At 43.9% G+C, this 288,358-nt stretch overlaps 6 protein-coding genes and 1 pseudogene across 12 annotated transcripts; 6 read left to right on the top strand and 1 right to left on the bottom strand.

Annotated features, from left to right (window-relative positions):
• Positions 1–6,802: 6,802 nt before the first annotated feature.
• On the top strand, positions 6,803–35,098 carry LOC311099311 (glutamate receptor ionotropic, NMDA 1; the record flags this gene model as incomplete). 5 transcript variants are annotated; one of them, XM_084140034.1, is made up of 21 exons in its annotated part: positions 6,803–7,051; positions 11,295–11,429; positions 13,552–13,728; positions 17,414–17,511; positions 17,779–17,900; positions 19,182–19,356; positions 19,464–19,608; positions 19,837–19,923; positions 21,003–21,141; positions 21,614–21,741; positions 22,414–22,578; positions 22,726–22,844; positions 23,250–23,362; positions 23,621–23,769; positions 24,031–24,188; positions 24,684–24,845; positions 25,105–25,214; positions 25,581–25,726; positions 29,638–29,664; positions 30,466–30,579; positions 33,954–34,022. In XM_084140034.1, the coding sequence occupies 21 exons, from the start codon at positions 6,803–6,805 to the stop codon at positions 34,020–34,022; spliced, it is 2,787 nt and encodes a 928-aa protein (XP_083996160.1). The 5 variants fall into 5 exon arrangements, with proteins under 5 accessions (XP_083996160.1, XP_083996159.1, XP_083996158.1 ...); XM_084140033.1 differs by lacking the exon at positions 29,638–29,664 and adding an exon at positions 16,629–16,691 and having other exon boundaries at positions 33,957–34,022; XM_084140032.1 differs by lacking the exon at positions 29,638–29,664 and adding an exon at positions 16,629–16,691.
• Positions 35,099–65,744: 30,646 nt separating this feature from the next.
• LOC311099498 (ectonucleoside triphosphate diphosphohydrolase 2-like) lies at positions 65,745–88,692 on the top strand. Its single transcript, XM_084140200.1, has 9 exons — positions 65,745–66,011; positions 82,640–82,757; positions 84,134–84,284; positions 85,081–85,240; positions 85,656–85,883; positions 86,892–87,164; positions 87,379–87,498; positions 87,749–87,883; positions 88,112–88,692. The coding sequence occupies exons 1-9, from the start codon at positions 65,895–65,897 to the stop codon at positions 88,325–88,327; spliced, it is 1,518 nt and encodes a 505-aa protein (XP_083996326.1). The 5' UTR covers positions 65,745–65,894; the 3' UTR covers positions 88,328–88,692.
• Positions 88,693–88,790: 98 nt separating this feature from the next.
• On the top strand, positions 88,791–91,411 carry phpt1 (phosphohistidine phosphatase 1). The gene is made up of 3 exons (XM_084140543.1): positions 88,791–89,081; positions 90,378–90,505; positions 90,676–91,411. Exons 1-3 carry the CDS (start codon positions 88,916–88,918, stop codon positions 90,766–90,768), a joined length of 387 nt encoding a protein of 128 aa, XP_083996669.1. The 5' UTR covers positions 88,791–88,915; the 3' UTR covers positions 90,769–91,411.
• A 2,507-nt stretch (positions 91,412–93,918) lies between these two features.
• Positions 93,919–113,061, top strand: mamdc4 (MAM domain containing 4; the record flags this gene model as incomplete). The annotated part of the gene is made up of 29 exons (XM_084140382.1): positions 93,919–93,970; positions 94,559–94,651; positions 94,973–95,134; positions 95,328–95,453; positions 95,593–95,829; positions 96,032–96,157; positions 96,237–96,395; positions 96,494–96,597; positions 97,153–97,308; positions 97,500–97,590; positions 97,764–97,880; positions 98,001–98,087; positions 98,249–98,386; positions 98,522–98,661; positions 98,824–98,932; positions 99,069–99,173; positions 100,695–100,829; positions 101,030–101,163; positions 101,321–101,534; positions 103,764–103,901; positions 106,133–106,260; positions 106,473–106,563; positions 107,002–107,151; positions 107,384–107,509; positions 107,844–107,968; positions 112,279–112,384; positions 112,478–112,683; positions 112,829–112,903; positions 113,011–113,061. 29 exons carry the CDS (start codon positions 93,919–93,921, stop codon positions 113,044–113,046), a joined length of 3,666 nt encoding a protein of 1,221 aa, XP_083996508.1. The 3' UTR covers positions 113,047–113,061.
• An 11,340-nt stretch (positions 113,062–124,401) lies between these two features.
• Positions 124,402–126,140, top strand: LOC311099539 (glutamine synthetase-like; annotated as a pseudogene). The gene is made up of 6 exons: positions 124,402–124,587; positions 124,698–124,845; positions 125,012–125,146; positions 125,307–125,434; positions 125,538–125,731; positions 125,831–126,140. The product of its transcript is annotated as a glutamine synthetase-like (transcript).
• A 3,935-nt stretch (positions 126,141–130,075) lies between these two features.
• On the top strand, positions 130,076–213,904 carry arrdc1b (arrestin domain containing 1b). The gene is made up of 8 exons (XM_084140201.1): positions 130,076–130,291; positions 181,312–181,422; positions 205,281–205,331; positions 208,020–208,174; positions 208,530–208,712; positions 209,799–209,975; positions 210,537–211,002; positions 211,191–213,904. The coding sequence occupies exons 1-8, from the start codon at positions 130,174–130,176 to the stop codon at positions 211,256–211,258; spliced, it is 1,329 nt and encodes a 442-aa protein (XP_083996327.1). The 5' UTR covers positions 130,076–130,173; the 3' UTR covers positions 211,259–213,904.
• A 2,801-nt stretch (positions 213,905–216,705) lies between these two features.
• On the bottom strand, positions 216,706–270,845 carry LOC311099455 (myosin-IIIb-like). Of its 2 annotated transcripts, XM_084140139.1 has the most exons (30): positions 270,485–270,793; positions 266,351–266,416; positions 265,867–265,997; positions 249,977–250,079; positions 240,623–240,725; positions 240,139–240,295; positions 239,241–239,343; positions 238,831–238,956; positions 236,687–236,795; positions 235,253–235,369; positions 235,036–235,136; positions 232,582–232,668; positions 231,715–231,780; positions 231,384–231,497; positions 231,088–231,199; positions 230,607–230,650; positions 230,349–230,414; positions 230,033–230,152; positions 225,593–225,678; positions 225,389–225,436; positions 225,193–225,240; positions 224,426–224,517; positions 223,833–224,006; positions 223,370–223,491; positions 222,422–222,615; positions 221,887–221,976; positions 221,325–221,490; positions 220,774–221,157; positions 219,890–219,962; positions 216,706–217,003 (listed from the first exon to the last, which is right to left on the bottom strand). In XM_084140139.1, exons 1-30 carry the CDS (start codon positions 270,584–270,586, stop codon positions 216,996–216,998), a joined length of 3,312 nt encoding a protein of 1,103 aa, XP_083996265.1. In that variant the 5' UTR covers positions 270,587–270,793; the 3' UTR covers positions 216,706–216,995. The 2 variants fall into 2 exon arrangements, with proteins under 2 accessions (XP_083996265.1, XP_083996266.1); XM_084140140.1 differs by lacking the exon at positions 249,977–250,079 and having other exon boundaries at positions 270,485–270,845.
• Positions 270,846–288,358: the final 17,513 nt, after the last annotated feature.

The raw sequence follows: 288,358 nt of genomic DNA, 5'->3' as shown, positions 1-288,358 counted from the left end.
GGGCATTATCATGCTGAAGAAATATATTTGCAGGTGGATACACTGCTGCCAAGAAGGGATGCATTTGATTGGCAATGATGTTGAGATATCCTGTGGCATTCAAACGTTGCACTACTTTTATCAAAGGGCCCAATGTGTGCCATGAAACACACCCCACACCATCACACCACCACCAGACTGCAATGTTGACACGCGGCATGATGGATGCATGTACTCATGGGATTTTCTCCATACCCTAGTCCTCCCATTAGCGTGAAACAGCAGGAACTGGGATTCATCAGACTAGGCAATGTTTTTCCAATTATCCAGTGTCCAGTGTTTTCATTCCTTAGCCCACTACAACCGCAGTTTCTTGTTTATTGATGAAGGAAGTGGAACTCTGTAAGATCATCGGCTGCCAAACTGCATTTGTGTCAAGGTACGATGAGAAGTGCATTCTTTTATGGATCTTTGGGCACCAATGTTGTTCACGGGTCCTTTGTCCTTTTTCTTCAATTACCCGTTTTTGACCACTGGCCTGCCGTTGGCTGGATGTCCTTTGGGTGGTGGACCATTCTTGATACACACAGGAAACTGTTGAGCATGAAAAACCAAGCAGAGTTGCAGTTCTTGACGCACTCAAACTAGTGCGCCTGGTACCTTCTACCATACCCTGTTCAAAGGCACTTATATATTTTGTCTTGCCCATTCACCCTCTGAACGGCACACCTCCTCAATCCATGTCTCAATTGTCTAAAGGCTTAAAAATCCTTCTTTAACCTGTCTCCTCCCCATCATCTAAACTGATTGAAGTGGACTTAAAAGGTGACATCAATCAGGGATCATAGCGTTCACCTGGATTCACCTGGTCAGTCTATCTCATGGAAAGAGCAGGTGTTCTTAATGTTTTGTACACCCTGTGTACGTCTACTAAGTGAATGTTGAATACTGCAGCTGGTCATTGGGACATGGCCAAAGAAAACGAGGGAGAGCTGCTCATCAATAATTTATGCAGGGGGCCTCTCGAGTGGCGCAGCGGTCTAAGGCACTGCATCGCAGTGCTTGAGGCGTTACTACAGACCTGGGTTCGATTCCAGGCTGTGTTTCAGCCGGCAGCGACCGGGAGACCCATGAGGCGGTGCACAATTGGCCCAGTTTTTTTAGAAGGCACGGTTAGAAAACACACCTCTATGAATAACAATACTCTATTTATGCTAACATATTCTCACCTCTCAATCAACCAATGTGGCTAAACAGTCACAGCACTTGATGAACACACACGCATGTAGATGAAATTAGCAATGCAATGTGAAGCTGGTGAAATACTGTGTTTTATTGGTTCCCGTCCTGGAGGCGTACCTATTTTCTGCTACTTTTGATTCACATTGTGAATCAGGCATACAAATACATTTCTGCCAGGCTATGTGTTAGTGTGTAGGAGGGGAGAGAGAGAACGAGAGACATACATATACACACACACACACACACATAGGTCCCTCAACCCTCTTACCTTCCACTGTGTAGGTGGAGTGTATGTATGTACTTGTCTCTATGTGGGTCGATGATTGTGTGTGTGTATGTGTGAACTCTAGAGCGTGTGTGTGTGTGTGTCATTGGTGTGCATGAGAATCTTGAGTCTTTGTTCTCTGCCAGTGCACATCGTTATATAACGTCTGCATTGCAGGCTTGCCCAGCTGTATTGATGTATTAGTGGAGGGAGGAGGGAGGAGGGACACTAATGGCTACAGGAATCCAGCAAACAAGAGTCCTTGTCGCTGTTGGCCTCCCTCAGAGTGGCTCTCATTAGGCAGTGTTTAACACATACACACACAGTGCCACAGTCTTACAGCTATCCCACAGCCATACAGTATATAGTAATATATCTCTATGGATCTGAGCTATCTGAAAACCAGTCATGCTGTTAAAACATTATATTCTCAACACCCGTATTATAAAAGGTTACTTTATATCACGTATAGTGAAATATAGGTTATTCAAACCAATCGAGAAGCCTGAGGGAGGGGTAGTGTCAATTTTGACATTGATCTAAATACAATTTCATACTAAATAAATCTATTGAATAAATCTATAATAAAACGAGTTTGTTTTTCCATTACTGCGGAAACCACACACTTCATAAGAGGGCTATATGTTTCCTATGCCTACTAAAGATATATCGTATCTAGCCTATCTGTGTGCCATAGAGAGAGAGAGAGAGAGAATTATATGTTTCCTACGGCAGGTAGCCCAGCGGTTAGAGAGGCGAGCCAGCATCTATGGATAACAGAATGACTGGTTTGCCAGTTCAAATCCCGGGTCCGACTGAAAAATCTGGTGGGAAGTGAGCTTGCAACCGGAGGGTTGCTAGTATCAAATCCTAGATGCCATTGCCCGCCGTTATGCCCTTGAGCAAGGCACTTAACCCCCCATAACAACAGCTCCCCAGGCGCACAGTGTGGCAGCCCCCCGCACCTCTCCAAAACCTGTATGTGTGTCTTTCGGGAGGGGTTGGGTTAAAAGCAGAAGTCAAATTTCGGTTGGACCTTGTGTGCAATTGACCAATCAATTGATCTTAATCTATATGCCTACACAAAATATAGAATCTGTAGCCTATATGTGTGCCTCTCGTAGAGAGAAATCTCTGCCGTTCCTACATTGTAAATTATTTCCTGTTGTTTTTACGGTAACTTACAGGTAGCCAGTTGCTTTTTACCGTAATTGCATTGGATTGGTGCAATCAGGTTGGCTGCTACGTAATACCATATTTTGGTATTTTATATCTCTTGCACTTCTAGGGGCCTTAACAAAACAGACCAAAGGACATAGCAAATACTCAACCATTAAAGGTTTGCGACTTGCTGCCACTCCAATCTATCCCCTATACACATTTAATTGTTGGGGCACTACTATCACATATCTGTGAAATTGGTACAGCACTCTCACTAACGGGTGGCACAAACGTAGCCTCTTACAAGACGCCTCAAAATATGTTCATTAGCCAGAAACAACAATAACATGCAACCACTAGCCGTCAAAAGGTTTTTTGCGCTCCAAAAATACAGTACGGTACTGTATTCTGTGGGTTGGAATTACGGTACCATTTGAAATACAGCAATTCTTGCCCTGCCCAAAACATTCCCACAATGAACCATAATTTACAGTATGCTGCAGTATAATGCTTCGCAGTATTTTACTGTTGATAAATGTACAAATTTACCATATAAATTGTAGTTTTTCATTATAGTGTAATATTCGGTATAATTAATTTAGTAAATCAAATAAATATTGTACACTGTTTGGTTTGTTCACTTCAGACCTTGATGTCTCAATCCTATCACTCAGAATTGTTTCAAAAAGTTGCAAGTGGCTATCCCACAATGCTGTGCAGTACAGTAATGTACTGTTAAACCAAAGTTTCTTATGGTATAATTTACTGTTTACGCCTAAAATCACCCAGAGTGCATTGCCATTTATGGCAATTTACTGTAAATAATTGATATGGTACTTTACTATTAGTTTTATTGTATAATACTGTGAAAACAACAAGAAAGTTTTACATTGTAATTTATAATTCAGTAGAACGTTAGATCAATTCTGACCTAATTTCCAAAATGCCTCTTTCATTTTAAAATCTATGACATTTACACTGTAAACACACAACAGGGCTCACAGGTTACTTCCTGCTAAATAAAATATTTATTGACTATTGATTAAAGGAGATAAAACAGATTAGATTTAACCATTAATCGTCTGGTTTATAAACAACCCATCCCTTTTACAGCCCTTGTTGACCTTATAGGCTAGTTTCCCCAGATGAAACATATGATTTTACTTGGAAATGTGTGGGGTTTAATGTGGGTAGAACAGTGTAAAAAAATATATGTTGATTCAATGTACAATTGTAAGGCAACCAGCTGCAATAGGATTGTGAGTTTGCTTAGCAGTAATGTTGTTGAGCAAACTCACAATAAACAGTGTGTGTGAAAATTTTGTTGAGCAAACTCACAATCCTATTGCAGCTGGTTGCCTTACAATTGTACATTGAAACAACATATCTTTTTTTACAGTGAACAAGGATAGCCCCACAGTGGAGGTGTCATAATACCTACAAAACCTAGCGGTCAAACAGGGAAATGGTTCCAGTCGTTTTTCCACCATTCATTTTTCCCAAACACTTAAAATAAGGGCTGTGTTTTGTGTAGGCTTACCATTGCGTGACGTTTTGATAACCATGTAAATCTCTCTCGGACAAGGTGACTATTATTAATATATTCAGCTCTTTTTACTCTCAGATTCGAAAATGCTAATTAGCATCAAAGTAGACATCATGTAAGACTACAAATCCCTGCAAGCTCCTGCACGTAATCTCTAGCTGACACCTTTGCTAGCAGGTATTGTGTCAATTTAAAGCTTGCACAAGACAGTTCCCTGAATTGTAAATTTAAATAAATGTAGCCAATTTATTCATTACTAAATTTAGCTAACATTAGATAGTTAATCCAGAGATTCTTACCTTTGCCTCGATTCGGCAGTATCGTCCAGATCATGGCATTTGTAGTTCTTTATGATAGCCACATTAGCAGCTAATTAGCATTTCATCATTTTTTTTGAGGGGGGGTGGGGTAAATACAGGCAAATATATTGATAAATGTCACCTTGTCCTAGAGCGATTTACACAGTTATCAAAACGTCACTCCAGGGTAAGCCTACACGAAACAGCCCTTATTTGAAGTGTTTCTAAAATCTCCTATGGGAAAAATGAATGGTGGAAAAACGATTGGAACCATTTTCTTGTTTGACCGCTAGGTTTTATGGGTATTATGACTCATACTGTGGTACTCTATTGTCTAAATAAATAAGTCTAAATAAACCTAGGCTACTCTGATTTTCAATGCTCCAGTGTGATGTGCTTCAAAGTAATAGCTGTACCATAATGTATTTGATGTTCAATAGCCTACATGTTATTTGATGTTAGGCATTATGAATGTTCAGAAACTTAACACTGTGGAGAGAGAGGCTTGTTTCCTAGGTAACCAGGATGGTTGAACATTTCCCCCCTGCTTAGCAAGATGGATGCTCTTGTGCCTCCTGTGGTTACTTGGAAACCTTGTTCCCTCTCTCCATTCAGGGACATTTCAAATGACATTACCGAACCGCACAATCAGACAAAACATCTAATACACATTTTACATTTATATTTACATAATTTAGCAGACGCTCTTATCCAGAGCGACTTACAAATTGGTGCATTCAACTTATGATAGCCAGTGGGACAACCACTTTTTTTTCTTTTTTTTTATTGGGGGGGGGGGGGGGTAGAAGGATTACTTTATACTATTCCAGGTATTCCTTAAAGAGGTAGGGTTTCAAGTGTCTGCGGAAGGTGGTCAGTGACTCCGCTGTCCTGTCGTCGTGGGGGAGGTAAAATGACACATTCATGTCACACTTTTGGAAGAAGTCAAGCTTCAATGTTTCATTGTACACTAGGCTTTGTAATGCTTTTAGATGCAACTCTACAAATTATTCAGGCGTTTTATATTTTTATATCCCCATGTCAGGGACTCGCAGTAGCCTAGACAAGCATCATACTGTGGTTGTGTTGGAGATTGTGCATGATTGAAGAGGTTGAAATATGGATGACATGGTTACATAATTGATTGGCTGTTTGGAAGTAAAGGAGTGGGGAGGGGGTGTAGCCTACACTTAATTGGTGGTCCTGGTCGGTCTGGGTCTGTGGAATTATGGGATTTACAGCACAAGCCAGTTCAACTGAAACGGGAGACACATCCCAGCGAAATAAACATGCAGGCTTCCCACTGGGAACAGACATCAAATCAACATCTATTCCACGTTGGTTCAACGTAATTTCATTGAAATGACGTGGAAACAACGTTGATTCGACCAGTGTGGGCTGTGGGCTGGGCCCATCTGCTCATTATAGGAATACGGTTGGAGAAGAAATCTCGCACATTGGAATCGTTTGGGTCACTGGATTATTGAGGTGACAATTTCCATTGCAATGGCAGCAACCATGTGCAGTATTTATTTAGCCTACCTAAAGTAGTCTGCAATATTCACACTTTAAGAAATAATTTGTTTTTTATCACATAGACCTAATATGACGTTTTTGATTAGATCAATTATTGTTGTTCTCACACACCAATTTTGTCTTGCTTTTCTTTGATGCCCTATTCATAATCTAACCTACTACCATTCCTGTCATATAGTGAGTAACATCGTTGTTGAGATGTTGAAAATACACGTTTTTATTATTAGTTTCCTTTGATTAATTTCCTGTGACATTCTAGCAGCATAACGCCAACGCGAAATCACGGATAGATCGCGGAGGCGCGCACCACTGCGCGGGCACAGCTGTCAGCACCAAGGACAGCCGCTCAGCCCCGAGCGTAGCATCAGTATAATCACTTCACAGAATAGCCCCGCGCGGAGCCCACGGAGGACCGGGAGAGCAATTATACAGTGCGCAAAGGGAGCCGCATACACCGCGAAATATGCTCTGACTCGTTTCTATCGACATTGGAAAAAAGACAATGGGGAAAATAGGCAAAGGAAGATCAAACTGTTTGAAGAAATGCTTCTAAAACAGCAGAGATAATCCAACAACCGTTGAGGTCCTGACCATGCACATTCCTCCGCATTGCACATAAATCAACTGTCCAGATTTTCCACACTGTCCAGCCGGACGGTGGTTCCAGCCGTGGTAACCGGTTGAACCGTGCAGTCCAGAAGCCGGGCAAGCCGACCTGCCAACACGAGGAAGAGACGCAACCGGGGTCCACTGTGCGTTTTGGTCGTTTACACGATGCGTCTGTTTCTGCTGGCGGTGGTCCTCTCGTGCTCCTGTGCGCGGGCTGGCTGCGAGCCGAAGATAGTGAACATCGGAGCCGTACTGAGCCAGAAGAGGTACGAGCAAGTCTTTAAGGATGCGGTGACCCAGGCGAACCAGATATATGGGAGAGATAAATTCAAGCTGACCGCCATCTCCGTAACGCACAAACCCAACGCTATCCAGATGGCTCTCTCCGTCTGCGAGGACCTCATCTCTAACCAGGTATCTCAGGAGGGGGCCGGCGTTCCTGCATGGGTGTTAAATGATAACAGCCTAATAACATGAGTCATTAGCACATATATAGCCCATCTATTCATTGGTGCAAAATGTCAATCATATTAATCCCAACCATTTAGAGGGCTAGGAGGATTGTCCAAAATGTGTATGTGGCCTATTTGAGTCTCCTATTTGGGGTGAAATGAATTATCCTCTTTAGTGTGATGCATCATCCCGTTTCTGCTTCAAAGGAACTGACTGATGTGCGTAATGGGGCAAATGAGGTCGATATATTGTGATTTATTTGCAATAAACAGACCACTAAGCATAGACTATAACCTCAGTGCCTGCCTGTGAATCACTGTGCCACCTGTTTCCAGCCTGGTCTCATGGACCAAACGTAACATAGGAAATCCGGGGCGCTCAAATTAGTATGATATGTTACGTTTGGTATGTGTAACAGTGTTGCTTCCATCCCTCTCCTTGCCCCAACCTGGGCTCGAACCAGGGACCCTCTGAACACATTGAAAACAGTCACCCTAGAATCATCGTTACCTATCGCTCCACAAAAGCCACAGCCTTTGCAGAGCAAGGGAAACAACTACTTCAAGGTCTCAGAACGAGTGACATCACCGATTGAAATGCTACTAGTGCTCACCGCTACCTAGCTACCCATTTCACACCGGTTAGATATGGTTACATAAGACAAAAGGTTACATAAAACCCCTAACATATGGAGTTGTTTTAAGATGGTCATACCATGGATCATTTTGCTATTTGAGTTTCAATTTTAGGACCCCTATAGGTATAAAAAAAATACTGTATATAAAAAAATGATTGGATTAAACATTGAATTTAGCCTTCTTGCTATTAGCACATAGAAACGCATTGAATAACATATTCATACATGGCAAAACAGATAGTCAAAAGGAAGTATGTTTTGAAGTGTATCCTATATCTGAGCGATATAAGAAAGATCAGGATTTTTTAATATATACATATTTTTACCCATATTTAACCCCTTTTTTGGGCACTAAACTACTTCCATATATACTCCCATTAACTGGTACCAGGATACCTTCTGATGAGTCTTGTGAGGCTTGTGGGCGTCCTAGAGAGAGTCTCATCTTTCCATAGAGGGATCATATTAGTTTGTAGCCCAAACGGTTTGGAAGCAACAGACGTTTTAGTGAGAAGACCGATTTTCAGTATATGTGTCCTGGTCGGACAAACACTGCTGTACCTCTGCCACCTTCCACAACAGATGCGGAAGGCCGACATCGGTGGATGCAGTGGATTGAGATGCAGCCCATGCAAAAAAACAGATATCTCTAACTAAAACAGACAGATTCTGATGGGGATTTTTTATTATTATGCTAATTCGGACATCGACTCAAGGGGGTTGTTTAAGGCCAAAATGAAAGGAGGGTGGTTGGTTGGGGTGGATGGGTAGGTGTATAACGCAAACGTCTAGCAACCCAAAGGCTGTGTGTCCGAATCTCATCACAGACAACTTTAGCATTTTAGCGAATTAGTAACTTTGCAACCACTGACTACTTTTGAGCTGCTTTGCAACTACTTAGCATGTTAGCTAACCCTTCCCCTAACCCTTTAACCTAACTCCTAACCTTAACCCCAAACATAACCCCTAGCCTAGCTAACGTTAGCTACCTAGCTAACATTAGCGTTAGCCACTTATAACGCGAACGTCTACCAACCCAAACGTCTAACAACCCAAAGGCTGTGTGTCCGAATCTCATCACAGACAACTTTAGCATTTTAGCGAATTAGTAACTTTGCAACCACTGACTACTTTTGAGCTGCTTTGCAACTACTTAGCATGTTAGCTAACCCTTCCCCTAACCCTTTAACCTAACTCCTAACCTTAACCCCAAACATAACCCCTAGCCTAGCTAACGTTAGCTACCTAGCTAACATTAGCGTTAGCCACTTATAACGCAAATGTCTACCAACCCAAAGGTTGCGTGTTCGAATCTCCTCACAGACAACTTTAGCATTTTAGCTAATTAGCAAGTTTGCAACTACTTAGCATGTTAGCTTCCCTTAACCCTAACCCTTTAACCTAACTCCTAGCTTAGCTAAAGTTAGCCACCTAGCTAACATTAGCCACAACAAATTGGAATTTGTAACATATCATACGTATTGCAAATTTGTCTACCCCTGAGTCCAGGTTGCTATTTCAAGCAGATTGATCTTATTGCAACAATATGAAATGTTTTATTGCAGTTTATATCGTAAAAAAAAAATGGAACAGTTTATATGGTTAAAAATGGGACTGTTTATTTGCAAAACAATCTGTTTGTTGCAAATGTAAATTGTGTTACTCTAATAGACAATATTTCTTAGAGCCTAGGCTATGATAACACTACCATGAAACTGCAGCCAAGCCTTTAAGAGATCCATCACATATGGTAATACGAGCTTCCAAAAGAAAATGGAAGCTGAAATGAAATTATACATTTTAGAAGTTGGATATCCATATGATGTTGTTACATAAACAGTAGCCAATGTAATGAGTAACTGCCAAACCTGGACTTGAGGCCAAACATGAAAAATAAAATGGGCTGTGGGCCTGTGGCCAAATCTCTATCCCCATATCTGTAGCCTATTATCCAGACAAAGCTATGTGTTCAAGGGTTAATATAAATCATACAAAAGTTATTCTTTATCTGTTAGAACTGGACAATCAAATTAGGCTTTAAAAGCCATGGACTGATTGTTTTTATCTAAGGGCCCAAAACACAGAGATTTGTGGGGGATTAGAGGCCAACTGCACTTCAGTGTACACAGCTGCAGATCCACTGAACTGCAAACAAACTAACTAACCAAGAGTGAAATTAGTGACGCGTCCTTAAATGAGTTTTACTGCAGTTTCTATATTCACTGCTTGTGCCATGTGACAAAATATTGCCTAAAAGGAGGCCAACATGGCCACGTACGCAATGGGCCCATCCATCAAAGCATCCCAGGGTTAGCAGTTGGGGTGCATGCCTCGTTCGTCTGCCATTATGTCACCGAGAAGGGCGTTTAGTTTGTATTATGGAAAATTATATGATTTGATCATTAGAAAAGGGTAGTTATAACTGTTTGGTTCATGTTATTACTAGATCAATGATGAGACACACAAGTGTATGGTAGGCAATTGTTTTTGGCTCTAGACTGGGAAAATTACTTTTTCACTTCAAGTGCAATTCTTCTTTAGGTTATTATAGCTTTTGCTCAGGACATGTGTACACGACTTGTGCAATTTAAACCTAACAATGAAAACAACATTAATAAGTTATGTATTGCGATGTTACCCCTTTGAGAATTGTTCCAACACTGAAAGACATTACTAAAAGCCTGGTCCATCCCATTCACATTAAGCATTACATTGCTCATGTAGTGAAGAGAGCTGAGGCGTGAACCACCCCTCCCCAATCCCTCTTTCTCACACTCTCTCTCTTTCACACACACACACACAAAGGTCTCTCCCTAATTCCTCCACACTATTCCAATGTCCCCGGTCCTCTTCATTGTAATGATTGTTGTAATTGATAGAGATGGTTATTTGCTAACATATCTTTGCTCCCTACGTTACACAATATCTGAGTCCCATCCTATCATCACAGAGGGCTGCAGGGATGAGAAAGGTGCCAATGTTCTACATGTACCTTTACTTGTCAAATGCATGGAACAGTGCCTACTAACTGCCTAGCTGGAGACCTGACCATGTGAGAGACTCAATAGGATGGTCTTGGCTCTGTGGTGGTGTTTGTCACTCAGAGAGAGGGTCCATGACAGATGGGATGGTAGATGCCTGGAAGCGCTCTTTGGATGGAAGAGCTCATTTGAGGCCCAACCATACGGGCTGCACACACTAACCATCATGCCTGCATATCATGCCAGTTTTGTCTTCCCCCTCAGTTGGATCAGTGTTCCATTTCTCAAGAATCCTATTAATCTAAGAATGTATATACAGTTGTGCAGTAATAAGTCGTTAGTAGAGCTGCAGTGAGGAGCACCTGTCAACTTCATCCAGGGTAAGTGTCACTCAGCTTTGAGCCAAATGAATATCCATCTGCCATGCAGCCATAATGCTAATGCTAAGTGAGGATGGTTTAAGAGGAAAGAGCTGATTTGACATTTCCATGTCGCGGTGATGAATCAATAGTCGATACACTTTATTATCCTTTCACCTCCTTCACAGATGTGTGTTTTTCTTTCATCCTCGTACTTGTGTCTGCAGGTGTATGCCATCCTGGTGAGTCATCCTCCCCAGTCCAACGACCACCTCACCCCCACGCCTGTGTCCTACACCGCAGGCTTCTACCGCATCCCTGTTGTGGGCCTCACCACACGCATGTCCATCTACTCCGACAAGGTGAGAAATTACAGATAGGGAGAGAGAGAGGGAAGGAAGGGGGGGGGTGGAGAGGGAGGGAGAGAGGGAGCGGGGGAGAGTGAGGTGAATGATGGAGCAGTCCATGGGGTTCTAAACAGATAAGAGAGACATACAGTGGGGAAAAAAAGTATTTAGTCAGCCACCAATTGTGCAAGTTCTCCCACTTAAAAAGATGAGAGAGGCCTGTCATTTTCATCATAGGTACACGTCAACTATGACAGACAAAATGAGAAAAAAAAATCCAGAAAATCACATTGTAGGATTTTTAATGATTTTATTTGCAAATTATGGTGGAAAATAAGTATTTGGTCAATAACAAAAGTTTCTCAATATTTTGTTATATACCCTTTGTTGGCAATGACACAGGTCAAACGTTTTCTGTAAGTCTTCACAAGGTTTTCACACACTGTTGCTGGTATTTTGGCCCATTCCTCCATGCAGATCTACTCTAGAGCAGTGATGTTTTGGGGCTGTCGCTGGGCAACACGGACTTTCAACTCCCTCCAAAGATTTTCTATGGGGTTGAGATCTGGAGACTGGCTAGGCCACTCCAGGACCTTGAAATGCTTCTTACGAAGCCAGTCCGTTGCCCGAGCGGTGTGTTTGGGATCATTGTCATGCTGAAAGACCCAGCCACGTTTCATCTTCAATGCCCTTGCTGATGGAAGGAGGTTTTCACTCAAAATCTCACGATACATGGCCCCATTCATTCTTTCCTTTACACGGATCAGTCGTCCTGGTCCCTTTGCAGAAAAACAGCCCCAAAGCATGATCTTTCCACCCCCATGCTTCACAGTAGGTATGGTGTTCTTTGGATGCAACTCAGCATTCTTTGTCCTCCAAACACGACGAGTTGAGTTTTTACCAAAAAGTTCTATTTTGGTTTCATCTGACCATATGACATTCTCCCAATCCTCTTCTGGATCATCAAAATGCACTCTAGCAAACTTCAGACGGGCCTGGACATGTACTGGCTTAAGCAGGGGGACACGTCTGGCACTGCAGGATTTGAGTCCCTGGCGGCGTAGTGTGTTACTGATGGTAGGCTTTGTTACTTTGGTCCCAGCTCTCTGCAGGTCATTCACTAGGTCCCCCCGTGTGGTTCTGGGATTTTTGCTCACCGTTCTTGTGATCATTTTGACCCCACGGGGTGAGATCTTGCGTAGAGCCCCAGATCGAGGGAGATTATCAGTGGTCTTATATGTCTTCCATTTCCTAATAATTGCTCCCACAGTTGATTTCTTCAAACCAAGCTGCTTACCTATTGCAGATTCAGTCTTCCCAGCCTGGTGCAGGTCTACAATTTTGTTTCTGGTGTCCTTTGACAGCTCTTTGGTCTTGGCCATAGTGGAGTTTGGAGTGTGACTGTTTGAGGTTGTGGACAGGTGTCTTTTATACTGATAACAAGTTCAAACAGGTGCCATTAATACAGGTAACGAGTGGAGGACAGAGGAGCCTCTTAAAGAAGTTGTTACAGGTCTGTGAGAGCCAAAAATCTTGCTTGTTTGTAGGTGACCAAATACTTATTTTCCACCATAATTTGCAAATAAATTCATTAAAAATCCTACAATGTGATTTTCTGGATTTGTTTTCTCTCAATTTGTCTGTCATAGTTGACGTGTACCTATGATGAAAATTACAGGCCTCTCTCATCTTTTTAAGTGGGAGAACTTGCACAATTGGTGGCTGACTAAATACTTTTTTACCCCACTGTACATTCTACTCCCCTACTTCGCTAGCTACCAAAATAGCTGTTGGCAAATTACATTCTGCTCCAAATGTCATGTAAGGACAAGATATTTCTGTTTGATTGTGAACAATTGTAAAGGCCTCATTAATATTTTAGAAAGAACAGCAAAACCATGGATGACTAGCAAATCATTTCCTCGCACTCATTTACATTTACAGTTACATTTACATTTTTGTCATTTAGCAGACGCTCTTATCCAGAGCGACTTACAGTTAGTTAGTGAATACGTTTATTTTATTTTATTTTTTATACTGGCCCCCCATGGGAATCAAACCCACAACCCTGGCGTTGCAAACGCCATGCTCTATCAACTGAGCTACACTCCTTCTTCTTACTTTGCTTTGCCCCCAGAGTATCCACTTGTCCTTTCTGCGGACTGTCCCCCCGTACTCCCACCAGGCTCACGTGTGGTTTGACATGATGCGAGAGTTTCGATGGAACCACATCATCCTGATCGTCAGCGATGACCACGAGGGGCGGGCCGCGCAGAAGAGACTGGAGACCCTACTGGAGGAGAGGGAAACAAAGGTGAGATGCTCGGGCTCGCCGGACCCCCAGTGTGTGTGGTCTCTGTTTAACTCGCAAAGGTCTTCTATGTATGTAACTGTTTTCCTTTCTGTTGTGTGAACACATCTCTCACTGACCATTGTGTAAACATTGGCTAACATCAAAATGCTAGAGACATCTACAGCGTCTAATGTGGTCTGATCTGAGTACATCTTTTACTCATCTCATGTTGCTTTTCACCATAGTCAAATTATCCTGTGTCAATCCACAACGGGAGCCAAATAGCGGACTTTAACCTGGGGCTTTGCAAAATATCAATGACTCCCAAACAGAATGATGGTCAGTAGATCCTTGATGTATATTTGTGTTGAGATACATGTATGTTGTTTGGAAGGCATGGAGTTCATAAATCCAGTGTAATGCTCACTGGGAGACTTGTAATGTGATGGATGGTTGACATACAATAGTAAATCAGATGGTCATACTATCCTGTGCTGAGACACTAAGGCACTGAGACACTGAAATACATATCTTTGGTTTTATTGTGTCCTTGTCAAATGATGGACTGTGAGTCCATACAAGTAAAAGGACAGGCATATGATAAAGTGTGTCCATAAGCATTACTTTAGCTCAGTCACCTCTGAGGTTGTGTTGCTGGGTAGCTAGCTCATTAAATGTGCTGATCCACCTTAAGCCTAAAACAAACCAGGGATGATTTCCACTAAAGCACATCTGTCAAACTCATTCCACGGAGGGCCCAGTGTCTGTGGGTTTTCACTCCACCCTTGTACTTGATTGAGAATTAAGGTCAGTAATTAGTAAGGAACTCCCCTCACCTGGTTGATTAGGTCTTAATTGAAAAAAACCTGCAGGCACTCAGCCATCTGTGGAATGAGTTTGACACCCCTGCCCTAAAATATCATGTTCCCTAAAGGAAAAGAGAAGGAACAATTAACACATTCTTAAAACGACAGGATGTGGTTAAGGCTTTTTGATACTGCACTGTTTGTTCCCCTCAAGGGCTCCTTCCTGTAATTGTGTGATGGAGTGAAATGAGTCCTGATTTGAAGAGTAATTTAATCAGAGGCTGATGAAACGGTTCATGTGACACATGCTCACGATAATCCATACCGAAGGGAGTGGTGAAATGTCAAAGATGATCAAGATTGATCAGGAGTTACTAAGTATAGTTTTTGTCAATAAATCATCTTGTTACAAATAATTTTGACTTTATTGGATTGTACTATGACTACCTGTGTTGAAGTGGTGTTTTCTATGGTAAAGACCTACATTAGCTCATAGAATAGTCGGTTAACTGATAGCTACATGTTTCTTCCTTCTTAGAATCCATCTTGTCTGACCTTGGCTCTCTCTCTCTCTCTCTCTCTCTCTCTCTTAGATAATGCCATAACGAACGATTGAATAGATTTACAGTTACCAGATTGAAGGAATCTATCAATGTCACAAAATCCTTGGGATGATAGACATTGTGATGTGATGCTGTAAGGAAGTATCTGTGTTCTCACAGTTAAAAGCTTGGACTGTGATTTTATCAGTGGTTTTAAGAAATTACTCAGCCAGCCAGGTTGGTGAATGCTGGGTTTGCCACATTTGGGGAGTTGGTGTCATTTCCTCATTAAATATAAATATTCTATTTATTCACATTTCATATTCTGTATCGTGCAGATTATTCACATTGTAATTGCAGGTTTATGTGCTGTGCTGCTGTGACAAGTCACAGGGACAGTAGTTTGATGGGGTTCTCTACCACAGCCGGTAGAGAGACTATTCTAGCTGTAGTGAATTCAGTCAGAATACTGACATGAGCGACACATCATACAATATTCATGCTTGACTGAAGTATAAAAAATAGAGCACTCAAAGAACTCTTTTGGGAAAACAAAGCCAGTCATCTAGACTGGCTTTGAACCAAGGCATTGCAGTGCCACACAGAGACAGCTGCAAGATGGTGGAGGGCTAGAGAGAGAAATTGACAAAAATAGATTTGGGTTTGGGGACTCAATACATCATTAGATTATTTATATTCTAAATGAGGACCGTAGTCCCATTCACTGCAGTTTGATTAATGCTATTTTTGTAATGCCATGATTTAGGAGTGTGCACTGACCTTGAAACACTACGACACAATAGCATGCAACGTTTGGAAGGGGAGCAGTGTTTTACAGAGCAGTGCTGACCACAACTTCAGATTACATTTGAGGCATAACAGATCTGTAATCCTTTCAGTGGCGTGAGCTTGAATACAATTGAGGAGAATGGGATTTACTTTGGATTTGCTTGTCAGGCAGTATAATGAACCAATGTGGCAGAGTCACTGTAGCATTTGGGAAGTGGAGGACGCAGATCCCGAGCGCTCTGCCTGCGGTCTGAGCTGAAAGGTCGGGCATCAGGGGAGGCAGGTCTGTCAAGCAGAAGATGCTGTGTTTCACTGCAAAATGGCTCCCTGACTAAGGCAAAGCAGGAGACTGCTTTGCAGCTCCTTTCACAATATACAGGAGCTGAGTGGAATTCAAAATGGAGAGAGCCTGAGGGGCATTAGTTTGCAGAATCAGACTGTTTACCTGTTGAGATTGCTTTGCACTGACACTCAGACATTTTAGCCCTCTCAATCTCATTGTTGTACAGAGAGTATGACTGTTTCTGGACCAATGCTGGACAATGGTTTGAGGGTCTTAAGTTGTCTTTGAAAGATTGTGAATGAGGTCATATGACATAGCAGTAAATAGGATTGCTAGTGGTCAGTGGCTGTCTTTGATTGACTTTGCAAGCCCCAGTGTTAGGGATCCCAATTTGAAGCAGAAAAGTGGAGATTTGTTGGAATGCTTTACTGCGATCCATTTTCAACTGTTTATAATATTCTTCTGTGTCTGCATATTTTCTCTGTGCACATTACTCATCAGAATAAAAAAAGGAACTATGAAAACCTCGACCAACTGTCCTATGACAACAAGCGAGGACCTAAGGTATATTTGCATGGTCAATGCACGCCGCCCACCAACTTTCCAAACGTAGCAACTAGAAACCAGCCCAAGCAGTCACCAGCAGACCCAGAAATGCCCCTATCTTGGAAGCACGTGTTTCTTTTTACTTTGAGACATTATCCCTATAATTTCACTGAAGAATGATTTTGTTATGGAAAGACAATAATTTTCCGTAAAAAAAAAAAGAAACAAATGAACAGCGCTCCGCTTCAACCATTTTCATTTTTTTCATTCAAATAAAGGAATGCATGTTCTCAGAAGAAGAGAAAAAAAGATTGCAAGTCTATTCCTTTGAGGAGATCCGGTAGTGTGGGACAAACATTTTCCCAGATTACTACTCCCTCCTGTTTTGTAGCACCTCTCTAGTTTTCAATAGTTTTTTGTTGGGGGAAAAGGTTCCCCCTCACTCCCCTTTACCTGTTTTTAGTTACTGGTTGCATTGACCTTCTTCTCCCCCCTACCTAACATGCACGTCCTTCTTTGGAGCCTTGATAACCTTCAGTTTGCATGCGAAAAATGCAAAAGTTTTTTCCCCTCCAATTTTTTTTTTAGTTGAGTCGATTTTCCTGGATCGTTTTCCTTTTTATCCTCTCTCCCTTTTTCAACAAAAATCTTCCAAATCGAGCAAAACAGGTAAAGAGACAGCATGGTTTCTGAGGTGGGGGTAAGTAGCTGGCTTGACTTATTTTGTGCCCCAATCACAGGCAGAGAAAGTCCTCCAGTTCAGCCAGGAGACTAACTTAACTGCGCTGCTTCTGGAGGCCAAAGAGCTGGAGGCTCGCGTCATCATCCTCTCCGCCAGGTGAGACCCTCCTATTGCACCTCCCACTTGTCCCATCAGGCCCCTCCCATCAAAAAGCCCCTCCCATAAGTACATTTTCCCTATTCCTATTTAGACCACAACATGATTTACAATTACTTTTATTTTGCACTTCAAAGTGGTTTAGTTGACACCTCTACATTTCTATTGCGAAGTGCTGGCATAATGTCACACAGTAGTGATTTACTGCAATGATTTAAATGAACGATAAGTAATCATGTCTATATCACTGAACATCTCTGTTTTCAGTGAAGAGGACGCTGCTGCAGTTTACAAGGCTGCCCGTTTCCTCAACATGACGGGCTCGGGTTACGTGTGGCTGGTGGGAGAGCGGGAGATGTCGGGTAAAGCCCTGAGCGAGGCGCCAGACGGTACGTACCGTACGCTGCTACCCAACAGCCACTTGGAAAACACTTCAGAATGCTGGCCTTTTTCTGGGGTCACCTTTCATCTCACCTCTACGATTAGGGAAAAACCCATAGATGAATGCCTCGTTATTAACGATGTATCATGTATGATTATTTGTTGAGTGTTAAGCATTTAAACGTTTAAGCATTTTATATGTTTAAAGGTTTTAAATGAGTCACAGAAGTTTACACTATTATCTCTTAAACAAATGTTAATACAGTGTTAGGTCCTGTGTCTCCGAACCTATAACTATTGATAGGTTAACTCATACATACAGTATGTTTCCTAAAAATATATGTTGGGTTATGCAAAGCTTCGCTTACTGCCTTTATTGTACCATTCTGATATATTAATAGCTTGGTTCTCATGAGTTTATAAAGGGTGTTTTGCAACCCCCACATTGAAGTCTAACTGAATTAGAATGGTAAGCTACAACTGTCCTTTCTTATGTCCCGGAGTCTGCACAAGTCTCACGTAATATGTCACTTTGTGGTCACAAATGTTAGCGTCAAACCCCAGGCACTCCAACACCCCGACCACCATTGTCTTACGTTAGGTGGTGTCACTCATACGTGACACTCGTCCCTCAGTGCAGATGATTAGTAGCGCTATCTAACGTAAGACAATGCCCCGATCCATGCAGATAATTATTTGTCAGTCATGTCCATGTCTCAGCATCTGTTGCTGTTTTAAACTCACCTCTGTGGCTTCTTTCAGGAGTCTGCAAGACTACTGGACCAGTTGCAATAAGAAAACTTAACTGAAGTTGGATTGTTAATGTAATTTGTATATTAATTCTCTAATCTAGTTGATGTATGTTTGTTTGGTTCCACACATACACTATAGCTTTCTGCTTGTGGTATTTTCCAACCTAACCCCTATAAAAGGGGTGATAGAATTGAATCGATCCAACTTCAAGGGAGTCTTTTTTCCCCCCATGCTGGGCAAAGTTCACTAACAACCTCTAAATATTGATCAAGCTATTACTCTCTGATCATGTTGCCTCTTCTTCTCAGAAGGGAATCAAAATAAAATCATCCCAAATCAATTTCCATCAAGATGAAGTTCATGCTTCAAAGACTTCCAGTGCTGGATCAAAAACCTGCGGTTGGACCTTTCCTCAGGATGGCTGAACGAGAGGCTCCTATAAGTTTTTAGTGTGTGTATTGCAAAAGGATCCTGATGGTTGGTAGTCTACCAGGTCACTGATTTACTTTGTTCTGCTGTTGGTTTGATGTAAGCAGGTCTCATTGGCCTCCAGCTCATCAACGGCAAAAACGAGTCTGCCCACATCAACGACGCAGTGGCCGTGGTGGCCCAGTCCATCCAGGAGCTCTTTGAGAAGGAGAACATTACAGAGCCGCCCAGAGGCTGCGTGGGAAACACCAACATCTGGAAGACCGGGCCCCTCTTCAAAAGGTACATTTATATAATTTAGGAAGACACCAACATACAAACACACTTTCTCACTCTGCCTATTTCCCTACACTCTCACACTCAGATCTACTTCAATTTCTCTTGCTCAGGGTTCTGATGTCATCAAAGTACCCAGAGGGCCTCACTGGACGTGTGGAGTTCAATGACGATGGCGACAGGAAGTACGCTCACTACAGCATTCTCAACTACCAGAAGAGTCGACTCATTCAAGTTGGGATTTACAATGGAACACAGGTAACTTTATGGCAACAGTCTGTTTCTACTGTGATCTTCCATTCTATTGCTATTACAGCTCTATTAAGAAGTAAGCATGGTAATTAGAAAGCAGTGGTTTTATTAGCAAGATGCTGAGCTGTAGCTAAAGCAGCTGACTCTTTAGTATTGGACTCCCTTGTGTTTGGCCCTCATCAGCTCCACACATTATGTCAGCACTCCTCTAATGGTGGTGTTATGACCCTGTAGGTGGTGATGAATAATCAGAGGAAGATCATCTGGCCGGGAGGTGAGACAGAGAAACCGCGGGGCTTTCAGATGTCCACAAGACTAAAGGTATCGCATTTCACCCTCCTCAGATAATAATATTCCATATATATACACTGAACAAAAATATAAACGCAACATGTAAAGTGTTGGTCCCATGTTTCATGAGCTGAAATAAAAGATCCCAGAAACTTTCCATATGCACAAAAAGCTTATTTCTCAAAAAAATTTGTGCACAAATTTGTTTACATCCCTGTTAGTGAGCATTTCTCCTTTGCCAAGATAATCCATCCACCTGACAGGTGTGGCATATCAAGAAGCTGATTAAACAGCATGATCATTACACAGGTGCACCTTGTACTGGAGACAATAAAAGGCCACTCTAAAATGTGCAGTTTTGTCACAACACAATGCCACAGATGTCTCAAGTTTTGAGGGAGCGTGCAACTGGTGTGCTGACTGCAGGAATGTCCACCAGAGCTGTTGCCAGAGAATTGAATGTTCATTTCTCTACCATAAGCTGCCTCCAACGCCATTTTAGAGAATTTGGCAGTACGTCCAACCGGCCTCACAACCGAAGACCACGTGTAACCACGCCAGCCCAGGACCTCCACATCCGGCTTCTTCACCTGCGGGATCATCTGAGACCAGCCAACCAGACAGCTGATCAAACTGAGGAGTATTTCTGTCTGTAGTAAAGCCCTTTTGTGGGGAAAGACTCAAGTGGGGGTGGGCCCAAGTGGGGGTGGGCCCAAGTGGGGGTGGGCCCACCCGGGTGGGCCCACCCAGGGGTGTGAAATCCATAGATTAGGGCCTAATTTATTTATTTCAATTGACTGATTTCCTTTTATATTTTTGTTCAGTGTATATATATATATATATATATATATAAAGTAAAACAACGCTTTATATCTTACAGAATCTTCAATGGAATGGGCCTGCAAAGGATTCTACTATTCTTTCTCTATCCATCTCTCTCATTTTCTCTCTGTCCATAATTTCTACCATGAGTGTGTGTGTATGTGTGTTTTATGTGTTCCTTGTGGAGGGGTTGTTGTCCGGAGGGTTGGTGATGTAGAGTTCCCTCAGGGTCAGTGTGAGCTAAAGCCCACTGTGTGATAAACAGCGTTCTCTCCCGTCTGTTATAGATAGTGACCATACACCAGGAGCCCTTTGTGTATGTGAAACCCACTGAGCAGGATGGAACCTGCAAGGAGGAAAAAACCTTAAATGGAGTGGCAGATATTAAAAAGGTGATCTGCACAGGACCAAATGAGACCATCCCAGGTAACACAACAGGGACGTTTATGATATCACTGTGCTTTTACTACGCCCGCTAAGTACCAACTGGAGATGCATACATATATATACAGTAGGTATCTATATATGTATGCATGTTGCTGAGTGTGCCTTTGTGTGATTGTTGGCATATGTGTGTGTGTGTGTGTGTGTGTGTGTGTACAGTGTGTGTGTGTGTGTGTGTGTGTGTGTGTGTGTACAGTGTGTATGTACAGTGTGAATATGCTAGAGAGTTTGCTTAAATGTTTGCAAACAGTGTGGGCATGTGCCAGCCTGTTTTGAGCAAACAGTGTAAGTGTGTGAAGTCTGGTTGCAGTGTGTAGCTGTATTATTAAGTGAATGGGTGGTTTTGGTTGAATAGTGTGTGTGTGGGCAGTTGGTGTCTGGTGTTATTAAACATTTTTTTTTAAATTCCTCTTGATTGATTGTAACTTGCAACCCTCTGCTGGTTTGGTTACAGGACGTCCAATTGTACCTCAATGTTGTTATGGATTCTGTATTGACCTACTTATCAAGTTGGCTGGAACCATGAACTTTACCTATGAGGTGCACCTGGTGGCTGATGGGAAATTTGGAACACAAGAGCGGGTCAGTTCCTATAGAAACTCAGAGTTCTCTCTAGATAGAAAACCTCACTGCCAAAAATGAATTGACCAACAATTGTCTATTTGCATGCATTTATATTACATTCAATTATGTTAAGTTATGAAGCAAATTATATCTAATCTTATCTCTGAGATGTGCTTTTTGAATTAAGTTTATGCGCTTGTAACGTTTTGAAAATTACACAGAATCATCTTATGGTACTGCACTCACAAAAACGGTTTTGTTTGACATAATCACTAACTATCGCTAACTAAATCATTAACTAAAATAAGTCCTTTAGCCGAGAGAGCCATGGAAACCTAGGGTCACACCACATTGGGGACTTTAGCTTCATGTTGGAGGGAGAAGGTGGTGGTGAGACCCACCCTGACCTGTCAGGATGTACTGAGCAAGCAAGGTGGGCTGAATGGAGCTTCTCTGGAGAGCCACGCTCAGTTACCACATCTCTTAGCCAGAGAATACCATTCAGACCATTTCTGCTCATTTTTATTTGGGTTAAAGGCACAAAGGGTTAAAGCACCCAGATTTTCGCCTTTAGCTACTCACCAGAGTCAAGAGAGGGCCTACTTGTTGTTTCTGTTACTGATAAAGGACACTTCATTCTGAAATTCATTGTCGGGTTGGTTATTAACCCTTTACATCCATTTACCACAGGTGAACAACAGCAACAAGAAAGAGTGGAATGGCATGATGGGAGAGCTCCTGGGGGGTCTGGCAGATATGATCGTTGCCCCGCTGACTATAAACAACGAACGAGCCCAGTACATCGAATTCTCGAAACCTTTTAAGTACCAAGGCTTAACCATCCTCGTTAAAAAGGTATGTCCCCAAATTCCTCCCAAAATGTATGAGAACAAATTGACAGTTCATACAGACTATACCTGATTTAGTCCTCATTGCAGATACCCCACATTCACAGACCACTGTAAGTGGTCTGTGAATGACTGTCGGTGCTGTGTGTTACAGGAAATCCCTCGCAGTACACTGGACTCGTTCATGCAGCCGTTTCAGAGCACACTGTGGCTGTTGGTCGGTCTTTCGGTGCATGTGGTGGCGGTGATGCTTTACCTACTAGACCGGTTCAGGTACAAGGGGATCCATGTGTGTCCGTCTGTCTATCTGTGTGTGTGTGTGTGTGTTTGTGAATGTGTATGTATATTTGTGTGTGTGTGTGTGTGCGTGCGTACATGTAGGCGCATTCGTGCACGTGAGTGTGTGTGTGTGTGTGTGAATGTGTGTGACATACTCTACCTCTGCTTATGCTCCAAACCTCTCCAGATCCTTCACAGTGGATGAGGGGACAGAGGTAAAGACTGACTCCAATCATTCCACTGCTCTGCTCCTCTGGCTTTCTCTTTCTGTTTTCTTTCTGTGCTCTAGCTCGCTCTTAATTAGCCACTTACACAGACTTCCTCCCTGCCTGGGGTTGCCAGGGTTTTCTGCTCTGTCTTCTCATGTATGTCTCACTTTACCTCCTGCTCTCTCTCTAGCCCATTTGGGAGGTTTAAAGTAAATAGTGAAGAAGAAGAAGAAGATGCCCTCACCTTGTCGTCAGCCATGTGGTTCTCCTGGGGAGTGTTGCTTAACTCCGGTATTGGAGAAGGTAGGAGAATACTATCACTAAATAACCTCTAAAGGCTAGTACAGTTGTTAGTATACTAGCTAGTTAGTGTACTATTTCTGCAAATACTACCGGTATACTGATCAGTTTGTGATACTGATATTAACTATAGATATATTAGTGTTGCATGTCAATAAATAATGTCATATTTGGGAGATGCTAGACATAAATATATTGAGCCACATTTGATGTCCCATAGAGAGAACATTTTGTAACGTTTTATGGACTTTTCTTATCCAGGCGCGCCGCGCAGCTTCTCAGCGAGAATCTTGGGCATGGTGTGGGCTGGCTTTGCCATGATCATAGTGGCATCGTATACTGCCAACCTGGCTGCCTTCCTGGTGCTGGACCGGCCTGAGGAGCGCATCACCGGCATCAACGACCCGAGGGTGAGCATCAAGTAGTCCTGCTTTAAATACATACAGAGAATCTTTTCTTTATATTTTCTCGATAACTTGTGGATAGTAGGTTACATACTGCAAAAAATGTACATGTTTAGCAAGGTGCGAAAGTTATTGGGGGTGAAAATACTGTAAAGTAAGTGGTTGTCTCGTGTCAAATGTTTTCATTTTGACAGAGTTCCAGAATTGGTCAACTGTATGTAAATGCTGAATGTAATGTTCCCTCCAACCCTTCCTATCCTTCAACAGCTGAGGAACCCATCGGACAAGTTCATCTACGCCACAGTGAAGCAGAGCTCTGTGGATATCTACTTCCGGCGGCAGGTGGAGCTTAGCACCATGTACCGCCACATGGAGAAGCACAACTACGAGAGTGCCGCTGAGGCTATCCAGGCCGTGCGCGACAAGTGAGTCCCGGCCTGGCCTGGGCGTGTCGGCCGGTCAGATAGTCAGGTCAGAGAGAGAGAGAGAGGGTCAGTCAGTCAGACCTGGGGGTTCTGGACCTCTGGAACAGTGAGGCCCAGCAGGTCTTACTGCAGCGTTCCCTCTGGTCCAGGCCCATCATCCAGCCAAGACAGATCCAGGCTCAGATTTAGAACAGGGCTGCATGAACTGTGTCAATAGCACTGACACCAGTCTATAGTTGAGCTAACGTTGAGCTGAGGAGCACCCTTTTTCAGGTTTTATCCAAGACGAGCTTCTTTGAGGTGGGGAATCCAATGGGGGACGCGCCGTCGTCCGTCCGGCATTGGATTTCATTTTTCAAGCGGCGGTAGACATGGCTGGTAACGCTGACTCACACGCTTTGTGTGGCCAAAGGGGAGCCGTAAATGTGTGTTGTGACAATCACTGTACTGTTGCACCGTAACCCCCTCCTCCCCCCTGCCTCCCTCCCCCAACAGCAAGCTGCATGCTTTCATCTGGGACTCTGCGGTGCTGGAGTTTGAAGCCTCGCAGAAGTGCGACCTGGTGACCACGGGAGAGCTGTTTTTCCGTTCGGGCTTTGGCATAGGCATGCGCAAGGACAGCCCCTGGAAACAGAATGTGTCCCTGGCCATTCTCAGGTCTGTCCCAGCCGAAGCAGCATTGTGTGTATGTTGTTATCTTTTATTTTCCTTTTTTAACCATCCGACACACCGCTGTGTCAGCTCTCTTCTCTCTCTGTATCTCCTCATTCCTGCCCTTTGTCTGTCTGTTAGTCTGTCAGTCAGTGTTTGTTTGTGTCGTCTGTGTTAGTGGCATTCTGGGATTTAGCTTCTGGAGTGTATGGCTTGGCCTTTGTTAACTGTTTTACCTCTCTGCCCACTCCCCACACCCCTGCAGTTCCCATGAGAATGGCTTCATGGAAGATCTAGATAAAACCTGGGTGAGATACCAGGAGTGTGACTCACGGAGCAATGCCCCAGCCACACTCACCTTTGAGAACATGGCAGGTAGGGTTCCTCTTTTGGGTTTTGAGAAACCTAAAAGTGATTGGACAAAAACTGCAGTGGTAAGGTACTGTAGCCTTTTTTTGTCCAATACCTTTTTTTTGTTTCCGTTGTTACGTGAAGTATGTACTGTTAAAGTCATTTGTTGTGCGTTACTGCAGTTATAGTTGTTATAGCTGTGATCCTAATATCAACTTGCAAGGTTTGCAGCGGACGGCGTGAAGTGGAAGCAGGTCGAGGAAAGGACGGGCAACCGTTGACCTATTAGACTAGATTCACACAGACACAGTCATGGTCAGTGGGTTGCAGCTGAGTGTCAGATTGGCGACTCACCACCCATCCCTGTGTCTGTCTGTCTCTGTCTGACAGGAGTGTTCATGCTGGTGGCTGGAGGCATAGCAGCAGGAATCTTCCTCATCTTTATTGAGATCGCCTACAAGCGACACAAAGACGCCCGCAGGAAGCAGATGCAGCTGGCCTTTGCGGCCGTCAACGTCTGGAGGAAGAACCTGCAGGTATGGCATCTCTTTCCCCCCGTAAGCACTGGCACCCAGGGGGGGAAGGGCAGAGATGGGCTGAGACACGCCCAGCATAGCCCTTCCTGCAGGTTCCTCCAATACAGGTGTACGACCAATCTTTTTTTTTCATCACTATTAGCATCCTGTCTGACCTTGTTGCCAACTGGTGACCGTCACTCACGGATTGCTGTGTCACAATCAGTGATGAAGGTGTTCCCAAGGCATTACCATGAGCCACCGTGGGTCCATCCTCCAGTCCCTTAGACCAATGGCCCCTATGTCTCCTCTCTGTGCTGCAGGACAGCAAGGAGGCCTCTGGAAGCCAAGCTGTGGGCGCATCGATGACCCCATCGTTAGTATGTAACATAGACAAGAGACATCTCCACCCCACATCACCCTTCGCTTTTAGAATAAGAGTTAAGCTAAAATAAAAGCAGCTCTAACATGAGAACATTTCAAACTAAAATATGCATTCCACGTTCATGGCATGAGCCAGTTAAGCCTTACACTTACCTTAGCACGTATGCAACGCAAGAACACAATTAGCTACGCAAAATGGCCCTTCTGCGTACTTGCGTTGTAAAAATATGCAAAAGTGTGCAGCCCAGAATGTATAATGCATTGCAACTACGCAGAACGGCCATTTTGCGTAGCTAATTGCGTTGTTGCATTGCATACCTGCACAGGGTATAAATTAGGCTTCGTCTGCTGCTGCTTTAACGCTTTTAGGCTTTGTAAGGTCAGATGATGAGGACATGCAGGGGAATAAGGTAATTGATGAAAGTCATTTAATTAAGGAGAATCTCACATAACTATGAGATTCACAGATAAATGTCATGCTTTTTAATAGCTGTAACAGTGTGCTGTTACACTATCATTTCTGACCCCAGCTCTCCTACTGTATGCTTGATGTCTATACTTGTCCAGTATATACATCACTCCATCCCCCAGTATCCCCACCCCATACAGTGTTTATGGACACTAAACATGAGAGTCCTATCAGAGAAAGCCTGCGTGTCAGTGAATTATTTCAGAACAGTGGTCGCCTAAAGATAATCAGGCAAAAACCATTCCGGCTACAGTTGAGTTATGCGCTCGCGCCTCAGTCCGTCTAGTCACTGAAGAATATGATTTGCCCTTAACTCAAATATCTTCCACTGTGAAGCATTGGTGGCCCCCCCAACTCCCTCATTCGCCCTTCGTTTGCATCACCCCCCCCCACCACCCCCCACTGCGCTGACCTACCATCCTCAGCAGGAGGAGCGTGGCGTGGGGGTACAGGGGAGGGCGGTGACGGGGCACACGAGCTGAGATGGGCAGTGGACACTATGAGCCTGTGATGTGGCTCTGGCAGCCAGCCTGCCCCATGCTGGCTCTTTGTTAAGCGCTCACAAAAGGTCAGTGGTGCACCTGTTGTATTGACAGCAGGGCTGGAGGAAGGTACGGTAAGATCACAGTCTCCAGTGTGTGTCAGCAAATCAATGTCCTTCCGAGACTGTCTGTCATCTACCTTACTACCAGATGTAACTGTTGTCCATGTCTTCATGTGTGTGTACATGTATAGACACATACAGTAGACAAATGCATGCAGGCGCCCGCTGAGAAAGGAAAAGGACACACAAACTGTTGGTCTATGTAACATCTGTGTTATAGACAAGGTTATATTGACACAGTTTATGAATAATTTCAGCACTACTGAACAAAGATGGCTTCATCCATGCAAATCACACACAGCATAATTCTCAAGAGGGCCTAGAACATGCTTTAAACAAATGACAGTTTTCTGCTCTTATTCCTTAACTGGGGCATCATGCTTGGAGTAGTAGAAGCGAGCAAATCGTTGAAGCTAATACAGTATGTTATGAACATCAAATTATCACCATGTCTCTCAAGGCCATGATTACTTACAGAGGAAGTATAATACATACAGTATTTCACACTATTCAGTACACACTATTATCACAACAACAGGGTTTGGTGACAGTTTATGGGAACTTTTCCTTTCTCTGTGGGTATTTCCAGCTAGGTGTCCAGCATCATTTTTACTGCTTGTGTGTTTGTATGTTTATATTTTTGTTTGTCTTTATACTTCTGTGCAAATGCAAAGTATTTGTACATGCACGCCTTCCAACACAGGTACCTCTAGAGGATGTGCACTTCTGAATAACCTGTTTGAGTCCATCGTATCGTTCACTATGTTGCTGCTCTGAACTGCTTACGCCTTAGTCTCTTCTCCAACAACTAACCAACAACTAAACAACTAACCAATTCCATTTGGAATTTCAATTCACTCGCTGAATTGATTCAATTGAATTGTAATTTACCCCAACTCTCACCACCTTTGTTTGCTTGTATCTACTGAAAAAGCACTGTGAACTGAATCTGTCCTCATCCCTAGTTTAAGAGAAGCTACAGTATCTAGCCGTTAGTTTTCGCTGTTGTAGCAGGTCTTATTCAGAAGTGCACTGCCTAAAAGTGGAGGAGATATTAGGAGTGAGATCAACGAAATACCAACGAGAACTAATGCATTCCAGTGGCTGTTGTTTCCTATTGGAGACAGGAAGCCGCTGCACATGCGTCCAGTGGGATGCTTCCTCCGTTGGACCAGCATGCTTTGCATGACCGGGACATTGCAAACGCAATACTTCACCAGCGGTCATTGTCGATTGATGTCACGTGAGACCTGGATATTCTACGCTGAAAAGTACAAGAAGAAAAAACAATTTTGACGAGAAACTGAAAAATACAAAATAATAGAAAAAAACGATGCTTTGAGTTGCTTGCAATGAGCTTAATTTTTTCTATCTAAATGTTTCTATGCCTTATCTTTACCTCATTGATGGAGTTTTAACATGAGGTGACTTTGACCATTGACTAACATCTAGATGTCATCTTCCAACAGGAAATCCATTTTAATTTACTTTTTTCTCACTGGTGACCTGTCCATCACTCCTCAGCCAATCAACTCTACCCATCTTCCACACCACCCAATAGAACATCACCTCTTAATGCTGTGGCATTAAGAGAATGGGGATGGTTTGGGTGGTGATGGGTGGCTCAAACAGAGGCTCAGTCATGTGATCTAATGACAGGGGATGTTCTGTGGCTCCAGTGCTGGCCTGAGTTGACTGTCATGCTTTATGTTTTGTGTCTCCTCCTCTATCCCTTCCCTTACCATCCCTGGCAAGCTCTTCTTATCCTTCCATGCCCCTTTCTGCATGTTCTCAGCTGAAATTCACACCACACATTTATCTAGGTCTAGGACCTCCCTAACTCCTACTCTCTACATCTCTTACCGTTTATATTCTAGGCCTAGGACCTCCTTAACTCCTACTCACTACATCTCTTACCATTTCACCTAGCTAACCATCCCCATCCAGACCTCACAACAACTTGGCCAAAACCTCTCATGCCACCTACCACCAAAACCTTCCCACACCCCCTACCTAACTACCTCGTATTTCTCCATTCAACCCCCAATCCCTGCTCTAACTCCATTTAGTAGTATACTGTATATAGTATATATATTATTCCATATACTATCACCCCAACACCATCTATTTCACTCCCTAGCGTGTGAGGTGAATTTCCATTATACCCAGCCACAGGTATAATGACTCAAGGGGCTTAAATGATATAATATTATCTGTTGTTGTTTATCTTATGTTGGTATGCATTTTAGTGGCTCCCCTGCTTTGTAGAGCACCTTTTTATGACTGCTTGGCTTGCGATGTGGTTGTTTCCTTTGCTAGCTTTTCTACTGGCTCGTTTGGTTCCCTTGGCTTTGCTTCTGGATCTTAAAGTAATAACTATCTAATTGCAAGAAGATGGATGTTTATTTATTTTTCTTTTCTCCCCCCCCCCCCCCCCCCCCCCCCCCCCCCCCCCCCCCCCCCACCCCTACGCAGCCCTCTTCCTCTCTAGAGACTCAGGATGTAAGAATACCTTAATATGAGCTTTTGCACACGAACACTCTGCAATGTACCTATAGAAGACTGAGAGTAGCTGTGGGGCACTTTGGTGGCATGAGGGAGGGAAGAAACACAGTTGATGTGTGAACATCTTGTAAGGATATGGTTAAAAATGGGTTTGGGAATATGTTTGAACCGCCAATGATTACAGTTGATTCTGTTGACTGTGACATCATAGTCATAGAATACTAACTATTTTGTTGTTCCTCAGTCCTGGCTAATGTTTATATTTTCTCTGAAAGTTGTGTGTCTTGGGGTGAAGGGGGTGGAGGTATGGGTGGAAGTGATTACTTGATGTATGGGTGTGTGTGGGTAGGAGTTAGTGTGTGAGTAGGGTGTGGTAAATGGTCAAAGCAGCGTAGCACAGGTATCACCTACACATTCTCCTCAAACCATTCCAATGCATTTATAGGGGCATGGGGGTGTTTGGATGTGTCAATGCTTGGCTAGGGATTTTCCTTCATGTCCAGTCCCACTATGATGAAATGGCCTAGCTGCTAGTGTAAAGGCATTCTTATATGATTGGCCAGACTACAGTCCCAGACAGTCCCACCACTGAAAGACAAGCAAAACTCCTGTTGCCCCCAATATCCAATGGAGACCACTTTGTGTCAAGACACTCACTCTCATACCACTTCAGACAGTGAAATGGAAGAGGGAGGGAGGGTGTGGAGGGAGGGTGAGTGGGTGAATGGGTGAGACTGAGACTAAGGTATCACTCCACCCCAAGAATACGCATAATTGTTCTACGTATATTTATTTTAGGATAGGAAAAGTGGTAGAGCAGAGCCCCCCGACCCCAAAAAGAAAGCCACTTTTAGGTCCATCAGTACCTCCCTGGCCTCCAGCATCAAGAGACGTAGGTCGTCCAAAGACACGGTAAGGAGATGAAGAAGGGAACAACATCTTCCCTTACTCTTCCCTCTCTTTTTCTTTACCTCTGTCTACTCTTCTCTCCCAATCTCTCCCTCTTTTTCCTCTGTCTTTTCTACCGCCATTCCCATCTCTTAATTGTGAGAGAGCCCCATTCCTCTCACCCATCCTACATGGCTCAGCAGCCATGGCCACGTGTCTGTCAGTCCGCCATCGATCAGCCATCCAACCAGACGCCATTTGTAGGCCGGTGCCCCCTACAGGATGCTAGGCAGCAGTGCAGGGTGCAGGATGCAGTGCAGAGCAAGTCAGGGGCTGGAGGTGGTGTGCTGGCTGTGGGGAGAGCAAATGCAGGGCCAGGCTGGGCTGGCTTCATGGGATTAGTGGGTATAGTACTGGAGGAGAGGGCAACACAGCAGTCTGTCTTGCTTGTTTGGGCTGCTCTTCCTCCCTGCCAATGATCTGGACGTGGTTTTTAACCAATTTGTCTCTTGGTGATTTTGTAGTGTGTGTATGTGTTTGTATTTGTGTTAGTCTCCTGTTTCTCTGATTGCCTGATCCTGTTCAATCCATCTTTTATACACTTAAATCCTGCACTTCCTTTCATTTTGTTTGTTTGTTGGTTTGATTTCAAAGCATGTGCCAACGTAAAGCCATTTGCCAAAGTCAGTCAACCGTTCTGGAAACAAACTAACGTATTTTTTTTAACCAACAGACCATCTATTTCAGGATTTTCTCTTCATGGAGTTATATTATTAGATCTACTCTGTCTACTTTTGATTTGTCATGTTTACTTTGTCATGTTTGCAATCATATTGTCTGACAAAACGATTTTCTGTGTCAATTTTGCATGCCTTTTAGGGTCTATTTCTAGGTTGTTACCGCAGGTGGTTCTATCGTGTCTTCCTCTGTTTGCCGCCTTTCTCGGCTTGAGATTCTTTGAAACATCACACTTCTATTGTGTCCGCAGCTTAGATCCACTATAAAAAGAACTCCAGCCTTATCCACCTCTCTTTCTATTGGAGCCTTGCTGCAGCACAATAAGAGTGTGATGCTCTCTTATTTTCTCCACAGTCCAGTTGGAAGGGCCTGCTCATTGCTGGTGGGGAGGCTCCTCCACAGTGGCCTGACAATCCAGTGACCCGCAACGTTCTCTGTCCTGCTGTTCACCCAGACATAGCTGACTGATGACCAAATCTGAGTTAACCAGCTATGCTCAATCCGGATTTAGCTGAGAGTTTCACAGTAGATATCAAAGCTTTTTGTTTTTCCTTGATTACTTATTGGCCCAATCGAACATGTAAAAAAGGTCTCTGTTGGTCTGTCTTTCTGTTTGATTTTCTCTTTTTTTTTCTTGGTCTTATATCTATTGTCTCTGACATTTATAGTGATGTTATTCCTTTGATCCAAATCAAAACTACAAATCTGCCATCCGCCACCTAATATCCACTGGAGGTTTTTCTATAGAATTGGTCAACTATAGGAATGGGGAAGATGGAATGACCATCGTTGCTGTTTGTGGGAGGTTTAGGATGGTGGTTTGGGAGTTATCGTGCGCTTACACAAATCTTTGGTGAAAAAGAGAGACCACATAGGTTACAACTAGATTATAACCAAATATGTACCATCCTCAGTCTTTGACCATTATTTTGATTTTATATAAGTGTTCTTCTTTTATATTAATGGTTATCAATGGACTTTTGAGTCAGTGTCCCTCACCCACATGCCACACTGCTCCTCTCTCCCTCTACAAGCATGTGAATTACTGTTATTGTTGTCAGTAGTAGTACTAGCGGTAATAATAGTAGTTGAGGTAGACGTAGTAGTATCTGTAAGATATATTATTTTAGTAGTAGTAATTGTAGTAATACAGAAATCATTGTGGTAGTGGCCATACTGTAAGTATTGACGTATTGAAGTGCCTCTCTTTTGCTGGTCCACCTTCGGCTAGTAGGGGGTGCACTAAGTGGTACTGCTAACAGCAGGCCCCCGAAGTAGGCCCACGTGGACGTCTAAACAGGGGTTGTAAGCCCTGTGATGATGCAACATTTAGATCTAAGTGTTAGGTATTTTGTAACTATTAGTAAATAATCTGTGTTTTTTATCTGTAATACCCTATGATGATGTTGACCCTTGACTTAGCATGGTAGTTGCATCATAACTTATAAAACTCAATATGCGTCAATGCTTGAAGAAAACACAGCTTAAAATGAGACACAATCATCAACATCTAAAATAATCTTTTGAATTTGCTGATTTGTGAAATTGACAGGCAAAATAGATTTAATCTGTAAAGATGGAATGGATGGAGGTACACGGTGGATTATGATTGGCTTGTACTGAAGTGAACCTGTTCATCAAGCCATTTTCTTTAAGTCTTTTCACAGTGTGAAAAGGTGATGTGAATCAGGTTTTTCCAACTTTTATACTGTAAATTGGAATCCATGGCAAAGTAAGTTGGATTTCGATTTGTCATGTTGGAAACAATGCTGATGAAAACAGTATGTCTTGTAGAAAGCATGATTCAGCACAGTGGTATGTTATGGAATTATAGAAAGGCAACAAACTTCACAAAAACACTCCCTATATTTTGCAAGATCAGTTCATGGCCATATTTGCAATGGATAAGGAACAATCCACAGCAATTGCAGTGGTTAGTAATATTGCTACTGCGTCAATTGCTAAAGGAACCATCCTTACCATTGTCAAGTATGTTCCCTGACTTCAAGCCCAAGGCAGATGACACTAGGTTACACAATCCCAAAGTCACAGTTGCCATAGTAACTGAGCACCTGCATGGAGCTGGGTATGTTGCTACCCAGCACTGTAGATGCCCATTAAAAGCAACAACTCTGCTCCTCAGGAGGAGTACAGTGAAATATGGCCTGGAAGTAAGAGTCCAACTGCATAGCACTTTGAACCAGCCGAGAGGCTCAATCATAATTCATATTTTTCTCTCAGTTTAGCTGCTGAAACTAAAACAATGTCTGCATGCAAATTACTGTAGGTTAAATAAGCAGTGGTAAATAATTGCCCAGTCATGTAGGGTTGAAATGACCTTTGGCTGATTCAAATGTGTTCTACGCTCTGGGCCTTACCTCCACTCCACTGTAGTAATATGATAACCCTCCTCAGGCAGAGCAACCAACACATGTATTCTCATGGATGTATTGTACTAATCTGAGAACCCCACAATGGAACCAAAATGTTTCCACCTTTCCTAACTACACTGCCTTTGGGGGGTTATAAAACACCTCTGCTTTGACGATTTTGACTGAAATGTAGCAGAGATTATCTCTTCTATATCAGAGTTCTGTTTAGGGCTTTTGTAGGGGACTGACCGTGGCTCAGTTTTTCTCATGTTCTCTCCGTCTCTGCAGCAGTACCCACCCACCGACATCACGGGCCAGCTCAACCTGTCCGACCCGTCTGTCAGCACGGTGGTGTGAGAGGGACAGAAGGAGAGAGAAACATTCGCTCCTTGGAAAGAGAGAGAGAGGGTGGGTGGACAAAGAGAGCCTTCCCCCAGCTCGCTGCATTGTTGGATCCATCACTGCTGAAGCTTTTTGTCCCATTGGCTTTACAGTGGAGCCATGGAGATAACCCTACATCGGAGAAAGGACTGATCTGATCATGGCACTTGTTACAGCTGGATCTAGTCTGGCATTAGTTAGCTCTAGGGTTCTGAGCTTACTTACACATACTGTGTTTTTCCTGTTTTCTCTATTCACGCTCAATTTATGCTTAAAACAGTCCTATCTTTGTCTAATTTTACTTACTGCAGTGCAGACATTGTGACGTTGGATACAACTACTATTTAATATATCTACATTATCAATGTTACAGTTTAAAAAATCTTGTTTAGTTATATGACTTAAGTAGACAAACAAGTTTTGACTTAAGTACTGTACAAGGAGTGACTATAACACATTATTATTTCACAGTATTTAACATTATAAAAGGTACGCTGCTGGATATAAACTTTTATTAAGAAATACCTGTCATTTAACTCCAAATATTTAAATAAAATGTTAGATATGTCTTCGTTAAGTTGGAATTGTTTTAATAGTGAGAATATAAACTTCTGTGCCAATATAATACTTTAAAGCAACAATACTAGAGATGGAAGCATGCATGTATTGTAAATGCATACCCACTGGGCACAGACATCAGTTCAACATCTAGTTTGGATTTACATTTGGTTGAGTTTTCAGTTTTTAAATTTAACGTGAAATCGACAAAACATTTCACCATGTCATTGGATTTAGGTTAAAATACAAAGTGCCCTTACGTTGATTACTTTTTACAAATCCAATCAGTTTTCCATGTTAATTCAACGTCATCACATAGATTTTTGGGGTTGAAATGACATGGAAACAATGTTGATGCTACCAGTTTTTGCCCAATGGGTAGATGCAAATGAGTATTTATTTAATGAATTATTTGTCCCCATGGTGTTAATACTGCTACTGCTGTTCTAATCACTCACATTTTTCTGAGATATAAAAATGGTGATCTTTGTTTACATTTTATTCTTTGTCCCTTAATAATTAATTTAATAACTGTCTGCCAAATGCATGCTCGTTCAAGTATATTATATCCAGCCAGTATTATCCTTTAGTGCACCTTGAAAACACTCTGCCTGTAACGTAATGTTCACATTTACCTTTATTTGGTCCAATGATGTCCTTACACCTTTAATATTGAGAAAGTGGCAATACTATATTCTTATTTGAAGGGGATTTTCAGTCACTAATCTAGTCAAAACTACAGGAAATATGTTGTTTATTTTTATCACTCTCTGAAAATACACTATCAATGTTTCTTAATCCTGGTCATCGAGACCCAAATGGGTGCACTTTTATTTGTTTGCCCTAGCACTACACAACTGATTCTACTACTCAAAGGTTTGATAATGAGTTGATTAGTAGAATCAGGTATCTAGTGCTAGGGCAAAATCTAAAATGCACACCCATTGGTTGTATTGGTCATATTCCCCTACTCAGATGTTGTTGATGCACGCCAGATCTTATACAGCCTGGATAGGTATTTTACATATCAGTTTACCACATCATATGTAATAGCAATCTGGTACCAGACTCCACAGTCGATGACATGGTACGCAACCATTGGTTGATGCATGCAATGTCTGGGCAGGGGAACATGACCATTGTTATCGGCCATATGTTTGGGAACACCCTCTCCCTCGCTTTCCTTAGCCTTTCTCATCTCCAGTTCCAAGGGGTTGCATCAAATGGCCAGGTTTGTCACCCAACCAGCACTTGATCTTTCATGCAAAAACCTCCTACCGGTGCACAACAGTCTATCTTCTATTTGCACTTTGATATGTATTACATGGAAGAAACCCAAGTGAATTTAAAATTCAGCTTAACTTGCAGTCTTCGTGCTGTGAGGTTGTGTACATATCTTGGTTAGATGCAAAAACGGGCCATTTCCCAGGCTCTGGAGTTGAGAAACAACTGTGGCATGTTGAAAGAAATATTATTGTACAGTTGTAGCATGGCACTGCACAGCACTTTAAAGGGACACTTCGGGATTTTGGTAACGAGGCCCTTTATATACTTCACCAGAGTTATCTACTTCCCCATTCATGGATACCATTTTTATGTCTCGAGTATAAAGGAAGTTAGAGGTAGTTTCGTGAGCCAATGCTAACTAGTGTTAGTGCTATGACTGGAAGTCTATGGCTAGCAGATACCCATAGACTTCCAGTCATTGCGCTAACACTAGTTAGCAATTGCACTAGCGGCAGTTAGCAACTTCCTTGAAACTGCACGGAGAGATATAAAAATGGTATCCACAAGTTCATCTGACTCTGGGGAAGTAGATAAAGGGCCTTATTGCCAAAATCCCAAAGTATCCCTTTAACCTGAGGGCTTCCTCAGACTGTTCCCATCAACAAGGCTGATTGAGATATTATTATGCATTCAGTATGCAAGCACATAAGAAAAAGTCTCACAACAGAGATTATGGTATAATTGTTATAATATGAGTGTCTCATACATGTTTGGTGACCAAGTTTTTATGAAACACGTAGATTGTAGTACTTCACTGGAGAAAAAACACACATTTGTCTATTTAAAGCACTAAAACAGCATTTAGTTTCTGAATGTGAAATTTGATCAAGTTACTTCTGGTCATGTTCTCATTCTGGCCTATGCATGCTTATGTGTGTTTATCAGTATTGTTTTTTGGTTCTTGAATGCCTATTGATTATTGACCATGCAGATTTTGTTTAGTTTTCTGAAACGCATACTATGAATATAATGTAAATAGAATTTAGTTTGTTATTGATGAGGATGAAGAGATTGTATTGCACTTGTCGCACTACTGCTGAAGAGAATGTCAATTTCACACACACACACACACACACACACACACACAAATACACACAAGGATACACACACACAGTACACATTTTTAAGTTTTACCTCCTCAATTACGAAGATGATATAGAATATGATTTCAATTAAATAATCTTGTTTGTATAGATGCATTTGTAAATAAAATGTACCTATTGCCAAATGTAATTAGAGATGCTTTCGTTTATGCACATCTACAGCATAGCCTACGCACATTGCAATCTAGCTTTGGGACACAATATCGGGAGTCTGTATTGGTTGGACTCCCTGAGTTGTGCATCATTCTGGTAGGTGGCGACAGAAAATAACCCTACCCCAATATAGCCTGGTAGGTGGCGACAGAAAATAACCCTACCCCAATATAGCCTGGTGGGTGGCAACAGAAAATAAACCTACCCCAATATAGCCGGCTACACCAAAAAATGGTTTCCGTCAACAAGGCATATGTACAGGTAAATGCCAAAATAAAGGAAACGCCAACATAAAGTGTCTTAATAGGGCGTTGGGCCACTACGAGCCACCAGAACAGCTTCAATTAACCTTGGCATAGATTCTACAAGTGTCTGGAACTCTACTGGAGGGATGTGACACCATTTGTCCAAGCGAAATTCAATCAGCGTTCAATTGGGTTGAGATCTGGTGACTGAGATCTGGTGGCCATGACATATGGTTTACATAGTTTTCATGCTCATCAAACCATTCAGTGACCACTTGTACTCTGTGGATGGGGGCATTGTCATCCCATGGGGGCATAGCCATGGTAGCTGAAATAATGGCCTCCCCAGCATTTTTATACATGACCCTAAGCATGATGGGATGTGTATTGCTTCATTAACTCAGGAACCACACCTGTGTGGAAGCACCTGCTTTCAATATAGGCCTACTTTGTAGGCTATCCCTCATTTACTCAAGTGTTTCCATTATTTTGGCAGTTACTTAACAGCTTCTACCCCCAAGCCATAAGACTCCAGAACAGCTAATCATGGCTACCCGGACTATTTGCATTTCACTGTAAGGTCTACACCTGTTGTATTCGGCGCATGTGGCAAATAACATTTGATTTGATTTGATTTGATGCCCGTATAATCTCTAGGAACTCTACTTACCAGACGTAAAGTGAAATGTGTCCCTCGCTATCACATAAAAGTCTAAATCCAACTTTTGTCCGAACCGCACCATATTCCTGCTGAGTTAGACAGTGGGCTGCTATTAGACCAAACACTTCACACAAGACTTCCTACAACGTAATCTACCACTGTCTACACAGCAGGAATATGGTGCGGTTCGGACAAAAGTTGGATTCATAAGTTTATTTGATAGTGAGGGACACATTTCTTCACTTTTCGTCTGGTAAGTACAGTTCCTAGAGATTATACAATGAGCATACCAAACATTAGGAACACCCCCCTTTTGCCCTCAGAACAGCCTCAATTCGTCGGGGCATGGAATCTAGAAGGTGTCAAAAACGATTCCACAGGGATGCTGGCCCACAAGCATTTCGTTACACCTGCAATAACATCTACTAAATATGTGTATGTGACCAAGAAAATTTTATTTTATTTGATGTTGACTCAAATGCTTTCCACAGTTGTGTCAAGTTGGCTGGATGTCCTTTGGGTGGTGGACCATTCTTGATACACACGGGAAACTGTTGAGCGTGAAAAACCCAGCAGTGTTGCAATTCTTGACACACACCATGGTGCCTGGCACCTACTACCATACCCAGTTCAAAGGCACTTAAATATTGTGTCTTGCCCATTGACCCTCTGATTGTCTCAAGGCTTAAAAATCCTTATTTAACCTCTCTTCTCCCCTTCATCTACACTGATTGAAGTGGATTTAACAAGTGACATCAATAAGGGATCATAGCTTTCACCTGGATTCACCTGGTCAATCTATGTCATGGAAAGAGCATGAAAGAGCGAAAACCTACTGGATGGTAGCTCTCCAGGAACAGGGTTGGAGAGCCCTGTCCTACATACAGTATATTATGCAGGGGTGCAACTTTCACTGGGGACGGGCGTTTTTGGTATCATTACACTGTGATACCAAAAACGGCATCGGTGTGCTTTAGGACCATGCAGACGCCTTAGAGCGGTCGGTAGGCTATTTGGAGGTTTCAGGCGGCTGGATTTAGGACCACGCGGACACCACAGAGCAGGCGGAAAGGCTGTGTGAAGGCAAAGCTTCTGAAAGGCTGGCTGGACCAGCACGGGAGAGTTGAATAGAGGCAGCTGCTGTCAGTGTGTATGTGTTGCGCTCTTTCTCAGAGTTGTAAAAGCAAGCAGAGCAGAAACTGGCTACTATTTAGTTGACTGATGTAGCTTGCAAGGTAACTGCTGTTTAACTTAACAGAAACAAAACAAAACTAGTGTTTATTCCCAGTGCTGAGTTAAAATTGTAACTGACATGCAACGTTAGCTAATGTTTCATCCCCTCTTGACTGAGGTGAATGAATTAGCTAGCCACTGTAGCTACCACAGTCAGTTCAGCTCTTGCCTGTAGCTATCTGTCAGATAGCGATATGAGGTGGCTATTATTACTATCTAACAGCTGTTTGGATGGAAATGTTTTGTAGCCTTTTTGTCCCGTTTTAACAGAAGTAAATTAACTTAGCTAGCTTTCGCCAGTTGATGTACCATTAGAGAGAGGGCTGGCCAAAAGTACAGTGAGGGAAAGAAGTATTTGATCCCCTGCTGATTTTGTACGTTTTCCCACTGACAAAGACATGATCAGTCTATAAATTTAATGGTAGGTTTATTTGAACAGTGAGAGACAGAATAACAACAACAAAAATCCAGAAAAACGCATGTCAAAAATGTTATAAATTGATTTGCATTTTAATAAGGGAAATAAGTATTTGACCCCTCTGCAAAACATGACTTAGTACTTGGTGGCAAAACCCTTGTTGGCAATCACAGAGGTCAGACGTTTCTTGTATTTGGCCACCAGGTTTGCACACATCTCAGGAGGGATTTTGTCCCACTTCTCTTTGCAGATCTTCTCCAAGTCATTAAGGTTTCAAGGCTGACGTTTGGCAACTCGAACCTTCAGCTCCCTCCACAGATTTTCTATGGGATTAAGGTCTGGAGACTGGCTAGGCCACTCCAGGACCTTAATGTACTTCTTCTTGAGCCACTCCTTTGTTGCCTTGGCCGTGTGTTTTGGGTCATTGTCATGCTGGAATACCTATCCACGACCCATTGTCAATGCCCTGGCAGAGGGAAGGAGGTTCTCACACAAAATTTGACGGAATATGGCCCCGTCCATCGTCCCTTTGATGCAGTGAGGTTGTCCTGTCCCCTTAGCAGAAAAACACCCCCAAAGCATAATGTTTCCCCCTCCATGTTTGACGGTGGGGATGGTGTTCTTGGTGTCATAGGTAGCATTCCTCCTCCTCCAAACACAGCGAGTTGAATTGATGCCAAAGAGCTCGATTTTGGTCTCATCTGACCACAACACTTCCACCCAGTTCTCCTCTGAATCATTCAGATGTTCATTGGCAAACTTCAGACGGCCCTGTATATGTGCTTTCTTGAGCAGGGGGACCTTGCAGGCGCTGCAGGATTTCAGTCCTTCACGGCGTAGTGTGTTACCAATTGTTTTCTTGGTGACTATGGTCCCAGCTGCCTTGAGATCATTGACAATATCCTCCCGTGTAGTTCTGGGATGATTCCTCACCGTTCTCATGATCATTGCAACTCCACGAGGTGAGATCTTGCATGGAGCCCCAGGCCGAGGGAGATTGACAGTACTTTTGTGTTTCTTCCATTTGCAAACAATCGCACCAACTGTTGTCACCTTCTCACCAAGCTGCTTGGCGATGGTCTTGTAGCCCATTCCAGCCTTGTGTAGGTCTACAATCTTGACCCTGACATCCTTGGAGAGCTCTTTGGTCTTGGCCACGGTGGAGAGTTTGGAATCTGATTGATTGATTGCTTCTGTGGACAGGTGTCTTTTATACAGGTAACAAGCTGAGATTAGGAGCACTCCCTTTAAGAGTGTGCTCCTAATCTCAGCTCGTTACCTGTATAAAAGACACCTGGGAGCCAGAAATCTTTCTGATTGAGAGAGGGTCAAATACTTATTTCCCTCATTAAAATGCAAATCAATTTATAACATTTTTGACTTGCGTTTTTCTGGATTTGTTGTTGTTGTTATTCTGTCTCTCACTGTTCAAATAAACCTACCATTCAATTTATAGACTGATCATTTCTTTGTCAGTGGGCAAACGTACAAAATCAGCAGGGGATCAAATACTTTTTCCCCTCACTGTAGGTAGGGATTATTTTTGCCTCATTCACACTAGACCTGAAACAAATGATGAAAACAGTGGCCAAACGATTGAAGACCGATAATTCTGACGTTTTCTTAGTGCAATGTGAGTTTATTAGAGTCAGTATAGCAATGTCATGTTATTGATTTGTCAGTATCCCTAGCTAATTGCCTACTTTTAACACTGAAACAGTAATAAACAGCTCTACAGGCTTCACTGTCATGGTGCACCGTCAGTACACAGCACTATGATCATCATGTCTTAGCAGGACCAGATGGTGACAGGTGTTCCAGTAGGGTCAGACAGCCAGGGAAGACCTGTCTACGGAGCTCAGGTGAATTTTGCAGTATATTAACAATATCAGTGAATGATACAAAGTTCCATCTTGAGTTGATGGGTAGATCTACAGTAGCTACAGGACAGCATCTTAAGCTTAAAGCTACAGTCTGGGATATGGGAATAATGGTCATTTCAATTATTGAACCATTGATTCTATTCTTGGATAATATAATGTCTAAATATTCACCAAGGTAATTCTTTGTCATGCCTCATCTTAGGAGGATCAGATGGTGACGGGTCGCAGCAGGGTCAGGCAGCCAGGGAAGACCAGTCTGTGACGGAGCTGAGGTGAATTTATGCAGATACAACAATTTATTCTCTTTGTGCCGCAACCACTGGAAAACCCAGATGCTTCAAAGATTTAAACCATTTTAAGGCAGTCTGACAAACCTCCAAAGGTGATTTCCAAACTGCAACAAGGGTTGATAGAGGCTTTTCCAGATGACACAAAGCATGTAAAACAAAAATGTGAGGAAGACCTGGTAGAAGCCATTGATGGTGATGAATTGATACAGATATGTTTGAATGCCCAGTCATGTTCATAATCTCAGACATACAGGGCATTCGGAAAGTATTCAGACCCTTTGACTTTTTCCACATTTTGTTACGTTACAGCCTTGTTCTAAAATGGATGAATCTTTTTTCCTCATCAATCTACACACAATACCCCATAATGACTTAGCGAAAACAGGTTTTTAGATTGTTTTGCAAATGTATTAAAAATGTAAAACAGAAATACATTATTTACATAAGTATTCAGACCCTTTGCTATGAGACTCTAAATTGAGCTCAGGTGCATCCTTTCTCCACTGATCATCCTTGAGATGTTTCTGCAACTTGATTGGAGTCCACCTGTGGTAAATTTAATTGATTGGACATGATTTGGAAAGGCACACAACTGTCTATATAAGATTCCACAGTTGGCAGTGCATGTCAGAGCAAAAACCAAGCCATGAGATCGAAGGAATTGTCCGTAGAGCTCCAATACAGGATTGTGTCGAGGCACAAATCTAGGGAAGGGTACCAAAACATTTCTGCAGCATTGAAGGTCCCCAAGAACACAGTGGCCTCCATCATTCTTAAATGGAAGAAGTTTGGAACCACCAAGAATCTTCCTAGAGCTGGCCGCCCGGCCAAACTGAGCAATCGGGGGAGAAGGGCCTTGGTCAGGGAGGTGACCAAGAACCCGATGGTCACTCTGACAGAGTTCCAGAGTTCCTCTGTGGAGATGGGAGAACCTTCCAGAAGGACAACCATCTCTGCAGCACACCACCAATCAGGTCAGACGGAAGCCACTCCTCAGTTAAAGGCACATGACAGCCCGCTTGGAGTTTGCCAAAAGGCACCTAAAGGACTCTCAGCATATGAGAAACAAGATTCTCTGGTCTGATGAAACCAAGATTGAACTCTTTGGCCTGAATGCCACGCGTCACGCCTGGAGGAAACCTGGCACCATCCCTACAGTGAAGCATTGTGGTGGCAGCATCATGCTGTGGGGTTGTTTTTAAGCAGCAGGGACAGGGAGACTAGTCAGGATTGAGGGAAAGATGAACAGAGCAAAGTGCAGTCTCTAAATGTCCTTGAGTGGCCCAGCCAGAGCCCAGACTTGAACTCGATCAAACATCTCTGGAGAGGCCTGAAAATAGCTGTGCAGCCACACTCCCCATCCAACCTGACAGAGCTTGAGAGGCTCTGCAGAAAAGAATGGAAGAAACTCCCCAAATGCAGGTGTGCCAAGCTTGTAGCGTCATACCCAAGAAGACTCGAGGCTGTAATTGCTGCCAAAGGTGCTTCAACAAAGTACTGAGTAAAGAGTCTGAATGCTTATGTAAATGTGATGTTTCAGGGGGGGTTTTCAAAAATGTCTAACACACCTGTTTTTTGCATTGTCATTATGGGGTATTGTGTGTAGATTGATGAGGGGGGACAAAAACAATTGCATCCATTTTAGAATAAGGCTGTAACGTAACAAAATGTGGAAAAAGTCAAGGGGTCTGAATACTTTCCGAATAACTGTACATTACTTCAGTTTAAGACCATCAATAGAATGTACTATATGCCAGTGTAACTGAATAACATGCACTCAGAAATGTAATTCCTCTGCTGGAGCTGTAAAATACAAAGGGGACATATTTGCATATGTTATGGTCTTGTGAATGCTGGCTGAAATCTGGCAGTATGTTTTTTTATCTCAGCATGTCTACAGATTCTCCATTCTCCCTGTTTTTGTTTTTGCTTGTAAATGTTGATACTGGAAACTGTTATCAAACAAAATTGTGTAACCAAGCATCTAAGAAATGCATTGCCATTATTTGGAAGGTTGGTTATCCTCCCACAATGTCACAATGGATGGCAGAAATGTCAAGTTATGTATCACTAGATTTGATTTATTACAAGATTAAGGGTATACTGGGCAACTTTCATAAGGTCTGGATGCCTTATATGGAATACAGTACGACAAAAGGAGTCTGTATTGAAAACATGCTCACATCAGGGCAGATAATTATTTAGGCAATTCCTAGCTGCTGGGCTGCTCAATCCTGGCCCTGGGGGTCTACCATCCTGTGGGTTGTAACTCTGGCTTTGGCATAACACACCCAAAACCAATAATGAATGTTTCACTAAGATCCTAAAGATGAGTGGGGTGTGTTGTGGTGCTGCAGGGGGGTGGACCCCTAGGGGAAGGACGGGGTGACCCAGCTACACTATATATACAAAAGTATGTGGACACCCCTTCATATTAGTGTATTAGGCTATTTCAGCCACACCCATTGCTGACAGGAGTATAAAATCGAGCACACAGCCACGCAATCTCCATAGAAAAACATTGGCAGTAAAATGGCCTTACTGAAGAGCTCAGTGACTTTCAAGGTGGCACCGTCATAGGATGTCACCTTTCCAACAAGTCAGTTCTTTAAATGTCTGCCTTGCAACTGTAAGTGCTGTGATTATGAAGTGGAAACGTCGTACAAATCATCTGTCCTTGGTTGCAACACTCACTACCGAGTTCCAAACTGCCTCTGGAAGCAACATCGGAACAAGAACTGTTCGTCGGGAGCTTCATGAAATGGGTTTCCATGGCCGAGCAGCCGCACACAAGCCTAAGATCACCATACGGAATGCCAAGCGTCGGCTGGAGTGGTGTAAAGCTCGCCACCATTGGACTCTGGAGCAGTGGAAACGTGTTCTCTGGAGTGATCAATCGCGCTTCACCATCTGACAGCCCGACGGACGAATCTGGGTTTGGCGGATGCCAGGAGAACGCTACCTGCCCCAATGCATAGTGCCAACTGTAAAGATTGGTGGAGGAGGAATAATGGTCTGCTGTTTTCCATGGTTCGGGTAGGCCCCTTAGTTCTAGCGAAGGGAAATCTTAACGCTACAGCATACAATGACATTCTAGACAATTCTGTGCTTCCAACTTTGTGGCAACAGTTTGGGGAATGTCCTTTCCTGTGTCAGCATGACAATGCCCCCGTGCACAAAGCAAGGTCCATACAGAAATTGTTTGTCGAGATCTGTGTGGAAGAACTTGACTGGCCTGAACAGAGCCCTGACCTCAACCCCATCGAACACCTTTGGGATGAATTGGAATGCCTATTAGCCCAACATCAGTGCCCGACCTCACTAATGCTCGTGGCTGAATGGAAGCAAGTCCCCGCAGCAATGTTCCAAAATGTAGTGGAAAGCCTTCCCAGAATAGTGGAGGCTGTTATAGCAGCAAAGGGGGGACCAACTCCATATTAATGCCCATGATTTTGGAATGAGATGTTCGACTAGCAGGTGTCCACATATTTTTTGGCCATGTGTGTGTAGCCGGCGCGGTCTGCTCGTTGCCGACTACTGCGTTGTGTTCCGGTGCACTGAAGACAAGACACTGGCGTACTTGAAGGCACTTTATTGTGTACAACTCTCTCAATCTGTTCAACATCAAGGAGAGAAAATGTTCAAAACTCTACCCTCGACCAGAATCCGCCTCTCTCAGTTGAGTAGAATGCAGACTCAGTATAATCACATTCAAAAATCCAAGGAATAAAATACAACATAATTGGAAAATAAACATTGCATCTGGTGTATATCTTATGTATGTGTCATATTGCATGTTATCTCTGCCAAAAACTCTGAGCTTTTAGCCTTTACATTAATACTGTGCAACATGACATAAACCATCTTTCAAATAGGTAATACATACAGTAATATGCACGAAGCAACATGTAATCCTTCACATTTGAACTTTTCAGTGCCATTAAACACTAATCAATACATGAAAACATTTTAAATGAACACATATTTTTAACCTGATATAGGGAATACATACCTGTTCAACATCAAGGAGAGAAAATGTTCAAAACTCTACCCTCGACCAGAATCCGCCTAACATTTTTTAAAAAACTGAAACGTGGGCTTCAACACAAGAGGATAGAATGACGATCGCTAACTTACAGCTAAACAAAACACGAGGTTAGCTAAGTTAGCAATTTCTCAAACTCTCAAAAATAGCTAAATTCACGACACAGCTTGATTAAATGTATGTACACTCATCATATAATATACATACAAGTTACTATGTGCACCTAAACGTTTTAGTTTTAACAGGTATATCAAGTTTATATCACGCCGAAGTGAACACATACCTCTCTCAGTCGAGTAGAATGCAGACTGAGAAAAGCATGAGACAACTCCGCATATAACCAAACCAACACTCTAGAGGGCGCACTTACACAACTAACTCTCCCAATATCTGTAAACTACACGAAATGCTGAACAATACAATATTTTGGTGAAATCAACTCACAAAATAAAATAAAAAATAGAAAATGAACGGTTGCAAAAATCTGTGATTCTTTGACCTGTTACATTCACCCCTCTTTAATTTCACCAAAATCCTTCGCACGTCGAGGGTGGAAAATAACCAAAAACATATAGAATAAAACTCTTGTCCACTTGGTCCCAGATAGCCCTGGGACTCCATTTCCCATATACAGCGCATAAAGCTACTTACAAAGTAAGTTAAAAGAAAACAGCAGTTGATCAGGCTACTGCCCCTTCTAGTGAATATGATGCCTTATACACCATATGAGATCTTGGAACACTTTCCCTCCAATATGAACATCTCATGACCCAGGTCATACTACTGGTAATAAAGAAAAATATCTTAATCTCAAAAATGTATCTAAAATAAAGAACGGAAAGACAGTGACCTTCTGACTCCTGTAACAAAACCCTTGGTGAGTGGTTTTTGCACCATGTTCTCTATCAAGCGATCGACTGCCTTAACAACCCTGCCAGTACGTGTTCTGACAACCTGACTTTCAAACCCTTGTACTTGGGAGGGTATCTGACTATCAGTCAGTGTAACAGGTGAAAAGTCAGGAACATCAATTGGGGCAACAGAGTCAGTGTCAGTCATGTGCAAATCAGGTGGGTCACTGGAATCCGACAAGTCTCTCACAGGTGAGTATTCATTTTCCCCTTGGCCTCTGACCTCTTTAGACTGGGCTCTCGTGGGTGTCAGTTGAACAGACTTCCTGGACAGAGAGTGGGGCATCTCATTCTCCATCTCAGACTCATCAGCTTCTCCAATAGACACTCAGAGTCAGAGGATGTGTTTAACCACGAACATGTACGGTCCTCAGAAGCATCTACTGCTAGGCCACTCAAAGCATCAACAGAAGGAGGCTGAAACTCACTGGCCACATCTGAGGCAGCTCCATTCGTCTCTTCATCGCTTAGTTCTGGCATGGGCAAGAAGCTCACGTCCAACATCAAATTCCGATGAACAACTTTTGTTTTCCCACTTTCGTCTCTGACTTTGTAAACGTGAGTCTGAGGGTTCCAGTCTATGATGGTATACATAGTGGCTTCCCACTTATCCGCTAACTTCCTCTTCCCTCTCTCTGCTTTATTAGCTAACAAAACTCGGTCGCCAACGTTCAAGTGGGTTCCACGAACTCTCTTGTTGTAGCCATCAGCTTGATGTTGCTGTCCTTTCCTCGCATGCTGCTGAGCTATGTCGGCAGCCACATGGAGGTTCGCCATCAGTTTCTCCGCATAGGTCTTATAATTCACCACGACTGGATCCCTCAAGACTTGTTTGAAGACCATGTCTACTGGGAGTCTGGGGACTCGACCATACATCAAATAGAATGGAGGATATCCAGTTGTTTCATGAGTGGTGGCATTATACGCAAAAGTCAAAGTCTGTATCTGTTGGACCCAGTGTTGCTTAGCTGTCAGGGGTAGGGCACGCAACATACTGCCAAGTGTCCTATTGAACCTTTCGGTTTGCCCATTTCCCATGGGATGGTATGCTGTTGTGTGTGTTTTCATAATCCCTGTGAGGCTGAGGAGTTCAGCTATGAGTTTGCTTTCAAAATTGGCCCCTTGATCAGAATGTATTCGCTCTGGGAAACCATAGATGCAGAATACGTTATCCCATAACTTCTTTGCTATTTGCTTTGCAGTTTGGTTTATGCAGGGAAAGGCATGAGCCAATTTTGTAAAGTGGTCTGTTATGACTAACACATCGACAGATCTTTGCTTACAGTCCTCAGCACTCCAAAAATCAATGCACACCAGCTCCATGGGTGCCGAAGTGCGAATGCTCTCCAAGGGAGCTCGGGCAGCTGGTTCAGGGGTCTTTGCAAGGATACAGCGTTGGCAGCATTTCACATATTCCTTGATGTCTCTTCCCATTTGCGGCCAGAAGAAACGCTGTTGGGCGAGGTGTGCTGTTCTAGCCTGCCCTTGATGCCCAGCGAAATCATGCACACATTTTTTTTTTTTTTTTTACATTTTAGTCATTTAGCAGACGCTCTTATCCAGAGCGACTTACAGTTAGTGAATACATATATTTTTTTTATACTGGCCCCCCGTGGGAATCGAACCCACAACCCTGGCGTTGCAAACGCCATGCTCTATCAACTGAGCTACATCCCTGCCGGCCATTCCCTCCCCTACCCTGGACGACGCTGGGCCAATTGTGCGCCGCCCATGAGTCTCCCGGTCGCGGCCGGCTGCGACAGAGCCTGGATTCGAACCAGGATCTCTAGTGGCACAGTTAGCACTGCGATGCAGTGCCTTAGACCACTGCGCCACTCAGGAGAGCTTTGGCCTTCAAGCTAGCAGGCAGCACAAACTGATACCTCTTCTCTCTGCTTAATGGGTCTTTGGTTACCCTATATAGGACTCCGTCCTGGACTTTTAGATGATGCCACTGCTTGCACAGTGTCTGGGTCGTAAGAGCTAACCTCCTCCTCCCTCGCCTAGGTGGTGGCTCACCCCTCTGAATGAGTGGCAGGACTTCCCTGATAACTGGATCTATTTCCTGGCTGTGCCTCAGCTCGCCGATGGAGAGGGCTGGAAGTGTGTCTTGTTCTGAGGGCACCGCCTGGGGAAGAACATTGAGAAACTGTGTTGCTCTTATCTCTGCTCCCCTTTCCCACTCTACATGAGCTTCACAAGCAGATTTCACATGAGAGGGTTCTTGACTGCCGGCCAGCCTGTCTTGAGTGGGGTCCATAGTTACACAGCACCCTGCGTCATGTGCCTGGAGACACTGGGTCTTACTCCGGAAGAGATCTTGGACTTTCTCCTCTTTGGTTCCCTCCGCCTCGGCCAAAAGACTTTCATAGGGCTCACTGATCAACCTTTGGCTCACTGATTTAGCAAATGGATCTCTACTCAGGGCATCTGCCACAATGTTCTTTACCCCAGGAATGTGTTTGATACTGAAGGTGTATGGGGAAAGCTTTGCCACCCACCTCTGTTCGCAAGCGTCAAGTTTTGGTTTGGTCATTATATAGGTCAAAGGATTATTGTCGGTCCACACTGTAAAAGTGTGGCCTTTCAACCAGTGGCTGAATTTTTCACAAACACTCCATTTGAGCGCCAAGAACTCCAGTCGGTGAGCAGGATACCTCTTTTGTGAGCCAGTGAGGGTCTTGCTGGCAAAGGCGATCGGGCGTGCCTTCGTTTCTCCTTCTGGTATCTGGGACAGAACTGCCCCAAGTCCATCAAGAGATGCATCAATGGACAGAACCAAGGGCTTAGAAAAGTCTGGATGGCTAAGGACCACACAATTCAGGAGCTTCCCCTTAAGGCCGGCGAAAGCGGAATCGCAGTCAAGGGTCCAATCCGCAGGTTTGAGCTTTCTGTAGACTCCCGCATTCTGACTGTTATTCCCGGCCTTTCCTCTCCGTTTCTGGCCAGCTGTGAGAGCAAACAGGGGTTTTGCGATGGAGGAGCAATTTGGTATGTAGTGTTGGTAATAAAATACCATCCCCAGGAACGACTTCACTCTGTGAACTGAAGGAGTGCAGCCATCATCTTCCATCAAGTCCCTCTTTGACATTTTGGTGATGACCTCGACCTTCTCTGGGTCAACAGCAACACCGTCACTGTCAACGATGTGTCCGAGAAACTTCACAGATCTCCGCAACAGATGGCATTTTTTTGGACTCAACTTTAGATTGTGCTCCCGTAGCCTCTGGAAAACAACCTCTAATCTGCTGAGGGCCTGCTGTTCATTGGGGGCAAATATCAAGAGATCATCTAGGTAGCACAAGAGACTGCTGAAGTTAAGATCGCCAAAGATACTCAGCATCATCCTCATGAAGGACGCTGGACTGTTGCAAAGCCCCTGTGGCATTCTGTTATACTCGTGCAGGCCTAATGGTGTTGTGAAGGCGGTATACTTTTTGTCCTCCTCATGCATGGGCAAGTTATAAAATCCAGACGTGAGGTCCATGGTGCTGAAGACAGCATTACCGCCAAGGGCAGCCAAGCAGTCCGATTGATGGGGCAAAGGATGAGCATCCTTGATAGTTCTTGCATTCAGCCATCGAAAGTCTGTGCATATCCGGAGGTCGCCATTTTTCTTCCAAACCATCACGAGTGGAGAAGCATATTCACTCATTGATTTCCGTATGATTTCCTGTTCCTCCATCTCGGTGAGAACTTGGCGCAGCTTTTGATAGTGGGCTGGCGGCACTCTGCGATATGGAAGACGGAAGGGACGGTTGTCAGTGAGGCGGATCCTATGGGCAAAGCCCTTGGCTTCTCCACAGTCAAGATGATGCTTTGAAAATATATCCTGATATATCTCCAGCAATGTCACAAGTTGGAGCTTGGTGGAGGGGCTCGCTTCACAATGATCAATGTCGACATTTCCTAGACCAGACTTCTGCAGTCTGTCTTTCAGGTCACCGTTGTCGTCCTGTTTCACATGAGTCACTCTAACAGAGCCAGCATCACTCTGACAGGAACCCTGGAACAGTGTGAGATCTTCAGCTGCAACACAAGTAGAGACGTCCGCAAGCTTGCTGTTCCTTTTCAGTGTGAGTGGTTTGTCTGAGATATTAGTGATTTTCATGGGAGTCCAGCCATCTCCCCATAGCGGTGTTACCACTCTCCCCACCATAATGCCCCGAGGCACACACCTGGAGGTTGTAGGCTCCACCATAACTGTACTCCCAGGTGACTTGGGCATATTACTTGGCAGTCTTCCCCACAGCAGGTACTCTTGTTTGGGAAGGAGAGTCACCGCCTGAGTTAGCTTCACTGTCCCTACTTTTCCTGGGACATCTTCACCCCTCCATCTTGTGAGACTGGTCATCATTTCTAGAAACTGTTCGCCATCTGGAGACCCTTTTGTGTTGCTCGAGATAAGTGTCCAATAACTGTTCTCGTTTTTCAGCTGATGCAGTACACGTTTCAACATGTTGGTGCCTACTATTATGTCGTCTTTCTGACCAGTGATCACCAGAACTGGGACCATGCACTTTACCCCATACAGACTTAGTTCCATGTCATACATGCACTTGGGGCGCACTTGTACTCCTCCACAGCCAACAAGGATGATATGCTGTGAGAGTTCTTGATGTGGGGTCAAGACGCTATCCGATAGTAGTCTCTGCTCTGCCTCTTCACTTATCGTGCAGGCCATTGAGCCTGTATCGAGGAGCCCTTGCAACTGAGCACAGCCATTAACTGTCACCGGTGCGTGAAATAACTCACTGAACGTCTCAACTCTGTGAATATTCTGAACAATTACCGTGCAATTATCAGACATTGCTTTACAGACATTGACATACATCTCCTTCAATCCTTCACTTTCTTCAAGGGTTGAATCTTCAACGCTCACACATCCCCTTTCCGTATGTGAGCTATCTAGTTTAAACTGGCTCCACCTTGCTCAGAGTTAGGTGGTGTGTGCACTAACTGTGGCTGAACGTTAATTCTTGCCGGCGCTGTTGGCATTCTCTCTTCCAGTGGCCGGGCTTGTAACAGCCCATACAGAGGTTCGCCTGTCTACAGTGTGCAGTAGTTGAGTGTTCGGCAGACTGACAGACTTTACATCTACTCTGAACAATGGCTGCTGGCCCCCTGCTTGGTGGCACGACTGCTGTTGTGTGTGCCGTCTGCTCTAGCACACGGTTCAGCAAGCCAATGAGAGACTGCATGCAGATGCTCTCTGTCTGAGGAGAGGATGGAAGCCCCATTGCCTTTGGGTAACCAGTAAGGTCTGTTGGGTTTTCAGCAGCGACTGTCTCTGTGGTTAATGCCTGAGCATGTGCACCAATGTTCTTTGGCCGATAAGATTTGGCTTGACACATTGTTCTAGCCTCTCTCTGATGTTCAACGAGGTGTTCCTGAATCTCATTTGCTGTCCACTTTTCAGCTGTTTTGCACTTTAGGACACTTGCAAGAGCGGGGTCGGGACAGTGTTTCACCAGCATCATTGTGACTTCGTGAGAGGGGTCCTCAATGTTTCGCCCCTGCCTTCTCAGACACTCATCTGCGACATCCACAGCCTTGTTCAAGCGTATCCAATAGTCCATGGGACTTTCTCCGGCCAGAGGAAGTGTGTTATAGAAATCTGCTAAAGGCATAGAGGAGTAGGTTAACTCACTGAAATGTTGTTTCAGAATATCAAAGACGAGCTTGGAGTTCTCAGCTGGCTGCAGCGATGGCATACTGCACAGGGTAACTTTAACAATGTCTCTAGCCTTTCCCATTAGTCTTGACATTATCTCCTGGGAGTGCTCTTGAGGGTGTACACCCCTCTTATTCAGGTAAACGCTCATAATCTCTTCCCACTCATGCACTGTGTGTTTGTCTGTTCCATCACCCCTGAAGTACGGCGGCTCTTTGACATCTGTCTTCATGACTAACTTTACTCCTGTCATGTTCAAATCAGACTGTCCATATCCTAAGTTCAGGCTAGGCGTAGGAGTGGTTTGGTTATCTGCACTACCAACAGATCTCTGTAATTGGCTAGCAATGTTCTCTCCTATTTCATGAGCTAACTGTGTGATGAGACTCCCTAGGTCTGCAGAACTCACATGTGAACTAGACACTGGCTGACGTGGAGAATGTTCATCTGTTTGGGTGTGAGTGTATGAAAATGCAGGACGGCCCACTGAACTAACGCTGCTTGCAATGTCTGGAGCATCTCTTAAGCTACGCATGTGTGGTGCGGGGGAATATTCATCAGTGCGTAAGCGTGTGGACGAGAGTACAGGTCTGCCTAGTATACCAGCACCCCTAACCGGCGTGCTCTCCACCCTACTCATAAACCTGCCTCTCCCCAGGCTTACCCCTGCAGCATCTCCAACACTAAATGGTGTCTGCGCATCCTTACCATCAGTCATTTTTTTTTTTTAAATAGAAAGTTGTAATAGACTATGGTAATGATATGTGAATCACCAGAACATGTGAATATGAAAAAAAAATTGTAAAATGATAGAAGTAGCTGAGGTAAGCAATTAAGAGCTACAATTTACACATTAATGTTTGCCCTTATACTTGTCAACGTTCCGAAGAGGTTCCTACTCGTCACAGCAACCACCGGCGATCACCCTGGCGATGATCTGAAGCGAAGATATCCGGGTCACGGCATCAATGTAGCCGGCGCGGTCTGCTAGTTGCCGACTACTGCGTTGTGTTCCGGTGCACTGAAGACAAGACACTGGCGTACTTGAAGGCACTTTATTGTGTACAACTCTCTCAATCTGTTCAACATCAAGGAGAGAAAATGTTCAAAACTCTACCCTCGACCAGAATCCGCCTCTCTCAGTCGAGTAGAATGCAGACTCAGTATAATCACATTCAAAAATCCAAGGAATAAAATACAACATAATTGGAAAATAAACATCGCATCTGGTGTATATCTTATGTATGTGTCATATTGCATGTTATCTCTGCCAAAAACTCTGAGCTTTTAGCCTTTACATTAATACTGTGCAACATGACATAAACCATCTTTCAAATAGGTAATACATACAGTAATATGCACGAAGCAACATGTAATCCTTCACATTTGAACTTTTCAGTGCCATTAAACACTAATCAATACATGAAAACATTTTAAATGAACACATATTTTTAACCTGATATAGGGAATACATACCTGTTCAACATCAAGGAGAGAAAATGTTCAAAACTCTACCCTCGACCAGAATCCGCCTAACATAAAAAAAACAACTGAAACGTGGGCTTCAACACAAGAGGATAGAATGACGATCGCTAACTTACAGCTAAACAAAACACGAGGTTAGCTAAGTTAGCAATTTCTCAAACTCTCAAAAATAGCTAAATTCACGACACAGCTTGATTAAATGTATGTACACTCATCATATAATATACATACAAGTTACTATGTGCACTGAAACGTTTTAGTTTTAACAGGTATATCAAGTTTATATCACGCCGAAGTGAACACATACCTCTCTCAGTCGAGTAGAATGCAGACTGAGAAAAGCATGAGACAACTCCGCATATAACCAAACCAACACTCTAGAGGGTGCACTTACACAACTAACTCTCCCAATATCTGTAAACTACACGAAATGCTGAACAATACAATATTTTGGTGAAATCAACTCACAAAATAAAATAAAAAATAGAAAATGAACGGTTGCAAAAATCTGTGATTCTTTGACCTGTTACATGTGCAAGTAAAAAGAGCTCTACAATACTATTAGGCCTATGATATTAATTATATGGAGGATGTGCTGTTTTTGTGTGTTAATGTATATGTGTTTTGTATGTGGTTTTTTGTTGTTGTTTTTTTACTTTTGTTTCCAAACCTTTCCCTTGGGAATAAAGCAAAAAAAGGTGGGGAAGAAATTGTTTTGGGAGAGTTGAGGTATTGACTAGACTGGTGGGGGTTGGGCGTGCAGGTGGCTCAGGCTGGCTGGGCGGTCTGACAGAAATAAAGACAATACAAAAATACAAAATGTTAGATATGTTAGGCTATTGGTTAAAGGTGCAACACAATATTGATTATTGAATTACCTTTTATCTAGTTCAGTCTTATCTATCACTTCAACATATTTAACAATGATCTCTTACCTAGCTTGATGACTGTGGGCATTTCTGCTTAATTTATGTTCTAAATGGAGAAGGCTAGAAGGGCCATGGGTCATATTGGATTGTGTAGAAATGCAGGCAATTTGCTTTAGATGCCCCTCCCCTAGACCCCTCGCAAGGTTATGTCCCCCCACTTCTAAATCCAAAGTTGTGCCCCTTATATTAAGGTATTTTAATTTTGTGTGAACCCAATCCAAACGGCACGCGGGCGAGCTAAATCAAGCGCGTTCATTTTCAGTGGCTGGAGGTGGGGGTTTCCACTAGTTACCATAGCCACAAAGCCAAATTGGGCTATATCGTAGAAATTCATGAAAACAAAAATGTGCTTTATAGTCTTCATTTTGGGTTAGGCATAAGGGTTGCAGTGTGATTAAGGTTAGGATTGAGGCTAGGGTTAGGTTTAAAATCAGATTTTAAGAAGAAGATGTAGAAATATGCGTAGTTTCTGACTTTGTGGATGTGGTAATTAGTGACGACACCGGAGGTTGGGGCTAGGACAGGAGGACGCTCTCGCGCCTGCTCATCAGGTAGAAGATTTCCAATTGGGTGTGGCTTACGATTATTATTTTTAGCCTGTTGTTGTTTCTTCAGAAGAGACAGTGGTCGTGAATCGTTTTTGAAGTTAGGCATATCATATGGCACTATTTTAGAGAGAAAATATACCTATACGTGTTACCACCGTCCACACCTGTTTGGAGCTGAACCTCATCTGAGTTCTAGACTTTGTAAGGTAAGAAGCTCGACGAACTCAGCGCTTTGACTTTTCAGCAAAATATGTAGACGGTACAGTATTCACCCGCAGGGTTGTGTGCCGATCCTGTACAGACTACTACTCTTGTATTTAAACAGTAACAAAATTACAACAACAAAAATGAGCAAATATTTAGCCCATATCTGTTTGACGACTTACTATGTAGAATCAGTGGCGGCTGGTGAAAAATATTCTCGGTGGGGCTGTGCCATACTTTTTTTTTCCTGTAACCATCGCGATATATTTTAACACAAACTGCAGGACAGCAGTGCTCAGTGAAACATTCAGTAATTATTTAATGCCAATATTAAAAAGTTGAGGCATTCTTACACAAAAACATATTACACAAACCCAAGCCTTTCATTTGCATTTAAAGTGAACTTTTCACCATTGGTAGTAAACAGGCAACGCAACAGGCATGCTGTCAGAACAGAGTGGAAAGTGGACAATAACATGAAATTATTATAAAGTTTATAGGAAATCTTACACTGTATAAAAGGATGTATACTATAGAAATGGATATCAAGTGGATGAACTCAAACCTTTGACTGGAAGAATAGCATACAGTATTTTATGATCATACTAAATGTGACTAATTGTTAATGTGCTCCAGAACTGCAACAATTAATTGATACAAAACAACATATATACAGTAATATTAGCAAATACACTATTAAGACTTTCTAGAGTACCATATATAACTGGATTTTTTATGCTAAGGTCAACTATATACAAAGAAACATGCGGCCAGAGCTGCTCTGTGTGTGTGTGTGTCTGTCATCTTATTTGTACAGGAATTTTATATATATATATAGACAGACAGACAGACAGACAGACAGATAGTGTGTATATACACACAAACTATGTCTAGTAACTGCTTTTAACCTGTGATGTACATAATTAACTGATGTTATTACGTTTTAAAGCCTTTTTCTATTACATTTGTGAGAGGGATGCAACATCATTTTGTTCTGCTGTGCACTTAGCAATAAAGTTAATCTTCAATAACAACTAGGCCTCTTCTAGAAATTGACCTGGTGGACACCTGAATAATTATTACAAACTGTGTAGTACTTTCCTGCATTATTATCAACGTCTGATTGTGTCTTCTCTTTCCTTTTAAAATACTAAAACAAATATAATTGTGACGGCTCTATGATAATCACTCACTTTGATGACCAGACACATTTAGGCTTTTAAACTGTTGTAAGTGAACTATTCATCTTTCTAACAACATCTTTATCAGCCAATAGTAAATATAGTTATTTACCTGATTGTTAGCATGCTGTCTGTGAACCTCTGGACAAGTGCTTTAATGAAGACAGGGTCGATGTTCCTCTTCTGCAGCTGGCTGAAAAGCATGTCCACATTTGGCATGATCTTGTGGAACAGTGCCAGGAAAAAACAGAAAGCCTCGTCTTCGAGCATCCTCACAAAGCCCCCCGCCTCTCTGACAGTCGGGGCATCAAAGTTCCCAGAGTCTCTGATGGGTTGGAAACACGTTAGGAGGTCATCCCTGTACTCGTACACAGTGTTTACAGCGCGACTGTGGAAGTTCCACCGTGTTGTAGAGGCTCTGGGGAGTCTATGCGCAACCACTTCGTCAAGCACGGTGGTTCGCTTGGGAGACCTGGAGAAGAAAGCAGAAAATCCTGCAAGGTCGGAAAAGAAAGTGCCGATCCTGGGGATGCGTGAAGTAGCCTGCTGCATGATGAGGTTCAGCTGATGTGCATAGCAGTGGACGTAGTGCGCATTTTCGTACACATCCACTATTTTACGCTGCACTCCGCCGGTGGCTCCCCTCATCACACTTGCTCCGTCGTAAGCCTGGGCAATAAGTTTGGCCTTTTGTCCATGTGAGAGTATGGTGCTGAGCCTCTCCAGCAGCGCTGTAGCGATGGTGTCGGCGGTTGCGTTCTCGATCAAAATGAACTCGAAAAAACGCTCTTGGACGTTACTTTTAGCATCGATGTAGCGTATCACAAGCACCAACTGGCAGTGGGTGGAAACGTCAGTCGTCTCGTCAGCTTGAATGGCGATAAAATCAGCACTCTTTACTTCCTCCAGGATGTAATCCTTAAGCACTGACAGCATACAGTCCAACAGCTCGTTCTGTATCGTCTTTGACGTGCCCTTAAAAACGGTAGCTGTCTTCAGGTGCTCCTCCAGCACACTGTCGAGGGAGGCAACAAAATCCACTAAGCCCCGGAAAATGCCGGGGTTGTCCGAGGAGTCAGTCTCCTCGTGCCCACGCAAGGCCAACTCAAAAGCCCCACAGAACTTCACACAATCGATAATTTTGGATAGAATGTGCCTGTTTTTATCCACCTCCTCATTGTGTTTCCTCACCGCAATCCTGTGGCCGTCATCCAGCTGCGTAGCAATGTTCACCCTTCCTAATACAGCTAGCTTTACAGAGTTGTCCATGTGTGCCCTGGTGTTCTCATGTTTCTTTACCTTCTCTGACAGGTGCTTCATATCCCTCACTCCGGTACCTGTCCATGCTGAATCTGACCCCGTCGTTTTAAAAAGCAAGCACGGAAAGCAAAATAAAGCATTAGCATCAGTGCACCCAGCTAGCCAAGCCTTCCTGGTGTACCAGCTACGGGAGAAGCCGCGCATATACTGCTTCCCTTTCTCGCTAGCCTGCTGTCTGATTGAGAGGTCAGGTTGATCTGGGCCCAGCTCTTTCACCCGAACTTTCTCTGACAAAGTTCTCCTCTCAAACGGATCTTGGAGGAGAGATTTCACCGAGTTAGGGTTGGGTCTTGGAGGAGTAACGTTTGCGCTCGCCATTGTCGTCTAGTAAAAATGGCGCCACTGGAGCCCGGTCCTTATTTTATCAGGGGCGAGCTTGGGGCGATAAAATAATCGCCCTCCTTGGATTCGATTTAAGATCGCTGATTGGCTACATTTTATGTCATACATTCATATCTTAAATTAGCAATTGGCTTAACTGCTACGTAGACCCGCCTCCTCGGGGCACTTTCTGTATCGCCCAGAGCTGACGAGGCGTTTGACAGGCAGAGGAAAGGTTGCGAATATGATTTTCTATCATATCTTACACATATTACTGTGTGCATTCCATATTTCAAACACACAAATATTGACATACTGATGTTTTTATTATTATTATTATTATTTTTATTTATTTTTTATTTTATTTTTTTAAATAATTTTATTTAAGGGGGCGGCGCCCTAGCGCCCTCTATCGGCCAGCCGCCACTGTGTAGAATCATAATTTACAGACTACTTCACTGCTGAATCTACTGTAGGCCTATTGAAGTTATTTATACAACTGTGAATAGTGAAGCCTTGGCATGATCATCTATAAAGTGTTAAAGCTTCAGTTAGTCTTTTACAAATACATCACAATGATAAGAATAATGAAGTTATGACAGTACATTTTGTTGAAAAGTCGCTATCTGTACTAATTGACATGTACTAGTTGACATCAACACCCACAGACTCAGCCTTGAGCCTGCATAGCCAGACATTTTTTGATGTCTGGGTTTTTTAAAAATTACAGTACAAACTGATGTCATAATGGTATTTTGTAGTAATAATAGTAGGCCAACAGTATCAATAAGAAGTTGTATGACACTACCATTGTGTTTTGTCCAGTCCAGCCTGCCTCAAGTTCTCAAGTGAGATCTATACAGGAGTCAGGATGGCCGAGACAGAGCCATGGATCAGGGCTGGAGGTCCATGGGAAGCCCCTGTCCATCGCCCCCCTGTCTCCTGGATCAAACAATGGCTGTGGCGTCCTCCAACCTCCAGACCCAAGGATGAAGACAGGGAGAGGCATCATGCAGGACAGTTAGAAGACAGCACTACCAGTCCCTCCAGTTGCTGCTCTCGCCAGCGCATCCTCCTGGCCATCCTCATTATGGTGGCCCTGGCTGTCATGGCACTGCTGCTACTGTGGAACTACCATTGCATCATGGTGTGGCACCTCTGCCTGGACGAGCACTCTGGCTTCCCTAAGATGATTGGGGGGGGTATAGGACCAGCACTCTCGGGGAGAGACTAGGGCTGCTTGAGCAGGTTTAGGGAGTGATAATGCGAGAGGAGAGTGCCAGTTTCACGGCCGAAAGCATGTTACATTAAACCTATCCAAACATACACTAACTAGCACATTTCTGTCCTGATTTTCTGTTTGTTTTCTGCTTGGATTCTATGGTGAGATACATTTTGCACAATGTTCGTTTTTCCATATAAGTTATCAATGGGTGCCAGGTTTTTCAGTTACTGTCAGATTTTTGTTTGTTTAAAACTCAGTTTCAGAAATACACATGGCCAAAGTATGTGGACAGCTGCTCGTCAAACATCTCATTCCAAAATCATGGGCATTAATATGGAGTTGGTCCCCCCTTTGCTGCTATAACAGCCTCCACTCTTCTGGGAAGGCTTTTCACTAGATGTTGGAACATTGCTGCAGGGACTTGCTTCCATTCAGCCACAAGCAATAGTGAGGTCGGGCACTGATGGTGGGCGAATAGGCATACCAATTCATCCCAAAGGTGTTCGATGGGGTTGAGGTCAGGGCTCTGTGCAGGCCAGTCAAGTTCTTCCACACCGATCTCGACAAACCATTTCTGTATGGACCTCGCTTTGTGCACGGGGGCATTGTCATGCTGAAACAAGAAAGGGCCTTCCCCAAACTGTTGCCACAAAGTTGGAAGCACAGAATCGTCTAGATTGTCATATGCTGTTGCATTAAGATTTCCCTTTACTAGAACTAAGGGGCCTATCCCGAACCATGAAAAAAAGCCCCAGACCATTATTCCTCCTCCACCAAACTTTATAGTTGGCAATATGCACTCGGCCGTTCCATTCTGTGAGCTTCTTTGGTCTACAACTTCGCGGCTGAGCCGTTGTTGCTCCTAGACGTTTCCACTTCACAATAACAACACTTACAGTTGACCGGGGCAGCTCTAGAAGGGCAGAAATTTGACGAACTGACTTGTTGGAAAGGTGCCATCCTATGACGGTGCCACGTTGAAAGTCACTGAGCTCTTCAGTAAGGCCATTCTACTGCCAATGTTTGTCTATGGAGATTGCATAGCGGTGTGCTCGATTTTATACACCTGTCAGCAACGGATGTGGCTGAAATAGCCGAATCCACTAATTTGAAGGGGTGTCCACATACTTTTGTATATATAGTGTACATTCCTCATTCAAAAATAATTCACTTTCACTGATTTATTAATTTTTTACCATGTAGTGTATTACTCAACACAAGCAACTATTTTTTTGTTTGCGCTATAAAAGTTGAATAAATCATAATTATTATTTTATGATGATCAGTGCCTTTAACGGTTTAATTTCAAAGCTCTTATTTCTTTTGTGAATATTAGAGGATTATTTTATATTTTGTAAGTGTTCCTACACTAGAAATAAAGGTACTTCTGTGTCATATTAAGCTTGATTCAAGTTTGCCAACCTACTGTAGTTTTGTTGTTGTATTTTACCACAGGGGGGAGGTGTTGTCCATAAATAAAACATAAAGTCCCAGCTCTCAGATGTTTCAAGGTGCAGCACTAACTATTGTGTTTTGCATGTCTTTTGGGGTTGAAGGTGGTCTCACTGATTTTCCTGCTAATTTAAACCAAGGGTGGCTCTCCAATGGACTGTGTGTCTACATTGTGATGCCTCTGTGGTCAGGCATGGAGGAAAATGTGTGTGATTATGTGAATGTGGTTTGCGCTTGGGTGGTATCGGGTGTATTCATTACGCAGATTGTTGCGGAACGTTTCGTCTGTTGCAAAACGTTTTGCAACAAACTGTTTATTCCAAACAGAAAACGTTTTGTAATGAAAACAAGAGTTTCTATTGGACAAATTCAGGAAGCTCTTTCCTCATTTCATTCCATTTGGTTGGTTCTTAAACGGTTTCCGTTGCAAGACGTAACGAATACATCCCAGGCCTTTTGCATGCAACAGTGTTCCTGTCATGAGTGAGTCTTGTGGAACAGTCCATTCTGACCCTTAGATTCTGGGGCCCCAGGGCCCTGTCTGGTTCGAGGAAATGACCATTGGTCCCTTGGCATTGGCTGTTTAGCCATGTGTGTCCTTAAGGATAAAAGGTACGTTAAAAGGTACATATCAGAAGGCTGGTAAAAAACATTATGAGAGCGGACAAAATGTTTAAATCATTGTCAAAACAGGACAATTCCTGTTTATGTCATCAAAATTGTTTTACTACTATCATACTATCTTGAATGGTGTCATATTGTCGTTCAAAAAGGTGAGGGCAAATTAAAACATGGTCATTATTGCACTTGTTGTGGAATGAAGTAGCCATGTAGCCCTAGTTTATAATGTCAACCATAATTTTACCAACACTGGTGCAATGCTGTACTACCCCACCATCTTTATTGTCCCCCACGATGACAACGGGGAGGGGACTGTGGATCTGTCTCCGTACGTACATTCGTTTGTACGTTCGTTCTTAAATTAGTCACATGCGATAACTCAGACAGCACTGGCCCAATTTTGACGAAACTTGTTCAATACAGTAGAGTATCACAATATTATTTTTTATGATATTTAATCGATTCTATGACTCCAAGAATCGAGAGAAAATATGTATGTTTTTCTTTGCTAGGTAGTTAACATTAGCTAGCACTAGTCGGCTCTACCTGTGCCAAAACTCTGGTATTTCTCCTTCTATAGCTTGGCCTCTATAATCTTATTTTTACTGTAAATGGTGAGACAACATGTTTTCAGCATTTTTATTTCCATGATTTTTCAAAAGTAGTTTTCTCATGGCTCTCTCTTGTCCCTCTGCAGCATACACATATATATATATATATATATATATATATATATATATATATATATATATTATATATACACAGTGAGCAATATGTTTGGAACATCGAATCGCAATAAAATCGCAGTTTCGAATCACAATACATGGGTCGTTCCACAAAATGAGTGCCTTTTGCGTCCCTTTGATATTTTAAGTAGAAATTGTGCACAAATATTGAATTGTAAAAGCCTGTTATATTAAATGAAGTGCCCTTTAATATAGACCACATGGAAAATTCAATAAATCAGATTTTTTTATATGAATAAAGATTTGCTAAAGTGCCAAAATTCAGTATTTTGACATGTCCCTCTGTGAATCCTCTGTGACTTCTAGGAAGATTTTAACCCACTTAACACAAAAATGTTTCTAAGCTTTCACCATCATTGTAAAGCCCTATTTATTTTGTTGCTTTGACAAAGTCATTTCTGAAAATAATGTTTTATTTAATATGATTAGTGAACCCTGTTATGTGAACTGAACTCTCGTTTTAATATGGTGAAACTATTCCTTTTAAAATATATTTTTCAAAAATGGTAGTGTAAAAGCAGGTGACCTGGTTCTACTCTTTTTGAAAACTGTCTGGCGGAAAACTGAGCGGGTCGAGTATAACACGTCAACCTTGTTACCCATAGATGGACAAGCTAGAAATGTTTTCACAATTACCTTTTTTTTTGTGACGCTTGCATTCAATTGCCCCTCCCTGTTGCACACAATAAGCTTCCATTCCCCCTGTCATAAGGTGATGTATTGCTGATCTGAGATGACATCGTCAACACTTACTTTATTTGGCACATAATAAGCACTTACTATAGTCATTTTTATTTAACCTCCTGAGATGGAAAAAAAACATGTTTTTTACTAAGTTGAACATGTGCTCTTTATGCCAGAATGTTAAAGCGGCAATCTGAAGTTGAAAAAATAACAACTTGTATTTTGGGTTCTGATGGGGTATGATGGTTGAATTAAGCTCATGAGCCATTTTTAAGTTATATTCTTCAAGAATCAATGGGTAGGCTACATATCAATAATTTATAGGTCCAAAAATGGATGTAGCAACTACACTGAACAAAACTATAAACACAACATGTAAAGTGTTGGTCGCATATTCCATGAGCTGAATAAAAAGATCCCAGAAATGTTCCATATGCACAAAAAGCTTATTTCTCTCAAATATTCTGCACAAGTTTGTTTACATCCCTGTTAATGAGCATTTCTATTTTGCCAAGATAATCCATCCACCTGACAGGTGTGGCATATCAAGAAGCTGATTAAACAGCATGATCATTACACAGGTGCACCTTGTACTGGGGACAATAAAAGGCCACTCTAAAATGTGCAGTTTTGTCACACAGCACACAGATGTCTTAAGTTTTGAGGGAGCGTGCAATTGGCATGCTGACTGCAGGAATGTCCACCAGAGCTGTTGCCAGAGAATTTAATGTTAATTTATCTACAATAAGCCGCCTCCAACATCGTTTTAGGGAATTTGGCAGTATGTCTAACCGGCCTCACAACCGCAGACCACGTGTAACCACGCCAGCCCAGGAACTCCACATCCGGCTTTTTCACCTGTGAGATCATCTGAGACCAGCCAACTGGACAGCTGATGAAATTGTGTGTTTGCACAACCAAAAATGTTTTGCACAAACTGTCAGAAATCGTCTCAGGGAAGCTGATATGCGTGCTCGTCATCCTCACCAGGGTCTTGACCTGACTGCAGTTCGATGTCGTAACCGACTTCAGGGGGCAAATGCTCACCTTCGATGGCCATTGGCATGCTGGAGAAGTGTGGATGGATCCCGGTTTCGACTGTACCGGGCAGATGGCAGACAGTGTGTATGGCGTCGTGTGGGTGAGCGGTTTGCTAATGTCAATGATGTGAACAGAGTGCCCTGTGGTGGCGGTGGAGTTATGGTATGGGCAGGCATAAGCTACAGACAATGAACACAGTTGCATTTGATCGATGGCAATTTGAATGCACAGAGATACCGTGACGAGATCCTGAAGCCCATTGTCGTGCATGTCAGCATGATAATGCACAGCCTCATGTTGCAAGGATCTGTACTCAATTCCTGGAAGCTAAACATGTCCCAGATCTTCCATGGCCTGCATACTCACCAAACATGTCACTCATGGAGCATGTTTGGGATGCTCTGGATTGACTTGCACGACAGCGTGTTCTAGTTCCCGGCAATATCCAGCAACTTCGCACGCCATTGAAGAGGAGTGGGACAACATTCCACAGGGCTCAATCAACAGCCTGATCAACTCTATGCGAAGGAGATGAGTGGGCTGCATGAGGCAAATGGTGGTACTGTCTGGTATAAATGTTTATATATTTCTTTGTACTTTTTACCTCTTTTTCGTGATATCCAATTGGTAGTTACAGTCTTGTCCCATCGTTGCAACTCCCGCACGGACTCGGGAGAGGTGAAGGTCGAGAGCCATGCGTCCTCCAAAACACGACCCTGCCAAGCCGCACTGCTTCTTGACACACTGCTCGCTTAACCCGAAAGCCAGCCGCACCAATGTGCCGGAGGACACACCGTACAACTGGCAACCGAAGTCAGCGTGCCTGCGCTTCACAAGGAGTCGCTAGAGCACGATGGGACAAAGACATCCCGGCCGGTGAAACCCTCCCCTATCCCGTACGACGCTGGGCCAATTGTGCGCCGCCTCATGGGTCTCCCGGTCACGGCTGGCTGCGACACAGCCCAGGATTGAACCCGGGTCTGTAGTGACGCCTCAAGCACTGCGATGCAGTGCCTTAGACCGCTGCCCCACTCGGGAGGCTACTGACTGGATTTCTGATCCACTCCCCTATTTTTGCATATCCGTATTCCCAGACATGTGAAATCCATAGATTAGGGCCTAATGAATTTATTTCAATTGACTGATTTCTTTATATGAACTGTAGCTCAGTAAAATCTTTGAAATTGTTGCATGTTGAGTTTTTTCTTTTTCTTCAGTGTACAAGTGTAACTGCAATTAAAATTCTGTGAAATAAAACGTATTCTTCCCACCAATTTACACTACTCAAAAGGCACCTAATTTGATGGAACAACCCACAGAATCGTGATAAATCGTGATACATGTAGAATGGCAATACATATGGTTTCGCCAAAGTATAAGTGATAATATATTATTGTCAGGCACTTCCCAGCCCTACTACACATGGTTCTATCTGTGCGGTTTTGTGATGGGAAGTAAATAAGTAATTGCAAGTCATGCCGAAGTGATTTAAATGATGAGTTGTATGAAGCCAAACCCATTTTGAAGTTACCTCAAGCTGTTATTAAACTCTCTTGCCTTCACTACCAAATCAGGCAGCGCACTCAATGTGGAATTCATCTGCAAGAAGAACACCGCTTAATGTTTAACAATGGCCAAGCGACGCTGTCATATTTTCGCCCCAGTTGCGCTATTACTCTTTGGAATAGTAGCCATTCTCCTTCTAACTATTCCCACCGAGGACTTGACCGAACCTCCGAAATTTATGGTAAGATTCTTTGGGCTATTTCTGGACTTATGCTGGTTTGTGAAATGTAAGATTAACACATTTAGCCTCACCAACCCCTTACGAAAAAAGATTGCAGTGAGAGTGCAGTTTAACTGTAGTACAATGCAGTACTACAGTTAGTGTAGTCTAACTGCAGTATGCTGCAAATAACTGCGTCCAAAATAAATACATAAATTACTACAGTAATTTTGCAGTGTAACTGCAGTTACAGTGTCTCTGCAATTGCTGCGTCCAAAATACTACAGTAGACTGCATTTACGGCACTTTCACTGCAGTTTCAAAACTGCTATCTTTTTTTGTAAGGGCTGTGAATGGAGTGGAGTGAGGTGTCTATCCGCGCGCGCCACTGCTGCGCATACAGAATATAAACTGCATATTTTACAAGGTAATTTATGTCCACTGACTACAACACTGAAGATAAGAAAATTGTCAACAAGCATTCAATAATTCAGTCAGTCAATCCACCTCTGCAACCTGATCTCAGAGCATTTAGTATTATTCTGTACCTAAATCCGAGACACATTTACATTTAAGTCATTTAAATCAAATCAAATCAAATTGTATTGGCCACATGCGCCGAATACAACAGGTGCAGACATTACAGTGAAATGCTTACTTACAGCCCTTAACCAACAGTGCATTTATTTTTAATAAAAAAGTAAAATAAAACAACAACAAAAAAGTGTGCAGTGCAAATGCTCTTATCCAGAGCGACTTACAAATTGGTGCATCAACTTAGGATAGCCAGTGGGACAACCACATCTTGATCACAGTAAGTACACTTCTTCAAACAAGCAGCTGTGAGCAAAGTCAGTGCAATCAGGGACAACTACATCTCGATCACAATAAGTACATTTCTTTAAACAAGTCAGTGCTAGCAGGTGAAATAAGTCAGGTGTTAGTTTAGACAAAAGACAGTGGATTACTATTATACTATTCCAGGTATTCCTTAAAGAGGTAGGGTTTCAAGTGTCTCCGGAAGGTGGTCAGTGACTCCGCTGTCCTGGCGTCGTGGGGGAGCTTGTTCCACCATTGGGGTGCCAGAGCAGCGAATAGCTTTGACTGGGCTGAGCGGGAACTGTGCTTCCGTAGAGGTAGTGGGGCTAGCAGGTCAGAGGTGGATGAACGTAGTGCCCTCGTTTGGGTGTAGGGTCTGATCAGAGCCTGAAGGTAAGGAGGTGCCGTTCCCCTCACAGCTCTGTAGGCAACCACCATGGTTTTGTAGTAGATACGAGCTTCAACTGGAAGCCAGTGGAGTGTGCGGAGGAGCAGGGTGACGTGAGAGAACTTTGGCCAAGACCAAAGAGCTGTCAAAGGACACCAGAAACAAAATTGTAGACCTGCACCAGGCTGGGAAGACTGAATCTGCAATAGGTAAGCAGCTTGGTTTGAAGAAATCAACTGTGGGAGCAATTATTAGGAAATGGAAGACATACAAGACCACTGATAATCTCCCTCGATCTGGGGCTCCACGCAAGATCTCACCCCGTGGGGTCAAAATGATCACAAGAACGGTGAGCAAAAATCCCAGAACCAGACCTAGTGAATGACCTGCAGAGAGCTGGGACCAAAGTAACAAAGCCTACCATCAGTAACACACTACGCCGCCAGGGACTCAAATCCTGCAGTGCCAGACGTGTCCCCCTGCTTAAGCCAGTACATGTCCAGGCCCGTCTGAAGTTTGCTAGAGTGCATTTGGATGATCCAGAAGAGGATTGGGAGAATGTCATATGGTCAGATGAAACCAAAATAGAACTTTTTGGTAAAAACTCAACTCGTCATGTTTGGAGGACAAAGAATGCTGAGTTGCATCCAAAGAACACCATACCTACTGTGAAGCATGGGGGTGGAAACATCATGCTTTGGGGCTGTTTTTCTGCAAAGGGACCAGGACTACTGATCCGTGTAAAGGAAAGAATGAATGGGGCCATGTATCGTGAGATTTTGAGTGAAAACCTCCTTCCATCAGCAAGGGCATTGAAGATGAAACGTGGCTGGGTCTTTCAGCATGAGAGTGATTCCAAACACACCGCCCGGGCAACGTAGGAGTGGCTTCGTAAGAAGCATTTCAAGGTCCTGGAGTGGCCTAGCGAGTCTCCAGATCTCAACCCCATAGAAAATCTTTGGAGGGAGTTGAAAGTCTGTGTTGCCCAGCGACAGCCCCAGCCCCAAAACATCACTGCTCTAGAGGAGATCTGCATGGAGGAATGGGCCAAAATAGCAGCAACAGTGTGTGAAAACCTTGTGAAGACTTACAGAAAACGTTTGACCTGTGTCATTGCCAACAAAGGGTATATAACAAAGTATTGAGAAACTTTTGTTATTGACCAAATAATTATTTTCCACCATAATTTGCAAATAAATTCATAAAAAATCCTACAATGTGATTTTCTGGATTTTTTTCTCTAATTTTGTCTGTCATTGTTGACGTGTACCTATGATGAAAATTACAGGCCTCTGTCATCTTTTTAAGTGGGAGAACTTGCACAATTGGTGGCTGACTAAATACTTTTTTCCCCACTGTATGTTACGTTTCATATGGTATTTTTGAATGTCCATCATCCATTTCATATACAGTGGGGAGAACAAGTATTTGATACACTGCCAATTTTGCAGGTTTTCCTACTTACAAAGCATGTAGAGGTCTGTAATTTTTATCATAGGTACACTTCAACTGTGAGAGACGGAATCTAAAACAAAAATCCAGAAAATCACATTGTATGATTTTTAAGTAATTAATTTGCATTTTATTGCATGACATAAGTATTTGATACATCAGAAAAGCAGAACTTAATATTTGGTACAGAAACCTTTGTTTGCAATTACAGAGATCATCATTTCCTGTAGGTCTTGACCAGGTTTGCACACACTGCAGCAGGGATTTTGGCCCACTCCTCCATACAGATCCTTCAGGTTTCGGGGCTGTCGCTGGGCAATACGGACTTTCAGCTCCCTCCAAAGATTTGCTATTGGGTTCAGGTCTGGAGACTGGCTAGGCCACTCCAGGACCTTGAGATGCTTCTTACGGAGCCACTCCTTAGTTGCCCTGGCTGTGTGTTTCAGGTCGTTGTCATGCTGGAAGACCCAGTCACGACCCACCTTCAATGCTCTTACTGAGGGAAGGAGGTTGTTGGCCAAGATCTCGCGATACATGGCCCCATCCATCCTCCCCTCAATACGATGCTGTCGTCCTGTCCCCTTTGCAGAAAAGCATCCCCAAAGAATGATGTTTCCACCTCCATGCTTCACGGCTGGGATGGTCTTCTTGGGGTTGTACTCATCCTTCTTCTTCCTCCAAACACGGCGAGTGGAGTTTAGACCAAAAAGCTCTATTTTTGTCTCATCAGACCACATTACCTTCTCCCATTCCTCCTCTGGATCATCCAGATGGTCATTGGCAAACTTCAGACGGGCCTGGACATGCGCTGGCTTGAGCAGGGGGACCTTGCGTGCGCTGCAGGATTTTAATCCATGACGGCGTAGTGTGTTACTAATGGTTTTCTTTGAGACTGTGGTCCCAGCTCTCTTCAGGTCATTGACCAGGTCCTGCCGTGTAATTCTGGGCTGATCCCTCACCTTCCTCATGATCATTGATGCCCCACGAGGTGAGATCTTGCATGGAGCCCCAGACCGAGGGTGATTGACCGTCATCTTGAACTTCTTCCATTTTATAATAATTGCGCCAACAGTTGTTGCCTTCTCACCAAGCTGCTTGCCTATTGTCCTGTAGCCCATCCCAGCCTTGTGCAGGTCTACAATTTTATCCCTGATGTCCTTACACAGCTCTCTGGTCTTGGCCATTGTGGAGAGGTTGGAGTCTGTTTGATTGAGTGTGTGGACAGGTGTCTTTTATACAGGTAACGAGTTCAAACAGGTGCAGTTAATACAGGTAATGAGTGGAGAACATGAGGGCTTCTTAAATAAAAACTAACAGGTCTGTGAGAGCCAGAATTCTTACTGGTTGGTAGGTGATCAAATACTTATGTCATGCAATAAAATGCAAATTAATTACTTAAAAATCATACAATGTGATTTTCTGGATTTTTGTTTTAGATTCTGTCTCTCACATTTGAAGTGTACCTATGATAAAAATTACAGACCTCTACATGCTTTGTAAGTAGGAAAACCTGCAAAATCGTCAGTGTATCAAATACTTGTTCTCCCCACTGTAATGTGTTACAAATTACAATTTGAATGATTTGTTATGAATTGCTAAACATACAATATGTTACGAATTTGCAAAAGGTATGATATATTACGAAATCCAGTTTGTAGTGGCTAACGTTAGCTAGGTGGCTAACGCTACAATTAGCTACATGGCTAACGTTAGTTAGCTAGGGGTTATGGTTAGATAACATGCTAAGTAGTTGTAAAGTAGCTTAAAAGTATTAAGTACAGTTGAAGTCGGAAGTTTACATAGACCTTAGCCAAGTACATTTAAATTCAGTTTTTCACAATTCCTGACATTTAATCCCAGTAAAAATTCCCTGTCTTAGATCAGTTAGGAACACCACTTTATTTTAAGAATGTGAAATGTCCGAATAATAGTAGAGAGAATATTTATTTCAGCTTTTATTACTTTCATCATATTCCCATTGAGTCAGATGTTTACATACACTCAATTAGTATTTGGTAGCATTGCCTTTGAATTGTTTAACTTGGGTCAAACATTTCGGGTAGCCTTCCACAAGCTTCCCACAATAAGTTGGGTGAATTTTGGCCCATTCCTCCTGACAGAGCTGGTGTTACTGAGTCAGGTTTGTAGGCCTCCTTGCTCGCACACTCTTTTTCACTTCTGCCCACAAATTTTCTATAGGATTGAGGTCAGGGCTTTGTGATGGCCACTCCAATACCTTGACTGTGTTGTCCTTAAGCCATTTTGCCACAACTTTGGAAGTATGCTTGGGGTCATTGTCCATTTGGAAGACCCATTTGCGACCAAGCTTTAACTTCCTGATTGATGTCTTGAGATGTTAATTCAAAATATCCACATAATTTTCCTTCCTCATCATGCCATCAATTTTGTGAAGTGCACCAGTCCCTCCTGCAGAAAAGCACCCCCACAGCATGATACTGCCACCCTCGTGCTTCACGGTTGGGATGGTGTTCTTCGGCTTGCAAGTTCCCCCTTTTTCCTCCAAACATAACGATGGTCATTATGGCCAAACAGTTATATTTTTGTTTTATCAGACCAAAGGTAATTTCTCCAAAAAGTAAGATCTTTGTTCCCATGTGCAGTTGCAAACCGTAGTCTGGCTTCTTTATGGCGGTTTTGGAGCAGTGGCTTCTTCCTTGCTGAGTGGCCTTTCAGGTTATGTCGATATAGGACTCGTTTTACTGTGGATATAGATACTTTTGTACCGCTTTCCTCCAGAATCTTCACAAGGTCCTTTGCTGTTGTTCTGGGATTGATTTGCACTTTTCGCACCAAAGTACGTTAATCTCTAGGAGACCGAACGCGTCTCCTTCCTGAGCGGTATGACGGCTGCGTGGTCCCATGGTGTTTATACTTGCGTACTATTGTTTGTACAGATGAACGTGGTACCTTCAGGTGTTTGGAAATTGCACCCAAGGATGAACCAGACTTGTGGAGGTCTACAATTTTTTTTCTGAAGTCTTGGCTGATTTCTTTTGATTTTCCCATGATATCAAGCAAAGAGGCACTGAGTTTGAAGGTAGGCCTTGAAATACATCCACAGGTACACCTCCAATTGACTCAAATTATGTAAATTAGCCTATCAGAAGCTTCTAAAGCATGACATCATTTTCTGGAATTTTCCAAGCTGTTTAAAGGAACAGTCAACTTAGTGTATGTAAACTTCTGACCCACTGGAATTGTGATAGTGAATTATAAGTGAAATAATCTGTCTGTAAACAATTGTTGGAAAAATTACTTGTGTCATGCACAAAGTAGATGTCCTAACCGACTTGCCAAAACTATAGTTTGTTAACAAGAAATGTGTGGAGTGGTTGAAAAACAAGTTTTAATGACTCCAACCTAAGTGTATGTAAACTTCCGAGTTCAACTGTAGTTGAAAAGTTGCTAATTAGCAAAAATGCTAAAGTTAACCATGATGAGATTATGTTACTATGTTACGTCTAGTCTATGAGACCAGGCTGATTCACCTGATACATCAAATAATAAGAAACTTGTAGCAATTTAGTTAGCCTACCATCTTAGGTTTATAGGCTTAAAATGCATCCTTCAATACCTTTGAATAAGGTTAATGGCCAACCTTGCTGAGCTCCTAACCAATAATAGTCACTGAAAAGTTCTAAAACCTATTTGGCCATTAGTGTGTCTGCTTCACATTGTCATCATATAATCTTCACCCTGAGAAGTGTTAAAATGGGTGTGAGTTGCTAACAACCTAGTGAAACTACTTTGTGGTGTCCAAAGCAATCTGCTGAGACAATGTATCTTTCACCTTGAGGACCTGTGAGGCGCCTGTTTCTCAAACTAGACACTTTAATGTATTTGTCCTCTTGCTCAGTTGTGCACTGGGGCTCGCCCTCCTCTTTCTATTCTGGTTAGAGCCAGTTTGCGCTGTTCTGTGAAGGGAGTAGTACACAGCGTTGTACGAGATCTTCAGTTTCTTGTCAATTTCTCGCATGGAATAGCCTTCATTTATCAGAACAAGAATAGACTGACGAGTTTCAGAAGAAAGTTAGTTGTTTCTGGCCATTTTGATCCTGTAATCGAACCCACAATTTCTGATGCTCCAGACACTCAACTAGTCTCAAGAAGGCCAGTTTTATTGCTTCTTTAAATCAGCACAACAGTTTTCAGCTGTGCTAACATAATTGCAAAAGGGTTTTCTAATGATCAATTAGCCTTTTAAAATGATAAACTTGGATTAGCAAACACAATGTGCCATTGGAACACAGGACTGATGGTTGCTGATAATGGGCCTCTGTACGCCTATGTAGATATTCCATTAAAAATAAGCCGTTTCCAGCTACAATAGCCATTTACAACATTAGCAGTGTCTACACTGTATTTCTGATCAATTTGATGTTATTTTAATGGACAAAAAATTGCTTTTCTTTCGAAAACAAGGACATTTCTAAGTGACCCCAAACTTTTGAACGGTAGGGTACATTTAAAAACATTAACATGTAGTGTGTGTGTGCATCTACACGCCTTCTGTTTTCACAAGAAGTGAAGCCTTGACCTCCACAGAAACAATGTTTCACTGGCATTGCATTGCTACCAGGGTCCTTGGAACTTCAATACCTTCATCTGAAATATCCTATTGGTGGTGTCTGCTCTCTCACCTCTCGCTGTCTCTCTCTCTCTCTCTCTCTCTCTCTCTCTCTCTCTCTCTCTGTGTCTCTCTCTCCCTCTGTGAGTCTCTCTCTGTCGCTCTCTCTCGCTGTGTTCTTTTCACTGCTCATGGAGCAGTTGCCTGGACTTCTTCAAAATGCTCTTTACACGGATGGCGTGTAAACTAACACAATGTGGGCAACGTGGTGTGTATGTGGTCAGGTGTAGTGAAGTGTTTGTAGTCCAACAGTCGCATGCCTGGCTCTTTGTGCAATGCTGAAAGGAGCCTCTGTTTGCTTGAACAGACATTGCCAATGGCTCAACCCCATGTATGTTTGGGTGAATTAAAAAACCTCAGGAGAGAAGAGTAGTTGAATGCTCTTGAACCATAACAGTTGATAACTACTACTTCTTACATGTGTTATTGACCGTCTGTGTATATAAAGCATATTAATCAAACCTCTACTGATCCTCATAAATCCTATGAATACCCTTGAAGTTGTATGAATACCCTACATTGTGTTGTCAACGGAAAAACAGGAAAGCAGCTCTTTGTGGAGGACTGGTCTGCAGACATTCTGTCTGATCACACCGTAGAACCCTAAGAATGACTACTGATGCATATTTTGTCAATGGTGCATATCCTTTATGTTCATTTTGATGCATATCCATGTTGCTCTGTTTTTGGAAGACTTTTCTTCCGTCTCTACCTCTTTCCTCTCATTGGGTGAGTTTTTTGTGTGTCATTTCTTGAGACATTTTTGTGCCATTTTGAGAAATATTTGTTTAAAAGTCTGAAAATCTCCTATATCATCATAGCTAGAGACTACTATTGGTTTTCTGTGTGCAGCCCCTATCGGCTCGCTCAGTTTTTTTCCCCCCATACCGAAGCCATCAACCACATCTTCCTGTTAGCTGGTGAACTCGTTAACAGTCAGTCTGTTTAGAAAAAAGTTTGAAGGTCTCATCCTGTTTCCCCCCCTCTGCCCCATCAATCACGTCATCGTGTGAGCTCGTTTTCAACTGAAGAGTTTTGGGGGGGTTTAGTGGTAGGTCAAAACAGGAAGTTGTAATCCTGGGGTGGAACATGCAGGCCATGCCAATCAGCTGTTGCTATTCCATTTAGTGCCAGATTAATGGACACGGACAGCACTTGAGTTAATAATAATTTCAGCTATGCACAGTATGCAAACCAACTCAGTGACCTTATGGTTAGAGGTTTGAAGGTTGGGAGTTCGATCCCCAGCTGAGTCATACCAAAGGCTGTAAAAATGGGACCCAATGCGTCTCTGCTTGGCGTTCAGCATTAAAGAGATACAGTGCATTCGGAAAGTATTCAGACCCCTTCCCTTTTTCCATATTTTGTTACATTACAGCCTTATTCTAAAATTGATAAAATTATTTTTTTTCGTCATCAATCTACACACAATACCCCATAATGACAAAGTGAAAACAGGTTTTAGAAATGTTAATAAAAATATCTTATTTACATAAGTATTCAGACCCTTTGCTATGAGACTCAAAATTGAGCTCAGGTGCATCCTGTTTCCATTGGTCATCCTTGAGATGTTTCTACAACTTGATTGGAGTCCACCTGTGGTAAATTCAATTGATTGGACATGATTTGGAAAGGCACACCTGTCTATATAAGGTTGAACAGTTGACAGTGCAGGTCAGAGCAAAAACCAAGCCATGAGGTCGAAGGAATTGTCCGTAGAGCTCCGAGACAGGATTGTGTCGAGGCACAGATCTGGGGAAGGGTACCAAAACATTTATGCAGCATTGAAGGTCCACAACAACACAGTGGCCGCCATCATTCTAAAATGGAAGACATTTGGAACCACCAAGACTCTACCTAGAGCTGGCAGCCCGACCAAACTGAGCAATCGGGGGAGAAGGGCCTTGGTCAGGGAGGTGACCAAGAACCCGATGGTCACTGACAAAGCTCCAGAGTTCCTCTGTGGAGATGGGAGAACCTTCCAGAAGGACAACCATCTCTGCAGCACTCCACCAATCAGGCCTTTATGGTAGAGTGGCCAGACGGAAGCCACTCCTCAGTAAAAGGCACATGACAGCCCGCTTGGAGTCTGCCAAAAGGCACCTAAAGACTCTCAGACCATGAGAAACAAGATTCTCTGGTCTGATGAAACCAAGACTGAACTCTTTGGCCTGAATCCCAAACGTCACATCCGGAAGAATCCTGCCACCATCCCTACGGTGAAGGATGTTGGTGGATGTTTTTCAGAGGCAGGGACTGGGAGACTAGTCAGGATCGAGTGAAAGAGTAACGGAGCAAAGTACAGAGAGATCCTTGATGAAAACCTGCTCCAGAGTGCTCAGGACCTCAGACTGGGGCGAAGGTTCACCTTCCAACAGGACAACAACCCTAAGCACACAGTCAAGACAACACAGGAGTGGCTTCGGGACAAGTCTCTGAATGTCTTTGAGTGGCCCAGCCAGAGCCCGGACTTGAACCTGATCGAACATCTCTGGAGATACCTGAAAATAGTTGTGCATCGATGCTCCCCATCCAACCTGACAGAGCTTGAGAAGATCTGCAGTGAATAATGGGAGAAACTCCCCAAATAGAGGTGTGCCAAGCTTGTAGCGTCATTCCCAAGAAGACTCAAGGCTGTAATCACTGCCAAAGGTGCTTCAACAAAGTACTGAGTAAATGGTCTGAATACTTATGTAAATGTAATATCACTTTTATTCATGAATTTGCAATAATGTCTAAAAACCTGTTTTTGCTTTGTCATTATGGGATATTGTGTGTAGATTGATGAGGAAAACAAAACAATTCAATCCATTTTAGAATAAGGCTGTCACATAAAATGTGGAAAAAGTCAAGGGGTCTGAATACTTTCCAAATGCCCGCTTGGAGTTTGCCAAAAGGTACTTAAAAGGACTCTGACCATGTGGAAAAAGTCAATAACATGAGAAAACCAACATAAAAAACACTTGCCATCACCATGTTAATTGAAAATAAAATGAATTTGATTATTTAGGAAAAAGGCATCCATATAGTATATTAAAGAGAGAAATTCGTTCAACTCTCAAAACAATTTAATCAATTTTATAATAAGGCTGTAACATAACAAAATGTTGAAAAAGTCAAGAGGTCTGAATACCGGTACTTTCCAAATACACTGTAGATTGCGGGTAATGGTAATCAAGCTTCCTCATGCTACAAAGACAGGAAATAGGCTCCTGCTCATATGAGCTGTTCAGGCTTGCACAAGCCAAGTCTTGTGCAAGGCTACTTACTTAATATACATGTTAGTATCACGTTTGCAGTTTCACATATGCATGCATGCTGTGAGGGACATACAATCAGGTCAAAAATGATTGGCACTCTTGACGAAGAGCAAAAAAGACTATAAAATAAATACAAATACTGAGCTATAGTGTTTGTAAAAAATTGCTATTTTCATGTCATCTGATTCTAATACAAGTGGCAATGCTGTTTAGCAATCTCCAGGCGTTTACATTTGTTCGATGACATGAAAATAGACCTCTTTGCCCACGCACACCAGTGGTGGGTTTGGTGTCGAAAGAAAGATGCATCAAAGATGAATTCACTGAATCCCAAGGTGGAATGTACAAGACATTTAGCTAGGCCAACAGAACATGTAGCCGATAAATGGACGTACTCGCTTTGGCTCTACTGGTGCCTGTTGCATTGATGTTACAAGTCATTATACCACCCCGCTCTTAGTGAGCCGCCCGTTTTGTCCCACGGTGGGACAAAACCAGTGCGCCCCATAGGTGGTTGCGTGCAGTACAACGTAGCTGTAGGCTACTCCAGTGGTTAATAGTCCTGCATCTGTTTGCATTTATTTCATTGGAGAATTATATGGAGATTTGAAAGAATTTCTCTTTAATATACAATATGGATGCCTAATTCCTAAATAATCAAATTCATTTTATTTTCAATTAACACGGTGATGGCAAGTGTTTTTTATGTTGGTTTTCTCTTATTGACCCTGAGAGGGATAACCTATTCCTTTCATTTGGCTTAAAAAAAACAAGAGATAGGCCTATCACGCTGGCCAGGACAAATGATCAATGTACCGGTTATTGTTTTTAGTTTTTGTGAGAGGGGTTTTGGAGGACAACTGGAGGTCTACTTAGAGTTACTATGGATAAGTATCTCAAAATGGTGGTAAGGACAGTGATAAGCATCTTCAAATGTAACCCATCATGCTAATTGGTGTATTAAGTATAGCTAGCTATAATTCCAATGGTTTGGCTGATAAGAAAAGAAGAGCCGTTTTTACATGGCTAAAGGAGAAGGATTACATGTTTATTGTCTTCAGGAAACTCATTCAATATCTTCTAATGAAGTGGCCTGGGAAAAATTATGGAATGGTAAAATCTATTTCAGTCGGTGGGTTAAGAAATTCAAAAGGTGTTATGATCCTACACAAAAACAATTTGGATCTTGAGGTACAATATGTTCAAATAGATTGTCAAGGAAGATGGTATGCCTTGAATATACTACTTGATGATGAACAGTTATGGCTCATAATTATATATGGACCGAAGAATGACGATCCAAACTTCTTTGAAAATACACACCAAAGTTTGTGGACACCCCTTCAAATTAGTGGATTCCACTATTTCAGCCACACCCGTTGCTGACAGGTGTATAAAAAAATAAAAAATAAAAATCGAGCACACAGCTATGCATTCTCCCTAAACAAACTGGCAGTAGAATGGCCTTACTGAAGAGCTCAGTGACTTTCAACGTGGCCCTGTCATAGGATGCCACCTTTCCAGTTCATTACCAGTCAGTTCGTAACCTTTCTGCCTGCTAGAGCTGCCCGGGGCAACTGGAAGTGCTGTTATTGTGACATGGTCTAGGAGCAACAACGGCTCAGCCGCGAAGTGGTAGGCCGAACAAACTCACAGAACGGGGCCGCCGAAGTGGAAGGCCGGACAAACTCACAGAACGGGGCCGCCGAAGTGGTAGGCCGAACAAACTCACAGAACGGGGCCGCCGAAGTGGTAGGCCGAACAAACTCACAGAACGGCGCCGCCGAGTGCTGAAGCGCGTAGTGCGTAAAAATCGTCTGTCCTCTGTTGCAACACTCACTACTGAGTTCCAAACACATTGCCTCTGGAAGCAATGTCAGCACAAGAACTGTTCGTTGGGAGCTACATGAAATGGGTTTCCATGGCCCAGCAGCCGCACACAAGCCATGCGCAATGACGGGCGTTGGCTGGAGTGGTGTAAAGCACGCCGCCATTGGACTCTGGAGCAGTGCAACGCGTTCTCTGGAGTGATGAATCACGCTTCACCATCTGGCAGTCCATCGGACGAATCTGGGTTTGGCGGATGCCAGGAGAACCCTACCTGCCCCAACACATAGTGCCAACTGTAAAGATGGTGGAGGAGGAATAATGGTCTGTGGCTGTTTTTTATGGTTCGGGCTAGGCCGGGCGTAGTTCCAGTGAAGGGAAATCTTAACGCTACAGCATACAATGACATTCTAGACCAGGGGTGTCAAACGTCCGGCCCGCGGGCCGGATCAGGCCCGCAAACGGGTTTAATCCGGCCCGCGAGATGATTTTGAAAAAATATATATATATAAATAATAATAATAATAATAATAATAATTTTGTAAAGTATAAAAATGCGCTGCAATTTTTCAATAAAATAAACTGCTGTTCCAATTGCGTCCACTGGATGGCGCAATAGCAATTGTGTTAAGCAAGCAAACTGTTTATACCGGGGCAGAGCAAGTAGGTCAAGCACGTGCAGCCAATGAGCTACTTTGTTTTGCCCGCGATATTTATTACGGCTTCTACTTTTAACATTATGTGCTTTGGCACCCTCATTGCCCCAATATGTCTCTGTCAAAAAAGAGAAAAGTGGACGCAGAGTGCAGAGTGTTCCAAGAAAAATGGTCATCCTATTTCTTCACGGAATTGAATGGGAAAGCTGTATGTTTGGTGTGTTCAGAGCATGTTGCAGTGCTGAAAGTATATAACCTTCGTCGCCACTATGTGAGTCTTCATGCCGACAAATATGACAACTTTCAAGGACAGCGGAGATGAGAGAAGGTGAATGAACTGTTGGCGGGTCTGAAGAAACAGCAGTCTGTGTTTACTCACAGCCGAGACATCAGTGACGCTGCAGTGAAAGCTAGCTACCTCATTGCTAATGAAATCGCAGTGGCTTCAAAACCATTTAGTGAGGGTGAATTTGTAAAAACATGCATGATGAAGGCAGCGGAAATTGTGTGCCCTGAAAAGCGGCAGGCTTTTGCAAATATCAGCCTGACAAGAAACACAGTTGCAGACAGGATTTCCGATCTTTCCGTGGATTTGGACAGCCAGTTGAAGCAAAAAGTAAAGTCATTTATTGCGTTTTCGGTTGCAATTGATGAAAGCACGGACATTACAGATGTTGCACAACTGGCCATTTTCATCCGCGGAGTTGATGACACATTGACCGTCACCGAGGAGTTCGTGGAGTTGGTGCCGATGACAGATACAACGACAGCAGCTGATATTTTTACCGCACTCGTCAGCGCGCTGGACAGGGTCGGAGTGGACTGGTCCTGCGCTGTCAGCCTGGCTACAGATGGTGCGCCCTCAATGATCGGGAAAAAAGCAGGCGTTGTGACAAAGTTCCGAGAGAAAGTGCAATCTGCAAATGGAGGACGTGATTTTTTGACTTTTCACTGTATTTTGCACCAGGAGGCTTTGTGTTGCAAGTCATTAAAGATGGATAACGTCATGAAGGTGGTCATCCAAACTGTTAATTTCATCCGATCCAGAAGCCTGAATCACCGTCAGTTTGACAGCCTTCTCAGAGAGAAAGACCACATCTATGGCCTGCCATACCACACGGAGGTAAGATGGTTAAGCCGAGGTGCTGTGCTGAGGCGTTTCTTTGATTTACGAGAAGAAATTGAACAGTTCATGGAAGAAAAGGGCAAACCAGTGTTAGAATTTCATTCCGCAGAATGGATGCAGGACCTTGCATTTATGGTGGATGTTACAGAGCACCTGAATAACTTGAACAAACAGCTGCAAGGGCGCAACAAAGTTGTCACGCAGTATTATGACAGCATACGTTCTTTCAAGTTGAAGCTGTCATTGTGGGAGACGCAACTTGCCGGTGGTGATGCAGCTCACTTCCCCTGTCTGAAAAATGTGTGCGCGACCCAACATGTGGCAGACATGAAGCGGTTCAAAGATAAATTAACAGGACTGTTACGGGAGTTTGAGCAACGCTTTCAGATTTATGTTTATATGTTTTTATGTTGATGTGCTATTGTTTTTAATTGATTTTATTTTATTTGTATATTTAACCTATTCTTGACTCTGTGGTTCTTGCACTTGTTTGGGGAACAGGATTTCATTATTTTTATCTACATTTCTGCCTGAGAAATGACACCCTGATATAGTTCTGTGATCTGTGAAACAGTTCTGTTAATCACTGAGGCATTGTGTGTTTTTGTGTTCTTTTTCTTTAGAATTTTCAAATAAACTTGACGTGTTTTATGATTAATAGTGATGTTGTGCTTGTATTATTTTGGACACACTGTCCTCAGGCTCCAGCTTTATGTTGTATGTTGATCGTATTAAAACAAAGAAAACAATCTGAAGTTGTTGTTTTTAAGTTATATATACCATGATTTTTCCGGTCCGGCCCACTTGGGAATAGATTTTCCTCCATGTGGCCCCTGAGCTAAAATGAGTTTGACACCCCTGCTGTAGACTATTCCCAAACACCTCCCACCCCCTGCCTTGCCTTTGCTGTAGCTGTGGCGCACACCCACAGTTACAGATTTTAATTGCTGTCGCTCTTTCTCTGACGCTACTGTTGAAACTTGTTTAACTGCCTAACTGTGTTTGGCATCTGACTGGTTTATGATATTTGTTTCATGATGCATAACTATACTGAACAAAAATATAAATGCAACATGCAACAATTTCAACGAATTTACTGAGTTACAGTTCATATAAGGAAATCAGTCAATTGAAATAAATGTATTAGGCCCTAATCTATGGATTTCACATGACTGGGCAGGGGCGCAGCCATGGGTGGGCCTGGGAGGGCATAGGCCCACCCACTTGGGAGCCAGGCCCACCCATTGGGGAGCCAGGACCTGCCAATCAGAATGAGTTTTTCCACAGAAAAGGGCTTTATTACAGACAGAAATACTCCTCAGTTTCATCAGCTGTCCGGGTGGCTGGTCTCAGACGATCCCGCAGGTGAAGAAGCCGGATATGGAGGTACTGGGCTGGTGTGGTTACACGTGGTCTGCGGGTGTGAGGCCGGTTGGACGTACTGGCAAATTCTCTAAAACAAATTTTATGGTAGAGAAATGAACATTCAGTTCTCTGGCAACAGCTCTGGTGGACATTCCTGCAGTCAGCATGCCAATTGCATGCTCCCTCAAAACTTGAGACATCTGTGGCATTGTATGTGACAAAACATTTTAGAGTGGCCTTTTATTGTCCCTAGCACAAGGTGCACCTGTGTAATGATCATGCTGTTTAATCAGCTTCTTGATATGCCACACCTGTCAGGTGGATGAATTATCTTGGCAAATGAGAAATGCTCACTAACAGGGATGTAAATAAGCTTTTTGTGCATATTGAACATTTCTGGGATCTTTTATTTCAGCTCATGAAACATGGGACCAACACTTTACATGTTGCATTTATATTTGTATTCAGTATATTTTGGCCATAGTAAGTTCAGCTGTAATAATTTCATCATTATAAAGTGGCCTCATGCAAGATGTTGGCCCAAGGTTTAAGTTAAAGTTGCCTTTCTCATTTGAATATTTGCACACAATTTACCATGTTTAGAGTTTATGATTCATAGCATAATCAGGATTGGAGCGTACACACTCTAAACAGTTCCTTCATGATTTGCAAACATGGGTTGTTCTCAGTCCAGACAGGGCCTCTTGCTTCTCCTAATTAATTCCCTCATCCTCTTTCACTTCCTCCACAACTTTCCATCACAACTTTCCATCAATCTTAACTTGAAGTAAACATGCAAGCAACATTCTTGCTGCCAAAATATATCCACAATGTCATAAAAGCCAGAGGCCAGGCCGGTCTTTAAAATAAAAGGTTTATATTCAATCTAGTAAAATTTCTTCCAGATGCCTCTATCCCTATTAAATGTCTTGGTGTAGATGGATTTCAACACCTGATCGTTTGTAGCCTTTTATGATTTGGAGTAGACCCAGTTAGGTTGTCTTTTCTTGGGGATTATTCTAAATCAGCTATTTTTTCTCAGGATTTGTCCCTATGTCTCTAATCTCCCTCTCCTCTCTTCTCTCCAACCCTCTCCCCCTCTCCCCAGTATGGGATAGTCCTGGACGCAGGCTCCTCTCACACAGCTATATACATCTACAAGTGGCCGGCAGACAAGCAGAATGGCACAGGTGTGGTCACTCAGCACACTGAATGCCATCCCAAGGGTAAGACATTGTCCCAATGGAAGGATTCTTCCAGGTGTTTGTCTGCTATTTACCAAGTGTTTACATAGAACTTACTTGGTAGAATGTAATGACATTGTTAATACTCTTTTGTTCCTTTTAAGACTTATTAAAACAAGCACTATTACAGTTTCTTACCAGTGATTAACCAGAAAGTACAGATTTACATCCAATTTATTTGTCAAATACAGACTCGAAAATGATTCTGTGTTACCCAAAACCTTAACCCCTAAAATTACAATTATACTTTTGTTGGGTACCGAGTAAGTAGAAAAAAAAGTTTTGGGCGCTCCAGTTGGCAAAGAACAGTCCCCCATTGTGTGCTGTGTTCACACCGTGTGGGTTACAGTATCTCGTCACACAAGGCTATAGATAAAGAAGCAGAAAAACATGGGTGCCTAGCAACGGTGGATGTTTCAGTAGTTCCGCAGTGACTCAGTGCACTGTGTGGTTTTCCAGTCCTGTCATGACTTACGTGTTTGAATAGATCACGGTAGTCGGCTGCTTTAATTAATGTGAAGTATTTGCAAGTACACCAGCTCTCCTAGAGTTCATGTAAACAGCACTTACATTTAAATTTTAGTCATTTAGCAGATGCTCTTATCCAGAGCGACTTACAACTAGTGTGTTCAGATCGCTAGGTCAGACAACCACATATCACAGTTATCAGCGAAGTCAGTGCTAGTAGGTTGCAGCCAGGGCGTTCAAGCAGCAACAACAACTCCTCAACAGCTCCTCCCATCTGTCCTCACCTGTACATCTGGTGCCAAGAAACAATACCTGCTTCACTTACTGTACTTTACTGTCTTTCACCAACCGCATGGGCTAAGACCTTTAAATATCCTGGGATTCTCTGACCAGTATAACATGATGGGATCTAACACTGAAGTCTAGACCTCTTCTTCCTCCTCTCTTCCTCACAGGTTATTAGAAACAAAGAGTTCAAGGGTGTTAGACTCAAGGCCAGTTGCACCGGGGCAGTTTGGTCTTGGAATTCGTCGGGCTCCAGCTAAGCTAGCTAACTGTATTGGAAAGTAGTTTGTGTGTGTTTGTGCATGTGTCTATGTGTGTGCATGTATGAGTTTTGTGTGTTGGAACATAAGCATTCCAAGGGGTGAGACTACCCAACTTCTCCCTCACAATCTAATGTGTTTAGCAGAAAGCCCTGCCTCCTGCTTCAAAGCCCCATAGAATGCAGGGTATTCTCTTGATCTGCTCTGAGTTAGGGGAAGGCATGCATGACCTGATCCCTGGGTCACTGCCTGGGCTTAAGCCTGCTGCATGAACCAGGGCATGGACACCCTGTTGAGGGGTGTTTGTCCTGCCATAAAGTGTGTCTGGGTGTTCCCGCTATGCAGGTGGAGGAATCTCTAGCTATGCGGGACGACAGGGAGAGGCAGGGAGAAGCCTCAAGTCTTGTCTGGACCAGGCCATGCTGGACATCCCCAGAGACAGGCACCACCTCACACCTGTCTACCTTGGAGCCACCGCCGGCATGAGGCTGCTCAAGTGAGTTATAGTTTGTGTATGCATGTGTGTGTGTTTACGAGTGTGAGTGCACAAGGATGTGTGTGTGTGTGTGTGTGTGAGCGCGCGCACCCATGGTTGTGTATGTGTATCTTTGATATGTAAACAATCAGTGGGTATGTATTTCCCACTTCGAGGCAGACAGGCAAGAACAAGCCCCCACCTTTAATATGCCAAGCTCTAAGCAAACACTACCACACCTGTTTAAAACACAAGGGCTGTCATATTCCTACATTCTGTTCAAAGAAACATACACACCAGTGGAGGCTGCTGAGGGGAGGACGGCTCATAATAATGGCTAGAATGGAGTGTATTGGCTGGAATGGAGTGAATGGAATGGTATCAAACACATCCATTCTGGCCATTATTATGAGCCGTCCTCCCCTCAGCAGCCTCCACTGATACACACACATACATCATGTACACACAAAGTTATACTAAGACACTCATACCCATACAGACATGTACACATAGACATAATGTAACTATAAAGTACATTTACACACAAAGTTGCACAATAAGAGTTTCTAACCAATACAAATATTGAATTGTATCCTCGTCTTTCTCTTTGTGTTATTGCAGGGTAAAATGTGAGTCATGTTGTGGTTCTGAGATGAGTCAACAACAAGATTGAGAGATGTGCGTCTGTCTGGTTAATAGGTTATTGTTGTCAGGCTGAGTAATGTTGTTCGTTCCATACCCCCATGTTGATTCGTGCCCGTACCTACTCTTTGGTCGTCTAAAGTATCTGAAGTCGTACATTTACCTTTCTCAACAGTATCTCCAGCCCTGTCCAGTCAGCCCAGGTCTTAAAAGAAGTGGGTCAAAAAATCCAGTCCTATCCTTTTAACTACCGGGGGGCAGCCATCTTAAGTGGCCAGGAGGAGGGAGCGTACGGCTGGGTCACTGTCAACTATCTCTTGGAGAACTTCATCAAGGTACCATGGCCCAGCTTTCACCATTCTATAGTGATTTATGGTACCCCAAATAAGTGTGTATACAGTTGTTTGTAAATAAAGATCCTGCATTAACATTGCTATGGTGGTTCTAAATTGATCCCTACCTTATGCTTTTCTTTCAATGCAACCATAAGCACTTAAAAACTTAAGGATCCTGTGTTAGTTTCATTTCAAGCTTTTGTAGACATTCTTTGAAGATTGAAAGAAAATAGATTAAAGCTACCATATGACAGATTTCCACTAAGGCTGATTCTTGCGTTAGGATTAATTGGTTGAGTAGATGGCTACCTGAGGACCTCTAGTGGCAATTACAACACAGAGAACATCTGCTGAGGAGACAAGCTACCCACACACCTCTCATGTTACTTTGTTTGTCCCTGTGTGCCTGCTGCAGTATGGCTTTGTGGGCCGTTGGCTGAGCCCAGGCAGACAGACTGTGGGGGCGCTGGACTTTGGTGGGGCTTCCACCCAGATCACCTTTGTGACCAAGGACGAGGTGGAGGACAAGAGCGACAGGATGAAGTTAAGTTTGTACGGCCATGACTACTCCCTGTACACACACAGCTTCCTGTGCTACGGACGAGACCAGGTCTTCAAACGCCTACTGGCTCACTTGGTGACGGTAGGAAACATTTTGTTTGGCCACAACAACATCAGAACCACCTAAAGGTTACTTACTGTAAGCGTCACTCCACTTCACGGTCTGTTCACCCCACTATCATCCAGAAGGCGAGGTCAGTATAGGGGCATCAAAGCTGGGACCAAGAGACTGAAAAACAGCTTCTATCTCAAGACCATCAGACTGTTAAATAGCCATCACTAGCCAGCCTCCTCCACCCAGTACCCTGCCCTGAACGTAGTCACTGTCACTAGCCGGCTACCACCCGTTTACTCATCCCTGCACCTTAGAGGCTGCTGCCCTGTGTACATAGACATGGAACACTGGTCACTTTAATAATGGAACACTGGTCACTTTAGTAATGTTTACATACTGTTTTACCCATTTCATATGTACAGTGAGGGAAAAAAGTATTTGATCCCCTGCTGATTTTGTACGTTTGCCCACTGACAAAGAAATGATCAGTCTATAATTTTAATGGTAGGTTTATTTGAACAGTGAGAGACAGAATCACAACAACAAAATCCAGAAAAACACATGTAAAAAAAATTATAAATTGATTTGCATTTTAGTGAGGGAAATAAGTATTTGACCCCCTCGCACCGTGCTATGCTCTGTACTTTCCGTCTCCGTAGTGTGTGAATGTACCCTTATGCACTACAGCAAGTGCCCAGAGTCTTTCCCAGTCATGTCACATTACAAGACACCATCATAGTCTACATCAGCACCATTGAAATAAAGAAACTTTGTTATTAATCATTCATAACCCACCCACTAATATATCACCCCCAGATTGTTTTTATGTGTTGTATCTATCACAGATTTAGGTCACCATGTGTATTTGAAATTCATCCCAGGCATTAATTCCAACAATAGATCTTGGCACTCAGTACCATAGTACTCCATTTATGACTGTAGATTGCTCTCTACTTGTTATAGGAATGTGTCAAGTTACTGTAATCATTCCTCTCACACTCACTCAATCCCTCTCCCAATCTCTCTCTCTCCCAGGCTCAGGGTCACACGGGGATAATGTCCCACCCGTGCTTCCCTGCAGGCTACAGCGTCACCATGGAGGTGGGGACATTGTTTGACTCTACCTGCACGGCGGCCCAGACACCAAGCTCTGGCTACAATCCCCAGGCAACCCTGTCTGTGGAGGGCACTGGCGACTATGATCACTGCCTGGGCAACATTACTGAGATCTTCTCCTTCCACAGCTGCCCCTTCTCCCAGTGCTCCTTTGACAAGGTGTTCCAGCCCAATGTCAGTGGCAGCTTCATGGTGAGAGGCATTAGGAGGGGCCCATACAGTGGTTGAATCAACCCTAATCCTCAACCCTAACCCTAGTTTAATGTCCACATCCTAGTTTAACCCCAACCCTAGCCTCAACCACAAACCTAACCAAGGCCTTGCTCCAGCCCTAACCCTAACTACAGTTCTGACCATAATCTGAACTCATCCTTTTTTTCTCTCTTTCTCTCCATTTGTCCACCAGGCGTTCTCAGCCTTCTTCTACATTCACCAGTTCCTACAGACTACTACAGGAATCCTTGTCACCACCCCTGCCCAACTGGAAGAGGCAGCCCGTGCTGTCTGTAACATGAGCATCAATGAGGTCAGCAGCCCTCTCTTAGTGTGTGTGTGTGTGTGTGTGTGTGTGTGTGTGTGTGTGTGTGTGTGTGTGTGTCGTGTACGTGCGTGGAAGAGAGTGAGAGAGAACATTTGTGTGTGAAGGAGAGATAGCCTCCATGCATTTGAGAGACACTGTCAGTGTTTGTATGTGTTTCTCCATTAATTATGGTTTTGTATGTATTTCTGGATGGATATCATGGCTATGTAATGCACATTTTTCTATCCTGTTTCAGATGTTGGTGCTGGCCCCAGACCAGGAGCCTCGTCTGCAAGACTTCTGTGCTGCTTCTGTCTTCACCAAGGTGCTCTTCATGAGAGGCTATGGCTTTGACGAGATCTCATTCCCCCGCATTTCTTTCCAGAAAAAGGTAAGCTTGCTTGATGGGAATATTATTTATTTCTCTATCTCCTTCTTTTACTCCAGATACCAGCATAATCATTGATATTACACAAAGTGTTTGTTAGTGTTTGTAATTTACTTCTTTTTAGGCTACAGCCTCTCCATTTAAGCTTTAACCCCTAGTGCACCAAGTGCCTATCAGAATGCTCTGAGTGTATCCAGGCTGACCTGAGGTGTTTGTTTGTGATGTCACTAGGCAGGGGATGCCTCTGTGGGCTGGGCCCTGGGCTACATGCTCAGTTTGAGCAGTCTGCTGCCGGGGGAGAGCGTAGGCCTGAGGAAGGCCCTGAAACCTGGAGCCTGGGCGGCCCTGCTCTTCCTCTTCGCCCTCCTCCTCACCACCCCCCTGATGTATGTCTCCCTGCAAGCCTGCCGTAGGAAGAAGAAAGGAAGCAGTAACATTGACAGCTAATCATCATAAGGGAATCCCATTGAGGCCTTATTTCACTGGGCTTGGAGGGAAGATGGCAAACTCTTTGTGAGTGTGCTGGTGGTACTATCCTGGAGTGTGTAGATATAATGTTGGATAAAATATTGATTCTAATGTCTCTTTACATATGGATAAAAAGTGAGTCCTCCCAGGCTGTCAACACATTTTATATATCCTCGCTTAACAAATAGGGGGGTTTCTGTACAGCACGCATTGTAGGCTATAATTAATGTTCAACATCACTCTCACAACATATTTACCCAACATTTAAGTGCCATTTGTTTGTGCTTCATATTCTTTTTGTATTTTGTATTCCGATAACAAAAAATAAACTGTTTTGTTTTGTACATGAGTGCTGGTTTTTGAAGGCGTTTGTATATTGACTACTACTGACTAAAACTACAAGTACCATAATGCCATTCATCTGTATTTCCGGAAGTGTGCTACGGACCTTTTTTTCCCCACATTGATCATCGCAGGAAGAATTGTCTACTATTTCAAATTCAAGAATTATCAGCTGTGCGAGCTAGCTAAGTACGTTGCATTTCGTGGAAGTATTTGAGGGAAAGAATGTGTACTCAAACGAAGGCTGCTGCCCTTATGGCGAACATTCCAGAGGCAGAAATCGATCCGACGGGTGTGTTCAAATACGTTCTCATTCGAGTACACAGTAAAGAAGACGGCGACGACTCGAGCGTAGATATTGTACGTGGATATGCCTGGGCCGAATATCATGGTAAGAGGACCAAGAATGATGATGATTTGTCTTTCAGTTTTAGTATGATTCATGTATATGTCACTGTTCTACTAGCTACAGCCTACTACTCGTACTGTGCTGGCTGTGACGCTTGCGAGCCAGTAGGTGGGGCTTATGTCACAAACATGTCAGAGAGGTGTCAGTCAGTCCAGCCCCAACGGCACAGTGCACAGCTCAGCTGGTGTGGCGACAGAAAATACAATACATGACCAAAAGTATGTGGACACCTGCTCGTCGAACATCTCATTCCAAAATCATGGGAATTAATATGGAGTTTGTACTTCCTTTACTGCAAAATAGCCTCCACTCTTCTGGGAAGGCTTTCCACTAGATGTTGGAACACTGCTGCGGGAACTTCCATTCAGCCACAAGAACATTAGTGAGGTCTGGCACTGATGTTGGGAGATTAGGCCTGGCTCGCAGTCGGCATTCCAATTAATCCCAAAGGTGTTCGATAGGGTTGAGGTCAGGGCTCTGTGCAGGCCAGTCAAGTTCTTCCACACCGATCTCGACAAACCTCGCATTGTGCACAGGGCCAGATTCGTCCGTCTGACTGACAGATGGTGACGCGTGATTCATCACTCCAGAGAGGCGAGCTTTACACCACTCCAGCCGACATTTGGCATTGTGCATGGTGATCTTAGGCTTGTGTGCAGCTGCTCGGCCATGGAAACCCATTTCAGGAAGCTCCCGACAAACAATTATTGTGCTGATGTTGCATCCAAAGGCAGTTTGGAACTAGGTAGTGAGTGTTGCAACCGAGGACAAACGATTTCTACATCCTTCAGCACTCGGCAGCCCCATTCTGTGAGCTTGTGTGGCCTACCACTTAGCGGCTGAGCCGTTGTTGCTCCTAGACGTTTCCACTTCACAATAACAGCACTTACAGTTGACCGGGGCAGCTCTAGCAGGGCAGAAATTTGACGAACTGACTTGTTGGAAAAGTGGCATCCTATGACGGTGCCACGTTGAAAGTCACATATTTTTTTCAGTAAGGCCATTCTACTGCCAATGTTTGTCTATGGAGATTGCACGTCTATGTGCTCGATTTTATACTCCTGTCAGCAACGGGTGTGGCTGAAATAGCCAAATCCACTAATTTGAAGGGGTGTCCACATACTTTTGCATATATAGTGTACATTCCTCCTACAAAAAAGAACACACTTTCACTGGTTTATTTTGCACCTCACAGTGCTTTGAAATATTGTGTATTTTGAGTATTTCCAAAAGACGCGTTATGAAACTTTGAGTACATTAATGTTTTTGTCACTGCAGCCGATATCTATGACAAGGTAGCAGAGGAGCTTGAGAAAGGAGGGCACCTGGACTGTGAATGTATTGGAGGAGGAAGGATTAAGCATGACTGCCAGTCAAAGAAGATCCACGTCTATGGCTACTCCATGGTAAGAGAATGCAGAATAGTGTTGTTATTTCAGTGGAACTCATGTACGCCTATTGTTTGGGTCTTCCTTGATTCATTTTCTGATATTGCATGACAGATATTACATCTCTTGAGGTTCGTTATTTCGTAGCAGCCAATTTATCCTTTCAATTGCCTTCTTGTTCTTTGCAGGGCTTTGGCAAAGCAAATCACGCTGTTTCCACAGAGAAACTGAAGGTGCGCTATCCTAAATACGAGATCACCTGGGCTGATGAGGGATACTGACCTACACTGGACCCACCCTCTGTGCTTGGACCTGGTTCAGGCCTAACTCCTTCCTGAGTGTGGGCCAACAGAACACCGCAAAACCTCAGTGGCATCGCATTATGTGACATCTGAAGACAAACCTGTCGGTACAAAGCTGGGACTAAGATTTACACATTACCTAGTTCAGCGTTTCCCAAACTCAGTCCTAGGGACCCCAAGGTGTGCTTATTTTGTTTTTTTGCCTTAGTATTACACAGCTTATTCAAATTATCAAATCATCATCAAGCTTTGTTTATTTGAATCAGCTGTGTAGTGCTGGGGTAAAATGTTTGGGAAATGCTGACCTAGTTGCTGACTAATATACCCAGAACAGTGCTTGATTTTGTATTTTGTTTCAGTGAAACAATACATGGAAAACATATTACTTAACAGGAATCTTTTTATGTTTAACAATAAAACTAATAAATGTTTACATTGATTTAATAAATTGTAATGTATGCTTTATTAGCATGAAGTCATGTTAGTAAGGACATTTATATCATTCAATACCGCTACCTGAAAAGGAATGGGTATGAAATTCCATCTCCGGTCATGGAGTCATAAAACCATTATGTTGAGCAATGTGGTTCAATATAGGGGAAATAAAACACTCCAAAATAGCTCCCTCCGGTTTCAGACCAGAAAAACTCATCTGTCATTGCTTTTCTGTCTACTTTATCTCACTGTGTATCTAACTAATGGAAGTTCATATGGTTTTGGCAGCCACTAAACTTCAAATTGCTGATCAACTGCTACGTGAGTGATCATAAATGTGGCTATCAGATAAGGTCAGGTGAACTCATTGATCTAAAATGCATTGACTTCCGATGTTGCCATACGGTGGTATAGTGGAGGGTAAACGTTGTGTAGCCACTTTTTTTTTTGCCCAACATTTTCCCCACCTTTTGCAGAAAAATGCATTGAAAATATAGGGAGTGTTACTTTTTACACCGCGATCAGAGTTTACCCACCTACAGTGAAGGAAATTTTTTTTTGATCCCCTGCTGATTTTGTACGTTTGCCCACTGACAAAGACATGATCAGTCTATCATTTTAATGGTAGGTTTATTTGAACAGTGAGAGACAGAATAACAACAACAAAATCCAGAAAAAAGCATGTCAAAAATGTTATAAATTGATTTGCACTTTAATGAGGGAAATAAGTATTTGACCCCTCTGCAAAACATGACTTAGTACTTGGTGGCAAAACCCTTGTTGGCAATCACATAGGTCAGACGTTTCTTGTAGTTGGCCACCAGGTTTGCACACATCTCAGGACGGATTTTGTCCACTCCTCTTTGCAGATCTTCTCCAAGTCATTAAGGTTTCGAGGCTGACGTTTGGCAACTTGAACCTTCAGCTCCCTCCACAGATTTTCTATGGGATTAAGGTCTGGAGACTGGCTAGGCCACTCCAGGACCTTAATGTGCTTCTTCTTGAGCCACTCCTTTGTTGCCTTGGCCGTGTGTTTTGGGTCATTGTCACGCTGGAATACCCATCCACGACCCATTTTCAATGACCTGCCTGAGGGAAGGAGGTTCTCACCCAAGATTTGACGGTACATGGCCCCGTACATCGTCCCTTTGATGCGGTGAAGTTGTCCTGTCCCCTTAGCAGAAAAACACCCCCAAAGCATAATGTTTCCAACTCCATGTTTGACGGTGGGGATGGTGTTCTTGGGGTCATAGGCAGCATTCCTCCTCCTCCAAACACGGCGAGTTGAGTTGATGCCAAAGAGCTCAATTTTGGTCTCATCTGACCACAACACTTTCACCCAGTTCTCCTCTGAATCATTCAGATGTTCATTGGCAAACTTCAGACGGCCCTGTATATGTACTTTCTTGAACAGGGGGACCTTGCGGACGCTGCAGGATTTCAGTCCTTCACGGCGTAGTGTGTTACCAATTGTTTTCTTGGTGACTATGGTCCCAGCTGCCTTGAGATCATTGACAAGATCCTCCCGTGTAGTTCTGGGCTGATTCCTCACCGTTCTCATGATCATTGCAACTCCACGAGGTGAGATCTTGCATGGAGCCCCAGGCCGAGGGAGATTGACAGTTCTTTTGTGTTTCTTCCATTTGCATATAATCGCACCAACTGTTGTCACCTTCTCACCAAGCTGCTTGGCGATGGTCTTGCAGCCCATTCCAGCCTTGTGTAGGTCTACAATCTTGTCCCTGACATCCTTGGAGAGCTCTTTGGTCTTGGCCATGTGGAGAGTTTGGAATCTGATTGATTGATTGCTTCTGTGGACAGGTGTCTTTTATACAGGTAACAAACTGAGATTAGGAGCACTCCCTTTAAGAGTGTGCTCCTAATCTCAGCTCGTTACCTGCATAAAAGACACCTGGGAGCCAGAAATCTTTCTGATTGAGAGGGGGTCAAATACTTATTTCCCTCGTTAAAATACAAATCAATTTATAACAGTTTTGACATGCGTTTTTCTGGATTTTTTTGTTGTTATTCTGTCTCTCACTGTTCAAATAAACCTACCATTAAAATTATAGACTGATAATTTCTTTGTCAGTGGGCAAACGTACAAAATCAGCAGGGGATCAAATACTTTTTTCCCTAACTGTATTGTTTTTACCACTACATTACTGTATACATACAGTATACTGCAAGTCTACACTCAATCAAGTACCTAAAATATACCTCCATGTCAGTATGTGTTACTGCCAATTAAATTATGTATCTATAGCTAATGTACAGTATTAATGTCACACAAGTTTGATACTTTCATAAAGGTATACATTGCAAATTAGTATCCTATTCAGGCATTCAGTTTTCAGTGCCTCGACTTCTACATGCTCATAAGAGCCAAGTTTCTACATGGCACCTTTGCAGTGCTCAGTGTCACGAAGAGGAATTCAAGACCTTTGATGAATGCATTCAGCCACAATATTTAGTCCTGTGTTCAGTAAAGTATCTTTCAACATAGAATGTGCTGTTTTATGACTGAAGGCTCTGACCGATGCAGGTGGGTTTAAAGTCTAGCAGTTATCTATCAGTAGGAGGGAGAGCAGAGCAGAGGAGGTCACAGGTAGACAGTGGCTGTTATCACAGTCTAATAGGTGACTGGTGGTGTTCAGACCTTCTCCACAGCTCCAGGAGAAAGAGAAGGGTAACATGGGATTAAACAGACGGTTTTCAGCCCTGGTTCTACTGACGTTTCACTGCGGTAAGAACATTGACACTGTAGTCTTCATGCAATACTGTGTAGGCTAGTGTTTACTGAACTCACTGTCCGTGTCAGAGCAACAAGGACACATTTTTCATTCACAGTTATCAAGGAAGTGCAATATCGTATTTGTTTTTGACTTGAACTAGGCTGTGTAGATCACAGGTGCATGATAAACCTAGGTCATGTGGCTTCAAAAGGTACTGCTACCACGAAAACCGTTATTTATTGTCTACAGTGTTACTTTATGGACTCTTGTGGCATGGATTCTGTAATACCTGCTATCAGGGACCTTGGGTTGAACAACATTTACCTTTACCAGATTACTGCACTGTATGGTCTTTGAGCCTGCTAACATTAGCAGCCTCATTAAACTTAGATTGGAATGGGTTCTGATAAGAGTGGAATTAAAGGGTGAGTTACCGCCCAGGCAATTCTTGCACGTATTCAGGTCCAAGAGTGGAAGATCCTACTGGGGCATTTATGCAATTGGCCACTTAAAAAGACAGAAAAATGTATGCTAAAATCACACTGCTACTGTAGATGGAGATTATTTTCAACATCAATGATGAGTCTGTTGTTTTGCAGCAATTGGCTCACAGACACTTGCATGCCAGACCCCAGAGCTGAAGTGTGACTTTGTGTGTGACTGCACAGACTGCAGCGATGAGGACGGCTGTGGTAAGACTCCCTCTGCTCTGACTAAGCCAGACAAGTCACTACGTATCAATTATAGTACCTGTGCTCCACTGACAATGCACATTTGCCACTGAACACCAATCATGCCATTTACCAAACGTTATGTTATATCACTAGAACGGGATGGAAAAAGTTCAAGGTCAAGAATAACCCATTTCCAAGAACACACACTGCCAGACCATAGAACACACAGCTCCCTCAGACCAACAAATTGCAATGCAAGCTTTAGATTTTTAAGTGATGCCTGCCTGCTTGCCTGTCTGTCTGCCTGTCTGTATCATGCGTGTTGGTGTGAAACCCCAGGCTACAGAGGGACGGACTTTGTGTGTGACTTTGAGGACCCATACCTGTGTGGCTGGCAGGACCTGTCCTTGGAGAAGGCCTACTCCTGGGAGAGGCGTCAGAGAGGGGACACGCTGCCGGACAGCGGACCCTCCTCAGACTTCACCATTGGGACAGCCACAGGTACACTCTCCACAGTACTAGCACACACGGATATGTACTCAGTGCTTATGCACACTCCTGCTCTCCCAGTCAATTTACACAAGTAGAAAAACACAGGGCTAAGAAGGTTTGTGTAATACACTACTAAAAATGGTCATTCACATCTTCTAGTTGTGTGTGGGAGATTATGCAATGTTGTGTGTTGTGTTTTCAGGTTGGTTTATGGGAGTGACCGAAGTGAAGGCACACTCTCCCAGCACTGCAGTGATGGCATCTCCCACGATGAAACAGTCTTCTCCCTCATGCCGAATGCACCTCAGATACTTCCTCTGGGACCCAGGTAACACAATAGCATTACGATAGCAAGGTTTTTACAGTAATACTTAGCTAGTTTTTCTGATCAGTTTTAGCATCTAGCCGCTGTCTAGAATGAGGTCACTTCCCTCAAATTCTAACCTTTATACGTTGATTATTATCAGGGTACACAGGGCTGGGGCCTGCCCCATTGTTGGCCTCTGTGTATAGGGAGGACAGCACCCAGCAGGCAGTGGTGTGGCGTCCTGAGAGCACCAGCGTGCGTGGCTGGAGGGAGGCAACCGTCTTCCTGGGACACATCCCCACCGCCTTCCAGATCCGCCTCCACTCCCAACGCACCGAGGGGCGCCGCGGAGACGTGGCTATAGACCAGCTGCAGTTCCTGGACTGTGCCCTGCCTCGTGAGTCTCTCTCTTTTTCTGTCTTTTGATTCCTCTGTTTCTTTATGTTCTCTTCCTCAGATCTGTTATTCTGCGTCAGTGTGTTAACGTCACTTTGAGTTTAGAGAGATTACTCTGTTTTCTCAGATACGCTCTATTTTCTCTCTCTTTTTTCTCTTTCTCTCTCTCTCTTTCCACCTCTACCTCTACCTCTCTCTCTCAGTGCCAGTCCCAGGGGAGTCGTGTGCTGCGGGGTTACTGGAGTGTAACAGGGAGGGCTGTGTGGAGCAGCGTCAGGTCTGTGACGGCACTGATGACTGTGGTGACAAAACTGACGAGCAGAATTGTGGTGAGAGACAACTTATTCCATCCTTATTTTAACCCTCTTCCACTATTTTTATGAACTCTGTGTGGCTCTGTGTGTTTAGGAGGCTACTGGGGCTGTGACTTTGAGGACGGAGTGTGTAACTGGGACCTGAGGACTATCTCCACTGGTCTGAAGTGGACAAGGACCAGTCAGGCCAACATCTCCATGACAGACCCTTTTAAAGGACCCGGTAGAGACCATTCCAACAATACTGCATCGGGTACAAGCTCAATGTCATTTTAGAAACATATTAATCATTGTTCTGTCCTGATTTTATTCCTCAGTGAGATGTCTTCAACTTGTGTTATTGCCCTAAAGGTCACTTCCTGTATGTCACTGTACCTGAAGGCGGGCTCAAATCTGATTGGACATCCTTTCAAAGCCCTCTTCTGGAACCCACCAATAGCACACATCCTTGCAAGGTATGCACTAAGGCACAACATGGCTTCTCCAAAACACCCCTCTATCATGCTGTCTCCACACACACACATGGCTTCTACCTTGGCAGGCCGGTCTTTTGAACTTTATACACACATTTACATTTTCGTAATTTAACAGACGCTCTTATCCAGAGCGACTTACAAGAACAATTAGGCTTTGGTGCCTTGCTCAAGGGCACATCAACAGATTTTTTACCTAGTCGACTCGGGGATTCAAACCAGCAACATTTTGGTTACTGGTGTAAGGCTACCTAACGAACATTACACACACACACTCACACACACACACACTCACACACACTATATCACACAAACTCACACACTATATCATCAGTTGACCAACTTGCAGCTGATAACCAGTCATACAATCATCACTCTGACAGTCATCATATTGCTAACCTCTCAGTCAAGGTAACAATAGTTGAATCCATCATTATGTTCACTATAATGACTAATTTACTTCAGTCTGTAAAGGGATAGACACTTGTCTTTAATGTGAACAAAAACACCTAAATGAATGTCATGTCTGCCCTGTAGATGGTGATGTACAGCCACCAGTTTGGGCCCAGGTCTGGAGGCCTGTCTGTGCTGGTGGCAGACACTGATATCTACCCGGTGTGGCAGAGGGGGGGTGCCCTGGGGGACCTCTGGGTCAAGGCTGAGGTGGAGATCATTACCAACACCAGCTTCCAGGTGAGTGGACTGGATAAGGCTGGGTGGACATAAGCAAAGCGTGGACATATGCTCCAGATGCTTTTCCAGATGCTCAAAGTGCTTTACATTAGATGAGGGACAGTATTGGTATAAGAGCCTGTTGAATACTGACCACCTTTTCATTTGCATATTGCTCTCTTTCTCCTTTTAATGACTTTCATCTGTCTTAGCTTGTGTTTGTGGCTGCGATCCGAGACAAGGAGTATGGAGGGGTTGCTATAGATAGCATAATGATGTCTCCTAACTGCCGCCTCTCTAAAGGTGAACCAAATAAACACATACTAGGAAGGTCTTTTTTGAATCACACAATGTATACAGAACTGAACTACTAATAATGTTAACCAACAGCACAGTGCAATATGGTCATTACATAGCATGTATACTGTATCTATTTACCCGCTTACTCTGTCCCCTTCCCACCTCTCCTCTTGCAGGAAATGTCACATTAGCAAATTTCCCCAAACCTCCTGGGCATCCTTGCACTGGCGATACCAGTAAGATCTGTGACTTTCATGAAGACTGTGCGGATAAAGATGACGAGGCCAAGTGTGGTGAGTACTCTGGGTTTACGATGTTTGTATTATTGTAGGTGTATTATGTTTGTGTTATTTGTCTCATGATTCTGAGTGTGAATCTGCATGTTCTTAGTGGCTGTGTGTGTGTTTGTGTAGGGGACTTCTCCTATGAGAAGGGCAGCTCTGGATGGACAGACAGCAGCATTGGAAGCCAGCAGTGGGTGCTGAATGACACCAACAAAGGTAACTTTTGGACAGCGGTGTGTGTGCGTGCATGCATGCTTGTGTGTGCTATGCATATCAAGATACTATAAGGTATGAGTGGCCATATCTGGTCAGCTGTACATTTTGTTTAGTTTGTTTTTAAGTATAGTGACAGACCACCTCTCTCTCTCTGCCCTCAGTCAAGTACCTGTATGTAGCTAAAGCCCCAGGGCAGCAGTTGACTGATGCCCAGACACGCACCCCTCTCCTGGGCCCCTCGGGGCCAGCCTGCACCCTCAACTTCTCCTACTCCCTGACCAGCAAGAGCAATCACACCGGTAACACAGCCTCAGCCACCTGCAGGCAAACCCTAACAATCACCTTAACCAAAACCTATGTCCCTCCTACAGTTCAGGACATCTGCCGCTCCTTGTCTTTACCTCTGCCTCTTTGTTCCCCTCTCTCTCCCCTAGGTGAGCTGTCCATCCGGGTGATTGACAGTCTGTTGGGCAGTCAGCCCAGGCTGTGGGAGTTCAGTGGGAAAACAGGATCCGTAGAGGGGGTGTACCAGCAGGCGCAGGTGTACATCGGAGCCAGGGATCACCGCTTCCAGGTATGATACCTTCAGGACATTCTTATGGTTTGGTTTGGGGGACCTTGTTTGAAGCCAGTAATCATCTTGTATCATCTACTGTAGTAAATGTATTCCTTTTTTGATGCTGTGGTTACTCTTTCTGGTATTTACTCTTTCTTTCACTCCACCTCTCTTTCCGAGATGGAATTTTCGGCTCGTGCTAGGAAGCTGTGCCCATGTGCCAGAATAACAGTGAAGGATGTTCGTTTCATCAACTGTCATGCTCAGTATTTCCCATCCTCTCCCACAGGTAAGCAATTTATGTTTCAGTTTGAACAAATATAGTTTTTATTGTGATCATTTGGTATATCACACACATCCTGTCAATATATAGTATTTTATTTTGTTGATTTTCTGCTGATATATGATTTGTTTCTTCTGGACAGATCTGTCATGTAACTTTGAAGAGGGACTGTGTGGCTGGTACCAGGATCAAACTGACAACTTTGACTGGAGCCTGCTCACAGGGATGGACCATTCCATTGGCGTCGGTACTAAAATGACCTTGCGTAGTCAGCTAGGATCACATAACCACTTACCAGTTTTACATTCTAAACATGTCATACTTCTCACATAGTAGCATTACTCCAAGTGTTCTCTGCTCTCTATGTAACCAATGGACCTGATCATTAAGTCATTAGATTATTATGGGGGTGCCACAGGGTTCAATTCTTGGGCCAACTCTTTTCTCTGTGTATATCAATGACGTCGCTCTTGCTGCTGGTGACTCTCAGATCCACCTCTACGCAGACGACACCATTTTGTATACATCTGGCCCTTCATTGGACACTGTGTTAACAAACCTCCAAACGAGCTTCAATTCCATACAACACTCCTTCAGTAGCCTCCAACTGCTCTTAAACACTAGTAAAACAAAATGCATGCTCTTCAACCGAACGCTGCTTGCACCCGCCCACCCGACTAGAATCACTACTCTAGACGGGTCTGACCTAGAGTACGTGGACAACTACAAATATCTAGGTGTCTGGTTAGACTGTAAACTCTCCTTCCAGACTCACATTAAGAATCTCCAATCCAAAGTTAAATCTAGAATCGGTTTCCTATTTCGCAACAAAGCCTCCTTCACTCATGCTGCCAAACATGCCCTTGTAAAACTGACTATCCTACCGATCCTTGACTTCGGCGATGTCATTTACAAAATAGCCTCCAACACTCTACTCAGCAAATTGGATGTTGTCTATCACAGTGCCATCCGTTTTGTCTCCAAAGCCCCATATAATACCCACCACTGTGACCTGTACGCTCTTGTTGGCTGGTCCTCACTACATATTCGTCGCCAAACCCACTGGCTCCAGGCCATCTATAAATCACTGCTAGGCAAATCCCCGCCTTATCTTAGCTCATTGGTCACCATAGCAACACCCACCCGTAGTCTGCGCTCCAGCGGGTATATCTCACTGGTCATCCCCAAAGCCAACACCTCCTTTGGCCGCAATTCCTTCCAGTTCTCTGCTGCCAATGACTGGAACAAATTGCAAAAATCTCTGAAGCTGGAGACGCTTATCTCCCTCACTAACTTTAAGCATCAGTTGTCAGAGCACCTTACCGATCACTGCACCTGTACACAGCCCATCTGAAATTAGCCCGCCCAACTACCTCATCCCTATATTGTTATTTATTTTGCTCATCTGTACCCCAGTATCTCTATTTGCACATCATCTCTTGCACATCATTCCAGTGTTAATACTAAATTGTAATTATTTTGCACTATAGCCTATTTTATTGCCTTACCTCCATAACTTGCTAAATTTGCACACTGTATATTAATTGTATTTCTGTTGTATTTTTTTGATTTTTGTTTTGTTTTACCCCATATGTAACTCTGTGTTGTTGTTTTTATCGCACTGCTATGCTTTATCTTGGCCAGGTCGCAGTTGTAAATGAGAACTTGTTCTCAACTGGTTTACCTGGTTAAATAAAGGTGAAATAAAAAAATAAAATAAAAAAAAAGATGTCTATAACACCTTAATTAATCATATCTTTGATTATAGGTAAAAGCCTTGCTGTAGACGTATGGAGCCCCTTGTTACGGGGTGTGTCTGGCCGTCTGTTATCGTACAGTCTGCCAGGCACCTCCGGACATCACTGCCTGTCCTTCTATTATAAGCTCTACGGGCCTGAGACAGGTGAGGATGAAGGGCTCTTCTTGACGTCCATAACTAACAGTTACAGTAACTAAAGAGTCACTCCTGAACAAAATGTAAACTGCTCTCCACGCCTTATTTCTATCTCCCTGTTCTCTTCCTCACATCCTCTTCATATGTTTTTACTCCTTCTCTCTCAACACCCCTACCCTCCGTCTACCCCCTCTCTCTATCCCTCTCAGGTGCACTCAGTGTTAAGATGCGTGATGCCTACGGCGTTGAGAGTCTGCTATGGATTCGCAGCGGTGCCCATGGCAACATCTGGCATGAGGGACACTGTCCAGTATCTGAGCAGCTAACTAGCTTCCAGGTAAGAGTGGGTTCAATACAGGTTTTAGGTCCAGTGACACATAAACATTCTTAATAACAAAAAGAGAATATGTCTGTTCATGTTGACATTGATATGACACTTCCATTTCTCCCCACCCCTGCTCCCCTCTCCTTCTTCCTCTCTGATTCACAAACACACACAGTTGATGTTTGAAGCAGTGCGCTCCGGCTTTGACGGGCGGTTGGCGCTAGATGACTTGGCATTTGTGAACCGCCCATGCACCGTGCCCAATATGTGCTCCTTTGAGGGCCAGCACTGCGGCTACACCACCACTGGCACTGCCCGCTGGCTCCACACTAACTGGCAGTCCTCCAACACTGGGCCCAAAACAGACCACACACTGGAGACGGTGATGGGTGAGAGATAGAGAGAGAGAAAAATTAATAGAGAGCCTTTGAGTGTATTTGTATTTATTATGGATCCCCATTAGTTCCTGCCAAGGCAGCAGCTACTCTTCCTGGGGTCTGGCAAAATTAAGGCAGTTATACAATTTTAAAAATACACTGCTCAAAAAAATAAAGGGAACACTTAAACAACACAATGTAACTCCAAGTCAATCACACTTCTGTGAAATCAAACTGTCCACTTAGGAAGCAACACTGATTGACAATAAATTTCACATGCTGTTGTGCAAATGGAATAGACAACAGGTGGAGATTATAGGCAATTAGCAAGACACCCCCAATAAAGAAGTGGTTCTGCAGGTGGTGACCACAGACCACTTCTCAGTTCCTATGCTTCCTGGCTGATGTTTTGGTCACTTTTGAATGCTGGCGGTGCTTTCACTCTAGTGGTAGCATGAGACGGAGTCTACAACCCACACAAGTGGCTCAGGTAGTGCAGCTCATCCAGGATGGCACATCAATGCGAGCTGTGGCAAGAAGGTTTGCTGTGTCTGTCAGCGTAGTGTCCAGAGCATGGAGGCGCTACCAGGAGACAGGCCAGTACATCAGGAGATGTGGAGGAGGCCGTAGGAGGGCAACAACCCAGCAGCAGGACTGCTACCTCCGCCTTTGTGCAAGGAGGAGCAGGAGGAGCACTGCCAGAGCCCTGCAAAATGACCTCCAGCAGGCCACAAATGTGCAAGTGTCTGCTCAAACGGTCAGAAACAGACTCCATGAGGGTGGTATGAGGGCCCGACGTCCACAGGTGGGGGTTGTGCTTACAGCCCAACACCGTGCAGGACGTTTGGCATTTGCCAGAGAACACCAAGATTGGCAAATTCGCCACTTGGGCCCTGTGCTCTTCACAGATGAAAGCAGGTTCACACTGAGCACATGTGACAGACGTGACAGAGTCTGGAGACGCCGTGGAGAACGTTCTGCTGCCTGCAACATCCTCCAGCATGACCGGTTTGGCGGTGGGTCAGTCATGGTGTGGGGTGGCATTTCTTTGGGGGGCTGCACAGCCCTCCATGTGCTCGCCAGAGGTAGCCTGACTGCCATTAGGTACCGAGATGAGATCCTCAGACCCCTTGTGAGACCATATGCTGGTGCGGTTGGCCCTAGGTTCCTCCTAATGCAAGACTATGCTAGACCTCATGTGGCTGGAGTGTGTCAGCAGTTCCTGCAAGAGGAAGGCATTGATGCTATGGACTGGCCCGCCCGTTTCCCAGACCTGAATCCAATTGAGCACATCTGGGACATCATGTCTCACTCCATCCACCAACGCCACGTTGCACCACAGACTGTCCAGGAGTTGGCGGATGCTTTAGTCCAGGTCTGGGAGGAGATCCCTCAGGAGACCATCCGCCACCTCATCAGGAGCATGCCCAGGCGTTGTAGGGAGGTCATACAGGCACGTGGAGGCCACACACACTACTGAGCCTCATTTTGACTTGTTTTAAGGACATTACATCAAAGTTGGATCAGCCTGTAGTGTGGTTTTCCACTTTAATTTTGAGGGTGACTCCAAATCCAGACCTCCATGGGTTGATACATTTGATTTCCATTGATCATTTTTGTGTGATTTTGTTGTCAGCACATTCAACTATATAAAGAAAAAAGTATTTCATAAGATTATTTCATTCATTCAGATCTAGGATGTGTTGTTTAAGTGTTCCCTTTATTTTTTTGAGCAGTGTATTACAATACATTCATAACAGATTTCACAACTCACTAAGTGTGTGCCCTCAGGCCCCTACTCCACTACCACATATCAACAACACAAAATACATGTGTACATGTGTGTATAGTGCGTATGTTATCATGTGTGTGTATGCATGTGTCTGCACCTATGTTTGTGTTGCTTCACAGTCCCCGCTGTTCCATAAGGTGTATTTTTATCTGTTTCTTAAATCTGATTCTACTGCTTGCATCAGTTACCTGATGTGGAATAGAGTTCCATGTAGTCATGGCTCTATGTAGTACTGTGCTCCTCACATAGTCTGTTCTGGACTTGGGGACTGTGAAGAGACCTCTGGTGGCATGTCTTGTGGGGTATGCATGGGTGTCTGAGCTGTGTGCTAGTTGTTTAAACTGACAGCTCGATGCTTTCAACATGTCAATACCTCTCACAAATACAAGTAGTGAGAGATACAGAGAAACATGGAATCTTCTTAAACATATCCTATTGTTGTTCCTTAGGGTACTACATGATGGCAGACAGTGATGTGGAGATCCTACCACAGGGCAGTGTGGCCACCCTTACATCTCCTGTGCGAGTAGGCGTGGCACAAACAGAGTGTGTTCACTTCTGGTACCACATGGGGGGAGAGAATCCTGGTGAGTATATACCTTTTACAGTACATACCCACCCTCAATCACACATAAAACGTTGCATGCTGGGGCCTCCCGAGTGGCGCAGCGATCTAAGGCACTGCATCGCAGTGCTTGAGGTGTCACTACAGACCCGGGTTTGATCCCAGGCTGTGTCACAGCCGGCCGTGACCGGAGACCCATGAGGCGGCGGACAATTGGCTCAGCGTCATCTGGGTTAGGGAAGGGTTTGGCCGGCTGGGATTTCCTTTTCCCATCGCGCTCTAGCGAGTCCTTGTGGCAGGCTGGGCGAAGCTGACTTCGGTCGCGAGTTTTCTCCGACACATTGGTGCGGCTGACTTCCGGGTTAAGCGAGCAGTGAGTCAAGAAGCAGTGTAGCTTGGCAGGGTCTTGTTTCGGAGGACACATGGCTCTCGACCTTCGCCTCTCCTTAGTCCGTACGGGAGTTGCAGCGATGGGGCAAGACTTTAACTACCAATTGGATATCACGAAATTGGGGAGAAAAAGGGGTAAAAGTACAAAGAAATTACAAAACTTTGCATGCTTGTACACAAACCCATACAGTGTCTTGCAAAAGTATTCATCCCCCTTGGCGTTTTTCCTATTTTGTTGCATTACAACCTGTAATTTAAATGGATTTTTATTTGGATTTCATGTAATGGACATACACAAAATAGTTAAAATTGGTGAAGTGAAATGAAAAAATTTCTTGTTTCAAAAAATTCAAACAAATAAATAACGGAAAAGTGGTGCGTATTCACCCCCTTTGCTATGAAGCCCCTACATAAGATCTGGTGCAACCAATTACCTTCAGAAGTCACATAATTAGTTTTAAAAAGTCCACCTGTGTGCAATCGAAGTGTCACATGATCTGTCACATGATCTCAGTATATATATACCTGTTCTGAAATGCCCCAGAGTCTGCAACACCACTAAGCAAGGGGCACCACCAAGCAAACGGCGCCATGAATACCAAGGAGCTCTCCAAACAGGTCAGGGACAAAGTTGTGGAGAAGTACAGATCAGGGTTGGGTTATAAAAAAATATCAGAAACTTTGAACATCATACGGAACAGCATTAAATCCATTATTAAAAAATGGAAAGAATATGGCACCCCAACAAACCTGCCAAGAGAGGGCCGCCCACCAAAACTCACAGACCAGGCAAGGATTAATCAGAGAGGCAACAAAGAGACCAAAGATAACCCTGAAGGAGCTGCAAAGCTCCACAGCGAAGATTGGAGTATCTGTCCATAGGACCACTTTAAGCCGTACACTCCACAGAGCTGGGCTTTACGGAAGAGTGGCCAGAAAAAAAGCCATTGCTTAAAGAAATAAATAAGCAAACACGTTTGGTGTTCGCCAAAAGCCATGTGGGAGACTCCCCAAACATATGGAAGAAGGTACTCTGGTCAGATGAGACTAAAATTTAGCTTTTTGGCCATCAAGGAAAACGCTATGTCTGGCGCAAACCCAACACCTCTCATCACCATGAGAACACCATCCCCACAGTGAAGCATGGTGGTGGCAGCATCATGCTGTGGGGATGTTTTTCATCGGCAGAGACTGGGAAACTGGTCAGAATTGAAGGGATGACGGATGGCGCTAAATACCGGGAAATTCTTGAGGGAAACCTGTTTCAGTCTTCCAGATTTGAGACTGGGACGGAGGTTCACCTTCCAGCAGCACAATGACCCTAAGCATACTGCTAAAGCAACACTCGAGTGGTTTAAGGGGAAACATTTAAATGTCTTGGAATGGCCTAGTCAAAGCCCAGACCTCAATCCAATTGAGAATCTGTGGTATGACTTAAAGATTGCTGTACACCAGCAGAACCCATCCAACTTGAAGGAGCTGGAGCAGTTTTGCCTTGAAGAATGGGCAAAAATCCCAGTGGCTAGATGTGCCAAGCTTATAGAGACATACCCCAAGAGACTTGCAGCTGTAATTGCTGCAAAAGGTAGCTCTACAAAGTATTGACTTTGGGGGGGTGAATAGTTATGCACGCTTAATTTTTTCTGTTTTTTTGTCTTATTTCTTGTTTGTTTCACCCCAAAAAATATTTTGCATCTTGAAAGTGGTAGGCATGTTGTGTAAATCAAATGATACAAACCCCCTAACAGTCCATTTTAATTCCAGGTTGTAAGGCAACAAAATAGGAAAAATGCCAAGGGGGGTGAATACTTTCGCAAGCCACTGCCACTGCTCTGACATTAGTGTGTGTGTGTTCGATTTTAGGTTTGCTGACTGTGTACATGAAGCCAGTGAAAGGAGACAGGGTGAAGATCTTCTCCAACAGCCAGGACCAGGGAGATGTCTGGCGCCATGGCAACGGCAACATCAGCAGCACCACCACAGACTGGCAGGTAGTGTACATGATGTCATGTGATCAAGCCACTGGTCAGACACTTAGCCTAGCGGTTAAGAGCGTTGGGCCAGTAACCGAAAGGTCTCTGGTTTGAATCCCAGAGCCGACTAGGTGACAAATCTGTCGATATGTCATTGAGCAAGGCACTTAACCCAAATTGCTCTGGATAAGAGCATCTGCTAAATGAATTGAACATTGTTTGTGTTTCAGTTGGAGTTTGAGGTGCAGGGAGCGGGTGGCAAAGGCACTCATGTCTCAGTTGATGACATAATTTTCTCGAACCATCCTTGTCAAACACTAGGTCAGTACTTCACACACACACACACACACACACACACACACACACACACAGAGAGAGAGAGAGAGAGAGAGAGAGAGAGAGAGAGAGAGAGAGAGAGAGAGAGAGAGAGAGAGAGAGAGAGAGAGAGAGAGAGAGAGAGAGAGAGAGAGAGAGAGAGAGAGAGAGAGAGAGAGAGAGAGAGAGAGAGAGAGAGAGAGAGAGAGAGAGAGAGAGAGAGAGAGAGAGAGAGAGAGAGAGAGAGAGAGAGAGAGAGAGAGAGAGAGAGAGAGAGAGAGAGAGAGAGAGAGAGAGAGAGAGAGAGAGAGAGAGAGAGAGAGAGAGAGAGAGAGAGAGAGAGAGAGAGAGAGAGAGAGAGAGAGAGAGAGAGAGAGAGAGAGAGAGAGAGAGAGAGAGACTGATTGTGTGTGTTAGTGACATGCATGCTGGTGTGTTTGTCAGGTACAAAGTGTGATCTGGAGAGAGGTATGTGTGACTGGACCAACACTCAGAACCCTGAGCTAGACCAGTTGGACTGGGAGCTGACCAGTGCTGAGGCAGAGACCCACTACCCCACACCATCCCACGACCACACCCTTGGGACAGAGAGAGGTGACACACTGACACCTATAAATGTAATCTAAGGTCTTGTAATCTAAGGTCTTGATAAACCTAATGGTAACACTTTACTTAAAGCATGCAGGTATAATGAATTATGATGCAGTTATAATGCATTATAAGATTTGTCATAAGCATCAAATTGGCCTCTGAAATCCTACTCTTCCAGATGAGAATGCATGTTCTGATTGGTCCCAGTCTTATTGTCCTTATGTCCATTCTGCAGGTCACTTCCTGTTCCTCCCTAGTAGCACCAGGGACACAGCCAATTACAAGGCCTGGTTGCTGAGTCCTCATCTGCCCTCCACCAAGGGCACCTGCCTGCGCTTCTGGGTGTACAAACCAGTCTCCCGTAAGACCCAACCTACACCACTGGACTTCACCACCACTGCTGTCTTAATTCTATCAAACAACCTGCCTTACCTGTCTGTTTCTATGTGATGATGACAATCATGATGGTGATGATCCTGGTTTGTTAATGCCATTATAGTCCTCTGTAGCTCAGCTGGTAGAGCACGGCGCTTGTAACGCCAAGGTAGTGGGTTCGATCCCCGGGACTACCCATACACAAAAAAAATGTATGCACGCATGACTGTAAGTCGCTTTGGATAAAAGCGTCTGCTAAATGGCATATTATTATTATTATTATTATTATTATTATTATATTCCACACTGTGTCCATGCAGATGGTAGTCATCTGAAGGTGTGGAGGCAGTCTAAAGAGAACCCGAAACAAATGCTGAGTGTGGAAGAGGTGGGAACAGTTTGGTCACGCTTCGATGTTGACATCACCTCTACTGACGAGTATCAGGTCAGACATCACACAAACACACACACACACACACACAACACAGGTGTGGTTCCTGAGTTTATTAAACAATTAACATCCCATCATGCTTCGGGTCATGTATAAAAATGCCCAGTTGCCCTTATTTTGGCTACCATGGCTAGAAGAAGAGATCTCAGTGACTTTGAAAGAGGGGTCTCAAAGGAGCATAGTGGGTTTAAAGTGTGTGCGTGAGATCGTGTGCACGTGCATCTAGTTCACAAGATTTTAACCCAATTGAACACTTAGGGGAGATTCTGGAGGGCGCCTGAGACTACATTTTTCACCGCCATCAACAAAACACCAAATTATGGAATGTCTCGTGTCGCATCCCTCTAATTGAGTTCCAGACACTTGTAGAATCTATGCCAAGGCACATTGAAGCTGTTCTGGCGGCTCATCGTGGCCCAACGGCATATTAAGACACTTTACAGTGCCTTCGGAAAGTATTCAGACCCCTTTACTTTTTCCACATTTTGTTACGTTACAGCCTTGTTCTAAAATTGATTAAATTAAAAATGTTCCTCAGCAATCTACACACAATACCCCATAATGACAAAGCAAAAACAGGTTTTTATACATTTTGCAAATGTAGAAAAAATAACAAACAGAAATACCTTATTTACATAAGTATTCAGACCCTTTGCTATGAGACTCTAAATTGAGCTCAGGTGCATCCTGTTTCCAATGATCATCCTTGAGATGTTTCTACAGCTTGATTGGAGTCCACCTGTGGTAAAGTCAATTGATTGGACATGATTTGGAAAGGCACAAACCTGTCTATATAAGGTCCCACAGTTGACAGTTCATGTCAGATCAAACACCAAGGCATGAGGTCAAAGGAATTGTCCGTAGAGCTCCGAGACAGGATTGTGTCGAGGCACATACAGTGGGGAGAACAAGTATTTGATACACTGCCGATTTTGCAGGTTTTCCTACTTACAAAGCATGTAGAGGTCTGTAATTTTTATCATAGGTACACTTCAACTGTGAGAGACTGAATCTAAAACAAAAATCCAGAAAATCACATTGTATGATTTTTAACCCTCCCGTTGTCCTAGGGTCAAAATGACCCGCCACTGTGTTGAACCAACTTTATTTAATTTTTTATATTTTTGGGATCATTTGTGAGAAGGAGGCAGTGATACTTTCTTTAAAGTCTCACTGCCTCCTTCTCACAAATGATCCCCAAAATATAAAAATTAAATAAAGTTGGTTCAACACAGTGGCGGGTCATTTTGACCCTAGGACAACGGGAGGGTTAAGTAATTAATTTGCATTTTATTGGACGACATAAGTATTTGATACATCAGAAAAGCAGAACTTAATATTTGGTACAGAAACCTTTGTTTGCAATTACAGAGATCATACGTTTCCTGTAGGTCTTGACCAGGTTTGCACACACTGCAGCAGGGATTTTGGCCCACTCCTCCATACAGACCTTCTCTAGATCCTTCAGGTTTCGGGGCTGTCGCTGGGCAATACGGACTTTCAGCTCACTCCAAAGATTTTCTATTGGGTTCAGGTCTGGAGACTGGCTAGGCCACTCCAGGACCTTGAGATGCTTCTTACGGAGCCACTCCTTAGTTGCCCTGGCTGTGTGTTTCGGGTCGTTGTCATGCTGGAAGACCCAGCAACGACCCATCTTCAATGCTCTTACTGAAGGAAGGAGGTTGTTGGCCAAGATCTCGCGATACATGGCCCCATCCATCCTCCCCTCAATACGGTGCAGTCGTCCTGTCCCCTTTGCAGAAAAGCATCCCCAAAGAATGATGTTTCCACCTCCATGCTTCACGGTTGGGATGGTGTTCTTGGGGTTGTACTCATCCTTCTTCTTCCTCCAAACACGGCGAGTGGAGTTTAGACCAAAAAGCTATATTTTTGTCTCATCAGACCACATGACCTTCTCCCATTCCTCTTCTGGATCATCCAGATGGTCATTGGCAAACTTCAGACGGGCCTGGACATGCGCTGGCTTGAGCAGGGGGACCTTGCGTGCGGTGCAGGATTTTAATCCATGACGGCGTAGTGTGTTACTAATGGTTTTCTTTGAGACTGTGGTCCCAGCTCTCTTCAGGTCATTGACCAGGTCCTGCCGTGTAGTTCTGGGCTGATCCCTCACCTTCCTCATGATCATTGATGCCCCACGAGGTGAGATCTTGCATGGAGCCCCAGACCGAGGGTGATTGACAGTCATCTTGAACTTCTTCCATTTTCTAATAATTGCGCCAACAGTTGTTGCCTTCTCACCAAGCTGCTTGCCTATTGTCCTGTAGCCCATCCCAGCCTTGTGCAGGTCTACAATTTTATCCCTGATGTCCTTACACAGCTCTCTGGTCTTGGCCATTGTGGAGAGGTTGGAGTCTGTTTGATTGAGTGTGTGGACAGGTGTCTTTTATACAGGTAACGAGTTCAAACAGGTGCAGTTAATACAGGTAATGAGTGGAGAACAGGAGGGCTTCTTAAAGAAAAACTAACAGGTCTGTGAGAGCCGGAATTCTTACTGGTTGGTAGGTGATCAAATACTTATGTCATGCAATAAAATGCAAATTAATTACAATGTGATTTTCTGGATGTTTGTTTTAGATTCTGTCTCTCACAGTTGAAGTGTACCTATGATAAAAATGACAGACCTCTACATGCTTTGTAAGTAGGAAAACCTGCAAAATCGGCAGTGTATCAAATACTTGTTCTCCCCACTGTATATGGGGAAGGGTACCAAAACATTTCTGCAGCATTGAAGGTCCCCAAGAACACAGTGGCCTCCATCATTCTTAAATGGAAGAAATGTGGAACCACCAAGACTCTTCCTATAGCTGGCCGCCCGGCCAAACTGAGCAATCGGGGGAGAAGGGCCTTGGTCAGGGAGGTGACCAAACACCCGATGGTCACTCTGACAGAGCTCCAGAGTTCCTCTGTGGAGATGGGAGAACCTTCCAGAAGGACAACCATTTCTGCAGCACTCCACCAATCAGGCCTTTATGGTGGAGTGGCCAGACGGAAACCACTCCTCAGTAAAAGGCACATGACAGCTCGCTTGGAGTTTGCCAAAAGGCACTTAAAGACTCTCAGACCATGAGAAACAAGATTCTCTGGTCTGATGAAACCAAGATTGAACTCTTTGGCCTGAATCCCAAGCGTCACTGTCACGTGACGTGTATGCGGTCAGCGAAGTCAAACGCAGGACACAGAGCGGCTGGCAACGTACTTTACTGAACACAGTAATAAACGTACAAAAACAACAAACCTCCAAAACAGGGAGGAAAACACAATACCCGTACACAAAGCAACTGCCGGAAATGACAAAGAACAATCACACACAATAACCAATGAGAGACAGGGGTAAATATAGGGAATACAATACAACATAATGGGAAGCAGGTGTAAACAATAAAGACAAAACAAGACAAACACCGAAACATCGATCGGCAGTAGCTAGTACTCCGGGGACGACGAACGCCGAAGCATGCCCGAGCAAGGAGGAGGAGCAGCCTCGGCTGAATCCGTGACAGTCACGCCTGGAGGAAACCTGGCACAATCCCTACGGTGAAGTATGGTGGTGGCAGCATCATGCTGTGGGGATGTTTTTCAACGGCAAGGACTGGGAGACTAGTCAGGATCGAGGCAAAGATGAACGGAGCAAAGTACAGAGAGCTCCTTGATGAAAACCTGCTCCAGAGCGCTCAGAACCTCAGACTGGGATGAAGGTTCACCTTCATCCCAAGAGAATGCAGGAGTGGCTTCGGGACAAGTCTCTGAATGTCCTTGAGTGGCCCAGCCAGAGCCTGGACTTGAACCCGATCGAACATCTCTGGAGAGACCTGAAAATAGCTGTACAGCAACGTTCCCCATCCAACTTGACAGAGCTTGAGAGGATCTACAGAGAAGAATGGGATAAACTCCTCAAATACAGGTGTGCCAAGCTTGTAGCGTCATACGCAAGAAGACCCGATGCTGTAATCGCTGCCAAAGTTGCTTTAACAAAGTACTGAGTAAAGGGTCTGAATACTTATGTAAATGTAATATTTCAGTGAGCAAAAATTTATGAAAAACTGTTTTTGCTTTATCATTATGGGGTATTCTGTGTAGATTGATGAGAGAGAAAAAAAACATTAATACATTTTAGAATAAGGCTGTAATGTAACAAAATGTGGAAAAAGTCAAGGGGTCTGAATACTTTCCGATGGCACTGTATGTTGGTGTTTCCTTTATTTTTGCCAGTTACCACTATATATTGTTTCATACTGTATTATTGCAAGGAAGGGTTGTTGTTCATTGAGAATGTGTGTTTCTAGATTGTATTTGAGGGTTTCAAAGGAGACACTGGAGTCTTGGCTCTCGATGACATTGACTATAACATAGGATTCAACTGTGCCGGTGAAGCAAAAGACCCAATGACAAGTAAGATGCAAGGAATATATTTTTCATGGCTCATACCACGTGCCAGGCCTGGCTGAACAACCCTTGTCTAATAACACCTTATGTCCAATACAGCCACACCAGAACCAGACAACACAGGGGGTATTGCAGCTTCCATCATCGTGGTACTGCTGCTGCTGGCCACTCTAGGAGCATTGCTCTACTACCACCTGCACACGCAGGAAAAAACAAAGGCAACGACTGGCGGGGCTGTGGAGCGATCAGCTTTGCCTTCAGCTAACGAAGGCATTGCTAACGACATGTATGACTCACGCCTCACAGTGAGTATTATGGCGCCACTATTTCTTGGTCATTTCTGGGGGGTTTTCACCTGGTTCAAGAACGGTTAAAGGAACGTCTCAAGAAGGTGTTTCTAACATGAAATGTTTGTACATTTGTTATCATTCTCCTTTTGTCCATTTTCAGCAGGACCGAATGAACGTGTCTCCAGTTCCGGCACAACCAATGGCGGAGGACATCACTTACGAAGTATGTGTCTCTGTAAGTACATGTCCCATTCTGAATGAATGAACTTCTATTCACTTATTTATTCTATTCTAATGTGCTCTGTGAATAAACTACAAATATCGGTCTTTGTGTGTCTGCAGGATTCCACAGAATTAGTGAGGGAGGCGATGGTGTAGAAGGGGAGACTCTGCCTCCTAGTGGTGGCTTTGTGAAATGAAGGCGATATCACAGCAGAAGAACTGCTTGTGTCGTCTTGCACCTGACACACACACACATATATACACACACACACACACACACACACACACACACACACACACACACACCTGGATATCAGGATAGCATTGACTTGCTAACTGTGAGTGAATGGCTATAGCATCCACTGCACACCTTCACTAACCCTACACATAAACACACTCACGCTCATCCATGTACCATTGCAATCAGTGGAGCAGCTGCAGATTCGACTGACTGGGTCCTGAAGTCTGGGACTTCTGCTGGTGGACAGTGAGGATAGTTGGAGGTCAATGAGATGAGATGGCTCACTGTATGGAGTGCTAGCTGTCAAAGCATGAAATTGCCCCTTCTGTCTTCAGAGACAAGACAGACACTGCTCTGCTATGGTAATTCTACTAATAATGAGTTATATGTAGTAGAAATGGAGAACGCTCTGACAAAAATGTCTGTCACCGAATCCTATCAGTTGGCTACAGTGCTACATTTTACTTATAGCTTATTGATATGAGAGCCATGCTATATAGCTGTTTATAAACTGGGTGGTTCAAGCCCTGAATGCTGATTGGCTTACAGCCGTGGTATATCAGACTGTATACCACAGGTATGACAAAACATTTATTTTTACTGCTCAAATTACGTTGGTAACCAATTTATAATAGCAATAAGGCGCCTTGGGGGTTTGTGATATATGGCCAATATACCACGGCTAAGGGCTTTGTGCCACGTTGCGTCGTTGTTAAGGACAGCACTTAGCCGTGGTATATTGGCCATATACCACACCTCCTCTGGCATTATTGCTTAATTATCAACTTTGTCATAGAAGAGTACAGCTGGTTAAACTTCAAGCAAGAGAGATAAAGACACAGAGAGAGGGATTTGATGCCCTATATTACAACCTGTGATAGAGAGGTGCCTTGTTGCAATTTGCTTCCAAATAGAGTACAGATGTTCTGGGGCAAATAAAATAAGACTTTAAAAGGAAAATATAATGAAGAGCATGTATTTCCAAGCAAACATTTTTGAAATTGAGCTTAATTGTATGTTTTGAGATGATTAATATTACTAATTAAAACAGAAAATGTCATGCACCATATTGCTTCAGTTATGTTTTACCATAAATATAATTATTCATTTTCTTATGAGTCTATTGCATATCTTGTGACAAGTAACATCCATGGTAGATATATTAAACTAAAACCAGTCAGACCTATTTGTAGCCTAATTATGGGTCTAATATGTAATCATAACGTAAGTAAATTGAATCGTGTTATTTCTCTTGGCTCTCTGGTCAAGAGTCCAGATGGCTTTGCCCTGGTCAAATGAGATTGATAAAACAAATTTTAAAAAAAGATGGACAAGGGAATCACGACACGACATCCCACCCTAGCAACCGCCTTGTCGCCACGGCAACATCCTCCCCTGTCCTGTTCTCTTCGGTGGCTTCAATAGTATTACAAGCATAATGGTCACTTGCACAGTAGCCTGTTTTCGATTAGATTACCAACTCCTACAAAGATAGTTGGGGTACACACTGTATTGATAGGTGTGGGGGGGCATCATTTCGGCTGTAGCCTAGTCTATAGTTAGATTAGCACGGGCGGGGTAGGCTACCCGGTGACAGCACACACACCCATAGATGTGGGTTGTTATTAGGCGCAGATTAGGAGGGAGCAGGACTCGAGAAAATCTCGGTTGCAATTCCATTAGGACAAATTATTTCATTGCTCTCGAGAAAAAACTGAGTATACCACGCGCGTACACGCATTCTGGCTCCCGCTCCCTTTTAACAACCTCCTTTCCAGGCTCGCGCCATCCGTCCTCTTCGAATACCTGCACAGCAGCCCGTTACCGTTCGTTCGGATGGATCCCGCTGTGCTCATCTTCCTGCTGTATATGATGATAGCTCATGAGCTGGTCTGCGGCTGGTTGCAGTACCGGAGGCAAGCTGCCAAGCCCCGCAAACGAGCCGGGCCGATGTGGAGTACCAGGTAGGGGCTATGTGTAGGCTATTATGGAATGGATAACAAAATCAATCAATGGTCGGCTAAGGCTATTATAATGAACTTTCTTTTAGTGTTTGAAGAACTGCTATTCATCATTACAGGCTATTATGCAGTTATATTGTATATATATATATTATTAATTCAGCTGTTACTGCCTCCTCTCTACCCCTCAGTGCTCGAGTTTGCCCTAGCAGCTGGCGGGTCAGCAGCCAGTCTTGCAGGACAGAGAGAGGACGAGACTGGAGGAGGGCTGCTGGGAAGAGTGGGAGGCGGATTGTCAGAAAGGCCTGAGCTGGAGAGAGCATCTGTTGAGCAGAACTTAGACAATTCCCCAACCCCAGAGTGGATTGTTGGACTGAAAGACCTCTTCTTGTCTTGAACTTGGAACTTTGACAGTTATGAAGAGCTTGATCTGCTGCAGCATCTCTTTGCTGTGATTGAGCAGCACATTGCCCATGGGGATTTGGTCTGTCAACACAGCAATGGAGTCTAAACTCCGGAGAACAGTACAACATGAGGAAATGTCTATGGAAGTGTGGAAAGGCTGAATATTGCTGTATTTTCAACTGTTTGTCTATTTATTTGTTCATCTATATTGTCTTAGTCATATTTTATCATGTTATTTGGTGATGTTTGTATTCCAAATCAGCTGTTATCCTCCCTTCAGGATCTGTATTTTAGACCACACCACCAAAAGAAAGCTATATAGTCCATCAGAATCATCCATGAATTTGAAGTGTCCTTTTTGTTTAGACACTAAGAAATGTTTGTGAGGCCATGTTCACACTAATGTAGAGACCACCAGGTGTGTTTACTGTGGATGTGGCTCTAATAACATTTTAATTAAAACACTCTTCTGAAATGAACCATTGAAAGACTCACAGTGAACATAGAGAATTGCCACTGTCTGTGATGGAGCAACAAGTATGCTGAACAAAATAATAAATGCAACATGCAACAATTTCAAAGATTTTACTGAGTTACAGTTCATGTAAGGAAATCAGCTTATTCAAATAAATTCATTAGGCCCTAATCTATGCATTCGGAAAGTATTCAGACCCCTTTCCACGTTTTGTTACGTTACAACCTTATTCTAAAATTGATTAAATTATTTATTTTTTCTCATCAATCTGCACACAATACCCCATAATGACAAAGCATTTTTTGCTAAATGGAAATATCACATTTACATAAGTATTCAGACCCTTTACTCAGTACTTTGTTGAAACACCTTTGGAAGCGATTACAGCCTCGAGTCTTCCTGGGTATTACGCTGCAAGCTTGGCACACCTGTATTTGGGGAGTTCCTCCCATTCTTCTCTGCAGATCCTCTCAAGCTCTGTCAGGTTGAATGGGGAGCGTTGCTGCACAGCTATTTTCAGGTCTCTTCAGAGATGTTCGATCGGGTTGAAGTCCGGGCTCTGGCTGGGCCACTCAAGGACATGCAGAGACTTATCCCAAAGCCACTCCTGCGTTGTCTTGGCTGTTTGCTTAGGGTCGTTGTCCTGTTGGAAGGTCAATCTTCGCCCCAGTCTGAGGTCCTGGGGGCTCTGGAGCAGGTTTTCATCAAGGATCTTTCTGTACTTTGCTCCGTTCATCTTTCCCTCGATCCTGACTAGTCTCCCAGTCCCTGCCACTGAAAAACATCCCCACAGCATGATGCTGCCACCACCATGCTTCACCGTAGGGATAGTGTCAGGTTTCCTCCAGACGTGACGCTTGGCATTCAGGCCAAAGAGTTCAATCTTCGTTTCACCAGACCAGAGAATCTTGTTTCTCATGGTCTGAGAGTTCTTTAGGTGCCTTTTGGCAAACTCCAAGCGGGCTGTCATGTGCCTTTTACTAAGGAGTGGCTTCCGTCTGGCCACTCTACCATAAAGGCCTGATTGGTGGAGTTCTGCAGAGATGGTTGTCCTTCTGGAAGGTTCTCCCATCTCCACAGAGGAACTCTGGAGCTCTGTCAGAGTGACCATCGGGTTCTTGGTCACCTCCCTGACCAAGGCCCTTCTCCCCCGATTGCTCAGTTTGGCCGGGCGGCCAGTTCTAGGAAGAGTCTTGGTGGTTCTAAACTTCTTCCATTTAAGAATGATGTAGGCCACTGTGTTCTTGCGGACCTTCAATGCTGCGGACACTTCCCCAGATCTGTGCCCAGTCATAATCCTGTCTCGGTGCTCTACGGACAATTCCTTCGACCTCATGGCTTGGTTTTTGCTCTGACATGCACTGTCAACTGTGGGACCTTATATAGACAGGTGTGTGCCTTTCCAAATCATGTCCAATCAATTGAATTTACCACAGGTGGACTCCAATCAAGTTGTAGAAACATCTCAAGGATGATCAATGGAAAAAGGATGCACCTGACCTCAATTTAGTTTCATAGCAAAGGGTCTGAATACAAGGGTCTGAAAACGTATGTAAATAAGGTATTTCTGTTTTTTATGTTTAATACATTTGCAAAAACTTCTAAAAACCTGTTTACACTTTGTCATTATGGGGTATTGTGTGTAGATTAATGAGGGGAAAAAATAATTTAATACATTTTAGAATAAGGCTGTAACGTAACAAAATGTGGAAAAAGTCAAGGGGTTCCAATACTTTCCGAATGCACTGTATGCATCTGTTGGTCACAGATACCTTTAAAAAAAGTAGGGGCATAAATTAGAAAACCAGTCAGTATCTGGTGTGACCACATCTCCTTCACATAGAGTTGATCAGGCTGTTGATTGTGGCCTGTGGAATGTTGTCCCACTCCTCTTCAATGGCTGTGTGAAGTTGCTCGATATTGGCGGGAGCAGGGACACGCTGTTGTACATGTCGATCCAGCGCATCCCAAACATGCTTAATGGGTGACATGTCTGGTGAGTATGCAGACCATGGAAGAACTGGGACATTTTCAACTTCCAGGAATTGTGTACAGATCCTGGGGTTGTGCATTATCATGCTGAAACATGAGGTGATGGCCACGGATGAATGGCACAACAATGGGCTTCAGGATCTCGTCATGGTATCTCTGTGCATTCAAATTGCCATCAATAAAATGCAATTGTGTTCTTTGTCCATAGCTTATCCCTGCCCATACCATAATCCCACCGCCACCATGGGGCACTGTTCACAACATTGACATCAGCAAACCGCTCACCCACACAATGCCATACACATGGTTTGCGGTTGTGAGGCCGGTTGGATGTACTGCCAAATTCTCTAAAACGATGTTGGAGGCCACATATGGTAGAGAAATGAACATTCAATTATCTGGCAACTGCTCTGGTGCACATTCCTGCAGTTAGCATGCTAGGAGAAATACTCACTAGCAGGGATTGAAACACATTTGTGCACAACATTTATTTGAGAGAATTAAGCTTTTTGTGTGTATGGAACATTTCTGGGATATTTTCTTTCAGCTCATGAAACATGGGACCAACACTTAACATGTTGCGTTTATATTTTTGTGTATAGAAAATATGTTGTGTAAGAGCACTATATTGGACTGTTATATTGAATACAAAGGAAGGAGAGACTTGATCAAAGAGAATGTTTCATGTCAATTTTAAAATGGCCTGAAAAACATAGTATTCCCTTTATGTGAAACACCATTGCATTAGGACTTTATTTGCATTTTGTTCTTATAAAATTGGAAGTAGTGTTCAGTGGCTTCATACCTACCTTTCAAAAGATGACTCATGCAGTTTAGGCTTACATAGCACCTCTCCTAATCTCAGTATGCTTATAATGTTATCTGATTATACACATGAGAGACACCGGATCTCTCCCTCCTGTAGTCGTTGACTCTGTCAGCATACGTTTAGCATTGTGCCACATCCGCACGGAAACAGACTCAGAAATACCCACCCCTTCTGTCCTGTGGCCAGTCCCCCAATGTCAGGTCAGTAGTCAGTGTCATTAGAAGACTATGTCAGTCTCAGGAAAGCCAGCCTAGTGGAAAGTAGGTGCGTTTAATAAGGAGCCATCCTCCCTACTGGCCTGTGTTTTGTGTGCTCTTGTGCTGCATACAATGCATGGATCAGTAAACAGCACTAGTCCTCTCTCAGCAGATGGCCTCTCTGCGATGGCACAGGTGGGTGCTCATGTTTATTTCTCATGGGAGGGAAGCTTTTGGCTGCCTCAGTCTTACTGGTCCAAAGGTCAATGTTTGTCTAAGTCTGGCTGTATGTTTATAAGGTTTTTGTGTGTTCATTTAGTGGTTAACATGTGTAGGATGTCAATAAATGAAAGAATTGGAAATTGTTGTTGGTGTTTGCATATAGGATCACATTATGAATTTGAGTTGCTTTTGCATCTCTTCAGCTTATCTTTTCCACAGATGTGGACCTGTGAAACACTAAAGGATGTAGTCAACTCAAAGTTAAATGTACATCATAAGACTTACATAGTTGACAACTAGTCAAAGCAGGATGTAGATTACGGAAACCTTTTTAGAAACAAGTTTAAGATGTTTTACAGTTAATTAAAGTGTTTGTGTAATTATTTATACGGAACACTGAACTTCAAAGCAGTTAAACTGGTTGATTGATAGCTCAGCTGTCAGTGATGAGAGGCCATGTGAGCCTGTCTGTTCCATGTCACAACAAGCTCATTTCCATAACCTGTGTAAAAACCCTAAACAGGTTTAGACGTCTCAATCGACATGGATGATCTGAGGCTGACAGGCAGAGAGACCAGACCACTGCTTCAGTGAAGATGGTTTTCTATAATAACAAGGTTGAAAGTTCAGATGATGTAAAAGAAATGAAACACCTCGCCCACTGGGCACACACTGGTTAAATCAAAGTTGTTTCCACGTCATTTCAATGAAATTACATTGAACCAACATGGAATAGCTGTTGAATTGACGTCTGTGCCCAGTGGGAGGACATGCTTTACATTCCTTTAATGTGTGCACATCCAGCTAAACTTACCAGGTGTCAGGTAGAGCAAATTGTTCAATGTAAACAAAATAAAACTCACAAATACCGTTGTGTGCTCCCAAATGATACATTTTGTTAAAGTGATTTTTGATGAAGACCCATTGACAAAACATGATTGTCCTAGTAAAATAAGATATTTGGGAGAATACAACAGTGTGCAGGTTTATTTTGTATGCCTTTACTTTCTGCACTGTATGTCTACACTGTAACGGAAAACTGTCAATTATACAGTAATTTTGGGTATTATCAACAGTAAAATACTCTGTACTTTACTGCAGCATACTGTAAATTATGGTGCATTGTGGGAAAATATGTGCAGGGAAAGAATTGCTGTATTACGAATGGTACTGTAATTCCACCCCACAGAATACAGTAACGTATCATACCTTTAGAGCGCCAAAAACCTTTTGACCACTAGTGGGTCACTGCTACTCCTACTGCTCCTACTACTCTCTCCTCGTCTGACCATGTGTTCTCGCATACCCCGAGAGCATCTGGTCAGCGGGGTGGTGGCACAGGAATCCTCATCTCTCCCAAGTGGACATTCTCTCTTTCTCCCCTGACCCATCTGTCTATCTCCTCATTTGAATTCCATGCTGTCACAGTCACTAGCCCATTCAAGCTTAACATCCTTGTCATTTATCGCCCTCCAGGTTCCCTTGGAGAGTTCATCAATGAGCTTGACGCCTTGATAAGTTCCTTTCCTGAGGATGGCTCACCCCTCAAAGTTCTGGGTGACTTTAACCTCCCTACGTCTACCTTTGACTCATTTCTCTCTGCCTCCTTCTTTCCATTCCTCTCCTCTTTTGACCTCACCCTCTCACCATCCCCCCCTACTCACAAGGCAGGCAATACGCTTGACCTCATCTTTACTAGATGCTGTTCTTCTACTAATCTCACTGCAACTCCCCTCCAAGTCTCCGACCACTACTTTGTATCATTTTCTCTCTCGCTCTCCTCCAACACTACTCACTCTGCCCCTACTCAGATGGTAATACGTCGTCGCAACCTTCGCTCTCTCTCTCCCGCTACTCTCTCCTCTTCCATCCTATCATCTCTTCCCTCTGCTCAACCTTCTCCCTCCAATCTCCTGATTCTGCCTCCTCAACCCTCCTCCCCTCCCTTTCTGCATTCTTTGACTCTCTATGTCCCCTATCCTCCCGGCCGGCTCGGTCCTCCCCTCCTGCTCCGTGGCTTGACGACTCATTGCGAGCTCACAGAACAGGGCTCCGGGCAGCCGAGCGGAAATGGAGGAAAACTAGACTCCCTGCGGACCTGGCATCTTTTCACTCCCTCCTCTCTACATTTTCTTCCTCTGTTTCTGCTGCTAAAGCCACTTTCTACCACTCTAAATTCCAAGCATCTGCCTCTAACCCTAGGAAGCTCTTTGCCACCTTCTCCTCCCTGCTGAATCCTCCTCCCCCTCCCCCCCTCCTCCCTCTCTGTGGATGACTTCGTCAACCATTTTGAAAAGAAGGTTGACGACATCCGATCCTCGTTTGTTAAGTCAAATGACACCGCTGGTCCTGCTCACACTGCCCTACCCTATGCTTTGACTTCTTTCTCCCCTCTCTCTCCAGATGAAATCTTGCTACTTGTGACGGCCGGCCGCCCAACAACCTGCCCGCTTGACCCTATCCCCTCCTCTCTTCTCCAGGCCATTTCCGGAGACCTTCTCCCTTACCTCACCTCGCTCATCAACTCATCCTTGACCGCTGGCTATGTCCCTTCCGTCTTCAAGAGAGCGAGAGTTGCACCCCTTCTCAAAAAACCTACACTCGATCCCTCCAATGTCAACAACTACAGACCAGTATCCCTTCTTTCTTTTCTCTCCAAAACTCTTGAGCGTGCCGTCTTTAGCCAACTCTCTTGCTATCTCTCTCAGAATGACCTTGATCCAAACCAGTCAGGTTTCAAGATTGGTCATTCAACTGAGACTGCTCTTCTCTGTGTCACGGAGGCTCTCCGCACTGCTAAAGCTAACTCTCTCTCCTCTGCTCTCGTCCTTCTAGACCTATCTGCTGCCTTTGATACTGTGAACCACCAGATCCTCCTCTCCACCCTCTCCGAGTTGGGCATCTCCGGCGCGGCTCACTCTTGGATTGCATCCTACCTGACAGGTCGCTCCTACCAGGTGGCGTGGCGAGAATCTGTCTCCGCACCACGTGCTCTCACCACTGGTGTCCCCCAGGGCTCAGTTCTAGGCCCTCTCCTATTCTCGCTATACACCAAGTCACTTGGCTCTGTCAAATCCTCACATGGCCTTTCCTATCATTGCTACGCAGACGACGCACAATTAATCTTCTCCTTTCCCCCTTCTGATAACCAGGTGGCGAATTGCATCTCTGCATGTCTGGCAGACATATCAGTGTGGATGACGGATCACCACCTCAAGCTGAACCTCGGCAAGACGGAGCTGCTCTTCCTCCCGGGGAAGGACTGCCCGTTCCATGATCTCGCCATCACGGTTGACAACTCCGTTGTGTCCTCCTCCCAGAGTGCAAAGAGCCTTGGCGTGACCCTGGACATCACCCTGTTGTTCTCCACTAACATCAAGGCGGTGACCCGATCCTGTAGGTTCATGCTCTACAACATTCGTAGAGTACGACCCTGCCTTACACAGGAATCGGCACAGGTCCTAATCCAGGCACTTGTCATCTCCCGTCTGGATTACTGCAACTCGCTGCTGGCTGGGCTCCTTCCCTGTGCCATTAAACCCCTACAACTCATCCAGAACGCCGCAGCCCGTCTGGTGTTCGACCTTCCCAAGTTCTCTCACATCACCCCGCTCCTCCGCACACTCCACTGGCTTCCAGTTGAAGCTCGCATCTGCTACAAGACCATGGTGCTTGCCTACGGAGCTGTGAGGGGAATGGCACCTCCGTACCTTCAGGTTCTGATCAGTCCCTACACCCAAACGAGGGCACTACGTTCATCCACCTCTGGCCTGCTGGCTCCCCTACCTCTGCGGAAGTACAGTTCCCGCTCAGCCCAGTCAAAACTGTTTGCTGCTCTGTCACCCCAATGGTGGAACAAGCTCCCTCACGACGCCAGGACAGCGGAGTCACTCACCACCTTCCGGAGAAACTTGAAACCCCACCTCTTTAAGGAATACCTGGGATAGGATAAAGTAATCCTTCTACCCCCCCTTACCCCACCTCAAAAAAAAAAAAAAAAAAACTATTGTAATGTGGTTGTCCCACTGGCTATCATAAGGTGAATGCACCAATTTGTAAGTCGCTCTGGATAAGAGCGTCTGCTAAATGACGTAAATGTAAATAGTATTGTGGTTTATGGTAATTAACATATTTTGAGGCTTGCGTGTGCCTTGGAAGAGGCTGTATTTATTGCACCCATGAGTGAGAATCCTGTACCAATTTAACTCCTATGTGGTTATAGTGCCCCATCAATTTGTTTAGGGTACAGATTGGAGTGGCAGCAAGTCTTAAACCTTAAATGGTTGAGCATTTTGCCATATCCTTTGGTCTGTTTTGTCCTGTAGTCGCTGCCAGTTTGGAAGCCTTTGTTAAGGCCTGTAGAACTGCAAGTGATATAAAACACCAAATATTCAGTAATATATTGTTATGTGTAAACACTTTACCTAAATACAAACCCCTCCGCTCAATTAATTTCATTCATCCTTCCATTCATTCATTCCGAATATGATAGCATTTACTTTTCTACAGTATAATACCGTCAATTTTACGGTATTTTATTGTGTGTCATTACACATTACTTGCTTTGATACCGTATTTATATTACAGTATGTGTACTGTAATATGAAATACAGAATTTGACTTGCCACCGAGCTGCCTGTAAGCCACTGTAAAATTCACAGTAACCCCTTTATAGTGTATCCATCACAGCATTCAGATTCTGAATGTTTTGTTTGTTTTTAGAGGGGTCGTGCATTTATGCTTTTTCTTGTTGTTTGATTATGCTACTGACAATCACCCATTTGGCTTTAGTGGTTTGTTTATACAGAGGTAGAGGTGGATAGGTGACCTATAGTCTTACTGTTGTTTAGCCACTGCTGTTTTTAGACAAACACAAAGACCTGTATGGTTGAAATGCTGCTGAAAGCAACCGAAATCCACCCGGCTTTGGGTGCATCAAAGGATTTGTCCCATCAAAAGATTGGGATCTAAATACATTTTGTGAAATGAAAATGTGTTCAATTCTAATTTGCATAGAGGACAAGTGAATGGAATGGTACATGAATAACAATACAAAACATGGTCTTGTGCAACACTTCCTGATGACACCGTCTGATGAAACAACCATGAGGAATTACCTGCTGCACTATACAGCATGTGTTCTCAAGTATCTGTTTCTCTGTCATTTTAACCCCCTTAGACTCTAAGCCATGGCATCTGTGTCAGTCAGCTCTCATCTAAACAAGGCCATAAATCAGCACTACCTGTCCTTCCCTCAAGGGGACCTGTGCCACATTACCTACATCTGGATCGATGGCTCCGGGGAGGGGCTGAGGAACAAGACTCGTATCCTGGACAGAGAGCCCCAGGGAATAGAAGGTAACTTACCAGACCACTTTTGTTTGCTTCATCAAGCCCAAAGCATTAGGCCCATCTCACAGAACATTATATCAATAGTACAGTGCATTACATTTCATGATGTTAATGTTGAAATTGATATTGGCAGAACTTTGATGGCTCCAGCACCTACCAGGTCCAGGTATCCAACAGTGACAGGTACCTGATCCCAGTGGCTATGTTCAGGGACCATTTCACCCTGTCACCCAACAAACTGGTCCTGTGTGAGGTCCTTAAGTACAACCGCTTGCCTGCAGGTACTTGTCAAAGAAAATGTGACTGCTAGAGATTATTTTTCTACTTCAGTTGACACAGACCAACTGGTTTTGGTCTATGATAGACAGCAGCCTGTAGGCTTTGACTGTCTAATATTTCCCTGTCAATCAAACTAACCCTACAGTATGCCTATTCTCTCCTCTACAGAGTGTAACATGCTTTCAGGCTGTAAGAAGGTGAAGGACTCTATCCCCTGGTTTTGAATGGAGCAGGAGTACACTCTCCTAGGGATGGATGGTCGCCCCTATGGCTGGCCCCAAAATGGATTCCCAGGTCCCCAAGGTGACTGACCCTACTGTATTATACCTATATTATTATATGTGTCCTTGTTAATTTCATCATGTAAATGGTCTTGAGCACTCGGAGAAGCACTACATATATTTAATCTAGCTCTATCTATATGTCTAAATAAAATTGTAATGTTATCAAATAGGCCTCTCAGGTCCATACTACTGTGGGGTTGGTGCAGACAATACCTATGGCAGGAACATTGTGGAGTGTCACTACAAGGCATGTCTCTATTCTGGGGTCAAAATCTGTGGCACCAATGTTGAGGTCATGCCGGCTCAGGTAAACTTTGACCTTTTGCTACAATGCTGTATAACAAGACTTTCAGGAAGGTTCTACAGATGGCAATATAATATTTCCCAACTCTTCTTCTTTTCTCTCTCAGTGGGAGCTCCAGGTGGGTCCGTGTGAGGGGATAGAGATGGGAGACCACCTGTGGATGGCACGCTTTCTGCTGCACCGTGTGTGAAGACTGTAAGGAGTTGTCACAACTCTGGAGCCCAAACCAATGAAGTGGAAAGGGGCAAGCTGCCACACCAACGTCAGCACCAAGGAGATGAGGGAAGAAGGCGGGCTGCAGTGAGTATTGCTGTAAAAACATTATTGCACTGTAAGATTCAGTAAGACTGTATAACTACAAGATTCAGTCCAATACCCAACCATCCCCTCTTCTAGCAGACATATTGAGCAGGCCATTGAGAAGCTGAGCAAGCGACAGGCCCAGCACCTCCTTGTGTACGACCCTCGCGGAGGCCAGGACAACATCAGACGCCTCACAGGATTCCATGAAACCTCCAGCATCTGCGACTTCTATGCCGGGGTGGCCAACCACGGGGCCAGCATCCAGATCCCACGGCAGGTGGGCCAGGAGGGGAAGGAATACATTGAAGACCGTCAGCCCTCCGCCAGCTGTGACCCTTATGCCATTATGGGCGCCATCACAAGCACCTGTCTGCTCGGGGTGGAGGAGAAAGAGGAGAGTACATGAGAGAGTGACCAGACTCATACAGTATGGTACTGTAGCTGCTGGTTCCTGGCCCTTAGGGTTTACATGATTGTAGGATAGAACTATATTGTAGCCAAAGCAATCTGTAGTTAAGAATACTTGTTGATGTTTTTTGTTTTGCTGACTTTGAAGAGTCATTACTTGAATGTAGGTTGAATGTTTATGAAGGTCAATTATAGTTTTCCATCTTTCAGATTACAGCCGGCCCAATTAGCATATTATTCAGTCTAATGTTTGTCTGAAATTTAGATGAAATAAAGAGGCGCTGACTTGAATATGAGCCGCATGTTCTTTAAAATCACCACTAGGTGGAACCATGATGCAAGTTTTGATTGTCACCCCTCATACTGGACATGAATGACAATAAAATGAGTAGCACGATGAACTCACATTAACCTTTGATTGTAAACTATTTTAATATATTGACAGCACATGACAACCAGTCAAATAAGACTATAAATGCATTGAATTAGGTTAGCTTATTTATCACCAACAAGTCAGCTGTGGTTAAAAAACACACACCACAACACGTCAAGCCATACTGCATCTCACCCATTGACAAAAGCTGCCTTGAATGGTCATGGAATGGTATTGCTTTAGTTTGGCATCATGAATTTGTGGCCCCGTGTAGCTCAGTTGGTAGAGCATGGCGCTTGCAACGCCAGGGTTGTGGGTTTGATTCCCACGGGGGGCCAGTATGGGAAAAAAAATGTAGGCACTCACTAACTGTAAGTCGCTCTGGATAAGAGCGTCTGTAAAATGTCTAAATTAATTTGTCATCATCAGGGGTTGAATTGGGAATTCAGAGGTGGAGGAGCCCTGCTCACTGTCATCTGCCATGTTTCTCCATACTTTCCTATCGTCTTATGTTCACACCCTGGTTCAACCCTAACCTTAGCCTTAACCCTAGCTTCCTGTCCACACCCTGGCTCAACCCTTACCCTAGCTTCCTGTCCAAATCCTGGCTCAACCCTAACCATAATAACCCTGGCCAGTCTCTTTGGCAATGACAAGGAGTGGAATTTTAGCTAAAGATACTGGCACCAAACTACCTTACCCTAGCCATAACCCTAATATATTAGTGTAAACGCTGTCTATGTATATGCTGAACTTAGCTGAATCTGGGACCAATTTAACAACCATCATGCATACAATTTGAATGTTGGTTCAAACTGCTGGTGGTACTACGCTTGTGGTTAAAATATATATAATAATACCCAACTCTTTTGGGGGGTCTCAGGAGGATTTTACACTGAACATCCTCATCCAGACACCTACTAGGTCCAAATCAGGTAAACCCATGTATTATGCAACCAGTTTATAGACATTTACTGCTGCGTTGTTCAATGATGTGTATGGATTTAGTGTTTGGAGTGGGAAAATTGTCCTCTGTAGTGGTCATTAGGACGTAAATATTAAAACGTAAATATTAACATTACAGTCAATGGGTACAGTAGGTGAAAAACATAGTTGCGGCATAGTTACAGAGGACATTTCTTGATAAGATCTTACTTAGCTCTTATTTAATGTGAAAAAAGTATTACACCGTCCTGACAACTCACTTAACTATTCCTGAGATATTCACTTATTAGAAACAATTTTAATGTCAAACTCACAAAAATGATAATTAATAATTACACACACTTCTTTTCAAATTTCCATAAAATGTGCTAATTTTGACAGCAGCCAGCAGGAAGATAAAGTGGTCAAGGTCACACCCCCACACGTGATATCATTGAAAAGCCCAGAATGTCCTCTCAAAGGGACAACAGGGCTTAATACAGTGGCTTGTATGGCATCTGAGATACGGACCAAGAACTGATGTCCACTAGAGAGGACAAAAATGAATTGCTGGGTCTCAGGAGGATATGACGTGGGCTACTGATTTCAAGTCCTGAATGCCTCTATATGCTGGTGTTACTTCCATCTACACCTTCAGTGCCATTTCATGTGGCTATGGACTGTTGCTGGCATCACGTTTACATGAATTGATTTATCCTATGCATTTGAAAATGGCTCATAAATTCAGTAATAGAGGTGGATTGACTGTCAAAGAGGGTAATTTCAGCTACCTCTACAGGCGTCTGAACCTACAGTGAATCAGCAACCTGGAGGCATATACAACATGCTGCTTCAAAATTAAATACTTATTCAGACAAAATCAGAGCCATTTCCATGGATACTGGCAGTAATTTGGCAACTACCGTGTCTGTCTGTTGTCATGGAAGTATCTGTCTCAATGCATGTGATGTACTCTGCTTTTTTTGTAAGTAATAACTGGGTCATTGTCTCTCTCTATCCCTCTCTCGCTCTCTTTTGCTTTCTCTTTCTTTCTTTCTTTCTTTCTTTCTTTCTTTCTTTCTTTCTTTCTTTCTTTCTTTCTTTCTTTCTTTCTTTCTTTCTTTCTTTCTTTCTTTCTTTCTCTCTCTCTGACACACACACACACACAAGCTTGTGTGTGTGTGTGTGTGTGTACAAGTGTGTACATGCACTTGTGTGTGTGTGTGTAAATGCAATAACTGTATGTTTCACGAGCTTGCACTTTAATATATCACCTTACTACATGCACTATTAAAGCAATAAGGGCAGATAAAGTACCGGCTCAGCTTAAACGGGGAACAACTAGCTCCTCATTTGGGAACAGAAGTCCCCTTCCCACTTTAGCTTGGGAGCTCATTCTCATTCTTTTCTCTGAGAGCTGAGAGCTATAAACTGTCACATTCCTTTGCTCCGGGGGTAGGCAACACTGGTCCTGGAGTGCCGCAGTCACTTCATGTTTTTGATTTAACCAATCTGGAAAACCAGGAAAATAGTCAATCACTGAATATCTGCAGCACTCCAGGAACAGGGTTGCCTACCCCTGCTCTGATCAGCCATCCTTTCTGAGTGGGACAAATCGCTGATGTCAGCAGCACGTAGCTACTCTCGATCTGGAGATGGGGAGTGCCCTGCTGTCTACCATTTTCTATTGAGGTGAGGGTGGAGGTGGAGATGGGTGAACAGAGGGGTAACCCACCATACAGTGTTTGATGCATCCTTCCTGTAATTCAGTGAATGTATGGTCCAACTCAATCAATGGCTGAATGTCTGCAAAAGAGCATATTTTAGCAATATAGAAAATTGCAGATTTGTTTTTTACTTTTTTTATTTAACCTTTATTTAACCAGGTAAGCCAGTTGAGAACAAGTTCTCATTTACAACTGCGACCTGGCCAAGATAAAGCAAAGCAGTGCGATAAAAACAACAACAACACAGAGTTACATATGGGATAAACAAAACGTACAGTCAAAAACACAATATAAAATCTATATACAGTGTGTGCAAATGTAGTAAGTTATGGAGGTAGGGCAATAAATAGGCCATAGTGCAAAATAATTACAATAATTACAACAGATGCCCATGTTGGGCAGTGTAATGTGTACTGTAGTTATTCCAGTGTTATTATAGTATCTCCACTGGGAGGTGTACTGTGAATATACCAAGATGACCTAAACACAAAGGCCTGAATAACATAATATTTACATTATGTGGCTAGTTATGAAAGAGTAGACTACCAACCTTGAATATTTTTTAAATATTATATATATATATATATATGTTACTTTAACAACAAATATAACAAAATACACTTGAATATAATACATATTTTCGTAATGACGTCACTGCTCTTGATGCTCTTGATGCTCTTGAAAACACGGTGGAGTGCGTGTTGCAGGTGGGACTAGAGAGCCAGAGACGGAAGAGGAAGCGAGACATCCCACTATCTCGTTTTTCTGTTTACATTACAGTCAATAAACTAAGCCGACCAGACCCAGCTGCTATCGCATTGGTGCCTATGGGGAGAGCCACCCCGTTAAGTAGACCGGAACTAACCATTTTGTCAATGGTAAACGGCCTCAATAGGACATCTTTATTTATCCACCATCTTTGAGATAGCGCGGTTCAGCTTCCATAGGCGGCGGTAGACGGAACCATACTCCGGTTTTTGTAGTGAGACGCGGAAGATAGCGGAGTCATGGGCAAGCTTCAGGAATTCGATATTACTTTTACCAACAACAAAGTGGTCTACAGCCCTGGCGAATCCATAAGTGGAACTGTGAAAATTACAAGTGGTACCTCACTGCAATATAAGGGTAAGATTACATTATTTGTTGATACATTTACCACTGGCTCAACGAAGCGCATCAGGATTCGATTTCGGTGGACGAGCTGCGGGAGGGGAGGAACTTTTCCGCTCTTTACATGGCTTAAATGAAAGATACCGTCCTTAATTTTCAACAATGACGTGTCTGAGTTTTCTATTGTCTACGCTATTTGTCTTTTGTCATGCAACATTGTATTATTAGTTGCCTACATTTATGTTGGGATAGCTATTGCGCATTGTTGCTGGGGAGTGGGCATGCCTGTTCTTGACTGTGACAGCTGTTGACTTCAGATGTTTACAGCAGTTTTGGGAACAGTTACTTTCAGACAGTAGCTGCATCCTGTAACGTTACCGCATCCTGTTTAGTTCTAGTTTAGTATGACCTGTAGTTTAGTTATCATAGTTGTATATATGTTGCCAGTTATTCCAGTATGATGTGGAGCAAAACCCCAAGAATAGAAAGTCAACAGGTGTGGCTGTGTAGTGTTTTTATTTTATTTCAAGGTGTGAATGTCTGATTTTAATCTGGTCTCATCTCACAGAGGAGGCTAGTGAGATGGCAAGATTCTATTAGGCAATAAGACTTTGGCCCTTCAAGTTGGCAAGTGTGGTTACTTGAAATGCAAACCCTTCCCAGAATCCCCATTAACGTAGTTTGACTAATGCAAAGTATTTTTCAAGCATCCTTTGTCTGACTTCCACTTCAATCTATGTTTACTTTGTTGATGAAACACCTGCACATGGATCTGATCCAAATCACATTATGTGTGTTATTCAAGTATTGTTATTAAGTTTGGATATCATAATTTTTTCCCCTGTCTCAATCATGTTGTGTGACATGGTGAATTTAAGCCAACATTTCTCAGTGTCCTTGACATTCTGAGCCTGACACACCTTGACATGGCTATGTAATATGTATGTATTAGTGGATTAATGACCGTCCCACTTTTGCAGACCTGTGACTGATGGCGTTAAGACGGGTAATGGCGCGTACTGTGATACGTTACACTGTGAGGTCATATTGGACCTGGCTGTGCACTTGACACCAGGCACTCACCAGGCTCCAGCCCGCCGAGCACACATCCCTATGGTGACTGATGGGACTAGTAGGGGTGAGCTCCGAGGGCAGAGACACTTGGGGGGGTAGTGTTAGTGGGTAGGTGTTGTCATCAGCCTAACACTTACACCCTCATGGCACCCAGCAGTTGTCAGTAGATAGTCTATGTCACTTGCCTACCACATTCTCAGTTTAAGGAATACACTCACAGCAGTCACATTAGACTTCTAGTGTGAAACCTGTGACCAGACCATGTTATCATCCCTCAATGTGATATATGGCACTTCCTTGTTGAATGACGGCTCCTTAGGTTAAGAGATTCTGGACCCATTTCAGGCTCTTTCTCAGGCAAGACATCACCCTTTAATGTAAATGCCTGGCTATGTGATCAATGACATCATCCTTTTAGATGCAATGGCTCCCCTATTTGATTGATGACATTATCATCCGTTAAATGCCTTGACTCTAAATCTGATCAATGACAGAATATTTTAAATGCCCTGGATATGACCAGATACATTGTCTTGATGTCCTTCCAGTAGTAATGCCAGCCATGTTTTTTTAGACTGTGATTGGTGAGACATTAATAAGAGACAAATAGGGTCCAGGAGTACTCTGTGTTCCTATCACAGGCTGTACATTCAGGATAGGCCCCTCTCAAAACACCAGACATACAGTGCCTTCGGAAAGTATTCAGACCCCTTGACATTTTCCACATTTTGTTACGTTACAGCGTTATTCTAAAGTTGATTACATTTGTAAAAAATATCTGCAATCTACACACAATACCCCATAATGACAAAGTGAAAACAGCTTTATTTTTTATTTTGGCAAATGTCTATATTATATATTATAACCGCGATCGATAATAGACAGTACTGTGCAGCCGTTTTCATTGACCTGGCCAAGGCTTTCGACTCTGTCAACCACCGCATTCTTATTGGCAGACTAAATAGCCTTGGTTTCTCAAATGACTGCCTCGCCTGGTTCACCAACTACTTCTCAGATAGAGTTCAATGTGTCAAATCGGAGGGCCTGTTGTCTGGACCTATGGCAGTCTCTATGGGGGTGCCACAGGGTTCAATTCTTGGGCCGACTCTTTTCTCTGTGTATATCAATGACGTCGCTCTTGCTGCTGGTGACTCTCAGATCCACCTCTACGCAGACAACACCATTTTGTATACATCTGGCCCTTCATTGGACACTGTGTTAACAAACCTCCAAACGAGCTTCAATTCCATACAACACTCCTTCAGTAGCCTCCAACTGCTCTTAAACACTAGTAAAACTAAATGCATGCTCTTCAACCGAACGCTGCTTGCACCCGCCCACCCGACTAGAATCACTACTCTCGACGGGTCTGACCTAGAGTATGTGGACAACTACAAATATCTAGGTGTCTGGTTAGACTGTAAACTCTCCTTCCAGACTCACATTAAGAATCTCCAATCCAAAGTTAAATCTAGAATCGGCTTCCTATTTCGCAACAAAGCCTCCTTCACTCATGCTGCCAAACATGCCCTCGTAAAACTGACTACCCTACCGATCCTTGACTTCGGCGATGTCATTTACAAAATAGCCTCCAACACTCTACTCAGCAAATTGGATGTAGTCTATCACAGTGCCATCCGTTTTGTCTCCAAAGCCCCATATAATACCCACCACTGTGACCTGTACGCTCTTGTTGGCTGGTCCTCACTACATATTCGTCGCCAAACCCACTGGCTCCAGGCCATCTATAAATCACTGCTAGGCAAATCCCCGCCTTATCTTAGCTCATTGGTCACCATAGCAACACCCACCCGTAGTCTGCGCTCCAGTGGGTATATCTCACTGGTCATCCCCAAAGCCAACACCTCCTTTGGCCGCAATTCCTTCCAGTTCTCTGCTGCCAATGACTGGAACAAATTGCAAAAATCTCTGAAGCTGGAGACACTTATCTCCCTCACTAACTTTAAGCATCAGTTGTCAGAGCACCTTACCGATCACTGCACCTGTACACAGCCCATCTGAAATTAGCCCGCCCAACTACCTCATCCCTATATTGTTATTTATTTTGCTCATTTGTACCCCAGTATCTCTATTTGCACATCATCTCTTGCACATCTATCATTCCAGTGTTAATACTAATTGTAATTATTTTGCACTATAGCCTATTTTATTGCCTTAACTCCATAACTTGCTAAATTTGCACACACTGTATATTATATGTATTTCTGTTGTATTTTTGACTTTGTTTTGTTTTACCCCATATGTAACTCTGTGTTGTTGTTTTTATCGCACTGCTTTGCTTTATCTTGGCCAGGTCGCAGTTGTAAATGAGAACTTGTTCTCAACTGGTTTACCTGGTTAAATAAAGGTGAAATAAAAAAAATAAAAAAAATGCTCCCCATCCAACCTGACAGAGCTTGAGAGGATCTCCCGAGTGGCGCAGTGGTCTAAGGCACTGGCCACGCTGTGCCACTAGAGATCCTGGTTCGAATCCAGGCTCTGTCGTAGCTGGCCGTGACCGGGAGACCCATGGGGCGGCGCACAATTGGCCCAGCGTCGTCCAGGGTAGGGGAGGGAATGGCCAGCAGGGATGTAGCTCAGTTGGTAGAGCATGGCGTTTGCAACGCCAGGGTTGTGGGTTCGATTCCCACGGGGGGCCAGTATGAAAAAAAAAAAATATATATATATATATATATATATAAAAATATGTATGCACTCACTAACTGTAAGTCGCTCTGGATAAGAGCGTCTGCTAAATGACTAAAATGTAAAATGTAAATCTGCAGTGAATAATGGGAGAAACTCCCCAAATGCAGGTGTGCCAAGCTTGTAGCGTCAACAAAGTACTGAGTAAAGGGTCTGAATACTTAAGTAAATGTGATATTTCAGTTTTTGTCATTATGTAGTATTGTATGTAGATTGATGAGGGAAATAAAGCAATTTAATCAATTTTAGAATAAGGTTGTAATGTAACAAAATGTGGAAAAAGTGAAAGGGTCTGAATACTTTCCAAATGCACTGTAGATGTGCAGAGCACGCACTAGACACAACATATATAGACGTTGTTGTTCCGGGGAGGAAAACAGCGGGGGATGAAAATCTGTTCACTCAAGGGGAAGACATATCAAAGATGGGTTAATAATGTTAGGGATAAAGGCGGGGTTAGGTCGCAATGATGCCCTATTGTTACCGGGAGCAAACTGTGCACACGAAGAGTTCGTTGAGAGCACGTGAATGTCACTTACACGTTTGGCAGAGGCCAATGCTAGTAATACAGTTGAAGTCAGAAGTTTACATACACTTAGGTTGGAGTCATTAAAACTCGTTTTTCAACCACTCCACAAATTTCTACAAACCAGTTTTTGCTTTATCATTATGGGGTATTGTGTGTACAGTCGTGGTCAAAAGTTTTGAGAATGACACAAATATTAATTTTCACAAAGTCTGCTGCCTCAGTTTTAATGATGGCAATTTGCATATACTTCAGAATGTAATGAAGAGTGATCAGATGAATTGCAATTAATTGCAAAGTCCCTCTTTGCCATGAAAATGAACTTAATCCCCAAAAAACTTTCCCACTGCATTTCAGCCCTGCCACAAAAGGACCAGCTGACATCATGTCAGTGATTCTCTCGTTAACACAGGTGAGAGTGTTGACGAGGACAAGGCTGGAGATCACTCTGTCATGCTGATTGAGTTAGAATAACAGACTGGAAGCTTTAAAAGGAGGGTGGTGCTTGAAATCATTGTTATTCCTCTGTTAACCATGGTTACCTGCAAGGAAACGCGTGCCGTCATCATTGCTTTGCACAAAAAGGACTTCACAGGCAAGGATATTGCTGCTAGGAAGATTGCACCTAAATCAACCATTTATCAGATCATCAAGAACTTCAAGGAGAGAGGTTCAATTGTTATGAAGAAGGCTTCAGGGCACCCAAGAAAGTCCAGCAACCGCCAGGACCGTCTCCTAAAGTTGATTCAGCTGCGGGATCAGGGCACCACCAGTGCAGAGCTTGCTCAGGAATGGCAGCAGGCAGGTGTGAGTACATCTGCACGCACAGTGAGGCGAAGACTTTTGGAGGATAGCCTGGTGTCAAGAAGGGCAGCGAGGAAGCCACTTCTCTCCAGGAAAAAAAATCAGGGACAGACTGATACTCTGCAAAAGGTATGGAAAGGACTGCTGAGGACTGGGCTAAAGTCATTTTCTCTGATGAATCCTCTTTCCGATTGTTTGGGGCATCCGGAAAAAAGCCAAGGTGAGCGCTACAATCAGTCCTGTGTCATGCCAACAGTAAAGCATCCTAAGACCATTCATGTGTGGGGTTGCTTCTCAGCTAAGGGAGTGGGCTCACTCACAATTTTGCCTAAGAACACAGCCATGAATAAAGAATGGTACCAACACATCCTCCGAGAGCAACCATCCAAGAACAGTTTGGTGACGAACAATACCTTTTCCAGCATGATGGAGCACCTTGCCATAAGGCAAAAGTGATAACTAAGTGGCTCGGGGAACAAAACATCAACATTTTGGGTCCATGGCCAGGAAACTCCCCAGACCTTAATCCCATTGATAACTTGTGGTCGATGGACAAACAAAACCCCACAAATTCTGACAAACTCCAAGCATTGATTATGCAAGAATGGGCTGCCATCAGTCAGGATGTGGCCCAGAAGTTAATTGACAGCATGCCAGGGCGGATTGCAGAGGTCTTGAAAAAGAAGGGTCAACACTGCAAATATTGACTCTTTGCATAAACTTAATGTAATTGTCAATAAAAGCCTTTGACACTTATGGAATGTGTCACGAACCGGCTCAAGTTCGTAACAAAATGGAGACACGTGGAGACAAGGAGTACTCAAAGTATATATTTATTAATTAAAGTAAACTAACTGAAATAACAATGGGGTGTGTAATCAGTAATCAGTAGTGTAAGTGAGTGTTTGCTTGCATAAATGTAATATAGAAAAGTGTTGAAAAGTGCCAAAGCAAACAACCCAAAAAGGCCACAAAAATATCACAACCAAAATCAAAGTATCTGCCTGGAGAGAGTCTCCTTAATGAATGTGGAAGAGGTCCATTTATCCTGGGACACACCCGGCCCAGGTGTTTCCCATATATCTGACGACCCTCCAAACTCCGCCCACCGGCATCCTAATAAGGAAACAAGAGCAAAGAGAGAATACGGCAGACAGAGTGGGAGGGTCGTCACACCCCCCCCATAAGACCGGGGACCAACAAGGACCCCGGACCAACGTACCAGCCCCTGCGTCCCAAACCGACAATTTGTACATGTTCACCCCTCCACTTGCCCCACCCATCATCCTCCTCTCCAGACCTCAGCAACCTTTACACAGGAAGCAACCTTTAAGAGGAAAGAAAAACACAAGACTAGGAGGGGACAAACAGGAAAGATAGAACATGACAAAATCAAACACTGGTCGGTCACATCAATATTCATGAACAGGGCGCACTTCACCCTGCCCAACCACCTTTCCAAGGTATGTAACAGTCGCCTGAGCAAACTCACATTTAGCCAAATTTATCGTGAGACGACCCGCAGCCAGACGTTCGAACAAGGCTTGAATACGGGACAGATGTTCCTCCCAAGTATCTGCATATATCACTACATCGTCCAGATAAACAGCGCACCCGGCCAGACCAGAGACAACCCTGTTCATAAGTCGCTGAAAAGTTGCAGGCGCATTACGCAGCCCGAAACTCATAACCGAATACGAGTACAGACCAAAAGGTGTAATAAAGGCAGAGATTTCACGTGCCCTACTCGTCAGTGGCACCTGCCAATAGCCCTTTAACAGGTCAAATTTGCTCACAAACTTAGCTGCGCCGACTTGATCAACACAGTCCTCCATCCGAGGAAGAGGAAATGAATCCGGCTTAGTGACATCGTTTACCTTACGGTAGTCCGTACAAAATCTGTTTGTTCCATCCGATTTACTGACCAAGATACAGGGAGAAGCCCAACTGGAAGAAGGCTCTGCTATTTTACTCTCCAGCATGTACCTGACCTCAGCATCCAGACAACGCAGTTTCTCTGAAGAAACTCTATAGAACCGTTGACGAATGGGGTCAGCATCTCCAATGTCAATATCATGTTCTATTAAGTTTGTACGTGTTGGTGTATCAGAAAACAACCCTGGAAATCTCCGAATCAGACCCACCATCTCTTTCCGCCCATCAACAGGTAGATGAGTAAGAAGACTATCTAAAATCTCCAGTGTCTCTGAATTCTTCAATCTACCCTGCAGTATGCAATCGTCGGGACCAGAAACATCTTCCTGCTCCTGCACAGACCTAGCATGACCAGAATCCAGGGAATAAACAGTATCAGCCAAAAGAACAGCCTTACCGTCCTCTGTAGACTCCCCCTGTTCAGTCTCAGAGGAACGTGCATAATAGGGTTTTAACAAATTTATATGGCACAGTTGGTGTGCTTTCCTCCGTTCTGGAGTGGCAACTAGATAATTTTGCTCAGTGTACTGGCGCACCACTGTATATGGACCTTGAAACTTGGCTTGAAAAGGAGAACCAACAATTGGCAGCAGAGCCAGAACCTGATCACCTGGACTAAAGTGACGAGGCTCAGCTCGCCGATCATATATGCTCTTCATCCTGTCCTGTGAAGATGATAGCTTCTCTTTAGCCATTTCACCAGCGGCATACAAGCGTCGCCGAAAATCACACACATATGATAACAGGGACTGAGGAGGCTCGGGAGACTTCCAGTCATCCTGGAGAACAGATAAAAGCCCACGCACCTTATGTCCAAACACTAGGTCATTTGGGCTAAAACCTGTGCTCTCCTGTGAAACCTCCCTAGCAGCTAACAGTAACCAAGGCAACCCCTCCTCCCAATCCTTATCCATCTCAGTACAATAAGCTCTCAACAAAGACTTAAGCGTTTGATGGAAACGTTCCAGTGCTCCTTGACTTTGGGCATGATAAGCGCTAGACAAGTTGTGTTTAATATGGAGTTGTTGGAGAACCTGTCCAAAGAGATTAGAGGTGAAATTAGATCCTTGATCACTTTGAATGACCTTAGGGATTCCAAACAGTGAGAAAAACTGAGTCAAAGCTTTTAACACAGACTTAGTCGTGATAGACCGGAGAGGATAGGCAGCAGGAAACCTAGTGGTCTGACACATCACAGTCAACAAATAATTACTACCCTTTCTGGAACGAGGCAGAGGACCAACACAGTCAATAATCAGATACTCAAAAGGTTTACTGAGTACAGGAATAGGGAACAGTGGTACCGGCTTAATAGCTTGATTAGGTTTACCAGTTAATTGACAGGTGTGACAAGTTTTGATGAAATCAGAAACATCCCTCTTTAATCTTGGCCAAAAAAAATGTCGTAATATGCGATTGTAGGTTTTTCTCACACCCATATGCCCAGCAACGTCATTGTGAGAAGTTGTCAGCACCAACTCACGAAGCTTAACTGGTACCACAACCTGACTAATCGCCTCCCCCAGAAAACAACTACCATGAGACATCCACTTTCTCATCAGGACCTCCTCTTGGAGAAAATAGCCCTGTGCGACATCTCCCAACTGTTCCACAGGCACAATTTGGTCCCGCAACTCTTCTAATGTAGGGTCAGTCCGTTGCGCCTCGATTAAATCGGAGCGGGGTACAGATAACGGGATAACAGGGAAAACAGTAACAGACTTCTTTATGGTATTCTCGTTAGCCAGCTCCGTGACCAGGTCGTCATGGATCATAGAACGCGTCACTGCACACGCAGAAAACACCTCTGGGAAATTCTGCGCACTCATCAGGAATCCCTACAATTGACGGCTTAGTGGAAACCTCTAAAGATGGAGACACGATAGGCCACACACGCTCCCCAGCCAAGTTATTTCCAAGGATCACGTCAATACCCTCAATAGGCAATGAAGGACGCACCCCCACAACAACCTCACCTTTCACCAATCCACAATCCAACATCAGTTTATGCAATGGAACTGACAGAGTGTTCAAACCTATTCCCCTAATTAGAACACTATTCCCCGAATCAGTCTCCGCAGAGAAGGGTAACACAGATTCCAACACAAATGATTCAGAGGCACCTGTGTCTCTTAGGATCTTTACTGGCACTAGGTTCTTACTTCCTACCATAGACACAAAACCCTCCGTAACGAAAGGTAAATAGTCGGGATCAATATAACCCTTCACCTGGCTCCGGGCATGAGACAATGCGTCATGAGTGAACTGATGTGGAACAGGCGCGGCTAACGCTGCAGGCCTCGATTTACCATAAGCACCTGTACTGAATTTACCCCTAGACCTAAGAATCGGACATTCATTTTTCCAATGACCTAATTCTTGACAGTAGTGACACTCTTGACCAACGTCAGTTTTACCACGGGTATCAGGCTCAACCCTATTTGAATGAAACTCTGCCCGGGAACCGAAGTATCTCGGCGAGCGAGGCCCAAATCTCTGCGAACGCCCCCACTCACTCCGAATACGGGGTTCTGCAAAAACTTTTGTGAGTCAACACATATTCATCTGCCAAAACCGCAGCTTCAGCAACAGTCTTTATTTTTCGTTCGTTAATGTACGTCGCTATACGATCAGGGATCGTGTCCTTAAATTGTTCTAACATAATCAGATCACACAGCCCTTGGAAAGTCATAACTGCAGAGGCAGAACACCAGCGATTGAACTGTGAAGATAATATTCGCGCAAACTCAACATGAGTCTGCTGATCATCCCTTTTTAAAGTTCTAAATCGTTGGCGGTAAGCCTCAGGGACCAATTCGTAACTCTGTAACACAGCCGTTTTAACCTTCTCATAACTAACACTGTCTGCTACACTAAGAGCTGAATATGCTTCTTGCGCTTTACCAGTCAGCACACACTGCAACATCAAAGTGCAATCAGAATCAGGCCAACTCCTAGCGTCAGCAACACGCTCAAACAACGAAAAGAATGTCTCCGGGTCCTTTTCATTAAACTGGGGCAACAACCGTAAATTCCCAACAATATCAAATGTGTCTGGATTACGACCAAAAGAGGAACGACCCCTAGGTAACTCTGGGTCACCTTCCCAGAGCAAACTCTCCCCTGAGAGCTTTCCTTCCCTAACCAACTCTAGTCGCTCTTGTTGCAGCTTGATTTTAGCACGCTCCATATCCTGTTTAAATTCCAATTCCCTTTAATATTTTACACGATCATGCTCCATTTTAGCTCTCTGTCCATTTCGTTCATGCTCCATTTTAGCTTGTTCATACTCCATTTTAGCTCTTTGTCCATGCTCTAGCTGTAACAGAAGCAGTTCTTTCTGCTGTTCAAAAAGAAGACCACTATGACTAACCGATGGAGCGGTCATTGTAACATATCGGGGAGACAACGTGTCCTCAGCAGAGGCTGCCCCAGTGGTAACATCCAGAATACCACTCTCCATCAAATTGGCCTTCAATATTAACCTAATATAATTTTTTAGGCGTTTATCACTAATTTCAACCTTGTAGTGTTCAGCAACCTTCAACAGCTGTTCTTTAGTACATAATTCTAACAGTTCTTCTGATGGAAAGCGAATGAACTCATCTACATTAGACGCCATAATCAGGAAAAAAAAAATATATATATATATATAGATCATAATAATCTTGCTCAACCCCTCTGCTGAGCACACCAGACACAAGAGAAATGACAATCACACTGAGCACCACAGAAGAGAGCTGGGATATGGAGCTTCCCCAAAACCTACAATAACTCAACCCTAGTCTTCGTGCAGATTCGCGGTGGGTAATTACGCACTGTAGCCCGCTGGCAAGGAATTAAACCCCCCAGCACGCTGGTAGATTTCCCCAAGCCACGGATGTGCCCCCGAGACAACTGCTCAGTCCACTGACACCACACAAACATAACAAACATTTAACCATGCCCAACGTATCCCAAAACAAAACACGTCACTAAGCCTATCAGGGGAAAAAGCTATAGCTCCGGGTAGCAAATGTCACTACCCTACCCAATCTCCCACTGAGGTACACAGCCGATTGTACTCACCTCAGACCGATGTCCCAACAGCGAGTAGAGCAAGAGTTTCCAGGCTGGGCAGGGACTGGAAACTAACCAATGTACTCTCTCCAACGCAGTACAAAACCCAAAGGCAACCAATACTGGCCTATCAAACTCAAACAAACTAACAAAATTTACAAAGAAAGACCCTACAGAATTGGACATTAACTCCACGTTCTCCCAAACACAACCAGTTCAAAATCCCGGACGAGCCCCCACTTGTCACGAACCGGCTCAAGTTCGTAACAAAATGGAGACACGTGGAGACAAGGAGTACTCAAAGTATATATTTATTAATTAAAGTAAACTAACTGAAATAACAATGGGGTGTGTAATCAGTAATCAGTAGTGTAAGTGAGTGTTTGCTTGCATAAATGTAATATAGAAAAGTGTTGAAAAGTGCCAAAGCAAACAACCCAAAAAGGCCACAAAAATATCACAACCAAAATCAAAGTATCTGCCTGGAGAGAGTCTCCTTAATGAATGTGGAAGAGGTCCATTTATCCTGGGACACACCCGGCCCAGGTGTTTCCCATATATCTGACGACCCTCCAAACTCCGCCCACCGGCATCCTAATAAGGAAACAAGAGCAAAGAGAGAATACGGCAGACAGAGTGGGAGGGTCGTCACAAATGCTTGTAATTATACTTCAGTATACCATAGTAACATCTGACAAAAATATCTAAAAACACTGAAGCAGCAGATTTTGTGAAGACCAATACTGATGATGAGGGGAAAAAACAATTTAATCAATTTTAGAATAAGGCTGTAACCTAACAAAATGTGGAAGGCACTGTATAAACATGTGTTTAAGAGACCTAACAACATCTGTTTAGATTAGTGAGAACAGAAAATAGATGATGTTTTCTGTGTCCACCCCTGACATTCAGATTCAAAATCAGAATGTTAAAATGGATGACAAATGTATCCCATCTTCCCTTGAAATGGTTTTTGCTGCCTCATTCTAAACCGATGGTGATAGATACCCTACTGTCCTGTGTGACAAATGTCAGCACTCTTGTCTTATCTCTCCCAAAGAGGTTTGTTCCTCAATGGATGTTGCCTATAGTAGCTCAAGCTTCACTGCCAATTGTCGGAGGGGCACTGCCACCCCTCAGAGAGAAAGGAGGGGAAATTGGTTGAAATTATTCTCTGTCTCCTAGCCGCACCATTGTCCGTGAGCTGCCTAGTGCCTACATAATCAGCCTCTCCTCTCATTTAGTCAGTCTGCATGAAGTCTGTAAGGCCCCAGCAGACAATTGGTCCTCAAGAGCTTTTTAAAATCATTCTGCTGATGTGTAGCCAAGTCTATTTGGGTCTAGAGCCAGCCCTTGCAAGCCCTGAATCATGTTGAAGAACTGCATCAGACACTGCATTAACACCAGGTTATTGTATTTCATTCTGCCATCGTCATTGTAGGCAACAGGACTGCTTTGAGGATATTTTAGTAAAGGAGATCAATCTTATTGACATCAAAGGGGTGTGTTGTTTCTGTAGGTAAATATGTGTATCTGTGTGTATCCACTATCTGGCACTACAGTAAATACTATTATATATTACATGGATTTCTTCATTATGTGAGCTTTATGGATTGGCTCCATAGCCGCCTTGTATTTACATTGTGGTCTGAGTGAGGTGTGTACAGTTACCCAGTGTTGTACTACAATAAATGGAATAGCAAGTAAAGTGGCGTCTGCAGCCCCTGGTATGTCTGCTATGGTTAGTATGTAGAGACCGACCTTGGATGATGAGGGAGATTCACTTGCCCACTGTATTATTGATGAAGAGTAGACCATTAGTCTGTATTTCCATTGATTAGCTAGCAGAGGAAGACAAACACAAGTAAACACACACATTCATAATGCACCTGTTAATACTGTTTGTTATTATTTTGTTGTACATTTATAGCCATATCTAAACATGTTGGGTCTGATTCTTTGCAACTAATTCAGCACAGGGACACAATCACATAAAGCCTAGCACAGGTAGGCATACACCAAGGCGTTCTGTTTTTCTTTGGTTACTTAGCATTCATTCAGTTGCAGGGGAACCCATGGAGTCAATATTAAGACTGTGACCTTCCCTTTATAGATCTGACGTTTTGGCTGTGAGAGTCAGGGTGTCTATTCTATTCACTGTGCTGCTCTGTGTTGACTGGCTGCCTGTCTTTCCTGGAGCTTCCCCTGGGTGAGCAGCATAGTGGGCCTCTGTCTGAATATAGACATCTGATACAGTAAGGTAACACCACTGTATTGATACTGCTGGTTTCAACCGGTTTTGGGGGGCTCGTGGTCAGGATGTATAATTGACTCACAAATTTGATGTCCATCTGACTGTCACTGGCAGTGTCTTATGATGAGGCTGGTAGGAAATGAAACTAACATTTCAGGTGAAAACGCCACATCAGTCTGATGAAGCCCCATCAAAGGGCTCTTACGAGAGTTATACGTAAGGGAAGGTCCAAAGGGGAGGCTGGTTTTCCCCAACCTAACATTTCAGGTGAAAACGCTATCTGATAACCTCTTCCAACTAGGCCTATAAAGAGAAACCAGAAACGAAACAGGTTTGCAGACCCAGTATGGATGGTTGATACTAGCATCTGGTCTGTTGTTCTCTTGAAGTGGCCACTAATGCCTGTTTTGGTTTAACTTTACAAGCCTAAGCAGACTTTAAAGAGCAAGTTGGGGAAATTAGACCTGGACCTATTCAGCCTGTTTGTTTGTGTCTGGCTGATAATGGATGATGCCTGAGCTTGCAGCAAACAGAAACAAGCAAACATTTACTGTAACCCAACACTCATGAACCGTAACAGGAACCACTGCCCTCATGTCATCAACACTAAAGACACTCTTTACTTTCTCCTGTCATGTGCTGCTTCCATGACTGACTGGCAGCACGACTGACTCAGTTTGCCCTGCTAGGCCTACAAAACACAAGGCTTTCAAACACATGTCATTGGGATGGTGCGACCGTGCAAGGTTTTGTTGTCACTCTGAGTTTGAACCTTTATGGTTAATTCCCTGGTGAGCTGGGAAACCACTAACCAGCATTAACCTCGATGACTCTTCCGTCTCCCCCATTTCAGCAAACACTCCCTGCCTTCCTGGCTGTAAATTGTAGTGAGTCACAAAGAAAGCCTTCCCCACAGGGCCAGAGTCTCAGTTTCTCCCTGGTCTGCCTAGACTGAGGAGTTTGAATAAATCATGATATCATCATAGCCCTGAAGGAGTGTGGAGGGAAGGTTGTTGGTGATTAACCTAGATGTATCAGACTCAGGCGTCAAAAGGCCCAAACAACAGACTTTGATGGGACTACTGACCAAGGGTCAAAAAAGCTTTATACAATATTGTTTCATGGCAGCACTAACAGCCAACAACCACTACCTCCCCCCTTGGCTTAGATATATGATTGAACCTTTTCTGACCTGCGTACCCCAACTCCCTCATAAACCCCTAATCTATCAGAAGCCCTTGGTGGAAGCCCACCCCTTCCTCACCTCACACATTCCTCTTTTCCCTTCCCTCCCTTCCATCCATCCCTCCCTCCCTCCTCCTAAGTTAACAGGACTTACAGTGGGGGAAAAAATTATTTAGTCAGCCACCAATTGTGCAAGTTCTCCCACTTAAAAAGATGAGAGAGGCCTGTAATTTTCATCATAGGTACACGTCAACTATGACAGACAAAATGAGAATTTTTTTCTCCAGAAAATCACATTGTAGGATTTTTAATGAATTTATTTGCAAATTATGGTGGAAAATAAGTATTTGGTCAAGAACAAAAGTTTCTCAATACTTTGTTATATACCCTTTGTTGGCAATGACACAGGTCAAACGTTTTCTGTAAGTCCTTCGTTGCCCGGGCGGTGTGTTTGGGATCATTGTCATGCTGAAAGACCCAGCCATGTTTCATCTTCAATGCCCTTGCTGATGGAAGGAGGTTTTCACTCAAAATCTCACGATACATGGCCCCATTCATTCTTTCCTTTACACGGATCAGACGTCCTGGTCCCTTTGCAGAAAAACAGCCCCAAAGCATGATGTTTCCACCCCCATGCTTCACAGTAGGTATGGTGTTCTTTGGATGCAACTCAGCATTCTTTGTCCTCCAAACACGACGAGTTGAGTTTTTACCAAAAAGTTATATTTTGGTTTCATCTGACCATATGACATTCTCCCAATCCTCTTCTGGATCATCCAAATGCACTCCAGCAAACTTCAGACGGGCCTGGACATGTACTGGCTTAAGCAGGGGGACACGTCTGGCACTGCAGGATTTGAGTCCCTGGCGGCGTAGTGTGTTACTGATGGTAGGCTTTGTTACTTTGGTCCCAGCTCTCTGCAGGTCATTCACTAGGTCCCCCCATGTGGTTCTGGGATTTTTGCTCACCGTTCTTGTGATCATTTTGACCCCACGGGGTGAGATCTTCCGTGGAGCCCCAGATTGAGGGAGATTATCAGTGGTCTTGTATGTCTTCCATTTCCTAATAATTGCTCCCACAGTTGATTTCTTCCAACCAAGCTGCTTACCTATTGCAGATTCAGTCTTCCCAGCCTGGTGCAGGTCTACAATTTTGTTTCTGGTGTCCTTTGACAGCTCTTTGGTCTTGGCCATAGTGGCGTTTGGAGTGTGACTGTTTGAGGTTGTGGACAGGTGTCTTTTATACTGATAACAAGTTCAAACAGGTGCCATTAATACAGGTAACGAGTGGAGGACAGAGGAGCCTCTTAAAGAAGAAGTTACAGGTCTGTGAGAGCCAGAAATCTTGCTTGTTTGTAGGTGACCAAATACTTATTTTCCACCATCATTTGCAAATAAATTCATTAAATATCCTACAATGTGATTTTCTGGAGAAAAAAATTCTCAATTTGTCTGTCATAGTTGATGTGTACCTATGATGAAAATTACAGGCCTCTCTCATCTTTTTAAGTGGGAGAACTTGCACAATTGGTGGCTGACTAAATACTTTTTTTCCCCACTGTAGTTCCCTTATTGTAATATTTGCATGGCTATTGTACTTGGCTCCACTGGAGACATTGGTTTTAGTAGACTTCCTTTCCGTGTGTCTCTTCTGCAATGATCTGTAAGACTTGAAAGGTGTAAGCAATAAGTTAATTCTCATCATTTGACTGGCTTTAACTTGTTCAATCATTACAGATCCATGAAGACAGAGGAAAGGAAGTACTGGTAACTGCCAAAATAAAGCAAACACCAACATAAAGTGTCTTAATAGGACATTTTTAGAGTTGGGTGATATGGACAAAAATCCATATTGCAATAAATTGTCTGAATTAATGTGATAACGATAAATAGAAAGATAATTATTGTGCACTACCATTCTTTAAAATGATCCTTTAAACTACTACTACTAGTTTGATTGTTGTAGCCATCAATTGTCCCATTAACAATCACCCATATTAGCAAACTTATTTCATTTCAAACTTCACATTCCTCTAGTATAGGCTACTTATTGTAATGAACGATATCTGCAAAATACCTGCGATAAGTGATCGGTATGGTCTAGTGTTGTCACGATACCAGAATTCTGACTTTGATACCGATACCAGGTTTAGTATCATGATACTCTATACCAGAGGTGGGACCAAGTCACTATTATTCTAGTCACAAGCAAGTCTCAAGGTCAAGACTCGAGTCAAGTCCAAATTGTGCATTCTAAGAGCGAGTCGAGTCACAAGTTTTCAAGTCAAGTCTTAAGTCAAGTTTTTTTTAAATCTATACATGCAATGACTTGTTCAACTACAAATCTTTGTCTATTTATTGAGGCTACCAGACAGCCCTTTTCATAATTTTTTCTACAACACATTTTGATTAGCTCATGTAGGCTAATTGTAAAATAGGGACCTTGTAGCAGTCAAAAGAGCATGAAATCAGCAGAAGGCAAGGCAGGTTGACATGCTCAGAATGTAGATTTATTTACAGGTCTTGGTGATCTAAAGGTTAAAGTGCCATATCATACAAAATATACATAGGCAATAGCCCAAAATAAATAGCTTCTGTATCAGGATTAACCTGTCCTATCTGAACGGACACAGGTAGAGGGCAAGACTGTACAGCCTCCCCTTGAAAAACCAAATAAAATCTGTCTAACAGGAGCTCAAACGGTAGGCCTACATACTATAAGCACTTGGTCCCCAGGACCATACAATTACCCAATTGGCAATTACAACCAATAAACTGGTTCTACAATGTAAAAGGCAATTTCCACATCCATTGTTGCGTTGGTACATTTGTCTTAATCAGACGTAATGATTATTAATGATATTTCAACACCATCCATACATAGAACAATCATTTTCTCTTATTCAACGTTCTGACTCCAAAGCGTGGATCTCAGGCCACGTAGCCTATTTCTATGTGCACTGAGGCGTGCGTGCTCCTATTACGCACAACCAGAATAACAGAGACATAGAACACAGACACACGGAACTCTGAACTATGGTGCGTCTTTGCCACAGTAATAATTAATTTTAAACGAATTCCAAATGCAAGCTTCATAAGTAAATTATCAATTTCAAGCAATTGTTACATAACAAAATACCAGTAGGCCTATGCTAGTAATTATTGCCCCATTGCTGATGAGCTTGCAATGTAAACAGTTAATATTCTTGATCACCAAAAAATGTTGATAGTGCATATTTATTTATTATGGCAATTCTCTCTTCCTATAATTTGACGTTTGCGCTGCACCCGATCCTATAGCTGTACAGCAAATCAGCAATCTGTTCGCTAGCTCGCCACCAGACCTGTATTGATTGACAGTTTGCTGGTCCAGTCAGAGTGCCAATCTGTTGCAGATTTTTTTGTAAGGGTGGTGCTGCGTCTACTGTCTCTGGCTGCATGTAGAGTAATCCACGTAGACTCTGTGCCACAAAATGAGTGACAAAACATTACAAAACCTGGCCATATAAGTTCAAGTCATCAGTCTCAAATCAAAGTCAAGTCCCAAGTCTTGAAGCTCCAAGTCGAGTCTCAAGTCATCAAATGTGTGACTTGAGTCAGACTCGAGTCCAAGTCATGTGACTCGAGTCCACACTTCGGCTCCATACCATCACGATACTCGTTACCAAAACGATACCACGGCAAAAAAAGTAGGTGTATTAGCCAAAGACAGAGAATGGCACTTGATCCAGACAGATCTTTTGAGTTCAATATCATTACATTAGATTTTTTTGTTTTTTATTAATGCATCAATTATACAATCATACAATCAATTTGACTTCATTTTTTACCAATCTAACTACATAACATCATAATGGTAATCATTTATTTGAATGGTAAATCTCTAGTCTATTGATAAACTGGGTAAATCAAGATGTAGCCTAGGCCTATTCACAATACAGATGAATGCATATTCAATAGGAGTGCATGCATTGAGTTATTGAGCTTGTTTTGGTAGATTTCATGGGGCTACATATGAAAAACTATCTGTTCCCTACCATTTGGGACTTATTTTATTGTACTGATCAACAGCATTTGCATAGAAGAAGCAATCTCTTATTTTATGAAAGTGTGCACTGTCTCTATATACTGTACGTCAGTTCGAGGCTCGAGCAAAGATAATATTGAGAGATGTAAGGCAGGGGAGATGAAGAAAATGAATAACGTTTTTAGTGACAATCAGCTTTGAAATCAGCAATATTTTGCATTATCACTATTTTGTGCTAGGGTAGTTAATTGATGTTAGCTTCAGCTGTCAGCTAGCAAGGAAAGTTGAGCTACAAAGCTGGAAGCTTCTTGCATTGTAAAGTGTTCTAGCCTGTAATGCTAATGGCCATAGTTGTGCGAACAGTAATTAAAAGTATTCAGACCCCTTGACTTTTTCCACATTTTGTTACGTTACAGCCTTGTTCTAAAATTGATTCAATTGTTTTTTCCCCCCTCAATCTACACCCAATACCCCATAATGACAAAGCGAAAACCGTTTTAGAAATTTTAGCAAATGTATTAAAAAATGAAATAAATCTAATCAAATCAAATTGTATTTGTCACATGCACCGAATACAACAGGTGTAGACATTACCATGAAATGCTTACTTACAGCCCTTAACCAACAATGCATTTACTTCTTAATAAAAAAGTTAAATAAAACAACAAAAAAGTGTTGAGAAAAAAAGAGCAGAAGTAAAATAAAATAACAGTAGGGAGGCTATATACAGGGGGGTACCGGTGCATAGTCAATGTGCGGGGGCACCGGCTAGTTGAGGTAGTTGAGGTAATATGTACATGTGGGTAGAGTTAAAGTGACTATGCATAAATAATTAACAGAGTAGCAGCACCCTGTCCTTTCAAGACAATCATTCCAAGGCATGATCAATGTTTGGATCCTTGTTATCATGAGGGTTACAGGAAACCAGATAGTTAGAGGCAATCAGTTAGTTTCGTGAGCTCATACAGCATTAACAAACAATACAACATCAGGCTAATTGCCTGTCACATTACGTCAAGTTAACAACAGAGAACAGCACACCCTAACTGGAAAATCCACTTGGTGTGTAGATAATGGCAATCAAAATGTAATCTGTATCTCAAAGCTGGAAACCAATGTCTCTGTCTCTTACACAATGTACCAGTGGTAGGTGACTCATCCATCTCCACCCAGGAAGGGTTTGATCTCTAGACTAGCTACAGGTAACTGCCCAAATAAAGGAAACACTTGCCCATTATATTGGCTACCATGGCTAGAAGAAGAGATCTCAGTGACTTTGAAAGAGGGATCTCCAAAGAGCATGGAGGGTTAAAAGAGTGTGTGTGTGTCTCAGTCGCAAAATTTCAACCCAATTGAACACTTATGGGAGATTCTTGAGGGACGCCTGAGACGGCGTTTTCCACCACAATCTCATGCCGTGTTGCATTATTCAAGTGTGTTAACTTCTATGCAACATAAGTGACGATGCAGCCCAGACTCCCAGGGAGTGCAGTGGTTCCTCAGGACAGGCTAGAGCTAGCAATGAGTAAGTGTAGCAGGCACGGTGATAGACAGACCTGATCCTCTCTCAAATCAGTACACAACGTGAGACACATTTGACAGAAGTAACAAAAGTAGCAAAAACTCTAGTACCGAACCGTTTCTCACAAAGTTTCGGTATACCGTGCAACACTAGTATGGTCGGTGTCAATAATTTTCTGTTTATCGTCCCAGCTCTAGGCGTTGGGCCAGCACGAGTAGCCAAAACAGCTTCAATGCCTAGGCATAGATTCTACAAGTGTCTGGAACTCTATTCAAGGGATGCGACACCATTCTTCCACGAGATGGTGGTGGAAAATGCTGTCTCAGGCGTCGCTCAAGAATCTCCCATGAGTGTTCAATTGGGTTGAGATCTAGGGACTGAGACACACACACACACACACACACACACACTCTTTTAACCCTCCATGCTCTTTGGAGATCCCTCTTTCAAAGTCACTGAGATCTCTTCTTCTAGCCATGGTAGCCAATATAATGGGCAAGTGTTTCCTTTATTTGGGCAGTTACCTGTAGCTAGTCTAGAGATCAAACCCTTCCTGGGTGGAGATGGATGAGTCACCTACCACTGGTACATTGTGTAAGAGACAGAGACATTGGTTTCCAGCTTTGAGATACAGATTACATTTTGATTGCCATTATCTACACACCAAGTGGATTTTCCAGTTAGGGTGTGCTGTTCTCTGTTGTTAACTTGACGTAATGTGACAGGCAATTAGCCTGATGTTGTATTGTTTGTTAATGCTGTATGAGCTCACAAAACTAACTGATTGCCTCTAACTATCTGGTTTCCTGTAACCCTCATGATAACAAGGATCCAAACATTGATCATGCCTTGGAATGATTGTCTTGAAAGGCCAGGGTTCACCCAGCCTGGAAGACAGAGGCCCTTGTAGACTGAAGGGATGGGAGAGGTTGTGGTGGGGGGCTGGAAGATCATCTGGAAGGTCACACATTCCACAGTAAACAGAACCACTCCCTACTGCTGGACACAATGGGTGGTTTGATGGATCTGAGCTGACTACACAACACACAAGACCACTGTACACTGAGTGTACAATAACCTCTATCACCTGAGACAGGTCAGCAAGCCAGCAGCTGGCGCGCGTGTGTGTGAGGGTAATGTGTTGGTTACCATGCCACCAACTCTGATCAATGGCCACTGGAGAAAGGGGGTTTCTACCCTCCTCGCCTCTCCACCTGTGATAGCCTATGTTCGTTCCCAGGTGCCCTTATTCACTCCATCCCTCCCCCTCTCCTCTCCTCTCCTCTCAAAGCAAAGGCTCCTCTGGCCTCAGGAGTCTCTCCATCTCCTTCTAATTTACATCATCTCACACAACAGTTTATGCTACTCTTAATTTTTTGTATGGTAATAGATCATGCTGGAAATTCATTTATCAGGCACAAATTCCTTTATTTGACCTAGTTTGCTGTATGTCAGATCAAGTGGGAAAATTCCAAACCTGGCCCAATTCCATCATGGCTACCTAATTATCCCCCTCATTCCTAATTGGCATATATCACTCCTCACCTCTCCACCTGATAGCTGATGTGTGGTGAGCGTTCTGGCACAAAAATGGTCACCGTGCATCACCCAGGTGGGTGCTACACATTGGTGGTGGATGAGGTGAGTTTCCCCCTACTATGTAAAGTATCTCAGTTGGTAGAAAAGCGCTATATAAATCCAATCAATTATTATTATTATTATTATTATTATTATTATTATTATTAAGTGGAAACAGTATTTAAGGATTCAGTACAAAATGACCCAAACTGACCTGGTTATTTCCTATTGGTGCATGTGGGTAAATACAAGAGTAACAACATTCACCTGTTTTTGAACTGCTCAGGATTCTAAGAAATACTCTGAAGTAGTTGAACAAATTACTTTGAGTCTTTGAAAACAGGCCTTTACATAGACACATGTTGACGTGCATAGACTTCACAGATTTCCACAAATTACAATCTACTTATAATTCAGCAGATCCTCCAACTCAATAATGAGTAACATAATTATGATTTGATTTAATCTGATTTTTGCAAGATACTATGAGGCAACGAACCATTTTGTACAGTAGGCTATACATAGTTTTATATAGGCCAAATGAGATAATCCTAATTCCAAAGGCTCAAAGATTAACATTATAGAGAAAAGCATATTGGCAATCAGTCACAATCAACATTTAGAAAAACTGTGCCTTTTGATGGCTGATTTAACATTGAGAATACTGAGGAGGAGAGGGATTTCAAGGTCACCACTGTGGCATATAATCATTGTGCTGCTGTGTCTTATCTGTATGTACATAATCAAAGCAGATGTCCCCATGTTGCAAATAAATCCCTCTGCAGGATGGTTGGAGGAAATATACAAGACCTGTACAAAATCTAAAAAGGAGAGTGAGGATGCCAAGAGTAGCTGACTCCACAGTTCTGCTACATGGTTTGTAATGGCAGTGCTGGTGAGATCGGCTGTGGGCCAGACTGTGGCTCAGACAAAGGATGCTTGGTAGGGAAATGTGTGGAGGGGAACTGCAAACTCTTGCAGTAATATACAGTGCATTCGGAAAGTATTCAGACCCCTTGACTTTTTTCACATTTTGTTTCGTTACAAATATAAAACTGAAATGTAAAATTTACATAAGTATTCAGACCCTTTACTCAGTACTTTGTTGAAGCCCCTTTGGCAGTGATTACAGCCTTGAGTCTTCTTGGGTATGACGCTACAAGCTTGGCACACCTGTATTTGGGGAGTTTCTCCCATTCTGCTCTGCAGATCCTCTTAAGCTCTGTCAGGTTGGATGGGGAGCGTTGCTGCACAGCTATTTTTAGGTCTCTCCAGAGATGTTCGACCGGGTTCAAGTCCAGGCTCTGGCTGGGCCACTCAAGGATATTCAGAGAGTTGTCCCGAAGCCACTCCTGCGTTGTCTTGGCTGTGTGCTTAGGGGTGTTGTCCTGTTGGAAGGTGAACCTTTGCCCCAGTCTAAGGTCCTGAGTGCTCTGGAGCAGGTTTTCATCAAGGATCGCTCTGTACTTTGCTCCGTTCATCTTTCCCTCGATCTTGACTAGTCTCCCAATCCCTGCGGCTGAGTTCTTTAGGTGCCTTTTGGCAAACTCCAATCGGGCTGTCATGTGCCTTTTTCTGAGGAGTGGCTTCTGCCTGGCCACTCTACCATAAAGGCCTGGTTGGTGGAGTGCTGCAGAGATGGTTGTCCTTCTGGAAGGTTCTCCCATCTCCACAGAGGAACTCTGGAGCTCTGTCAGAGTGACCATCAGGTTTTTGGTCACCTCCCTGACCAAGTCCCTTCTCCCCCGATTGCTCAGTTTGGCTGGGCTGCCAGCTCTAGGAAGAGTCTTGGTGCGTCCAAACTTCTTCCATTTAAGAATGATGGAGGCCACTGTGTTCTTGGGGACCTTCACCGCTGCAGACATTTTTTGGTACCCTTCCCCAGATCTGTGCCTCAACACAATCCTGTCTCAGAGCTCTACGGACAATTCCTTCGACCAACATGGCTTGGTTTTTGCTCTGACATGCACTGTCAACTGTGGGACCTTGTATAGACAGGTGTGTGCCTTTCCAAATCAAGTTTGTAGAAACATCTCAAGGATGATCAATGGAAACAGGATGCACCTGAGCTCAATTTCGAGTCTCATAGCAAAGGGTCTGAATACTTATGTAAATAAGGTATTTTTGTATTTTTATATATATTAGACATTTGAAAAAAATCCTAAAAACCTGTTTTCACTTTGTCATTATGGGGTATTGTGTGTAGATTGATGAGGAAAAAATATAATTTAATCAATTTTAGAATAAGGCTGTAACCTAACAAAATGTGGAAATAGGGAAGTGGTCTGAATACTTTCCGAATGCACTGTACCGTATCTGTCTGTCCTGTGAGGATGTGAGACTGACTGGACAGAGGAGAATACAGACAGTGCAGCTTCTCATAAAGACTAAGCATCATCAGCTCTCCATTGAGATTAGAGCTGGGCGATATAGACAAAAATCCATATTGTGATACATTTACAGATTTCTTTGCGATAACAATAAATCAGCGATAAATTACTATAAATTGTTTTGGGGGGAGGTGGTAGAGCTGAGCGATATGAACAAAATGTAATATCGTGATAAATGTAACTATTTTGCCCGATAACAATAAAAACAATTATACATTTTTCTTTTTCTATGGACAGTTACTTTACATTCGCTCTTTATTTTTATTTTTTACAGTGCCAAGTAAGATACTGAGATGGTAGCCTATGATTTAAAAGTAAGCTATTTCATCTATCATATCCAGGAAATGCATGATTTATATTTTGATGTGCAACATGTCAAAATATGATCCATAATTATCAGATAGATTTTTGGCTCTTCAGAGAATGTGCAAATTGGCCTATAGGCTATATTATTCACCACCTGCGGAAGAGGGAACTCAAAACACTTAGCTAGATTGCTAACTCTAAATATGATATTGTTGCTATATAGCCATATAGGGTAATTGATTAATATATCAGTAAATTTAGGCTAATGTCCTACAAAAAGCCTAGGCTTATTCACTGTAAATAGCACGCTCTGCTCCACTCTGCGTGTATCAAAACCATACTATAGCCTACTCCGGTTGTAAAGTGGTGCCATGAACTCAATATTAAGAGGTTAGAAATAAATTATATACTCACAGAAAACTGTGACTCTCCTCTCTGTAACTAGAACAACAGTAGTTGCTTTGAAAACTGTATCCTTCCCGCAATTGCATTTTGAGTAACGTTCATATGTGACTAATTTCAGGAAAACTAGGCGTATGTCGTGCGTCACTACTTCACAGGAGAGCCATTTGAACGTAAACTTTATTTTCACATCAAAATGCGTTTTTTTGGCAGAAATGCCTTCTGGAACATGTGAACTTTCATGTGCCTTAATAACAAACGTGTATGCCATCTGTAAATACGAATACAATTGTTATATTATGAGCCTAGTTGGTTTATCCACAGAAAAAGACTGGAACCTTCCCGCTACCCATGATTGGCTGAGATAATGGGTGGGCTGGACATGCCGAGAGATGAGTTCGGATTGGTCTGCCATGTAACACGCTTATGTCAATAACATGAGCTGGTCAGTATGTGTAGGTAATCCTTTCTAATGCTGCTTTTTTGAAAGTTCTGGCGATTGATTGCAAATATGCAGACAGAGTCGAAAAGAGAACACACAGAAGGCTGTTGTATAAAACACCTGTCTCCGGATTACATCTTCAAACTAAGGCAACCATGGCATCCGTGACAGAGAGGGAGAAGCGTCCATCCCTGTATACGGGTAAGATAGTCTAGCTAGCTACATTTTCAGATATTACATGTTTCTAGTTTCATTTCAAGTTAAAGCGTACTGTTAGCTAGCTAGCTAATGTTAGCTGACTGGCTCGCTAGCTAATGTTATGTGTATGATCTGTGTAGTAATATTATTCGTATCACATAGCCATTTGCATTGCTAGTTATAGCCTAATATTAGCTAGCTAACATTGAACCTGGTTGGTTAGCTACCTGCAGATTCATGCAGGGTAGTAACGTTATGAGTTGGGATTATGGTTCATTGTTTAGCTAGCTAGCTACATGTCTTAACAAAAGACTCCACTATGCAAGTAACCATTTCAATAGAATGTTCATGATGTCACTGCGACAACTGTCTAGACTTAGCTGGTAAATTCGCTCTGGCTATCTACTCCGATTTCAGAGCACTCGTTTGAGTGTGCCAGAGCGCAGAATAACTGATGAATTTATGAATGCTCAACACCCGTTGAATATGGCCTGGGTCAGTAAACGTTGGCAAAGAAGCATAATTAAATTGTTGCCAGCAGCACAGTTGCAGTCATCAACGCTCTTGATAACATAAAAACAGCCTAACCAGCTCTGCTAGGGCGAGTCAAATGGTCAGAGTGAACTGTTCCCTCATTTGTGTCTGGAAGTAGCCCGCAAGCTAGCCAACATTAGCCAGTTAGCTTGGGTGCTTGACTGCTGTTGGTAGGTCAGAACGCTCGGATCAACCCTACTCCTCGGCCAGTGTGTCCAGTGTGCGCTCTGAATGCACGCTGAGCACACTCTGGCACTCCAGATTGAATTTACGAACACACCCGCAGTATAAACCAGCCTTTAGTCTTGAAATCTTTGGTTGGTTAGGACATGGCCTCACATGTGAATCCTTAAAGAGCTGGTTGGGGCTAAGGCTTAAGAGTCTCTACTTTTATCCAATGTAAAAAACACCATTTCAAATGTTGCTACATAAGAGCGAGCCGGTCGGTCACATCAGAATGCATCTCTCCCTCCTCCGTGCTCACAGTGGGGAGAGGGAGTCAAAGTGGCTCGCTCACACAGCAGCCGACAGCGAAACGGGGACAGGCAGATCGATACTTTCATAGCAGGAATCAAAGTAATGCAAAGGCTATTACTGTTGATCAAATAGGCTAATGGTTTTAGAACAATCTACAGGAATGTTGTGTAGCAAAATCACAGAAAATTACCGACGTATGCAAAATGCTTCGCTAAGAGGAAGGCAATGTCGGTAACTTTCGGTTTATCGTCCCAGCTCTAATTGAGATTATAGTGGTCAGTAAGTGCTCATGCTGCTGACTCCTCATCTCTGACTCCTGACTGGCCATAAAAGAAGGGGCAGAACAGACATCTCCCTTCTTAATCAGACGCTGCTGGTCTCTGCTGATTTCCACTGATATCATTATGTGCTCTTTGGGGATAACCAAACTCTAGCTGGCGGTATGCTGCTCAGAGCTGCTGCATGGCAGGGGCAGGGTAAACTCTAATGCAGGCAGCATGCGTCCCTCCTCAGGTCTGACTGGACCTGAGCCTAATTGGGGGGAAATGTTTGGGGTCTGGGCACGGTGCTACTGCAGGAGCACCCAGAATGAAAACTTTAGGTTATGACTTTAACCCCGTTTCTCTGATAGTATGAGTGAGGTATTTCACTATGGGATACGCCCCCAGCGTATTCATCAGAAGCCTTCATTACACTACGCCAGCCATGATTGGCTGGACGTCGAGAAGTGTGCGTCAGAGAGGGGCGTCCCTCCTACCCTATAAAAGGTCAGACCCAGCGTCTCCTAGTCATTCAAAATAAGCAACACCTCTTCCTCGCTCATGCAAGGAGGGTGGTCTGGTGAAATAACTCACTCATACAATCAGAGAACCGGGGTTACAGTCGTAACCTAAAGTTATCTTTCAAGTATTCGTTTTGATATTTCACTATGGGATATACTGACACCTGAATTGCCAGAAAAGCTTATCCTGACGACCGACTGCCCTGTGCGACTTATCACACAGATGGGCCCTGCCCCATAGAAGATCCTACACGTAAAACAGTATGCACCAGGGTGACACCGAGCCTATAAAACTTTGCAAATGTATGCGGCGAATCCCAACTTGCTGCTGAGCAAATACGTACAGTGAAGGAAAAAAGTATTTGATCCCCTGCTGATTTTGTACGTTTGCCCACTGACAAAGAAATGATCAGTCTATAATTTTAATGGTAGGTTTATTTGAACAGTGAGAGACAGAATAACAACAAAAAAATCCAGAAAAACGCATGTCAAAAATGTTATAAATTGATTTGCATTTTAATTAGGGAAATAAGTATTTGACCCCCTCTCAATCAGAAAGATTTCTGGCTCCCAGGTGTCTTATACAGGTAACGAGCTGAGATTAGGAGCACACTCTTAAAGGGAGTGCTCCTAATCTCAGCTTGTTACCTGTATAAAAGACACCTGTCCACAGAAGCAATCAATCAATCAGATTCCAAACTCTCCACCATGGCCAAGACCAAAGAGCTCTCCAAGGATGTCAGGGACAAGAATGTAGACCTACACAAGGCTGGAATGGGCTACAAGACCATCGCCAAGCAGCTTGGTGAGAAGGTGACAACAGTTGGTGCGATTATTCGCAAATGGAAGAAACACAAAATAACTGTCAATCTCCCTCGGCCTGGGGCTCCATGCAAGATCTCACCTCGTGGAGTTGCAATGATCATGATAATGGTGAGGAATCAGCCCAGAACTACACGGGAGGATCTTGTCAATGATCTCAAGGCAGCTGGGACCATAGTCACCAAGAAAACAATTGGTAACACACTACGCCGTGAAGGACTGAAATCCTGCAGCGCCCGCAAGGTCCCCCTGCTCAAGAAAGCACATATACCCATTGAAAATGGGTCGTGGATGGGTATTCCAGCATGACAATGACCCAAAACACACGGCCAAGGCAACAAAGGAGTGGCTCAAGAAGAAGCACATTAAGGTCCTGGAGTGGCCTAGCCAGTCTCCAGACCTTAATCCCATAGAAAATCTGTGGAGGGAGCTGAAGGTTTGAGTTGCCAAACGTCAGCCTCGAAACCTTAATGACTTGGAGAAGATCTGCAAAGAGGAGTGGAACAAAATCCCTCCTGAGATGTGTGCAAACCTGGTGGCCAACTACAAGAAACGTCTGACCTCTGTGATTGCCAACAAGTACTAAGTAATGTTTTGCAGAGGGGTCAAATACTTATTTCCCTCATTAAAATGCAAATCAATTCATAACATTTTTGACATGCGTTCTTTTTTTTTCTTTTTTTTGTTATTCTGTCTCTCACTGTTCAAATAAACCTACCATTAAAATTATAGACTGATCATGTCTTTGTCAGTGGGCAAACGTACAAAATCAGCAGGGGATCAAATACTTTTTTCCCTCACTGTATCTTGGATAGGTATGCCCTTAAATAAAGCCCAGGACGTAGCCATTCCACTAGTGGCCAAGCCACTGCTCCAGAACCGCCATAAAAAAGCCAGACTACTGTTTGCAACTGCACATGGGGACAAAGATCATACTTTTTTGAGAAATGTCCTCTGGTCTGATGAAACAAATATAGAACTGTTTGGCCATAATGACCATCGTTATGTTTCGAGGAAAAAGGGGGTCTCTTGCAAGCCGAAGAACACCATCCCAACCGTGAAGCACGGGGGTGGCAGCATCATGCTGTGGGGTGCTTTGCTGTAGGAGGGACTGGTGCACTTCACAAAATAGATGGCATCATGAGGAAGGAAAATTATGTGGATATATTGAAGCAACATCTCAAGACATCAGTCAGGAAGTTAAAGCTTGGTCACAAATGGGTCTTCCAAATGGACAATGACCCCAAGCATACTTCCAAAATTGTGGCAAAATGGCTTAAGGACAACAAAGTCAAGGTATTGGAGTGGCCATCACAAAGCCCTGACCTCAATCCTATAGAACAGTTGTGGGCAGAACTGAAAAAGCGTGAGCGAGCAACGAGGCCTACAAACCTGACTCAGTTACACCAGCTCTGTCAGGAGGAATGGGCCAAAATTCACCCCATTTATTGTGGGAAGCTTGTGGAAGGCTACCCAAAACGTTTGACCCAAGTTAAACAATTTAAAGGCAATGCTACCAAATACTAATTGAGTGTATGTAAACTTCTGACCCACTGGGAATGTGATGAAATAAATAAAAGCTGAAATAAAAAATTCTCTCTACTATTATTCTAACTTTTCACATTCTTAAAATAAAGTGGTGATCCTAACTGACCTAGGACAGGGAATTTTTACTAGGATTAAATGTCAGGAATTGTGAAAAACTGAGTTTAAATGTATTTGGCTAAGGTGTATGTAAACTTCTGACTTCAACTGTAGGTCTGTGTTAAATGAAGCATCTTAAGGCTGTTGGCATAGAAAATTCAGAACAATTGATAAATCCCACGACGGGGCAAGCTGTTTGGACACCGGACGCAAATGGCATGTGCCCTTCATAAAACGGGCGACAAGGGGATGTTGTCCCACTGTCATGCTCCCAATACCCACATGACAAGCCGAAATAGCTGCCAGATAATAGTAGAAAATATTTTCCTTTTTGTCTTTTAATTCCTGTGGAAACAACAGGATTACCGGGACAGCGCATTGGAATGACACTGTCTCTGACGTAGTGCACCATTCCTCAAATACATGGCATTTACAATCATAAAGGGACCTGGTGGATGAGGCTCTCGCACTCTGAATAGTCACTATGACATTTTGGGGAAACCCGGCGGTCTTCAAATTGAACTGTTCACGGGCAAGGCCCAGAGTGCCAACCGTTTTGGGTGAGGGTGGAAAATCTCCCTGTGCGCCTGAAACAGTAGGTCCCAGCCCAGCGGGAAGGGCCACGGTTGACTGCATAGTAGTTGCGCGATCTCCACTAGCCAGTGTTCCTCTGGCCAATGTGGCGCTATTAGTATGAGAGACCCTTCTCCCACACCCTGGCTAGAGTGGGAGGAATCAGGGCCAGCGGGGGAATGTTACAGGAGGATGTGTGGCCACTCGTGCGCCAACGCGTCAACTCCCATTGGTGCATCCCTATCCCTCAGGGAAAAGAACAGGGGACACTGTGCATTCTCCCTCAATGCATAAAGATCCACTGCTGGAATGCCGAAGCGCATCCAAACTTGATTGGCTACCTCTTGTTTGAGTTTCCACTCCCTGTATAAAGAGTAAATCTGCCCCCAGATTCAGCACTCCCGGTACATGAGTAGCTCTCAGTGACTGTAGATGCACACTGCTCCACATAATCAGTCTGTGTGCCAGTGTGTGTAAGTGAGGGGGTCACAGTCCCCCTTGTCTATTTATGTAAGCCACAACCGTGGTATTGTCTGTTCTGACTATAACATGACGACCCTCCAGAAATGGGAGAAACAACTTTAATGCTAGGGACACTGCGAGGAGTTCCAGGACGTTTTAGAGTAGACCGGAGATAGGGTCCACACACTTCGTTCTGCCCTTGTGGGTCGCACCACAACCTGAGAGATGCGTCCGTCGTAACCACTTTTCTGGCTATAACAGTGCCCATCTGAACACCCTGTGACAGAAACGTTGGGTGTCTCCAGGGGCGCAGTGCTACCGTGCAGTCTATGGAGATCTGGACATGGTGATGTTTGTGATGTATTGGGCTCAGACCTAGAGAAGAGACCCAGCATTGAAACCCTTTCATATTCAGGCGACCTAATGGGATGACTAGTAAAGCCGATGCCATCAAACCTAGCAGCCTTAGACCAGGTACCCTCTGCAAAACAGTGCTAGGCAATTTTGGAATATCTTTATACGTCCCACTGAGAGGCAGGCTTTGAATGAGACTGAATCTAGGGTTAAACCTAGGAAAGAGATTGTCTGTGTCGGAATCAGAACCCTCTTTACTGTGTTTATTCTGAAACCTAGAACTGTCAGGTGTTTTAAGAGCAGCTCACTGTGTTCTAAGACTTCTTGTCTTGAGTGAGCGCACAGCAGCCAATCGTCTATGTACGTCATCAGCTGAATGCCTTTCTCTCTGAGGGGGCTATGGTTGCCTCGGTACACTTCTTAAAATCCCAAGGTGTCAGTGAGAGGCCAAACGGGTAGACCAGAAATTTGTAGATTACACCTTGAAAAGCGAATCTGAGAAAGGTCCTGTGTGGAGGGTATATTGAGATGTAAAAGTAAGCATCCTTCAGGTCAACATATACTAACCAATATCCTGGGCGCACAGAACGTAGCAGAACAGTGTGAGTCAACATTCTGAACATGAACTTTCTCATGTGCCTGTTCAAAGCACGTAGATCTAGGATTGTGCGTATGCTGCCCCCCGTATGCTGCCCCCCCCCCCCCCCCCCCAGGAAATATCTCAATTAAAAACTGCTACTCTCAAAAGCAGGGAAATTGACATTCTAACTACTCCAAAGCTGGCAGTTGGTCATTTATAGTCTTACAAAGCTATACAGTGGGGGAAAAAAGTATTTAGTCAGCCACCAATTGTGCAAGTTCTCCCACTTAAAAAGATGAGAGAGGCCTGTAATTTTCATCATAGGTACACGTCAACTATGACAGACAAATTGAGAATCTTTTTTCCAGAAAATCACATTGTAGGATTTTTAATGAATTTATTTGCAAATTATGGTGGAAAATAAGTATTTGGTCACCTACAAACAAGCAAGATTTCTGGCTCTCACAGACCTGTAACTTCTTCTTTAAGAGGATCCTCTGTTCTCCACTCGTTACCTGTATTAATGGCACCTGTTTGAACTTGTTATCAGTATAAAAGACACCTGTCCACAACCTCAAACAGTCACACTCCAAACTCCACTATGGCCAAGACCAAAGAGCTGTCAAAGGACACCAGAAACAAAATTGTAGACCTGCACCAGGCTGGGAAGACTGAATCTGCAATAGGTAAGCAGCTTGGTTTGAAGAAATGAATTTATTTGCAAAGCCTACCATCAGTAACACACTACGCCGCCAGGGACTCAAATCCTGCAGTGCCAGACGTGTCCCCCTGCTTAAGCCAGTACATGTCCAGGCCCGTCTGAAGTTTGCTAGAGTGCATTTGGATGATCCAGAAGAGGATTGGGAGAATGTCATATGGTCAGATGAAACCAAAATAGAACTTTTTGGTAAAAACTCAACTCGTCGTGTTTGGAGGACAAAGAATGCTGAGTTGCATCCAAAGAACACCATACCTACTATGAAGCATGGGGGTGGAAACATCATGCTTTGGGGCTGTTTTTCTGCAAAGGGACCAGGATGACTGATCCATGTAAAGGAAAGAATGAATGGGGACATATATCAAGAGATTTTGAGTTAAAACCTCCTTCCATCAGCAAGGGCATTGAAGATGAAACGTGGCTGGGTCTTTCAGCATGACAATGATCCCAAACACACCGCCCGGGCAATGAAGGAGTGGCTTCGTAAGAAGCATTTCAAGGTCCTGGAGTGGCCTAGCCAGTCTCCAGATCTCAACCCCATAGAAAATCTTTGGATGGAGTTGAAATTCCGTGTTGCCCAGCGACAGCCCCAAAACATAACTGCTCTAGAGGAGATCTGCATGGAGGAATGGGCCAAAATACCAGCAACAGTGTGTGAAAACCTTGTGAAGACTTACAGAAAACGTTTGACCTGTGTCATTGCCAACAAAGGGTATATACCAAAGTATTGAGAAACTTTTGTTATTGACCAAATACTTATTTTCCACCATAATTTGCAAATAAATTCATAAAAAATCCTACAATGTGATTTTCTGGAAAAAAAATTCTCATTTTGTCTGTCATAGTTGACGTGTACCTATGATGAAAATTACAGGCCTCTCTCATCTTTGTAAGTAGGAGAACTTGCACAATTGGTGGCTGACTAAATACTTTTTTTCCCCACTGTACACATTAATCAATATTTTATACATTTTTACATTTTACTGATAATCCTAAGTAATTAGATTCTATCAACTTCCTCATTTACGGACTACTTTGGGTTCTGCCTGTGCTCTCTTCCCGCGAGACTTAGTGTGGTTTTGTAAACAACTCTCAGGAGGCAGCCAGCTGTTGTGTACTCTAGTTGCTAAAGTAGCTAGCTCGCTTGCTTATTGGCAAATCATCATAACATTTGATAAATCATGTCATTAGAAGAAGAAAAACTTTTTTATTCAGAGCCATATTTATTCAAGCCAGAATTTACTGAAGAGGAACTTGGAAGCTGAGCAAGCACAGAGGGAGGCTGAATCAGTGGAGCTGGTAGACGAGCTACCAGGAGTAGTGGCGAGAGTCTGGTCTGAGGGGGACTGATGGTGCAACTGCGGCTCATGGCAACCGACAATGAGTGTTTATAGCAGTCAGATCAATGTATCAGTAACATTTGAATATATATGTGTGTGTGTGTATGTGTATGTATATATATATAAAACATGGGGGATTGGAAGTGATGCAGACAATTACATTGATGGAAGTTACAATCTATCTGCAATATGAAGCTGATCTACCCCCCCCCCCCCAAAAACAAATAATACAAAAATACTACATTTGAATACTAAAGGTAAATTGGTAAAAGGCAACAAAACATAGTGTAATGACATGACCATCGATGAACCAGCAAAGATAAAAAAAAAAAATTTTACAACACAATACAGATCACTGCACATAATATACAATACACAGTATAGACAAAGCATTCATACAATTCACATTCATAAAAGGTCAAATATACAATAACGTAGACAGTAGTAAGTAGGTATGGCGGTGTTGTTATGTACAGTAGTAGCCTACAGTGAAATTTGTATTTTTTCAATGCTAGATATGCAGAGTGATAATGACCAGAGGCCAACAAATGATGTTGCATTAGAGTGTGTTTGTATTAGGCTATAGTGCAAGGAGTACCATGTCCATGGACACCGGGAGAGTTGGAGATGTCAGAATAGCCCCCAAGTGTCCGTGAATCTTGATGTGTATGCAGCAATGACCTCCTTCTTGCTGTGTTTTGGGATTGGGCTATGTTGGCAGCAAGACGACGGCCACTTCCACAGGATTTGGGCTCCCAGTATTTGTCCATGCGTCACTGCAGGACGCGCTCCTCAGGTCATTCCTAAATCTTTGAGTGGTGGGCTGATATATTGGCCGTGCAAGCTACTGTTTTGATTGTTTTGGGTAGACAACATTGAATCTTGGAGTGCCTGAAATTAGGAAAAATAAGAAGATAAACCAGTGAATACAACCTAAACACAAGGACGTTGCCATACATATAAAAATAACATATGGGACACTTTTTGGTTTGCTACATTGCACTCAGGCTGGATGCAGTTGATGAGATTAGTGTAGTGTAGTGCAGGGATGGGCAACTCCTCGGGGGCCTGATTGGTGTCACACTTTTGCCCCAGCCAACACACCTGACTCCAATAATCAACTAATCATGATCTTCAGTTTAGAATGCAATTAGTTTAATCAGCTGTGTTTGCTAGGGATGGGGGGAAAGTGTGACTCAGCCCCCGAGGACTGGAGTTGCCCATCCTTGGTGTAGTGGATAAAGTCAGGCCCCACACTAGAAAAAATGGTGCCTCTGAGCACACTTGAATGGGAACACCATCCCCCAAAGAAACCCCCCACTTTCCCCAAATCAACCAAACTATCCTGGAGGGGCCTGTCTGGACAGGCCAATGATTGCATTACCATCCCAATATGATAAAACATGTTGACCAAACTATCTCGAATGGGCCATCTGTCTGGATAGGCCAAGGATTGCATTACCATCCCATGACAAAACAAGTTCTAAAGTGTAAACCAGAACATTGATGGCATATTTTGAGTGCTTACCAGCCAACAGTTGAGGCTTGTCCTCTACTCTGGTTGTGAATGTGATGTTACTCCAGCAGACATGGAGTTTGTTCCTTGTGGACTGTCCACAGCAGGCACGTCTCCTATCTCAACCTGAGTGAGAAATAAAGGAAAAGGGAACAGGAAACATTGGTATTCATTTGAAATAAACAAAGGAGAACACCATTGACGAAGGCCATAATACTATCCGTTCTGTTTTAGTGGCATGCATCTATTACATGGCCAACACTATAAAGTCAAGTCAATCTATTCGTTTCTCAAGCATGTGGAAATTGTATAATTAGTTGGAAAGTACTTGAATCAAGTTGAATAAAGACTAAAATAATGGCGCCACTCAATGTTGAATAATGGAAAAGGGACAGCACATAGTTTTGAGCATTCTTAGTAGTTTTGTTGTACTCTGCTATTCTTTGGCTTTGAGAGGAGGGCATTCACAAAGATGTAACGGATGACAGCCTGTCCACAAGAAAATTGACAGGCCTATCACAATTTATCATGAGAACATCTAGCTACAATTCAATCAATCATATAATGTTATATCATCATCACACTTACCCCCATTCCACTTTGGCTTGTCAACTCCATCCTCTCATGATAGTCTCCAGCCACCCTAGTCATAGACTGTTCTCTCTGCTAACGCACGGCAAGCGGTACCGGAGTGCCAAGTCTAGGTCTAAAAGGCTTCTGAACAGCTTCTACCCCCAAGCCATGAGACTGCTGAACAAATGGCTACCCGGAATATTTGCATTGTAAGTTGCAAATACTTTGCAAATACTTCCAGCAGTGTCAACAATCTTTAGTCATGGCTGCAAGGTAAAAATATTGCTTTGGATGAGCGAGGAGAGTCTGTTGATGTACCCGTCTTCTTCTTCTGTGGGGTTTATCATCGATGTCCTCTTCTCACACTTTGCTTACTTGATATTTAGCGAACTCGTTCTTCTTCTATGGGGTTTAACGGCGGTTGGCATCCAATGTTATTGGTACATTACCGCCACCAGCTGGATGGGGTATTGAACGAGAAAATACATTTTAAAAATCCATTGCGGGAAAGGGGGAAAACGACATCATACAAAATACAAAAAATAGACACGTCAACAAACAATTCCCATCCCACTTCTTCAGTCACAGTCCATTCCAAAATACATTCACCGACAAGATTTCTTGCAAGGCCAAGAACACCCCAAAAACGTTCAGCTGCATTCACAATGATTCCAATTTTCTCCGACTTTTTCTCCGCTTGTGCTGTAGGGTTTATTACCATTGCAATAAATAATACAACGTCCATCTTTTTAACATGCAACATTTCATGATCCCTGATGATGATGAGAAACCTTCACTGGTCGTGGTGGTTCTACTACCATTGTTTCTTAGCAAACTCGTTCAAAACTGGCCAGCTTTGTTGACACTCGCGCACAGCCTATCCTTGCGCCCACCGTCACAGCGAATGAATGAAATGCGTAGGTCGGAGAAAATAGTTCCCAAATTATTTATTTTTTAAACAACTGTAATCGAAATATTATAATTTCATATATACTTCAAAATAATATTTAGAGTACAAAGTGCTAACCACTCAGATTTGGAGTAGTTAGAAGGTCTATTTCCCTGCTTTTGAGAGGAGCTGGCTAGTAGATACCCATAGACTTCCAGCAATTGCGCTAAGCTAACAATATGCTACCTTCAACTTCCTTCCAATTGCACACAGAGACATAAAAATGGTATCCATGAGTTCGTCTGACTGTGGGTAAGTAGGAAATAACCAAATCCCCAAATACCGAAGTATCCCTTTAAGCTACTTTGCAAACTGCTAGTGCCATTTAGAATTGGTTAGCCTAGGCCAGTGGTCACCCAACCAGTCGATTGCGATCGACTGGTCGATCTCCAAGGCATTCCTAGTTGATCGCCAAACATTTCTGTAAAAAAAACAACGATAAGCCTTGCGTTCCAATTTTTTTATTTATTAATCTTGCAATTTTGGTGGTAGGTGCACCCAATTCAGCTGCTGTGCGCGCTGGGTAGGCGACGTGCTCCCATTTTGAACAAACTCTGCCTTCCCGGTGGGCCCGGGGGGAGAAAATCAAGTGCACTATAGGCCTACTACTGGCCAATCAGATGGCTCAGATTACAGTGTCTGCAGTAATGTAGCAGGCGTAAAAGAAAGCTACAGCAAAGTTGATACTGTGAGATTTCTAAACTTTTAAAACCATGACTAGAGAGAGACTGTCAATGAATACAGCAAAGAGCTGCTTTTTTTGTAAGCGAGTTTATGTTTAAGTTTTTACTCAGCACTGTCAACACTTTCTTTTCAACACTTTTATAAGCCATAAAATGTGTGTTCTCCCTACTTCCACTCGCGCTACAACCAGCACTGCAGCTGCAATGAATGAGTAGGAAAGTGTATGAGGCTTGCGTTGTTATTATTAACGGCTCGGGTCGTTTTTAATGTAGAGAATATTTCACTTTCTCTGGTCATAGGAGTAACAACATCAATTTGTGTATGAGGCAGAAATAATGCGGTGCGACTCGAGTTTTGCCATCAGCTGGAAGATGGTGTCCCTTTTTGGTCAGTGTCAGCAGCGGAAAGGGAGAGCGGAGGGACGTTGAGAGGCGGACCCTCAGTCTGCTGCCCTCTCCCTCCGCTGAGACTGATCATCAGATGCAGGCTCCATCATCCCAGTAAAATAAAAAAAAGCAAATTATTTAAATTTATGCTCACTCAGCTGTGGCTCAAGTATTACAACAACTGATCTATTACCGGTGTGATCATATAGCCTACCTCAAATGTTGAAATATATATATTTTTTAATGGTCTGAGAAGAACAACAATGCATTGGCAGGGCAATTCAAGGCAAGCCAATATGCGGTGATAATGTTTTGGGCCTACAGCCTACTGCATAAACCTCATTACTACAGTACTGTTTTTAATAGGTTAATGTTGCATAGGTTTGTGTTTTTTAAGTCATGTTAAACAAAAATCTGAGTGGTAGATCTCGGCTTGCATTTTGACTCAGAAAGTGATCTCGACTTGAAAAAGGTTGGTGACCAATGGCCTAGGCTATAATCCCCCTGAACATAGACAGGTTCCACACTGAAAATATGCAAAAACATTAGTTTGATAAAGATAAAAAGTGTATTTCCATCAGAATCATTAAGCATATGCCTACCCAAACATACGTTGTGGCCGTAATTCCAAAGAACAGACAGAATAAACTAAATTGAACGTCTTCTTAGACCAGGGGCCCTTGGGGTCTGGGGTTCTCTGCTGCCCCAGGCGTCTGAAGACCTTGAAGGTTGAGGGGGGTTGACCAGCTGCAGCCTGGGCGAAGGTGCGGCAAGGCACAGGGAAGGCACTGGGCTGTGTCTTCCTGGGCAGACAGAGCTGGAGGGCTTCACCCTTACTCTTCTTCTCCTCGCATCGTTTCTGCATCATCTCGACAGCGAGACCAAAAAGGCATTTTGGGTCTACCGGGACATCCAGGATCTTCATCTTCTCGCTTTCAGACACCGTGGATCGATTGAGCCATCGCGACATCTCCTTGGATATCATGAGGACCATTGCTCTTCCAATGCCTGGATGGCAGCTTTGAGCAGATGCAGGTTGAGGTCTGTGGCAACGCAGATCTCGTCCCACAAACCCGGCTCCGATGTGACCGCTATCTCCTCCTGTAACTCAGGTTGGTATGCCGAGAGCATGAAGGCAGTACTCAGAGCCCTCACTGCCATGGTGACCGACTTCTAGACCTTCTCTGGAAGTCAAATCAAATCAAATTGTATTGGTCACATGCGCCGAATACAACAGGTGCAGACATTACAGTGAAATGCTTACTTACAGCCCTTAACCAACAGTGCATTTATTTTAAACAAAAAAAGTAAGAATAAAACAACAACAAAAAAAGTGTTGAGAAAAAAAGAGCAGAAGTAAAATAAAGTGACAGTAGGGAGGCTATATATACAGGGGGGTACCGTTGCAGAGTCAATGTGCGGAGGCACCGGCTAGTTGAGGTAGTTGAGGTAATATGTACATGTGGGTAGAGTTAAAGTGACTATGCATAAATACTTAACAGAGTAGCAGCAGCGTAAAAAGGATGGGGTGGGGGGGCAGTGCAAATAGTCCGGGTAGCCATGATTAGCTGTTCAGGAGTCTTATGGCTTGGGGGTAGAAGCTGTTGAGAAGTCTTTTGGACCTAGACTTGGCACTCCGGTAGCGCTTGCCGTGCGGTAGCAGAGAGAACAGTCTATGACTAGGGTGGCTGGAGTCTTTGACAATTTTGAGGGCCTTCCTCTGACACCGCCTGGTATAGAGGTCCTGGATGGCAGGAAGCTTTGCCCCAGTGATGTACTGGGCCGTACGCACTACCCTCTGTAGTGCCTTGCGGTCAGAGGCCAAGCAGTTGCCATACCAGGCGGTGATGCAACCAGTCAGGATGCTCTCGATGGTGCAGCTGTAGAATTTTTTGAGGATCTGAGGACCCATGCCAAATCTTTTTAGTCTCCTGAGGGGGAATAGGCTTTGTCGTGCCCTCTTCACGACTGTCTTGGTGTGTTTGGACCATGATAGTTCGTTGGTGATGTGGACACCAAGGAACTTGAAGCTCTCAACCTGTTCCACTACAGCCCCGTCGATGAGAATGGGGGCGTGCTCAGTCCTCTTTTTTTTCCTGTAGTCCACAATCATCTCCTTTGTCTTGGTCACGTTGAGGGAGAGGTTGTTGTCCTGGCACCACAAGGCCAGATCTCTGACCTCCTCCCTATAGGCTGTCTCATCGTTGTCGGTGATCAGGCCTACCACTGTTGTGTCGTCGGCAAACTTAATGATGGTGTTGGAGTCGTGCCTGGCCATGCAGTCATGGGTGAACAGAGAGTACAGGAGGGGACTGAGCACGCACCCCCGAGGGGCCCCCGTGTTGAGGATCAGTGTGGCAGATGTGTTGTTACCTACCCTTACCACCTGGGGGCGGCCCGTCAGGAAGTCCAGGATCCAGTTGCAGAGGGAGGTGTTTAGTCCCAGGATCCTTAGCTTAGTGATGAGCTTAGAGGGCACTATGGTGTTGAATGCTGAGCTGTAGTGCTCATACTTTGTCCAATCGAGGTCATGAAGGACTTCTGGCTGGGGTGTATATGAGAAGCCACCAGGGGTTAGACGGGGGGCATGTGGGCAAGCACTTCCATGTCTACGCAGTCCAACACCAACCCACCTTGAACAGGGTTCTTAGGGTAGAAAGGTGTACTCCAGGTGCGGGTAACCTTCTCCAGGCATTCTGGGAAGACTGGTAGGAATTGCCTCGTAACAGGACGTGGTGGTCTCTGCTACTGCGTTGGGCCAGGGAATCATCAGCTTGTCCGCAGCGTGTTTGCACATGTCCTGCAGGTCCACGGCGAGAGTTGGTGGGGATGGCGCCACGCCTGCGTCTCCGGTTTCGGATGGAGGCTTGGCAGCCTGGCTTGAGGGGATGAAGGAGTTGTCATCTCCGTCCGATGATTCTGAAAGGAGGCTGTCGGACAGCCCCATGGAGTCGTTGTTGTCTCCAATCAGGATGACCGGCAGGGCGGCCACAAGGTCGTTGCCAATCATTTACATTTACATTTAAATCATTTAGCAGACGCTCTTATCCAGAGCGACTTACAGTTAGAGTGCATACATTTTTCATACTGGCTTAGTGTATTAAAGGCTTCTGACGAATACACTGTATCCCATAGTGAGATACCGAAACGAATACTTGAAAGAGAACGACAACCCTGTAGCTAGCATTATGTAGCCTCCCCAAGGCTAAGCCTCTTATGCACACAAAACATGCATGCACACATTCACACTAATGATGGGGGGAAAAAATCGATAGTTACATATCGGGATATTATTTTTGACTATATATTGTATTGTTTTGACAATATTGCAATATTATTTTTGCGCTAGTTGGCTGTACCTGCACAAAAACTCCAGTATTTTCCCTTCATTGCTTGTTCGCCATATATTTTTAAATAGGAAGCCAATTTGTTTTCAGCACTTTTATTTCCATGACTGATCCAAACGTATTTCTCATGGCTCTCTCTTGTCCCTCAACAGCATACATTTGGTGAGCAATATGTTTGGAACATCGAATCACAGTATCGAATTGCAATACATATACACTGAGTGTAAAAAACATTAAGAACACCTTCCTAATATTGAGTTGCACCCCCCTTTTTGCCCTGAGAACAGACTGAATTTGTCGGGGCATGGACTACAAGGTGTCCAAAGCGTTCCATAGGGATGCTGGCCAATGTTGACTCCAATGCTTCCCACAGTTGTGTCAAGTTGGCTGGATGTCCTTTGGGTGGTGGACCATTACAGATACACACGGGAAACAGTTGAGCGTGAAAACGCGGTAGATCTGTTCTGTGTGCGCTATTTCTATGTTTCCCATTCTTAAGTTTCGTGTTCGCGTCTTTTACTTTTGGTTTTGTACATCAGCTGAAAATGCTACATTTTTGGTTATGGAAAATATATTTTACAGCGCATTTAGATAGTACAATGATTCTCTATAGTAAACTTGCTTGTTTTGTCACAAACTGAAATTAGGTGAACTATTATAAATTTAGCAACCAGGAAATGGCAGAGCAATTTCTGCATAGTTTATCTTTTAAAAACCTTCTTTAACCTGTCTCCTACCCTTCATTTACACTGATTGAAGTGGATTTAACATGTGACATCAATGAGGGATCATATATTTCACCTGGATTCACCTGGTCAGTCTATGTCATGGAAAGAGCAGGTGTTCATAATGTTTGTACACTCAGTGTAGAATCGTGAGAATTGTGAGAATCACAATAAATATCGTATCAGCACCTACGTAACGTGATAATATCGTATTGTGAGGTCCCTGGCAATTCCCAGCCCTAATTCACACACATACACACACTCGCTTTGCATGCAAGCGCATAATGATTTTCATCTACTATACCGGAGGAAATGGTATATACAAAATACCTCAGACCCTATCAACCTTCTGTTATCTGTTAGCCTACTACCTTCTACTACTTAATAAATATACTCTTGGTTACTCTCACCCAGACTTATCTAGGAGGAATTGCACTTTAAATGCAAATATTTCTTTATCTACCCCAGGCCCTGTGGGACTTTAGCTGAACCGACAGCTCCTGCAGTCCTGTCTGTGCAGGATTCACTTACAGCCATTTGAACTAGATCATTAGATTAACTGTCTGTGTGCTCTTTGAGCGTTACTGAGAGACAGAGAAAAGGAGAGGCAGTGGAAGGGAGAGCGATACGGGGAAAGCGAGAGGCTCTCTAATTGTTTGCAGCTCTTTAAGATTGAATGAAGATAGTGAGCGTGGCATTGGATTACTGGAGTGTCAGGATTGGATATGTTGAGAATGACTAAGTACGGGTGATCTCTGCACTGCTAATGGGCCTCATGTAAAACTGAAGGCTACAGGTTTTCATTGGTGTTGTAACTTTAAAAGTGATGTGTGCTGTGAATAGAAACATTCAAGCAAAGTGAAGGTGGACAGATCTCACCAGGGAGTATCAAGTCTTCAGCTTTCCCTCCTGTAGCAAACACCATTCTGTATTTAGGGGAAGTCAGCATGGATTTGGCTCCTTGAAAGTTTCCACCCTTTTTATCTAAGGATGCTTTATCTTATGTGAACTTATGTGTATATGTGTGGGTGTGTATGCTACTGTTGACGTCATGAGGACCTCTGAGACTCTGAGAACATCCATGGAATGTTCCTCCTGGTCTCCCAAGAAATTCAGCAGACCTTCTTAATCTGCTCATTAATACTCCTGATCCAGTTGTGATGAAACACCAGCCTCTGGACCGAGACAATCCTCCCCATGTCTGTGTAACTGTTCCCTGGTGTCTGCCCGCTCCTTGTTTTGGCTGGAGGATAAAGAGCTACCTCTGTATTTTATTGTTCTCTTAAAGGCCAGACCTTAAACAAACCCACTGTAGCTCCTCTGTTTTCAGCCCCACCAGTTCAAACCCTTCTAAGGGTGCTCGTAAACAAGGAAATATCATTATCAGCCCAAAGTTAGCAGTCTGTCTTTTGTTTTCCCTGCCAGTTCCTCCTGCCTGGCCCACACGCTGACTCATTGTTGCCATGCAGGGATGTCACTAGGGGTCATGTTCTCTAACTGAATGACTTCATATCATGGCCCTGATTGGTTGCACAGTCAGGGCCAGGGCAACCCTCTATCTGTTACCAAGGAGATTTTCCCCCACAAGATATTTGCATTGCCCTCTTAGGCATGTAACAAAAGATTAACTAGGCCTATAACATTAACCAAAGGTTATAACAGCCATGTCCATTCACAGGAACAATAGGTTTTAAAGTCCCGTGTAGCTCAGTTGGTAGAGCATGGCGCTAGGGTTGTGGGTTCGATTCCCACGGGGGACCAGTACGAAGAAAGTATTCAAATGTATGCACTCACTACTTTAAGTCACTCTGGATAAGAGCGTCTACTAAATGACTAAAATGTTAAATGTTCTGAAGTTAGAAAGAACACAGACACATTACAAACACTAATGCAATATTGCATAACAGTTTCTGTGAAAGTGTGCCCTCAAAAAAGACATTCCTGTGGGAAGAGGAGAAAGGTTGTAATGTCAGGTATAATAGGACCTAGACAAAAAAAGTCCTTCAAACCTACACAAAGAAGTGAGGGGAAGAAAATGTGAACTATTCTAAGCTCTCAACCTGGGGATAAGGAGTGCTTATAATACAACCATCCATGTTTGTCAAGGTCCTGATCAAATGAACACTTCCAGTATTGGAGCAGTTTACGCTTGCTGATCCTTTTGGGATCAACTTAAATCTGTATCTTGTGAACGTGGCGAATAAATGTTGAAAATTTAAACTAATAAATGGAGCCGGTGTTCTCCACGCCTACTGAGATGTTTCTCCGACACGCTTATTGAACCGCGGAAGCTTGAATAGGCCTTGGAAAGACTCCAGCGTATTGGAGTGAACACAAAGATAGACACTGAGTCAGAACTCGCTCTAGTCTCTCCTCTCTCCCACCCAGCAATGCATTATCTGATCATTTGTTGTTTGTTTGATGCCCAGAGGTTGTAAATACTTCATGGGTAGTCTGGTAAGGGATGTCTCAAGACTGCTAAACTCCTGTTAACATTACTATGTGTGAGTGAGCCTTGTAGGCACTGCTGGTAGGTGTATGAAGGCATATAGTTCTGCGGACAATGGACATGCTGTCACTTGTTGTGTTTAGGTGACAGGAAGTCATGTGATGTCTAGTATGCCACACATAGCTGCCTTATCGGTGTTACAGTGGCCTGTTCATTAGACACTTGTAACTTACTGGCATTGCAAACCTCTGAGGGCAAAGTTTTGACTTGCTTTAATGCTTGAAATGCTAGGTCCGTATACAGTAGTTAGCTTTTGTAGTTTGTGTTAAAGATGAGGAGGGGGGAGTTGGAAGCCCTGTCTTGGCTTGGTTTTGGAACCGTGCTGTAAGTCTTAGGAAGGCATCCGGCATCCGCTACATGTTGACACACATTGGGGTCTCTGCCTCCGTCTCGTGTTCACCTGTTCCATGATGCCATCAGACACTCACACAACAGCTCCATCTGGTTCAGAGTGGCACTGGAGAGATGGCTCCATTATCCAGCTGCAGTCGTCCAGCTTCTCTGCCAAGCTGCCCCTTCTCTTACCACAAGGCTATTCACCATTCAACCCAACTGCTGCCTGCCAGTCTGTCTGCTGTGGTGGTGGGGTTATCAGATTAGAGATAGCTAGCTAACTCTACTGTCACAAAGATTACCCCTGCACCAACCGTTCACTGCCATTTACTATATTTGCCTCTACAAGGATTTTTAAATACTGTCCAGTTGCTACGGCTAGTTATTTTTTTATTTATTTTTATTATTTTTTTATTTCACCTTTATTTAACCAGGTAAGCCAGTTGAGAACAGCTTCTCATTTACAACTGCGACCTGGCCAAGATAAAGCAAAGTAGTGCAATAAAAACAACACAGAGTTACATATGGGGTAAAAAAAACATAAAGTCAGAAATACAACAGAAAATATATATACAGTGTGTGCAAATGTAGCAAGTTATGGAGGTAAGGCAATAAATAGGCTATAGTGCAGAATAATTACAATAGTATTAACACTGGAATGCTAGATGTGCAAGAGATGATGTGCAAATAGAGATACTGGGGTGCAAAAGAGCAAAATAAATAACAATATAGGGATGAGGTAGTTGGGTGGGCTAATTTCAGATGGGCTGTGTACAGGTGCAGTGATCGGTAAGGTGCTCTGACAACTGATGCTTAAAGTTATTGAGGGAGATAAGAGTCTCCAGCTTCAGAGATTTTTGCAATTCGTTCCAGTCATTGGCAGCAGAGAACTGGAAGGAATGGCGGCCAAAGGAGGTGTTGGCTTTGGGAATGACCAGTGAGATATACCTGCTGGAGCGCAGACTACGGGTGGGTGCTGCTATGGTGACCAATGAGCTAAGATAAGGCGGGGATTTGCCTAGCAGTGATTTATAGATGGCCTGGAGCCAGTGGGTTTGACGACGAACATGTAGTGAGGACCAGCCAACAAGAGCGTACAGGTCACAGTGGTGGGTAGTGTATGGGGCTTTGGAGACAAAACGGATGGCACTGTGATAGACTACATCCAATTTGCTGAGTAGAGTGTTGGAGGCTATTTTGTAAATGACATCGCCGAAGTCAAGGATCGGTAGGATAGTCAGTTTTACGAGGGCATGTTTGGCAGCATGAGTGAAGGAGGCTTTGTTGCGAAATAGGAAGCCGATTCTAGATTTAACTTTGGATTGGAGATTCTTTATGTGAGTCTGGAAGTTGAGTTTACAGTCTAACCAGACACCTAGATATTTGTAGTTGTCCACATACTCTAGGTCAGACCCGTCGAGAGTGGTGATTCTAGTCGGGTGGGCGGGTGCTAGCAGCGTTCGATTGAAAAGCATGCATTTAGTTTTACTAGTGTTTAAGAGCAGTTGAAGGCTACTGAAGGATTGTTGTATGGCATTGAAGCTCGTTTGGAGGTTTGTTAACACAGTGTCCAATGAAGGGCCAGATGTATACAAAATGGTGTCGTCTGCGTAGAGGTGGATCTGAGAGTCACCAGCAGCAAGAGCGACATCATTGATATACACGGAGAAAAGTGTCGGCCCAAGAATTGAACCCTGTGGCACCCCCATAGAGACTGCCATAGGTCCAGACAACAGGCCCTCCGATTTGACACACTGAACTCTATCTGAGAAGTAGTTGGTGAACCAGGCGAGGCAGTCATTTGAGAAACCAAGGCTATTTAGTCTGCCAATAAGAATGCGGTGGTTGACAGAGTCGAAAGCCTTGGCCAGGTCGATGAAGACGGCTGCACAGTACTGTCTATTATCAATCGTGGTTATAATATCGTTTAGGACCTTGAGCGTGGCTGAAGTGCACCCGTGACCAGCTCGGAAACCGGATTGCATAGCGGAGAAGGTACGGTGGTATTCGAAATGGTCGGTGATCTGTTTGTTAACTTGGCTTTCGAATACTTTCGAAAGGCAGGGCAGGATGGATATAGGTCTGTAGCAGTTTGGATCTAGAGTGTCACCCCCTTTGAAGAGGGGGATGACCGCGGCAGCTTTCCAATCTCTGGGGATCTCAGACGTTATGAAAGAGAGGTTGAACAGACTAGTAATAGGGGTTGCGACAATTTCGGCGGCTAGTTTTAGAAAGAAAGGGTCCAGATTGTCTAGCCCAGCTGATTTGTAGGGGTCCAGATTTTGCAGCGCTTTCAAAACATCAGCTGTCTGAATTTGTGTGAAGGAGAAGCGGGGGGGGCATGGGCAAGTTGCAGCAGAGGGTGCAGAGTTGGTGGCCGGGTTAGTGGTAGCCAGATGGAAAGCATGGCCAGCTGTAGCAAAATGCTTGTTGAAATTCTCGATTATTGTAGATTTATCGGTGGTGATAGTGTTTCCTAGCCTCAGTGCAGTGGGCAGCTGGGAGGAAGTGCTCTTATTCTCCATGGACTTTACAGTGTCCCAAAACTTTTTGGAGTTAGTGCTACAGGATGCAAATTTCAGTTTGAAAAAGTTAGCCTTTGCTTTCCTGACTGCTTGTGTATATTGGTTCCTAACTTCCCTGAAAAGTTGCATATCGCGGGGGCTATTTGATGCTAATGCTGTACGCCACAGGATGTTTTTGTGCTGGTCAAGGGCAGTCAAGTCTGAGGAGAACCAGGGGCTATATCGGTTCTTAGTTCTGTATTTTTTGAATGGGGCATGTTTATTTAAGATTGAGAGGAAATTACTTTTAAGGAACAACCAGGCATCCTCTACTGACGGAATGAGATCTATATCCATCCAGGATACCTGGGCCAGGTCAATTAGGAAGGCCTCCTCGCTAAAGTGTTTTAGGGAGCGTTTGACAGTGATGAGGGGTGGTCGTTTGACCGCAGACCCGTTACGGACGCAGGCAATAAGGCAGTGATCGCTGAGATCCTGGTTGAAGACAGCTGAGGTGTATTTAGAGGGTATGTTAGTCAGGATGATATCTATGAGGGTACCCATGTTTAAGGATTTAGGGTTGTACCTGGTAGGTTCGTTGATAATTTGCGTGAGGTTGAGGGCATCTAGCTTGGATTGTAGGATGGCTGGGGTATTAAGCATATCCCAATTTAGGTCACCAAGCAGTACAAACTCAGAGGATAAATGGGGGGCAATCAATTCACATATGGTGTCCAGGGCACAGCTGGGGGCTGAGGGGGGTCTGTAGCAAGCGGCAACAGTGAGAGACTTATTTCTGGAAAGGTGGATTTTTAGAAGTAGAAGCTCAAACTGTTTGGGCACAGACCTGGATAGTATGATAGAGCTCTGCAGGCTATCTCTACAGTAGATTGCAACTCCACCCCCTTTGGCAGTTCTATCTAGACGGAAAATGTTATAGTTGGGGATGGAAATTTCAGAATTTTTGGTGGCCTTCCTGAGCCAGGATTCAGACACTGCTAGAACATCAGAGTTATTGTGGCGTAATGTTTGTGTACACATGTTACATGCCCCTCCTCCTCACAAATTTGTTGATATCAAACAGGGGGTGGGGGTGAGGAGGAAAGTGTCTAACCCAGGGGTCTCCAACAGGTAAATCGTGAGCTACCAGTAGCTCGCAGTCCACCTATGAGTAGCTCGCCAAACAATTCTGAAAGTACATGCAATTTTCAAGTGTTCCACCGCAAACTGTCATAAACAAATCTAATTTGTATCAGACACCGCAAGCTCCCAGCTACTATTTAATTAACGCAACATTTACATAATCCCACCCCTGGTTAGCCACCATTGTCTTCAAAAGCCAAACCTAACACAATATCTGCCAATTAATTTCCAGCAATATTGCTAGACAAAAATGATTAGCTTGCAACATGTTTCATTTCTATAAGTATCTCTCATGCTAGAAAAGGTTGGAGACCCCTTGTGTAACCCCATTATGTTGAATGGTGCAGATGGCTTGAGAAACAGGTTTATTTAATGCCCAAATGATGGGGCGTTAGTTTGAAGGGCACTGCTCCTTTTTGTGTACTGGGATTTAGTTATTGTTCTCCCAGAGCAGAAGTGCCACCCCCAACCGTGTGCTAATGGAAAGGCTCTACCAGTGGAGGGGATCCATCTTCTACTTGTGTGTGTCTCTGGTGCCAACGCAGGCTTCTGCATGAGTGTGAGACTGTGGTCGCTCGGTCACACAGTCCATAACTGCACAGTGTCATATGCTACCACTTCCATCCCCTGCACAGATCTCTCCATCTCTGACCTCTCTCTCTCCCTGACTACAGCCCTTGGCATGTGCTGTAGATTGGGCTTTAGAAAATCCCCCAGGCTTACCCAACCAGAACATTTTGTTTTCCAGAATGGGTTTTTCTAACAATCATTGGACACAAAATGGTCGCCATTCGACACTGGTTTCAGATGAATATTGGTGAACACTGTTTCCTCCACCTTCTCCATCTGTTGACTACACAACACAATCAAGTGTCTGTTTTGTTAGATTATTTTTACGACCAAGAGAGAATAGAGCTACTCTGCCCAGCAGCAGCAACCGCCACTAATGACCAAAGTAAGGCATCATGCTTTGTGAGGGTATGTGGTGTGCATTGGGTGAGGTCATTATGATGCTAATAAGTCTGGTCTGTGTTTTTTCCTCCAATGGTATGGAATAGGCTTGGGCGATATCCAGATTTCCATATTGTCATACAATCCTTCTCTCATCCAGGGATTTACGGTATTACCGGCATAGCACACAAGGGGGCCCTAAAAACACAAGAAAAGCCCATTGTGCCTCTATTATCAGAATGTCAACACAATTAGAACAAACTAATAGCAAAATCATATCGATGCTGTTAGCAAAATGCTAATGAGCGAAAAGAAACAAACAAATTGTAAAGACGGACATTTTCGGTGAGTGTGGACATTTACAAGCTAAAGTGAACAAGAGAAATAGTGCAAATCAACAAAGTTGTGATGCATGCTTTTCTGAAGGAAGATGGCATGTGTACACGGAGCAGAGGGGAGAAGAAGGGAGGAGCAAAATACGGTAATAGAAAGCCAGGGAAAAAATGGCAACTGTACAGATATCTCATCCAGAGCTCTTTGACTTCTGGCAGAAAGCCATTATATGATATCTGATGGCAAACATTTAGTAGTGAATTGCATAGAAGTGTAACTTCATTACCTCACATGTGGTGCACAACAGAGACTCGCCAAAAGATATAGAACACTATGGACTCTCCACTTTTTGGGGGAACTACGGTAAGCTTCATAATGTAAAATAATGTGACAGGTGAAATGAAGAACGTAATCTGCTTTATCTCCTAACATATTGCACAAGTTGACGCTAGGTATTTATTAGCTTAAAAAGTATCTACAAATATTCAAATGTACTGAAAAACTTCAAAGAAATAGTTTTGACGGTATTGACGGTATTGAAAAAAACATCCTGTGGATTTTTCCAAATACCCCTGTATACGGTATATACGGTAAAGCACCCAAGCCTAGCATGGAACTCTACACACAGGTCCTTAAACCACACAGAGCCTCTCCATACATCACGTCTAATGTGTTGTGTCTGCTGTGTGCAGTGTGATCATGATGTCACTCTCAGATCCCTCTGAGGATCACACTAACCCTCTGGTTCGTTCTCAGTGAAGGGGAGGGATAGGAGCTTATCACAGGACATCAGATTAGTAGGCACTGCATGTATGCTGCATCATGAAACATGATACAAATATCCTGGTACATGTCTAAGTCGACCTTTACTTACATAATGATAATATTACCCTGAAAAGTTTGGGTTCATATGAAGTTTGACGTAGATGTAGAGTCTGCCTATCCCGATAGGACAAGGCTGGCTGGCTCCCCCCATATAGGCTAGCTATTGGAATTGACTTGCATTAGCTTCTTAGTAACATAATCGATAGCCCCATCAAACAGGTGAGTGGTGAGGCTAATCCAGTCTATGATACAGATCACTCTACAAACCCCTCACTATTGAATGTTGAGTGCTGCTATTTTTACACAGCACAGTGAGCACACCAGGGCCAAGTGTATTATTTTTAAAGGGTTTCATGTTGAACATGTGGCTTCCAGTCAACAGCAAAACATAACTCTGGTATTTGGTGTTTATAACGTCCATATTTGGGCTTTGTTTTTTTATACCATCTCATTACTTAGATATAAAAACTCATAATGGAAACACCCATTTTAGAGAACTATGAATGATAGACAAAGTTATTTAACTGCACAGTTGATTGAATATTTTATTTATTTCCATTCCAGCCATTAAGGTGAACTGCCTGGGATCATGTGGGGTCTCCAACAAAATGAACGACACGTCGTGGACACTGGAAGAGCAATACTTCAGCAGCACACTATCTGTAGCTGACAAAGGTGAGGACTATGGGGCTACTGATACAAAATATATAGAGTATAACGTATAGAATGAGAATCTAAATAGAGGCTAGTCGAGTTGCAGCCCTCTTCATCTCTGTTGAATTATAAAATGTTGTGACGTGTATGATAATATAGCTTTCTGCGGCTCTATTAGGTTTTTGTCCTCGAGCGGTTTTGCACTTTTATATTGGTGATCATTCGGAAGGATAATTAAAATTTTCCACAGCCCTTGAGACAAAATACTGAAACTGCCAATCAGCTAAAGTAATAGTTTCCTGCAGGGGACTACTTCCTGTACTAAATGTTCTGTCTGCGAGCGTGGCTGTGCCTAACAATTACTAATAAAGAGAAGGGATGTGCTATGTTCCACAGAACCCATCTGTTTGTCTCCCGGTGGTCTCGTGGTGGTGTTCTCAGAGAAGTGAGAATTTGCATTTGGGACTCTGAGTCCCCATGTGTTAAATCCATGTGTCGTATGTGTATGTTGGAAAGAGAAATAGGCGTGCTCAGCTCAAATGTTTGTAGGAAAAATATATATATTTGGGTTCCGGATTCAAAAGGCATATACTGGAAGAAAGGAAAAACCTGTACTCACTGAAATATTCTTTACGTTTTAATGTCTTATTTTTTAGCATCAGAGGTCAAAACAAACAGTATCACATGCATATTCTGAACTGAAGACACATGTAACCAAATTAAGTCTTAGCCTATTGATGATAGTCATTTACTCTATGTATCATGTATTTCATTTACACAGTAATAGTTTGAGTGTTAATTCTTTCATGACTAATAAATTATATTAGTTGAATTGAGTAAATGCATTCCTCGTTTTACAGAGTAATTATTTGATTGACTATACGCTTATAATTTAGTAGGTCTATTGGTAGTTGTTATATACAGTGCATTCGGAAAGTATTCAGACCCCTTCCCTTTTTCCACATTTTGTTACGTTACAGCCTTATTCTAAAATGTATTAAATAAAATAAAAATCTCATAAATCTACACACAATACCCCATAATGACAAAGCAAAAACAGGTTTTTAGACATTTTTGCAAATGTATTAAAAATAAAAAACAGAAATGCCTTATTTACATAAGTATTCAGACCCTTTGCTATGAGACTCGAAATTTAGCTCAGGTATTTGTATATTGTATTTATTATGGATCCCCATTAGCTGCTGCCAAGGCAGCAGCTACTCTTCCTGGGGTCCAGCAAAATTAAGGCAGTGCATACAATTTTAAAAACATTACAATACATTCACAGATTTCACAACACACTGTGTGCCCTCAGGTCCCTACTCCACCACTACCACATATCTACAGTACAAAAATCCATGTGTACGTGTGTATAGTGCGTATGTTATCGTGTGTATAGCCTATGTTTGTGTTGCTTCACAGTCCCCGCTGTTCCATAAGGTGTTTTTTAATCAGTTTTTTAAATCTAATTTTACTACTTGCATTAGTTACTTGATGTGGAATAGAGTTCCATGTAGTCATGGCTCTATGTAGTACTGTGCGCCTCCCATAGTCTGCTCTGGACTTGGGGATGTGAAGAGACCTCTGGTGGCATGTCTTGTGGGGTATGCATGGGTGACCGAGCTGTGCGCCAGTAGCTCAAACAGACAGCTCTGTGCACCCAACATGTCAACACCTCTCATAAACACAAGTAGTGATGAAGTCAATCTCTCCTCCACTTTGAGCCAGGAGAGATTGACATGCATATTGTTAATACAGTGGGGGAAAAAAGTATTTAGTCAGCCACCAATTGTGCAAGTTCTCCCACTTAAAAAGATGAGAGAGGCCTGTAATTTTCATCATAGGTACACGTCAACTATGACAGACAAATTGAGAATTTTTTTCTCCAGAAAATCACATTGTAGGATTTTTTATGAATTTATTTGCAAATGATGGTGGAAAATAAGTATTTGGTCACCTACAAACAAGCAAGATTTCTGGCTCTCACAGACCTGTAACTTCTTCTTTAAGAGGCTCCTCTGTCCTCCACTCGTTACCTGTATTAATGGCACCTGTTTGAACTTGTTATCAGTATAAAAGACACCTGTCCACAACCTCAAACAGTCACACTCCAAACTCCACTATGGCCAAGACCAAAGAGCTGTCAAAGGACACCAGAAACAAAATTGTAGACCTGCACCAGGCTGGGAAGACTCAATCTGCAATAGGTAAGCAGCTTGGTTTGAAGAAATCAACTGTGGGGGCAATTATTAGGAAATGGAAGACATACAAGACCACTGATAATCTCCCTCGATCTGGGGCTCCACGCAAGATCTCACCCCGTGGGGTCAAAATGATCACAAGAACGGTGAGCAAAAATCCCAGAACCACACAGGGGGACCTAGTGAATGACCTGCAGAGAGCTGGGACCAAAGGAACAAAGCCTACCATCAGTAACACACTACGCCGCCAGGGACTCAAATCCTGCAGTGCCAGACGTGTCCCCCTGCTTAAGCCAGTACATGTCCAGGCCCGTCTGAAGTTTGCTAGAGTGCATTTTGATGATCCAGAAGAGGATTGGGAGAATGTCATATGGTCAGATGAAACCAAAATATAACTTTTTGGTAAAAACTCAACTCGTTGTGTTTGGAGGACAAAGAATGCTGAGTTGCATCCAAAGAACACCATACCTACTGTGAAGCATGGGGGTGGAAACATCATGCTTTGGGGCTGTTTTTCTGCAAAGGGACCAGGACGACTGATTCGTGTAAAGGAAAGAATGAATGGGCCATGTATCGTGAGATTTTGAGTGAAAACCTCCTTCCATCAGCAAGGGCATTGAAGATGAAACGTGGCTGGGTCTTTCAGCATGACAATGATCCCAAACACACCGCCCGGGCAACGAAGGAGTGGCTTCGTAAGAAGCATTTCAAGGTCCTGGAGTGGCCTAGCCAGTCTCCAGATCTCAACCCCATAGAAAATCTTTGGAGGGAGTTGAAAGTCCGTGTTGCCCAGCGACAGCCCCAAAACATCACTGCTCTAGAGGAGATCTGCATGGAGGAATGGGCCAAAATACCAGCAACAGTGTGTGAACCTTGTGAAGACTTACAGAAAACGTTTGACCTGTGTCATTGCCAACAAAGGGTATATAACAAAGTATTGAGAAACTTTTGTTATTGACCAAATACTTATTTTCCACCATAATTTGCAAATAAATTAATTAAAAATCCTACAATGTGATTTTCTGGAGGCCTCTCTCATCTTTTTAAGTGGGAGAACTTGCACAATTGGTGGCTGACTAAATACTTTTTTTCCCCACTGTATTAGCTCTCTTTGTACATCCAAGGGCCAGCCGTGCTGCCCTGTTCTGAGCCAATTGCAATTTTCCTAAGTCCTTTTTTGTGGCACTTGACCACACGACTGAACAGTAGTCCAGGTGTGACAAAACTAGGGCCTGTAGGACCTGCCTTGTTCATAGTGCTGTTAAGAAGGTAGTGCAGTGCTTTATTATGGACATACTTCTCCCCATCTTAGCTACTGTTGAATCAATATGTTTTGACCATGACAGTTTACAATCCAGGGTTACTCCAAGCAGTTTATTCACCTGAACTTGCTCAATTTACACTTTATTTATTACAAGATTTAGTTGAGGTGCATCCTGTTTCCGTTGATCATCCTTGAGATATTTCTACAACTTGATTGGAGTCCACCTGTGGTAAATTAAATTGATTGGACATGATTTGGAAAGGCACACCTGTCTATATAAGGTTGAACAGTTGACAGTGCATGTCAGAGCAAAAACCAAACCATGAGGTCGAAGGAATTGTCCGTAGAGCTCTGAGATAGGATTGTGTCGAGGGTACCAAAAAATGTCTGCAGCATTGAAGGTCCCCAAGTACACAGTGGCCTCCATCATTCTTAAATGGAAGAAGTTTGGAACCACCAAGACTCTTCCTAGAGCTGGCCGCCCAGCCAAACTGAGCAATCGGGGGAGAAGGGCCTTAGTCAGGGAGGTGACCAAGAACCCGATGGTCACTCTGACAGAGCTCCAGAGTTCCTCTGTGGAGATTGGAGAACCTTCCAGAAGGACAACCATCTCTGCAGCACTCCACCAATCAGGCCTTTATGGTAGAGTGCCCAGACGGAAGCCACTCCTCAGTAAAAGGCACATGACAGCCCGCTTGGAGTTTGCCAAAAGGCACCTAAAGGACTCTCAGATGAGAAACAAGATTCTCTGGTCTGATGAAACCAAGATGTAACTATTTGGCCTGAATGCCAAGCGTCACGTCTGGAGGAAACCTGGCACCATCCCTACGGTGAAACATGGTGGTGGCAGCATCATGCTGTGGGGATGTTTTTCAGTGGCAGGGACTGGGAGACTAGTCAGGATCGAGGGAAAGATGAACGGAGCAAAGTACATAGAGATCCTTAATGAAAACCTGCTCCAGAGCGCTTAGGACCTCAGACTGGGGTGAAGGTTCACCTTCCAACAGGATAATGACCCTAAGCACACAGCCAAGGAAACCCAGGAGTGGCTTCGGGACAAGTCTCTGAATGTCCTTGAGTGGCTCAGCCAGAGGCCGGACTTGAACCCGATTGAACATCTCTGCAGAGACCTGAAAATAGCTGTGGAGCGACGCTCCCCATCCAACCTGACAGAACATGAGAGGATCTGCAGAGAAGAATGGGAGAAACTCCCCAAATACAGGTGTGCCAAGCTTGTAGCGTCATACCCAAGAAGACTCGAGGCTGCAATTTCTGCCAAGGTGCTTCAACATAGTACTGAGTAAAAGGTCTGAATACTTATGTAAATGTGATATTTCAGTTAGTTTTATTTTTTATTTGCTAAAATTTCTAAAAAACAGTTTTTGCTTTTTCATTATGGGGTATTGTGTGTAGATTGATGAGTGAAAAAAAACAATTTAATCGATTTTAGAATTAGGCTGTATGTCAAGGGGTCTGAATACTTTCAGAATGCACTGTATATAGGCCAATAGAGACAATATGCTGCTATAGCCTACATAGCACATGCTTGGGTACCACCTTGACATCTCTGATCTGCTTTCCTCAATAAATTAATGCTAGAACTTTGGTTGCCAAGATTAGCTATTTGTATTTAGTCTCTTAATAATCGCATAACGGTGTAAGTTAGACACATGTTAATTATAGTCATACTGAGAGGCTTTTACTACCTTACATTTTAGTCATTTAGCAGAAGCTCTTATCCAGAGCAACTTACAGTTAGTGAGTGCATACATTTTTCATACTGGCCCCCCGTGGGAATCGAACCCACAACCCTGGCGTTGCAATCGCCATGCTCTACCAACTGAGCTACAGGAGGCCATACCTACCTTGACTAGATTCCTTCAGTTTAGCGGGTGATTTTGGACGGAGTCAGGCGCAGGAGGGTAAATCACAGAACAAATGGTTTATTCGGCAAGACAGCGGTATGCAGCAATGCGTAAAACACTCCAGTGTGGTAATACGGCGCACTGGAGAAAACAAGGCACACAGGTGAATATCCTGGCGTTACAAAATACAATATAGCTCCACCGAGCTATAGTGACCTCCACAATAAACAATCACACACAAAGACATGGGGGCCAGAGGGAACACTTATACAGGTACTGATGAGGGGATATGAACCAGGTGTGATTAGGAGCGGCAGTGGCTAGAAGGCCGGTGACGACGAACGCCGAAGCCTGCCCGAACAAGGAGAGGAGGCAGCTTCGGAGGAAGTCGTGACATTCAGAGACGTACAGGGCCTGTTGCATTTATTCACATGATATTGGAGTCAGATTGATGAATGTAGTTTATTATTATATTTAACATAATTTCTACATAATGGTTTGATAATTTCCATCCTCATAAATGGTGATTATTTTGATGTGTTTTGCCACGGGGGATCTCAATTTATTATTTTCTTCTAGGTTCCATCCTCTGACATTTAACGAACAATTATTTCTGAAACTAACTTTTTGAGTTGGTGTTTGAACAGAGTTGGCATTTAACTTATGCATTGGAAGCCGCACACTGACACTGCAGTCCTTTTTTCAGTTTGACACAAGCCTACTACAAATTGTGGGATTTTGGACTTGTTTGTTTCTCCTCTGGGGTGACTAAACCTATTTGAGTTTGCTGCTGGAAGGTTGATTTACTGTGGCCTGCTTATCCTAGATACTGTCAATAGGCCATTGATAGTTCTGGAGACATAAAGATCAAACGTTTAACACTGGAAGAAAGGAAAAACCTGCACTCACTGAAATATTCTTTACGTTTTAATGTCTTATTTCTTAGCAGCAGAGGTCAAAACAAACAGATGTTTTTCGGCGGCAGCCTTCGTCAGCGTTTGGAGAACAATAGACATTCACCCATATTTATAGATGACGTCACTTTGTAGGACTGCTTCTTTATTAGAAGTTGTTGGATAATTGTGTTTCTAAAGTACGCAATGTTTCACGGGACAGCTTATTCACCCCTAAACCTTCCCCTCCTAATAATCAACCTACTGTACTGTATTTTTGTCTACTTATTCCCCTATCTCTTAGGCTGTTAAATCTTACATTAAAAAGCATTGGCATGTTCTGTCTACGGACCCCTCTGTGGGCCGGGCTTTTCAGAAAATCCCTCAATTCACTTTAAAACGTGTTAGAAACCAAAGGGACAGCCTGGTAAGAGCAGATGAATATGTACCCACTCAGCATTTTCTATCTACCCTACCCTCAGACAATTTTCCATGTCATAATTGTGTGAACTGTAATGCAATGATCAAGGCTAATTTCTTTCTTCACCCTCATACAGGAAATAAAATATATATTAGGGGTAGAATTTCCTGTAAAACAAATGTGTGGTCTATTTACTGAAGTGCTCATGTGGCTATTATTATGTTGGAAAGTCTAAGAGAGAATTTAAAGTGCGTATTACAGTGCACAAGAGCAACATCAGAACTGGTGATTACAAGTCCCCTGTAGCCAGACACTTTAATGCGGTCAGACATGATGTTTGCCAACTGAGGTTCCAGGGAAGTTGTACAGCCACTTAAGAGAGGAGGTGATAGAGAAAAATTGTTACAGAGAGAGGCATATGATATCCATGCCTTACAAACAGAGAGCCCTAGAGGCCTTAATGAAGAACTGTCAGGTTGCTTCCTGTGAGCAACAGGTGCACCTTTCTTTGTTTATTATTATTTTTATTTTGAAGCTCTTGTGGAAAACAGTAGAAAATGCACATAAATAATGTATTTAAATAATGAATGTAAATAATTATTGTGAAAACAGAAAGGGGCATTACTACAATGTGACGTCATCTATAAATATGGGTGACGAAGGCTGCTGCCAAAACTTGTCTGTTTGTCTTGACCTCTGAAGCTAAAAAAGAAGACATTAAAATGTAAAGAATATTTCAGTGAGTGCGGGGTTTTCCTTCTAGTGTGTGTATATTGTCCATACCTCAACATGTGAATGATCTACCATGCATATGTGGTGTAACCTGTTGAGGCCTGGGTGTGCTGTATGTGAGCTGTGGAGCATGCCCAGTAAGCAAAACAAGTATTTTAGATGTCATTTCCAGGCATTGACATCAGGTGCTGTCACGATTGTCGTAATGAGTGGACCAAGGCGCAGCGTGAAATGCGTACATCTTTTATTGAGTACTATTAACACTAACAACAAAACGAAACGTGAAGTCCTCGGTTATAAACACAAACCTACACGGAACAAGATCCCACAAATGACAAGTGCACAACAGGCTGCCTAAGTATGGTTCCCAATCAGAGACAACAAGACACAGCTGCCTCCGATTGGGAACCACCCCGGCCAACACAGAAATACACGATCTAGAAAAGAACACATAGAAAACAAAACATAGACACTACACATATAAACTAACACCCTGGCTCAACATATAAGAGTCCCCAGAGCCAGGGCGTGACAGGTGCATTTTAGGTGCTGAATGAAAGGTGAAAATATGTAGTTTACGGATGTTGAAAATACGTTATTTTTGGACGTTGAAAAAAAGTATTTTCCGGACTTTGAAATCAGGTTCATTTTAGGTGCTGAATGAAAGGTGAAATACATATTTTCCAGATGTTGAAAATACGTAATTTACAGATGTTGAAAATGTGTATTTTTCGGTCATTGATTCTATGGCCAAATTTCAACTGCACATACAGTGGGGAGAACAAGTATTTGATACACTGCCGATTTTGCAGGTTTTCCTACTTACAAAGCATGCAGAGGTCTGTAATTTTTATCATCGGTACACTTCAACTGTGAGAGACGGAATCTAAAACAAAAATCCAGAAAATCACATTGTATGATTTTTAAGTAATTAATTTGCATTTTATTGCATGACATAAGTATTTGATACATCAGAAAAGCAGAACTTAATATTTGGTACAGAAACCTTTGTTTGCAATTACAGAGATCATACGTTTCCTGTAGGTCTTGACCAGGTTTTTAACACACTGCAGCAGGGATTTTGGCCCACTCCTCCATACAGACCTTCTCCAGATCCTTCAGGTTTCGGGGCTGTCGCTGGGCAATAAGGACTTTCAGCTCCCTCCAAAGATTTTCTATTGGGTTCAGGTCTGGAGACTGGCTAGGCCACTCCAGGACCTTGAGATGCTTCTTGCGGAGCCACTCCTTAGTTGCCCTGGCAATATCATCGGTACACTTCAACTGTGAGAGACGGAATCTAAAACAAAAATCCAGAAAATCACATTGTATGGTTTTTAAGTAATTAATTAGCATTTTATTGCATGACATAAGTATTTGATCACCTACCAACTAGTAAGAATTCCGGCTCTCACAGACCTGTTCGTTTTTCTTTAAGAAGCCCTCCTGTTCTCCACTCATTACCTGTATTAACTGCACCTGTTTGAACTCGTTACCTGTATAAAAGACACCTGTCCACACACTCAATCAAACAGACTCCAACCTCTCCACAATGGCCAAGACCAGAGAGCTGTGTAAGGACATCAGGGATACAATTGTAGACCTGCACAAGGCTGGGATGGGCTACAGGACAATAGGCAAGCAGCTTGGTGAGAAGGCAACAACTGTTGGCGCAATTACTAGAAAATGGAAGAAGTTCAAGATGACGGTCAATCACCCTCGGTCTGGGGCTCCATGCAAGGTCTCACCTCGTGGGGCATCAATGATCATGAGGAAGGTGAGGGATCAGCCCAGAACTACACGGCAGGACCTGGTCAGTGACCTGAAGAGAGCTGGGACCACAGTCTCAAAGAAAACCATTAGTAACACACTACGCCGTCATGGATTAAAATCATGCAGCGCATGCAAGGTCCCCCTGCTCAAGCCAGCGCATGTCCAGGCCCGTCTGAAGTTTGCCAATGACCATCTGGATGATCCAGAGGAGGAATGGGAGAAGGTCATGTGGTCTGATGAGACAAAAATTTAGCTTTTTGGTCTAAACTCCACTCGCCGTGTTTGGAGGAAGAAGAAGGATGAGTACAACCCCTAGAACACAATCCCAACCGTGAAGCATGGAGGTGGAAACATCATTCTTTGGGGATGCTTTTCTGCAAAGTGGACAGGACGACTGCACCGTATTGAGGGGAGGATGGATGGGGCCATGTATCGCGAGATCTTGGCCAACAACCTCCTTCCCTCAGTAAGAGCATTGAAGATGGGTCGTGGCTGGGTCTTCCAGCATGACAACGACCCGAAACACACAGCCAGGGCAACTAAGGAGTGGCTCCGCAAGAAGCATCTCAAGGTCCTGGAGTGGCCTAGCCAGTCTCCAGACCTGAACCCAATAGAAAATCTTTGGAGGGAGCTGAAAGTCCTTATTGCCCAGCGACAGCCCCGAAACCTGAAGGATCTGGAGAAGGTCTGTATGGAGGAGTGGGCCAAAATCCCTGCTGCAGTGTGTGCAAACCTGGTCAAGACCTACAGGAAACGTATGATCTCTGTAATTGCAAACAAAGGTTTCTGTACCAAATATTAAGTTCTGCTTTTCTGATGTATCAAATACTTATGTCATGCAATAAAATGCAAATTAATTACTTAAAAATCATACAATGTGATTTTCTGGATTTTTGTTTTAGATTCCGTCTCTCACAGTTGAAGTGTACCGATGATAAAAATGACAGACCTCTGCATGCTTTGTAAGTAGGAAAACCTGCAAAATCGGCAGTGTATCAAATACTTGTTCTCCCCACTGTACATTCTCAATGCAGTAAGCATTATATCAAAATAAAAAAATGTCATGCCTCTTAATGGGATACTTTGGGATTTTTATCTATTTCCCCAGTCAGATAAACTCGCGGATAACATTTTTGTCTTTGCATCCAGTATGAAGAAAGTTAGAGGTAATTTTGTGAGCAAATGCTAACTAGTGTTAGCGCAATGCCTGGAAGTCTATGGTATCTACTAGCATGCTAGCTCATACCATAGACTTCGAGTCATTGCGCTAACGCTAGTTAGCAATTGCGCTAACTCTAGTTAGCAACTTCCTTCAAACTGCAAGTAGAGACATAAAAATGGTATACACAAGTTAATCTGATTCTCGGGAAGTAGGTAAAGGGCTTCATTGCCAAAATCTCAAAGTATCCCTTTAATATAGGAAAGATGAGCCAACTGAAGATTGCAACAGAATATTTATTATTGCTCCCATCAGTCACATGCACTTATGTTAGCTTTTTCAAAAGCTTTAAAACTGGCAGTAATGATGTTCAAAATAGTCTAATTGACAGAATAAACCAACAGACCACTTCAACTACAATAACATTCTCAGTAACGGGAACAGCGTTTTGGGGGGGTTGCCATGACTGTGATATGTTGGTGGGTGTTTATCTACCTTAGTTGAATGCACTTGACTGACTGTAAGTCGCTCTAGATAAGAGCATCTGCTGAATGACCCAAATGTATACTTGCAAAGCATGCTGGGTATTATTCTAATGAGCTCTGCCCCCAAACATATTATAGTACGCACTGTTTAGTACAGTTGAGCACAGTAGAGTCCTATACGGTACGGTATGGTACAGTACAGGACAGTCAAGTTTTATTCAGTAGAGTGTAGTAGAGTACACTACAGTAGAATTTAATCCAGTACAGTTTAGTTTAGTTAATTAGAGTAAAGTACAGAACGTTAGAGTAAAGTTGGGTACAATACAGTACACTATACTTTACTTTACTTTACTGTACTCTACTGTACATAACTGTACTATATTCTACTTTTCTTTACTGTGTACCGTACTGTAATGTACTGTACTATGCTGTACTGTGCTGTTCAAACTTGTGAAACAGGTTGTCTATGATTGGTTCAGATTTGGTCCAGTCCTGATTTGGTCCGGTTCGGACCAAATCTGAACCAATTATAGACGTCTATGTTTGGGCCAAATCAAGTCCGGACCGGACCAAATCTGAACCAATCATAGACAACCAAGTTTCACTTTTCTTTTTTTCTTTTTTAACCTTTATTTAACCAGGTAGGCCAGTTGAGAACAAGTTCTCATTTACAACTGCGACCTGGCCAAGATAAAGCAAAGCAGTGCGATAAAAACAACAACAACGCAGAGTTACATATGGGATAAACAAAACGTACAGTCAAAAACACAATAGAAAATCTATATACAGTGTGTGCAAATGTAGTAAGTTATGGAGGTAAGGCAATAAATAGGCCATAGTGCAAAATAATTACAATTTAGTATTAACACTGGAGTGATAGATGTGCAGAAAATGATGTGCAAATAGAGATACTGGGGTGCAAATGAGCAAAATAAATAACAAAATGGGGATGAGGTAATTGGGTGGGCTAATTACAGATGGGCTGTGTACAGGTGCAGTGATCGGTAAGCTGCTCTGACAACTGATGCTTAAAGTTAGTGAGGGAGATAAGAGTCTCCAGCTTCAGAGATTTTTGCAGTTCGTTCCAGTCATTGGCAGCAGAGAACTGGAAGGAATGGCGGCCAAAGGAGGTGTTGGCTTTGGGGATGACCAGTGAGATATACTTGCTGGAGCGCATACTACGGGTGGGTGTTGCTATGGTGACCAATGAGCTAAGATAAGGCGGGGATTTGCCTAGCAGTGATTTATAGATGACCTGGAGCCAGTGGGTTTGGCGACTAATATGTAGTGAGGGCCAGCCAACGAGAGCGTACAGGTCACAATGGTGGGTAGTATATGGGGCTTTGGTGACAAAACGGATGGCACTGTGATAGACTACATCCAATTTGCTGAGTAGAGTGTTGGAGGCTATTTTACGAGGGCATGTTTGGCAGCATGAGTGAAGGAGGCTTTGTTGCGAAATAGGAAGCCGATTCTAGATTTAACTTTGGATTGGAGATGCTTAATGTGTGTCTGGAAGGAGAGTTTACGGTCTAATCAGACACCTAGGTATTTGTAGTTGTCCACATATTCTAAGTCAGACCCACCGAGAGTAGTGATTCTAGTCAGGCGGGCGGGTGCAAGCAGCATTCGATTGAAGAGCATGCATTTAGTTTTAATAGCGTTTAAGAGCAGTTGGAGGCTACGGAAGGAGTGTTGTATGGCATTGAAACTCGTTTGGAGGTTTGTTAATACAGTGTCCAATGAAGGACCAGATGTATACAAAATGGTGTTGTCTGCGTAGAGGTGGATCTGAGAGTCACCAGCAGCAAGAGCGACATCATTGATATACACAGAGAATATAGTCGGCCCGAGAATTTAACCCTGTGGCACCCCCATAGAGACTGCCAGAGGTCCAGACAACAGGCCCTCTGATTTGACACATTGAACTCTATCTGAGAAGTAGTTGGTGAACCAGGCGAGGCAGTCATTTGAGAAACCAAGGCTATTTAGTCTGCCAATAAGAATACTGTGATTGACAGATCGAAAGCCTTGGCCAGGTTGATGAAGACGGCTGCACAGTACTGTCTTTTATCGATCGCGGTTATAATATTGTTTGAACAGCACAGTACAGCATAGTACATGTATAAATCCATGTCCTTAGACGTTGAAATCAAGGCCGGTCCGGACTGCACCAAAAAAAGACTGCTGCTTATGTTAATACACCACCACTATGTTGCTTAATGTTTAACTCAATCTCTCTCACCTATAGGCACAGTGTTTTTTCACAGAGCTGGGAGGTGTTACCAGAGAGCAGTCTATTCAACTCTGTCTTCATTCTTCCTCTCTACATTTACAGTATACTCCATAGTCTTTCCTTGTATGTTCATATATTCAATATCCATACTGATTCATTAACCCATAAATTTGGTGTTGCAAGCACTTTGCTCCAACAACCGACTAAGCCGTCTTACCACAAACATTTAGAGAAATGCCCCTCGTGTTGTGAATGTGGGATGGGGTATCGTCATATACACTACATGGCCAAAAGTATGTGAACACCTGCTCGTCAAACATCTCATTCCAAAATCATGGGCATTTATATGGAGTTGGTCCCCCCTTTGCTGCTATAACAGCCTCCACTCTTCTGGGAAGGCTTTCCACTAGATGTTGGAACATTGCTGCGGGGACTTGCTTCCATTCAGCCACAAGAGCATTAGTGAGGTCGGGCACTGATGTTGGGCGATTAGGCCTGGCTCGCAGTCGGTGTTCCAATTCATCCCAAAGGTGTTTGATGGGGTTGAGGTCAGCGCTCTGTGCAGGCCAGTCAAGTCTCCCGAGTGGCGCAGTGGTCAAAGACATTGCATCGCAGTGCTTTCTGTGCCACTAGAGATCCTGGTTCGAATCCAGGCTCTGTCGTAGCCGGCCGCGACCGGGAGACCCATGGGGCGGCGCACAATTGGCCCAGAGAAGCTACGTCTGGTAAGACGAGGGGCGGGGGTGTGTGTCTATTTGTCAATAACAGCTGGTGCACGATGTCGAATATTAAAGAAGTCTCGAGGTATTGCTCGCCTGAGGTAGAGTACCTTATGATAAGCTGTAGACCACACTATCTACCAAGAGAGTTCTCATCTATATTATTCGTAGCCATCTATTTACCACCACAAACCGATGCTGCCACTAAGACCGCACTCAACGAGCTTTATAAGGCCATAAGCAAACAAGAAAATGCTCATCCAGAAACGGCACTCCTAGTGGCCCGGGACTTTAATGCAGGCAAACTTAAATCCGTTTGACCTAATTTCTACCAGCATGTCACATGTGCAACCAGAGGAAAAGAAACTCTAGACCACCTTTACTCCACACACAGAGACACATACAAAGCTCTCCCTCGCCCTCCATTTGGCAAATCTGACCATAATTCTATCCTCCTGATTCCCGCTTACAAGCAAAAACTAAAGCAGGAAGTATCAGTGACTCACTCAATACGGAAGTGGTCAGATGATGCGGATGCTATGCTACAGGACTGTTTTTCTAGCACAGACTGGAATATGTTCCAGGATTCATCCAATGGCATTGAGGAGTATACCACCTCAGTCATCGGCTTCATCAATAAGTGCATCGACGACATCGTCCCCACAGTGACCGTACGTACATATCCCAACCAGAAGCCATGGATTACAGGCAACATCCGCATCGAGCTAAAGGCTAGAGCTGCCGCTTTCAAGGAGCGGGACACTAATCAGGACGCTTATAAGAAATACCGCTACGCCCTCAGATGAACCATCAAACAGGCAAAGCGTCAATACAGGATTAAAATGTAATCCTACTACACCGGCTCTGACGCTCGTCGGATGTGGCAGGGCTTGAAAACTATTACGGACTACAAAGGGAAACCCAGCCGCGAGCTGCCCAGTGACGCGAGCCTACCAGACGAGCTAAATGCCTTTTATGCTCGCTTCGAGGCAAGCAACATGGAAGCATGCATGAGAGCATCAGCTGTTCCGGACGACTGTGTGATAACACTCTCGGTAGCCGATGTGAGCAAGACCTTTAAATAGGTCAACATTCACAAAGCTGCGGGGCCAGACGGATTACCAGGACATGTACTCAAAGCATGCATGGACCAACTGGCAAGTGTCTTCACTGACATTTTCAACATCTCCCTGACCGAGTCGGTAATACCTACATGTTTCAAGCAGACCACCATAGTCCCTGTGCCCAAGGAAGCGAAGGTAACCTGCCTAAATGATTACCGCCCCGTAGCACTCACGTCGGTAGCCATGAAGTGCTTTGAAAGGCTGGTCATGGCTCACATCAACAGCATCATCCCAGATACCCTAGACCCACTCCAATTCGCATATCGCCCCAACAGATCTACAGATGACGCAATCTCAATCGCACTCCACACTGCCCTTTCCCACCTGGACAAAAAGTACACCTATGTCAGAATGCTGTTCATTGACTACAGCTCAGCGTTCAACACCATAGTGCCCACAAAGCTCATCACTAAACTAAGGACCCTGGGACTAAACACCTCCTTCTGCAACTGGATCCTAGACTTCCTGACGGGCCGCCCCCAGGTGGTAAGGGTAGGCAACAACACCTCTGCCACGCTGAACCTCAACACTGGGGCCCCTCAGGGGTGTGCGCTTAGTCCCCTCCTGTACTCCCTGTTGACCCACGACTGCGTGGCCAAACACGACTCCAACTCCCTCATTAAGTTTGCTGACGACACAACAGTGGTAGGCCTAATCACAGACAACGATGAGACAGCCTATAGGGAGGTGCCAGGACAACAACCCCTCCCTCATTGTGAGCAAGACAAAGGAGCTGATCGTGGACTACAGGAAAAGGAGGTCCAAACAGGCCCCCATTAACATCGATGGGGCTGTAGTGGAGTGGGACGAGAGTTTCAAGTTCCTTGGTGTCCACATCACCAACAAACTATCATGGTCCAAACACACCAAGACAGTCGTGAAGAGGGCACGATAACACCTTTTCCCCCTCAGGAGACTGAAAAGATTTGGCATGGGTCCCCAGATCCTCAAAAAGTTATACAGTTGCACCATCGAGAGAATCCTGACCAGTTGCATCACCGCCTGGTATGGCAACTGCTCGGCATCTGACCGTTAGGTGCTACAGAGGGTAGTCCGTACGGCCCAGTACATCACTGGGGCCAAGCTTTCTGCCATCCAGGACCTATATACTAGGCAGTGTCAGAGGAAAGGCAAAAAAATGGTCAACGACTCCAGTCACCCAAATCATAGACTGTTCTCTCTGCTACCGCACAGCAAGCGGTACCGGAGCGCCAAGCGGTACCAGAGCGCCAAGCGATACCAAAAGGCTCCTTAACAGCTTCTATTTACAGTAAGCATTTCATGGTAAGGTCTACACCTGTTGTATTCTGCGCATGTGTCAAATAAAGTTTGATTTGATTTGATTATATGCTGTAGCGTTAAGATTTCCCTTCACTGGAACTAAGGGGCCTAGCCCGAACCATTAAAAACAGCCCCAGACCATTATTCCTCCTGCACCAAACTTTACAGTTGGCACTATGCATTGGTGCAGGTAGTATTCTCCTGGCATCCGCCAAACCCAGATTTGTCCGTCGGACTGCCAGATGGTGAAGCGTGATTCATCATTCCAGAGAACGCGTTTCCACTGCTCCAGAGTCCAATAGCGGCGAGCTTTACACCACTCCAGCGGACGCTTGGCTTTGCGCATGGTGATCTTAGGCTTGTGTGTGGCTGCTCGGCTATGGAAACCCATTTCATGAAGCTCCCAATGAACAGTTATTGTGCTGACGTTGCTTCCAGGGGCAGTTTGGAACTTGGTAGTGAGTGTTGCAACCGAGGAAAGACGATTTTTATGCGCTGCGCACTTCAGCACTCAGCGGTCCCGTTCTGTGAGCTTGTGTGGCCTACCACTTCGCAGCTGAGCCGTTGTTGCTCCTAGACGTTTCCACTTTAACAGCACTTACAGTTGACCGGGGCAGCTCTAGCAGGGCAGACATTTTACAAACTGACTTGTTGGAAAGGTGGCATCCTATGGCGGTGCCACGTTGAAAGTCACTGAGCTCATCAGTAAGGCCATTCTACTGCCAATGTTTGTCTATGGAGATTGCGTGGCTGTGAGCTCGATTTTATACACCTGTCCGCAACGGGTGTAGCTGAAATAGCCGAATCCACTAATTTGAAGGGGTGTCCACATACTGTTTGCCTTGTAGTGTATGTGAGAGTGTGAGTGTGAAACGATCAAACAGGTATTTATTTTTCAGTCTTTATTGAAGCTGGTGTGATCACAGATTGTGAATTGCAAATATGAATCTCGTCAGATTGGATTGGCCATATTACTGCAGTCAATATTAATTACTGTCTCATTAACACTCAGTTTTGTAACGACAGATCAGTTCCATGCCTGTCTGTTTATGTCCTAGTTAGTGGTTGTAATGTTCTGTCAATCCATTGGATTAGTTAAGGGGAATTTAATTAGATGGACTTGAATTCTTTGCTGCTCAAAATTACAGACTATAGAGCTGATTTAATCTTTTTGATGTAATTTAGCCTCACAAAAGCATGTGAAATCAAGACTATTCTTAGATCAAAGAACAACCTTTTCAGTGAGCTGAAAGCAGTTGGAATCCAAGGACATACAAATAGGCAGAGACATGCACAAACCCAAGCACAAGCATTTAGGGTGATTGTAGACGTTCTAGCATGCATGCATACAAATATGTTGGAGGTCCTTTTAAGAGTGACATCTTTTTTGTTTTCATTTAATTGTATATGAGGAGATTTATACAATTCTCTTTGTAGAATGCCAATGTGTGTGCCGATCCTATACCACACATCCATCACGTAAACATCCCAATAAATTATTAGAATGATCACTGGATGGGTTTGTGTAATTTACCGCTCTTAACTATCCCAACACCTCTGACACACACACACACACACACACACATACCAAAACTGGAGAGTCATAAATAATTAATTTCACATCCTCCTCTCAATCTCAGTGTTGTTTTCATATCCCAATTTTCCTCCAACAATGGGCTCCTCTGCCTCTAGGCTATGCGACGCAGGAACACTGAGACAGGGAGGGAGTCAGTGGTGGCCAACCACACAAGGGGACATGCGTGACCACTATGGCTGACTGATAATGTGGTATGCCAGGGTTACGGGGATGAAGCAGCGTAGCTTCCCATACTCTGTTATTTTTGTTCATGTTCAGTGACCCTCAGAGATATCCTGCAGATGGTAGGGTGATGTGTGTGTGTGTGACTGCGGTAAGCTGTCAGTGTCATCTTTAGCCAAGCTGTGAAGAGGTGTTTGCATCTCATCTCTTTCCTAGTAGTCAGTTCATCAGTGCATATTTCCTGTAAAAGAGTCTAAAAGGCCTATCGCTGGCTTTGGGTTTGTGGGAACGAATAACAAGTGACTCTGTAACCAGGTTTCCATCCAACATTTTTATGCCAGTAAAGTACATGTTGGATAAAACATGTCACCACAGGCCTGATGGAAACATCTTTCAGTAAACTTTCAAAATGTTGACAAAACAAAATTTGCTAGACAAGGTGGAATCTTTTTGTGTCGGTAAAATGAATTATACGACAAATGTCAGTGGAAATGCTTTTATGTGCAAATATTGATATAATAACCATCATATGGAAGTAAACATGAAGTCACGCGATGCCATGTTGTGTGGTCCTCCCACTAAGTCGGGAAAGCATGCAGTCTATTAGGCTACAGATGAAATAAACTATGATGATCTTTTCAGGGTGATGAAAGTGCAAGGTGATGAGCTTGATGTTCCTTTCCATTAAATATTGAGTGTTTTATTCTGGTGACATGATCATCGATGCAAGGTTGCGTTTGGCAAATGAAAATAATCTCGCTCTTCTGTCCATAATAATCTCATAATGTAGGCTATAGGTGCTCTCTAGCCAACAGCGCTCATATACAGTTCTGTATCTTCGCGCTGTTGGCTACTATTTATATAAGGCAAAACATTTTGGTGAGAAAATCATCAGTAGAGTTGAAAATGTGATTGAAACCCATTTAACTTGTATTTTTTATTTGGTACATGGGAATTTAACTGCAAAATGTATTTTTATGTGCACTACACCATCATGGACAGCATTTTAGCCTTTTATATGCATGATTCAGTTCGGCTGTGTGTTTGCATGCTCCCTAAAAAGACGTTAGCTTGAAAAACTGAAAAAAGGGGGGAAAGCGGCAATTTTACCCCGCGACAGTAGAGGGCGATGAGCTGGTAATAGCCATCTACGGCCAAACAACGAAGTAATAACACACTCAACTGGGAATGGGAAGATGGCGGAAGCGGATGATGAAGTGGAATCTGAATACAATGGCAGTAGAATCAAGGATAACTGGAGTATTGTTCAAAAGAATGGGAAACGGAGCAAAGTAGGGTACAGTGATGAGAATGCCCCTTCGTATCTAGTAGGAGTACGGTTTGTTAATAAGGAGCAGCTGAGCAGAGAACCAATCTTGAAGAAACCATTTGAGTTATCCAAATTGGTGGAGAGAGTGCTGGGTAAAGTGAAGGCTGTGAGGATCACGAGGGGTGGGCTTGTGTTGATTTTTTTTGTGATTCTGCGGATCAGAAGGAACGTGCGTTGTGTCCAGTGGTGGAAAAAGTACCCAATTGTCATACTTGAGTAAAAGTAAAGATACCTTAATAGAAAATTACTCAAGTAAAAGTGAAAGTCACCCAGTAAAATACTACTTGAGTAAAAGTCTAAAAGTATTTGGTTTTAAATATACTTAAGTATCAAAAGTAAATGTAATTTCTAAAATATACTTAAGTATCAAAAGTAAAAGTATAAATCATTTCAAATTCCTTATATTAAACAAACCAGATGGCACGATTTTCTTGTTTTTTTATTTACAGATAGCCAGGGGCACACTCCAACACTCAGACATAATTTACAAACGAAGCATTTGTGTTTAGTGAGTCCGCCAGATCAGAGGCAGTAGGGATGACCAGGGATGTTCTCTTGATAAGTGTGTGAATTGGACCATTTTCCAGTCCTGCTAGGTATTCAAAATGTAACGAGTACTTTTGGGTGTCAGGGAAAATGTATGGAGTAAAAGGTACATTATTTTCTTTAGGAATGTAGTAAAGTAAAAGTAGTCAAACATATAAATAGTAAAGTAAAGTACAGATACCCCCAAATAACTACTGAAGTAGTACTTTAAAGGATTTTTACTTAAGTACTTTACACCACTGGTTGTGTCTTAATCGATTTGATACTTTTGAAGTGTTGTGTGTGTCTCTTCGGAACAGGGCACCCCTCAAAGTGGTTATATCTGGCGTTTCGTGGGAAGTTGATTTGGAAGAGATGAAAAATATTCCTGGAGTGATTGAAGCACGTCGGATGAATCGAGTGGTGAATCGGGAAAAAGTGAAGAGTTTATCTGTTCTTTTGTTTTTTTAAATGGAGTCTCTCCCTAATGAAGTGCGGTTAGGGTATATTAACTACAGAGTTAGAGCATTTATCCCAAGAACAATGCAGTGTGAACATTGTAAAGGTTTTGGTCATGTAGAAAGTGTTTGCAGAAGGGAGAAGCCGAGATGTACAAGATGTGGAAAATATCATATTATGTGTTATAAAATTGAAGAAAATGTGACATGTTGTAATTGCAGTGGGAATCATGAAGCCACGTCTTCTGAATGCCCCACAAGGGAAAAGAGAATGAGGTGGCCAAAGTCAGGGTTGTACAGAGCATTTCATATGCAGAAGCTGTGAAAAGGGTTGAGGGTTTGAATGTTGCACCAGAAGAGTCCATGGTAGTGAATAGGTCTTCACTGCAGGCTGCAGGGGTTGTCTTGCACCAAGAGGATCCTGACATTTTAAAGGTTAAAAGGGTGGACTTTGTGGCCTTTATCACAATGGTGATAAATGGCACTGCGAAGGTGGAGAAAAGATCTAGGAAGATTGAAATCATTGTGTTTGTGGTGGAGCGGTTCCTGGGGCTGAAAGATTTCACAGCAAAGGAGTTACATGGAATATGAGCAAAAGCAGTACCACCTTCTCAGGTCCTAGAGCCTGAGAAGGAAGATATGGAGAACTAAAAGAAGGAAGAGATGTGAGTTTTGTGTGTTTAGGCAATGTACTATTTTTATTAGGGTGGATTGTTAGAATCACTATTATTATTACTATTATACTATTATTATTATTATTATTATTATTATTTATTTATTTTTAACTGTCCAGTTGGTGGCGGCAATACAACTTGGATGTAGTCTGCCATAAAACCCACAGAAGCAGAAGAAGGCACTTGACTGGGAGGGAAGATGGCAGAAGTGGATGAACAGTTCGGATCAAGCAGCGCGTCAAGCAAAGTTGGTGAAGACGAATGTTCTGAATGGACAACAGTAGTATCGAAAACTGGAACAAAAAGGAAATTATCTCAAATTGGATTGGAGGATACTTGTATGAATGATAATGAATTGCTTCTTGTTGGGATGCGTTTGTTGCGAACAAGACATGCTCGGGGTATGACTATCTCCAGATCTTGAGATATGGCTTCAATCATTTGCAATGCCTTCGTAAGTGATGTGTCAAGGACTGAGTCTGCAGCTCTTTTCTCCCTTCTTCTCACACACCTGCTACTACTGCTGCTCTGTGGCATCGCTGAGGAGCAAGCCAGTGGAGTAGGTCTTGGAGGTTGGCCCGGAATAGTGCTTCCCAGGTCCTGCATGGAGATTGTTTCTGATTCTGCACTGCAACTCAGTGCGGGAGATGGGCTGGGAGCCGATCACCAGTCAGTACTGGGGATAGAGGTAGTGCTTGGAGCCGGTGAACAGGCTGTGCTGAGGTGCAGAGAACAAAACCAGGTGCTGTCTCCATTCACTGGTGGCTGTGCAAGTGGTAGGGTTGGACCCCAGCGTCTCCGCAATCTCCCTCCTGAATTGGCATTTGCATGCTGGTCTTTATATAATGCATGACTAGAATCGTACTGGTGAAGGTACTTTTGTACCTCCTTGGTCAATCAATGCTCGAAGTTGTCGTTCGCCATGTTGAATCCACACTGAGTTTCGGGCTGAATCGACAAGAAGCAGAAACTCACATCACCCCTACAGTTGACCGATCACGGACGAAGGGGCGTAGACTTCGGCTTCTGAACTTCAGCTGGCCCTTGAGAAAAAATGTTGTGTGCCCGAACAAAATGTAGTCATAATATATGCACAAACTGTACCAAACTGGGGGTGGAAATATCTTTATAATACAACTTTAGAAAGAATATGTCGCTGCTCTATATTGTTGCATTGCTAGAAAGCTGTAAGCCTTTTCGACAGTCTTGAAATGCAGTAGACGACTCTGTCTCTCACCTAGAGCTCATTTGAAATACAGCCCCATAATCTCTTTTGAAGTTTCCCTGTACTGTACTTTCTCTCAGCGGCATGTGGAGACTTGTTCTCTACAGAGCTGAGTGAGAGAAAGAGAGAGCGAGAGAAGGTGGAAGAATTTGGCTACTACATGAGGCACCTGCAGAGTTGCTTTCAGAGCGTGACACCCTTGCCTTTTCTTACAAAGAGATGCTTCCTCTAACAGTAAACAAGTGATGCAAATGAACACATGGAAATGCCTGAGCACTTCCCCTTTTAGGAAATGGAGACAAACGGAAAACACATTGATATCTTGATGCAGTGAACAAACGCTGCTATCTGAACAATTTTATTTGGACTGTTATCTTATGGGGGAAAGAATTGCCAGAGAGGCTTTAATGTCTACAAAGTTTTCTATATTATGAAACCTACACTATCTCTTGGTTTATCACCTCCGTTGGCACAATGTCCTGTTAAAGCCACATTAGTCTGAAATATGAGTGTATTCTCACAAAACTTTCACAAACTGAAGTTGTTGAGTATTATCAGAAGTAAAACGATGTCTGTGGAACTTTAGTTGAACAATGCTGTCGGTTTATCACATAAACTTCACACAGTGGGAAAGTACACTCTTAAAAAAAAAAAGGGATCCAAAAGGTTTCTGCGGCCATAGTATCACCCTTTTTGTTTCCAGGTAGAACCTGTTTTGGTTCCAGGTAGAACTCTTGGGTTCCATGTAGAACCCTCCGTGGAAAGTGTTCTGCCTGGAACCAAAAGGGTTCTACCTGGAACCAAAAGGTGTTATTCAAAGGGTTATCCTATGGGGACAGGCAAAGAACCCTTTTTGGTTCTAGATATCACCTTTTTTTCTAATAGTGTGGGTGAGCCCTCAGCCCTGCAGGTGTGGTGCTTCACCTAGGGGTCTCCATGGTTGCCCACTGGGCTGTTCATAGATACACACATCGTACTTACACACCTTTGTGCTGAAGTATCACAGTGGGCTGATCTAGAAAAGCAGAGTGAAAAATGTAATCCCTTATTGTACACCATCGTGAAAGCTGTTGAAAATGTAGGGCTAGATTCTATCAGATCTGCGGTAGTCGACACCCGCATAGCGGTTGTTTTGGTGGTGTCGGAGGTGGAACTGCATTAGAGCTATCAAATCCACATGCAGCTCCCAGCATTATATCTAAAGCAGACATTGCCATTGGCTGCATAGTGTCGCATTAGGAGAAATCCCATGCTGCCTTGTTTACAAGTTCAAACACTGCAATGCTTTTACATCTGCGTTGCTTGCTGTTTCGTGTTTTAGGCTGGGTTTCTGTGTAGCACTTTGTGTTATCTGCTGATACATTTGATTGATTGATTGATTGATGTAATCTACTCCTCGATTAGGATGATATAAATCCTCCTATTTAGTTGAATGATTTTTATTTTGAGAGTCATTATTTCTATATAGCTACACTTTCCTGTTCTGAACTTCTAACACGAGTGGGACGGTGTGGCTTTGTGACAATGACCACACGAGCAGCAGTTCTGATTTGACAGCTCTAACGCAGTTACACCTCGGACACCGCCAAAACACCATCTCTACGGGTGTCAGATATCGCCGGTAAATTTTTTATCTGATTGAATCAAGGCCTGAGACTGGCCACCGGTCTGCATTGCTCTCTGTGTCTGTGCTTGTCTGTCTAAATGTGATTTTGCCTGTCTATCTGACCAAGCTATCTCTATCTCTATCTCTTACAGGTACCTTGGCAGCTGGCGAGCACAGTTTCCCTTTCCAATTTCTCATTCCAGGTAAGTTTGGGATAAGTCTGGAAAACATGTTGAACTGCATTCCTCCATGTCAACCACACTGAGGTCCATCTCATTATTTTTTATCAGTACAGTACAGCTGAACTGTTGTTGGTGACTGTGGTTTTCAGGTATAACCACTGATAACGTGAATATAGAAATGACACTAATGTCTCTGCCCTTGTGCTACATGCACTTTAATCTTAACAGCCAACATCTCCTGTCTACATGGGTGATATATGTCAAAGTCCAACATCTCCTGTCTACGTGGGTGATATATGTCAAAGTAGACCATGTTAGTCACCTCTGGCCAAGGACTAACACAAAGGCCGAGCAAACAAGTGCCAGTAGCCTAGAACCATATCATGTCCCAACAGACACTCCTTTGTGTCATAACACATGACATGTAGAATGCTATTCCTTGTTTTCCGCCAGAATGCTTTTGACTGGAGTGTGAACTCGAGTACATGCAGGTGTGAGGGCACAGACATTGCAGTGGTTGTCTGTCTATTAGGCTACACTCTGTCTGGGCTGGGTGGGGTGAGGAGGGATGTCTATATATAGTCCTTTAGTCCCGTGGCACTGTCACTGTTTAATTGCTCCTGGTGGGCCCACGGCCCTCACCCTGCTGCCCTCCCCTCTCCACCTCCCTCCTGCCCCCGTTGTCTACCGAACGGCAACAGAATACATGATAATTACAGAGCTGATGATTGGATCATCCAGGCACTTATCTGAGCCACGTGGCCCAGTGGCAGTGCCCCCTGCTGGTTGTCAGGTCAGGGGCTGACAGGGGAGGCTTTAAAATTCACATTTTATAGCGCCTCCAAATGGGATGCTACATTAAAACTGGTTTTCGTGCTGTGAAGATTGTTGATTGTACTTAAACACAAGTAAAGACTTAAAAACAGGAGCCCTTGGTTCTGTGGAGGAGGCTGGAGAAGAGGAGCGAAGTGGTAGAAGAGGTTTTTATCAGGCCCATAGACTCAGTCAGACAAGTGCCCTCCAGTCCTGGCCAGTATGTACTGCCAGTCTGCCACTCTTTCCTTAGGGAGATGTGGCTGGCTGGCTGGCCTAGTGCTGGGTTGCCTCTGGCCAGGAGCCTGTCTGTGTCTGTTCTGCCAAGCCTTCTGCACCCAGACTGCTGCTCCTCACTAATCCTTTTTGACAGCAGGCAATTCCCCTGTGTAGCACCCGCTGCTGACATTATTATTTAACCTTTTACTGCAGTGGGCTAAATCAGGGTAGTCTTAGATAAATCTACTTTGAAAAAAAAGTATACACCTCACACATATGGTTATGGACTTAAAAAAGGAAGACACCTGTACCATGTCAGATATAGAGTTGAAATGTATTACATTTGTAGTTTGCATCCCAATATTACACTTTATATTCATCACAGAAGACTGAAATATAACAAAACCATTTGACATAGAAACACCAGATTTTCTGCAGTTTAAAAAAAATAATGTTTATTAATTATGAAACTATTAATAACATTCCACCCATTTGGTCATTTGCCTGCAGGAAAGGGCTACATGGAATTGAGAATGTTGAGAGACTGAATTGTGTATGTATCTCTGACCTTCATAAGTCTTCCATATTGCATCATCTATTTATTTTACATTTACATTTTAGTCATTTAGCAGACACTCTTATCCAGAGCGACTTACAGTTAGTGAGTGCATACATTATTTTTTTATTTTTCATACTGGCCCCCCGTGGGAATCGAACCCACAACCCTGGCGTTGCAAACGCCATCCTCTACCAACTGAGCTACATCCCTGCCGGCCATTCCCTCCCCTACCCTGTACGACGCTGGGCCAATTGTGTGCCGCCCCATGGGTCTCCCGGTCGCGGCCGGCTACAACAGAGCCTGGATTCGAACCAGGATCTCTAGTGGCACAGCGATGCAGTGCCTTAGACCACTGCGCCACTCAATTCATAGGAATATCCTATAATGTGTTTGGTTAAAAGCATGACATTGGCACAATACATTCCAATTTGAATGTCATGCTTTATGAGCGGAATACAGTGGATGGATATTCAGTATGAACATTTCTATAACCCAGTATGACATTTGTAAATGTATTCAGATTGCGGATATAGATGTTTTCCAAGGTTTTCCTCTGAGACTGATCCATCCTCTCATCGCTATCTCTTTTTGAACTAAACTTCATCCTACCATTCTCCATTCCCTCTCTCCATCCAATCCATCCTCCTTCCCTCCATCTCTCCTCCTCTATCCACTGTCCTTTCGGGAGTCTGTAAATAAACTCTGTCCTCCTCCTGTCCTGTTAGGAGGGGATTTGTGAAGATCAGACAGATAGGCACAGACACTTCGTGACAGCGCTGCTAGGAGCCCTGAGTATCTGTCCCCCTGTCCTGATCTATCTGCCTCCTACTGCTCAGACCAAGCACTGACTGGCCCTCCTCTGATAAAGCACACACACTGACCAGCCACCATTTTAGACTGCCAGCCTGTTTTGGTCAGATTCTTTTATAGATTTCACCTGCAGACAGTAGAGGCTTTATGAAAGAAATGAAACAGCTGTGGTCTATGTCGCTGCAGTAGCTGTAGCAGTTGATATCTTTAATTATTTATGTCCAAGATTACATTTAGTATACAATCGTAAACTCTCTGTGGTCAATCTCGCTCTGTCTAATAACTGTGTTTGTCTCTGCCCAACTCAGTGGCTGCCCCAACCTCCTTTGAAGGGCCCTTTGGGAAGATTGTTTACCGTGTCAGAGCAGTCATAGATACACCTCGCTTCTCCAAGGACTACAAGTCCCAGAAGCCCTTCTACCTACTCAACCTGCTCAACCTCAATCAAGTGCCCGACATTGAGGTAAAGACCACCAGTCACCACTGTCTCAGCACTGTCTCACTGTCTGAACTTGTGTTGTTATGCAGTCATATCAATGGAATTACCTTTAGAAATATATATATAGTACTTGGCTATAGACCGTCTACTGGAACTGTAGATATGTCTGAAGAGACTGACTTATTTGAACATGCCTTATTTTGTTTGATAGTTATGGGATTTGATTTCAGCACGATGAGCGCAGTACAACCACTATCTCATCCATAATTAAATATTACGGGAGGTCTTCCCCCCAGCTCTTATTTCTCTGTTTCTATGCTCTGTTCATCTGTCCCTCAGAACTGGTTGTTTTACCCTTCCTATGACTGCTTCTCCCCAGCAACCCAGTTATGCTGTGACCACTAAGAAGTTCAGCTACCTCCTGGTGAAGACGGGCACCTTAATGCTGAAGGCTTGCAGTGACCAGAGGGGATACACACCAGGCCAGATCATCAGACTAGCCACTGAGATCCACAACAAGTCAGGCAAGGACACGGGCTGCGTGCTGGCCAGCCTCATACAGGTACCACAGGACCTCTGCAATGTCTCACGGTCTCATGATGCTCCTGGTGTAACTTCTGATCAAATGCTGATACACTATATATACAAAAGTATGTGGACACCCCTTCAAATGAGTGGATTCGGCTATTTCAACAACGCCGTTGCTGACAAGTGTATGAAATCGAGCACACCGCCATGCAATCTCCATAGACAAACATTGGCAGTAGAATGGCCTTACTGAAGAGCTCAGTGACTTTCAACGTGGCACCATCATAGGATGCCACCTTTCCAAAAAGTCAGTTCAAAAAATGTCTGCCCTGCTTGAGCTGCCCCAATCAACTGTAAGTGCTGTTATTGTGAAATAGAAACGTCTAGGAGCAACAACGGCTCAGCCGCGAATTGAACGGGACCGCCGAGTGCCACTCCTGCGTTGTCTTGGCTGTGTGCTTAGGGTCGTTGTCCTGTTGGAAGGTGAACTTTTGCCCCAGTCTGAGGTCCTGAGTGCTCTGGAGCAGGTTTTCATCAATGATCTCTCTGTACTTTGCTCCGTTCATCTTTCCCTCGATCCTGACTAGTCTCCCAGTCCCTGCCGCTGAAAAACATCCCCACAGCATGATGCTGCCACCACCATGCTTCGTCGTAGGGATGGTGCCAGGTTTTCTCCAGAAGTGACGCTTGGCATTCAGGCCAAAGAGTTCAATCTTGGTTTCATCAGACCAGAGAATCAAATCATTTCCAATCAATTTAATTTACCACAGGTGGACTCCAATCAAGTTGTAGAAACATCTCAAGGATGATCAATGGAAACAAGATGCACCTGAGCTCAATTTCGAGTCTCATAGCAAAGGGTCTGAATACTTATGTAAATGGAATGTTTCAGTTTTTTTTCTAAACCTGTTTTGCTTTGTCATTATGGGGTATTGTGCGTAGATTGATGAGGAAAAAACAATTTAATCAATTTTAGAATAAGGCTGGAACTTAACAAAATGTGAAAAAGTAAAGGGGACTGAATACTTGTGTGTATTTGTCTGTATTGACTACTCTAGGCTGTATGTTTGTTGGATGTAGGTCTTGTCTCTGATACCCCTCCTCCTTTTCTCCTGCTCAGAAAGTGACTTATAAGACCAAACGAGCTTTGTACGACCTGCGGACCATAGCAGAGGTAGAGGGGGCGGGAGTGAAGGCGGGGAAACATGCTGAGTGGCGAGAGCAGATCATTGTACCGCCCCTCCCCCAGTCTGCCCTGGCCGGCTGCAGCCTCATAGAGATCGACTACTTCATCCAGGTTAGTAACATCCTCAATGGAGTGCTCTTATGGGCATCCACTCGATTAAAGCATGTTGTTCACAGGTGGGACTTCAGAGTTTTAGCAGTTGTACAGCGTTCATTCTATAGAGTTCAGGTGGGCCGTCGCGCTTCAGCAAACAAAGGAAAGGAGGGGTGCTCAACAACGATGGCAAAAATCATGAGGTCTTACCAAGAAAAACTTCCAAAAGGACTAATTCGAGGTAAAAGGGTCCTTTTGGAAGCCATTCTCATACTGTTAATTCTATAGTCATAGTTGCAGTATGAACCAGACAATGTTCCTCATACAGTATCATACTGTAGTAATCCTCTCATTAACCCAATGCACCTGCCATGTAGTGTGCTGTAGGTCATTGATGCTCAGTTTCAGAGGTCTCTTTAGTGAGTTCAGGGATTATAGCTATGGTAATCTGAACAGATCAGATGTCTTGTTTGTCATACAGTATGGCAAAGCGATTTGTGTCAGTACATTACTTAAAGGATCATCTGGGATGACAGGATATTTAAACACATTTACATTGTGTCTTTGTGACCGCTGCAGGTATCACTAAAATCCCCAGAGACGGTTGTCACTTTACCCATCTACATCGGGAACATCGCTGTCAACTTGACCCCGTCACGAGCTATGCCCTCAACCCCAGCCCCAACATCCATCAGCCCTAACACCGGCCCGGGAGGGGTTACCCCCAGCGCACCCCCAGCTGAGGAGGACCTGGAGGAGGAGTTGGGTGCAGGGGGTTCAGTCAGCGAGGAGATCCCCACTAAGAGCCACTCCCAACAGGACCAATCCGGCCAGCCCCCCACCATGTCCCCCAGTGCATTCAGCTACGCTCCCGGTGCAGCTTTCCCACCCAGCCAGCGACGTGCCGACGAAACCTCTGCGCCTCTGTTTTGTGTGTCCACTGGGTCCACCATCCCTTTCTTCACAGAGGGAAACGCCACCCCAGTACCCACGTCCTGTCCTCTCATACTCCCCCCTGAGTACAGCACCTGGGACTACCCACATGGTGAGTCACCCCTGCCTAAAACAGCACTATTACAGAGTTAGTCACCACTTGCTGCTCCTACGCACAGTTTAACCTGTCTGGAGTTGATTCTGTAAATCACTTCTGTGTCAGTATGATGATCAATGATAAATGAACAATGGTCTACTATTATTCTGACTGTTTCTCTGGTTTGTCTGTGGATCTTACAGAACCCCCTCCCACCTATGAAGAGAGCTGCAGCAGCAACAACTCCAGCTTTAACAACAGCAGGCCGTAGAGGAGTGGGGACTGAGCATAATGCAGCTCACAACTGCAATTACACTCCCTAAAGGACAAATAGGGTACTGCAGCCCTAGCTCCAAGTGGACAGGAGACGCTATCCTCCTAAATATTACTCTAAAACAGGGCTCTCCAACCCTGTTCCTGGAGCTACCCTCCTGTAGGTTTTCACTCCGACCCCAGTTGTAACAGACCTGATTCAGCTTATCAACCAGCTAATTATTAGAATCAGGTGCACTAAAAAAGGGTTGGAGCGGAAACCTACAGGACGGTAGCTCTCCAGGAACAGGGTTGGAGAGCTCTGCTCTAAAATCAGTTCAAAAAAGGGATAATATCTTCTTTTTTTGTGTGTGTGTGTCTTATGATTGTTTATTCCCTTTTTCTCCTGGCTAAAATGACCTGCTATTATATAGATGGCATGAGAGAGAACATGAACTGTGCCTAATAGAAGCACTTCAGAGTAAACATATAGTGGGGATGATATTCCATGATTAGAGCCTATTGGAGGCTAAACGCTGACTAAACATTTTAGCATTTGAGAATATTATTGCATCTGTGATGCCTTGAAATTGTTGTAGGCCTGCTACTGTTTCTCCTTCATCCTTCAGACACAACCGAAAGCTGGCCTTTGTTGTAGTTTCTTTTCAAATGTGCACACTACTGTAATTCCGATCCATCACTGCCACCACAGTGGCTCCCTCTTGATGGGTGGAGTAGGGCTGGCCTAGCTGGACATCAGGGCCTAAGCATGTCTACCCCCTGGTGGCCATCAACGGAAGAGAATGGCGCCCATTGGGAAAGCTTTTGACCTTCATTAAGGGCTCTATTCAATCTGTAAAGCTGAAGTGTTACAGATTCCGCGATAGAAATGTAAAGATAACTTCCGATTGAGCTGACATGTGCAGCGTTTACAGTGAATGCAGTCTCCGCTAAAGCGGGAACATTGCCTTTAAATTTCAAGCACGCTTTAAAGCTGCAATGCAGATTGAATAGAGCCCTAAAGCACTGGAGCTCAATGATGCCTGCTGAGTAGAAGAACATACTCCGTCAACCTGTGATCTACTGACAAGGGGCTTCATATGTTGTCACACCTCATCATCTTGAAACAGACAAGCAGGACATTGCAGTCTTGGGTGTGTAGGGGGAACTGACATAGCAAGGATTGATATGCATTTATGACATCTGATGCAAACACTTTTACTTTAACCTTTTTTACCCTGGATAAATGGAGATGATCTGTTGATTTTCCCCATGTGGCCTTAACTCCTTCTGTTCTACCTACATTAGTATGTGGTGATGAAGACGGTTGTCTTCAGGGTGTCTGTTGCTTTTGAAATGGCAGTCAATGCAAATAATACATTTGTTGGTGCAACAACCAACAGTGTGAAATGTTCGAGCACAAGACAGCACTTTTTGGCAGTTTGAAACTGTGCATGTATATGTTTTTGTGTGTGAATGTGTATGTAGTGTACCAGTTTGTGTAGGTGATCGCCCCTCCTGTCTTTGGTAGTTGATAACGTTCGACAGCTCAGTTTTACAATTGGACATCAGGCAATATCATCCACTGTGTGTTTGTATGAGTGTTGATTTGTATGTCTTGTTTCTGTCTCAATGACAGCCTCCTTTTTGTCTAGGCCAACCTCATTGTGGCTTATGTTTAATACAATTCTGTGAATACAAACTTTAGCACCTGCTGTGGGAATACATTTATACAGCAATCCCTCCTCTAATGGCAGCCTTCTCAGAGTACAGTCACATCACTAGACATATTACATCTACTATTGTGTGAAACATATTGTTCCCGCAATATAGCCAAGCTGCAAAGTCAAAGATTTGAGGTTAGCAGTGTGGTTAGATTTAAAATCTGATTTTATTTTAAGAAGAGAAGTAGAACTTCCGGCTTTGCAGCTTGGCCAGAAAGTGACTACCGAAACATACTGTGTAATATGTAATACACTCGTTAAACATCACTAGACATAATATTACACCTTCTACTGTGTGAAATATACTGTGTAATGTACATGTCCGCTCTGAGTTGTTGTTAACCCAAGCCTTAACTACATTATCCCAGTTCCCATTGGTCTGCATAGTCATCATCATCATCATCATCATCCAAGAGCTAGAGGTTTGGGAGTGCTTTTGTGGCCCTCTCTGTTTTATCTACTGAAGTCTCCCTTGGACTGAAGATGCACTGGATGAATGCTGAAGTAGCTGTGAAACCTGTGAGGGTTTTCCTCAATGTATTTCAGCTCTGCTTGTGGACCTTGGACCTTCTCTCTTTTTTAATCCTAGAAAAAGAACAGACAAAAAAGTGCAATTCTGTTTTCTCCATGTTTGCTACGGCAGCTTCGTTCTCGAGTCATTTCATGCTGCCTTTATCAACCCTGCCCCACTGTTTTTATTTCTCTTCACCAAATGTACTATAGCTTTCTAAACTCCAACATGTTTTTCATTGTACATTCTTTCCCCTCACAAATCGGTACATGTGGTTTTGTATTTTTCTATTCGTAACCAGTTTTCTGGTGCAAATGGTAGCCATTTGAGAGAGATAAAAAAAATTGTAGCACCCTAGTCAATCAATGTAATAATTTAACTTGTTGTCAATCAAAATTGTACAGTGTACCAATAAAATGATAATCTGTCATATCCTTTGTACTGGTTTTGTAAAGGAAAATGGTTTATTGGGCCCTATATTTACCTGTCCCAAAGCACATCGATACTATAAAAGTGGTTTGATGATAGAGAATAAAAGGTGACCTCAGGTGCCGTCAAAGGAAATGGTTCTATCAACCGCTTGAAAAGGTGGGTACATATGCCTTGTGTTCTGCCTGTGTAATCCTACGTGCTTTGGTGTGACTGATATACTACACTTGAGATTTAGCCTTTTTCTTTATAATGCTTTGCCAATGGCATGGCCCAAAGACTGTCCAGTAGCCATGACAATGGGAGCAGCAGGGTAGAGCTTGAGAAGAGCAAGGAAGAACCAGCCTTTTCAGGCATCATCTCCGGGCTCACCACCTCACTGTTTACTGCAGCATCGCTCTTCCTCTGTTGCCATAGAAACTGCCTAGCCCCAAGCCTCCCTGTGTCACACAAGGACATGGACCACAGAGCTTATGTCTGCTTGCATACCTGCCAAGGGATGGAGGGAATATAATCTGCAAGGGCAACATCATAATATCACATCATTTCACATAATCTATGCAGAATCACTGCTGAATATTCTATGCTGGAAAGTGTTCATTGCTTAATTTTTGTCATGGTGCAAAAGCCACACTGTTGGATCTTTTGTAATGGAAGTAAATATTGGGGCCAACATCTAGACTCTGTATTGCCTTGTCTTCAGCTCCACCACCTGCTGTGATGATATAATGTCCCAAACAAGGTGTGTGGGCTATAGGCCTATATCATTATCAACCACAGGAGGGAGACAGAGAGCTAGGGGTGAGTTAAAGTTAGCCCCTGTAGACGCTGTATATTTACATTTTACATTTTAGTCATTTAGCAGACGCTCTTATCCAGAGCGATTTACAGTTAGTGAGTGCATACATTATTATATATATATTAATTTTTTTCATACTGGCCCCCCGTGGTATATCGTTTGACATTCTTTTCATTCATTTTTACAAACAACAGAATGTACAAACCACCTGTGAGGTAAATCGTTTGAGGATTTACAATGTGCGAAAAAAAAATTTTTTTAAATATGAACGCTAAAGAGAGTACAGAATCCCCTCCCTGACATCACCCTCCCTCTGACCTATTTGGCACGTCACTGGCCTACCACAGTGTCCTTGCATTTCATCACAACAAGTTGGACGAGCAATCCAATGCATACATGGATGAAGAAATGGTAAACTGCCTACTTAACTAATGAAATATGGAAGAATTACAAGTAGCCTATGAGATTAATGGCAGTATGGTTATTAGTGATTAGAATGATATAGGCCTAATTATCTCGGGTAAACATACCTTGAGCCCACTACCCATTAAGCCCACTCCGGGATGCTGACGTTCTAGGCAGAGTTGCAAAGAAAATGCAATTTCTCAGACTGTCCATCTTAATATTTTCCTTTTATTGGCCAGTCTGAGATATGGCTTTTTCTTTGCAACTCTGCCTAGAAGGTCAGCATCCCGGAGTCGCCTCTTCACTGTTGACGTTGAGACTGGTGTTTTGCGGTTACTATTTAATGTAGCTGCCAGTTGAGGACCTGTGAGGCGCCTGTTTCTCAAACTAGACACTAATGTATTTGTCCTCTTGCTCAGTTGTGCACCGGGGCCTCCCACTGCTCTTTCTATTCTGGTTAGAGCCAGTTAGCGCTGTTCTGTGAAGGGAGTAGTACACAGCGTTGTACGAGATCTTCAGTTTCTTGGCAATTTTTCGCATGGAATAGCCTTCATTTCTCAGAACAAGAATAGAATGACGAGTTTCAGAAGAAAGTTATTTGTTTCTGGCCATTTTGAGCCTGTAATTGAACCCACAATTGTTGATGCTCCAGATACTCAACTAGTATAAAAAAGGCCAGTTTTATTGCTTCTTTAATCAGCATTTCAGTTTTTTGCCATTGGAACACAGGACTGATGGTTGCTGATAATGGGCCTCTGTACGCCTATATAGATATTCTATAAAAAAATCAGCCGTTTCCAGCTACAATAGCCATTTACAACATTAATAATGTCTACATTGTATTTCTGATCAATTTGATGTTATTTTAATGGACAAAAAAAATCGTTTTTCTTTTGAAAACAAGGACATTTCTAAGTGACCCCAAACTTTTGAACGGTAGTGTATATCTGCCATTATAGTGTCTGTGACAGCGCCATAAGATAGTACTTTATTAATCCCCCAGAGGGAAAATTTGAGTCTCTCCATTTTGAAGAAGTCCATTTTCTTCTTCATGATTGGCTGATCCCTCCTGATGACCAAGTTGGACATGACTCCAACAGAGTCACCAGGAGGGATCGGCCAATGAAGTTGGAAGTCCCACCCAATTGACCACATTAAAATGGTGGAAGCCCTCAATGGCACTGCCCATGACAACGCAGCCTTTTGGCCACAAGAGGCCTCTATAATTCTCTATGGTTCTGTGCCCGGTTTCCTAAAAGCATCTTAAGGCTAAGTTCATCGTTAGAACCATAGATCATATGATTCTAAGATGAACTTTGCCTTAAAATGCGTTTGGGAAACTGGGCTGTGACCTGTCTACTACTCTGAATGTGGTCACTGGCTGCTAGTAATATCTGTTGAAGCCAAAACCACTCCTCTCCACAGGTCTACCTGCATATTGGCTGATTCTTTAACTGTAGAAAACTCACTGATGACTGATATGAAGAGTGAGCGATAGCCATGCTGGAACTAAAGAATGTATTCATGAATGCATGGACCGTGTCCTAAGCTTTTTTACTGCAGATGTTATTATTATGAATAAAAGGACAACCAGATATCTAAAATGTTAAAAACACATTTATTTAGTAAAACAGTGAATGTAAAATTCCCACTGCATAATTTACATTTAAATACACATGTAAAATAAGAATACATTCAGAAACATAAAACACATTTATATTAACAGAATAAAACATACAAAATAAAACAGTAGTAAACAAGGAAGTATCTCCTTACAATTTGTTTATCAAATCTGGTTAATTCTTGACAGAATAAGGTCCAGTAAACTCATTAAGATGGGCAAAAACAACAAATAGCAGCTTTGAATGAACTCCCTCCATCACATGGGTTATGACTCTGCAACAGACAAACAAAAATAGCATAAGTCAGTTTAAACCAATGCTTGGCTGAATATCCGATTCTGCTCGAGAGTGTGTTGATTATTTAAATGCATATGAAAATACATGCAAGAACAAAGGCATGCACACTCAAGACGGGCACAACATTGTGGAGCGTGGGGTTGTGAGAGGCAGTGTGGGATATTCATGAAATGGGCATACAGTGAGGGAAAAAAGTATTTGATCCCCTGCTGATTTTGTACGTTTGCCCACTGACAAAGAAATTATCAGTCTATAATTTTAATGATAGGTTTATTTGAACAGTGAGAGACAGAATAACAACAACAAAATCCAGAAAAACGCATGTCAAAAATGTTATAAATTGATTTGCATTTTAATGAGGGAAATAAGTATTTGACCCCCTCTCAATCAGAAAGATTTCTGGCTCCCAGGTGTCTTTTATACAGGTAACGAGCTGAGATTAGGAGCACAATCTTAAAGGGAGTGCTCCTAATCTCAGTTTGTTACCTGTATAAAAGACACCTGTCCACAGAAGCAATCAATCAATCAGATTCCAAACTCTCCACCATGGCCAAGACCAAAGAGCTCTCCAAGGATGTCAGGGACAAGATTGTAGACCTACAAAAGGCTGGAATGGGCAACAAGACCATCGCCAAGCAGCTTGGTGAGAAGGTGACAACAGTTGGTGCGATTATTCGCAAATGGGAGAAACACAAAATAACTGTCAATCTCCCTCGGCCTGGGGCTCCATGCAAGATCTCACCTCGTGGAGTTGCAATGATCATGAGAACGGTGAGGAATCAGCCCAGAACTACATGGGAGGATCTTGTCAATGATCTCAAGGCAGCTGGGACCATAGTCACCAAGAAAACAATTGGTAACACACTACGCCATGAAGGACTGAAATCCTGCAGTGCCCGCAAGGTTCCCCTGCTCAAGAAAGCACATATACAGGCCCGTCTGAAGTTTGCCAATGAACATCTGAATGATTCAGAGGAGAACTGGCTGAAAGTGTTGTGGTCAGATGAGACCAAAAATCGAGCTCTTTGGCATCAACTCAACTCGCTGTGTTTGGAGGAGGAGGAATGCTGCCTATGACCCCAAGAACACCATCCCCACCGTCAAACATGGAGGTGGAAACATTATGCTTTGGGGGTGTTTTTCTGCTAAGGGGACAGGACAACTTCACCGCATCAAAGGGACGATGGACGGGGCCATGTACCGTCAAATCTTGGGTTAGAACCTCCTTCCCTCAGCCAGGGCATTGAAAATGGGTCATGGATGGATATTCCAGCATGACAATGACCCAAATCACACGGCCAAGGCAACAAAGGAGTTGCTCAAGAAGAAGCACATTAAGGTCCTGGAGTGGCCTAGCCAGTCTCCAGACCTTAATCCCATAGAAAATCTGTGGAGGGAGCTGAAGGTTCGAGTTGCCAAACGTCAGCCTCGAAACCTTAATGACTTGGAGAAGATCTGCAAAGAGGAGTGGGACAAAACCTGGTGGCCAACTACAAGAAACGTCTTACCTCTGTGATTGCCAAAAAGGGTTTTGCCACCAAGTACTAAGTCATGTTTTGCAGAGGGGTCAAATACTTATTTCCCTCATTAAAATGCAAATCAATTTATAACATTTTTGACATGAGTTTTTCTGGATTTTGTTGTTATTCTGTCTCTCACTGTTCAAATAAACCTACCATTAAAATTATAGACTGATCATGTCTTTTTCAGTGGGCAAACGTACAAAATCAGCAGGGGATCAAATACTTTTTTCCCTCACTGTACATAGAGCTGACATGATTCCCTATTCTACACGACAGAGACATGTCTGCACACAATATGTTGCACAATGCCTTGTTGAGCCCTGCCGGCCAGAACTATGACTAGTAACAGTCATACAAATTGTTAAAAGGTTTTAAAAACAATTATAATAAATGCAACAGCTGGAGAATGGTTTACATTGTTTCAAATCCATCAGATGTTGATTGAATTATAGCACATTAAAAAGTTCAGGGATTTTGGTGGGAATTCAGGTATTACATTTGTCAAATTACACTTATCTTAGAATGCACTCATATATACATTTTCTAATGGTATCAGGTATTTTTTAAAATATTTTGTGTTAAAATAAAGAAAATTATATGTGCCTCATTTGTATAAATGCACTGGGTGTATTTGCATATATTAATGCATTAATATAAAGGGGTGAAACAGGGCTGCAACCACCAAAAACTTGCTCTGTTTAGGCCTACCTGCACTGTCTAGACCTCATTAATTACTGTTGTTGTCATGTTCTGTTGCATAATTCAACAAGTGTGTCAATAGCAGGATACGCTCTAATTAAAAATCAAAAAGCTTGGCTCCAGATTACACCTATCTATACATACTTTACATTGTTTGCGAGATCAGTCATAATATCACTATAATCCAAGTGTTCATTTTCGGAAGTTGCTTTCATTTCAGCGCCTCTAATTTGTAAATATTTCAACTGTATAAAATTATTACTTTTTTTTTAATTCCACAAAAAATTTACATCCATCAAAATAAAGTTATTTCTTCTCTTTCTTGTGATGTAAGTGTCGAGATGATGTGTTAAATCTCCAACGAAGCTTTAGCGTTTTTATAAACGCAACGGAAAGACAATGCATTCCCTTGAGCCCATTTCAGCCATTAACGGGGTGTGTTTGACAGGTCATTACAAACATTTCCGCAGTCGTAACATTATCAGGAAAAAACGTCAGGCACAAGCAAGAGTATGAAAGAGTCGCAGGAGTAAAATGAAAGCAATCAATTCAGCAAGATTTAAGTGACAAGTGGATTTTGCACCCCTCAAACACAGGAAATAGATGGCTGAAAAAGACAGATCCTTGCTACTATAACCTACCTTTCCTCCTCCAGAAGGGTTTGGGTGGACTGTGAGAGACAGTGGGGCTCTGTTCCTGGCCATCTGAAAAGTGCTGCAGACACAAGACAGAAAACATCACAAATGCATCCACGATTCCACGATTCTTTATTACTCCAGCATGAATTGTGTCAGTTTGGCTATGTATTCAGATAATCATGGTTCAGCATAAAAGTCAGCTCCTAAAATTAACGCTGAGGTTCAGAAATTATCTGGGTTGGTTTGGAAGAAAACAAAGACAGGGTTCAACCTACAGTGTATCAATTCAAAAATCCCATTTCGCAATAGTGAATAATGAAGTAGTATGTTGCGTCATCTTTCAGAGAGGGCTTGTAATGACAACCTTTAAAGAATATGCCTACAGCGTAGCTATTTTAATGGTTCAACGCCATATACTGACTGCTATCTATACGCATATGTAATTGACCCAGTTCTAGCGATAGACCAGATGTACCCAGCCAGTTCTATAGACCCTGACATTCCAAGAAGATGTTTGTGTAATTTCATTGGGAAATTAGCTGAAACTGAGAAATGATGATAGACTTTATCCAGCATTAAAGGGATGCTTCGGGATTTTGGCAATGAAGCCCTTTATACTTCCCAGAGGCAGATTAACTTGTGGATACCATTTTCATGTCTCAGCGCAGAGACATAGAAATGGTATCCACAAGTTAATCGGACTCTAGGGAAGTAGATGAAAGGCTTCATTGCCAAAATCCCGAAGCATCCCTTTAATACATAGACTGTTCAAGTCTAAACTATAATATCTGTCCAATCATCTTACTATTGAACATATTAAGTCTCCCTCTCTACATCTCTCCCTCCATCTATCCAACCCCTTCCCTCTCCTCATCATTGCCTCTCACCTGTTGGATCTGCTGGATCTCCCTCATAGCCAATCGGATGGAAGGATACAACCGGGGAAAGGGCCTGCTCTTGTGGTCCCGCTCGCCCTCCTCATCTTCCCCCGCTCTTCCTCTCTCCCCATCCCTGAGCCTCCCTCCCCGGGCCTCCCCTCCTCCTCCAGCCTCTGCCCGGTGTCTGCGGTCAGATATCCGCCTGAGGACAGGGGGACTCTGGGCCTCCAGGTCGGGGTTCTGCCCCTGTGGCAGGAAGAGGCGCTGGAGCTCCAGGTGGGCCGGATCCAGGCTCGACTCACCCTCCTCCCCAGACTTGGTGCTCCCGCAGTCAGCCACGGCCAGGTGATCCAGGCCCTTCAAATCCTCGTAGTCTGTGTTCTGGTCACATGTCTGGAACAGCAGACAGAATAACATGAAATGCATAAAATGTTTGATTATCCATTCTTAATGTACAGTACTACACACAGGTCCTGCCAGAGCCTGTGCCAACTGTGAGTATATTCAAGACAGTATTTGACAGGAGCCAGACCCTAAAGGGGTTTGACCCAAGTGCTGACCTGTCCACAGGAGGTGGTGAGCAGCTCGTTGAAGGGCTTGATGCCCACCCGACTGTAGTGCTGCACCAGGTCAGGCAGGGAGGGGTGGGCTTTATCCTCCCCCAGGATCACATACTTCCCGTTGGACTGCATCTCGATCATGTAGTGCCTGCAGCGGTTCGCCCCCCTAACATCGGATAGACGGAGAGGTCAGAGGGTAAAGGGCACATATCGGTCAAACAGGGTGAGGGGGCAAACAGGAGTTAGGGGTTTAATGTCTTATATGTCATGCTATAGCTTTGGGTCGTTTTCAGCACACTTTGAAAACAAAAATCTCTGTTCTAATTGGACAAGTTCAGTTAGTACCTCCCCATTCCAATCTATTTCAAAAAGTTTACTGCCTAATGAATACAACCCTGTCTTCTGCTCTTTTTCTACTTGTCTGTCAACCTGTTCAAATACACTTCTCAACCGTACTCTTCCTCCCTTTCCTCAAGGTGATCACTGATCTGATGTGATGTGATGAGAATAAGGCCCAGAAAGGCAAGGTCATTAGGATCGAGATTGTCATCCTCAGTCTTACTTGTATGTTAGTGTGTAGCCCTCCCGGCTCTGTCCTACACGAATCAGGAAGCAGCCTACAGGCTTGTCCGTCATCAGATCCTCCGCTTGTCTGGAGAGGAGACATACACAGAGTGGTTAAAACCACACTGAAATCTGACAGAATTAAGTCTGAAGTGTGTGTGTGTGTGTGTGTGTGTGTGTGTGTGTGTATTACTATTCTCTTGGGTACTGGAAATCCCCAAAAGGAGAGTAAAACAAGGAAAATTCTCCCTCGTGGGGACATTTCACAGGTCCCCATGAGGAAAAGGCTATTTTAGGCTTAGGAGTTAGGTTTAGGGTTACAATTAGAGTTAGGGTTACAATTAGGGTTAGGGGTTAGGTTTAAGGTTAGGAGTTAGGTTTAGGGAAAATATAATTTTGAATGGAAATCAATTTTAGGTCCCCACAAGGATAGTAAAACATATGCTGTGTGTGTGTGTGTGTGTGTGTGTGAGAGAGAGAGTGAGTGAGTGAGAGTGTGTATGTGTGTGTGTGTGTCATCCTGTCTTACTGACCTACGTGTGATCATGCCATGGAACCAGCAGGGGAAGGCACCATTGCGGACCACCTTGCGGGCCTGCGTCTCCTTGAACCAGCGGATGTTGTTTCTTCTCTTCTTGCTCCTCTCCCTGGCCCGCTCCTCTCCCCCCGCCTGGCCCACCAGCTCAGCCAGCTCACAGTGCACCTCCAGGTTGTCAAAGGGAGTGGCCTGGGAGAGACCGAGGGAACCGTATAGGGTAAATCTTAGGGTAGTTTAAGGCTCAGTTTAGGGTCAAATTTAGGGTTCTATTCAATCAGATCTCATTAGCTGACATCCGCATAGTGGTTGTTTTGGCGGTGTCGGAGATGGAACTGTGTTACAGCTGTCAAATCCACAAGCAGCTCCTGGAATTATACCTAAAGTGGACATTGCCATTGGCTGCATGGAGTCGTATTAAGAGAAATCCCATACAGCCTTGTTTACAAGTTTGAACACTAGAATGTGAGAGGTAATCTACACCTCCATTAGGATGATAGAAATCCTCATTATTTCGTTTAATGATTTTTTATTTGAGCGTCAAATTATTTCTATATAGCCTACACTTTCTCTTTCTGAACTTTTAACGCGAGTGGGACGGGTGTGGCTTTGTGACAATGATCAAGAGCAGCTGCTCACCAATTTACACCTCCGACACAAACATCAGCTATGTGGGTGTCGGCTATTGCCAGTTAATGCTTGATCTGATGTAATCTAGTCATCAGAGACTAGGAGGGGATGTCATGGGAAAGAGTGGGAGAGCGATTGTCGAAGGGTACAAGATCAGTTAATAGCAGGTTTCCACTAACATGATGTCCATGGGCTAGCTAGTGCTTGCTAGCACCAGAGACCGAGAGGCTAAACATGAGATTACTTTCTGCAAATGACTTTTCACTGTTTCAAATTAATTTAAGGTTGCCAGTGTAGGGTTTTGAGTATGGCCCACCTCAAACTGTTTGTTGCGGGGCCGGGGGACAGGGGCCAGGTGGGCAGCTGTGGGCAGGATGGAGCGAGGCCGGGGCTGAGGCTTCTTCCTCCTGGGTAGGGGCACGGGTGGAGAGACGGGCCCTGAGACACACACACACACAATACTGTTGATACAGCACTCATAGAGCTGCATACGGTGAGTGACAAGGATCCTTACAAATTCTTGAATGCTGAAATATTTAAGTCATCATACAGAAATGTCTTTGGCAACACGCATGTACAGGTGTAGAGAAGGAGTTTGGAGAGGGGTAAAGAGGTCAAGAACAAAAATATAACAGTGTTAGGGAGAAAGAGAACAAGTAGGTGATTGTAAGGAAGGGAGATAGGTGAGCAAGAAAGAGAGAGAGAGCGAGAGAGGCAGAGAGAGAGAGGCAGAGCGAGGGCAAAAGAGATAGAAGGAAAGCAATATTCTGTCTCCTTACTTTTGTTCTCCTGCTCCATGTCCAGTCGCCTCATCTCCTCCTCCAGCTCCTGCTTCCTCCTCCTCTCTTCCTCCCTGGCTTCCTCCTCCTCCCTCTCTCTCTGGGCCTGCCTCTGTCTGCGCACCTCCAACAGTAGGGACAGGTACTTCCTCCTGTAGCGCAGAGAGCGGTAGTCTGAAGAACACAGCAACAGTGAGAATGTGAACAGAGATAGAGAGAGAGAGATTGAGAGAGACCACATTACGACACAAAATGATGCTACAGTCATTACAGGCCTTGAAATCAAGATACCAGACAGTATAACAGAGAAACTATCATCCATCTTGCAGGGTTGTGGGGGGTTGCAACACAAAGACTGCAGGTAGCACTTAAAACTGCAAGTAACTTGATGATGGCAATGTTTGAAATACATCATGATGGGACATTATTAAACAATGTTTACTTCAATGATAATAACCTAGTCTACCTACCTGCGAGGGTTTCTAGCCTCAGGCATGAGTTTCAAAGCAGCAACATCTCACAGAGGCCAATGAAGCTGTTTGACAGACATTTGAGAGATTATGTTCCAGATACTATGTATGAGTGACCCTTACTTTTCTGGATGACAAGTGCTGCCTTGCCCAGTCTCTCCAACAGCCTGGCCAACTCCTCCTGGTGCCAGTACTTAAAGAACAGACGAGACGAGCTGCCATATTGAGAGAGATAGAGAGAGTATGTTTGAACAACGTTCATAGATATTAAGCACTATTTGCAGAGGGCAAAGAGCACTGTTAAATTAGAGAGCAAATTCGAGAATGATTGAGATTATCACTTAACTCCAGTAATCATTAAGCCACATTCATAATTCTGGGACATTTCTAAAGAACAACACTGCAGGAGAAAGCAAGAGCAGGGGACCAAGAGGGTGAAAGTGTGCAATTGAGATAAAGATCTCTACTCAATATAAACCCTGAGCTGACCTCCCAATACAAGCAAATGACAACACTAAACTGTTAACTGAAGAATGAGCTGCTTTTGACAGACTGATTTTCAGTTGACTGATATAGTTTTATAAGACTACAAATTGAATGTTGGAGTAGACGAGTTGAAATCTGGGAGAATTAATAGTGTTGAGTGTTCCCATAAGTCAATGGAGGCAGCTACCTAAATGTCTTGAAACTGAAATCTTATCAACACTATTACCTGCAGCATAAAAGCATGAAACATCTGATGAGTATAACCTGAATGACATGCTTTGATGAATGGACATATTATGAAAGGAAGCTTTGTTACAGGAAGATTCAGGAGTAAGTAAGTTAGTCTTCTAGGACTGATTGTGGCAATTCATTTAACACAACAAGAGCATCTACTGTAGCCTTACCCACACTTCCAGCCATGTATCTCAGTAGTGTTGAGGATGGACATGCAGCTGAAAAACACCCACAAACCACACAGGTTACATTTGATAAGAGGTAACAAAGTACAGCTACAAATTTCGGTTAAATATCGCAACGTGATGTTGGTGTATGTTATCTTTTTAAAATTGCTGGAATGAGTGAAAGTGTCTTTATACATACCTTTCCTTGGTTAGTGGTAAATCTGGCTTTATCAGCAGAATGTTATATCTGAAGACAAAAGAGTTTAGCATGGTGCGGCGAAAATAAAACTGCAGTGCACAGTAATATCATGCATGCAAGTTTGTGTGTTGGCCAAGATGATAGTAGCTATGTTACAGATAATGCAAAGTTTGATACAAAATATATAAATTCACACACACACACCTCTGAGCAAATTCTTTGAACGACGGTCGCCAGGAGAAGCCATCTCTTCGTATCCTGATGGTTTCCAGCAGGCCGTTGTATCTTAGCTGGAAATATTTAATTATCCTTAGTTATCATTTGAATATGTTCCACATACCCCAAGCAGAATCAGATGTAATTGATGGCCATATTAGAGACCTACTGGACTTATTTGAAACTAAATGCAATGTCAAAGCTGAACAGCAGGTGGCAATGTAACATAAGGCACAGTTATGATGATGACGGGGAGTGATTATTGTTTAAAAAGCACAAATCACAGATGGTCAAGTAGCTTTAGAATGACAACTATTTTGGCTAGTCTTGACCTAGCCTTGAACTAGTCTTGACCTAGCCTTGAACTAGTCTTGACCTAGCCTTGAACTAGTCTTGACCTAGCCTTGAACTAGTCTTCAACTAGTCTAGTTTATGGAGGGCAATAGAGCTACAGCACAGAGATCTCAATGATGAACATTGTAAAAATCTGTATATTACGCCAAATATAACCAATATAAATACATGGGTCGTTCCACGAAAAGAGTGCCTTTTGCATCCCTTCGATATTTTAAGTAGAAATTGTGCACCAATATTGAATTTGAAAAGCATGTTATATTACATTTAGTATAGACCACATGGAGAATTCAATAAATAAATAACAAATCTGCCCTGTATCACTTCTAGGAAGATTTTAACCCACTTAACCAAAACACTTATCCAAGTTTCACCATCATTGTAAAGCTTTAGTTATTTTGTTGCTTGACAAAGTCATTTCTGAAGATTATTACTTATTTCATGTGATCAGTGATTCATTTACATCTGTCCCTCATTTTAAGGTCAACCCTGTTATGTGAACTGAACTCTCTTTTGAAAATATTTTTTAATAGTTCAATAAATCATAGAGTAAAAGCAGGTGAGCTGGTTCTACTCTTTTTGGTCATTTTCTGGTGTTTTGTGAAGGTAAACTGAGTGGGCCGAGCATAACACGTCAACACTGTTACCCATAGATAGACAGGCTAGACCTTTAAACATGCATTCAAATGCTACTCCCTGTTGCACACAACAAGCTTCCATTCCCCCTGTCACAAGTGGATTTATGAATAATTTAAGAAGAAATCGTCAACCCTGTTATGGTCAACCCTGTTACTTTATTTGGCACTTAATGGACACTTACTATTGGATTTTTATTTAACCTCTTGAGATGAAGTTGAACGTGCTCTTTATGACACTTCTCAAGTTACCTTATTTGTGGAATGACCCACATATGTAATGAATAATTCCTTAATCAGCTTTAACACAGACTATCTACCACAATTTCACAGTAATTAACCATAGTCCCCCCCCCCCACTGTCAATACTGCATTGTACTGTTATATCAGTTCAGCCCTAGACAAACAATTAAAAGGCATGGACTACAGATGACGAGGAGAGGCGAGGGAAGAAAGACCCCTGGTGTCAGACTAGACAGCAGTGTTCACCGACAGGGCAGGGTATTGACCGGCTTCATTGTGCCATCAGGGCTACACTAACCCTCCCCTGGGGCCAAATCCACTTCCTATGAACATCAGACAGTCACACACTGACCCACTAACCTAGTACCTAGACCAGGGCCGGCACCAGAACAAATCCGTTAGACGGGCCTTTGATTTAAATAGGCGGGCACGTTTTTTGTTTTTTTTGGAAACAATGTTTCCACTCTGAGAATGAGAACTGTAACATACATTTATGTAACGGGGGATTAACGGTACATTTACTAGGCCTATTGGTGACATATGTAATAGGGAATTGATTTTTTTTTTAAACAATCAAAGGGCAAACAATTCACATAATGAAACCATGAAGGCGCAAGAATTGGCGGGAGACCACTAAGCGCATTCTGGAGAGCTGAGTGCATCTAGTCCGGGTAGCCATTTGATTAGCTGTTCAGGAGTCTTATGGCTTGGGGGTAGAAGCTGTTAAGAAGCCTTTTGTACCTAGACTTGGTGCTCCGGTACCGCTTGCCGTGCGGTAGCATTCTAGAGAGAGACATGCCATATCTTCATCACACACTCCTCCCCTCCTTCTTGTTGCAACATTTTAAATTATACTCAAGACACATTATCTTCACATATACAGTATTTTAGATGCTTTTCACTGACAGCCACAACTCAATCAGCTAGACATATTGCCATTCATGCTGCCCAAATTGCACGATTCCCAAATAAGCATAGGCTTACACACTTATGATTTGAAACAATACACAGCTATTTTTTAAAATAAACAATCTAATGATCCTCTGTGGCTAAGTCATGCTCTCAGGTGAAGTATTTTTTATGTTTTTATTTAGACAGTAGTAATTATATAATTTTGGCAAAACATCAATTTACTTTAGGGGAAGCCATTATCATAACAGTCTGAAACCTGAGAGCTGTCTATAATGACGAGATGCTCATGTCTCCGCCCTAACAATGGGAGTCGTTGTTCCAAAGGCAGGAAGTCAGGCGACAAGCTTTAGGTCTACATATTATGCCTATAGAAACACATTGGGCTTATTCTGGACAGATTTATGCGAGAGTGAGCCCTTTCGCTTCGCCTCTTCTGCTCTGCTGAAACTCTCTCACAGGAGAAAGCATCCGAGTGAGCGAAACAGCGCCCCTCTGTCTTACTATATGTCGCCCATGTATCTGATGCTGTCTGCCCAGAAATAGTATGAAATGCCATACTCTTTTGGTCCAGACAGAATCAGATACGTGGTCCACACATACTGAGACAGAGGGGCGCGGTTTCGCTCACTCGGATGCTTTATCTGAGATTGATGAGACTTTCTGTCGGCGCCCGTCTCGGTCAAATAAATGCTCAATATTTCAATATGTTATTTGGATGGGCAAAGAGGTACGGTAGGGCGTGCCAAGCCCTCTAAGGCCCACCCATAACGCCGGCCCTGACCTAGACCCTGCTACTGCTGCTGCTTAGCCAACCACTGATCGCCATACTGGGGACTGGGTCGTGTTCATTAGGACACACCATAGCAAAATGCTTTGCTACGGAAAAGGAAATCAAGCATTTCTTATTGGTCAAGTTCAGACAGTTTCAGTCCGATTTCTTCAGTTTCGTGCCTATTGAACACAACCCTGACTCTGAAGTTTGCTCAATCCACACTAAGGATCAATACTGTGTTATAGATATAACTTTTAGCACTGACAATTATCCACCGTTCACATAGCATTTGTAATGCACCTTTGCTTAGCTTTTGAAAGCATTGATTATTCAGAAAAAAGGGTTAAACATTGAGGGCACAAAAGTACTGGTGTTGTATCTGTAGGCCTGTGCACCCCACCTAGGAAATAATCTAGCTAGGGGAAATACTAAAGCATTGGCTGCTACCTGGTTAGATATGCCTAGAGTACAGTATCTGAAATAATATAGTGCTATGAAAAAGTATTTGCCCCCTTTCAAATGTTCTCTACTTTTGCATATTTGTGCATGTTCTTACTGTGGAATGCAGTGTTTGGTTTTCGCCAGGCATAATGGGACCCATCTCATCCAAAAAGTTGACTCAAGTTAGCCAAAAAGCACCTGGATGATCATCAAGACTCTTGGAAGAACGTTCTATGGACAGATGATTCAAAAGTATAAATTTTTGGACGACATGGTTCCAGTAATGCCTGGTGAAAACCAAACTCTGCATTGCACAGTAAGAACATCATACCAAAGGTCAAGCATGGTGGTGTTGTGATGGTTTGGGGATGCTTTGCTGCCTCAGGACCTGGACGACTTGCCTTAATAGAAGGAACCATGAATTCTGCTCTGTATCAGAGAATTCTACAGGAGAATGTCAGACCATCCGTCTGTGAGCTGAAGCTGAAGCGCAGCTGGGTCATGCAGCAAGACAATGATCCAAAACACACAATCAAGTCTACATGAAATTGCTAAAAAGCAACAAATTGGAGGTTTTGGAATGGCCTAGTCAAAGTCCAGACCTAATCCCAATTGAGATGTTGTGGCAGGACTTGAAACGAGCAGTTCATGCTTGAAAACCCACACGTCACTGAGTTAAAGCAGTTCTGCATGGAAGAGTGGGCCAAAATTCCTCCACAGTGACGTGAGAGACTGATCAACAACTACAGGAAGCATTTGGTTGGAGTCATTGCAGCTAAAGGTGGCACAACCAGTTATTGAGTGTAAGGGGGCAATTACTTTTTCACACAGGGGAATTGGGTGTGGCATAACTTTGTTTATGAAATAAATGAAATAAATATGTAATTGTTGTGTTATTTGTTCACTTATGTTCCCTTCTGCTCAATGGCATATTATATTATATATTATCTAATATTAGGTTTTGGTTGAAGATCTGATAACATTCAGTATCACAAACATGCAAAAGTAGAGAATATTAGAAAGGGGGCAAATACTTTTTCATAGCACTGTATCTGATATATTGGTTCTCACCTGGTCCATGACCCTTTTGTTGTCCACCTGGTCAGGAAGCTTGTTGCCGTTAGGTTTGATGCAGCGAACAAAGTGAGGACTGGCCACAAACATCTTCTCCATCAGCACAGCCAGAGAGTGCTGCAGGAAGACACACATACACACAGTGGAGATTACTAACCATTATCTTTGCATCTTTATTTTACAGCAGTTCAGTCTATAGGTAGGCATATTTACAAGGATTTTCAGTTTTGTTCATACTTAGTGCTCAGACATCATTATGAAACCAAATGCTCAGAAATAAGAGGTGCTATATAAAGTCAACTTCCCATCTTACCTTAAACTGGGCCCCCACAGACTGTTTCCTAGTTGAGTTAAAGTTGTCATCTGCCTTTTGCATGAGCTAAAGGAAAAAGTATTAACATCCTTTAAACCCCCAAAAATCCACTTTCTGGCTCTGACTTGCAGTGTAAGAAAGGTCATAATATGACCATGCTGTTAGTTACCAATAATCGTATATTCTACAGAATCGATGTCATAGTCTGCTGCGCTTTGTAAAAACAATTCCGAATATTTTATGATCTACAGTGCCTACCTTGGCTTTGCGTGGCATCAAGGTCCCTGTCCTGGAGATAGTGGCTGAAAATACATAAAATATGAATCGCATGAATATTAGATGTGAGATGCCAGACAGACTGTGATCAATGTTTTAAACTAGAACAATGCTCAAACTAACCAGAGTCTGTACATGTTATGGTGGTGTGTTCAGATAAGAGTAAGCATGTATTATTTATACATGCGTACTACATCATTTTCTAAGAGGTGGTCAGGGGATGTATTTGTCCACAAACCCTCATTGGAAACCAGCCCACGTCATTTTGTATCAGCTCTGATTGATGTTAAGCATGTTTACAGAACTGATTTAATAGCTACAGTTTAACAATCACTGTGTAAAAAAACGTACATAATCAGTGAGTAAGCATCAGCAATAAAAACATAACAAAGCCATAGACTGGGTCATTTCTGGCTAAGTATAGAGCTGTAGAACACAGAAACATTCAGATAACCTCACGTACCTGCGAAGAGGACACTGAGTAGAGGGGTGACACTGTTGATGAAGAGGTCTCTGATGCTGGCTGGGATGGTGTCTCTGTTCATCTCTAGGAAGCCTCCTCCGTTATACTGGACCTGGACACAGGAAGGACCGAATTCACTAACACTTTATTTGAAGTCCATAAACACACTCATAATGAGTTATAATGCAATCATAATGTAGTATAAGTGTAGTTGTAAACAATAGCTTATAATGGCCTATATCAATACTCATAGTGCATTATAAAGTATTATTATAAAGGCGGGTATGTAACCTCACCTTCCCAGCATAGTGAACCACAGTGAAGAGGGGGCTGCGACTCCGTACCACCTCATAGTGTGGACTGCTTTTAAATTTACTGTTCAACTTGTCCACAAAGTCTCTGTCTGATGCCTGAGGGGACAAATAGGGAAAAGAGATTAGAATTAATACACATAAATTAATATCAGGGTTGGGGTCAATTCCATTTAAATTCCAGTCAATTCAGGAAGTACACTGAAATTCCAATTGGAATTTGGTGTACTTTCTGAATTGAGTGGAATTGAAATAGAATTGACCACAATCCTGATTAATACAAAGATGTATGGGTGTATGGAGACCACTATCGTACCTGAGGAAAGGCACTCTGCTCGTCCAAAAGAGAAAGGATCCCAATGGGTTTAGTAAGGATCAGGTCCTGCGGGAGAGACACACATTAGTTGTTTATGAGACAAGGAAAAACACCTAAACAAATACATTTCTGAAAATGCATATTTGGGTTCATCTAGCCAATTGTTAACTGGGTAAAACAAACATGGTACACAACTTCATATAACTTTAAAACAGACATTCTCACAGTACAAGGAGAATATTTGTTATCCTGAAAACCTTGTTTCCCAATCTATTGACTAGGGCCCCTACACTGTAAAATGCTCTAGAAGTTTTATAGTGCTCTGTAGGCATTAGGACTGAGAGTGGGTACACAGCAAATGACCTGTGGATCCAGGTTGTGCATTACTCACCCTAGGGTCCAATCCTTACTCGAGTTAGAATTCTTCCCACAACTCCTAATGTGTCCATCTTATCCCATAACTTACCGACTGGCTCTACTCATACCTTCAGCCATGAACAGGGACAATATTTTTTCATTTTCTGCCAAATGAACCCAGTGGCTTCTATGAAGACAAGAGGATGATGCCACAGGCTAAAAGCTCAAGTGCCTATTAAGCTACTGGCATGTGACTGAACACTGCCCTGTCAGCATTTCCCCTTCCTGGGGTCGCCGTCACTACGTTCTGTTCTTTTATGTCTGCCAGACTCACACTGGGTTTACACAACCTGTCTGTGTTATTGCTGAGAGAGGGGGGAGGTAAAGAGAGTGAAAGAGAGAGCGAAAAAAGTATGAGAGAAAGGGTGTAAAAGGGGGATGAAAAAACGTTGAGAGGGAAAAAGAGTACTACTGTAAGTGATGAGGGGAAAAAAGAGGATGTCTTTTTACCAGGATAGGCTTGTTGTCTTTGAAGGAGATGGTTTCCCACTCGATGCCCTCTTCCTTGTATTCATTCTGCTCCATCAGAAAGATGTGCTGCAGGATGACAAATGCATACAAAGACGCATGAACGACTCAAAACAAAAGGACAGCAGGTATTTCCAGTTTCTTTCACAAGAGCTTTGGTCACAGGGGAACATTTTTCATTGGATAAATATGCTTTGCCCAATCATTTCATTAGAAGATGGTACATTCAATTGCGTGTGGCCTTCAGTCACAAAAACGCCAAAAGAAGCCCTGAAGCCCTATGCAGTTGTAGTCTAGTGATCTGACACTATTAAATAATCATAAGCAGATTTCTACCCCCGCCCCCCCCCAGAAGCCCTCACAAGCTGCAAATGACAGAGTGGAAAATGTGTGCTGCCGTTTGAGAAAGAAGAACAAGATATTAAACACAGATCCCCTTCCCTATAAACATTTTGTAGGCCCAAAATAACCAGGGTACAGGGAGGTTTGATGGCTGGTAATAATGTGGTGGTGAGGTCTCACATTTCAGGCCTAAGAGAGAAAATAAAGCTCTTCCTGATCTGGTGTCATGTTTATCAACGTGCGAGTCAAGTATATCAGGAAATATTTTGTGGGTATTTGTCTTCTTTTTCCTATGGCATTTGTACCAGATACCTGTGGATGTTTGTTGGACATGTATACACTACTTTTGAACCAATATACTCAGTGTCCACATGGACAGGCCCCAAAGGTAAACTGTGTCATGTTTCCTAGTAGAGTGTGGTCCACAGCAGTGTGACTAGTAAAAGTAGACTGTGTGTCTTTAACTCCAGCATCACATGCACTCAGTACAGTGAGCTCCAAAAGTATTGGGAGAGTGACACATTTGTTGTTGTTTTGGCTCTGTACTCCAGCACTTTGAAATAAAGATGAGGTTAAAGTGCAGACTGTCAGCTTTAATTAGAGGGTATTTTCATCCATATCGGGTAAACCGTTTAGAAATTACAGCACTTATTGTACATAGTCCCCCCATTTTATTGGACCAAAAGTATTGGGACAAATTCACTTATATGTGTATTAAAGTAGTCAAAGGTTTTATATTTGGTCCCATATTCCTAGCACGCAATGATTACATCAAGCTTGTGACACTACAAACTTGTTGGATGCATTTGCTGTTTGTTTTGATTGTGTTTCAGATTATTTTGTGCCCGATAGAAATGAATGGTAAATAATGTATTGTGTCATTTTGGAGTCCCTTTTATTGTAAATAAGAATATAATATGTTTCTAAACACTTCTACATTAATGTGGATGCTACCATGATTACGGATAATCCTGAATGAATCGTGAATAATGATGAGTGAGAAAGTTACAGATGCACAAATATCATACCGTTGTGGTCCTCTGTAGCTCAGCTGGTAGAGCACGGCGCTTGTAACGCCAAGGTAGTGGGTTCGATCCCCGGGACCACCCATACACAAAAAGAATGTATGCACGCATGACTGTAAGTCGCTTTGGATAAAAGCGTCTGCTAAATGGCATATTATTATTATTTATTATTATTATTATACCTCCAAGACATGCTAACCTCTCACCATTACAATAACATGCGAGGTTAGCATTTTTGGGGGGGGGTATGATATTTATGCCTCTGTAACTTTCTCACTCATCATTATTCACGATTCATTCAGGATTAGCCATAATCATGGTAGCATCCACATTAATGTAGAAGTGTTTAGAAACATTCTAGTCTTATTTACAATAAAAGTGACACAATATATTATTTACCATTCATTTCTATCGGGCACAAAATAATCTGAAACACAACCAAAACAAACAGCAAATGCATCCAACAAGTTTGTAGAGACACAAGCTTGATGTAATCATTGTGTGAAAGAAATATATGACAAATACTTTAATACACAAGTGAATTTTTCCCAATACTTTTGGTCCCCTAAAATGTGTGGACTATGTACAAAAAGTGCTGTAATTTCTAAACGGTTCACCCAATATGGATAAGAATACCCTCAAATTAAAGCTGATAGTCTGCACATTAACCTCATAGTAATTGTATCATTTCAAATCCAAAGTGCTGGAGTGCATAGCCAAAACAACAAGACAAAATGCACTGTCCCAATACTTTTGGAGCTCACTGTATGTACTGTAGGCCAGCTGACCTAAATGTACATGTTTTTCTGAAGGCTTCCACTGAAAAATAACATTTAAAACAAGACAATTAAATAGGCATGTATAGCCATTTCAAAAAGCAGAACCAATTGTAGACTATGTTCAGATTCCTGTTCCTCTACTAACACTGACCACGTGTTTCTTTTAAGTGTTTGGGTCTTACGTTAACAAACCCTACAGGCTGTCATTTTAGGGGACTTAAATAGAAAAACACTTCTAAGGGACCCAAGATTACAGGGCTACTTCTTTGTGCACTGATGTTTACACTTACGTGGTTAAAGAAGTACTGCAACTGTTCATTGGCCAGGTTGATGCAGAGCTGCTCGAAACGGTTCACGGCAAAATTCTCAAACCCAAAAATGTCAAGGATACCTGTATTATAGAACAAGAAAATAGAATGGTCAATCTGATATTGACCATCTCTGCTTGAGAAGATGAAACTTAGAGTTTTGGTACATTCGAAGCCTTAAAGTTTCCCTTAAACTGACCTATTTCATTCAGTTCAACGTCAATGTCAATGTTGGGAGCCAGCAGTTCATTAACTTTCCTGACAATCCAGCCGAATACTCTCCCATAAGCCACTTTGGCAATGGAGTCCCTGGCATCTGCAGATAAACACACGACAACAACATATTAATGGAGTAAAATTATCTTGAAAACATGATTAATAGCATTTCCATTTTGAGCTTCAGTTTCTTTTCTCTCTCCCATTGACGCTAAAGCAGTCAGGCCTGGAGGGAAGCAAAAGTAATTCCGCTACCCAAGAATAGTAAAGCCCCCTTTACTAGCTCAAATAGCCGACCAGTCAGCCTGTTACCAACCCTTAGTAAACTTTTGGAAAAAATTATGCTTGACCAGATACAATGCTATTTTACTATAAACAAATTCATAACAGACTTTCAGCACGCTTATAGGGATTGACCTTCAACAAGCACGGCACTTACACAAATGACTGATGATTGGCTGAGAGAAATTGATTATAAAAAGATTGTGGGAGCTGTTTTGTTAGACTTCAGCGCGGCTTTTTGACATTATCGATCATAGTCTGCTGATGGAAAAACGTATGTATTATGGCTTTACACCCCCTGCTATATTGTGGATAAAGAGTTACCCGTCTAACAGAACACAGAGGGTGTTCTTTAATGGAAGCCTCTCCAACATAATCCAGGTAGAATCAGGAATTCCCCAGGGCAGCTGGCTAGGCCCCTTAGTTTTTTCTATCTTTACTAATGACTTGCCACTGGCCTTGAGTAAAGCCAGTGTGTCTAGGTATGCGGATGACTCAGACACGCACTCTACACACACGTACACATGGATTTTGTATTGTAGACATGTGATAGTAGAATAGTGGCCTGAGGGAACACACTTAATGTGTTGGGTAAAGTGTTATGAAATGTAATGTCATGTAACATTTTAAATTGTATATAACTGCCTTAATGTTGCTGGACCCCAAGAAGAGTAGCTGCTGCCTTGGCAGGAACTAATGGGGATCCTTAATAAATACAATACAATTTACAGTGGTTGGTCAGACAGACATGGGCCTTCTTTAAACACACTAGGAGGAAGTTGTGGTCAGCTTACCCTCCCTCAATCCTAACCTCAACCATTAGGGTGAAAACACAAATCTGTCCAATATCTTAGGGACATCACTGGCTGGCATTAGTAAGACACCGCACATTTACTGTATGAAACCGTATTCTGTAATGTTCTTTCATACTGTTCTAGCATTGCCAGGAATGTACACAAACTGTGTGCTCTCCAGTTTAATGGAAAACCCAAATGAATGATGAAACTGGGCCCTAGAGGCCCTACAACAACAGTTAGTATCCATGGTGGTTAACCCTGACCCAGGCCCTCCTTTCTAATGGCTAAGTTGATGGTGGTAAGGGAAGTTGATTCTGAACCAGTGTTTTTCTCCTTACCCTCGGCCTGCTGCTGGTTGTGCAGCCTGCGGATGGCCTCTCCTCTCGTCACAGACAGAGTACAGGTCAGACTCCTCAGCAACTCCTCCTCCTGCACCCCAAACTGACCCTGAGAAGGCAAACACACACAAATATTAAAGGGATACTTCAGGATTTTGGCAATGATCCTTTATGATCCTTCAGCTACTTCCCCAGAGTCATTTTTATGTCTCTGCATCCAGTATAAAGGAAGTTAGAGGTAGTTTCGCAAGTGAATGCTAACTAGCTTTAGCACAATGACTGGAAGTCTATGGTATCTACTAGCATGCTAGCAGTTACCATTGACTTCCAGTCATTGCACTAGATTGCGCTAATGCTAGTCAGCAACTTCCATCAAACTGCACACAGAGACATACAAATAGTTTCCACGAGTTAATCTGATTCTGGGGAAGTAGATAAAGGGCTTCATTTCCAAAATCCTGAAGTATCCCTTTAACATACAAAAACATAGGCCTACACAGAAAGTGTACAAAGTACACAAGCTTACACACAATAGCTCCTATATAACCCAGCCCCAAGGCCCTTTTAGCCCAGACGTGGCACTACTGAACATGCAAAGCTAAGGTCATGGCATTGCTAGGCAATGCTAGGCATGCCAAAACCTGCCACACAAAGATCATCCTCAGACAGCGATACTTTCAATTAATCAATGTCAAAAAAGGGGAAACAGTCCTAATGCTATAGATTTTTACTATTAGCCCTCAAAAGGTATAGTTCACTCAAACTATACATTTGCTTCATATCTGGATACCCAGTAGTAGTCAGTAGTAGTGAGTGGATAGTTAGGAACCAAAGATTAACAGTTTAGCATTAGGATCACTAAGGGAGAAGCCATTACAGTGGTCGGACCCCTGCTGTTAGCGTGCTCCAATCACCCCTGTTGTTAGCGTGCCCTAATCACCCCTGCTGTTAGCGTGCTCTAATCCCCCCTGTTGTTAGCGTGCCCTAATCCCCCCTGTTGTTAGCGTGCTCTAACACCCCCTGTTGTTAGCGTGCTCTAATCCCCCCTGTTGTTAGCGTGCCCTAATCACCCCTGCTGTTAGCGTGCTCCAATCACCCCTGCTGTTCGCTTGCTCTAATCCCCCATGATATTAGCGTGCTCTAATACCCCCTGCTGTTAGTATGCTCTAATCAACCCTGCTGTTATCATGCTCTAATCACCCCTGCTGGTAGCATGCTCTAATCTCCCCTGCTGGTTGCACCACTCCATTAAACTCCAAATATAGCCCCTTGTGACCTTTTAAAGGCCCTGTGTCTTATCTAAGCTGGCCAGATGTTGCCACCGCCACTGCCTGCCTGGGAGGGCTGCTAATGGGGAGGGACTATGGAGGAGGGGGCAATCATTCACCTGTTTAAATAGAAGGCACGCATATGACCAGTGCGAGTGTGCGAACACATGCACGCACACACACTAACACCTGTTTAAATAGCATGTGGATCTATGCATACACAAACAAACAGACACAGTAAAACTTGTCAATATCATGCACACACCCAAACTAGTTGAAAAGCACACCAAGAAACACACACAAAAAGTGTCTAAACTGTGTCTCCAGGAGCCAGCAGCTGCCCATGTTAGAAAGGTCAGAGGTCATTTTGTAAGGCGAGTACTGTAGTGATTGCCTCAAAAATCCCCTTGTTTGTTTTACTATGTATACTCAGGACTGATAATGCAGTCAGTTTATTTCCCTAGCTTAGTCGTTGGACCACTTCCTTCTGCTGTATAAACCACTATCAGATGGACTCTTCTCCTGTAAACTGTTGATTCGAACTGTTATTGTAGTTTCTATTTCGTTATGTCAATCCCACTGATGAACATTTATGGAGGAAAGGGGAAAAAATGCTAACTGCCGTCTTGGAAAACACCAACAGGTCAATAAGGAAATTGCTAACGTTAACAGATGCTGCTACCAAACTAGGACAAATGTAATTAAATGTACTCTGTAGCCACCAATTTTCATTATCTTATTCATTAACCTATTGGTTTAGCGGTACCATCCTCTTACGTTCGTAATAATTTATACTGCCACTGTGTCAGACTAGCCATTTCCTTGAGAGCAAAATAAAGAATGGCAGAGAAGGAGTAGAGGAGGATGTAGACTCACGGCTGTGGCTTTGAGCCAGCCCATGGACTTGCCAGTGACCCTGAGCGCGTCGGTCTCTGTGGGCTCAAACATGATGTTTCCCAGAGACAGGATCCCTGCCAGGATAGTCATCATGTCTACCTTCTCCTGATGACACAACATATACATATATAATCAGTCCATCTGTCAGTCAATACATCAGTCAATCAATTGGTCATTTATCAATTGGTCAATAACATCTAACAATTTGTTTATCAGTCAATCAACCAATTAGTCCAACATTAAAGTACAATCAGATTCAGATGTTCTACTCAAGGAGAACATGTGAAATCCCAGCCCATGGCACTATGGACGATATGAGTTTGCTTTTATGGCTGACATACTGTAAAAAGGATGGATGAGAAAGAGAGTTTTCCAGTGAGAGGTCTTACCTGTTCCTCAAATCCCACCATGTCCATGGCGTTACACACCTCACTGTACTTCTCCCCCCATTTCCTCACTATGTCCTCAGAGCCGTACCGCCCATTTAGATACCTGACAGACACATAGCCACAGAAACACATTTATACAGATCTGATGAGTGCGCACAGATAAGAACACACACATAGGCTACATATGAAGGAGGCATGATGGTTAACGCATTATGCATATCTGATAGACAAACACTTTGAGGCTTCTACATTGCTGCACTGTATCGTAGGGCACAAAACTGCACTGTATCGTAGGGCACAAAACTGCACTGTATCGTAGGGCACAAAACTGCACTGTATCGTAGGGCACAAAACTGCACTGTATCGTAGGGCACAAAACTGCACTGTATCGTAGGGCACAAAACTGCACTGTATCGTAGGGCACAAAACTGCACTGTATCGTAGGGCAAAAAACTGCACTGTATCGTAGGGCACAAAACTGCACTGTATCTTAGGGCACAAAACTGCACTGTATCTTAGGGAACTACAAACATCACATTGTTTAAATACCTAGCATTTCACTCCAGGCCTAGGCCTGTTCAATTGTCAAGAAGAAGTGAAATACAAGTAGCATACACATACTGTACAACACTGAGAACTATGTGGTCGCTATTTGTATACGCCATAAGAACCAAAAAAGGCAGGAAGGAACATTAAGCCTTGATATCAGACTTCCAAAACAAACACCTTGGTTTATGTCAGGAAAAACAAACAAACAAAAAAAATATTGAGAGTGTGACCTATGACACTTTGTGGTACTATCTAACTTCCCGGACCACAGTCACTCTGTTGCACCTCACAGAGTCATCGCTACCTGTGGAGGAAACGTTGCAGAACGATGACATCACAGTGGACCCACCTGTACTGCGTGGGATCCAGGAGTCCATACATGTCTTTGTCGTCTGGGGAGATGCCGGCCAGCATGCAGTAGAAGATATGGAAGTTCCTTTCGCCCTCATCCTGGTGGACCACACGAGACTTCTCCAGGAGGTACTCATTGATCTTAGCTCCTTTTACTGTTAGAGCACAGCACCACACACACACATACACACACGGACACACACATACACACACGGACACACACATACACACACGGACACACACATACACACACATACACACACGGACACACACATACACACACGGACACACACATACACACACGGACACACACATACACACGCGGACACACACAGGATCAGTGTTAAAACACATGAAACGCTCATGCTACATGTAATGTCTGTCGTATCAATGCAATCATCACATACATTCAGTGTATAAATAAACACATTTGAACATAAGTACACACAGTAGATGATGAATAAACCGTCACACACACACACCTGAGGAGTTGTGGAAGCGCAGCTGAATGTACTTCCCGAAGCGACTGCTGTTGTCATTCATCACAGTCTGGGCATTGCCAAAGGCCTCCAGCAGAGGATTCACCTAGAAATACCATACAGTACAAGATTAGTACAGCGCCAGAACTTACATCATGGTGATCCTAAATGGGGCCTGGAGTTTTACATGTCCAAGCCCTAATCATAAGACATGGATAGATTCTTGATATCAAAGACATTTGCAACCTTCCATGAGGCATATACAGCATTAGAGTAGTTCACTAGCCATGTGCCTGACCACACTTCATTAGAGGGGAACCAAGGCCAGCTGGCAGAGGGGCTAAGCATCAAAAAACACTAAGGGTTGTATCATCTGATAAACAAGTGAAGAATGATAGCATTGTTCTCTGGATGCAATACAATACAGAATTCATGACCAGTGAAACCTTTCACTTGTTTCCTGACTAGTAAAGACAATGAAGGTTAAGGCTGTGGTACTTTGAAACAAAATCAAATCAAATTTTATTTGCCACACGTGCCGAATACAACAGGTGTAGACATTACAGTGAAATGTTTACTTACAAGCCCTTAACCAACAATGCAGTTTTTTTAAGAAAGAAAAAAGTAAAATAAAAAAAGTGTTAAGTAAAAAAATAAAAGCAAATAACTAAAGAGCATCAGTAAAATAGAAATAACAGTAGGGAAGCTATATATACAGGGGTACCGGTACAGAGTCAATGTGCGGGGGCACCGGCTAGTCGAGGTAATTGAGGTAATATGTACATGTGGGTAGAGTTAAAGTGACTATGCATAATTAATAAACAGAGTAGCAGCCGCGTAAAAGAAGGGGATGGGGTGGGGTGGGGGGGCAATGCAAATAGTCTGGGTAGCCATGATTAGCTGTTCAGGAGTCTTATAGCTTGGGGGTAGAAGCTGTTGAGAAGCCTTTTGGACCTAGACTTGGCACTCCGGTACCGCTTGCCATGCGGTAGCAGAGAGAACAGTCTATGACTAGGGTGGCTGGAGTCTTTGATAATTTTGAGGGCCTTCCTCTGACACCGCCTGGTATAGAGGTTCTCCAGAGAGGGTAGAAGCTGTACCACACTACCAGAGCAGCAAGGTCAAGAGTTTTCCCCAGGGGAAATGAATCCCAAAGTCAAAGGTCATTGGATTAATTAGTAAATTAATGATATCTGACACCTCAGGAGAATATAGGAAGTGAAAGTTGGACGAGGAAGACAATGCCGTTATTCAGGAGCAAAGAGATGGCACATTGTAGCTGTAAAACACTTTGTAACATGTCCTTCGACTCGATATAACTTGATTACAAGTCATGTCAGTGTGTTGAACTCTAGCAGGCCATTAAAAATTATGTGGTGGTGATCATTTTTGCACACAGGTTGATAAGTCAACAGTCAACATTAGCAAACATATAAAAGCATGCAGCAAGAGCAATATACTCGTTTTTAAACAATATTGCAAAACACATTATTCTAATGAAACCAATGTCCTGGCTGTAACCACATTGAGGGGATTGCATGCTGAGGTAGGAGTCAATGACACAGGATTTCCTCTCAGCCTTTCAACATATTTCACAGTTTTAACCTCTTCTAAATTCTCACTTCCTCCATCCCGTCAATTACCAGGCCAACTGTTGAGGACAGTCAGAGAGGGTAGAAGCTGTACCATATTTGGAATAGTCAAGTGAGATCGTCAATACCATTTACTTGTTCCAGGGAGCACTTTAAGTGATTTAAGTGATTTATGAAAAGAGTTTGCATTATTAGTATAATTTGCATTATGAATGTTTATTTGGACTCAGTGAACCTAAGATTGGCTCAAACTCATCAGAAGACCGCAAGAGAAAAGCAGGGGGAAATGGAAGATGTGAAACTCTGGAAAATATGTTGTTTTGACTGCTGGAACTCTGTACTCCTTCTCTGGCTCTCCCAATTATCCCTGATTGAGTGGCATAGAAAAACATGTGGCTACAGTATATCTGGCAACCCATATTTCCATTCTTACTGTGTTTTCTAGAAGTGGTCAGATGAACTACATTTTCCACTGTTCCTAAAAGGTCTAGAATACTTAATGAGCAACCTGACTGAAGAGAACATGCAGCTGTAACACTTTTGTGTTAGAGAATAAGCAGCGAATGTACAGTACCTGGGCTCAGTACATTACAGAATACTGACCTAAGCCATACAAGATAATCAAATCCATATCTACTCTAACCACATCCACATGTACCCCGAAATAACATCAGTGTAATATAAAGTGTTGTCAAACACAGCCTTTCTCTGAACCCTAGCTCACAGCCAAGGAGCCAGCCAATCACTCCCACCAAGTCCCAGTGATGCAATTCCCCAGAAAGGCTGGAGGAATTTCCCACACTTCCTAGTTTTCCTCGAGGCTCTCAGTCTCATCACATATCCCACAGAGAACTTCTCGTACCATGAGACAGGCGTGAGAAAACAGGGGCCGGAGAGAGACGTCGGTCAAGTTTGTGTGTTTACAATAGTACTCATCACAGCGGGGGAGCCAAGAGGAAGTAAAAAGGGGAAGAAAAGTAAAACATCCATGGTGTTATGATATTCCATTTGGGTTTCCAAAATGGTGGGAAGGAAGTGTCTCTTGGGTCGTGTCAGAAAACCAGAAACAAGGTTTTGTTTATTTGGCGGGTCACAAGAACATTCGAAAGCTTTTAGTTCGGTCACAATGCGAACAAGTTTGGTAACCAATGCAATACAGTGGACCGTACTGTAGTACAATAAGAACAAGCACAGCGCTATGACACTATCTTATTTCACAAGGACCATCCTCAACATGTGTCCAATTACATTTCAAAGGGATGTGCATTAGAGCATACTTCTCCAATATCAATCAAAGCAGATCATGACCTTTGGCCTTGATGGATGACAATCCCATACCATCATACTGTATATGTAGCCATTAGATCAGGTTATCATGGCATCACTTGATTGATGCTATATCATAATTTCAAGTATCGGTTGCTGAACACTGCTATGAATGAGGGGTTACACACAGCATATTTGAAACAACAGAAGACAGAGACCATCCCTTCTGCCCCCTTTCCCTCAAGCTGCCAAGATAGTCAACAATGCTGAACATGGGCACAACTTTGGTTTTAGATGTGGGGTGGGGACATTTTGTCTTTTTTTTATCCAGTCGGATAAACACTTCCGGCCCCGGTGCACAACTGAGCAAGAGGACAAATACATTAGAGTGTCTAGTGTGAGGAACAGACGCCTCACAGGTCCTCAACTGGCAGCTTCATTAAATAGTACCCGCAAAACACCAGTCTCAAAGTCAACAGTGAAGAGGCGACTCCAGGATGCTGACCTAGGCAGAGTTGCAAAGAAAAAGCCATATCTCAGACTGGCCAATAAAAATAAAAGATTAAGATAGATAAAAGATCACAGACACTGGACTTTTTCTTTGCAACTCTGCATAGGTCAGCATCCCACAGGACTAATGGTTGCTGATAATGGGCCTCTGTACGCCTATGTAGATATTCCATTAAGAAAATCAGCCGTTTCCAGCTACAATAGCCATTTACAACATTAACAATGTCTACACTGTATTTCTGATCAATTTGATGTTATTTTAATGGACAAAAAAATTGCTTTTCTTTCGAAAACCAGGACATTTCTAAGTGATCCCAAACTTTTGAACGGTAGTGTATATATATATGAGAACATAAGTGGAAGAGCTGTAAAACATCTCAATATACATATATATACACAGTGCATTCGGAAAGTATTCAGACCTCTTCCCCTTTTCCACATTTTGTTACGTTAGTCTTATTCTAAAATGGGTTAAATAAATAAAAATCCTGAATCCTAAAAAACAGAAATACCTTATTTACATAAATATTCAGACCCTTTGCTATGAGACTCGAAATTGAGTTCAGGTGCAACCTGTTTCCATTGATCATCCTTGAGATGTTTCTACAACTTGATTGGAGTCCACCTGTGGTAAATTAAATTGATTGGACATGATTTGGAAAGGCACACACCTATCTATATAAGGTCCCACAGTTGACAGTGCATGTCAGAGCAAAAACCAAGCCATGAGGTCGAAGGAATTGTCCGTAGAGCCAGGATTGAGTCGAGGCACAGATCTGGGGAAGGGTACCAAAACATTTCTGCAGCATTGAAGGTCCCCAAGGACACAGTGGCCTCCATCATTCTTAAATGGAAGAAGTTTGGAACCACCAAGACTCTTCCTAGAGCTGGCTGCCCGGCCAAACTGAGCAATCAGGGGAGAAAGGCCTTGGTCAGGGAGGTGACCAAGAACCCGATAGTCACTGACAGGGCTCCAGAGTTCCTCTGTGGAGATAGGAGAACCTTCCAGAAGGACAACCATCTCTGCAGCACTCCACCAATCAGGCCTTTATGGTAGAGTGGCCAGACGGAATTCACTCCTCAGTAAAAGGCACGACAGCCCGCTTGGAGTTTGCCAAAAGGCACCTAAAGGACTCTCAGACCATGAGAAAAAAGATTATCTGGTCTGATGAAACTAAGATTGAACTCTTTGGCCTGAATGCCAAGCGTCACGTCTAGAGGAAACCTGGCACCATCCCTACCGTGAAGCAAGTGGTGGCAGCATCATGCTGTGGGGATGTTTTTCAGCGGCTGGGACTGGGAGACTAGTCAGCATCGAGGGAAAGATGAACGAAGCAAAGTACAGAGAGATCCTTGATGAAAACCTGCTTTCAGAGCGCTCAGGACCTCAGACTGGGGCGAAGGTTCACCTTCCAACAGGAAAACAACCCTAAGCACACAGCCAAGAGAACGCAGGAATGGCTTCGGGACAAGTTTCTGAATGTCCTTGAGTGGCCCAGCCAGAGCCCGGACTTGAACCCGATCGAACATCTCTGGAGAGACCGGAAAATAGCTGTGCAGCGACGCTCCCCATCCAACCTGACAGAGCTTGAGAGGATCTGCAGAGAAGAATGGGAGAAACTCCCCAAATACAGGTGTGCCAAGCTTGTAGCGTCATACCAAAGAAGACCAGAGGCTGTAATCGCTGCCAAAGGTGCTTCAACAAAGTACTGAGTAAGGGGTCTGAATTTTTTTATTTTTTTTATTTCACCTTTATTTAACCAGGTAAGCCAGTTGAGAACAAGTTCTCATTTACAACTGCGACCTGGCCAAGATAAAGCAAAGTAGTGCAATAAAAACAACAGAGTTACATATGGGGTAAAAAAAACATAAAGTCAGAAAATACAACAGAAAATATATATACAGTGTGTGCAAATGTAGCAAGTTATGGAGGTAAGGCAATAAATAGGCTATAGTGCAGAATAATTACAATAGTATTAACACTGGAATGCTAGATGTGCAAGAGATTATGTGCAAATAGAGATACTGGGGTGCAAAAGAGCAAAATAAATTATATAGGGATGAGGTAGTTGGGTGGGCTAATTTCGGATGGGCTGTGTACAGGTGCAGTGATCGGTAAGGTGCTCTGACAACTGATGCTTAAAGTTATTAAGGGAGATAAGAGTCTCCAGCTTCAGAGATTTTTGCAATTCGTTCCAGTCATTGGCAGCAGAGAACTGGAAGGAATGGCGGCCAAAGGAGGTGTTGGCTTTGGGAATGACCAGTGAGATATACCTGCTGGAGCGTAGACTACGGGTGGGTGCTGCTATGGTGACCAATGAGCTAAGATAAGGCGGGGATTTGCCTAGCAGTGATTTATAGATGGCCTGGAACCAGTGGGTTTGACGACGAACATGTAGTGAGGACCAGCCAACAAGAGCGTACAGGTCACAGTGGTGGGTAGTGTATGGGGCTTTGGAGACAAAACGGATGGCACTGTGATAGACTACATCCAATTTGCTGAGTAGAGTGTTGGAGGCTATTTTGTAAATTACATCGCCGAAGTCAAGGATCGGTAGGATAGTCAGTTTTACGAGGGCATGTTTGGCAGCATGAGTGAAGGAGGCTTTATTGCGAAATAGGAAGCCGATTCTAGATTTAACTTTGGAATACTTATGTAAATGTGATATTTCAGTTTCTCAAAACCTGTTTTTGCTTTGTCATTATGGGGTATTGTGTGTAGATTGATGAGGGGGGGAAACAATTTAATCCATTTTAAAATAAGGCTGTAACGTAACAATGTGGAAAAATTCAAGGAGTCTGAATACTTTCCGATTGCACTGTATAGGCATAAAATATTAGTAGAATCCAGAATTTGTTTCTGTAGCATTGGAGTTAACCTTGAGCTAATACAGGCCAGACAAAACAGACAAGGCAGTCCAGTCTTATCTAGGGATCTCTATAGTTCCTCATTTCCTTCAGACTTAGAGGGTTTCCTCCTTTCATTTTTATAAACAAACCAAAGAAAATGTCCTACGATGTCAAACTGCATGTAGCCAATCCATGTCTATCATTTCTGGACTGGGATTCCGTGTTGGGCGAGTTCAAACCGGTATACTCCACTGTGCCGTCTCATCAGCTACACGTCCAACAAGAAAAACATGCTTTGGTGTTATTGGGTAATGTGTTGCCGTTTGACTTAGGGCCAACTGAAACTGCAGAGTCTTGTTTATGGTATATAGTAGGTAATCTGAGACTAGGATCTACGAGAGGTGTGCAATGAACTGAGGTCTATGCCAATTGGTTAATTTCCCAATTGTTGGCATCTGCATAGTGCATGGTGTGCTCTGTTTGTTGGTACAGAATGGTGAACACTGAGACTTAGGTAACCTAACCTGTTATTATACCTTCTAGAACACACCTCTTTATCACTGCTACATTCTCTGACCAAGCAGTGGGCAGGCCTATGGGAATACAACAATCAAGGCTATTTCAAGAAAAGCCCTTTCTTTAATGCAATCGTGACATTTAATTGTTTCTCTCCCATAAAAACCAAGTCAACCTGAAGGTGGGGCCGTAAAAGAACAAAGTAGGACCTTAAACGGCCTATTTTCCACTGAGTGACACACTAAAATGGCTGACACACAGACGTTGGAATGATGCCGCGTTCAAAACAACTAGGAACTCGGAACTCAGAAATCTTCAACTTCTGACTTCAGTGCGTTCAAAACAACTGGGAACTCGGAAGAAAACGAGCTCCAACTGGGAAAAATCGATTTGAACGGTTATCCAACTCGGAATTCCAACTCGGGAACTTGGGCCTCTTTCCAGAGCTCCGACTTTCCGACCTGAAGATCACTGATGTCATGATTTGACCAGAGTTCCCAGTTGTTTCGAACGCGGCATGAGTGTTACGAACAGGTCACAAGCCCTGTATTTACTGTGACAACTACACACAGAGATGAAGATCAAGATGGTGACGTCATCAATGTGTTACCGCACGTCCTTCATCAGTCCTCCATCAATGCTACTGCTGCTGCATACTCTGAAAATAAGCTGGCAAACTAGCTTTGGATCAGTGTCTAGGGGCAACATCATCCAACTCCCATTCAAACTATGTTTGAGGCATTGGCAATAAGAGGAGTGTCCCATTCTGTTCGTATCATGTAAATTCCATATCCATATTGATTTAAATTGAGGTATGAGGGCAAGCCTGAGGTGTGTTAGAAGGGATGTGTCGAAACTGGTCTACTCTGTTAGCTGTAGTATCTGTCTCTCATACAGTGGGGAAAAAAAGTATTTAGTCAGCCACCAATTGTGCAAGTTCTCCCACTTAAAAAGATGAGAGAGGCCTGTAATTTTCATCATAGGTACACGTCAACTATGACAGACAAAATGAGAAAAAAAATCCAGAAAATCACATTGTAGGATTTTTAATGAATTTATTTGCAAATTATGGTGGAAAATAAGTATTTGGTCAATAACAAAAGTTTCTCAATACTTTGTTATATACCCTTTGTTGGCAATGACACAGGTCAAACGTTTTCTGTAAGTCTTCACAAGGTTTTCACACACTGTTGCTGGTATTTTGGCCCATTCCTCCATGCAGATCTCCTCTAGAGCAGTGATGTTTTGGGGCTGTCGCTGGGCAACACAGACTTTCAACTCCCTCCAAAGATTTTCTATGGGGTTGAGATCTGGAGACTGGCTAGGTCACTCCAGGACCTTGAAATGCTTCTTACGAAGCCACTCCTTCGTTGACCGGGCGGTGTGTTTGGGATCATTGTCATGCTGAAAGACCCAGCCACGTTTCATCTTCAATGCCCTTGCTGATGGAAGGAGGTTTTCACTCAAAATCTCACGATACATGGCCCCATTCATTCTTTCCTTTACACGGATCAGTCGTCCTGGTCCCTTTGCAGAAAAACAGCCCCAAAGCATGATGTTTCCACCCCCATGCTTCACAGTAGGTATGGTGTTCTTTGGATGCAACTCAGCATTCTTTGTCCTCCAAACACGACAAGTTGAGTTTTTACCAAAAAGTTCTATTTTGGTTTCATCTGACCATATGACATTCTCCCAATCCTCTTCTGGATCATCCAAATGCACTCTAGCAAACTTCAGACGGGCCTGGACATGTACTGGCTTAAGCAGGGGGACACGTCTGGCACTGCAGGATTTGAGTCCCTGGCGGCGTAGTGTGTTACTGATGGTAGGCTTTGTTACTTTGGTCCCAGCTCTCTGCAGGTCATTCACTAGGTCCCCCCGTGTGGTTCTGGGATTTTTGCTCACCGTTCTTGTGATCATTTTGACCCCACGGGGTGAGATCTTGCGTGGAGCCCCAGCCCCAGATTTCTTCAAACCAAGCTGCTTACCTATTGCAGATTCAGTCTTCCCAGCCTGGTGCAGGTCTACAATTTTGTTTCTGGTGTCCTTTGACAACTCTTTGGTCTTGGCCATAGTGGAGTTTGGAGTGTGACTGTTTGAGGTTGTGGACAGGTGTCTTTTATGCTGATAACAAGTTCAAACAGGTGCCATTAATACAGGTAACGAGTGGAGGACAGAGGAGCCTCTTAAAGAAGAAGTTACAGGTCTGTGAGAGCCAGAAATCTTGCTTGTTTGTAGGTGACCAAATACTTATTTTCCATCATAATTTGCAAATAAATTCATTAAAAATCCTACAATGTGATTTTCTGGAAAAAGAATTCTCAATTTGTCTGTCATAGTTGACGTGTACCTATGATGAAAATTACAGGCCTCTCTCATCTTTTTAAGTGGGAGAACTTGCACAATTGGTGGCTGACTAAATACTTTTTTTCCCCACTGTACCTGCAGCACCCAACCCAATTTGTTATTACTGTCATTTGTCTGATATAAGTCAGCATTGTTATAGGTATAATAACAGACCTCTGTCTTCCCGGCAATATCTGTTGCTCCCTATTAGTATTAGATAGTATGAGAATGACAGATTTCTTTCCTGCAATATGTTAGTATTGGTGTAGGGTCTTACCTGTAGTATCTGCTGCTCCAGCTGAGAGTTGGCTCTGCACAGCTCCATGATCTGTCTGAGCAGCAGCTTAGTGCTCTCTGTCTTCCCTGCTCCACTCTCCCCACTGTGTAACAAGTACAGGACACCATTCTAAATAAGTGTATCAGTGGAGCTACAGTTGAAGTCGGAAGTTTACATACACTTTAGCCAAATACATTTAAACTCAGTTTTTCACAATTCCTGACATTTAATCCTGGGTAAAAAGTCCCTGTCTTAGGTCAGTTAGGATCACCACTTTATTTTAAGAATGTGAAATGTCAGAATAATAGTAGAGAGAATTATTTATTTAAGCTTTAATTTCTTTCATCACATTCCCAGTGGGTCAGAAGTTTACATATACTAAATTATTATTTGGTAGCATTGCCTTTAAATTGTTTAACTTGGGTCAAACGTTTCGGGTAGCCTTCCACAAGCTTCCCACAATAAGTAGGGTGAATTTTGGCCCATTCCTCCTGACAGAGCTGGTGTAACTGAGTCAGGTTTGTAGGCCTCCTTGCTCGCACACACTTTTTCAGTTCTGCCCACAAATTTTCTATAGGATTGAGGTCAGGGCTTTGTGATGGCCACTCCAATACCTTGACTTTGTTGTCCTTAAGCCATTTTGCCACAACTTTGGAAGTATGCTTGGGGTCACTGTCCATTTGGAAGACCCATTTGTGACCAAGCTTTAATTTCATGACTGATGTCTTGAAATGTTGCTTCAATATATCCACATAGTTTTCCTTCCTCATGATGCCATCTATTTTGTGAAGTGCACCAGTCCCTCCTGCAGCAAAGCACCCCCACAGCATGATGCTGCCACCCCCGTGCTTCATGTTTGGGATGGTGTTCTTCAGCTTGCAAGCATCCCCCTTTTTCCTCCAAACATAACGATGGTCATTATGGCCAAACAGTTCTATTTTTGTTTCATCAGACCAGAGGACATTTCTCCAAAAAGTACGATCTTTGTCCCCATTTGCAGTTGCAAACCGTAGTCTGGCTTTTTTATGGTGGTTTTGGAGCAGTGGCTTCTTCCTTGCTGAGCGGCCTTTCAGGTTATGTCGATATAGGACTCGTTGTACTGTGGATATAGATACTTTTGTACCTGTTTCCTCCTGCATCTTCACAAGGTCCTTTGCTGTTGTTCTGGGATTGATTTGCACTTTTCGCACCAAAGTACGTTAATCTCTAGGAGACAGAACGCGTCTCCTTCCTGAGCGGTATGACGGCTGCGTGGTCCCATGGTGTTTATACTTGCGTACTATTGTTTGTACAGATGAACGTGGTACCTTCAGGATTTGGAAATTGCTCCCAAGGATGAACCAGACTTGTGGAGGTCTACACATTTTTTTCTGAGGTCTTGGCTGATTTATTTTGATTTTCCCATGATGTCAAGCAAAGAGGCACTGAGTTTGAAGGTAGGCCTTGAAATACATCCACAGGTACACCTCCAATTGACTCAAATGATGTCAATTAGCCTATCAGAAGCTTCTAAAGCCATGACAACATTTTCTGGAATTTTCCAAGCTGTTTAAAGGCACAGTCAACTTAGTGTATGTAAACTTCTGACCCACTGGAATTGTGATACAGTGAATTATAAGTGAAATAATCTGTCTGTAAACAATTGTTGGAAAAATTACTTGTGTCATGCACAAAGTAGATGTCATAACCGACTCGCCAAAACTATAGTTTGTTAACAGGAAATTTGTGGAGTGGTTGAAAAACAAGTTTTAATGACTCCAACCTAAGTGTATGTAAACTTCCGACTTCAACTGTATGTAGCACGGCTGTAGTATGACATTGAATATGGACATTTACTCAATTGCTCAAATTCAAAGAAGAAAAAAGCAGAGATAGACATTCTGAACACTGTGACTGGCAGATTCATTTGGCACAGATAACACAATCACTATACAGTGTCACCTCAGAATGTCATCCGACTTTTTAATCTACCTTGTTCTGAACCATATTCCTAATTAAACTAGGCTTCAACATGATTGTTTACAAGCGTGTTCATGTTTCTAGTGACCCAGAATTAGAAGGACATTTGGCAGCCAAATTGCAGGAGATTGATGTATCTCTCTACCAAACTGATAAGCAGTACACATGAGTGAGTACTTGAAAACCAGTGCAGGGTTTTGCATAGGACATGCAAATATGCATGTGCGGCTGATAGTGGCTTCACTGTATTTAGGCTACACTGTTGATGCCAGGATGCGCCTTTCTGCCAAGGGGAGAAAGCCAAACATGGCCTAGGGCTATTGTGATAAGCTCTGATTGCAAATGGCATTTCACTAATAAATGTTTTTAAATCAAATTTAAATGCTGGGCATGTTTCGATGACATCAGCACTAGTTGTTTTTCCATTATACCATCAGTCTTCTTGACTTTCTGCATAAAGTTTGCGTCAAACCTCTCTACATTCACCAACTGCAAGTTCATGTCCAAGAACAACACTCATAGTTTAAAATCCTGGGAGAACTGATAAGGCCTGGCGGTTGAATGCATTTTCTCCTTATTCCCATGTATTGTCTAGGCTCCACAGCAACTCTATAGCATGTTTATTGGCCTACAATGAAGCAAGATAAAAGCCATTGTCATATAATATACATTTTGCCTATTGAACGTTTTACCCCTTTTGTCTGTGTTATTTACATCCTAACATTTGGGTATAACTACGCATTTAGGCTGGTGTTTTCTCTCCCTGACATTGTATAGGTCATGGTAGGTCGTCAATCACATTCTTTCCTTGTTGCCTCAAACAATTATTAGCCTCATTCAGCCCCTTCCACCCCCTGACTGGCTGACTGGCTCATTCATCAGTGACATCGCTGTAACCCAGGACGACTGGCCCCATTCAAACAATGCTGAGGCTGCTGGGAAGGCATGCGCTTGGAACAACAAAAGGGCAAATACTATACAACCAACAACCGCATAGATCAGGAAAAGTACACAAGTCCTTCCATTCATGCCTTCATGTATTTATATAAGCCCCCCTCTTTCCAGATGGATCCACAAGCTTCTGTGGATGTAAAACAGAACAGAAACATCTCACTTTCATTGTAGGGTCGATATGGTTTCAGCAAAAGTTTATCAATCAACCTGTCCACAGATGCAAACTACACATATTGCCATTCTTAAAGTTTCAGACTAAGAGAAAACATGTAACAAATATAGGAATGCTTGTAAATCAGTTTATAAGCTTTCAGATGTGTTCACCCTTCCTGTCTACGAATCATTTGCATTAACACCTGCTTCCGGCCATGAATACCCTCATGTTTCACTTTCCTAAAAAGGACACAGCTGGAGAATCCATGGTCTGGTTTGCTGATGTTACTTTTCAGTCTAAAGTTGTATGTTATGCCATTTGACATTTTATCTTAGAGAAAAGGGGTAAAAAGTGGCTTAAATTATTAAACATTCACACACAGGTTGCATATATTTCACTTTCATTGAAGTGACAACGTGTTTGAAATTACAGTATTCAAATCCCTACACCGACATCTAAAAACACAGGGAGGGGCTGTAGCCTGCAGCAGTGGAGAGCAAAGTACAGTACAAAATATCCTCCACTGAAATGATTGACAGGGCTAAAGTTAAGCTCCTAAACCTCTGATAAACCCATTGAGGAGAACCTCCCTCATGTTAACCAAGTTTACTGTAGGTTTATGCCGGGGTAGAACTTCAGTGTAAGTTTATTCCTTAGGGAGGGATCCACATTACTGTAGTGGAAACCTCTGTAGCTTGATACCGGATGCTGCAGTCACATGTGATCTGACCAAGCTCCACTGCTATGGTAGTATTGTAATTATGAGTCCCAAAACTGCTGTAAAATCATTTCCAGGAGATTTTTGGGGGATAACTATGGAAATCTAGGATACCAGACAGGAACCATGAGGAGTAGGTTATGAAAAATGCTCAGATGAGAGAGAGAGGGAGAGAGAAAGAAAGAAAGGGAGAGTACAAGAAAGAGATGTGTTTTTCTTCCATCTGCAATAAAGGGATGCCGTATTTCACGCTAGATGAAGGCCACCAGAGGCAGATGAGGAAAACGGTGTGTTCTCACCAGGAGGCTACACAAGACTTCTTCACTATGGCAGCATATAGCAGCAGGGTAATGCTGACATGATGCAAGCCTGGGCCTGCTGATCTGCAGCCACAACAAACACGGGCACAGCTAAGCTGTCAATGTGAGCATAAAAGAGAACCGCTAACACTGAGCAAAGCACAACCACCTGACATTGGTGTTAGTTGCTGTTTGACGGGAAATGTCTGGATAGTGTTCAAGATGCCTTATAACTTTTTCACACTTTCGTGCCAACCCAAACTGAACCATGCTTGTAACAACGGTTAATAAAACCGTTGGTTAACTTGCCGGTTCACGTAATAAAATGTTGAACGGTTATAATGTACATCTACAGGATGTACACTAACAGTCAAAAGTTTGGACACACCTACTCATTCAAGGGTTTTTCTTTATTTTTAAAAATGTTTACATTAAAGAATAATAGTGAAGACATCAAAACTATGAAATAACACATATGGAAACACGTAGTAAACAAAAAAAGTGTTAAAGCTAGAGTGTGCAAAGCTGTCATCAAGGCAAAGGGTGGCTATTTGAAGATTCTCAAATATAAAATATACTTTGATTTGTTTAACACTTTTTTGGTTACTACATCAATTCCATATGTGTTATTTCATTTAATTTCATTTGAATGAGATTGAGCTTGTCCGTGCTGGTAATGCAAGTGGTAAAGTCGATATCCACGTTCATAAACACAGGGTCGCTACAGTTATTGTTATTTGAGGTTGTAATCATTATTTTTTTGTTAATTCAATGAGGGGAGAGGGTGTGCACATTTTTTTAAGTACAAGGGGAGGTTCATGTGAAAATATTTGTTTGCGTTGGGGAGGGGGGTGCATTTTGTTATGACACCTCGAGTAAAAACATTTAATAATTAAAGCTGCAGCTGTGTGTCCACTGTGCCACCATCAGGAAAAATTTGACACATTGTCCTAGGATGAGTTACTATTGTACTGTTTACCACGCTTGCCAAATATCAGAACCAGTGGCGATTTTAGCATGTAAATCTTGGTGGTGCAAAAAATTAATAAAAGTGGGTTGCATGCCAGCAAAGCCACTACACAACACAACACTAAACAATAAATTAATTGCATTATAACGGTGACAAACGGTGCACACAAACTGTTAGGGCCTACATAAAGCTGTCCCAACAGCAGTCCCAACATCTTACCAATGCTACACCTGGCTATCAGCGGAGCCTTGTCTGGCAGCAAAACAGTTCATTCAGCCTCATTTACTGCCTTTAAAAAAAACATTGCTGATATGGCTGACATGCTTAAACAAATGTCAAACTATGGCATAAAGGGACGTCGAGAGGATAAGAGGCAATCCGTAAGTTCGATTAAGACATGAATGAACGAGCTGGCATATTACATCATTTATGCAGCAGCATACAATACATTTTTGGACTCACCTTGTTGCGCTGTGCTCACTTGAACAGGAAGGTGGCGCGGCGGTCCTTCGTGGGCAAATTTTGTCTTCACATTTTGTCATCAAAGATTTATGGTGCTTTCAAGACAACTGGGAACTCGGAAAAAAACAAGGTTGAATCATGATGACATCATTGATATTCAGGTCGTAGCTCTAGAAAGAGGCCCAAGTTCCCAACTTACAATTCAGAGTTGGATGACCGTTCAAAAAATATTTCCCAGTCGGAGCTCATTTTTTCCCGACTTCCCAGTTGTCTTGAACGCACTGAAGTCAAGTTTTCGCAGTTCCGAGTTAACAGTTGTTTTGAGCGCAGCACAAATCATGCTTCATTGACAGCATGGCCAATGTTGAATGTTTATCATTTTAAACTTGGAAAAGAGACCCTTAATCCCAGATGTGGGACCACACAGTCACTCCACTGAATAGCAGGCTAGTGATTGCTTTGCAATGCTTGCAGTTAGCCACTGTCACTGATTCCTTCCAAACCACTCATTGTTGAATTTGCGATTTCCAACTTTTTGTGTAATGTCCAATGGCCGATGAGCACCGATACGTTTTATCTATACATTTCTCTTCATTATTTCTCGTCATATGACTAGGATTAAAAAGGATTTGCCATTAGATTGTCGAATTGATTCATTATAATGACTGCTAGCTAAGATTTTGAAAGTATGATGTTGACATGATCAGTCCAATCAAAGCTACTGTAGATATAACGTGATTTGACATAATTTTTTCTGTGGCCAATGACCTTGAGCCTTCTTGGATGGGCACTTCTAATGTAACTCTATTGCAGCACCCAAGCGCCTTGAATTGTCAAGGTCTACCCTTAGACTTGGCGGTGACGTACTGTCCCCACGAGTGACAGAACATTGAGCTAATTATGGCCCAACTAGAGAACATTACCAACACCTACGCTCCGTATTTTCTGCTGGCTGCCCCACCACCACAGAAAGCACTGAGCTAGGCTGAAACACCTGCATTTTGGAGCTGCCTTACTCAAGAAAGCAAAAAATAGACCATGTTTGTATGCAACTTTATTAACTCAATGATTTTTTGATTTTTTTTACATTGTTTGCAAACTGGTATGTGACATGTATTAATGCCAAAATAACATGCAAAACAGGTAAGCCCCCAATGTTTATATTTGTATAAATGTTTTAGCTAAAAATGCCCTACCTGCCCTGAATGATGGGTCGCCACTAATCAGAACACAAAATCAAGCTGTTCATGCAATATACAGTGGGGGAAAAAAGTATTTAGTCAGCCACCAATTGTGCAAGTTCTCCCACTTAAAAAGATGAGAGAGGCCTGTAATTTTCATCATAGGTACACGTCAACTATGACAGACAAATTGAGAGAAAAAAATCCAGAAAATCACATTGTAGGATTTTTAATGAATTTATTTGCAAATTATGGTGGAAAATAAGTATTTGGTCACCTACAAACAAGCAAGATTTCTGGCTCTCACAGACCTGTGTCACGGTTTCGGCCGAGGCTGCTCCTCCTCCTGGTTCGGGCAGGCTTCGGCGGTCGTCGTCCCCGGAGTACTAGCTGCCACCGATCTATGTTTCATGTTCGTTTGGTTTTGTCTTGATGTTGTACACCTGTGTCTTGTTAGTCCTCGTTAGTGTCCTATTTAGTTCTCGTTGGTTGTGTTTGTCTTTGCGTGTGATTGCTCTTCTGTTTCGTGTTGGAGCTACTTATTTCCCTCCAGTGTTTTTGGAGAGGTTCTTTTTGCACATGTTAGTGCGCCGTTTATTTGACGCCTGTGTGCGCCGTGTATTCGCCTTCGGGCTTATTGTGCTTATTTCTTTTCGTGAATTTGCACTAAAGTCTTTTGGACTGAGCCTCTGCGTCCTGCGCCTGATTCATACACCACACCCACCTTCAGCACCCATTGACAGAATCACACACCATAATGGAATCAGCAGGATCGGCAGTTACGCCTGAGTCGCTCGAGGAGCATATCCGTGGGCAAGATGACCAGATAAGACAACTGGGGACCGCTCTACAGGACGTAATCAACACCTTGCACCGATGGGAGGCCAGCAGGGTACCCACACCTCCACCTACCCTGCCCACCCCATCGGCCGGTCCACCAGTCCCAGGTTCGGAACCCAGGGGGATTCGGCTCTCGCTCCCGAGGGCGTATGACGGAACAGCTGCCGGGTGTCAGGGGTTCCTCCTGCAGGTGGAGCTCTACCTGGCCACTGTACACCCGGTGCCCTCGGGACACGAGAGCATTTCCGCCCTCATCTCCTGTCTCACGGGCAAGGCGTTGGAGTGGGCTAATGCCGAGTGGAGGAAGATGGACGCCAACACCATCTCCTACGCCGAGTTCTCCCGTCGCTTCAAGGCCGTGTTCGACCATCCACCTGAGGGCAAAGCGGCGGGGGAGTGTCTAGTCCACCTGAGACAGGGGAGGAGGAGCGCACAGGCGTTTGCTTTAGAGTTCCGGACTCTAGCGGCGGACGCAGGGTGGAATGAACGGGCCCTCATCGACCATTTTCGATGTAGCCTACGGGAGGACGTTCAACGTGAGTTGGCCTGCAGGGATACCCATCTTACCTTCGACCAGTTGGTCGATATGTCCATCCGTCTGGACACCCTGCTGGCCACCCGTGGACGTCCCGAGGGGGGTCCTTCCATTCCGCCCTCCGGCACCTCCGAGCCGAGCCCTATGGAGCTCGGGGGTGCCGGCGCTAGAGAAAGGAGGAGGAGGAGCCCGAGGGGACCTGTCTCCTGCACCAAGTGCGGTCGTGGAGGGCACACTGCGGCCAGGTGCTGGGGAGGGTTCTCCGGGGGAGAAGACAACAGGCCACGCACTGGGGGGGCCTCCCAGGTGAGTAGACGTCCCACTTACCCAGAGCTTTCTGTTGCGCACTTTTGTATACCTGTTTGTTTTCCACAGGTTGCACCTCATTCCCAGCATAAGGCGCTAGTAGATTCAGGCGCAGCTGGGAATTTTGTTGATCGGAAGTTTTGTTTAGATTTAGGGATCCCTCTCCTACCTGTTGAAAACCCTTTTCCCGTTCATGCCTTAGATAGCCGCCCGTTGGGGTCGGGGCTGATTAGGGAGATCACAGCGCCACTTAGGATGTGTGCGCAGGGGGGTCATGAAGAGACTATACAGCTGTATCTGATCGACTCTCCTGCGTACCCGGTGGTGCTGGGAATTCCCTGGTTAAGCACCCATAACCCTGCTATTTCGTGGCAACAGAGGGCTCTCGATGGGTGGTCTGCTCAGTGCGAGGGGCGATGTCTGGGTGTTTCCGTGGGGGCGACTTCGGTGGAAAGTCCAAACCAAGTGCCCGCACTGCACATTCCGCCTGAATATGGGGATTTAGCTCTCGTGTTTAGTAAAACTAGGGCGACACAGTTGCCTCCTCATAGACAGGGGGATTGTGCGATTGATCTCCAGGCAGGAGCAGCGCTCCCACGGAGCCATGTGTATCCTTTGTCTCAAGAGGAGAGAAAAGCTATGGAGACTTACATAGCCGAATCTTTGAGACAGGGATACATTCGGCCCTCCACTTCTCCCGCCTCCTCGAGCTTCTTTTTTGTGAAGAAGAAAGATGGAGGGTTGCGCCCGTGCACTGATTACCGTGGTCTCAATCAGATTACTGTGAAATACAGTTATCCACTCCCTCTGATTGCGACCATGACGGAGTCATTGCATGGAGCGCGGTTTTTCACAAAATTGGATCTCAGGAGCGCGTATAACTTGGTGCGCATAAGGGAGGGCGACGAATGGAAGACAGCGTTTAGTACCACGTCAGGTCATTTCGAGTATCTGGTCATGCCATATGGGTTGATGAATGCTCCATCAGTCTTCCAATCCTTCGTAGATGACATTTTCCGGGATATGCAGGGACAAGGGGTGGTCGTGTACATTGATGATATTCTGGTGTACTCGTCTACCCGAGCCGAGCATGTAACCCTGGTGCGTCGTGTATTGAGGAGGCTGTTGGAGCACGACCTATATGTCAAGGCAGAGAAATGTCTGTTTTTCCAGGAGTCGGTCTCCTTTTTGGGTTATCGGTTGTCCGCGTCAGGGGTGAGAATGGAGGTGGATCGTGTGTCCGCTGTGCGTAATTGGCAAACCCCAACTACTGTAAAAGAGGTGCAGCAGTTCTTGGGCTTTGCGAATTACTACCGGAGGTTTATCCGGGGTTTTGGACAGGTGGCAGCTCCCATCACGTCCCTTCTGAAAGGGGGTCCGGTGCGCCTGCAGTGGTCAGCTGATGCGGACAGGGCCTTTGGGAGACTGAAGGACCTGTTTACGTCGGCTCCGGTGCTGGCGCATCCGGATCCCGCATTACCCTTTCAGGTTGAGGTGGACGCGTCTGAGGCAGGTATAGGGGCCGTTCTCTCTCAACGGTCTGGCACGCCACCTAAACTCCGCCCCTGTGCTTTTTATTCTAAAAAGCTCAGCCCGGCGGAGCGTAACTATGACGTTGGGGACAGGGAGCTGTTAGCTGTAGTTCAAGCCCTTAAGGTGTGGAGGCATTGGCTTGAGGGGGCTCAACACCCTTTCCTCATTTTGACTGACCATCGGAACCTGGAGTACATCCGGGTACTCCAGGTTCCCTGGGTCCCAGAATGGTAAGGCAGATGCGCTGTCCCGGCGGTATGACACGGAGGAGAGGTCCGTTGAGCCTACTCCCATACTACCGGAGTCTTGCCTTGTGGCACCGGTGGTGTGGGAGGTCGATGCCGAAATCGAGCGAGCGTTGCGTACCGACCCCAGCCCTCCACAGTGTCCTGAGGGTCGGAAGTACGTTCCGCTCGAGATTCGGGATCGACTCATTTACTGGGCTCACACGTCCCCCTCCTCTGGACATCCGGGTATTGGCCGGACAGTGCATTGCCTTAGCACTAAATACTGGTGGCCTACTTTGGCTAGGGATGTGAGGGTTTATGTCTCCTCCTGCTCGGTGTGCGCCCAGTGTAAGGCGCCCCGACATCTGCCCAGGGGTAAGTTACAACCCCTGCCCGTTCCACAACGACCATGGTCCCACCTCTCGGTGGATTTTGTGACAGACCTTCCCCTCTCTCAGGGGAATACCACCATCCTGGTCGTTGTGGACCGGTTCTCTAAGGCCTGTCGTCTTCTCCCTATGTCGGGTCTTCCTACTGCCCTACAGACCGCTGAGGCCCTATTTACCCACGTCTTCCGGCATTACGGGGTGCCCAAGGATATAGTGTCTGATCGAGGCCCCCAGTTTACCTCCCGTGTTTGGAGAGCGTTCATGGAGCGTTTGGGGGTCTCGGTTAGCCTTACCTCAGGGTACCACTCGGAGAGTAACGGGCAGGTAGAACGTGTCAACCAGGATGTGGGTAGGTTTCTGAGGTCGTATTGCCAGGACCGGCCTGAGGAGTGGTCAAGGTACCTTCCCTGGGCCGAGATGGCCCAGAACTCTCTCCGCCACTCCTCTACCAACCTAACCCCCTTCCAATGTGTATTAGGTTACCAGCCGGTTCTGGCACCGTGGCAGCAGAGCCAGATCGAGGCCCCTGCGGTGGATGATTGGATGAGGCGCTCGGAAGAGACGTGGAACGCTGCCCACGTCCACCTGCAGCGGGCCGTCCTTCGTCACAAGGTGAGCGCCGATCTCCACCGCAGTGAGGGGCCGGTGTACGCACCCAGAGATCGAGTCTGGCTCTCTACCAGAAACCTACCCCTCCGCCTGCCCTGCCGGAAGCTGGGTCGGGGCCCTTTAAAGTCCTGAGAAGATTGAACGAGGTGTGTTATAGGTTACATCTACCTGTTGAGTATAAGAATATTAACCCCTCGTTCCATGTGTCTCTTCTCAGGCCGGTAGTAGCTGGTCCACTCCAGGACAATGAGATAGGAGAGACTCCTCCGCCCCCACTGGACATCGAGGGGGCTCCGGCGTACACCGTTCGGTCCATCTTGGACTCCAGACGCCGGATGGGGGGTCTCCAGTATCTCGTGGAGTGGGAGGGGTACGGCCCGGAGGAGCGGTGCTGGGTGCCGCGGAGGGACATCCTAGACCCATCTCTCCTGTCGGAGTTCCACCGGGACCATCCCGCGCGCCCTGCTCCGCGTCCTCCTGGTCGTCCCCGAGGCCGGGGTCGGCGCACGGCTGGAGCCGCGCGTCAAGGGGGGGGGGTACTGTCACGGTTTCGGCCGAGGCTGCTCCTCCTCCTGGTTCGGGCAGGCTTCGGCGGTCGTCGTCCCCGGAGTACTAGCTGCCACCGATCTATGTTTCATGTTCGTTTGGTTTTGTCTTGATGTTGTACACCTGTGTCTTGTTAGTCCTCGTTAGTGTCCTATTTAGTTATCGTTGGTTGTGTTTGTCTTTGTGTGTGATTGCTCTTCTGTTTCGTGTTGGAGCTACTTATTTCCCTCCAGTGTTTTTGGAGAGGTTATTTTTGCACATGTTAGTGCGCCGTTTATTTGACGCCTGTGTGCGCCGTGTATTCGCCTTCGGGCTTATTGTGCTTATTTCTTTTCGTGAATTTGCACTAAAGTCTTTTGGACTGAGCCTCTGCGTCCTGCGCCTGATTCATACACCACACCCACCTTCAGCACCCATTGACAACCTGTAACTTCTTCTTTAAGAGGCTCCTCTGTCCTCCACTCGTTACCTGTATTAATGGCACCTGTTTGAACTTGTTATCAGTATAAAAGACACCTGTCCACAACCTCAAACAGTCACACTCCAAACTCCACTATGGCCAAGACCAAAGAGCTGTCAAAGGACACCAGAAACAAAATTGTAGACCTGCACCAGGCTGGGAAGACTGAATCTGCAATAGGTAAGCAGCTTGGTTTGAAGAAATCAACTGTGGGAGCAATTATTAGGAAATGGAAGACATACAAGACCACTGATAATCTCCCTCGATCTGGGGCTCCACGCAAGATCTCACCCCGTGGGGTCAAAATGATCACAAGGGGGGACCTAGTGAATGACCTGCAGAGAGCTGGGACCAAAGTAACAAAGCCTACCATCAGTAACACACTACGCCGCCAGGGACTCAAATCCTGCAGTGCCAGACGTGCCCCCCTGCTTAAGCCAGTACATGTCCAGGCCCGTCTGAAGTTTGCTAGAGTGCATTTGGATGATCCAGAAGAGGATTGGGAGAATGTCATATGGTCAGATGAAACCAAAATAGAACTTTTTGGTAAAAACTCAACTCGTTGTGTTTGGAGGACAAAGAATGCTGAGTTGCATCCAAAGAACACCATACCTACTGTGAAGCATGGGGGTGGAAACATCATGCTTTGGGGCTGTTTTTCTGCAAAGGGACCAGGACGACTGATCCGTGTAAAGGAAAGAATGAATGGGGCCATGTATCGTGAGATTTTGAGTGAAAACCTCCTTCCATCAGCAAGGGCATTGAAGATGAAACGTGGCTGGGTCTTTCAGCATGACAATGATCCCAAACACACCGCCCGGGCAACGAAGGAGTGGCTTCGTAAGAAGCATTTCAAGGTCCTGGAGTGGCCTAGCCAGTCTCCAGATCTCAACCCCATAGAAAATCTTTGGAGGGAGTTGAAAGTCCGTGTTGCCCAGCGACAGCCCCAAAACATCACTGCTCTAGAGGAGATCTGCATGGAGGAATGGGCCAAAATACCAGCAACAGTGTGTGAAAACCTTGTGAAGACTTACAGAAAACGTTTGACCTGTGTCATTGCCAACAAAGGGTATATAACAAAGTATTGAGAAACTTTTGTTATTGACCAAATACTTATTTTCCACCATAATTTGCAAATAAATTCATTAAAAATCCTACAATGTGATTTTCTGGATTTTTTTTCTCATTTTGTCTGTCATAGTTGACGTGTACCTATGATGAAAATTACAGGCCTCTCTCATCTTTTTAAGTGGGAGAACTTGCACAATTGGTGGCTGACTAAATACTTTTTTTCCCCACTGTAATATGATTTTCAGGTTTTTTGGACCATTTTGAATGATGTTGACTACTTTAAACGTCTTCTTCTTCAGGACCGCTGGACCGTTCAGCACCAAATTTGGCACATATCATCTATGTACCCATGTTTTTAAACGCAACATTTTCCAGGACTAGCTCGAACAATACCATCTCACAGGAATTTGCATTGGAATTTTTCCTTACGGAAGAAGAGGAATAATAATAAATGCCAACAAATACAACAGGTTTCACCAGCTTCGCTGCTGAACCCCTAATAAATAACACCAGGGGTATCCTTTGGGTGCTATAATTCACAGTTTTTGATAAAATATTTTTGATCAGAACTCCAGTCCGCCCACGCTCAACCATCGTAAATCGTGGAGTTGAATTTAGTCAGCTCGTTCTGCACAAAACTAAACCAGTCAGTAACACCAGCAACCATCCAGCTCAATCCCACCAGATATTTCTACTATAAAATACAGTTTAATACTGTAATTGAAACAGGTTGACATTTAAAGCATTTCAAGGATCTGCAGCATTTACTTTGAATGCAATCTTCGCGACAGGAGTAACATTGCCTTTAAATGAATAAGTCCCCTGTAGCTCAGTTGGTAGAGCATGGCGCTTGCAATGCCAGGGTTGTGGGTTCGTTTCCCACGGGCGGCCAGTATGAAAAATGTATGCACTCACTAACTGTAAGTCGCTCTGGATAAGAGCGTCTGCTAAATGACTAAAATGTAAATGTAAATGGTGAATAGCCAAAAAGGGGTGATTGAATCCTGGCCTAAGTAAATATGTTTTCTATTGCGACTTTTATTTAGAAAATTCCATTCCACTGATGTCATGAATGGTTTCATAAAGGTCTCATGCATGTCAATCTATAATCAAGTAAAGTGAACCACACTTCACCAAACTATGTCTCCATGTATGAGTATGCAGTTACTTTGGTGTGTGTGTGTGTGTACATTTCAATGTGTGCTTGTGAGTGGGTCTTTACATTCACCGGCCAATATATTTAGGTACACCCATCTAATACCAGGTTGGACCTCACTTTGCCTCCAGAACAACCTGATTCTTCTCTTCAGGGAATTCTACAAGATGTAGGAAACGTTCCACAGGGATGTTGGTCCATGCTGACGCGTTGGCATCACGCAGTTGCTGCAGATTGGACGGCGGTACATTCATGCTGCGAACAGCCCGTTCCATGTCATCCCAACGATGCTCTATTGGGTTGAGGTCTGGGGACTGCGCAGGCCACTCAAGTCAACTGAACTCGCTGTCATGTCCCAGGCAATGTTTTTCCACTCCTCAATTGTCCAGTGTTGGTGATCGCGTGCCCACTGGAGCCGCTTCTTCTTGTTTTTAGCTGACAGGAGTCTGCTGCAATAGCCCATCTGTGACAAGGATCAACAAGTTGTGCGTTCCGAGACACCATTCTGAACACCGTTGTACTACGGCGTTATTTGTCTGTTTGTGGCCCGCCTGTTAGCTTGCACTATTCTTGCCATTTTCCTTCGACCTCTCTCTTCAACAAGCTGTTTTCGCCCACAGGACTTCCACTGTGGGAATGTTTTTTGTTTGTCACACCATTCTCAGTAAACCCTTGACACTGTCGTGCGTGAAAAGCCCCGGAGGGCGGCCGTTTCTGAAATACTGGATCCGGTGCACCTGGCACCGATGATCATACCACGCTCAAAGTCACTTAGGTCACTTGTTTTGCCCCTTCTAACATTCAATCGAACAGTAACTAAATGGCTCGATGCCTGTCTGCCTGCTTTATATAGCAAGCCACGTGACTCACTGTCTGTAGGAGCGATCCATTTTCGAGAACGGTGTACCTAATAAACTGGCCGGTGAGTTTATAAGTATTTAGTTACTTTGGTGTGTGTGTGAATGAATTTGTTGTACTTTTTTGTGTGTGTCTACGACTGTGCATGTGTGTACATTTCAATGTGTGCTTGTGAGTGTTCCTGTATGATGTGCATGACTTTGTTTGTGTTGTAATTGTCAGTGGGTGGTGGTAGGTGCATCAAATTGAGGAAAGTAGTACATAAAAACATTGATTTTGGTATGTTATTACATGATTGGTTGAAGTTATTACATTATTCATCAAAAAAGTTGTTACTCACCAGTTAATGTAATAACTTATTACATTTAGCGGAAAATTTTATTACGTTAACCATTCAACATTTTATTACGTTAACCGGCAAGTTATTACATTAACCGGTTTTATTACATACAAAATCTAAAAGTTATTACAAATAGAAAAGTTATTACATTAACCGGTGTATTATATTAATCGTTGTTACAGAGCTGGATTGGATATTTTCTGTTCACATTGTCCTTTACAACATGTTTCCAGCAACTATTATAGTGGATGTGTAACCAGGCTAGTGCAGTACAGCTTGGCTCAGTAGTGTAAAAAAAAGTACTAGACTGTTAATGGACTCACCTGATAACAATGCATTGGTTTCGGGGTCCTGTGGCCAACCTTCCCAGCATGGACTGGTAGGCCCTGTCTGCCACAGCGAATATATGAGGAGGTAGCTTGCTCTTCTCATGGTACTTATACCTCTCTGACACCTGCACAGATACAAGGAGGAACATCTTTAAAGCCATTGTCTACAAACAGCTTAGTAGATTTTATTTAAAGATTACTGGTCAGTTATGTCGCTTAAGTTAATAAGGCAAGCATAAGTGCTAAAGCCTCAATATTGGTGGAGCTATTCAAAAGTCCCAAAAGCAATTGCAGGTTCAGTGTCTAGTCCTATTCCAAGAAAATAAGTTATATTCTGGGTTGAAGTGCCTGTATTAATTTCAATATGCCAGCTTGAATTTTTGCCAGGTCATAGTGAGTCACAGGATAGCTAGGGCAGCTTTTAGGAGAAAGTCTGCCAGCACAGGTGGATGCTTATTGGTCTTGTGGGAGTACTTACCTCTTTCACATACAGAGGGAGGTATTTAAATGGATTTATGGCCACCAAGATGTCCCCAATGTAGGTCTTGTAGAGATAGGCGGGAGGAGGGAGAGTGAAAGAGGGAGAGAGTATACCAGGTTACTGGCCCAACACTTTAACCGCTAGGCTACCTGCCGCCCAATTAATGTGTACTGTACTGTATTTTCAAAGACAAACACCACTCCAGTGTCACTGCATAGAGTCAATGTCACTGACTCTACGCACACACACTGGACTCTACCCACACACTCACACATACTTACACTGACACTCCAACACATACACACACACACACACACACACACACACAGGCACACACACACTTACACACTTTCACACTCATCACATATGCTGCTGCTACTGTCTATCTATCCTGTTGCCTAGTCACTTCACCCCTACCTACAGTATATGTACATATCTACCTCAATTTCCTCGTACCCCTGTACATCGACTTGGTACTGGTACCCCATGTACAGTGCATTCGGAAAGTATTCAGACCCCTTGACTTTTTCCACATTTTGTTACGTTACAGCCTTATTCTAAAATGGATTAAATCGTTTTTTTTCCCCTCATCAATCTACAGACAATACCCCATAATGACAAAGCAAAAACAGTTTTTTTTACATTTTTGCAAATGTATACAAAATAAAAAACTGAAATTTACTTTTATAAGTATTCAAACCCTTTACTCAGTACTTTGTTGAAGCAGCTTTGGCAGCGATTACAGCCTCAAGTCTTCTTGGGTATGACGCTACAATCTTGGCACACTTGTATTTGGGGAGTTTCTCCCATTCTTCTCTGCAGATCCTCTCAAGCTCTGTCAGGTTGGATATGGAGCGTCTCTGCACAGCTATTTTCAAGTCTCTCTAGAGATGTTCGATCGGGTTCAATTCGGGGCTCTGGCTGGGCCACTCAAGGACATTCGGAGACGTGTCCCGAAGCCACTCCTGCGTTGTCTTGGCTGTGTGCTTAGGGCCGTTGTCCTGTTGGAAGGTGAACCTTCGCCCCATTCTGAGGTCCTGAGCGATCTAGAGCAGGTTTTAATCAAGGATCTCTCTGTACTTTGCTCCGTCGATCCCGACTAGTCTCCCAGTCCCTGCTGCTGAAAAACATCCCCACAGCATGATGCTGTCACCACCATGCTTCACCGTAGGGATGGTGCCAGGTTTCTTCCAGACGTGACGCTTGGCATTCAGGCCAAAGAGATCAATCTTGGTTTCATCAGACCAAAGAACCTTGTTTCTGAGTCCTTTAGGTGCCTTTTGGTAAACTTCAAGCGGGCTGTCATGTGCCTTTAACTGAGGAGTGGCTTCCGTCTGGCCACTCTACCATAAAGGCCGGATTGGTGGAGTGCTGCAGAGATGGTTGTCCTTCTGGAAGGTTCTCTCATCTCCACAGAGGAACTCTGGAGCTCTGTCAGAGTGACCATCAGGTTCTTGGTCACCTCCCTGACTAAGGCGCTTCTCCCCTGATTGCTCTGTTTGGCCGGGCGGCCAGCTCTAGGAAGAGTCTTGGTGGTTCCAAACTTCTTCCATTTAAGAATGATGGAGGCCACTGTGTTCTTGGGGACCTTCAATGCTGCAGATCTGATCCTCGACACGATCCTGTCTCTGCACTCAACGGACAATTCCTTCAACCTCATGGCTTGGTTTTTGCTCTGACATGCACTGTCAACTGTAGGACCTTATAGACAGTTGTGTGCCTTTCCAAATCATGTCCAATCAATTTAACTTACCACAGGTGGACTCCAATCAAGCTGTAGAAACATTTCAAGGATGATCAATGGAAACAGGATGCACCTGAGCTCAATTTCGAGTCTCATAGCAAAGGGTCTGAATACTTACGTAAACAAGATATTTCTGTTTATTATTTTTAATACATTTGCAGAAATTTCTAAAACCTGTTTTCACTTTGCCATTATGGGGTATTGTGTATAGATTGATGAGGATTTGTTTTAATTTAATAAATGTTAAATAAGGCTGTAACTTCACAAAATGTGGAAAAAGTCAAGGTGCCTGAATACTTTCCGAATGCACTGTATATAGCCAAGCTATCATATCTCATTGTATATTTATTCCTTGTGTTACTATTATTATTTGTATTATTTTATTTTTTGTATTCTGCATTGTTGGGAAGGGCCTGTAAATCAGCATTTCACTGTTAGTCTACACCAGTTGTTTACGAAGCATCTGACAATTACAATTTTATTTGACAAAGGTTTTTGTTCTGACAGCCAACAATGGCATGAATTCAAATGACATGTTGATATATGACTGAATATTTGTGTTGTTCATAGATCCCAATCTTTCAACATTGTTGAGTTTACTGCCTGTCAAGTAATAAAATAAATTGAAACAGATTTAGATAATCCATTTTATCTGTCAGTGTGTTGAGGAATTTGATTGGTTGGGATATGTTGCAGATTAGGCTACATGAAACACCAGGACTTTGACAGTGCAGATGTGTGTACACATGGGTGACATCTAGATGTGTGTACACATGGGTGACATCTAGATGTGTGTACACATGGGTGACATCTAGATGTGTGTACACATGGGTGACATCTAGATGTGTGTACACATGGGTGACATGGTAGAATGGGATTAAAGGCTGACTGCTGAGGCTGACACAGTCTGAAATCACATTAACCTCTACGGAATCGGTGTCCCGTATACGGGACGGTTGAGCTAAGTGCGCTAATGTGATTAGCATGACTGTTGTAAGTAACAGCCAACTTTCCAGGACATAGACATGTCTTATATGAGCAGAAAGCTTAAATTCTTGTTAATCTAACTGCACTGTCCAAATTACAGTGGCTATTACAGTGAAACAATACCATGCTATTGTTTGAGGAGAGTGCACAAGAATAAAAAATGTATCACGGCAACTGGTTTGATACATTCACCTCTGAAGGTAAATAATGTACTTACATCCAGTAATCTTGGTCTGATTTGTCATCCTAAGGTTCCCAGAGATAAAATGTAGCATAGTTTTGTTTGATAAAATCCATTTTTATATTCAAATGTAGGAACTAGGTTCTACAGTTTGAACCCCTGCTGTCTCTGGCTCCACACCCACCCCGCCCGGCCATCTAGATGTGTGAAAGTCAGTGTATAAGCTAATGATCCATCATTTATGACAATCCTGGGACTGTGTAAACTTACATTTTGTATTACCATATCATTGTTGTATGTTCTCTATAGTTATGCACTTGAAAATGTATCAATTGACCAATTCGGCACATTTGGGCAGACTTGATACAAAATAGTCCAGTATTGCAATGCTTCCCTGGATCAATCTGAAACTTTGCAAACACACTGCTACAATCTAGTGGCCAAAATCTAAATTGCGCCTAAACTGCAAAATTATATTGTGGCTTTTCTCTTGCATTTCAAAAAAGATAAAAAAATAAAAACACTTTTTTGTTTGTTTGTATATCTATTACCAGATCTAATGTGTTATATTCTCCTAAATTAATTTCACATTTCCACAAACTTCAAATGTTTCCTTTCAAATGGTATCAAGAATATGCATATCCTTGCTACAGGCAGTTAGATTTGATTTTAGGCGAAAATTGAAAAAAAAGGGTCCGATCCTTAAGAGGTTAACAGAATCATAGCCTGATGAGCGCTGTTATGTTATTTATTTATTTTTGCTCAGAAAACTTGGGGGGCCAAATTAAACCACCGCCAGTTAGGGAACCCTGCCCTAACCCTAGCGCTAACGTTAGCCCTGCCCAGCTAAAGTTAGTGTTAGCCACCTAGCTAACGTTAGTTACAACAACTTAGAAATTGGAATTCTTTACATATCATACGTTTTGCCCATTCGTAACATATTGTGCCTTTTGCAAATTCGTAAAATATTGTACGAATTGCAATTCGTAACATATCATACAAATTGTAGTTCGTAGCATATCATACGAAATGGATGATGGACGTCCACAAATTAATACATACCATGCGAGACGTAAAATATCATTCTAAATGTACAGTTAAATATCATTCTAAATGTACAGTCTCGGATTTACATACAGAATAATACGACATGCTCTGAGACCACGTTGCTTTTCCCACAACAGTCACATGCACATTTCAAGTCTGAACTTTTACTTACATAGATGCGATCTTGTTTGAACCGTTGACTCAGGGATTCCAACAAACTTTGTTCATCCAAATCTGACAAGGCTGCCAAATCTTCGTGGAAGAGCCCCTCCATTTCTTTCTAAATCGTATTTATTCGATAAACTCGGATGCAATATTATATGTACTGGACTATACTGAAGCTTGATAAAAACAAATTAACTTTCCTTGGTTTTCTGGCATTAAAATCCAACCTATGCGCCTAAAAACGACAGCGGTGTTTTGTCGTAAAAAGGCGACTGTGACAGCAGTGCACACAGAGTAGCTGAGCTGAGTTTACTCTACTGCCAGGGGAGTACTGAAATATAAAAGGCTTGCAAAGCAAGGGTTCGCTCTCGGTCGTTGCTATACGGTATCCTTGGGACGTCCAACTCTAACGTCACCCCGTTGAAGTTGAAATGTATAATAGTTCAAGGAAAACACCCCAAAACGATACTTTAGTATTTGTTTCATTCGTCTACTGTTGAAATAGTCCAGTCATATAGCCTTGATTGGCGGCTAGCAGTAATATTTATATTTTACATGTACAGACTACCAAATACAGCACAATTTCAAATAGTTTCCGAGCAGTCAAATTCCACAAACACAAACTGCACTATTTTGCTTGCCCAATAGGTGGCAGTATAAGATCATGTTGAGCTGCTGTATCGACATGTGCAGTCGAGTAAACTGTTGCTACGCTCTCAACGAGGCTAGCTACAGAGGTGGAGGGCAGAGAGAAGGTTTTGGGCCGCATCAAAGTCAGTATTTATCACCATCTTTGGTCGAATTGAACTACCTTACAATGAACATTGAAAATGGATCGATTTGCAAAAACGAAATAATGACCAACCTGTCATCAGGTTCTGCCTCCATAGGCGTGACAATATATATATCCTCGAATATTATAGGCCGCAGCTCAGCTTCAGAATGTCATAGAGAGGAATCAATATATCCCCCTATGCATCGGAGTCACGTCTTTCGCGGGCATTTCAGAGCTTGTTTCTACCATAAGGCATCACCGAGTTAAGCATTCTTATAGAACGCTTGATATCATTTGGATAAACGTTTTATGCATTTTTTTCAAAATATGAAGCAAACAATAGATATCCTTTTTGCCCTTTTCTTTAACAAAGGGTATGTGATACGCTCACTCAATTCGAGCCCTGGTTTTAACCTAACACAAGCCCTTCCCAGGCACCGAGGTATTTCATCAGTGCATGCGACAGTATTGGAGTATTTGGCTATACCGACATCTATGGGTAGCATAATTGTGTCTGTCAAACAGGTAGGCTTACCACTTATTTTTTGGAATAGGAAGAAATAGGCTCCAATTACATATGTAATTCTATGATTATGCCCATAAAAAATGTTGGAGGTCCCTTACCAGGCAGAAGGGAATTGTACTTTAACCCCTGCATCGGAGAGTTACAATGTTGCTATCACTTTGCAGCCAACTACCTATAGTAGGAAACCGAGTTTCTTATTAATAATATGCCACCTGTTATCCCACATGGCACGATCCCATAATTGTTACAATTACAATAAAAATAACACTATTATATAACATATTTAACATATAACAGAGAGAGAGAGAGAGAAAGAGAATGAGAGAGCGAGATTAGGATGGAGTCTATAAAAAAATAAAAAATAAAGTAAACAGGTGATAGATAATTGAGTAGTCTTACAAATTAATGCGAGTGTATGATCAACACTTATCTTTTATTCAAAGACAAGTTGATTCGTCTGGCCTTCCTGGCAGCAAAAGCATGCACTGCTTGTTGGAAGTCGTGCTCAATTGATATGGTGACGAGTCCATTGAGTCTCTCTTGCCACTGTCACTGGGAGTGTGAGAAGAACTCTCAGGGCAACAAAGGCATTGGGATACAAGGAGGCCATTTGGTGTCTGGATATGTACTCCAGTGCGTCGAGTGGTTTTGCCTCACTGTCCAGTCTCCTGCTCAAGACTTTGAGCTCATTACACAGATATTTTGCATCGATGTCCCTGGAATCTCCGTACGTAAGGGCCCTCTCCAGTGTTGCGCAGTCCCTGGTAAGTGCTGCAGTGTCCATTTCCTTGATGGTGGGGATGTTGTACAGGATGCTGAAAATACTGCTGTGCTCTTCGAGCTGCGTAAAGCGCTCGTTGACGGACTGGATAGCAGAATCAAGAATCTGATTAAAGAAATGTACTTTGAATTTCTGCTGAGGGTCAGTCACAGGCTCATCCTCTCCCTTGTAGCCAAACAGACTCCTCTTCTTCTCTGCCAACTCTTTTGTGCTTGCTAAAGCGCCAGCGAAAGCTGCATTGGAGCGGTAGTCTTGGAGGAATACCCTGGTTGAGTTCAGTTGAGCCACTGCTAGTGACATTTTAAAACTCACTGCCTGCAAACTCTTACTGGTGATGTTCACTTTGAACAAGATGTCATACCAAACAACCACTGCGCACATGAAGCCAAAATTGTTCATCTTGGCGGCAATGCTGTTTGCCTCCAACCTTGTATAAATGTATACATCTCTTGGATGGTGTTAAAAAAACTCAGCTGCCTCCAAGCAACACGATGCTACATCAGAGAGAACCAGGTTCAGCAAGTGTGCGCTGCATGGCACAAAAAAGGCCCTCGGATTGATATCCTGCACTCTCTTTTGAACTCCGCTGTGCCTCCCCCGCATATTCGCCCCGTTGTCATACCCCTTCCCTCTCATGTCCATGATGGCGATGCCATGTTTCTGTAGTTTTGAGATGAGCAACTCGGTCATGCCCTCCCCCATTGCGTCAAGCAGTTCACTAAACTCCAGGAAGTGCTCTCTCGTGCGCACTGACCCATCATCCTCGGTTGAAACAAAACGCACCACCATGGTCATCTGCTCTGTTTTGCTCTTGTCTGGTGTGCAGTCCAAAATTATAGAAAAATATCTGGCTGCTTTTAGATCACTGCACACTGTCTGCTGGATCTCTTGTGCCAGCATGTCAATGATTTCGTTCTGGATTATTTTACAGAGGTAGTGCACATGTGTTTATTTGGACTGTACTCTCCTTACATGCTCCTTCATGATTCCATCAAAGCTACCCAGCATTTCCACAAACTTCAGAAAGTTCCCATTATTTGGCTTGTTCAGCCTATTGGTGGTCCCACGTAACGCAATGTTCTGGGTGGCCATTACGCGTATCAGGGCTATGAGCCTCTTCAGCACCTGCTGCCAGTGGAGAGTCTCTCCGTCAATAGCCTGTTGGGCTTGGGCATCGATATTTTACTTGGACACCAGCCTGATCTCCAGCTCCTTCCACCTTTGGAAACTATCTAGGTGGTCATGCAACTTCTCATGCGAGCTGAGGAAGTGGCACAGATTCTTCCAGTCCCTGGTTCCATCCCTGACCAGCGCAGATTTGCACTCGTGTGTAAAAAGTTTGCAGCAAAAACAGAAGGCTGCATTGTTTTGCTTGGAATAGACAAGCCATGGTCTCTCCACTCTCTCCCCGTTCGCCATCCTCCTATTGTAGTGGGCCACCGAAAACTTTCATTGCCCCTCATCTCTTGGGAAATTCCCCTGTTTATCCTTATGTGGCCCAGCCTGCACTAACATATCCCGTAAAGATCCATTCATATATTTTGGCCACTCACCGGGATCTTTTATGTTTTTTGTCTGGGAGTTGGATTTAGCAGCAACACCACCACTGTCATCGGGGACGGGGAGTGACGAATCTGAGTCCGTGTCCAAGATAGTAGGGTCTTCGCCGGCATTGTTTGCAGGTGTGGCTAGGCCTGGTGCAACTACCTGTTCTTGTCCAGCCAGAGAGCTGTCATCATCAGTGGAAGTGCATGGCTCAGACGCCTCCGGTTTGTCCTCTTCGCTGCTAGAATCAGCGAATGGGGGCTCGTTGTTCTCGGCGAATGAATGGCATGTCCTCGGAGGCTTGTCATTCTCCACACCGTTTTTTTAAATATTCGCTTCCTGATAGTTTTTGTCTCTTAGACATGGGAGCAAATTGTTTCAAATCTTTATAGCTTACTTTTAGCTAAAATTATATCCACTAGAAGTAGCTAGCTAATATTAACAGGCTAGGTTAGGCTACTGCCTTAAACACTAATCATCTTCGTCATACACAAACATAAAAAACAAAACAATCATTTCATTGGCAGTGTCAGGGCGTGTGTAGGTGTAGTGTAGGAAATCAGATGCAGGACGCAGACGGTAGGTTCCAAATGCTGTATTCCAGCCCAAACACAGGCAACAGGGCAACTAAGCCCAACAGCTAAACTACGCACAAGGCGTATAGGCAAAATGCGCACAAACAGGTGCGACAAAATGAAGTAGTGCACGAAACAAGTGCAATCGAGCTCCAGCGCAGTGGAGAGAATATGCTCAACCGAGCAAACACAACACTGACGAAAAACAATCATACACAACACATGACAAACACAACTAGAAACTTATAGGACACTAATCACGTAAAACAGAAACAGGTGTGACACAAACAGACAAAAGCAAACGAACATGAAACATCTATCGGTGGCAGCTAGAATTCCGGAGACGACGAGCGCCGAAGCCTGCCCGAACAAGGAGGAGAGGCAGCCTCGGCCGAAACCGTGACAGTACCCCCCCCTTGACGCGCGGCTCCAGACGCGCGCCGACTCCGGCCTCGGGGACGGCCAGGGGGACGCGGCGCAGGGCGCGTCGGATGCCTCCGATGGAACTCCGTCAGAAGCGATGGGTCCAACACGTCTCTCCTCGGCACCCAGCACCGCTCCTCCGGACCGTACCCCTCCCACTCCACTAGATACTGGAGACCCCCCATCCGACGTCTCGAATCCAAGATGGATCTCACGGAGTACGCCGGTGCCCCCTCGATGTCCAATGGGGGCGGAGGAGTCTCCAAGATCTCATCGTCTTGGAGTGGGCCCGCTACCACCGGCCTGAGAAGGGACACATGGAACGAGGGGTTAACACACTTATACTCCACAGGTAGCTGTAATCTATAACAAACCTCGTTCAACCTCCTCAGGACTTTAAATGGCCCTACAAACCGCCGACCCAGTTTCCGACAGGGCAGGCGGAGGGGCAGGTTTCTGGTAGAGAGCCAGACTCGATCACCAGGTGCGTACACCGGTGCCTCACTGCGGTGGAGATCAGCGCTCGCCTTCTGACGTCGGAGGGCCCGCTGCAGGTGGACGTGTGCAGCGTTCCAAGTCTCCTCCGAGCGCCGCGCCCACTCATCCACCGCAGGAGCCTCGATCTGGCTCTGCTGCCAGGGTGCCAGAACCGTCTGGTAACCTAACACACATTGAAATGGGGTTAGGTTCGTGGAGGAATGGCGTAGGGAATTCTGGGCCATCTCGGCCCAGGGAACGTACCTTGACCACTCCTCCGGCCGGTCCTGGCAGTATGTTCTGAGAAACCTACCCACATCCTGGTTTACGCGTTCCACCTGCCCATTGCTCTCCGGGTGGTAGCCCGAGGTGAGACTCACCGAGACCCCCAACCGCTCCATAAACGCTCTCCAGACCCTGGAGGTGAATTGGGGACCCCGATCAGCCACAATGTCCTCGGGCACCCCGTAGTGCCGGAACACATGGGTAAACAGTGCCTCGGCGGTTTGCAGGGCCGTAGGAAGACCCGGCATGGGGAGCAAACGACAGGCCTTAGAGAACCGGTCCACAACGACCAGGATGGTGGTATTCCCTTGGGAGAGGGGAAGATCTGTTATAAAGTCCACTGAGAGGTGGGACCATGGCCGTTGTGGAACGGGCAGGGGTAGCAACTTACCCCTAGGTAAATGTCTAGGCGCCTTACACTGGGCGCACACCGAGCAAGAGGAAACATAAACCCTCACATCCCTAGCCAACGTGGGCCACCAGTACTTGGCACTAAGACAGTGCACTGTCCGGCCGATACCCGGATGTCCAGAGGAGGGTGACGTGTGAGCCCAATAAATCAATCGATCCCGAACCTCGAGCGGAACGTACTTCCGACCCTCCGGGCATTGTGATGGACTAGGGTCGGTGCGTAACGCCCGCTCGAGTTCAGCATCGATCTCCCACACTACCGGCGCCACCAGACACGACGCAGGCAGTATGGGAGTGGGCTCCACGGACCTCTCCTCCGCGTCATACCGCCGAGACAGCGCATCTGCCTTGCCATTCTGTGACCCAGGGATGTACGTGATCTTAAACGTAAACCTGGTCAAGAACATACTCCATCTTGCCTGGCGAGGGTTCAGCCTCCTCGCCGCTCGGATGTACTCCAAGTTACGGTGGTCCGTCAAAATGAGGAAAGGGTGTTGAGCCCCCTCAAGCCAGTGCCTCCACACCTTTAGAGCCTGTACCACGGCTAACAGCTCCCTGTCCCCTACGTCATAGTTCCGCTCCGCCGGACTGAGCTTCTTAGAGTAAAAAGCACAGGGGCGGAGTTTAGGTGGCGCGCCAGATCGTTGTGAAAGCACGGCTCCTAACCCGGCCTCCGACGCGTCCACCTCTACTTGGAACGGCAAAGAGGGATCCGGGTGCGCCAGCACTGGGGCCGAGGTAAACAGGTCCTTCAGCCTCCCAAACGCCCTGTCCGCCTCGGCCGACCACTGCAGACGCACCGGACCCCCCTTCAACAGAGACGTGATGGGAGCTGCCACCTGTCCAAACCCCCGGATAAACCTCCTGTAGTAATTTGCAAACCCCAAGAACTGCTGCACCTCCTTCACAGTGGTTGGTGTTTGCCAATTACGCACGGCCGACACTCGATCTACCTCCATCCTCACCCCTGACGCAGACAACTGATAACCCAAAAAGGAGACCGACTCCTGGAAAAACAGACACTTCTCTGCCTTCACATACAGGTCGTGCTCCACCAGCCTCCGCAACACCTTGCGCACCAGGGCTACATGCTCGACACGGGTAGGTGAGTACACGAGAATGTCATCAATGTACACCACCACCCCCTGCCCCTGCATGTCCCTGAAGATCTCATCCACAAATGATTGGAAAACTGATGGAGCGTTCATCAACCCGTATGGCATGACCAGATACTCGTAATGGCCCGAGGTGGTACTAAAGGCTGTTTTCCATTCATCGTTCTCCCTGATGCGCACCAAGTTGTACGCGCTCCTGAGATCTAGTTTCGTGAAGAAACGCGCCCCATGCAACGACTCAGTCATGGTCGCAATCAGCGGGAGTGGATAACTATACTTCACCGTAATCTGATTGAGACCACGGTAATCGATGCATGGGCGCAAACCACCATCCTTTTTCTTCACGAAAAAGAAACTCGAGGACGCGGGGGAAGTGGACGGCCGTATGTATCCTTGTCTCAGTGATTCGTCTATGTAAATCTCCATAGCTTTCTTCTCCTCCTGAGACAGAGGATACACATGGCTCCGTGGGAGCGCAGCTCCTGCCTGGAGGTTTATCGCACAATCCCCCTGCCTATGGGGTGGCAACTGCGTCGCCCTCGCCTTACTAAACGCAATAGCCAAATCCCCATACTCAGGTGGAATGTGCAATGCGGGCACCTGGTTTGGACTCTCCACCGAGGTAGCCCCTACGGAAACGCCCAAACATCTACCCACACACTGAGCAGACCACTCCATCAGAGCCCTCTCCTGCCACGAAATCACTGGGTTATGGGTACTCAACCAGGGCATTCCCAGCACCACCGGATACGCAGGAGAGTCAATCAGGAACAGCTGAATCATCTCCTGATGACCCCCCTGCGCACACATCCTAAATGGCGCCGTGACCTCCCTGATCAAGCCCGTACCCAACGGACGACTATCTAGGGCGTGAACGGGAAAAGGAACATCAACAGGAATGAGGGGAATCCCTAACGCTAAACAAAACTTTTTATCAATAAAATTCCCAGCTGCGCCTGAATCTACCAGCGCCTTATGCTGGGCATGAGGTGCTACCTGTGGAAAACATACAGGCATACAAAAATGGGCAACAGAGAGCTCTGGGTGAGTGGGGCGCCTACTCACCTGGAGGGAATCCCCAGTGCGGGGCCTGTCGTCATCTCCCCTAGGAGGCCATCCCCAGCACCTAGCCGCGGTGTGTCCTCCCCGGCCACAGTTGGTGCAGTGGATGGACCCCCTAGCCTGCCGACTCCTCCTCTCTCTAGCGCCAGCGCCCCCGAGCTCCATGGGACAAGGCTCGGAGGCGCTGGAGGGTGGAATGGACGGACCCTCCGCAAGACGTCCGCGGGTAGCCAGCAGGGTATCCAGCCTGATGGACATATCCACCAGCTGGTCGAAGGTGAGACTGGCGTCCCTGCAAGCCAGCTCCCGACGGACGTCCTCTCGTAGGCTGCATCGGTATAGATCGATGAGGGCCCGATCATTCCACCCTGCATCTGCCGCCAGAGTACGGAATTCGAGTGCGAATTCCTGGGCACTTCTCCTCCCCTGTCGGAGGAAGACCAGACGCTCCCCCGCCGCTTTCCCCTCCGGGGGATGGTCAAACACCGCCCTGAAGCGGCGGGAGAACTCAGTGTACGTAATGGTCGTGGCGTCTATCTTCCTCCACTCCGCGTTGGCCCACTCCAACGCTTTTCCGGCCAGGCAGGAGATCAGAGCGGACACGCTCTCGTGCCCTGAAGGTGCCGGGTGCACGGTGGCCAGGTATAGCTCGACCTGGAGCAGGAATCCCTGACACCCAGCCGCTGTCCCGTCGTAAGCCCTCGGGAGAGATAGTCGGACTCCTCGAGGTTCCGGTGCTGGAACGGGCGGGCTGGCCGATGGTGCTGGCAGGGCGGGCGGTGGTGGAGGCGAACCCCAGCCTTGGAGTGTGGTAATCACCTCCTGCAGGGCGTTCCCCATCTGCAGGAGTTGCTCCTGCTGATCCTGAACCTGGGCTTCCAGTCTTGTCTGGGCTGCTTCGGCTCCTGCTGATTCCATGGTTGGTGTATGATTCTGTCAGGGCGTGTGTAGGTGTAGTGTAGGAAATCAGATGCAGGACGCAGACGGTAGGTTCCAAATGCTGTATTCCGGCCCAAACACAGGCAACAGGGCAACTAAGCCCAACAGCTAAACTACGCACAAGGCGTATAGGCAAAATGCGCACAAACAGGTGCGACAAAATGAAGTAGTGCACGAAACAAGTGCAATCGAGCTCCAGCGCAGTGGAGAGAATATGCTCAACCGAGCAAACACAACACTGACGAAAAACAATCATACACAACACATGACAAACACAACTAGAAACTTATAGGACACTAATCACGTAAAACAGAAACAGGTGTGACACAAACAGACAAAAGCAAACGAACATGAAACATCTATCGGTGGCAGCTAGAATTCCGGAGACGACGAGCGCCGAAGCCTGCCCGAACAAGGAGGAGAGGCAGCCTCGGCCGAAACCGTGACAGGCAGATTCATTTTCATTAATGTTTCACAATTGGATAATCCCATATAAACACACACATCACCATAGCTACCAAGGATAGTGGGAGTGAACTTCGGGAGAAGCGTGAATGGGGTGAGGGCGGGAACTGCAGCAACGCTATGAGCTGGTGGCTGGGGTGCCGTCGGCAGTGTAGCAGCCGATCAGGGGCGCCGGAGGGTGGCAGCCAATTGTCAAAATGCCGCCCCAAATTCAAGTGCCGCAATAGGCGGCTGCCTAATCTTGCCTAATGGGAGGGCCAGCCCTGCCTGTCACTGTGACTGAACATGACATTGAGGAGGGTGAGCATGAGGAAGCTAGTGGACCCGCACACACAGTTAGACAGAACAACCTCTGCTGTAGAGAAATCGACAGAGGCAACATATGAGATTGCATGGATTACCGATGCAGACACAGGGAAAAAGTGCTTTTTGTCTTCAGCAGGAATAATGTATGCTGACTTCAGTAACAAATATGCAATTCTAAAACAAATTAAAGGACTGCAACTATCGGACACAACCATAATAAGAAGGGTTGAAGAAATAGGAAAATACACTAGTAAGGAGCTAAACGAGGATATATCAGCAGCTCCGTGTTTCAGCATAGCATTGGACGAAAGCACAGATGTTTGTGACATCGCTCAGTTATGCATATGTGACTCAGGAAACTTCAGGAAACTAGGAGTATTACATTACTACTTCACAGGAGAGCCATTTGAACATAAACTTTATTTCAAAAATCCAAGTGTGTTTTTTGGCAGAAAGTGAACTTTCATGTGCCTCAATAACAAACTTGTATGCCATCTGTAAATACGAATACAATTGTTAAATTATGAGCCTAGTTGGTTTAGCCACAGAAAAAGACAGCAACCTTCCCGCTAGCCATGATTGGCTGAGATAATGAGTGGGCTGGATGGACATGCCGAGAGATGAGTTCGGATTGGTCTGCCATGTTGCACTCTTCTGTCTATTTGAGCTGGTCAGTATGTGTAGGTAATCCTGTCTAACGTGGCTTTAAAAATATATATTGCGTAGTAGAACTGCATAAGTGTTGCTCTCCACTTTCTGTAGGACTGAGTTTTGAAATCAGTGGAATTAGAGTATGATAGCGAAGGAGATGGAGAAAACACCTGTCTCCGGATTACATCTTCAAACTAAGAGCAACCATGGCATCCGTGAAAGAGAGTGACAAGCATCCGTCCATGTATACGGGTAAGAGTCTAGCTAGCTACATTTTCATATATTATACATTTCTAATTTTGTCAGAAAGTAGTTTTCATTTCAAGTTAAAGTGTACTGTTAGCTAGCTAGCTAACGTTAGCTGGCTGGCTCGCTAGCTAACGTTACGTGTATGAACTGTGTAGTAATATTATTCGAATCTCAGAGCCATTTGCTTTGCTAGTTATAACCTAATGTTAGCTAGCTAACATTGAACCTGGTTGGTTAGCTACCTGCAGATTAATGGGATTATGGTTAATTGTTTAGCTAGCTAGCTACATGTCTTAACAAAAGACTCCACTTTGCAAGTAACCATTTCAATAGAATGTTAACGATGTCACTGCGAAAACTGTTGATAGACTTGGCAGGTAAATTCGTTCTGGCTATCTACTCCGATTTCAGAGCACTCTTGTCTGAGTGTGCCAGAGCGCAGAATAACTGACAAATTTACGAACGCTCAACACCCGTTGAATATGACCAGTGTCAGTAAACGTTGGCAAAAAAGCGCAAATTGTTGCCAGCAGCATAGTTGCCGTCACCAACGCTCTGGATAACATAAAAACAGCTTAACCAGCTCTGCTAGGGCGAGTAAAATGGTCAGTGAGCTGTTCTCTCATTTGTGTCTGCCACCATTAGCCAGTTAGCTTGGGTGCTTGACTGCTGTTGTTAGGACAGAACGCTCGGATCAACCCTTAAAGAGATGGGTGGGGCTAAAGCTTAACAGGGTGTGAACGATGCTGAATTGATGTAAACAAAGAAGGGCTCTCCAGTAGTAGTACCAAAACATTCAAAGGCCATTTTCTCAAAAGTGAGGTTACAAGTTTATCAACTTTCAAAGCAGAATTACTTTCCCCTTGTTCCTCAACTGTAGTGTATGATATACAATTTTCTACCGATGAGTCTCTACTTTTATCTAATGTAAAAAACACAATTTCCAAATGTTGCTACATAAGACCAATTTGAGCCGGTCGGTCACATATGTGTCCGGTTCATGAAAGATTAATCTTATCGGGAAGAACTGTTGTTCTTATTACCACTGCAAGAGTCAAGAGCACTGAATCATCGCCAGTTTCGTGAACTGCTGCAGGAGTATGAGACAGAATACAGTGACTTGGTGATGCACAATGAGGTGAGATGGTTATCTCGTGGCAGAGTACTTGAGCGTTTTTTGAGTCTCCTCCCCCAAATCCCCAAATTCCTCTCAACCAAGGGGAGAGACGAGCCAGACTTGGAGAATCCTGAGTGGATAATAAAGCTGGCCACATTGACTGACATTATATTTTACATTTTAGTCATCACTTACCATCTGAATACACTGAATCTGTCACGATCGCTGACAGATGCGGACCAAGGCGCAGCGTGATAGGCGTACATACTTTTATTAAGTGTACACAACACGAACAAAAACAACAAAACGATACGTGAAGTCCTAGGTAATACAACAAACCATACGGAACAAGATCCCACAAAACTAAAATGCCAAAAGGCTGCCTAAGTATGGTCCCCAATCAGAGACAACGAGCTACAGCTGTCTCTGATTGGGAACCACCCTGGCCAACATAGAAATAAACGATCTAGAACAAAACCCATAGAAAACTAAACATAACAAGTCCACACCCTGGCTCAACATCTAAGAGTCCCCAGAGCCAGGGCGTGACAGTACCCCCCCCCCCCCCCACCAAAAGCGCGGACTGCGACCGCGCCAACCAAACACAACAGGGGAGGGGCCGGGTGGGCATTCCGCCTCGGAGGCGGATCCGGCTCCGGGCGTGACCACCACTCTCCCTCTACCCCCCCGTAGCGCCCCTGGTCTGGTCTGGCCCCGCTGGCCGGAGCTGGACTGGACACCGGTGAAGCGGATTGCTCTGGCTCCGGAGTGGAGCAGCTGACCGGTGCCGGACCAGGCACCGGTGGAACAGGCACGGACCGTGCCGGACTGACGACGCGCACCACTGGCTTGGTGCGGGGAGCAGGAACGGGCCGGACCGGGCTGGCGACGCGCACCACAGGCTTGATGCGAGGAGCAGGAACAGGCCGGGCCGGACTGGCGACACGCACCACAGGCTTGGTGCGGGGGACAGGAACAGGCCGGACCGGGCTGGCGACGCGCACCACAGGCTTGGTGCGAGGGACAGAAACAGGCCGGACCGGGCTGGTGATGCGCACCACTGCCTTGGTGCGGGGAGCAGGACCACCACTCTCCCTCTACCCCCCCGTAGCGCCCCTGGTCTGGTCTGGCCCCGCTGGCCGGAGCTGGACTGGACACCGGTGGAGCGGATTGCTCTGGCTCCGGAGTGGAGCAGCTGACCGGTGCCGGACCAGGCACCGGTGGAACAGGCACGGACTGTGCCGGACTGACGACGCGCACCACTGGCTTGGTGCGGGGAGCAGGAACGGGCTGGCGACGCGCACCACAGGCTTGGTGCGAGGAGCAGGAACAGGCCGGGCCGGACTGGCGACACGCACCACAGGCTTGGTGCGGGGGACAGGAACAGGCTGGACCGGGCTGGCGACGCGCACCACAGGCTTGGTGCGAGGGACAGGAACAGGCCGGACCGGGCTGGTGACACGCACCACTGCCTTGGTGCGGGGAGCAGGACCACCACTCTCCCTCTACCCCCCCGTAGCGCCCCTGGTCTGGTCTGGCCCCGCTGGCCGGAGCTGGACTGGACACCGGTGGAGCGGATTGCTCTGGCTCCGGAGTGGAGCAGCTGACCGGTGCCGGACCAGGCACCGGTGGAACAGGCACGGACCGTGCCGGACTGACGACGCGCACCACTGGCTTGGTGCGGGGAGCAGGAACGGGCCGGACCGGGCTGGCGACGCGCACCACTGGCTTGGTGCGGGGAGCAGGAACGGGCCAGACCGGGCTGACGACGCGCACCACTGGCTTGGTGCGGGGAGCAGGAACGGGCCGGACCGGGCTGACGACGCGCACCACTGGCTTGGTGCGGGGAGCAGGCACGGGCCGGGCCGACGACGCGCACCACTGGCTTGGTGCGGGGAGCAGGAACAGGCCGGACCGGGCTGACGACGCGCACCACTGGCTTGGTGCGGGGAGCAGGAACGGGCCGGACCGGGCTGACGACGCGCACCACTGGCTTGGTGCGGGGAGCAGGAACGGGCCAGGCCGACGACGCGCACCACTGGCTTGGTGCGGGGAGCAGGAACAGGCCGGACCGGGCTGACGACGCGCACCACTGGCTTGGTGCGGGGAGCAGGAACGGGCCGGACCGGGCTGACGATGCGCACCACTGGCTTGGTGCAGGGAGCAGGAACAGGCCGGACCGGGCTGACGACGCGCACCACAGTCTTGGTGCGAGGGACAGGAACAGGCCGGGCTGGACTGTGGAGACGGACTGGAGGTCTAGAGCGGAGAGCTGACACAACCCGTCCTGGCTGAATGCCTATTTCCACACAATCTGTGTGAGGCATCAGCACAGGACGTACAGGGCTGTGCACTCGTACTGGCACTACAGCACGTGGCACTGGCGCAGGATATCCGGGACCGAGGAGGGGTACTGGAGGCCACGAGCGTTGAGCCGGCACACTCCGTCCTGGCTGCATGCCCACCTTAGCACGACACGTGCGTGGTGCTAGCACAGGACGTACAGGACTGTGCCGGAACACTCGCGGCACAGTACGTGGCTCCGCATACCACGGAACCTGCCCAGTCTCACGCTGCCTAGCCTGAGTACGGGGAGTTGGCTCTGCTCTACCTCTAGGCTCCGCCAACCACCCTTCCAGCCCCCCAAACCTGGTGGCCTCCTCTCCTAGATCGCCGATGCGCCCTGTAGCTGCCTCCAGCAGCCCCGTCGTCCACGCCGTGTGCCCCCCCAAAAAAAAATTACTTGGGGTTGCCTCTCGCGTGTCCGTCGTCGGCACGGTTGGCGCCGTTTCTCCTCTCCTGCCTGGGCATTTATTTTTGCCCATGGCCCTCTGCCCGCGAATATGTCCTCCCAAGACCACCATTCGCCCACCTGGGACATCGCCAACTTCTCCTGTTTGGCACGCTTCTTGGTCCTCTGGTGGTGGGATCTTCTGTCACGATCGCTGACAGATGCGGACCAAGGCGCAGCGTGATAGGCGTACATACTTTTATTAAGTGTACACAACACGAACAAAAACAACAAAACGATATGTGAAGTCCTAGGTAATACAACAAACCATACAGAACAAGATCCCACAAAACTAAAATGCCAAAAGGCTGCCTAAGTATGGTCCCCAATCAGAGACAACGAGCTACAGCTGTCTCTGATTGGGAACCACTGTCACGGTTTCGGCCGAGGCTGCTCCTCCTCCTTGCTCGGGCAGGCTTCGGCGGTCGTCGTCCCCGGAGTACTAGCTACCACCGTTGTATGTTATCGATGTTTGTTTGGTTTTGTCTTTATTGTACACCTGTTTCCATTTGGGTTAATGATGTCCCCTATAAGTTTCTCGTATTGTTAGTCGTGTGTTGTGTGTTATTGTTCGCCTGTCATTTGGTGCTGCTCGTATTTTCGTATGTTGTTTATTCTGGTCCGTCGCACTGTTTGTTTCGTGCGCCTAGGATTAGTGTTTTACGCACTGCTGCGTATCGTTCGCCTCCTGTTTTGTTGAGGCCCAGTGTCTTGTTTAATTTTTGTGCAGTAAAGTCGGTTGACTTAGCTTCTGTGTCCTGCGTGTGACTCCTCCACCACATCCACATCAGCCGGTTCTGACAACCACCCTGGCCAACATAGAAATAAACGATCTAGAACAAAACCCATAGAAAACTAAACATAACAAGTCCACACCCTGGCTCAACATTTAAGAGTCCCCAGAGCCAGGGCGTGACAGAATCTCCAGCACCAAGGGAAAAAAGTCAGGTAACCAGCGGTGGAATTGGGAGGGCGAGTGAAATTATATGTTTTAGAATAGAATGGAGTGGAATATAAGATTTGACATTGGTGTGTTCCCAGAGTGACTTTTTACCCCTCCAATTTAATCCTTGCAGGTAACATGCTGCGTGTCATCACAGCATTCCAAAACAAAATCACCACACTGTTCATATCTCAGACAGTTTATGCACTTCCCAAAACTCATAGCAGTCACCACAGATGACCCAGAAACGTTGCAACATTTAAACTAGAATGCGTTTGTGGAAGTGTTGGATGAGGAGCTGAGGGGAAAGTTTGAATCAAGATTCCAAGATGTACAGGAGTTTTTCCATTTAATTGAGAACCCCTTCCAAGTCCCAGTGTCTTCTCTGACCCCAGTCATCACAGGCCTCTCCCCTGACCGTGCTGCAGGGGAATGTGAAGTTGTTCAACTGCAGGCAAATAACACTCTGAAAGCTGAGCCCATAACAGTTGTTTCCCACTTCTGGAACATGGTCCCTGACACAGAGTGCCCAGCTGTGAAGCTGTGCAAAAGGTGAGCACATACACTTGTGAATCAACATTTTCAACCATGAACTCTGTGAAGAGAAAACACAGGAACAGACTGACCAATGCACATCTGGACTGCATGAGAAGGATTGCCATGATAAAGTACAAGTATTGCATGAGAGTCAAGGAGCAGCAGACACACTTCCACTCATCAAACTATTAAGTATGCTGTTCTTACATAGTGGTGTTTATAACACATGACTAGGCCTATTTGTTTATGGGAAGAATCAAGGAGCAGCATGTACACTTCCGCTCATCAGGCTATTATACGAGGCAGCATTTCTGGTGGGCGGAGACTAACGCGGGGAGACTTAAAACCGTCTTACCTCATGTCTACCAACATCTTCTGCACCACTAGGGGCGCTAAAACTAGACCACTTTTATTCTACCCATAGAAATGCGTACAAGGCCCTCCCTCGTCCTCCCTTCGGCAAATCTGACCATGACTCCGTTCTCCTGCTTCCAGTTTACAAACAAAAGCTCAAACAGGAAATACCGGTGATGTTCTCAATGCGGAAGTGGTCGGATGAAGCAGACCAGAGGCTACAAGACTGTTTTGCTAGTACAGACTGGGATATGTTCCGGGATTCATCCAATAGCATTGAGGAGTTTACCACAACAGTCACAAGCTTCATCAATAAGTGCATAGACGATGTCGTCCCCACAACGTATCCAAACCAAAAACCATGGATTACAGGCATTATCCGCTCTTGGCTAAAAGCTAGAGCTACCGCTTACAAGGAACGAGACACGGACATGGAGGCATACAAGAAAGCTCGCTACGACCTCTGACGAGACATCAAACATGCAAAAGGACAATATAAGAGGAAGGTGGAATCCTATTACACCGGCTCCGACGCTCATCGTATGTGGCAGGGCTTGCAGAAGAAAATGGATTACAAAGGGAAGCCCAGCCATGAGTTCCCAGCGATGCAGAACTCCCAAACTAAATGTATTTTATGCTCGCTTCAAGGAATATTGCGTGAAAGCCCCTGTTTTTCCGGATGACTGTGTGATCTCGCTCTCCGTGGCCGATATGAGTAAAACATTTCAACAGGTTAACAATCACAGACGGAATACCAGGGCGCGTTCTCAAAGCATGCGCAGACCAGCTGGCAAGTGTCCTCACAGACATTTTCAATCTATCCTTGTCCCAGTCTGTAATCCCAACATGTTTCAAGTTGACAACCATTGTCCCTGTTCCCAAGAGTTTCAAGGTAACCTACCTAAATGACTATCGCCTTGTAGCACTCACATCTGTAATTATGAAGTGCTTTGAAAGGCTGGTTATGACACACATCAACAACATCATCCCAGACACCATAGACCCACTCTAATTCGCATACCTTCCCAACAGATCCACAGATGATGCAATCTCAATTGCACTTCACACTGCCCTCTCCCACCTGGACAAGAGGGGAAATAACTATGTGAGAGGCTGTTCATAGACTACAGCTCAGCGTTCAACACCATAGTCCCCTCCAAGCTCATCACCAAGCTAGGGACCCTGGGACTTAACCCCTCCCTCTGCAACTGGATCCTGAACTTCCTGACGGGCCGGCCCCAGGTGGTGAGGGTAGGCAACAACACCTCTGCCACGCTGACCTTCAACACAGGGGCCCCTCAGGGGTGTGTGCTTAGGCCCCTCCCTGTTCACCCACGAATGCGTGGCCACGCAAGACTCCAACACCATCATCAAGTTTGCTGGCGACACGACGGTGGTAGGCCTGATCACCTACGGCGATGAATCAGCCTACAGGGAGGAGGTCAAAGACTTAGCCGTGTGGTAGACAACAACCTCTCCCTCAACCTCAGTAAGACCAAGGAGCTGATCCTGAACTATAGGAGAAAGAGAGGAGAGCATGCCCCCATCCACATC

The sequence above is a fragment of the Coregonus lavaretus genome (assembly GCF_964263955.1).
Source record: "Coregonus lavaretus genome assembly, chromosome: 24".
In the NCBI taxonomy this organism is placed as follows: Eukaryota; Metazoa; Chordata; class Actinopteri; order Salmoniformes; family Salmonidae; genus Coregonus; species Coregonus lavaretus.
This window is presented reverse-complemented; position numbering and strand designations above follow the sequence as displayed.

Excerpts from the sequence above, each read along its gene's own strand:
- LOC311099498 (XM_084140200.1), top strand. The coding sequence starts at position 65,895 with ATGGCCAAGCGACGCTGTCATATTTTCGCCCCAGTTGCGCTATTACTC. Across the intron at positions 87,499-87,748 it reads GTAACATGAGCATCAATGAG|ATGTTGGTGCTGGCCCCAGA; the intron begins GTCAGCAGCCCT and ends ATCCTGTTTCAG. Across the intron at positions 87,884-88,111 it reads GCATTTCTTTCCAGAAAAAG|GCAGGGGATGCCTCTGTGGG; the intron begins GTAAGCTTGCTT and ends TGATGTCACTAG.
- phpt1 (XM_084140543.1), top strand. The coding sequence starts at position 88,916 with ATGTGTACTCAAACGAAGGCTGCTGCCCTTATGGCGAACATTCCAGAG. Across the intron at positions 89,082-90,377 it reads TGCCTGGGCCGAATATCATG|CCGATATCTATGACAAGGTA; the intron begins GTAAGAGGACCA and ends TTGTCACTGCAG. Across the intron at positions 90,506-90,675 it reads ACGTCTATGGCTACTCCATG|GGCTTTGGCAAAGCAAATCA; the intron begins GTAAGAGAATGC and ends TGTTCTTTGCAG.
- arrdc1b (XM_084140201.1), top strand. The coding sequence starts at position 130,174 with ATGGGCAAGCTTCAGGAATTCGATATTACTTTTACCAACAACAAAGTG. Across the intron at positions 208,713-209,798 it reads TGCTGGCCAGCCTCATACAG|AAAGTGACTTATAAGACCAA; the intron begins GTACCACAGGAC and ends TCTCCTGCTCAG. Across the intron at positions 211,003-211,190 it reads CACCTGGGACTACCCACATG|AACCCCCTCCCACCTATGAA; the intron begins GTGAGTCACCCC and ends TGGATCTTACAG.
- LOC311099455 (XM_084140139.1), bottom strand. The coding sequence starts at position 270,586 with ATGGAGGGGCTCTTCCACGAAGATTTGGCAGCCTTGTCAGATTTGGAT. Across the intron at positions 232,669-235,035 it reads TGCAGTACTTCTTTAACCAC|CACATCTTTCTGATGGAGCA; the intron begins GTAAGTGTAAAC and ends GTCATCCTGCAG. Across the intron at positions 221,491-221,886 it reads GGCTACACACTAACATACAA|GGGGGCGAACCGCTGCAGGC; the intron begins GTAAGACTGAGG and ends ATCCGATGTTAG.